The sequence below is a fragment of the Zonotrichia leucophrys genome, chromosome 3 (genome assembly GCF_028769735.1).
Source record: "Zonotrichia leucophrys gambelii isolate GWCS_2022_RI chromosome 3, RI_Zleu_2.0, whole genome shotgun sequence".
NCBI classification, from domain to species: Eukaryota; Metazoa; Chordata; class Aves; order Passeriformes; family Passerellidae; genus Zonotrichia; species Zonotrichia leucophrys.
The window spans coordinates 54,219,670-54,508,027 of NC_088172.1; the positions used below are offsets into that span (position 1 = coordinate 54,219,670).

General features: G+C 41.0%; 2 protein-coding genes across 8 annotated transcripts; one reads left to right on the forward strand and one right to left on the reverse strand.

The window, feature by feature from the left end:
* Window positions 1-4,143: 4,143 nt before the first annotated feature.
* AIG1 (androgen induced 1) lies at window positions 4,144-124,186 on the reverse strand. Its single transcript, XM_064708276.1, has 6 exons — window positions 123,842-124,186; window positions 90,707-90,862; window positions 79,494-79,595; window positions 17,480-17,595; window positions 7,817-7,980; window positions 4,144-4,782 (listed from the first exon to the last, which is right to left on the reverse strand). The coding sequence occupies exons 1-6, from the start codon at window positions 123,980-123,982 to the stop codon at window positions 4,745-4,747; spliced, it is 717 nt and encodes a 238-aa protein (XP_064564346.1). The 5' UTR covers window positions 123,983-124,186; the 3' UTR covers window positions 4,144-4,744.
* A 25,816-nt stretch (window positions 124,187-150,002) lies between these two features.
* On the forward strand, window positions 150,003-286,842 carry HIVEP2 (HIVEP zinc finger 2). 7 transcript variants are annotated; one of them, XM_064708281.1, is made up of 13 exons: window positions 150,003-150,531; window positions 159,778-159,827; window positions 160,311-160,399; window positions 182,151-182,255; window positions 211,182-211,243; window positions 234,730-234,827; window positions 260,517-260,561; window positions 261,803-267,422; window positions 268,167-268,321; window positions 273,379-273,554; window positions 276,149-276,250; window positions 276,750-277,660; window positions 284,309-286,842. In XM_064708281.1, exons 8-13 carry the CDS (start codon window positions 262,011-262,013, stop codon window positions 285,125-285,127), a joined length of 7,575 nt encoding a protein of 2,524 aa, XP_064564351.1. In that variant the 5' UTR covers window positions 150,003-150,531; window positions 159,778-159,827; window positions 160,311-160,399; window positions 182,151-182,255; window positions 211,182-211,243; window positions 234,730-234,827; window positions 260,517-260,561; window positions 261,803-262,010; the 3' UTR covers window positions 285,128-286,842. The 7 variants fall into 7 exon arrangements, with proteins under 7 accessions (XP_064564351.1, XP_064564350.1, XP_064564348.1 ...); XM_064708280.1 differs by lacking the exons at window positions 159,778-159,827; window positions 160,311-160,399 and adding an exon at window positions 212,335-212,396; XM_064708278.1 differs by lacking the exons at window positions 159,778-159,827; window positions 160,311-160,399.
* The last annotated feature ends 1,516 nt before the right edge of the window (window positions 286,843-288,358 follow it).

Below are 288,358 nucleotides of genomic sequence, written 5' to 3' on the forward strand. Positions count from 1 at the left end.
GTTTCTGTCCTTCCCAGCAACACCTGTGACCCCAGTTTAACCATCTGGCCACCGCAGCAGGTGAAGCTCTGAACCACAGGAGCAGAGCACTGGGGTACCCTAGTGGAGATTACCTCCTCTACTAGGATGCACCAGGCTTTGATCAGGAACTTTCTTAGGCTGCTGCAGACAGAAGACACCTGTCACCAACGTTTGACCCTACTCACATGACAATAGAGGGCATTAAAAGATAGCATTAGTAGCACTTCTCTAAGTCTGCATTCAGAGGTGACCTCACCTACACCTCTTCTATTGCTTGCTCCTTTACTCCAGGGCAGGAACACCCAACCTGCCTTGGTGGTGCTCGTCTCACGCTCATGGTCTCTTCAGAACTATACATCAGCTCACGTTTTAGATGATGAATCTTTTCAGTGTTCATTCTAATGGTATCTGAGTCTTCAAAGGCTACTGAAGTGCAAATCAGAGCAGACCAACCAATCCTTGTAGAAAATAAAAGGCAAAGAATAAATTATTGTTAGGATTTGAAGTAGTCTTTGAAAAGCAAATTCAATAGGAACAATGAACTGAGAAGTGCCTGAGTTGTACACTGCCGCTAGACACTGCCCCCTGGAGCCTGCAGAATGGTGAGCCATTTGTCAGTCTACTCAGTGGCCAAGTGCCTTTGACATGCACTGGTGGTGATTTTGCTAATATTACTCCCATGGGCAGAGAAGCAAAGACTAGGGAAAATTAAGGAAAATATTTGTCATTTTACTTTAAAATAAGGCAATGGTTGCTATACAAAGACATCAAATTACAGTTTTATCCCACACAAGCCAAATCACAGATTGAAATAATTTAATGTTGAGATCATGGCACAAATTTGCAAATTATGGCAAAGCCTTTGTAACAGAATGGTATGGGAACTATGAATACATGTTTTGGGGCAGCTACATGCAGGCAGAAAGTCAGGATGAGCTTTCTAAGGCCAAATAGGGGACATAGTCACAATGAAATTCATGACAACATGGTGGCAAGACTTTCTAACCGGCCTTTTTTTCTAACCCCTTATTTTGTGTTCTATTACTAAAAAAAGAGATTACTAAGTTTGAAAAGTTGGGTATTGAGGAGTGAGGTAATGTCAGCATTTAGGCTGTCTGTTCAACCTTAATTTGGCCCCTTATGAGTATGAATAATGATATTGCCTTTAATTAGATGATCACACAACATTTTTTCCTGTGCCTCATTCGTAACACTTGATGAATGGTGTTCACTGAATGATGAAACTGTATTTTGTTTTTTCCTCATGGTTCAAGGTGTGGCAGCCTTTCTTATTTACTGCACACTGCGCTCTTCTCCGACAACAAAACTAATGATTCCTTCACACAGTTTTCTATGTGGTTTATCATTACAGATATAACATAACAAACACTACTAATTTCATTTTATTGCAGTCCTCAAGGGAAAAGCTAGAGTTTTTTTTCACTCAGCTCATTCATCTAGAACCTATTCTCATTGCTCAGGTTGTCATCAAAGCTTGGCTTCCCTCACACTTCAATGCAGCTTTATTTGCATCAGCTCTGGGGAAGTATTGACAATACATGGGAGGCAAAGTGGCTTCCCCATTCTGTCTGTGTCTTGGGTAGTCAAGGCATGGAGAGGATCAACAGACCAGGAATGGCAGAAAAAATCCTATTCAGCCACAAATTTAATTATTCCCAAAGATAATAAACACTCTGGAGAATTACCTGTGCACTACAGGGAAATGCAGGCTTATTATTTTTCCAAAAATTTGGACAAATAGATATTCCTCATAAATTCAGAAAAGCTGCAAACATAAATGCTGTCCTCAGACTGAGTTCCACAACAAAACTACAGAAAAGTTTTCTAGATTTTTTTTTCATAGACTTTCACTTGGAAATAAATTACTTGTTCTGACAAAAAGCTTTCCACCAAAAAAAATAGTTCCCCCAAGAGAAATACCTTTCAGGGACAATTTCAGCCAAGATGGTTGAAATTTGGCAACTTTACAAGTGACTTTTATTTTAGTCATCATTCATCCATCATCTTTCTTAAGAATGATGGATTGTGTAATCCTGAAGGGAATGAACCCAGTCTAGAAGAGTGCTCTCTGGGTACACAGGCCCCCAAGTTATTTATAACATGGTTCATACATCAGAGGCTGGATTTAACGCTCTAAAATGTTTTTGACTTTAAGTACGATGATTCAAAGCTCACAGGAGGTGGAGAACTTTTTGAGATGTGAGAAGACAAATGGAGTTCAAACCTTCTTGGAGTACTATAAATTTTCTTAAACCAAATGGAACCCACCACGTTTTGTGTCACATATATTGCCTTTGGCTAACACTGCCAACCCCAGGGGCTTAACTGAGATCTAAGCTTGGTGTCTATTTTCTTCAGGTGCTGAATATTCACAAATTCACAGATAAGAGAGTTGACAACTTTAAGCATGCCTATGCAATACCTCTGAAAGGGAGCCTTCTTTCACTTGGACACCTACCTATGGATTTATCTACGCAATCCTGATCTCTGACAATTCTGTCCTCTTTATATTCTTACTCTATTTTCCATATTGCATATAATGACATGGTAGTAGACGAAAAACCTATCCTGAGCAGATACAAAACTTGCTGAGAAGGAGGAATCTTTCCATCAATGTCAGTTTTTGAGATCTCAGACATTTAGTATTCAGTGGTGCCATATATACAGCAGACATGAGAAGAGTGTGCTCTAGTAGAATGGGTACAGCTGTGTGGCATTTTATTATTTTTATTTAACACATTCTTCCCATTAGAACGAGTTCTGGAATTCTGTGAAGGAAACAATACCCATGAAATAAAATAAAAAAAAAAATGGTCTAGACTTAACAGCAGAGTAAAGGTTATACAAATTCTTCATATGACAAAAAGTCAACAGGATTTGTGCTTCAGGCTTCCTGCCCTAAGCCACACTTGCTGCTGTTGGAAAGTACAGCCAGATCCCCCAGAACATTCATTGTCCACCACTACTTTCATGTGCTACCACAGCTTTCAGAAGCAGTGACTTTAAGCAGTTCCTAGCTCACTGAACATGAATGAATCCATGCCTTCTTTCCTTTCTGAGTTTTAAAAGCAAGTAACATTGTGCACATCTAATGAGGAATTCAGGAACAGCCAAACATAATATCCTTAATGCAAGGCCTCATGGCCATGGCCATTTGCTTCCAAATTCTACTGGTTTTGTGTGTCCTGTCCTCTCCCTCTGTAGGATCATTAGAAGAGCTCCTTCTCTATCTGGCCACTTATTTCCACTTAATTTCTAGCAATTTCCTTAGCTTTGAAATCTTTGCAACTCTTGATCAGCAAGTTAAAAATAATCTAGCAGATGGACAGACAAAGCCAATACCATTACTGAGTCTTATTTTTGAAGGAAACAAACCAAAAAGCACATTGTTGAACTTGTGCTGTTTCTTATGATAGTGTGTACATAAATATGTTTAAAAAGTACTGTGGAGGCATGTAATGAGTTGCAGGAGGTCAGTTTTCCCCAGAATTATTCCAGAGCAGAAACATTGTTAAGCAGTATTAAAACTGTGCAGAAATCCCGTTACTAAAAACAACACATTAGCACTATACATACTCAAAGAGCTCTGCTTGTGTTAAAATAAATGACTAAATACACTAATGAAAAAATATGTGATATGAATACCAATACTTGGATTGTAAAGCTACTTTTTAATAAATATTCTCTTGCCAAAAATTATTCACTTTATTTTAGTTCTTGACAATTTTTTTCTGCCTACTAGAGTTACTTCTTGATTGTCTAATAATTAAACAGAATCATGTTAAACTTAAACAATCACTAGTATTTTGCAATTGAATTCCTTATACAAACAGGCATATGCTTAACTTCAAACATTTGCTTATGTGCCTTCTTGAAGTAAGACTTAAATGCTTTCCCTTTTAGACACAAACAGCCCAGCCCCCCTAATGAGAACCTACAACTTGAAAATGCAGGATTTGTTATTTTACTATGAAAATAAGAAGGAAAATCCTCATGTAGAAATTACATCATCTACAGTTGACACCAGAAAACCTGAAAATGTATCATTCAAATGCCATCAATCCATCTAAAATTTCAAGAATCAGCATGAAATAACAGAAATGCAAGGATAATTTAATCTTTATTTAGGTCTTAAGATCTTAACACTGCAAGTAAGATTTCACTGGACTGGTAAAATTATTAACATTACAAATTTAAGGCAGCTGTTACATAGTGTTACATAAATATTTCAGTCAGACTGAACTCTTCTTTAGATACATTCATGCAATTAACTTCTACGCTGTAATTTGAAATATATTGGACTGCTTTGTTTCCTTGTATTAGACCTATCTGGTAAAACTTTTTTCAAACAGTACAGAGAATGGACTCATTGTTTTTCTTGGCAGAAGTAAAAAGATCTAATGACTTAATGGTTAAATGACTTATTTGATTCAAGAAATGCATGTTGAGAATGCCTTGGAGATAAATATACATCTTTTACGGGTATGTCACATGCAAGCATGGAGAAATTGAAGTTTGAAACATTAACATTATTTAGCTAAAATCATTTTCCCCCCATAGAAAATCCAAAAATATCCTTGCACTGAGAAGTGGGCCCATGAAACGTCATCCTTCCCAAAAGATTCCTCTCCAAGCCAAACTCTGTTGGGATGAGAAATCTTCCATGCAGCCGCAAACAATTCTCTGTGTTGTCTCTTATGGTTCACTCCGACTTCGGCTTTTCTCTTCCTTCTTCAATACCTGAAAATATATGGAGAGCAGCTTCTAAAAATCTCTCAATAAAAACAACCCAGTGAAGGGTTTGCTTAGAGAGGTTCTTCTACTGCATTCATCTTTCTTTTCCCTTTTTCCATGTTGTTTCTCCTGAACTTGCTTGCATGTGTTGCCTCACCTGCTGTGAAGGAAAAGAGCAGCTGCACACCTGATGGCAGTGGTTGTCCAGTAATGAACTGCACAATCCGCCCTCCCTCACTCCCATTTTCAGATCAGCCTGACCCCCTGCTGCACACCCAGCCTTTGATGGCTGCAGGGGTCTGGGAACACTTAGTTCCTTCACCTGCTCTGCTTACCTACTAGCAAACTAAAATAGATGTTACTATAGCTGAATCTAAGCAAACAACTTGGTTTGAAAGAAAATTTTAATAACTGTATTTCAGAATTCAATAATTGGAAGCCCCTCTCCATTTCAGCATTGGATTTTTAAGTATTTGCAGGTACATCTCCCTTTTTCAAAAGTACAAGAATGAATAAACAATTACTACTGAGAGGGTGCCTTTCTCTTCTTGTAGTGGCCATTTATTTCAGTAATATCAGGAGGGCTGAGTTGAGTGCACAGCTCCTTAAAGAAATTATTCTAACTGCAGGACTCGTCTCTTTTCTATGCTGGGCTGGGCAGCAGACTGTGTTTTTTCTGGCAATGGAAACATTCAGCTATTTCATATGCCTGTTCCTGGACAATGAATTACTACTGGTATCTGACAAAAGTATTGTTCTTCTGACTAAGCCCTCTCTGCCAGACATCTCAAATACAAATATTTCTTTTGGAGGTTTTCAGACCTGCTGCATGCTGGAAAAGAAAGACTTATGATAACCAAAGGCAAAAAAGAAGCAATCCTTGAGAATACTGAGAGGAAAATGCAGTCACAAGTAAGATCACCTGCTAGTGCAATATATGCACAGGCGGTAAGTACACCATAAATCACTTTAAAAACATAGTTAATGAATTCCAATATGGGAAACAATAGGATTCATCTGCAGTTAGAAAGCACAACTGCAGAGCTGCCTTGCTGAAAGGAACAACACCGAGACAAATGGGTCTGCATGTTGCCAGCAGCCCAAGTACAATGGCCCTGGGTGTTGCTGGCACACCGGTGTAATGGGAGAGCCACAGTCAAAAGTTGAACAACCAAAACAAGAGACTGGGACCAAAAGATTACAGACAGTTTACAATGTTGCTCCAGAGCCAATCTTATGTCTTCTGCTTTCTCCTAGAAGGAACTTTTCCAATAATTTTAAAAGCTATTTTATTTGCCTTTTTGAAAGCACCTCTTTCCTTTCTTCTGAAGCACTCTACTGCAGATGCATCAAATAGTTTGGCAGGAATGCAGATATCCTCAAAATTGTGGACAGACGCTGGCTTGTACAAAGGGCAAATTTTTCCTTCCCTACCATGTTTGTGGTTTAACTTGGAAAAACTAACTGCAAATCATTTTGTCAGTAGTGAGGTTCTATTTAATGCATCTCCAGAGACAAATAAAAAACTCCAAACCCAAAACAACCCCTTCTCACCCCAGAAATCTTCTCATGGCAGACTGTTTTGATTTGCAGTCTTACTGCTCAAAAGTCCCTTTTAAGTGTACAGTTTTCACATAATATTTTCCCAGGTCTTGCATGGTGACAGACTGGCACAATTTTACATCTCTGCTGCTTGTGGTGTTCCTGCCACACACTTTGGGTTAAGTTTGTGCAAAGTGTTTCAAGCTCAGCAAACCAGCACGTGACTCACAGCATTCTCTGTTTTGCAAGTGCTTAAGCCACAAAGGACTTGGGATCAATATTCCTTATCTATGTGAAGGAAATGATGGAGAGGACAATAATGCCAGGGTAAACTTTGAAAGATGTTGGGAGAATGAGGAAACTAAGTTAGCTCCTCTAGGGTGGCAGGCTGCAAGGAGCAGGGATTTTGTTATGTATACTTTGGAATAGTGCAGGAGATTTTCCACCATCTACTTATTCATGGACTTGTTAAGAATATGTGATTCTTTACCACACTATTATTCTTCATACAGGACTTAGGTCAAGTGAAATTATTCCTTGCAGCTGCCTTTTTTGGAAACATCTTTCCCGAATTAACTTAAAGACGTTAAATAAATGTGAATTTGACATCAAACTGAGGACTGAATACCCATGTTGAACACTATGACCAGTGATTGATGGTTCTAGAGCAAAAACAAAAAGGTATTTTACACCTGGATGCTAATATGGGCAAACAGAAAGTAAAACTGCTTTGAGCTTCCAGCATTGGATTCTACCTAGTATTGAAGGACTTGTTAAAGGGAGCTGTGTGTGCCATTAACTACCATGTGAATTTCTTTCCCTCCAGCTGCGATTTGCCACAGCAGCTATTATGAATGTTGTTCGCTTATTTCATTCAATTTGATAAATGAAGAACATCTTTCATAGATAAAAGGAACCTACTTTTAATCTTGTGTGTCTTATTTTCCCTTTTCCTCTCCTCAGCAATGGGTGGCCTAGGCAGGATAGATGATGTAGAGTCTGCACAGTTAAGTTTACCCTGCACTAAAGTGATCTTTCATTCCTGTTATTTCACTGACAAGAACCTGTTCATTTTCTCTGAGTAAATTTATATGGTGAGAAAATACCTTACACCTGAAAATACTAAAAGACTATATTTTCATTTCTCAGTCTATGCCTACCATTAATGGCATTTGTACAGAATGATACTTTATTCTAGCTGCATTTAATGGGTTCATCAGCTAATAAGTGGGCTGTAAACATCTCAGGTAATTGCCAAGAGCTCTTAAATTAGTACTGTAAGTTATAAAAGAGAATACATATTCATAGCTCATCAGGCTCTCCAGCAGACATTCTGTTCATCCGTCTGTTTTTAAGGGCAGGCAAGCAAGATGTTTCAGTGAAACTTCTGTCATTTTCCTTTGTTTTAGTCAGCTTAAAACATTCTACACTTTTAGAGAAACATACTCAAGTCCTGATGGTGTATTTCATGAGATAATATCCCTAAAACAATACTCACATTTTTGCGTATCCCAGATGTAGTTGTTCAGGACTTCTCCCACCAAGTAGAATACGTTAATTACTACGGTAACGGCGGCAAAAAAGATTATTTTGACACCTGGGCTGAGGTGCTCAAGAAGCGGGTACACCCACACTCCTGTAACATGGTGAATCCAGCACACCCTGAAACAAAACAAAAATAACAAGCACTGACTCTTACAGCCCCGTTTTAAGAAAGTGTCTTGGTCTGTAGGCTTAGCTACTGTAACCCAAAAAGCAATTATTTGAAAGGCCTGCAAGTTGCAGGTGAACTGGAGCATGTGGATGACACCCATCCTGAATAGACATCACAAATGATGAAACTATGACTGATTTCCCACATTCTTACTGATTTGCTTTCAATTTATTATGCGCAGTTGGCCTGTTTTCATTTCTGATGTAGGCAGGTATTTCCTTGCTCACTTCTATTTCTGAGGAAATCCCTGTTTTGTGCCAAAGATGGAAACTGCAGCAGCCTCTCTTCCAAGCAGGTTCTTTATCCTAAAAGCATTCAGGGTTCTACAGCTCTCCTACCATCTCTCACTGCTTTCTGCAGTTCTCCTGTTTTCACTTCATACACATTTGCGTTTTTCTTTTGCTTTTCCTCGCTACACATGGTAATCAGTTTTTGGGTTTGCCAGAAGCATATGTTTTAGATTCTCTTGTAGAGAATAATTTCTTCATCAAGCGTGTTTTAGATTGGCCCTCCTTTCCTTTCAGCTACCTGCTATAATTTGGAATCTAGTAATTTTTCTCTAGGTAAGATAAATATACTTTTTAAAGACCAAACAAAACCACACCTCAAAAGTAGTGCCCAGCCCCACAGCTAATATACGCTAAAGGAAAAGGATTGATGGTGGTTTGCTGGTGACACAGAGATTTTCAGCATTCATACACAGGACATTATCAGTACACTAACTCAAGAGACAGACTATCAGCTTTACTACAGTGCAACCTGAAGAAGCACTCCAGGTGTGTGGTTTTGCTGTGTGTGGCTGCACTGGACACCTGCATCCTCTGATGAGATTGCTTTTGTGTTGAGATCTGATGCAGTGAGTGGTAAAGTCAGAGGGAGCAGAGAGAGCCCATACATTCCAGTAGGTGGAAGTTAAGAAAAGCAAATACTGGCAAACAACTGAGCAAACATCTCAGAGGCGAACTGGGTAAAGCGCTCAGTGAAGGCAAGCTGGGGCTTTGCTGGGCTCTCTTCAAGAATGTAAATCTTTTCATTTCTGACCTGAAAATTTGAGTGAAAAGCTCACAGTGAAGCACAGCTAGAGTGACCACAGACTGTTATACATGGGGATTTCCATGGTTTGATTCACTGATGTTTTCATTTGCTTAAGGAAGATTTTTGATCACTAGATCAACAGTCAAAGGCTCCTAAAGGGCAGAGATAGAGAAGTCACAGAAAACTGTTACCATAAAATTCTGTCACACAGGGAGTACAGAATCCCTGTTTAACAATCACCCTGGAAATGTGCATGGTTGTCATAGCTTCTCTCCTCCTTGGAAAAGCTTTTATTACAACCCAACCCTTAACAGTTGGACACTTCACTTGGGAAACTACATGTGTCAGTAAATTAATCTGCATGATCTAAATGCAATTAAACCCCCTCTCTCCAAATCAGTTCACATATGGGAAATTATCTCTGTACTTTACAGTTATTTTCCCCAGTATTCTTCTGTGATAGAATTAACCTGACAAGATAAAATTATCTATGAAAAAATGAAGGGTTCCTGCGTAACCCATGGTAACAGGGGACACCTTGTTCCTTTTGATGAAAGCAAAAGATGAGACAGTTGGGTAGAAGGTAGTGGGATGTCCCCTGCTACCAGGTCCACTTACCAGGGAATGTCTATTATCGCCTAACAATTTTCAGTTTCATTTACTTTTTTCAGTTTTCATTTGCTTTTTTTTCTAATGATCATTCTGTGAAAAACAAACTCCAAGGAAAAAGACTGGAAAAGAGCCAGTCTCTTTCTGCACTTATTCTCTCTGGTGTGATGAAACTTCCCAGGATTATACAGTATCTTTACAGAGGGACTTTTCAAGGGACCTTCAAAACAGCATCTACGTAGCCAGCTTCATGAACCAAGTAGAAGTGGCTTTTACTAGATCACATTTATGCTAGAAAGAGGAAGCATTTTCTAAATCCAACCAATGAGTCAGTGATGAGCTCCTGCATGTCAGCAATACCTGGTTAGTTCAGGCTTTGCAGACAGCTCCCATACTCTGCTCCCTGCTGCCCAGCTCAGGAGCCCACTCCCTGCATGGTGATGCTGCTCGTGCCCTCAGTGTAGCTGTTGTTTGCCTGTCCTCGGAGTGGTCACACTGTCAGAACTGCTTTGAGCACAAGAGGGACTACTCTGGAGACAACAGTCACAAACCCACCTGATCCTTCTAAAAATGAGCCACAGCACGCTGCTGGCTATGCTGGGGTGGAGTAATATTAGCCCTCTCTCACTGAGCAGTGACACACTGACTGCTCCAGCATTGTCTGTACTACAAACGGGAGCAGCAAAGGGACAACTGCTGCCATGGAAACCTCACCTGGTGGCCTTTCTTAGTGGGTTTCTCCTGCTGCAATACAGGCATTCTGGAGGCTGCACTATAAAGGGCTGATCAACCATTCGCGTAAAGCTTCCACACCAGAGTGCTGATTGCCAACGCTAATGAATGCCTTCAGTGCTGCCACTCCAGCAGCCTTTACTCCTATCCAACCTCATTATTAGTTAAGCACAGGGAAGCATGCATTAAGATTTACTTAGGAGTGCAAAAACTAGATCAAATTGAAGACTTTGTTATTGAACAGGTGTAAAAAATGTGTTGTCGTTTAGATAGAAATAAACTGAGGAGAAAAAGGAAAAGGAGAAAAAGAGAAGTAAAACTGGACTGGCTACTCTGAGAAGATAAAATTAACCTGAACCTCCCTCTGATTTGGAACAGTAGCAGCTGTATGTAGACATAACTGTGTATTTTCAAAGATGAATGTGTTACAGGTCATGGAGTTCATCTAGCCATTTGTTAGCAACAGTAAAAAAAAGAAGGAATGAAAATATTCGCATATTGTATTTAAATTAAAATGTCTGTTAAAAAAAAAAGTAGTTGTTTTTAAAAATTTTCAACCAGTTGGTGTAGAAATCAGAAAAAGCTATTTGAAAATGCACAGTATTGCTTGTTTTTAACAAATCTGTCAAAAAATGTGGCTTTGTATCTAGTTTTCACTTCTCCTATACTACAGTAGATGTTTTATATCTCTCCTATCAAAGTAATCAGGAGAAAATGAAAACTATTCAGGGAACATCCATTTACATTTATTCTTTGCATACAGATCTTTTGTTAATGAGGAAAACTAAGCACAAAAATTTGTTGGAACCTTGTGGTTTATGTGTACTCTGTCAGTTTAAATGATACAGCTGTTACAACAGCACATGTAAGACCTTAGGCCTGGCAGAATCAAGCTCAACAAGTGAGTATAATGGCAGATAATAACCATGACACCTCACTGATTTTGTAATGGGAAATGTTGCAGAAGATGGTTGCTCCTTCATGGTGGCTGCTCTCAGTTATCATAGCTCAGCAGTAGCTTGTGGTATGGACTCTCAGAGTCTTCACCCATTTCATGCCCAGCTGGACTCCCTCACATAATCTGTCATCATCAACAACCAGCACTATAAGTTCTGGAAAAAGGGGCTGCTAGATGAGGGGCTATGTAACGTCTCAAGAGCAGCAAATGAAAGGACACAGAATGCATGACATAAAATGGGTGAAGAGCTTCCAGTTTTCTTCCTCATGACAGAAGAATTGCCTTAATGCAACTCAGAGACAAGAAATTAAAATCTGATAATGGAAATATCTTTCTGAATGATACCTAATCAATCTCTGGAATGCTCTACCCTGCCTTTCAGTGACAGATCACTGAAATAGAGATATTCAAAGAAGTTTTGAAGTATGAAAGTCTGGAAGCCTATTTAGTCCACTCATCTTCTCTAAGCTCTATCACACATTTCTAGCCAGTTTCTGAAATCAGGAGATTGTACAAGCAATAAGAATGTGCACAATTATGCCTAAATTTAAAAGAGTACAAGGTATATAAACCACCAAGACCAAAGGATCTAAGCACCTACATTTTGACATAAGTTTTGGAAGAAAACTCCCCCTTGAAGGCTGGTTGTTTCATAATGGTCTGCTAAGCTCTCCTGAAGCATCTGACATTAGCTCTACCTGGAGCGTGGGTACATGACAACTCTCATCTACGAACAGCAGCTCCTTTCTGGTTACTTGCAGCAGCAAATCCTCTCCCAGATCTTCAGTACTCTTCATATTTCCAGTGGCTGGCACAAAGGAAGGCTGAATCCTTGGTTCCAGACAAATCGTAGATGAGTTCCCAGTGGCTACTCTTTAGCAAACAGAACATGGGCATTTTCTACAACTTTATTTCATGATCTTTTCCAGCATCACTCTCTTCCTTTTCCACCAAGAGTGATAACTTTACCCAGAGCTATTAAAATATGGAATGGCTTCCAAACAAGGTGATGGGCTTACAGCAGCTGAGACATTCAAAACAAATAAACAAATAATTTGTGATTGTAGTGCAGGTCCAATCTTGTGCTTTCAGGGACAGGAGCACAATGACCCACACTAAACTTGTTCTGCTTTTGATTTCTAATACTGGCTGATGTGAGACACATCTTCAAAATTCCCCCTAAAACCACAGGAGAGTTTGTTCTGCATCGAATCAGATTTCTTAAGATCTCAGCTATATTAAAATGTTGGGCTTCTTATATTAACAGCCAGCCAGACCTAATACACCTACACCAGGAATGTACATAGTTTAGGAATTTTAAAGACTAAAAAGAAAATTCAAAAACAGTCATCATTTAGAAAATAACAGCAATCATCCCCTCTTGTTCCATTTTCTTATTGCTGGATTCTTATCCATTCATCTGAGTGGAGAACAATACGTGGGTCACAGGACTGTGCTACTGGTATGGAGTGGCTTATGCAACAAGACCTGAGAATCTGCAGCTGCAAATAATGTCACATGCAGAATGTACTCAGCATGACATGGTGCTGGCATCCTCTGGGAGGAAAAAAGCTTAGCAGAAATTTGTGTTTATGTACAGGTAGCTACAATGACAGAAATTTAGCAGATTCACTGCAAAGCACTGTCATCTCTGGAAGTCATCTATTTTGATAAATAATTTTTCATTTTAAATATAGTAATGGTTGCTATGCCTTCTTGAGCTATATTTGAAGGAGCTGCACAAGGAAGTGAGAACATATTACCCATGCATGTCATCTGTGATTGTGCTGTTGCTTTGACTGAAACATTTGAGGATGTGGAGGTGGAGGCAAGCCAGAAAGTAACAGTTCAAAATGGCTATGTGAGACCTAACAGGCTGGGGATCCATACAGCCTTCTCTTGCTGAAAGTAATTCTGCCCTCCCATCCATCTTCTGGGTCAGGTACAAGGGATGCTAATCTTCCCCTGGCCTATTTCTTCTGCTTCTGTTTCTTCCTACTCTTTCCTCTTTGGGGCCGCTCCAGCTCCAACTCTCTTCTCCTCCTCTGTGTTGTCTCATCTACCATCCACTTCTACATCAGCCTTCCACTCTGCTTTCAAAGCCTGTTTCTCTCTCCCTCTCCCAGCATTCCCCACTTAGTTTCACAATTTCAGCTTTGAAGCCGCCGACCTGTAAGCTGTATGTTTCCTCATCCACTTCTCTTTTAACCCATGATTTTAGTTCATTTCTTTTACTTGCCCCCAGGACATTTAACTTTTTTTTTTCTCTAACCAGGGACTCGTCTGGTCTTTATAGAACTTTTATCCCCAGTGCTCACTTCCAAAGGCATGCATGATGCCCTTCCTACATACAAACCCTCAGCACAGCTTAGCAAAGACATATCGTGTCTCTCCCGCTCCATTGCCACCACCAACCTCAAAAATCCTTCTGGTTTCTCAATCCTGTCCCTCTTTATCAACATGACTGTCAATTCTCACCAAGCTTCACACTCTAACCCACCACCCCTCTCTTCTGAATGTCAAGGTTTGTCCTAGCAGTCTGTGCCAACATCTGCTCTTTCTGATCTTCCTCTCCTTCTATGGAGAATCCCTAGTGGAAATCCTACAGCAAGCCTGATAGAATCAATCTCAAATTCATTCCAAATCTTCAGTGTACATTCCTTTCTTAAATTTGTTCAAAAAGAATTCATCAAATTACCCTATCTAAATGCTTTCCCTCAACGAATCTAAGGAACTCTCCTAAAGTCACTTCAAGAGAAACTTTATTTTCAAATCAAAGTTTAAAAGCTCTTTAAATAGATTTATAAAAGAATGAAAGAGTGAATCAAGTCCAAGCTTGGCACATGTGGAGGCAGCTCCGAGTGGATTTGAGATAGTTATAAGAGAGCAGATCAAGTCTTTTGCTCCCAAACATGCAGCCCAGCACGACTACAGCAGTGGAGTCAGATTCTTAGGGTCTGTTTTTTTGGCATCCTGAAGTGCTCAAAAGTAGAGGGAAAAGGAAAACCATTTAAAATAAACGTATTTGTCTCAGTTTATTTTAGGGACATATTAGGCTCTGATATTAGTTACCATGATGTCATTCTTGTTACAAGGAGCAACACATTTTTGGCTCTTTTCTGTTCCTTGACAACTAACTCCATACACTCATTGGCAGAATTTTCTGGTAGTACTGGCAAATGCTCTGGTTTTCTTAGCACTGTCTAGATTTAACAATTCAATACAAACTGTGACCTTTTCAAGCCATGCTAAATAAAGCCAATAGGCTTTTCCCATCTTATTCCATGGCCTCGGTCCTGAAAGTCCATGTATGGTCTGCAGCATGCAATGCAAGTCTGCGGATGTTCTGCCTGGGCACTGTTCCTTGTGAAGCTAAGTGTGCCCACTCAAAAACTCTTTGACTGAAGGGAGAGAATGCAAAAAAAAAAAAAAAAAAAAAAAAAAAGAAAGGATGTTTCTCAGAAAACAAGTCTGAATCATGCTCAGGAGATATCAAGTTATGTAGCTATGTTCTTCCAATTTCAGTGATGCTATTCAGAATTGTTTGCCAGTTTTCTTATTTACCAGTTATACATTAAAAAGCACTTGCTATTCTACCACCTCTTTCATACATGACAGATTCAGTAACATACAAAATAAAACAAGCTTTCCTCTAACTTGGAGTTGAGAAAAGCATTCACAGAATCAAACCTAAACAACATCCTCCTGTATATTCCTTTCCTGTAAAAAGTGCAACACAATACATAAAACATGTAGGATGGTAAGAAAGTTTCAGCTGAGATGGGAAGAGAATTCAAAATTCAAGAACAAAACATAGAGAACATCTGATTAGCAACTGTCTTCACTTTATGCTGAGAGATGCAGTGAAAATACTTCTGCTTAGGGAAAAACGGAATAGGCAAAAGAACAAATTCTCAAGCGGCAGATCTCTAAATTCTAGTTAAAAATACATAAACCACAAACTAAGGCTCAGAACAGGACCCATGGTCAACCCTAGGTACAAAGGAAGTAAGTTCCACCAGATTGTATGGAACTAGGTCATGTGCAGGTATAGTCTCATTTTAATACACTGCGCTAACCTTGAGGGTGCTGCCAACAAGGACAACAAATTTGAATTCAGCAATTCCAAGCCCTCTGAGTGGTTAAGGTCTCTACTGTAATGTGGTCACTTGGCAACAGGAAGACAGTGGACTTGAGCTGTGAAAAGTAGCCATACCCTGAAGAGAGGGATGACTAACTCCTCACTTTTCATACTTTCTGGTAGATTTCTCCAACCTGTGAATACGATATATCATATTGATGTAATGGGACCAAGATTTGGCTTGCAGCCTCAAGCACATCTTGTATAGATTCTTCAATAGCACCTGCAGGCTGAAGATATGCAGAACATTCAAGTGATGGCACAGTGTAGCTTTTGTCTGCCTCCACTAACCTGCAAAGGCCTCCTTCCATAACAGTAGAAGGAGAAATGGGTTGTATGTGCATAATTTAGCAGGATGAACTTTTAAGATTGTCTCATCTCATTTAAAGAGAAATGACAACTTGGAAGAAGGCGAATCAATTGAGAGTAGCCCTATTTGTTTTGGAAATAATACATGTGTAGGCAAAACCAATAAACAGCAAAAGCAAAGGGAGATAACCATAGTCTGTGCCTGGGTAATTATTAATGCAGTAATTATTTAATGCAGAATCTGCTTCTCCTGCTTTACTTGTCTACAATTTTCTTTAACCTTGTAGCTGCAGGATACAGATGCACTGTAGTAGGTAGGATCAAACTACATGAGTATCACACTGATACTGTAACAGATTCTTAAAAGATTTTAAGACGCATCTGGTTTTGTTTCACTTGTAAGACTGGATGGTTTAAATTTTAAATTCTTATTAAATACTATTGCATGTGTCTACTTAGATGATTTTAGGAGTTGCCAGAGATGGTCAAGCCATAGGTACCTGCCAATCTGTCTCCAGGCACCATTAGAGGAAGGTCAAGAACTATCACATTTAAGCATTACTGTATATGGGTAAAGAACATAATTACTTTTTCCTGAGGGAATAATCATAGGCCTTTTTGCATGAGGCGGCCCTTATCTTACAATTACAAATATTATTCTTTTTTAAGAAGGGTATGCATGTTTACAAAAGCAAATGGCAGAATGTATGTGGCTGTTGCCCTGGGACACAACATCCTACTTCAGCTGGATTAATAGCATTGTGTGATTACTGAGTGTGTGTGGATATGTACGAATAATGACCTCTCTTAGCTGGATCAAAGGGACAACTTGCATAGTTGAAGCAGTGTTATAGTACTGCCTTGAGACCATGTTACTCTCACATTAGTTTCATCTCTCTTGGTTGGTGGAAATTTTGGAAAATACCTTCTTAGCTGAGAGAAGGATGTTGTGAAGTAAAAACAAAGAGTATGAACTGGGGGTCATGAAATGCAGAAAGGATAAGGAACAGATGGCATCAAAGGAGAAACAAAGGTTTAGTGAAAAATAAATACTAGGGTGACCAAAGTATATTAACTCTGCCATGCAAGTCAGGTGCTTGATTAGAAACTGCCCAAAGACTTAATTTAATGTTGTATAAGAAAGATTATTTCTGTTTTAGTTTAATTTCTCACCAACATTTGCATTTCTTAAAACAAACTTTAGAGTGTTTGGATTACTGACTTTTTCTGTAATCAATTTTACAGAAAGAATTTATGAATCAGTAAAGAAAAAAGATAGTGTTCTATCTTTTCTCTTGATGCTTAAATACTGATGCAGGAAATCATTTGCCTAGTCTCAATTTTATTTGATAGAACAAAAACCCCAAGCAATAAAACTAAGGTCCAAGAAAAACATTTAGCTTGAAAAAAAATTGAAAAATGTACCCTTGGAAAGACCACTGCTTACATGGGATTGTTCAACAAATTCCTGTTGTGTGAGGTTTGGCATATACTTTCTAAAAATATAAGCATCTGGGGAAACCAGACAAAGCCCAGGTCTTGGACCAAACGAGGCATGCAGCGTGAATCTGTTAGCGATTATATCCATAATGAAATATGTGCCCAAATTTAGCAGTACAAAACCCCCAATACAATGTGAAAACACAGCATGTACAGCCCTTACCATAAAATATAGCCAACAGCGAAGGTGCACACTGCAGCCAGTCCACAGCTCCTGCTGGGATACTGATGATGTGTTGTTCTCATCTCGATTAATACAAAGGGCAAAACTGTTGTGTGCTGGAAAAAAACCAAAACAATTGGGAAAAACAGGTGATACAAATGGTTCTCTATATTTTCATTTCAATTCTATAACAAGAAACTTAATTGCGGAAACCTGAAAACAATTCTTGATGGCTTGAAAGACAAGGTAAAGTAGCTATAAAACTGATCAATAACCCAACCAGTATCATCTCTGTAATGTCCAATTGTTTGAGAGAGCAGAGGAAAACTGAATGACCAGAACGTGCTTTTGCTCAGGAATCCAAGGCAGATACTCAGTGAGTAAAAAGGAAATGTGTCATGAAGGAACCCAGGTCCCAACCCCAGTCTGGCCCTGCAGTTGCTCTGTGATCTCTGCCATGTCACTTCAGTTATTGTGACCATTCTAGTTGGAAGGCAACACATCTGGTTTTCAGAGACTAAGTACAAACAATGCCAAGTGAATGAATATAAATGGAGGTATTTAATGCTTCTGAGAATTAGGTTTAAATGTATCTTAATCTGGGGACTTGAAAACAGGGGACATATTTTCAAATGATAGCATCAATACCTCTGTTTCTCCATCTGTAAGACAGAAGCAATTACATTCAGAAAGGTATTGTGAATCTTAATTTTTCAGTTGCACAAAATAGTTTTAGATTCCTAAATGAATCATATGAAAGGCAAAGCTGTAAAAACCATTTTCAGCCACTTGTCTTTATTTAGCTGTGAAACTCCTTATTTTGTTATTTTCCCATACACATTTCCTATACTGCCCCTTCTGAGAAGGCCTGTTCATCCAATTAATGTCAGCAGCATGAAAAACTGCATCCAGCCTGCCCCCAACACTCAATGTCTACATTTCAGAGTGCTGGCAAGCATGAAAATATACATAAGTAAAGAATAAACGTGCCAGGAAATAAACCCCATAATTTCTGAATATACAGCTCACTTTAGACCAGCATTAGTGGTGACTCCAGACACATACCCTGCCTTGCCTCCATGGGGCCAAGTTTTTGCTGGCATCTAAAGGGAATTACTTCAATTGAGAGGTTAGCTCTAGGGTTTGGTAAGACTGACTGTGAACTCTTCTCCACAAGAAGGCCTGGAAGTGTAAGGATTGCAAGGGCAGCCTAAGTCCTAATGCAAGTTCAGTCCTTCCCCAGGTACTTCATCACCAACTGGAAAGGAAAGTTATGGCATACACTGGCCACATTCTGCCATCATGTAGTTCTGGGGGATGCTGGAGGTCAGATTTCTAAGTTTGCAATAATCACAATGTAAACCCAGACTGATATTCACCTGTGTGCAGATAGGAGAGGCATGGAGTAGAAATATCTTTGTGTGGATTACAGGTTCATCTGAGAAGCAACACAGTGGGGTCTAAGCCCTTAAAAACTGCAAAGAAGAATGGTTTGAATGGAAAATGGTAAGATAATGGAAATGCTCCTGCTGAGAGATGTAACCTAATTGAATTGGATACTTGCTCTGATTTTCAAGGCATTGGTAATTAATGACTAGCATTTAGAGAATGTCAGGTAGATAATACAGCAGTTAGGGGAGCTTTCAATTTCTTCATCTTCTAACAACTTGTTCTACCCCGATCCCTTTAAACAGTATAAATCAGCATCAAGGGAATGCAGAGGTGTTTTATAGCAGTGTGGTCTGCTATAAAGGTGCCCACCACTAGATTAGAGGTCTATGAGCTGCAGAGGACCTTCAGAATCCATGATCAGGGACTGACAGCAAAGCAAGCCCTGGAGATTCACCTGCACATCTTGTGTCTGTATGGAAAAGGTCTCCAGGAAAAGAGAGATCAGTGCCTCACTCTGCAGAGCCCCCAAAGCAGAGCAGCTGGAGGCTGTGCAGATGTCTCCTGCCCTGCCCCCATAACTTATTCAGAGAAAAAAACAGAAGAAAAAAACAACTATTAATACCAAACTCCACCCTTGATACTCCTTGTACAATGTATTCTTGTAATCCAGTCACTTAGTTTTAACTCTGTACTTTTCGGATGATTGTTACAGAGCTTGTGAGCTCAGTTGCTCCATGTAAATGTTTACTGCTTTTGATACTGCTTGTTGATGAGTTCTTCATTGATGATAACAACTCAACAGCTTGCCAATTAAAAAGTAGTTAAAATAATTTCAGCAATCAAGCCTTAATCTCAAATAATTTTCTCCTTTCCCTCTTCCCAATTCTTGTGGTTATATAATAAAATAGATTATTATTTTCCTAAATTCTCACTTCTGCTCTTTTCTAAAGGTAAGAAAAGAGCAGAAGGAAAAGCAGATAATGAGCTGTGCCGCTAAAAAGTTTGTGTACAAAATCCCGTTAAAAGTACAGTGGAATTAGAAGTCTAAGGAGAAAATCAGATATGTAACTTTAATCTCAGTCTGTTAGAGCGAATGTCAATGCTACATGCAAACACTGCAGTTTTACAAATTTGGAGTATGAACTTTGGTTTGAAATGCTTTTGTGAAAGTGCCACTCTAAAATGCTGCTTCAGATCCTTTACCAAACCACAACCAAGATAAAATTTCCTTTCTCTACATTTCAGCTCCTCCAAAAACCTTGATTTAAAAAACATGAAATTCTGTAGTCTGGGGTGCCTTCTATCCAACAGTGTCAATAAAAATCTATACTGAAGCATAGTGGAGATGGTCAGGGGTCAAATGTGCTTGCAGTGGGATCTGTCAGGGCTGGGTATTCTGCAGGGGGCCTAAGATTTCATATCCTCTAATGTTTTTGCCACCTGAATTCTGAATAAATAGGCCAGTGGGAATCTGAGGCTTAGAGAGAAAATAGCATTGATATTTCCCTGACCTGCCTAAAGATCACGCTGTGCCGATCAAACATACCTGACTGGTACCTCTGGGACTGATCCCTTTTACCGACTGGCATGCGGGGGGACAAAACCACATTTCTCACCTTGTTTGCCAAAGTATCTCCTGGGGCTTGCTTACTTCAGAGAAGACTGAGGAATGAGGAAGTTCAAACAACAAGGAGATTTAAACAGTAAGGATGATTAGCTGCTCTAACAACTTTCCAGTAGCTGCCATTTTGCACCATTAAAAGTTTTTAAGAAAAGAACAAATATATAATTAGAGTATAATGACTAGTATAATATTACAATAGTAGTAAACTATGCTAGCAATACTAATTAATGTTATGTTGATAAGGTTTTTTAATATGGACTAAGTAGTTACAAGCAAAACTGTATTTTTACCTGGACATCCTATTCTTCTCCCACTGAGACCAGGTGCCCCTGTGAGATGGTTTTGCCTGTATGACTGTGCTGACACAAGAGACTTGTGCTGAGCACTGTTGTGGCAACATCAGGGAGCATCATTCCCACTGTCCCAGGAAGGCAACCCTTTCTGCACCTGTTGTCTGTGGTGACTGCAGGCTCAGGGTAGTCGCCAGCCCCCAGCACGGCCCAGGCAGCAGTGGGGGAGATATCAAACCATGTAGCATTAGCAGAACTTGCTAGACTGAGCTTTTTCAGGGCTAGTAACTGCATCTACTTGCAAGAAAATGCACCCTGTCAACTTCTCCAGTTGTGACTGCGGTGCTCTCTGCAAGGTGTCCTCACAGCCACAAATCCTTTTTTCCTCTGGAGTGCCAAGACAGCAACCTCAGACCCATTATTTACTCCTCTCTGAAGGGTAAATAATCTCTCATATGCCAAGACCACTTTGTGGGCTGAAGGGTTGACCATAAGCCCCCTTTACCCAGCCACAGCATTGCTCTGCTCAGACCCCTCACTGCCGGCCCCTGCTGCTGAAAAGCCAGCTCTGATAAATCTTTTTGCTAGGAAGTGCTGCTCTGAGCAGAGTAGAAAGCTTCAACTTCTTCTTATTCTGTGTCTACCACATGGCATTGCTTCCGAAGGACCCACCACCAACAAGCGGTGAAGAAATACAGTTGCCAAATCTCCAACTGCTAGAAAACAGAGAAACCAGCACAATGCACAGAGCCTGAATGAAATGTGCAGGAAGATTATCATATGGAGAATCTGACCCACAAGACACTCTGGAGACTAACTCCAAAGAAGCAACCTCTGAGTGAAGCTGAATTAGCACACACTATAAAGCAAGCCATCTTAGGATCTTGCAGGTGGATTAATTTCTAGAGCCACTGTCACAGTGTCCTGAGAGAAACTCTGCTCATTAATAACTCTTTAAAAGATATTATGAAAATATGTATCACCCCCCACATGGTATATAGGTGCCTAATGAAATTTGAGACCAGGAAATCACATTACAAATATGCTCCACAGCTGAAGTGCTGGCTTGGGAAACTGAGCTTTGATGGAGGACTGTGCTTCCCCGTTGTAGGTGTGTTCTGCAACAGTCACTTGGAAAAAAATTTATGCAAATTAGGTACATTAACAATGAGTTCTGTAATAGTCTTTAGGCAATTAAGTGCTCATTCTTGAAAGCCTGATTATATATTTTATCTTTCAACCAGTAAGTGCTGCTTTTTTAACACTGGTTTCAACAGTACCTTACTTGGCCTTCTCTCCCTTCTTTAACTGTGTTTTAAATAGAATCTTAAAACTTTTCAAAAGATGCTAAATTGACTGCTTTATGTATTGTATCCTCAGGGTAGTGATGTCTTCCCAAGTCAAACTCCTGATCTGCACTGACTGTCCAGAACTACCTTTATGACAAGAAGCTCAGTCTACAGAGGCATCTCAGATGCCCAGGGTAGCTCACAGAAGTTCTGTAGGAATGGTTAAACTGAGGGTCACAAAAGTTGTGATTATAATTCACTTCAACAAACAGACTGTGATTGATTACTCAGTTTAACCAGACTGAAAACTACAAGGCATAGGACATTTCAGCACAGCAAAATACCGTGCACCTCTGAGGTCTCCATCATGACATTCAGCCCATGTTCTTAAGAATCAGCAAAAGTCCAGTGAAAAGAAAGGAGGCCTTGCAGTTTTGATGTCCACCAACATTTTAACTGATGGACTGGGAGCCTCCTGGGAGTGCTGGTGTGTCCTGCAACAAGGAGGCTGCAGAACTTGTGCAGCCCAGGACCTGGAGGGCTACATCTGCCACCCAAAGCTGTGTCCATGTCAAAGCCTCTGCCCTGGCAAGGACAGCTGCTTCAACATCTGCTAGGGAAACTACCCTGCAGCACACTACCTCTGTGCCTGAGACTTAGGCTGGTGTAAATTTGGCAGTGCTCCCCTTCTTTGCACCCTTCTGTGCAAACTGTTGTTTTTTCTGTCTGCCTCTGCTTTCTTTTAAAATTTGCCCATAAAATACAGTTTTCATCAGCAGGATGTTATCCTTCCCCTTTTTCTTGTGAACTCACAACAAGATTATGATGTTAAACAGCTGCTCCATGTCAGAATGAGTGGAACAGTCTGTCTACCACTCTTTCTTCCCTCTCAGGGGTTTGTGCAGCACCTTGACATAAAGAAAACAGAAACCAGCAGCAAACTGACCTATGCCTATTCCTCTAAATTTAAAATCACTACTAGTGCGTTCATCCTGGGAACCAATACTAATAGGCCTAAAAATCCCTACAGTTGCAGTCAGTGCCATTTATAGAGTAACAGTAGCAATAAAGGTCATTTTTCTGCATGCTCCTAGCAGAGTACCATGGAAAAACCAGATCAGGAACTAGTAAAATAGAGGCATGATTATGATTTACTCCTTGAGAAACTTCTGAGAAAGGAACAGCTGGCAAGAGAGTATTTATGTGTTGTCTGAAGGATGATACCTTCTACCAAGGCAGCCTAATCCATAAAGAGAGCAGCAGGGTATCAGAGCTGGGTGCATAATAAATTGGAATCATTGAGTGAGTCTGAGCCCTTATGAGACTGAAAGTGCTGGTAGCACTTTTCCTCTTACAAATGAGAAATTATGACTATTAAATGAGACATGCTGATGCACAGGATGCACTCCAAGGCAGCCACAGACGGCTCACTAATTGTTATGGTAGGTTGGAGGGAGGAAGAAGTATTATATGATCTAAACGAAGACCAATACCTAATAATGCCACAAAACACACAAGAGCCAAAGATAACCATTTTCAATCAATATGAGAGTGTGGAGTTCTTTGAAAAGAAAATCAACACTTCCTCTTTAATGTTACCCCTTCTTTTCCTTTTTTTCTGTAAAAACCACAGTGAACATGGCATTCCTGACCTAAGAGGATTTCTATCACTTTATCCACACATACCTGACGTTGACAGCTTTGTTCTTGTTTCTTCAGACACATGCAGTATATACTATATATTGAAATAGCAGTGTCAATCTGATCTCACCCTATGACTGTACTGGTGTCAGGGAGATTATATATAGGTGTTTATCTATAGAATTTCCAGAGTGCCAATCACTGAAGCACTTCAGCACCTCAAAAGTGTTACTAAACATACCCTCACAGCAGCCCTGATATGTAGGAGCAGGATATCCTATCCTCATTTTGAAGAAGGGCAAGATGGAGACAGCATGCCTCACTCAAGGTCACATAGGGTAGCTATGGAGGAATGAAGAACCACATCACATTCCTCAGTTCCATTCCTGGGTGCTTGCCTAAGATGAGCAAACATGTATAGAGAAATAACAAAAAATTTGGTACGAAAGCCAATCTAATCCTTCAAGTTTACAGCTCTGAGACACCTTGGCCCTTTCAGCATCTATCAGTTGTTACCCTGATTGACCCCCTGTCCTGGTTCCTCTCTGCTTTTGGAGGCTTCTTCAATTGCCTCCCTCTGAGCTGTCTGTCTCTCTTTCATCTCAGCTCCTGCTGCTCCAAGCTGCTTTCTTGCAGCTCCCATCCTTAATACTTTAACATGACACACAAAATCTTGGTCACTTGGACTTGAAACAAGAACAGGGTAGGGACCAGACACAGTACATACAGTATAGCAAAACTGTGTAAAACCAATGCCATGTTGCCAAATGGAACAGCATCGCCATGTGTTTCATTTTCTTTAACTTTTTTAATTCAACGTAACTACTTTTAACGCTTTTCATGCATGCAGATATCATTAAACACATGCCAAGTGCAATGTCACATAAATCAACTCTCTCCTTTTGCTGGGATTCCTTAGCCAGGCTTTCTTGTTCATTCTGTGCCATGTCCAAACTTCCCAGTCTGCTCCTGCCAGCAGGCACTGCTTGACCCTTAGCAGGCTTTTAAAATACAAGACAATCAGCAAAGACCAGACCATCTCCTGGTTCTGTGCACTCAGCCACAGCTGAGCAAACCCTCCAGTCCTTATTTTTGTCATGAAATCCTTAGAGAAAACATGCTACTAACAACTTGGAATATACATACAGATATATCCTAGACAAGGAGCACTCATTAATCACAGTGTTATGCAAAGTAATTTTTCTACATATTTTTCTCAGTTTATTGGCCAGTTGAATCACCTGCTCTAGAATTTCTTAAGTTACTATTTGAAAAAAGGTTTATCTAGGCAAAGAAATATATTGTTGTCTCTTAAAATTATCTTTAAAATTAAACACACACACACACAGATTTTTACAGGGGTTACCAAGATTTAATTTGCATGAATGAATATTTGACTGTTTTTGCAGATCATGCTGAAAAAGTGATTGTAAAGTCATTGAGCCTCCTGTATTCCTAGCAAAAAATCACTACAGAGAGCTTTTTTTAAAAGATGCATTTTACCAATGGTTTAAATGAGATTACTCATATGGAAAATAGTATTCCTCTCCCTGAAAAGTGAACTCTTTCCATACTCGAAGGAGAGAAGGGAGAAAATAATTTGTATCAGTATGTTTCCTAAATCTCTTTAACTAACTTGAAAAGTTTATCAGTACATAAAATACTTTATGTTAAATTCTAACATCTGGCAATCTCCCAGGACTAGTACTAAGGCTATCACAGAGGGATATTTTTGGCTTCATGACAGCCAAAGTATCCTTTTTCCAACCTGAAAACATTGGACTCTGAATCTGTCACTGGTCCAGGACCAAATATTGCTTGTCCTGGGCTTTGGGCCAGTATATTTGGGGAAAGAAATTTCACATTTGGGAAAATAAAAAAACCCCACTATTTCTCGGTTTCTTTTTCAAGAGGTGACTCTTTGATGCTATTCGGAAATCTGGAATCTTGGAAGTGGTTACTGAGGGACTAGATTTATTGGGTGTTGTGCAGGTGAGGTGGCCAAAGGTCAAACTTTGGTCTATCACATGGTGATTGCAACTATCTGCAATATGGTTCAAACAATTTATCTCACAGATATTGTTATTATCTTTATTTCGTTATTTCTTTACATTGTACATGCAAACTCCTTTAACAAATAGCTCTAGAGGACGGAACCTCCTAATCTTTTTTGTTGTATTACAGAAAGCAGTAGCAGACTAAGGAGAGAATAGTCTTACTGCTGCACCCAACACTGTCTGTCTGTCCAGTTTTACTGGAAGTGCATTGCCCTGAGTCTTCTAAACAGCACATACTCCACTGCAAGGCAGAGGTGCATGCCTGTGCAGCAGTGCAGGTGAAGCTGTGTGACAGCAGCTGCCCACGAGCAGCTACTGCCGAGCCACCCAGCAGGCAGTGACGAGCCATGGCCAGGCACCAAGGCAGCTGCTGGTCTCACACTCTGTGCTCAGGATGCAGAAGGCCAAGGCTGGGCTTAGTGGCATCACAGATTCCTAAGAGCAGGAGCGTCTAAGGCACTAGCGTGTGTTGAGGTGGGAAGAAGGAGGGAAGAAGGGGTATATGGCAGGGGCGTAGGGAAGCCAAGAGGCATGGGCTGGGTTCCTGCATTGGTTGAAAGGCAGATGGAGTAACAGGTATGGCTGGAAAACTTATTGAGGGTGAGAACGAGTTTGTGCAGGAAGGCAGGGGAAGGACAGAGATGCAAGCAGCCCTGCTTGTGTGTCTCCTAGAGCTGCTTCTCCTCTGCAAAGAAGGCACATGAGCAAACAAGCCTGGGGAACATCCTGAATGAACACCTGCCATGAAAACACACTGACATTCCCTACTTGTTTTACCCACTGTATGACACACTTTATTTAGGAGAGTCATTTTGCTTCAAATGCAATTAGTTGTAAATGCTATTGTTCATCTTAAAACACCTGTTATTTTGATCAATAGTAAAAGCCTATCCACCATAGTAAAGACAGGAATGTCGGGCAAAAAGACATTACAAAATCTATAGCCTGACCCCTTAAAACCCAACTTGAACCATCAGATTTGACTTATGAGACTAGTAACAACAGTGCTTCATGCAAAAAGCATTAGGTTAAGGCTGGATCAGACTAAGTTGCCAAACACACCCTGGCATAATTAATCAAGAATATTTCAAAACCAGATCGCCTCCAAGAGGTTATTGATCTCCTGTCATGACACGTTTTCTTCATGAGGTGTTACAATGCTATGTAGCTGAGATGTGCTGGTGTGTATTTTTCAGTGACTAAGCCTTGATCTATCTTCCTGGATTCCTGCCACTGGTGCACTGACATCTGCAACTACTCATGTTTGACAGTCTCATGCATGAGCTATGTGGCTTCCAACTTGGATGGGATTAGTATAGGAGACTTTGAGAATACTTCAAATGTAATTGAAAGCAGATAAATACAAGGGTCTCAAGAGGGTGGCATGCTTTTTACAAACAGAATCACATTAAATCATGTGTATAAATGCTTGGACTAAGAAAGATCTTAGTGCTAACCAGTATACTATGCAGGAAAGTGTTTGTCCTTGCTCTTAAATATGTATGAATCCTGATAATGTCACTTCTTTCTAAAATCCAAACACAGTGCATGGCTGAAGTGCAGTTTAGACAAGCATGATAAGGTACATGTTTGGGGAGCAGGGCAGGAGAAGAGGAATCTACTCAGAGACTGACAGGTGCTCTGCCTTTCACCCATGCCTGCACTAAGGAATTAGTATCTTCCGTGAACCATCCCTGCCAACAGATGGGAGCTGAAAACAACATACGTCATGTAACTACAGGTTATACTGTTATAGTGTCAAATATCAATAAATTACAAGTGATGTTTTCTTTTAGAGCAAAATCCAACCTCATTCCTTACACAGAACACATTTCTATGTATCTGTTTTTTCTCAGAAAATGTGGACATTGATATTGTAATCTGCAAATGTATTCTGCACACATTTATTGAATACTATAAAATAGAAGATGCAAATAAAACTGATGTTAACACTACTGTAAAGAGTTTATCTTTCACATTTGCTATTTTTTAGACTCTGAACTCTGTAAACATAAGTAATCTTGCTTTAACACAGAGCTTGATAAGAAAAAACAACAAAACCTTTCAGCGGGAAATGGCCTTTCTTGCAGTCAAATACCTTTTTGAGGATTACAGTGATGGGCAATATACAAACATATGAGAGAACAGTGACACTGAAATATACAGTATCAAAGGGCTCCAAGATGATCAGGTTGCAGTAGTACTAAACCTATGGGCTTCTCTGGGTTCTCTTGCAGACTCTGGCCTGACTTTTTCTCTTCAGTTTAATGTTGGTATGCCTGTCTCTACCTCCCTCACTTACAGCTCTGTCCCAAGCCAGGCTGATCTCACTGAGCTCTGAGTGACCTGCACAGCTTTTCTATTTTAAATGTGAAAAAGGAAGGAGAACTGGAAAAAAATCTGATTCTTCTTACCACATAGTAGCATTTTTCCTAGCAAGCAGAGGAGCAGAACAACAGCAGTCACCATGGGAGAGAATGTGTGTGCAGTAGGGTTGCAATGGGATGAATGATTTCTGACTCTGCTTGGTATCACAGCTCCTATCATGGAGCAAAGTCCTCAACAACTTCTGCTCCATCCTCCCAAGGTAGTTAAAGTGAAGTAACCCTTGGTTTCCTTCCCATGATGCTGATAAATGTGGCCTCAAATTTCATTAATTTGGTGATAATTGTAGTATCATAATGTATTTTTGGTACTATAAATTTTATCTGTATTCTCCTATTGCCACAGGGATTCCAGACAGAACTTTCTCTGCAGCACCTGCTCTTAAAGCTGTGCTATCAGTCTTCTGTGAAGTTCTGTCATATATGCTCCCGCTGGTCTGAATTCTTCTGTGCTGTGGGATGGATGCCAGCACTGGGACAGAGGTCACCCACACATGCAAATGGTTCATGAAAATTCTTGTTTAGACATAAGAAACACATTTTTTTACTCTGAAGGTGATCAGACACAGAAAGTGGTTGCCCAGAGAGGTTGTGGAATCTCCATCCATGGCGGTATTCAAAACCTGACTGGACACTATCCAAAGCCACTGACTCCAGCTGACTGTGCTTGAGCAGGGGGTTTGGAAAAAACAATCTCCATGGGTGCCTTCCCACCTCAGCAAGTCTTTGATTCTATGACCCTAAGGGCTTGGCTGTTATGGTCACCGGCCTTTATAGGCAGTCTTGTGAGCCCCTCAGTGTCTCTTGTCCATCTCCACTCCCTGGACAACACTGGGTCTGAAAGAAGTTGCTGCATCAGAAAAAGAAGGAGAGATGAACCAACCTGATCTGCAAGTATTTCTGCTCTCTGCCCTTCAGAAGTGTCTCTTGAGTATTTTCTCTCTTGAAGACTCTCGATATTTTCTTAATAGAAACTAAACTCACCATTTTTTAACTGGGGAGCAGAAAGATGTCAAAAATCCTCAGTTCTACATGTTTGCCTCATTGTTAATGGTCACACTAGTGGTGTGTGAATGTGTGTGTGAAGCAGAAGATTTTAGAAATGCCTTTGAGGTGGGAATGGACTAACTGGTCACTACATGTATTTCGTAATGTTAGCTCCAACATTGTTCTGTTGCAGTCCCCAAGTGCAAGAACTGCAGCATAAACCCTTTTAAACAGGGAAAATCACTACAATGTGATCCCAAGTTGCCTGAAACTAACTGATTGACCTTATACTGGGGAATGGTGTCTGTTGGGAATAGGAAAAGACACACTTAATTAGGAGCACTTGAACTCCATAGCAGTGATATTTTCCACTAGGAAGAAGCACTAAGGATAACCCCATTGCTAAGAGAAAGACCTGAAAACCATCTCAAGTGCATCAGGCAGCAGCGCAGAAGTGGGAGCCAGCATGGCGGGCTAGGCTGTACAAAGGAAGCTGGGTGAGAGAAGGGAGACCTCTTCCAAACAGCAGGCTAGCTGAGAAAGGCAGGTTAGCACCTCTCTGTCCAGAACTGGAGCTGCAGCCACCTCAGCTGTGCTGGCTGAAGACTGACTAGCTCAGATTTGGGTCAGTGCCAAGCCAAGCCAAGAAGGTATGAGGAGCCCATGGTGGAGACCAGAAGGATGGCAGCTACTCTCCCAGAACTGAGTAGGAGGACTGACTTAAGAGGCAGGGCAAAAGAAGAGGAGACTTACCTAATACTGCTGGTTTGTTGTACCTCCCCCCCACAAACGAGACTGTATTTGAGTTAAGACCTTGGAGCCACTGCTAGCAAGTAGTTAAGCACTGCTGCTCAGGGGCACCCACGTGTGTAATTCACTTCTGCAAGTTTCTAGGCAGGGTCTTGTGCCAGTGTTATTTTCAGCAAGAACACCGAAGGGATCGAAGCCGGCCTGTGTGACTGGCAGCAGCGCTGGGCACAGAGAGGGTACATCATGTACACACACTCTCGTTTCTCCTTTGCTGCTGCTGCTGCAGCGCGTTCTTAACAGGTTACTAAACTCTGTACTGGCACTTCTGCAGAAGGGACCTGGCAGTAGAGTAATGTTTGTATTTTAATTACTTGACCTATTGGACTGCCTTGCTGGGCAGGATTCTTCAGCCCTATAACCAACTTCTTAATGGCCTTCACTATTAAACAAAATCAAAATAATAGGAAAAGCTTGCTGTTCTGCTGCAATGTCCATGGGCAGAGGAATCACTAAAAAAAAGACTTAATATTACCTTATGGTCCTTAGATAAATCTTAAACTTTAAACAGCCATCTCTTACACGCTCTCCAGAGCATAAGACTGCTTTGTCATCTCAGGAATATCAATTACCACTTTGCCATTTTATTGCAAAACAAAGGAGTGAAATAAACCAAAACTCCAAACTTTTTAGCAAATAGCGACGAGAAGTGGAATAAGAGACACTTGATAACCTTATGGAATCAGCTGTTAGGATAACCAGAGCATAATTCTCTGTAACAGTCTTATTAAAATAACTTCTGACTGTCAGCATGCTTTATAAAAATTCCAATTAACCCTTACAATGTTTCTGTGAGACAGTGGAGAAGAGAAATAAAAGCATTTTATCAGTTAAGACATGCATACAGAGAAAGAAAAAACATCTTGACCAAACCAAAGCAAAAGGCCAATCCTCCTCCAGTGAAGTATTTTGAACTGAAATGCAGATGCTGGCGATGCCTTCCACTGGACTCAGCCCACAATAACACTCCCTTGTCAGAAGGTCAGAGTCAGAGCAATATTGGTGGGAAGAGCACAGCTACTTAGGGGCATCAATGTACTGACCTCTTACATTCATGGCAACAGAAGAAAATCATGTGGATCAAATCCAGTAGTTTAGGCACCCTATCAAAGCCGATTATTTCAAAACTTTTAATTGAATGTGAGCTCATCTGCCTCTCTAAATGTCAATGTAAACAAGCTAGAGGGAACACAAAAAGGCCAGAGGAATACTTGGGCTGTTGCCTGTTAAATTTATTCCTGTTCTGACCCCTCTCTTCTAGTGCAAGCAGAGAGCAACCAGGGGCTTAAAACCAGTGCACTTCAGCTTCAGGGCAACTTAGGTTCCATGAACCTGAGCCCAGGCTTAACAGGATGCATCTTAGTGATTCATATGATTGAGATTCAAGGATTCATGGCAAGAATTCAGTTAGGCACATCTCAGAATGCAGAAAGGATGCAGCTCCCTGACTAGGGAGCCACAAACATCATCATAGTATTTGTGAAGGATTTTCTGTACTGTTTCCCATCTCCTCTTCCCAGGAAAAGTCAACAACACTTTAGGAATAACCACAAGTCTAAAGAAGCTAATAGAAACAATGTGTTTTAGAAAGAGAACCGAGATTTTGTAACTACAAATTATTAACATACAGTGTGTAAGTGGCAGCACTAACACCTGTGCCTTGATCCTTCAGGAAACCCCTAGTGATCCTTTGTCTCTGGCTAGAAGCTGACACAAGCTCCTATCCCAGCAAGGACTGAAGGAGATCTCTACTGTACCTGCCCCAGGGTACTTAACAGATGGACTGTTAGCCAAAAAGTGGAAAGGCCTTCTTACTCTGCATCTGGGAAAGGTCAACAGCCCTTTTGGCCAGTAAACCCTTCTCTAAGTGTTGAGAATTGCAGAAAACCAACTGCTTACAGCTCTTTTTGTGGTGTAAGGGTTAATACAAAAATATTTTATTTCTGTGAAATGCAAACAATGTGGATTTAGTCTTTTTTTAAATTTTTAAAGTAAAAACAACTCTACTTTTCGCTCCAAAATAATAAAAAATATTGAAGTATTTACTTGAGTCAATCAGAAACACTTTTTTACATTAAGAAGTATAGAAACAGAATATCCTGAATTGGAAAGGACCCACGAAGATCAATGAGGTCCAACTGCTAACCCTGCACAAGACACTCCAAGAGTCACACAATGCTCCTAAGAGCCTTGTTCAAACACTCCTTAACTCTGTCAGGCTTGGTGCTGTGAGCACTTCCCTGGGGAGCCTGTTCCAGCACCCAACTACTCTCTCCATGAAGAACCTTTTCCTAATATCCAGCCTAAACCTGCCCTAACACAACTCCAGGTCATTCTCTTGGGTTCTGTCAGTGGTCACCACAGAGATCAGGTCCTCCTCTTCCCCTCACCAGGGAGCTGTAGAGAAATATGAGGCCTCCCCTCAGTGTCCTCATCCCCAGGCTGAACAAACCAAGCGACCACAGCTACTCTTCATATGGCTTCCCCTCACTCCACCACTGTGGGTGTTCCTGATTAGAAAGGTGTGAAGGCTGAAGGCAGCAATGCTGGTGCCCTGCAATAATTCCTTTGGCATGACTTTTCCAGCCCCTGAGTCCCCTGAGCCGAACTGGCTTTCTGAACTCTAAGCCTAATCCCAACAATAATGGAACCTTGGTGCTAAGGCTGAGGTTGGTATCACCATGGGTAACCCAGATTAGAAGTGTGTGAAGGCAGAAATGTTGGTGCTCTGCAGTGATCCCTTTGGCGTGACTTCTGTGGTCACAGTGTCCCTGGACCTTTACGATTTTTGACTCTCTGAACTTTAACACTAACTGTAATGGAATTTTGGGGCTGCTTCTGAGGTCTCCAGCACAATGGTGGCCCAGATTAGAAAAGTGGGGAGGCGAAAAATGTTGGTGCCATGCTGTGCTTCCCTTGGCATGATTTTTCAGCCCCAGTGTTCACAAAGCAGTAAGCTTTCTGTCTCTGAGAACCATAACTTTCTTTGAATTGAATATGAGACCAGCCCTGGTGGTAATGTAATTGACCAATGATGTTGAAAAATGTCCTAACGCCTGCTAGAATTCCTTTAAGAAGAACAGATGCATGTAGTGGGACTGAAATATAGTTGAAATTGGAGGAAATATTTGGAAGATCTTGCTAAAAGTCATTTTTCATCAAGGCCATTAGCAGTCTATTTGTCAAAGCATTCAGAAAGCTCCTTAATTTTGTTGGACTCATTGCTAATGCTGCTGCCTATGTTGGGACACTAATAATCTCCCATTTAACAGGAAGCCACATTCTTTCATTTTGGGTGAGGATTTGTAAATGGCAGTCTATTCATTCACTTATCAATTCCAGATGTATTTAATAGTCCTTCAAACTGAAAGTGAGAAAACAAAAATTAGATTAATTGTAATATGGCAAAAGTCTTCATTATTTGGTATCATGCTTTCTGCCCTCTAAGGACTCCTAAATCACTTCAACTACTGTTTTAGTGCCTTGGTTGTACTGAGAGCAGGGAAACCTCCAGCCAGCTTCATTCAGATGAGCCACCACAAGCTGAAATGTTCTTTCTCCTCCCACCTTTCACCTCTATCTCTATAAAATTCCTTTTCTCCTTTCTGCTTCCAGCTTCACATTGCCTGGATGCTGCTCAGCTTCTCCACTCTCTCTCCACCTGTACTGAACAGTGTGAATATGGGTGTTAACAAAGTCTTTATCAGTGGAAGACCTGTCTGGCTTTTGATAGGAAAGAAATTCCCTGCCCTATCTTTCTTCTTTATGCTTTATTCTGGTACCACTCACAAGATAAGGTGCTGCTTCATTCACAGACACAGCAACAGGCAGGCTTTATGGTGATGGTGCAGCTATGAAGTCCTCCAAGAAAGATAGCCTATGGAGGTGGGAGAAGAAGTATTATTGTTCAAGGATGTCCTGGTTTAAATTGTGGACTGGGAGAAAAGAAATTACCCACATCATGGATATTTTTAACATTGCAAAAATCTTTCAGGGACACGAAAAAAGAAAAAAAGAAAGCAGTGGCAAAAACCAAGCCAACTGGACATCCAGAGCTCAGGGAACAAAAGGGTAGGCAAGGTGCTGAAGTCACTAGAGACAATGCAATGCACTTCATAAGTGCAAGTTCTTGCTATTAATGCGGTAAAAAATATTTATACTCTCTGCTTACTTCTCAGTAGAGCTGGGCAACTTACCTTGCATCTCAAGCAGATGTATGCATGGCAAAAGCACAGACAGGCGGAACAGAGCAGATGGAGAACATGTGAGTCAAAGCACACCCTATAAACAGATACTACAGAAGTAGATAGGTAGAAGACTTTTTTATTAAGTGCTCTTAGCATTTCCTTAGAAACCTATTCCTTTAGCATAAGTTTCTTTCTTGTAAGGAACCAAAAAATATTTGCTTTAATGATTGCTTTCGTGCAAATGTAAGTTTTGGGAATCAGACCTATAGGATGGAAGCTCAGCACTACTAATGATGTTTTTGGAGGATGCACATATCTGTAGTTGACCTTGGTGGGACATCAGGTGCCCACCAAGCTGCTCTATCATTCCCCTTCCCAGTGGGACAGAAAACAAGATGGAAAACAACAAGTAGGTTGAGATAAAGCATTTTACTAAAGCAAAAGTTTGTATGTGCATTAGTAAAGGAAAAAAAAAGTTTAATCTCTACTTCCTATTGGCAAGTGATGTTCAGCCACTTCCCGGGATGCAGGGCTTTAGCACACACAGGGGTTGCACTTCACAGGGGAAAGTGAACACTGTAAAATAACAAATGCTCCACATTCCTCCTCCCTCACTTGGCTTTTCTATCTGAGCTGACATCATATGGTATGGAATACCCCTTTGGTTAATTTGGCTCAGTTGGCCTGGTTGTGTCCCCTTCCAGGAACTTGCCCACTCCAGCCCCCTAATGGGGGGGGTTAATGTTAAACAGACAGTGATGATGCTGTGCCAGAGCTGCCCAGGGAGATGTTTTGTATTTATATAATTCCTTCAATTTTCAGTCTAAGATAACAGCAATTTTAAAGTGCCATGCACTTTCAAAAAAAACACACATTGTTTTCACCCATTAGTATGTGTCTATGAGAACTACATGGATCTTCTTTAAATCCTGATGAAGTATTCTGGTTTCTTGAGGCACACCACCTTTTTGTAATATTTTCAGAAAGAAATCTATTGTAAGCTTTTCCTAAAGCCTACATGCAACTACCCAGTAAGTATGTGTCTCCTTGCAGGTCAATTATTTTCAAGGTTTCCACTCAAAGATGAAGTCCTCTAAGATTCACTAATTTCCCTCCTCTCTCTTTGCCACATTTGAATTCTGACATTTGCTTGCTGAAAGGATGAATGAAGTCAAAAGCAATGCTGCTATATTTTATCTGCCTAAACAATTACCAGCAAGGAGGTTTGCTTTATTTTCCTCAAAGCCACATTGCCATAATATTATATGCATCTGCCCATGTCAGATAACTCTGAAGAGTCCACACACAAATGGAAATGATCTTTCCACTACTATGTCTCAAATAATGTTTTTCACAATTACTGGATTACCTAAATCCACTTAGATAACCTTGGTGCTGTTTAGATATACAGGAGAATTTAGCATAACCAGGGTTTCTTTCTAAATGTTATTTTTTAACACTTCCTCCTATGAATCCAAAACAACTTTTTGTTATTCATCTCACTAACCATTCATGGATGAATGACAATTACTGAATGCCTTAGAAACAACACCTTGAAAATGTCATTCAAATCAATTTTCAACAGCATGAGAGGCTAGGAGGTAATTCACACTTCTTTTATAATAATATTCTATAAGAGGTACTGTAGTCATCTGCCTTCCTGCCACCTCCTCCAGAAGTAAAAGATTATAAATTCACTCTGATTTAGTGCAGCCAAATGTACCAGGCAGAGAAAAACACTGCAGAATATTCAATTAAGACCGGTATATTATGAAAAAAGCCATCTCCATTATTGCCCCAAAACTAACTTGCTCCTCCCACTTGAGCAAAAGCATGGAAGAATTCTGCAAGGCAGAGCTGGAAAATGTCTTTCCTTTTTTAAGAGCATTTATCCATGGACAGCAACTCCAGAAGCATCTAAGCCTGGTATCTTGAACTCTGCTTCTTTCTAATGAGACAAGCCCAGAACCCTGCTTTGTCCTCCTAAATATCAGCTGCTTATTAAAATCCAGAGTTCCTCTTCCTAAAGTGGTGCAATATATCTTAGGGGTCCACTGAAACCTGAATTCTCAAGTATCAAGACATCATTATTCCAGCATTTGCTCATATCTAACTCTATCATGATTCTAAAACCACCAGCAATTCAAGCCCCCAAGATCGGACAAAGGAGCTAGAGACCTTCTGGCTAAAAGATTGTTTAATCCTTTCGAAGGGCCACTGAGGAACGAGGAGATGCCACCTAAGAAGTTCATGCCACAGTATCTGTCACACATCCAACACATGAGATCAGTTTCTGCTGTTGGCACAATGTCCCCAGACCCCTAAGCCAAAGCAACAACAGACTTGAACCACAGCTGAGGAATGTGTGAAGCAATGAAACCCAAACCATCTACTTTCAAAGTCTGCATGTATTACTGAATGCAGATGTAAAAAAACACCAGCACTGCCACTGCTAAGTTAATTTCCAAAGTATATTCTACATACACACAAGGATTAAGCCAGAGGAATAAAAAATAGAGGGAAATATTGCCTATTTCCCCATATCAGATATGCAGATCAGGCGTCTTCCTGTAAATCAGTTCCTTTCAGGCAAAACCTCGGATAAATCTTACAGTTAAGAGTGAATCCACTCTTTAACCTAACATTTGAACCCAAGCTCTTTGCTTCTGATGACTTCATATGAAGGATGCTGGCACCACACAGTCAAGGACACTGTAGTTCAAACTCCTCTGGAGGCGGATGCTGCATAATCTCTCCTTCATTTGATGGACAGAACAGCATGCACTTGCCATGAGTCCCGGCCTTACAGGGCTGCTGGAAAGGCAGCAATTATTCTGCTGTCTTCAGGGTCTTCTCCAGTTCTCCTGGTCAAAACTGTTTATCAGTCTGTTAGTCTGACCAGTGTTAGTGCCTCACACAGGGAATGATTCCTCTTCCCATCCATCACACCTGGAAGCAACAAAGCTGACTTGGATGCCAAAAAAAAACCAACCCCAATCTGTTTCAATCCTTCTATTTTTCAGCATGTTCCAGAACAATTTCTGATCTCTATCATGGGGTAAGAAACTCATCACATGCTCACCTGATGTAATATCCTCTTCCCCACAGTTCATCTGCAATCACTGCTGAGCACAACCACCTCTCTGTGCAGCACCTCCCAGAAGATGGAAGACAGAGAGAATGGACTTCTATGAGGCCTAGTTCCTGGGTTGCCGCAGTGCCAAACAGGTCCCACGGGCAGATCAGGGCACTTCAGAGACTGCCCACCCTGAGAATAAAGATGCGATATTTTGGTACAATTTTTGAAGTGACTTCTTCATGTTGTTTACAGGTTTGAACCTTTCCATTATCAAAGCAGCTGAAGATTTAACCTCCCTGTGGTGCTCTCTAGCAGCACGGCAGCTCTTGAGCTGATCACACGTTGTCTGTCTGTCCCATTGGAGAACATTTCCTGTAAAAAGAATTTTTGGCACGGCTGCTTCATTCTCTGCCAGGAGCAGAAAGTCGATGCAGAGATTAGCAATCGATTTTCTAAGAAGTACCCCACAAATCAGGCCTCCTCTCTCTGTTTGCCTTCACATTTCTGCTGGAGCCTCTATAATTAATTTAAACAGATACAAGCACTTCTCCTCCTCTCCTTTTTGATGCGAGCTGTTCCAACAGACTGTGCAGCGAAGCTGCAGCAATTTCAAAGGCTTCCGCTCCCTGCGCAGAAGGGAGCAGCTGCAGGAATAGCTCTTTGAAGAGGAAATGGCACCCAATGGGACTGGCAGGCGGCTCCAAGCTGAGCTCAAAAAGCCCCCAAAGTCCTTGGGAGCATCTGAGGACATCAAAAGAGGAAAGAACTAGGCTGGGAGAAGCCTGAAGAATGATTTCCCCTCAACCCTGAAGCTTTTTTTTTTTTTTTTGTAAGCAGCAGGGTCTGAGAAGAAGAGTCTTCCTCATATTTGGCTCAGATGAACCCACATATTGAAAGACTGGAAATAAGTGCTGAACACTATTTCAGTTCTGGATTATTCATTAAACTGTAAATGTATAAACATCTATACAAACACAAACATATTTATACAAATTCTGGATCCCTGTATATTGTTAAAAAAGCCATTATATTTCTATTAATGTAAGTAAGTATGCACCATATTTCATTACTATAAAGCACTCATGGGGCTTCATGCATGTTTAACTGGTTAACTGATGAACTCTCTGATGTGATTTATCTCAGTGAAATGGTACTTTTTCATTATGATTGCCAGTATACTCTGTTATTTACAGCACAGAGCACTTTTCTGCTGTTCCATTTAAGTGATTTATAGCAAATTCAATAGACAAAACAAAGAAATCTTTGTTTCATGTATATGAATTTGTGTACAGATACATACATATCCTCTCTGCCCTGAAGTGGGTAACATTACTGACTCACTGCTGAACTTTATAACTGATGGAAATTTCTAGTGCTGATTTAACAGGCTCCAGGCCTAACAGGACAGCATTCATTGAAGCCCTTTGGTCTGTGCAACTCCTGAAGAACTACTCCAGCTGAGGGGTAGTTCAAACAGCAGCCAGTTTTTAGTGGCATGCCTACAAAAGCAGTATTACACCAAATGCATGTTCTTTTATGAAAGCTGCATTCTTCCCTAAGTATTTATGTATAAATAAATGCCATTTTACTACACTGCTACTGTGCATAACCAACATGTTGTCTAGAAAAAGAACTGACACAACACATCCTGTAAATGCCTCTTCCTTGTCAGATTGTACTAATTATACACTGCATCAAACTTCTCCATCTTTATCCTCCTGAGAGCAAATTCTGACTTTCTCAATCAATTTCACACTGCTCTTCTCTCTTCACTTTTCAATTTTACTTTTGGAACAACTTAAGTTCATGGACATACAAACCTGAGATAAGTGCTGCACAGAGCTATGGCACATATATTTATGCCCACAATTCTGCACATCCTTTGGCACAGATGTGGATGGCCTTTATCTAAGACCATATTGAGTTTGGCAGGACAACCCTGCATCCTGGCAGGAACTGCCCTCAAACAATTTTTCTCTAAATAATTTTTCTCTAGAAACAGTTTTGCTCTGCTATTAACATTAAGCCTTATTGTTCTGATATTGCCCAACAAATTATGATAAAACATTATATTGTGACTATTTTATTATACATTGCAATCAATTGGCTAGTGAACTCTATTAAAAACACTTCTCTTTTCCTAAGTGTATAGGCTGCTTAACTGAGTTAGATGATGTGGATGAATGTAGGGAACTAAGTTGAGATCAGTGGAATAATTATAATTTCCGCTTCTCTCTGAAGTGAAAGTTTTGCTGATACTCCTTGACATCTCATATCTTTGCTGTATTTTCAATGTCTAACGGGGTTAGTTGTTGAGAGACAAAAACTCTACAGCCAGTTGTTTATACTTCTGAAAGCAAAATTAGAATGCAGAACAGGAAATAAACTGAAATGGTCTCATACTTGAATGGAATATAAACATTCTGCTTAATTAGGTCACTAAGCATATGTTTGTTTACTTGGATATTTTCTCTCTGGCAGTTCATCTCTGGGTAACACAACTGTCTCACTGGAGAGCGTGGAATTCCCATGGCAGATAACATGAGGTTGGCAATTGGGGGGGTCAGAAAAATATGCTTATTAGCATACTCTCACATAATGAAGGGAGTTAGAGTGTGAACAATACATGCCTTACTGCCTTCTGTGTCAGGCTGGTGTCCACACAAAGGACAGCAGGGCCATTAGGGAGTTGGTTATAGCTCTACGAATTTCTGCCTAACCCTGATTTACCTTCTTGGATGGTTATAAAGCAGAGAATGGTACATATGTTAGTGATGTCTATTTCATAGATATGGAAAACCTTCCTTCCTTGCAAACCAAAGGGCAATATTGCTGCCTACACTCATCTCTATAACTCTGTTATTTTTTTATATTTTATTTTTATAATTTTTTTCTACAACCTCCATGCATTACATTTCTTTTTTGTTTTAAGGCTACTTGGAACATGTAGCTTCTTTGTCTTCAGAAGTGCAAGCAGACTCCTAGTGGTACATGTAAAACCCAGTAATTTCTGTTTCTGTGTGCATTACAGGCCACAACTGAGACTAAAGGAAATCCTTCAGAGACAGTCCCAGACTCAAGTTCAGACTCAAGTCCACTTAAGCACTGTAGAGACAGCAGATCCCCTCACTACCACCAACACCTCCTTTTATGGGCCTGTGTTGAAAGCAGGACAGGGCTTACAGAAAACCATGTGTGCTGTTCCCTCCAGACCATAGTTCCAGGGCATGGTGCTTTATGGACAGGCATGTTTTACACAGTGAGCCAGTATTTTCTGGATGTAGCACCTCAGCAGTTGTTCCTCCACTATCAGTCTCACGTCAGTTCCTGGGATGAGTTCTTCTGATTTCTCGATAGATATTAGTTGCACCTGGATGGGAATGATGGGGTGTTGGCAGGGACACTGAGCAGATGAGAGGGGAGAAACCTTGCCAGCCTTTGTGTGTACAACTGCTGAGTCAGTTCAACAGAATCAGAAATCCCCACCCCCACAAACACAGGTGCAGATGGCCATGTAAATGTAATCTGCATTTGGCTGCTGCCCAAATTCCACATTCCTCTTGGCTCCACTGGAGCCTTTTTCCCACATGACCTCATCTCCCATACCCTTGCAGCGGACAGCCAGGCAAGCAACATGCAGTTTTTCCCAAAACATCCAGGAGTATTTGCGGAAGTGGGAAGGAGATGGGAGTCCGATACAGGCAAGAGGAAGAGCATATAGGCATGCCTGGGTCTGGGCCTTTGACCCTCAGACCTCCCACACAGCCACTGAAGTCTGGAATCCAGATCCTTGGAGCTACCAGGCTGCCTTTGCGTCCTTCCACTCCAGCAATAATGCACAGGCTGCAGGAAATCCTTCCATGTGAAGGACTCTGCCAGTGTAAAGCTGCTCTGCACAGAGCCTGGCAGCTCTGTCCCCCTCTAGGACAGGATTAGAGGTATCACGATGCCCTTGCGGGAGACTCAAGCTGCTGCAAGCCAGTTCAGCTGGTCTGGCCCCTGCCCCTCTCCACACACAGCCCCCAGCAGCTCAAGACCGACATGCAGCTACGTGAGCAACAACTTCAGTGCCAGCTGGAGGGCTGAGGGCGAATTCCCACACCCATCTCAATGCCTGAGTTAATACTGAGTACAGCTACAGCATATGGAGCTCACAGACTTATTGAAACTCAGCCACTGAAGCTTCAGAAAGTTAACTTTAACCTAAACAAGCCTTATTGATCCTCTTAACAACTTTGGAAGCTTTACCTGAAAGTGACAACACTCATCTGTCTGCAAAAAAGAGTAAACTCCTTATTTTACCTTAACTTAAACAATTAACAATTCTACACATTCACCATGTGCCAGGGAGACTAATGAAGCCAAAGCCAGTGTCAACGAAATACATGATGTCTGACCAAAGGCTGCTTCCACGCTGTGTTTCAGTTTTCAGAATGAAGCCACTTTGTGTGCACAGATAACAAACTTTGTAACTTGTCTGATTTGATTTTGAGGGAGTCTTCAATCATTTTTCAGAAAAAGTGAAAGAAAATTGGTTGACTTTGATTAAAGTAAAACAGAGGCAAAGGCTCGAGTACTTCAGATAGAAAAGTTTCAGGAATTCACAAGCAGTTTCAAAAAGAAAACTGGACTAGAAATCATGGTACAACTTCACTATAGGGACCAGTGCTTCAGCTGCTACAATTGGTAAAGGAATATCAAAATCACTCATATATGTATCATATCTCATGACGGATATAAGAACCACCCATTCCTTCATCTCATATTTAGCATATCCCATGTGTTAGGGCAAAAAATAAAAACCTGAGCAGTAGGCATGAGAATGACAACACCATCGGGAGCCTCCTGCTGTTGGAGGCTTTATCGAGGGGAACTTTGACTGTCAGCTTGGCTGAGCTTCAAATCTGCCCTAAATATGGTGCAACTGGCTGAGAAGAGCTGGGACAACAGGGTGAGAACGCTTGCCACCACAGAACTATCAACATAAGAGGGTGGCTACCTTCCTGTTTGCTGGGTTCTCACACAGCCCGCGCAAGAAGGGAACGCTAATACAAACGGCAGCGTATGCCGGGCTCCAGCAAGGCTGCTAAGGCAAGGCAGAGGCCGTGCCTGTGTGCACAGGGGACACAGAGCAGCACACAGGTGTTTGCACAGGCACGGGGCAGCTTGTGGTGGGATGGAAAAAATGAATTGCAAGAGGAATTCTGTTGTTAACAAGTTATTACAAGTTGTGCTATGTGCCTATTTAAACTTGAATTGTGTAAACAGTGGAAACAGAAAAGGAATCGTGAGCAAGGTTAGAACTGTCCATTAAGTTTCCTGGACTGGCTAGGAAAAAGTCCTGTCTGGCATCTGAATATGCTGCAGGAAGCACTCTTGATGTTGTGTCTATGTCTTTAGCCTCCTTTAGGGCTATTGCTGTACGTCACAGAGCTTCTTATGATAGCCATGAAGATGCTTCACAAAAGTGGAAAGCTTTATTCTCTCTGTCAGTCTCAATGACGGTCACTGCAACTCCCCGTGGCTGCAAACTGCTCCACCGAGCTGTGGGTCAGGCTCTGGGCTGTAATCATGCTGTGAACCTGGGAGAAGGGAGGTGTGTGGGAAGGAAGAAACAAGAACAGAAGGAAATGACACTGCAAGAGCCGACAGCAGGATGGAAAAATGGAGACACACAAGGAACCTGTCCTTATAAGAAATGTAGAATAGAAAACTGTTGACATGACACCCTACACGAAACAGCTACATTAAATACTATTAGCAGCTCTGGAGGTGTGCGTGATCAGAGTAGCAAGGAAGAAGAAACATCCTGAATCTGAATCAGAATATCTATGAATGTGAATCAGCTATCCCCAAACCAGACAGCTAATTAATTTCTGGTTTTAAAAGCTGTAAGAGATCACTGATCATTTGAGCCTTTTTCAGCATAATTGAAAACAAGTAAGGAAAAAAAACTAGCTTACAAATACCAGCAAGCCATGTTTGGGATGCTTTGTTTTTATTAGAATTTTTTATTTTTAGGAAGAGCATTTATGAAAATCCAAATACAGATTTGTGGCTCTATATGTATGGTAAGAAGAACATTTGGTTGCACTGTGGTCATCTCAGTGGTATTAATCAGCAATCTCGTCATTCATTATTTATAACATCACTGTTTTTATCAAGTACCAGGTCACAATCACCATAAATCCCAGATACTTCACTTAAGTACTAAAATTTTAATCAGTCTTTAAGAGTGAAAAAGAAACAGAAATTATGTCACCCAAACAGGCAGAATAATCAGATTCTGTGGGAACATACAAGAGGACAAGAAGATCACGCCAAGAATTTTGGCTCTAATAAGCTAAAGTGTGAATAAAAGCTCTTGTGTCATACTTGTCAAAAGACCACATGCAACAGCTTGGCCATGGAGGCAATTACCATAACCTTCTGTGGACATGTCAAGTATTCCAGAAGTGAACCAACATTACTGATCTCAGCTAGTAAAATTCAGCCCTGCTCCCGCTTCTACAAGTTGTAGCAGTCCACACTCTCATTAGACAGCAAGAATTCAGGGCAAGGATCATCCTCTAGTATGTGCTTTGTACAGTGCCAAGCACAAAGGGTGGAGGACTTCAGCTGTCACACAATATAAATAACAGTGATTAATCTTTCTGATGCCTCCCTATTAGCTTGATTACCTGGCTTGATTCAGTCGAGGTCTGGAACAACTTCCATGGGCTGTGAGAAATCTTATTTCCCCAAGCTGTTTTTGTTGAACAAGACATCAACACACCTGCCTCCTGAGAGGATGGATTTGACACAGAGCACCACACAGTCTCCTCCTCTTCACGCCTGAACTCAAGTTGGCCTGAGTTGCTCTTAAGGTGACTATGAAGAATGGGAATCCAGGCTCTGTGTCTGCAGCCACGAGTAGTTTATCTGTAGCTCAAGGTGAGACTTATGCTTTGGGGGAAACATCACCCCCCAAATTGTATAACACCTTCTCACTCACCCCTACAAGGGACTGGAAGTTCTTTTTGCTCCCTGAGGACACAGGGGCATGTGCAGAAAGCAGGTCCTGTTGCCCCTGCTCAGCACTGTACCATGTCCTTGGCACACTTGTTGGTACAGCAATTTTAGGGAAGCAGGTATTTTTCATTTCAAGAAAGCCTTTTCTCTATTAATCAATTTTGTTCACATTCTCATCAAGATCCAGACTCTCGCTCTGTCTGGGACTCCAAATGTCCCAGACATTTGGAACAAAAAGCAATGCTTTCTTGCTCCAGCCATATTTATCTATTGTTTTCACAATGACCCATGCCACCTCTTTTGTTTCTTTATAAGCCCTTGTCACAGCTTCATCAACCCACTACCTATTTCTACCTGCCCCTTTTTTTTTTCCATTTGCATTTAGGTATTGTGCTTTTACCTGTACTGGATTAGAATTTAGCAATTTTTAACTCAGGGCCAGGGGCTTTCCAGGTTTTATTTTTTTAGGCTACAGTCTAGCCATATGGTTATTTACCATGTCCCCCTGCAGCTCTTCCAAGAACTAATGATTGCACCAAAACAGCATCCTTAATCTAAGAGTACTGTTCTTTTCAGTAGAAAGAACAGGCTGGTGAGGAAAAAGTAAAAATACAAAAAATTTTTGATTATTTTAATACAGTCTTCAAGTCTGACTCTTTTACTGAAGTGCTAACGAAGTCTCTACCTACCTTTGCAGGTCGAAGGTTTGAAAGGGTTGGTGTTTTTTCAGTAATCAGGATTTCACTGAATAAATCCTTCACACAAAGACAGGATTCCCTTCTAATTCCTACATCACTTCAGCGCATGCTTTTCTCCTCATCCCTTTCTGGCAATGTCCTTTAAACACATATATGAAAAAATACTTGTGGAAAAATCACACTTGTCTTTGGCCTCCATTATTTTCCTTCCCTTTTGTCCAAAACCCATGACCAAATCCCTTCCAATAATTGAAAAGGTTTCTAAAAAGTACAATACTCAAAGAAAGACAGATTCCTTTTCAAGTGCATCACAAAATTAAATTGTAATCCACAGCAATTACACACACACTATCAACCTCAGCAAATTATTTAGCTGTGAGCTGTTTCAAATGCTTTCTTCTCACCCTCCGGCTAAAGCAGGGGAAAACCTATGAAATTAAATACTTTCAACTTCTAAAAGCAATGTCACATCTCCTCCTGCTGAAATGTGATCAGTCACTCAAAATGCAACTCCAAACACCTGCTGAACATTGGCAATGTGGGGTAGACAGTACATCATACACTCTTGAAGAGTAAAGGCTATAAATCTCTCCTATGTAGCCAGTGAGAAACAATTCCCTGTCAGCAGACACAGAAGAGCAGACATGAAGATAACCTTTCCCTATCTGTGCTGCTGAGGCTCCAAAGGCTTTAAATCTCCCCAGAGCAGCCACTACAGTGATGGTTCTGCATGTTGTGCTTGAAGAATAGTGACATTTCATCAGCTGCCTACAAGAGACGCAGAATCAATGGAAAAGTATTTTACAGTTTTCCAAAGGCACACAGGCCCAGCAAAACATGTTGCTATTGCATCTGCTAAATCTTTTGCACTTCCCACTCGCATGTTATCAGGAATTTTCCCATGTGCTTGTAATGGACTTATCCTGACACCTCTGTCAGAGGTACCTTTGCAACTATTTCACTATGCTGCAGAACCTCTGCTCAAATAAACAGGTCAGCAAAGGCACACTTCGTCTTCTTGTTTCCTGGGCTTGCAGAGATGGCTTGCAATGATCTACTTCTCATGCTGGAAAATAGTAAAAGCAAAATGGCAGCATCTTAGGCCATATGTAGTCAAGCAAAGCCCATCTGAATCAGGACTGATGATAGCTGCTGCTTTGTTCTATGTCTGAAAGATGCATTTCCTAAGTTGCTAAGCATAGGATAGACTTTTCCAAAGCTGAGGTGTGAAGGGACCTCTGGAGATTCCCTAGTCCAAGCTTCTTGTTCAGACAAGGTTTTACCAGAACAAATTGTAAAGGGCAGCATCCCGTTGAATTTTGATTATCAGTACAGATGGAGCCTCTCTGGGCAACCTGATCTAGTGTTCAGTAACCTTCACAGTAAAAAAGGTTTTTCTTATATGACCTTAGCTCAGTATACCATCTGAATATTTTTTCTCCCACCTCCAAGGAACTGCAAAGTTGAATATACATTTGAGGGAAACTTTCTGCAAAACAAAGTAGGAGCAGGAAGGGTCAGTTCCCTGTCTTCCATGTATCACTGTGAAGTTTTTAAGACAAGCATACACACCATAGGTTGCTAACTTTGAAAAGAGGCATTTAGTATCATATCTATATTCTAACTCACAGGCAGCAGAAGTTAAGCAAACATCACAGAGCCAATCCACCAAGAAAGCCTACTTCACAGCAGTCACCTTTGTCTCTCTTTGCCAGTTTCCTGCTGTGGAAGAAGATTTATATATGATCCTGATGATGCCACCTGTCTCTGAGTTTCTTGAACAGGATGAAAATGATGTGTTTACTTTACCCATCCCTTGGTACCTTAGCTGAGTACCTCAGTTCAGGACATCATACAATGTCTATGTTCTGCACATCTGAAGAGGAACCAGGGCTTTCAAATGGGTATTAGCCACCAGAGGCAGCCTTGCAGCCAGCCACCAGGGTCAGTGGGATTTTTCACCAGCTTGTCTAACACATTCCCACCCTTATCCTCTGAAGATATTTTTGTAGCATGCTTACTATTATCAGGACTGGATGAGGAATCTTCCACACCCTATCTAGCATTTTTTCACAACTGTGTTAACTTCAGGGGCTTGTTGCCCCATTTTATGATACTTAGCTACCTATGATGGATCTTAGTTATGCTTCAAGGTCAAACCAAACCAAAGCAAACCAAAACAAGGAGGTGGGAAAGAAGTCTTCTGAAGTTTGGAAGCAAACCTTCAGCTATATACAGGATTACTGCTAAAGATGTAAATGATGTGATGTGCTACCTGCGCCAACCGTATTAGAGAATATCCTAAAAGATATCTAATTATGAAGGAAGCATAGGGACTAAGGGGCTGACATGAACATAACCAACGGCCAAAGAGTACTTAAGGCAATGCTACAGGATAGTCAGGGAGGGATTTATGGGATTTTCTTTTGCAAAACCAAGAAGCAGACATGTTGGATAAGCCATACAGAACAGAAATAAGACAGCTTCCAAAGTAAGCAGAAAGCATAATACTGTTTGCAAAGGTTAAAGGCACCTGGGGAAGATGGGATTCTTTTCCCTTAAATTATATATTGAAATTTAAAAAACGTCAGCTGAGGACAGCCTCATCTACACCACAAAATTACTGCCCATTAATATGTGTAAAATAACTCATCATTAAAAGATTAGGGCAGACAAAGACTACTAAGAAGCTTGATGCTAACCAGAACAACAGATGATGATACAAAGTTAAGGATGACAGTGCTACATGTCATGTCAAATTTAGCTCCTGTAAACTAACATGATGGCTAAAGGATGTTCATGTATAGATTCCAGATGGAGGAGGGAAGAAAAGTCAGAAAAAGCCTATGATCATCAGATGATTTCTGATGATTTCTGATTTTTTACTGGAAAGACACAATCAGACAGTTAAGACTATGGTAAAAAGAGAATGCAGCGTCTTGCAGGAATATTATCCCACCAAACTTCACCTATATGCACAGACCTGGTGACAGATACTGTGACAGAATAAATATAAATAGAGAAAATTGCCCCAGATTTCTACCACTTTTTAAAATTCTGAAAAATGCAACTGAGGGATGGACATAACTGAAGTAAAGTACATCAAGTCAGTTTCTCAGGCCAAATAGCAGTTATTTCTGATTTCATGTGCTTCCACTGTTTACTGCTGCTTTTTGGATAACATTATGTTCCGTACTGCTTTTCAAGTAGAGATTCCAAAAACTTTTAATTGCAATACATACATTCATAGTGTGTCCTAGTAAAATCAAAATTAAAAAAAATGAAAACATCTAGCAGTAAGTTCTTAACATCTGAGGTACAAAACTCAGTTAAAGAGCTGTACTTGTTAATCAATAGATACATGATTTCATTACAGACAAGTATACCTATGTCTGAGTCTTTAAGCAGAATTTATTAGATTCCTACAGCAACCGACATACAATAATATCATTGTCGAACAGATTATCCATTAAGGTATGTATATGAGAAACAGTCTGACTTCCACAGCCGAAGTACAGCATTCACTCCTTAAGGAGGATAAAGTGGTCTTTAAGGACATCCAGCACTAGAAATGGGTATTCGGTAACAATTTCTCTCTTGGAGTATGGGTAGCAGCTTATTTCAGATAATAGCTTTTCACTGATAAATACAACTGTACCATTACCCTCATTACAAAGTAGGAATGTAAAAGGAGAGCAAGACCTATGCTGGAGCAGAAAAGAGAAGTACGGAAATGAAACACTGCCCTTCTCTCAACAGGAGGAAACGCATGTTCCAAGGCTGTCCATGTCAGGGTGAAGAACCCATACTGAAGGGGAGAGCAAAACTTCTGTACTGAATTTAAAGGTGACAGTAAGGGCCTAGTTCTTCATCACACCCGTGCCCTTGTCAGCATAAACCCAGAGCAAGTGCTGGCTTGCAAACATACAAACCCTTCACCTTTTGCACTACCTGGTCCTAACTAAAGTCACTGGTGTCAGTCTCCCAAAATATAATGCAGGTTATGACATGTATCTACACAGACACTCCAAGTAACCCCAACTCTGCACAGGCGGTTTATGTTGGCAGAAAATTCCTTGACCAAAATAGGCTACAGTGACAAAAATACTTTTAGACGTATAACCACATCCACTTTGGTATAGAAAGGAGCAACACTGGGCAACCTAAACCAACACTGCCACAGCATCCAGAGTTTCATAAAGAGCCAGCTTTCACATATGTTAGCTATCACATTTCTTCTAAATCAGTCTCAGACGCAGATGATGGAAGGGGCTGGAAAATGGTGGCTGTAGAAGAAGAAAAGGACTTCAATATATTCCGTTGCAAGTGATTTCCTTGCTGCAGAAGAAATGCTCCAGCAGCCTTGTCCATGTTCAGATTCTCCCACTATTTGGCCACTACAGGTAAAAACGTGAGATCAAACTGGAGAATGCCATTTACACTCTCTTTTTTCTCAACAAGCTTTAGCTTGGGGCACTAGGGAAAGAACAAATGAAATAAAGGAGCTATAAAAACCACAATACTAACAGTAGCATTTTGCTAAAACTTATGAGAAAAGGCAAAGGAGAGCATTCATTTTACACTCTTCTTCACATTCCCGTCCCACACAACTCGTCTCCAAATACATGACACAGCAGAGCAGCATCAGTGAGCTCCAGTCCCCTTCTGGCTGCCCCACGGCCCTGCACTGACTAACTTGAAACTCCTGCAGCTTGGTGAATTGCTCGAGGCTCAGGGAGGCAATCAAGTCCTTAACAAGCACTAGGTATAGGACATTATAAAGGCAATGCTTTAAATGTACAGTATAGGTATGTTAGGTTCTATTTTCTTTTTCAGAAGATACAGAACGGCAATATTATGATCTCTCTTTGTAGAACTCTATGTACTTTTTTTTTCAGATTCTTACACATTTTCAAAATCTTCTAAAGCAGTTGATTTGAGGAACAACTTGAAATGTGGCAATTTTATCAGTTAATTTAATCAATTATCAGGAGAAACTGAGAGTTAGACAAAGGTTTTTGTTATTGTTGTGTTTTGATTGGTTTCTTGGTGTGGTTTTGTTTTCATGCACGATGGGAATAAAATAACTTATTTCTATAATTGGCTGGCATTTCTCTATCACATCAGAAAATATTTTTGAAACCTGGATAAAAACTGAGGGAGCAAATGACTAAATGTGCTCCACCCCCCTCCCCCCCATAAAAATTCCCTGTGTTTTCCCTTAAAAACCTGTATTTTTAAAAAGCTGGCAGAGGCTTGGCCTGACATCTTCTATTCATATTGAGAAAAAAAGGTGTGGGCAAACCTTTTAATGCAATTTTCTGAAAATCTCAACCCTTCATAAAACACTATGCTAAAACAAAAGTATTAATAATGTGGTCAATGTAACATGAATGGTTCAGTTGTTTGAGAATTAACTGATTCCATGCTTCCTGAGTATGGATAGTTTGGTTTCTGGGATAATAGCAATTTAGATAGTTATTTCATTATTTCATCTCAACTGGGTTTTTGAGGAAATGTTGGTTGATTTGTGGGTATTTTGTTCTTATTTACCAATGAAATACTATATTCAAATACAGCACAGAGTTTTTCTCATTTGTTTTATATAAAAGTAATAACAATTCAGCTGTATCCCTGGAGGAGTAACTGACAAAATCTTTCTAAGGGTTACTTTATCTTCCTTTTTTGTTCATGCTTCCAGTTTGTCAGCAACTGAAATAGTAATTAACTTGGACTGTCATGTTTTCTGTACCATAAATAGAACTTTTAAACAACCCTGAAAAGCCCTATTTTCTTTAGGTTACACAACATCTCAAAAAAAGCAAGTGACTGAAAACCACTAAACAATGGATTTAACGTTTTGAGTTCCAAGAGAAAGTCAGCTGCAGGACATCCATGTCTGTTTTTCAAGCCTCAGGGTGAATGAAAAGTCAGCACTTTTCACTGTTTTTTTTAAAAAGTGTATGGAATTGTTCTTTGCTTTTCCACTGCCTATGGAAGTGGTGGGTTATTCCTAGTCTTACAAACACCTTTGATGGATGGTTGAGCACCCCACAAAGAATTTGCTTTCTTAGGGCTCAAAAAAGATGATAACAGATAATTTTGCAGACAAGTCAGCCAATATACCAATCCACATGATTGCTACTTTTAAAGACAAATGTATAAACTATTACATAAATAAAATAAAGAAAAATCTCCACTCTTATCCCCTCCCTCCAAATCTCTACAGCAATAGTAGCTGTGCCATGTTGTTTCTTAGAGAGTTGGGACAGCATATTTATTATTTTAACAAGATGGGAAAACCAGTAACATGACATCAATGGATATAAATGTGGTTGTAAGAGAAGTTTATTGTAGTTTAAGACTGTCAAAAATATCTTGCTTTATGAAAACATTTCTCCGTAGTTTCAGAAGGGGTGAATTATTATGCCTCATCATGTCTGATATATTTTATTGGGGGGGAAATACACTGAGAATAAGGAATCTGCCAGAAATATTGACCAGAGTGCACTGCATTTAAGCACACAGTGGGATCTGATCTTATTTTGGGACAGATCCTGTATTATTTGGACGAAAACAACCACGTACCACTGTCAAAAAGACAATGGAATATAACTGAGGAGGCTCTTTTGCAAAGGATCACATGAAGACAGCATAAAATCATAAACCTATTATTAGAGTTTTGTCACTATGGGCTTTCTTGTACTGAAGTTAATTTACTACTGTTTTTCTCCCTCCATGGTTTCTCAAAAAAGTGGGGTGAAACCCGTGAAAGAAATCCCACATTTTCTAGACTAGGAGATGAACAGCACACCACACTACAAAACTCCAGTCTGGTTCTAATAGTTTAATAATCCCTTCCCCAGGGGAAAACTAAAACTCTAAATATACCAAAACAGAAACAACACTGATCCAGCTTGGGTTAAAGATTTTTTGTTCAGTTTAAATGCACAAGATCAGTTTAGGGAAACCACCTTTTTATGAAGTAAATGTTTAATAAACAGTAAAGAACATTCCTTGCTGGAACTGCCTATGCAAATATACACTTAAGACTTCAGTATCTACAATACGCTGTCCTCACTACTGGGGACCTGGCTGCCCTCTGCACTCCCATATCACAAGAAGCAGCTATGCAGCAAGTAATTTCATGAAGCTCTTTCTCATGACATTCTGGAAAATTATTCAACTAATGGCTTGGTGGGCAGGTCCAATCTTTTGCCTCATTGTCTGTGTTCTGACTCCAACTCTGTATAATATTTTGGAGAAAGTTCGCCTTCTCTGCACTGAGCCGAGTAAATATTTTGTCAGTTGTTAAGGATGAGCTACAAAGTAAGTCCCAGCAACATATCCAAATTCAGCAGCAAGACTTGGAACCATATTAGAACTTTTTCCAGATTGTGATTTGTAATGTATTTCAGAAGCCAGAAGAAAACCAACCACTTGAACTATTACGGAAAGGCTGAATGAACCCTTTTCAGAGCTGTGAAAATGTTTTTCCCAACAGTTAAAAAAAAATAAATTAAAAATCATCAGTGCCAAGAGAAAGGGCTGGGCAATGAAGGGGGACGTTTCCTTTCAGTGCAGCATGTTCTCCAAGGAAGAACCAAACTGTGACACCAAACTGTCCATGTCAAAGACACATCCATTCCACTGGCAGGTGAGGAGGAAAACACTTAAAAGAGGCTGCCCTCCATCCTCCTCTGTAGTGGAGCTATAGAGAAGGAGGCATAAATGAAGACTAAACAAAGACTTGCTACAGGAACATAATTATTTGATCTCTGCTGAAGCCAGGCAATTAGTAGAAGTGATGATCACCAAAACTGAATTCCCCTATTTAAGCAAGCAAACATCCACCTTATAAATTACTAAATAAAGAGAAGCTACATGAACACAACCACAGGGCTCAGCACACATCTATAACAATGTCATGGTAACCACTTGTTTGTAATTCTAGTGTTATGTCTAACATAAAATGCCCACAGTAATAATCTGTGGGGGAAGGAGGGGGGAAACCCATTAGACAGGTGCTGTTGTTTGGACCAACTAAGAAGTAAAATAAAAAAGTATCTTCCTTCTTGAAGAGTCCTTCTTCATACAATTTTGGATTAAAATAATATGTATCTTGAGGTTAGTATGCCAGAGATTCTGTGTCTCTTATACTATTATGATTGGTGCCAGAAAAATATTTTTTCTGTCTGCAAGGCAAAGTACAAAACCCCTAAATTGGTGAAAAGAATGCAAAGGATGAAGAGGGTCACAAGGAATGCAGAGATAGAGCAAGAAGACAAAATCTGAAAAGATGATGTTGTATATCTGAATGTTTATTTGAGGAAATTTCTGTCACTACTCCAACTACACAACACTAATATAAATAGCAAGCCCTTCCCCTTCCCCTTCCCTGCTTTTCCATTTTTGGTGCTTTTCTTGAGGTAAAGACTATATACAGGAGATATTAGTAAGCTTTTTATAGCGAAGAGAATACCACTTATTTAAGCAGGAACTTTTTTTGGACAGCATCTACAATCAAGCCCAGCTAATGGTTCTAGTCCCTGATTGACCTCTGCTACTTCTGGCATGCTCACAGCAAAGAACACCAGTCCTTCAGGAAAAGCCATACCAAAAAGCTAGTAGAAGGCCAGAAGGATTTAATTTTTGTTTCAGCTACGCTTTGCTATTGGCAGTAGCATCCAAAACGTCTCACAGAATCATGAGGCAATAAATCGAGGCATAAATTGATAACATCTACCAAGTTCAATTTTTAAAAGAGTTATTCTTGACTGTATTTACTATTTGCACTGAGAACTTATCCAGTTTTGTTTTGTTGGCACATTCATAAGCTACTATTCAGCTACAGGGATATCACATCAAACAAACATAAACACTGGTTTCCCCTCCTCCAAACCAACACCTTGTCTACATCAGTTTAGCCCAGAAGTCCTTTATGTGGCATCCTCCCATTTGATTTTAGAGCCTTCCTGCCATGCTCTTAGGCCAATGGCTCCTCTGCATCACCACTGTCCTTATCTCCATCCACTGGGCTGGACATGTCCTCTGCACAGCTCTTCCCTGCCATACCCAGCCTTAGCTGTCCTTTCCCTGCCATGTCACAGCTCTCTCTTCCTCGCTCCCCTTGCCTGTGTCATCCCTATGCTCTTCTCCCTCAGTCTTTTTCTCTTCCTTCAGACAACTGCTCACGTATCAGTTTTTTTCTAATTTATCGTAGTGAAGCAGAAGTGACACAACCAGCAGAGGAAGCCACAACCCGGTGTTTGGTTGTGGGAGGATCGATTGTAGGAGACTAGAGATAGTGGTGAAGGCAATCTCAGCCCTGAGGAGTTGCAGCTGTACTAATTACCAAAGAGTAGGAACAGCCTTGCCTTTAATAGGCCACAGCTGTGTCCAATAAGGATGGGTGCTATAAAGGACTGGGTTAGCTGGTTGGGAGGAGAATTGGCTGTGCTGTGAGGAGGAGGGTGGGTGGTCTTGCAAGGGATAGGAAAGGATCAGTGCTGCAAGAAGCTGCCCATGGGGGCTCACAGGGAGAAGCTATGAAAGTTTTATAGTAAGATGATAAACTGGTGGTGACAGTCAGATTGGTGCCAAGCACTGACACCAACAATTGGTGGCTTGTATAGGGACAAGTCCTGACATTTGGTTGTGTCCTGCTTTTCTGATGCATCTTGTGCATTGGTGCCCACCTGTGACTGGAGCTCTGTAGTATGGCCAGAGTGCAACCAGCCAAGCTTCAGAGAAACCCAGGCACTGGTCAGGCATGGAGGTGCACCATGCACAGCTCTGCCAGTGCTGGTCAGGAAGAAGAAATGCAAGTCTTCTAGGGTAAGACTAGAGAAAAACAGTTGTGTGCCTCACAGCACATGCTGGTTTCTGGTATAAGAATAGCTTTTTGATCACCTTTCAAAAGTAGTCAAAACTATAGATAAAAAGGGATATAATAACATTCTAAGCAGACATTGCCTTTTTTTTACCCTTGTGTCCTTTTCTGGCTCAGTTTTACAACTCCACTACAGACCAACCAGAGACCAGAAAGTTAACAGAGGCTGGAAGATCCACCTAGGCCTCATGGTACTTCAGCTCAGGACAAAGCCCACTGGGTTCAGGGACAGAAAAATGAAAAAAGAGGAAAGGACACATTTCTGAAAATGCTAACCCAATTAAGTCACAGAATCACAGAATAGTTGGGGTTGGGAGGGACCTGTGGAGATCATGCAGTGAGACACCTCTGCTAAAGCAGGTTCATGTACAGCAGGCTGCAGAGGATCCCATCCAGGCTGGTTTTGAACACCTCCAGGGAAAGACTTCACAACTTCTCTGGGCAATGTGTCCAAGGTAACAGAGTTACCTTCAAAGTAACTCTGTAACCCCCGAAGTGAAGGAGCTTCACCTCACAATCAGATGGAATTTCCTGTATTTCAGTTTGTGCCTGCTCCCCCTTGTTTTGTTCCTGGACAGCACTGGCTGGTCCCATCATCTTGACATCCACCCTTAAGATACTTGTGTGTATTGATAAGATCCCCTCTCAATTATCTCTTCTCCAAGATAAACAGGCCCAGTTCCCTCAGCCTACTTCATAGGAGAGATGCTCCAGAGTCCTAATAAGCTTCATGGTCTTCTGATGGATCAGGGAACGAAGTTCTAAGAATGTACTTGTACTTGAATACTTAAAAAATTATAGCTCACTTACATATATTTATTTTCAGATAAAGCCAGCAATTATTCTTAAGGAGTAAGTGCAGTCCAAATAAAAGTCATTGTTTCAACAGCAACAAAAAAGTTATTGCTCTCCTCAGCAGCCACTCTCCATAAGGTATTCCATGTGTTTAACAACTATAAAACTTCACTGAGGCCAAGTGAATGAGGGGATAGAGTTAGTGATTAAGCAAGGAGACAGCAGGTAATGGGATCAGGAAATAAGGAATATGCCAGCAGAGGAGTATAAGTACACAAACCCAGAGCTCTGACCTGTTCTGTTTGGCACCTGACCCAGAGGCATGCACAGCGTGTGCGCTCACTACCTGCATCCAATTTCAGCCATGAACATGCACTGCCTGTCCCTTCAGTTCTGCCACATTTCTGAAAACGTGTCATTTTCTTGGAACATGCCATATTTCAAGACACTTCATTAGAAGCAATTCACCACTTTTAGTATATGTGGTAATTCAGACTGCAGTACTTAATTTTTTAAGCCCAGAAAATGTGACCAAGTTTCTTCAATTTTGTTTACTGCTGTGAAGAAATTCACACTGCATCTTGACAGCACATAAGATGACATATGATGAGGAAAGGCAGGTAAATATCAAACAACAATTCAGTTCAACTCCAGAAAAACATTTTAAAATTTTGCTTAGAAAATTTAGTTATATGTAAAATCTGTGAATGTGTTTCTTAAGAAGCAAACCACTGGACAATACCTCACTGCATTGAAAGGAATGGCCTAACTTGTATTGATGTCAAAGGCAAAAGGGAAAGATGCAAGACAACCTTTAGAAAACCTAACACCTCCACTGTTTCTCTGTTCTCTGAGACAAGTTGAACCCTTCAGAAGCTCAATGTAAAAATATACCCACAGCTCCCACACCTGTGAATTATGTGTTTCTTAATTTTTAATTTATAGGTGTCTTTTATATTGCCATCTTCCATCCAAATACCTAGTCAAGTCTACTTCTCCCAGTAATCTGGTAGGACTGGAGTGCTGTGATTCAAGCTTTGGCTACATCTTTCATCTAGATATGCTCTTGATTTTGTTAGAAGATTGCGTTTGGGAAAGCTGAGAAAAATTAAGTTAACAATGCCATGGACTTGAAGAAAAATTACTTCTATAGCTATTTTCTGCCCTTAATTTTAAGAATCATATTGGATTTTAAAAATCTATGGAGAGAAACTTATGAATTTTTAATTATTTTATTCCTTTCAAAGTATAATTTAATATTGTTTCCAAAATTATCTTCCACAGACTAGTAGAACAACACCAGTCCATGCCGATCAGAATATCATCTCACTGGCTGATCTGATCTCACAGAGAGAAAGGAGGCTTATAAAAAATGTTTAAGACTAAACAGTATAACTAGTGCCAAGTTTCATTTGACTCACACTGTATGGAAGCTGAGGCTCAAATAGCCAATGTTCTCCTCCAGATGCCCACGTTCTCAAATTTAAACAGATTTTACATTTACCAGTAATACTTAGAGTAATCACCAAGTTCTGCTAAAGAAGACATTTAATAATTTGTATGACACCATATGCTATATTTAATTTTCTCTTTAAAATGCATTAAGAAATATTTTGCAAAAAAATCAAATTCTTCATAAACAAAATGTAATCAGTACGGGTGTGTGTACCCAGATGTTTGTATGTGAAAGAGATTTTGGAAACTAAAGACTCTAATTTCTCTTTCCTGAAAGGCCCTAGATTTTACAAGGTCAGAACAGGAACTTTCAAATAAAGAAAAAAACCATGAATGCACAAAAAGAACACGCATCTGTTATGCTGCTGTTCATACTGCAATCCAAAAACAACACAAGGAGAGGTATGCAAACAACATAATAATTTTGGTGTTCTGGTGGGATTTTAAATAATGAGTAAAGTTTTGGTTAAGAGCAAACTGGAAAAGGTATGAAAACAGCATATCCCAGCTCTAGCCTCTATGTCTACATTGCTCTAAAGAGGCTGAGAGGCTGCTGAAAAAAAAAGACAGAAACCTCTGATAATTCTATTCCTCCTTCAAGAGGGAAACAGAGAGTCTGTGAGTATTCCTTGTCTCAGTTTGGAGGCTGTACAAGTGCACAGTTATGTTTTAAGACAGAATAGGGAGGTACCAGAGGTCAGAAAATCCCTTTCCATGGGCTGTTTTCAACAATGCAGAGCCATGGGATAACGGCGAGGAGAAGTGGTCTCAGGTGGAAGCCCATGGCTTGGGAAGAGTCCAGCTTGCACCTGAGGTGCCCTAGAGCAAGGACCAGGACTTGCACAGGCTACATCTTCACTTGATCTCATATAGAAGGAATCCTGGAAAATGTAATCCCAGTATCTGCTGGGATTTGCAGACATCCACAGAAAGGCATATTTGGAAAGAGTTCAAGATAGATGCAGCTTCCTTTCTAGTAACTTAGGAAAATGTGAAATAAACTAAAGATCATGCTCACCTCCCCTGAAAGCAGGGAAAAAACCTCCTCGTTTTATCTGGAATGTCAAAGTCAAGGAGGCAGCCATTAATTTAACTACAGCAACACCTGGCACAGTTTTAGTCCAGTGAGCAGGCCTTTTTATTTTGTTAAACCTACTAGAAGTGGTTTTATTTGCTTGTTTAGACTTTACCACTAGAACTCTGGGGAGAAATGTCTCTTCAGAGAGAAGCTGTTTGTTTGCAAAATAAGTGGATAGGCAAAGCCTGTGGGGAAAATTGGCCTCTAACATGTATGAAAAACAAACAAGAGTGGTAATGGATTCAAAGGTTAATATAGAGACAATGAAGAAATTAATTAGGTTAATGAACACATCCTGCTACCCACCCCTCCATCAAAATATGATGGCATAGCTGCGCCCCAGCTCTGGGCACATCCTCAAGAGGGATGAGAATCAGATACTGCAAACTGTGTGAGATGCAAAACATACACAAGTTCCCAGAGTGTCACCCAGGACAGGTGACGCTTTCACCTGCTAGGCTGCATCAGCAATACCTTGCAGACTGCCTGCCTCCAGGCTGGCAGGGCCCTGCTGACAGCTCTTTTACTTCCATCTGTGCACAGACCCCAGAATTTTTCCCTGCAAGTGATGGAAACCATTATTTTCAAACATGTGCATTGCTGTGCAAACTGTGATATGGCTGAACAACAGACCCATATGCAAGACTTACCCATTTCCCAACCCCATCTTTATAGCTGGATTTTCTCACACTAGCTCCTGAAAAGCTTAAAAGCAGCTAAATCAACTTCCCAGTGCAGCTTAAATTCAGGCAATATTTCTGAAGTGACTCTCCAACCTTCTTTTCCCCCATTTGGGATTTAACAAACTCCACCCAAAATTCCACAACACATCTGGCAAACAAGTTATTGTGACTGGCTTATTTAACATCATCCCTTCTGTTACCTCCATAAATTACCTTGAAACTGTAAGATGCCATAAAAAGCTGTTTATGTAAATTTAAAAAAGACTAACATTCTGCCAATTAATTCTATAATATGATAGCAAAATCAAACCTCAAGGTAATTCAGGTATCCCCAAAGCTGAGGCTGAAAAAAACATGACGCTTAAAATAGTCACAAAATTGCATGTTGGGGTTAGAAAATGTCTTTCAAAACAGATTTTTGACGGGAAATGTTGTTTGGATATAGCTGAAATTTTGTTATTTTAAAAAATTTTCCATGCTTATAAACAATCTAAAAGATCCATCAGGCTACTTCAGTATGGCTGCACTGGTGGCATTCTGCCTTCTCCCAGCAGTTCTCCAGAACAACGTAGCCTTGGAAGAATTTAGTTTTCAAGCACCTCACACAACAGTTCTGGGCTGTGGGTTTAGCTTCTGGCTCTCACAATAGTTTTTCCTTCTCTCAACCCAACCAGTTTGGAGTGCAACCATGAAGTACCCGTATGAAGATGCACTTCAGGTTTACACTAACTCAGAGGAAATTATTTTGTGACTTGCAGATTTAAAATGTACAAAATAATGGGGAAAACCCCATCATACGACAACAACGAAAACCAATCAACTAAACAAAAAAAAAAACAGAAAAAGACTACCATTACAATTTTTTGCCTCCATTAATAATATAAAAAGTAAATACAATCCATAAATGTGTGGAAAATGGCTGTGCAGACTGCTGGGTGTCTATAGAAATGATGTGTTTGGGTTTGTCAGACGTGAGACCTTGGAAAGCCCTACCTGTGCTGCATTCATGAGTAGGTAAAATATATTTTTGGTAAGCTCTATCATTCTATCCAAGTAAGAGAAAGAGAAGTTGGCTTATTTCAGGCTGCATAAGAAAAAAAAAAAAGGAATAATTAATGCAAACTGACAGTCAGGTAAACTAAAATGCAGAGTTTGCTGCATGCAATGCCCCTCATGTGGGAGATGTTTTTAGCATGCAACAAGAATAATGGACTGGGAGAGCTTTAAAATTAGTTTAAGGCAAAGGAACTGCATGCAGACATAAAGTGGCATCAACAAGTGACAAACTCACATCTGTCTGTAACAGTGCCAGAAGCAGCTGAAGCATTACAGCTGTGCTTAGGTCAACCACACATAAACAGTTTACCATATATAACTCATTTTCTCTGTCGGGCATTACTCCCAAAATAAACAACAGTGCTTCATTGAAAGTAGGTGGTGACCATCTTACTTTGCATGCGTGCTAATTTGCTAGGGATGATCAAAATGACCTGCGAGGGGACGCCAGACCCATGGATTCATGTAGATCACAACATAAGAATAGCTCAGGTGCCATCCATTAAAAGAGGGTATGGTAACAGGGGTAATAAGAGATATTGGTGCCTGGGAGATTGTAGATCATCTCCTGAGATGACACTTTCAAGGGTCTTAACCTGATCACCTTCTCCAAAAGGAGATATAAGATCTCACCTTGTATGGAAAACCATGATACAAGATGAGGAATTAAAGACTCTTTTAACAGAGCAGTGGAAAGCATAACAAGCTGAAGCTGCGCAAGTTAGAAATTTGGAAAAGAATTAGCAGTGACAGTGAATAATGACAGGAGCAAGCTGCTAAGGAAAATAGAAGATTGCTATCTTTTCAAATCATGACCAAATGCCTTTCTGGAAGACAAACTTCAGCCAAATGAAAATTACTGGGCTCACTACAGGTGCAAGTGAAATGTTATGGCTTGTGTTAGCAGGAGGTCAGACAAAAACACCTAATATTCTTTCCAGACCTTACACGCCATAGATGTCTGAGTTTGTCTGTACGTATTTTGTTGGTAGGTGAGGACTCACTTTCTTGAGTCTGGATGAATCCTTGCCAGCAATGAACTAGGAGTGTGTAGCTGTGGTTAGCATAATGCACAACCAACCTTATAACTTGCTCCTGACTGGGTATCAGCAAGCTCACAAGACAGAATCATGCTGCATCTGTCTGCAAAATATCATCCAGACACACCTACCCCTAAGTTTGCAAGTTGACAAGCCAGCGAACCTGGTGCATTTTTACAGATCAGGAGACAGGAGGCATGCCTGTGCCATGCCCTGGATCGTGGTGCAAGGATTTCTGAGATAGCACCGTGGTGTTCATGCTGGAGCCAGCAGCAGTACAGCCATCTCAGCACCAAAAAAGCCTGGCCAAGGAGAAGGCTAATCTGGATGCAGTGCCTTCAAGCCCAAGAGCTGTACCACATGGGGACAGGCCAGGCCACAGCAAACCCCAGTGACTACCCTGCTGTAGAGGGCAGGTGGGCATTAGGTCCTCTTGATGCATGTGGTACTCAGAGGCAAATTGTATCATGGATTCTCTTCTTCTGGAGCAAGAGTGGCTCATTGGTCATAACTGGACTTAAGTGCTCTCAAAGGACAACCTGCATTCCCTTCCATCAAACTCTCAGCACCTGCTTGGTGACCTGTCGCATTTTCTCAGTGTAAGGTGAATGAAAGCAACTCCAAATGCAAAACAAAATATATAGTCACACTGTTTTCTATGCTCACCATCTAAAGAGTAGAAAAATGAACAAGGTGCTAAGAATATGCACTGGACGTGCAAAGATGGCAAATGAAGTGATAATGATGATAATATCATTGCCACGTAGTTTGTCTTTATAGAAAATACAGTGAGCAACACATTGAAAAATCCTGGTTTCTCAGCACAGAGCTCTACACTGACGAGTAAAACACAGCTTGAGGGAAGAAGACAGAACATGGTCCTGAGGGAAAAATGTTGTCCTAAAGGACTTATGCCACAGGATTGAATGCCATGAAGAAGTATTGAAGTAAAAGGGCAAACCAAAAGTGAAATTCAGATGTTTACTCTGCTCTCCTCTTTAGGGTATCAGACACTCAATTTACATGATTAGTTTATAATCTCAGGTTTCATTTATAAAAAAGGATTTCCGTCCTTCATGGTGTGAAGAAGAGCTTCAAACTGAGACTGTAAGGATTAACCTATCAAGATAAAATTCACAAACTTGCATATTTCTGGGTTTCTGCTATTTTTAATCCTGACCATTTACACCTTAATATTTGCAAGCTTACACCTCAAAACCACTGACACCTGCTGAAGAGGCCCAAAAATAATGATACCAGTGTAGGATGCTCAGGATTAATCTTTATATTTCATGGAGGTATGTAAAGAAATGCTCAAGGAGGACATGAGCAGTACAAGCTCATACAATGCACATTTGATGCATTCCACAGGATAGCTCCTGAAAGCATCCTGAGTCACTGGTTTTGTGGGAGGATAGTTCCTTGAAAGAATAATGTCCATCTGGAGGGGCAGAGTAATTGGAAAGAGGCACTGGGGATAGGATTTAAACAGTATCACAGCTACTGGATATCAACTATAAAACCTGGTAAACATTTCAAAAACACTTATTAATTGCAAACCAGAAATTTTTGGCATTATAATAGTGTCCTTAAAGTTGAGTTTTTCTGTAACCCTAGAACCTTAAAAGTTGAAAACTCTCCTCTCTCTATTGTGTAGCAGTAAGATTTCCACAAACACATCACTTCAGTTGCTGTACTAGGAACAAAAACAGGATGGGTATTAGACATTGGAAACACTCCATCTGCGTTTACCACAAGGGTAGTTTTTCCCATGGATCATAATAAGGGCAGACGGGCATTCCCTTGAGGCAAACAGAGATGTTTTCAGAACATTGTGCAACAGGAATACTCCCTGACAACGTGTCTATAATATTATGTTCTAAATGCAACTTTCTGTACTGCACCTTAGGCTGTTTGGTGGTGGACATATTTTTCTGCCCATTCATTTTCCCTGAACTTGTGTAGAGACCAGCTGAGATAAACAGCCTTTTAAAAGCAGGACATCTCATTTAACCACAAAGAGTTCCTTACAAGTCAATAGGTCCATAAAATTTTCTGAAAAACTATCTGTGTATCATCATTACCCAGTTTCTCAATCAGCAAGGTGGAAAAGGTTATGATGAAAGAAATGTACTTAGTCACAGAGTATCTTGTGAGCAGACAGATTCCAACCCACTCCTTGTCCCAGCATCCAGTTTCCTTACAGAGCCTCTATGTGGCCACAGTTTGATAAAGACGTGAAAAGTGAGACAGTGTCACATGTCATCCAAGGCTGCCCTGTGGACAGACTTGCAAAAGAAAGGAAAGAGGATTCTGCGCTCATTTCAGTCCCACGAGACTTCACTCAACACACAGCTCATCTAAATGCCACCCCAGGAGGCATTCCCCAAGCACTAACAAGCAGCAAACATTGATCCCTGCCTCAGGAGTATGCTAGAGAGCTCAGCCTGGCTCTCCCTAGGTAGCTCACCAGCTCCTTGGCACCTTTATTAGCACAGCAGGTTTGGTAAATGCCCTGTCATGAAGACAGCAAGTGGAAGAAGATTGTTGATTCTCACAGTCTGAGCAGCTAGCTTCCCTTTGCATCTCCATGAATTCCAGCTGCAGTAGCCCTCCTCACTGAGGATAAGTTTTTCTGTGCTGCTGATGGTCCTTTCCATTTCACATCTGGAGATTGTTAACTGTATCCCACGGGGTCTGAGTTTTAGCAGTAAAAACACTCCAACAAATTCTAGTAAAACTGATTTATTTACATTAACTGGACATTGGATACCCAGATAATACTATATAGAATCATAGAATATCCTGAGTTGGAAGGAACCCATAGGGAACTATATTTACCTTCCTTTTCACATTGATATTTCACCTTGACCTGTCCTTTGAAATCAATACTAGGGAAACCTCACGTTTTAGTGGTTGGAAGTTCAGAACCGAAGAAGCTGAAAATAATTTAAGCATGACATCTCCTCTGTTCAGGAGAGCTTAAGTACATATGAGGGGCAGAAGTCCCAGCTAAAACTCAAACTTGATGCTGTGAGGCTGTGACTTCCCCTGAGCTTATAGCAAACTCTCTTTCTGCAAAGTCATAATTTTCTGCCATGGAGAAAATTATATTACCAGACACTGAGCACATTGCTTCAAATCTTTGAAGGACAAAACACTGCAAGAGGTTAAAAGATACATATACATATACATTATGCAGCTACATAAAAGAAGAGATAAATAAAGTGGGGGACGTGCTGACTAGAGCTGTAAAAATGGTTTTAAGTTGCTAAGATGGAAGAAAAATTACCTATGTGTTGGATATAAAATTTACTACCTTTCCAAAAGGTTATGAATTTGATATCAAAGACTTATTTGGTGTCTTTGCAAGCACATTTCTGCACAAATATCTTTGTTTAACATTTGAGCCACTCTTTAGTAAAAGCCAGAAGGCTAAGTTAAATGTTCTTCAAAAGCAAACTACCACAAGTAACTAAAGAAATCAAAATATTATATTTCTTTTAAAATCACCACTAACAGGGAGAACCAATTGAATAGCTGCAGAATGGTTTCCACTCAATTTAAATAGGAAAAACCCTCTTGCATTAGGTCACCAATGTGCCTAAGCTGCGTGGCAGAGAAACAATCGTTAGAACTGAGAATGTGAGAATGAAGATGATGGTTTGCATCAAATACTTGTTCTGTTATGTTAATTTCTCAGTTTAACTAAGGTTTGAGCCCATAACCGCAAATGTACCAGCTATCAGAGCTTCTTGATGTCCTCAGTGCTATATAAATGTATTGCATGAGGTGGCAGAAGACATAACACACCCCAAGGCCACTGCCTGAGGCTTGCTGCTGCTGCTGCTATGGTAGTGGAGCATACTCTCACTCAGACTCTGCCAGGGAGCATGTATCACTTTGGGATTCATGTCATGGATAAAGATGGTGTAGCGCAGGATGCAGAAAGGCTGTGCTTGGCTGCCTTGTATCTAATTTATGAATAGGTGAATGATGGCATGAAGTGTTAAGAGAATGCTGCAGACCACACAAGGCTGCAGCTGTTCTGTGCTGCAACAAACTTAAACAGTATCTTTGCTCCAAGGAAGGACTGACTCCTGGGGAAAGCATTTATTGCCCAGAATTCATCATCAGGAAAATGAAAGAGAACAGGTTTTATTTGTACTGTAAGTCATGTACAGGACCAGAATACATCACTGCAGTCAGAAGAAGATTGAATTCTGGTGTAATATCTGACAAAGAGGCAATTTTGTTTTTGTAACTGAGACAAGTTGTATCTTTGAGGAAAAGGGAACCAGTTAGCATTTTTGAAGAGCCTTGTCATTCTCACTTCAGGAGGAAAAGGTATTGAAATCACAAGATGATGCAGAGGGTCCAGTACTGTAAGAAACTAGCTTTGAGGAATTTGAAGGCGCCACAATTGAGCCTTCTGACTTATAGGCCAGTGCAGGAAAGCTGATGCAAGAGCTCTGACAGGGAGTGAATGCCTGCCAAATTCCCACTAATTGGTAATAAGGATAGTTGAAGAAACTGGTCTCTGAAAGGAAAAATAAAGCTTGAAACCTCAGACCAACTTTTTCAGGAGCAAAACTACTGCTAAAGAGAGTAGTAGATCCATGTGTGTGGATAGATATAGGCTAATGCCTATAAATAGCTCCAAGCTGGCAGTGCTACGGCAGGAACAGAAGCCAGACTGTGGTAACAGCCGGCTTCACTATAGAAATTTTCATCTTAATGCCATCTTCCTTCTTCCTGTAGGAGATGCATTAAAAACAGGCCTGGGTAGTATTTTAAAACTTTATCAGGCTTTTATCAAGGTTTCATATGATTACAGGAGCAATTTTAAAATTTCATTTTAGAAATTCTGTTCAATCTCTATGCAACACTTACTAAAATCCTAGGTTTCACTGTTTACATGAAAATGCCAAGTAATATGACCCTGAAATACAACTTTTACATTTAGTCTAGTAAGTGTTCTCTACAAAAGTCGTAATAGTGGTAAGAAACCTTATACAGAAATTCTTTAGATGAATTTGCCAGATTAAAGAAGCAAATATCCTTTATTCCTTTTGCTGCTGTTAATTTAAACCGATAGGCAATTTTAATCCTCCAGAATTAATGTTACACCTCTCAATTAGGAAAAGAATATATAAGCCTAAATAAACTGTCTTTAATACTCTTGTAAAGTTTAATTCATTTGTTTGCAAAGTGATCTGAGATATCTGGAAAATTAAGTACTATTTTCTTTTCCTAGCAAAGGTTAGAATACGGTTGGGAATTCTGCGGCAGTAATACACACAAGACTAGTTTCCATGAACGTAACAGAAACACTAGATTCTCAAGTATATTTCATCTGCATGGAGTGCACTGAGTTATAGTTACAAAAGTAAGAGAGAAGAGGAAAATCACAGTGCTTTTCTACCCTTCTGAGGTTGCTGGGGTTCACATTTCTTGCAAGAGTGAATGAGGATAGTCATGCTATTCTAACTTGTACTGACAGGAACTGGCAGGTCTGTGTCACCAGTGAAGGGACCAAGCAGGGGCTAGTTCTTTTAAAATGCTGTGCAGTTAAAACATTATCAAAGAATTTTCAATGCCAAGGAATTTTACATATTACTATTTATATTTTGAAATTGCAGTCACAGAATGTTCAGACTTGCCCTGCTCTGCCTGGCAGTGTATAGGTGGGATCTTCCATGAAAAAGTCAACTCGATAAAATACACTTTCAGGTTCACCACAGAATTTTCTTCCTGATACTGTAAAACTTACCAAGAGGCTGTACAGTATTATATTACATGGTAATGGTATTTCCAGAAAAAAAGAATTGCACATGAATAAGGCAATGAAAGTATGCAGGTAACCATGGCTACTGTTGTGAACTAAATAACATTTTTTATACAGCTGTGAATATTTGTATTACTGCCAGCTAAGCTGTAGAGTTCAGATTTGAGACAGAACTGGTAAACACTGAATTCTTGCCTGAAGAAAGGTACTTCCCAAAGTCGATCCAGGCCTCTACATCGTGCTGCTACTCATTGTCGTGCAGCTTTGTCTATTAAGCACACACCTTATTACACCAGTCAAAATGATCTAAATACAAGGAGTTCCTCATGGCCACTTACACTTCACTGTCAGTGACCCACTTTTGCAAAAGCTATTTTCTGTCTTTTGGGTATTTTTATTTCCTCTTACCCACAATCACAACTATTGAAATAACTTCTGAAATAGCTTTGACTCCATAAATGAATTTCATCGTTTTGAAAGATCTTTAAAAAATTTGCAACTTCTCAGCTTTTCTTCATCTTGGTTAGTGGTAACACCCACCCATCCCCTTTTGCCCCTTGCCGCCCACTTTGGTCCCAACAGCATTCCTGGACAACAAAAGAAAAAAACATTTTCAAAATGACAGGGCAAGGGCATAAGAGAGGGAGCTCCTCTCCCTTGACATATTTTCAGTTTCCAAGTTCATCCTTCTTAAATCATCCTTCTGTTGACATATCAGTGTCTCTCTTCTCAAATCAATCATCAGAATGAATGGAAACCTAGGGGATTTTCCTCCTCACAGAGAAAAGTTACGCCCAAAATCAAATTATTTGGAATAAGTTGTCAATAGTTACTATACTAAAATAAAACAAACACAAAAGCAGTTGGTGAGGTGAACCTGTACTTCCAGTGATATAAACAAAATGAAAATAATGAAACGCCTATTGTAACTAAGTGAAGCAGGCCTTAGAGCAACATCTCCCTATTCAAAAATTGAGTCACTTCTTCCTTCCAATAGAGCCTAAGTTTAAAACCCAAGTGAAAACTCATTCATAGACTATGAATTTGTTGTCTTTGCCTGGTTTGTAGATAGTGAATAATTTCTTAACAGAAGTACTGACTAATGAAGCAAATGCAGATTCACTTTGCAGTTCAATCTTTAATAAACTGCCTGTGCCTTCAGGCAAACCACAAATTCCATGTTTTTGTTTCTCCTCTGTAACACAGGGAAAATACTAACTCTCTTCTGCTGCTCTTTACCTGTCCATTCATTTAGGCTGAGATAAATTTAAGGACTAAACATCTTTTGTTTGTATCAAAAGAGATCAGCTTAGATAGAATTATAGTTATTCTTTACAATTGTATTATCTACCAACATAATTATTATTATAATAGCTGAATGGCAATATATATCAAGTATTTCTCTCTATGTATGGTGCACATATACACATACACACAAACACTATACATACACTATATATACACACTATATACAGACATGCATGATAAATATATTACTAAAGATTTACTGTACATAATAATCCTACCAAACTCATGTAATGGAGAATAAAACTATGGGAGGCTCAGTAGCACAGTGTTCAGACAACTGGGAGATCTAAAGGCCCACAAACTCTGGCAACAGTAGAGGCACCAAGTGTGCAAAGCGGGGCATTCTTTTGGTGTCTGCATGCACAAAGAATGCTGGAAAAAGAGAACTGTTCTGTAAAAACATTGGCCACAAGAAACCAAATGAAGCTACATTTCTGCATGTTGGTCTAAAATAAACTATGCATGCCATTTTCAATATACACTGGGTACTTCAAACTTCTATCTCAAGCTTTTTCTCAGTGAAGTACAGTACACACAATTATCACCTCCACATTCTATGGCTCTCTCCAGCTGACTACTATTAGCACCTCTTTATTTCAGCATTTGGTTTCCTCTGCTTTGTTTTCTGTCTTCTTCTCCTTAACAACCTATAAGGCTATCACTTTTTCTCTTAGATTCTGACACTTGATTTTCTTTCTCCTTCAAACTCCCTCTTCTTTTCTATCTTTCATTCCTCTGCTTCAGGAGCAGAGACCAAAATACCATCCACCTTAGTCTCTGATCTAAGAATATGTATATTCATCTCCTAACATGATTTGCAGCTGTATGAATTTTTAAACAATTTGCAGCCAACAAAAATTTGTTTGTTAATGGAGACATCAGTAAATCTGTGTGTTACTAAAAAGACACTTTTAACAGATGTTTCCTTAATAGAAAATTATATAATTTCCCATTCCTTTATTTTTAAAACTGCCTTAAAATACGAAGTTCAGTAGACTGATGTGCATATTTCCTCTTTCTCATAAATAGTTCACAAAAAAAATCTACATTGCATATTGCATTTGTAAAAGAAGCCACAAAAATGTGCATTGCAGTGACTCAGCAAGTTGGAACCCTGTATACTGGCTTTATAGAAAGCTGGTAAAGCTCAAAGTAACAGAATAAAAAGCTAAAAGCCCCAAGAAGCATATAAAATTTCTTCCTGTTGGAAATAAACTGAAAGATGTGATTTGACTGTTACAGCCATTTTTATAAAGAATTTCCTTTCTAAGTATATTTGACCTTCTATAGCATGCCTTACATCAGCCTAGAATTTTTATGATATTCCAGGAGCACTAAATTTGTACATAACCATGTTATTATTTGTAGTAGAGGCCACTTGTGTTGTGCAGCAGAATGGACAAACTCTCTTAGTTGCATTTGCATCCATGAACCTCAGAGGAACCTGCAGCAGGCAATTCCTCTCTTCACTGCAGCTGAATGAATGGGATGCTGAGGCACGTGAATGGGAAATCCCTCCGAGGTCTCAGCAAGCCCCAGCATGGTGAGGAGCAGAGGGCAGGCACAGGCAGCCTGGTCTGGCACAGCAGCCCAGCCCTGCCTGGGACACCTCACAGCCGGAATCAGAGGCACAGTACCATGAACCCTCTGACAGACAGCAGTGTTTTTCCAGCTACCATCACAAAGCTCCACAAAACACAGGCACTAGCTTATGAAGACATAAAAAATGTTTTTGATCAAACACTACATATTTTCCCTCAGATTGTTTAGTAAAACAGATCTAGGAATAAAAATAGAAATTTAAAAATGGGGTTTAAAAGCAGCACTTCAAACATGCAGAATTCCTTGTTGGGAAGAGAAAGCAAGCTGTGAAGAGTTGAAGGGTATCAGTTAATAATGCAATGGAGATGAAAGAGCGAATTATGTTTGGTCGCCTTTTGGTCTGCCACTCGTCCGCCTTTTGCCCCTTTGAGACACTTCACACCATCTGCTATTTCTCCATGAGAAGAGTTGTTTCCTGCTCAGATAACTCTGGTGTCAAAGGGAAGGCAAGGGTCACCTTAGTCAGACTTGTGGTCTCTGGCAGAAACAAGACACCACTGAAAGGTTATGGCTTTTCCTGAGTAGGGCACCAGGATGGAACTTCGGTGTGTTACGTAAAGATCCAAAGGTAGATGGGACAGTTGTAGAACTGCATGACTAATGGCAATGGCTTACACATCTGTCAAAAACATTCTCTGTGCTACCTCCAGTCACTAAAAATGTACACTGCTTTTACTTCTTTGTATCTATGTGGGAAATTTTAAAATATGAGGTTGAACATAACAGTTTTGTTAAAACTTAGTCTTCCAAGAGCAGAGGTCCCAAGGTTGTCCCCAAATTCTTGATTTCTGCCTATCAGCATGTATAAAACATTACTGCTGTGGCACTATTTCAACATATTAATCATTTGAACATGAAATTACTTCTGCAGAAATGCTGACTCTTTCCAAATACAAAGACACGTAGAAGATAGCATTTAACAAAGAAAAAAAGCTACTTCTAAAAAGTGGTAATTTTTTACAAAAATAATGTCAAAATATTTCCTTGTATTAGTTTTCCTGAAGCAATAATGATCTCTGGATACAGGGAGAAGCAGTATTTTTTATTCCATCAACTTCAAGGTTTGGAAAAAGCATATAAGCTTTTGGGCTCAGATTCCCTTCCCCAGGTCTGCTGATTCTTCTGGTATTGTGTCCATGTGAAATAACCCACTTTCCAACAATGATAAATAGGTAAAAATCTGGTCACTGAGCTAATACATATGCCTTCAATTGAAGGAAAAGCTGTCTGCCAAGCTTCAATCAAGTAGATCATAGGTCTGTGAAAAAAAGAATCTAAAAGGATGGAATTCAGTTGCTATAGTGGCACATTAAACAAATAAATGAGATACCATGGAATGCTGCAAAATATTTGTGGTCTGATTAAGTCATATTTGCCACATGTGTGAACACTAACAGCACAGTTTAGTAAAGTGGGTACAATATAGTACAGTCCCACTTTTACTCTATGCAAAGTCTAATTCTTATCTGGGTGCTAATGGTAACCAGCATGCCCAAGGGTACATAACATTGCATTTTACTGTAATAATAGGGCAAAACATAGTCCCTTAAATACACAAAGGTACACAATAAATGCCTATTAAACTATTATACCTTCAAAGAGATATTTGCACCCTTCCTCATGTTTGTGAGACCTGCTAAGGAGACAAAGCTCTTCATCGTGATAGCTTCCAGGATGCTCACATATGGAGTGTTTATTAGAGTACCTAACTTGTAGCTGGCAGCTGACTTATTAAACCTTCATCAATATAACCCATCCTCCTCCAATACATTAATTTTTTCCATTTAAATGTTCTTTTTTCTTGATAAAAGACTTTGGATATACTCATTATTAATCATAACAATCTATCCCATAATGTTTGACCCTACTATCTGCCTATGCTCTCTGGAAAAAAACTCAGGGAAGAAACCAGAAACCTATTCTGCTAAAAGATAAAACAAGTGTTTGATTCAGCAGAGAGAAGAAAGAACATATATTTTTTATTGAAAAAGCATACTACTTATTAATGCATTTTGCACTGATTTTAAAGTTGAACATTTATTCACATTTATAACCTGTAAATATGTATCTGATGGTGCAGTAGCACCCGAAAATGTACCATCTTAGGCATTACAGAAGAGCTGTGCACAGCTCCAGCAGCATCTATGGCAAGCAATGTAAGCTGCACAAAAAATGAATGCTAAAACAAAACCAGCATTCCTAATATTGTCAGAACTATGTGACTGTACCAAATGCATGTCCATCCCACATCACTGCTGGTGTAACAACAAACCTAACAGTCCAGGGCCAAACTCTGCTTCTAGGAAGCACAGCTCAGTACTTCACACTCGGAGAAAGGCTGAGACTCCCTTCATGTGTCCTTTAGGGGTTTTTCTTTGGTTATTTGCTTTGTTTGCTAGTAATCACTCTAACAAACATTTGCATGAGCAACTTCAGCTGAAAATCTGGCTTAAAGCTTTCATTATCAGTATTATTACTATCAGCATAATTACTACTTCCAGAGTTATATCTAGCTTTGGCTGTTAAAGGAGGGCAGTTTGAAATACAGACAGAACACCTCCTTACCCCTGGTATTTCAAATACGTGACCTTCCAGCTCACCTGCAACCCTCAGCAAAGTGCATCTGTTTTAATATGCAATGCATTTCACACTTCACAGCTGATATGGAAAAAAAAGGGTCTTTTCCAAACAAAGGACTCTAGGTTTGAGAGTCATACAGATTATCAAGATTATGTACAGCCTTGCCAGATAAAAATCTAGACAGATGCAAGGACATCAATGTCATTCTACAGATGTCACATAGGAAGTTTTATATGAACACAGGCTTCATACTCTTGTGTGGCTGCAGATGGTTTTAATCTTAAATTTTTCCAAGGTTTTGAAGCTCCTGCTATGTCACTGAGCAAATATTACTTTACCTGATCTGTGAACCTACATCCAACAGCAACAGAAACAATGCTCCTCCTCAGAGCAGCACCCTTAAGCCACTTCCTTGCTCTCAATTCCTCAAACTAATACATCTCAGGGAAGTCTACCCAGTGAAGAGATGGAAGAAAACATACTCTTCATTTAATCATACTGCTTATTTCCTTGCTTCTCTCTTCCTCCTCCCCCTTGAAGTCCTCTTTACCATTTTGAGTCTCTTCCAGATTGTCTACATTACTCTGTGGCTCCTTTTTTATTCACTTGCCTCATCTGTTATTTTTCCTTGGTTTTTTTCCCCCTAGGTAGGAGTTGGAACAGCATAAGCTGACTACTTAATTCATCTCTTTCCTCCTGCCTGTCTTTTCCTCTCATTCAACCATCTTTCCCTAGCCTCCCTTTTTGTGCTCTCTCACTGGCTCTATCCCGTTCTTGCTTCCTTTGGTTGTAACTCCGTGACTTGGTGTTGACACTGGATGCTCTCATGCTCTCTGCTAGCAGACCGAGTTACGTGATCTTGTCAACAGAAGGTGGTTAAACTTCTTGAAAGAGATTTCATCTGGGGATTTCAGCTCTCAGGCCTTTCATTTTCAATGTTCACAACCAGAATAGGGTTTGCAGGTTTTACTTTCATTAAGTGCGCGAAGATGTTTTAAAAAAGGTTGCTTGCTACTAAGGTTTCGGGACGTTTATATCAGGAGGAGCCTCTGTGTGGGTTTTCTCCAGATTAGTGGAAATAGCAAACCATCAGAAAAATTCAGCATCTGTGTCCAGTTAAAAAGCTGTCTTCACCTTACCCTGATGAGTGTTATCTGGCAGATACGTACCATAGTTAAGGCCAGCTTCCCACTTCACAAAAACTGCTGTGCTGTTACTGTGTTAGGTAAGGGGATTTCCTAATGCCCCCAGAGGATGCCATTTAGACAACAAGGACTTCTTCACCCTAGCAGCCTCTCTCAATTTTCAGGTGCTATACTATCACAGGTTTTGACATACCACCAATTTCCAAGTCCTTCACATAAGTAAGAGAAAATAAAAGAAAATCTTTTAAGCTGGTGCTGTTTTTCTCCCCAGAGCAGGGAGATAATTGATACCACTGTAGTTACGCTCCAGTGGTGGAACTGGCAGATAATGAGGAGAGATAACAGACGGAGCCACATAACTGCAGCACAAACATTCAAAAAGTGTACAAATTCAACAACATTATTTTCATGGGCTTTGCAAATATCCCGAGTCCCCAGGCAACCAGCTTCAATTGCTATTCTCTCCATCAGATGTTTAAATAATAGCCGTCTAGGAGTGGTTAGTCTGTTGGAAATTAAATTAAAAATTTTCCCTGATTTTTATCAGAAAACCTTGCAACTTATGTAGAAAGTGGGAACGCCTTCCTGGAGCACTGAAAATTTTATTCACACCTAACATATGAAAATATTGTAAATAAATTAAGAAGAGCACTTGAGTTGTATTAACCCTGAAACACATTTATTTGATTTAGAGAATAAATCCCAGAAAAATGTAAATATCTTCTAGGCAGAAGCATGAAGCATTACAAACGTGCACTACATTTCACAAGCAGAGTCTATCCATGGGATGTGCCGTGTTAGGAAAGCATCCCCAGGAACTAAAGTGCACGGTTTCAAATTAGCAATTGCTGAAAAGGATTTTTAGGTCTACATGGAGAGAAACACCCTGATGAAAAACAGAGTGACCACTGTGTATCAGAGTGACCACTGTGTATCACCTGACCAGTGACTAATGGAGAGACGGGTTTGTCAAATAACTCACCCCTTTTGGACATTCCAATCTTTATGTTCAGGTCACTATGGATTTTGACTTTTGCATGCCTTTTCTATTGTTCTTGGTAACTCATCAAGGAAAAAAGATTTACACCAGAAAAACAACTTTCATAAAATCAGAGAATGATTTGGATTGGAAGGGACCTTAAAGATCACCTAGTTCCGACCACCCTGCCAAAGGGAGGGACCCCTTCCATTAGATAGATTGGTCAGAGTCCCATCCAACCGGGCCTTGAACACTTCAAGGGACAAGACATTCACAGCTTCTCTGGACAACCTGTTCCAGTGCTCCACAACCCTCATAGGAAAGAATTTTTTCCTGATGTCTAATTAACTAACCTGCCCTCTTTCAGTTTGAAGCCATTGTCCTGTCACTACACAACCTTGTCCTGTCACTATAAATCCTTGTAAAAAGTCCCTCCAGCTGTCTTGAAGAACCACTTCAGGTACCGAAAGATTGGAATAAAGTCACCCTAGAGCCATCACTTCTGCAGGCTGAACAATGTCAATTGTCTCATCCTTTCCTCATAGAAGAGGTGTTACAATGCTCTAATCACCTTTGTGGCTCTCCTCCTGACCCATTCCAACAGGATTATGTCCTTCCCACCATTAAAACAAAAAGACACACAAGCCATGGCCACCAGGACAAGGCTACTAGGACAAGGCTACTAGGACAAACAATTGGAGAGGTTGTTGGTGTGACTTTGTACCATTCTGCAGTGGGCTCAACTTTTCAGCTGACTAGTCTGCAGTAAGAAAAGAGAGACAACTTGTGAAATTGAGATTCATCTCTAGGACAGGCTACTTCCTCTTCCTTCTTCTCTACTTCCTCCAACTACTATTTGTCCCAGTTTTTGTGCATTCTCTTGAATACCAGAACAGAGGGTAAGTCTTTCTAGAAATGCCTTTGTTTCCCATTTCCCGAAAGCAGCTTAAAAAATAACAGAGTACAAAACTGGAAGAGCTTATATAGACTGCAGTGGCACAGAACTCAGACAATAATAATTTTTCCAACTCCACAGATGCAGAGCATATTTCTCTTCCTCCCTTCCTGACCTCTCCTCTAGGGTCTTCATATGAAGACATTACTTTGTTTCTGACCTCCAGAGCATTTCAGCTCCTCAGTAAGTAAAAATTTATCTCTGTATTTTGCTTTCCTTCCCACAAAGAAAAGATGATTCACATTTTTAAAACAAATGTGAGACAATGTCTGCAAAAACCAAAGAAGAACTCTTGCTGAAATGGTATGCTAACTTGGACAGATACTGCAGGCAGTCCTGCCATGTAACCTGGCTCAAAATCAGCAATGCTTAAGCATAAATTAATTCAGTCTACATATCTGTTTATGTGGGCATTGGTTAGAATACGGGCAACCTCTAGTTTTACAGCCTGTGCTAATATTGAAGAGAATATAATTTCTGAAAAAATTATCCATGCATCAACCTGGCCAGTCCCAGCACAAAAAGTTGCAAGGAATGAGCTGATAAAAATCCTACTACTATGACACATCCATTTTACACACTAAAGATTAGTTTTCAATTAAAATTCCTCATACTGCTAAAGATCAGATAGCCAGCCATCAGAAAGAGTATTTCCCATGGAAAATATGCATTCGGAATTATGAGCTGATATGGTTCCAAACTGCAGGACAGTCTCCAGAAAACACATGACATCTCTGATGAAAGAGTTCAGCAATTTGGCAACTGAAATTGTAGCCCACGAAGATGAATTCATCTGCATAACTAATAAATCCAGGAAGTGCACTTGACAGTTCAGAAACAGATCAAGGCTGAGAGACAGCTCTATTCTCCAACAACTCTCTTTAGACAGGTAGTTATATCTGTGGACAGAAACTTAGCTTCAGCTACTCAAATGTGCTCCTTCAGATAATAAACAGAAATTAAATCTTCGTGTTGGTCAAATCAGCAGCAACTCTGCTATTGATTTCCATGGTCATTTTTCAAGTCATTGTGATACCATTGGTTATGGATTAATGAACTGACTGAGATGATGCAATACATCAGTTTTATGGCACAGTACAACTCTGTCAGTGATACCTTTCACAAGTGTATGAATCTGCACATATGAGGTACTATCTGGTACCATAAGGCATCACTTTATACACAGATTGTCCCAAATACAGGAATTATGTTTGTAACTAATACAGGGTGTGGGTGTGTGTATAAATCAAATATAGATATAAATATAAATAAATGTATGTAGTAATAGAAAGATGTTCTTGAAACTATATGCAATTTTATGCTGAATAGGTTCTGCATAGCAATAAGCCTCTCCTCTTTTTCTAAGAAAATTTATAAAAAATACTAAAATTGAATTGGAAATGGGACTACATATTTCCAAGGTTCATTTCCCTCATGTTTCCCATTTCTACAAAGGAAGTTTTTCTATAATTCTGATTTTTTTTAATGTTGAAAAAGTGTTGCTATGAAGGACTGGTATCTCTGAGTATTAACAAGACATTACAGCGTGTTCAAGAAAACAGGGGTTTAGATATGGACGGTGTTGTAACTGCAAAAAAGGGATGGGAAAGAGGAAAAGAAAAAGGAGAAGGAGAACTAATTACTATAAGCTTAAAAAGCAGCAGGCTCTTCAGCCCAATCACTTCTTCCTGGGTTAAGGCACTGAATTGGATGAGCTTTTCAAACAACTTCTTCACAGAGACTTCAAGATAGTGACCTAAGAACGCTTCTAAAGTATGAATACTCTCAAATATTTTAATACATGCCCATATTACTAATGGAAATATGATTGCTGTTTTAACACCCAGATTTCATGTATTTTCACTCCTTTTCTATGTATGGATTTTGCAGGTTGATGTTGACACTTTAGCAAGTTGTTACAGCTGATCATAATACAGTAGAAGGCTTTTTAATTGTGCAATTTTTTTGGGGGGGAGACTAAAGAAATATTTTGGGGAAATTGCTGTGAAAAAATTCTGGATAGAGTGTTCACAGGTTAAGTAATGTTTGACTTCATATCCTTAGGAGCTGTACCAGATACTTTGTGGGAAGATTACACAAAAGTGGGATTAATCAGCAACATGACAGAAGCTAAACAACCCACCTCTCACTGACAGATGAGAGTTTCTTGTGTGAGTTTTGTTGTGCAAGGTTGGGCTCCAGCATGGCCACCCTTGCTTTCAGAATAGTTATCATTCCATGAGCACAGCTGCTGTCAAAATGTGCAGGAATACATGAGAATAAATGTTTATTTCAGTATAAAGCAATAGCCAGGGATTCTGACTTTTTAAAATTATTCCCAGAGGTCCTACCCTTTCACCAAGTGGACCTCTATGATATTCTCTAAAATCTGACATGTCAAAATTTTAACTACTACTAAGTAGGGTGCAAGCATTCTCAAGGTAGTTTAATAACCCTTTCATACTATGATGAGCAATGGATCAGAATTAATTAGCATGAAAGCTGGTGAGGATAAAATGATGGATAAAACATCAGAAAGAATGCACTAAATGTGGTGAAAAGCCCCACAGCCATAGACTTCCCTTGTGATCTAACTGAAGAACACTTGGATAAATAGAGACTGACACAGAAACCAATTCCTTTACAAAAGTCTTTCAAAAATGCTTTCTACAATATTTCAAGTTGAAAAAAAAAAGTCTAAAATAGTTGGACACAATACATTTCAGCAAACTCTGTGATGTCCAGAAACCTCAAACAGAAGACCTCTTCACATATTTCACTAAGTATACGTTTCTACAAAGCAACATGAGCTTCAGCTGCCTTTTAGTTAGCACATAGAGAAGATTTCCTGAATACCTACGGCCTTTTGCTGCCAACTGCTTCACAATGTACATTCATGAAAAATGTTATGAGTTAGACACTTCCAGTATATGGAATGTCTCCTGAAAGAAATGTCATCAGAACTGGGACTGATCTGTTGTGGGGAAAAAAATCAAGATGAGCATGGTTTAGCAGTGTTTGCAAGCTTTCAGTTCATAACCTCAGAGCTCAAGGGAGTACAGCCTGAACAAATTCAGCAGGAGTCATCAGACTCTTTCCTCAGCTCCAGATACACATAGTATCAAGCTGTTCCTTTCAAAACATCATAAAACAGTACAGTATCTAGCAGAAGCTGATGCTCCTTTTGTTGGTAGCAACTCTAAAACCCCTCCTTTGATACAAAATCTGGGGAACAAATAAACAGCAGTGTCATCTGCCCCACTCCACAACGGACCCATTTATCAAGCACAGCAATGGTGGGCAAATCTTGATCTGCTGTGGTGATAAAGTTCACACACCTGGAAGGATGAACTCTGCTGTCGTCTAGTGATGAACACCAGTGCCAAATGGTTTGCCACATCTTGATGAGGAAATCAAATAATGAAAAATTTTGCACAGATGCAACTAGAGAAGCAAACATGACACTTTTCAGCTCCAAATGCTGCATCAACAGTGCAAAGTACCTGATGGCAAATTGTGGCCTTAACTTTCCCTTGGCATTTAAATATATAGTTGAGAGAAAAGATGTGTGACTTCACATAGCAGAGAGGGATTAAAAGGTCAGTTTTCTTCTCAAGGAACTACCTTTATGAATACCAATGCATCAATTTTAAAGCTTTGCATTGATACATATAATTCCATATTATTAAAAATATTCAGATACAGGTTCTGCTACACAAGTTTGGTGTACTTGAGTTATTTTTCTTACAACACCCAAGTCCAAAAAATAGAGATTTTTTGAAAAAGCATTTTAACTAAAAGTTTTCATAATGAATTATTCTTTGGTAGACTGGTAAAGAAACATTCAATTAAGTGTTTCTGTCATTTTAGAACAAGATTTGTCAAAATCAGAACCTCTATTTTATGAACAGTCTCTTCCTCATGACCACAGTGACATTTCTCTGGGAAAGTTACCTTACACAGGAAAGAGTTGACCCCCACAAGCCTGGGATACAGGACATGTAAGTTCAAATCTCCAGTTTCAACCTAATAAGGACTCAAATAGAACTCCAGAAGACAGGGAAGGAAAGATGTTACTCTTCCTTGCAAATCACATTCCTTAATCAGTTCTGAGGCAAATAGCACAAAGAGTATGCAGAATCATCACAGAGAAATCAGTGTCTTTCTTACACTTTTGTTTATGCAAGGAAGTGTTTACATTACTTTACTCACCATTCCGTGATTTAGCCATGCTGGTATAAAATTATCAAGGAGCTTTGGGTAAACCAGTTCCCTGTCATAGATATAGATGCTCCAAAACATCGTCACCACAAACTAAGGAGAAAAAAAAAAAAAAAGACATTTTTAAATATATGCTTCTGAAAAATTAGTTGCATTCTTTAGATAGCAAAATGGGTCACTTAGCAAAGAATTTAGAGATAGACATGGGCATTATTGTTCTTTGACCAAATACTGTTATAATCAACAGTTTGAATCTGGATTACTCTTCGCATTCACTGAGGTTTTAACTTTTCTTCTTTTTCTCTTTCCTTAACTTTTAGCCAGGAAAAAAAATCTCATTTTTTGACTTACATGCCTGTGGCCAAATTACAAGTGAATATTAGACTTCAGTAGCAGATGTGGCACATAAGTAATGTTTCTCCACTAACAGGATAGAAAACAAATGGAAAATCAGCTAAAATATCACTTGGAATTCATACAAGATATCAATATGAAACATTCACTCCTGAACAGAAGCCTGTAAATTCATATTTGCACTTTTCTGTGTCAGCCATCAAGTCAGCTTTAAAAAAACCAAACCAAAGAACTTTTGATGACTCTGCACACAATTCACACTCAATTCTTGGTGGACTGGGATCCACAGAGAAGAGGTCCAGTATCCTGCTCATTTGTCAATATAAAATTTGGTTTGGTTCTTCTCAGAGGCTATTTACTAGGGGCCCAGAAAACAACCATTATTTCCTGTAGACTGAGGCCAGGACAAATGGATCAGATAAAGTTTACAGTAGGCTAAATTTTTGCCGAAGTGTTCACATATTCTTTCAAGTTTTCCGGATGTCTGAAATCAAAGACAATACAAACCCACAAAAATGTACAGAAATAATAGTTTTAGCTTACCTTAGCTGTGGCAAGTAAGTATTTTTCTAATTAAAACACCACTGCTTTCTTACCTTGGATTTGAGTAATAGTTTTCTAGTAATAAAAAAGGCTTATTGTTCATAGCAGTAAAACCCAATACCTGGGCCAGGAGCTTTTCAATGACCATTTACAGGGGCTCTCTAAACAGAAATGCTAAATCCAAGTTCAAAGATTGAGAGCCAAAAGATAGAACTTTCACTGAGATAGAAGGGAAGTATTCAGTTATGTCCAAACTGATGTGGCTCATGATCTTACAGATCATTTATAGGATCAGTGAAATAAACATGGGGTGAGCATAGAACATCCTACAAATCAATAGCATGTATAATAGTGTAGGCATTAAGTTATTTCATTAGCTTCTGACTTTAGAAAGTTAAAACTGAGGTTTGCAGTTAATCAATGGCACCTTGTTCCAACCACAGACATGCAGACTTCGGCCAGCCAGTTATGTGAATTACTTGAACCAGTACACTGCTCCCTCAGTGTGCATACAGTACATAGTTTCTTGGTTTCCAGCACAGTTGTCCATCTGTTACGACAGCTATCAGTGCCTGTTCAGAATAAGCTTGGACTATTTGACTAGTGCACAGAGGCCGGGAAAAAAAAATAGGTTATGATGGACAGCCTGAAAAGTATTGCAAGTGTAAAGCACCCCACAAGAAATCTCTCTTCTGGGTCAGTCCAGGCGCTGGCACAGCACTGCTCTTTACGCACCTGCTGACGCGTAAGTGCCAAGATATGAATAGCTGAACAGCAGGAAAAATGGAAGCAAAGTATCCTCTTCTCTATAGGCTTCCTAGAAGTCATGTATTATCACAGTGGGTCTCTGAGAACCTGCTAAGATCAACTGGGGCATAAAAACATGTTCTCAGGCATATGAAGACCAAGACTGATAATGTTTTTTTTCCCAAGGAAGTCTCAAAACAAGAAAAATCCACCAGGATTAGACTGAACTTTATTACACTGACTAGAACAGAGGTAGTATGTTTTGACCTGTGATTTTTGTGTAGAGCAGAATAAAACAATAGACTTTGTCAAGGAGGTAAAAAGGAAAGAGGGGACGTGCCATCTGTCCCTTAACCAAAGTCAGCCAATGGATGGAACAGGATCAGCCTAGCTGGTTGCAACCATCTGGAGCTACAGACGGCAAATGCTGCTTAGCAAAGCACTATCACAAGGCAGACATAAGGTAAAGGAAGTGTGCAAAACCAAACGTGTCACGGAACTAACCTGTCCCAGAGGATGACCTGGTATGAGACTTAACACAACATCCTGGGGAAGATCCCTTCCAGTGTCTGAACAGTTCACCTTACTCTTTACAATTAGTTCATTTGGATAAAATGAACTATAAAAATTAACTATTCTGATAAAAGGAATTATAATGAGGGCTTGTGACATAGTTACTTTGGCTGCTTCTGAATTTGTTTACTTTGATTAATAAGCAACTGTTGGTCTGGTACTTTTAAGTGCCCTCTACTATGCTTACATTTTGCCACTGGCAGACTTTTTATTTGGGCTGGGCTCTGCTAAGATCCCAGGCCATCATGTAGTGTTAGACCATGACACAAGTGAGCTGCTTCTTTACACTGCCTCTTGTAAAGTCCCAGACCTGCAGGATGAGTTTCTTATGCTTTTTTAATACACAAGGCAGCACACAGGAGAAATGAGACAACATAGGAGGTTAAACAACAAACTTTCATTCGCAAACATTAGAAAGTAAGGGTACTTGGCAAATTTTAAAGTAACATTCATTCAAAATTAAGCATTTCACAAGGCATTGGCTTAGCGAACTCTGAACCACACAACTCAAGTTACCCAGATTTTGAGAAGAAGAAAGGAGGGGAGGAAGAGAGAAATATTAAAAATCATTGCTTGAATTCCAGTGTGATTTCAGCTACTGTGAAGTCCTAGCAGTGGGCTGTGACCTCATGTGCCTATGCAACTGCTTTTATCTGCCCTCTCAGGGCATTCCCCATTTGGTGGGACTTTTGCTGTCCCAATGGTTAATAACCATTCTGGGGCTGCACTAGAGGCTTCAGGGCAGTGGGGGTGGAGCAGTGCAACAATCCACCTTTGCAGGACATGCCCTGCCCCTGTCCCTTTGGTTAAGTACACTACCCCGAGGCTCAAAACAGTGACTGAGACCAGAACAATGGGAAACAAGATCTTCTTCTTCCATGATGGCAGTAGTGGGATTCTAACCTAGCAGAGAGAGGAAGAAAAAAAAGGAGAGGAAAAAGAGGAAAGTGTACAAGAAATCATACAGAGGACAATTGCTACTTCAATAATCAAAAATAGAAGTCCAGTCAGCATAGGGATTCCAGACTATGCAAGCCTTCATCCCTCACTGTGTCAGTTCCAGAGATGGCAAGAAAGATGCAAATCAGGATCTGGAGGGGAAGAGTTCATGAAACCAGTCTTTTGGCTGCAGTGATTGGAAGAGTTCAGCAGACTGGTTGGCAATTTACTTTACTTTTGCTTGTGCTGCTTAAAACAGCATTTTCCTATAGGTGAGGCTCAGCATTTCACGTATTTCTTGCCCATTTAGTAACAATTTATTGAGGATTAGACAATTTTATAAAATAACTTTTGATACTTGCTGGACTTCTAAGTTGAGCTCCTAAATGGCCTAATGAGTCCAATTTAAGATTCTCTATTGCAGTGTAATTGCACACCTCACCAAAAAATAGAAAACTTAAGGATAAGTCAAATTTTCAACAGGCAGCCTTGCATTTTGGAGCTGATAATTTCACAAGTCCAGGTGTCATTGTAACCCAAACACATCTCCTGTATTACCACCCTTATCCCTTCCACCAATGTGGTGTTGGGGGGGTCCCCAGAGTCCATATTACAGTCAATTACCTTATTACAATGCTAGAGATCCAAATGCCAGGATAAGGGGGAATATCAGGGTGCACCATGGGAAAGTTACATCAAGTGAAAGTTCTGAGTCTGGTTGCCTCAGGGAGGTTAAAGGTACAACAAACATTCGAGCCATTTCTATCTATTTGGCATATTTTTCTAGACAGGGTCCTGGGTTCAAACCAAATACCTTCCTAACTTACTAAACCCTTCACTGGTTTCCAAATCCAAAATCCTTTCTTCTGACATCTTGACCACTTAGGACTTCTTTGCTTACAGCTGGAGAAAACTTTCCAGCTGCCGTCTCATCCGCCTCTGTCATCCCCCTTCTCTGTACGACCACGCTTCATGCATCGCTTTCCACCACCACATGTGGTTCCTCTGGCATCAAAGTACACTTCTTTCTCGGTTCAAAGTAATTCTATACCTTGTTCTGAGGAGGTAGGAAGGAGTATACAAATCTGATTTCATAATCATATGAAATCCTGTCTGAGCTTCCAAGATAAACTAGGAAGGAATCTTTTCCACCTGCTGTGGCAACCAGAGAGAAGACACAAACAGCCCAAAACAATGCTTGTGACATTTATACACATACTGCAAAACTACCAAGGCAAAACAGATAAGAATATAAATATCACAAAACATATTAAGATAAAAACATGTACAAACAGTCACTGCAGCAAAGAACTGTGTAAATCTTCAGTCCTGTTGCCGCTTCATCTTCTCACAGCCACATCTTTGTATGGAATGCTTGTAGAAGGAGAGACAAAAGAAAATGCAGTCCTACTTGGACCAGTTTTAAAAAGCAGGAATTATCCATCTGCTGTTAATTTTGTGGTTCTCTGCCATGGGCATCTTTGGTTACCTATGCATGCATGTTCAGGGGGGTCTTTAGGACCAGCAGGACTTCCCCGATAGCTGGGAGGCCTTCCAGTACTGGCTGACCAGGAAAACATATGGGGTTCTGGGGATCATCAGTCTTTTTGTTTCTGGAAGGCATGGTAGGCGTTGTGGGACAAAATGCTGTAAGTCATGGATATCCACTTACTCTCCATGGGTCACAGTGTCCCACAGCTGATCAGGCACCTTTGGATCCTGAGGTCTCAAAATCCATTTTATGAGACCATTTGTCCTTTCTACTATCCCACTGGCTTGTGGATGTGGTGTAGGGGATATGGAACACTCACAGTATCCCTTCAGTTTTTGCCCGATCCTGGACTATTCCTGCTGTGAAGTGACTGCCATTATCTGATTGCATTGATTTTGGATTAGGAAGGAAACAATCATAAATGTAATCCTTTCACAGTACTTTCCCCTATAGATCATGTCACTGCTTTAGCCTGCACCTCACTTGACACTATTTGTACGCCTATCAGCACATATTATTTTGCTCCTGATTAATTAAAAGGACCAATGCAGTTTACCTGCCAAATTTCCTTCAACTCCTTTCCCACCCTTAGGTGCAGGGGGGAAATGTGCAGGGGGTATTCCTCCAGTCTGGGTGCAGCACTGGCAGCAGACAGAAATGACTGTTTCACAAGCCCTTCAGGTGACAGGACATCCCCTACTTACCATCTCTCTTAACAGGTCTTTCATCCCAGAGTGGCCATGCTTCACATGCAGCCATTCCAACAAATGCCTCAATTTCTCTTCTTATTCTGTTTCCTTTTCCTCAGCTAAGATAGCCAATTGAGTGACAGAGTCTACTTGGTCATTTAAGATGTGGGCTGGATGATCCTCCTTCTGATGGGCTGCTACCCATCCAACTGATACCATTTTGGATCTTGCACTTTTCAGAATTTCTCCCCATTTCTCTTTCTTTCATACCAGCAGTCTTTATACCTGTGTGTGCTAATAGCCAGTCTGGGTCTGGATTAGAGGCTCCAGGGGGTGTGGTAACATCCCACCTGTGCAGGACTTGCCCTGCCCCTCTTCCTCCCTTCCTTTAGTTGTTCTGAGCCAGTACTCATTTTCTCTGGTCTCTCACACCTACGTAAGCCTCAAACAGAACTCCAGCTCTTGTGCTCATGTTGCCTTCCTTGTGGCATAATTCATCACCCCCATGGAGACAGACATTGTAGTATATTCACATGCCAGGCTGAACAGGCTGCTCATATGAAACAAAAATTTCAGAGAGCCCAATACTTTATTTTCCTTTGTTCCTAAGGCAAAATGGCACAAATGCTACCCTTCCATTTCCTCTGTAGACACACTCAAAGCTTTGAATTCAAGAAGAAAACAGGCACTAGAAATTGTTTTCTACATTTCTTTGCACAGGAGCCTCCTAAGACTGAAAGATTTGCAAAAAGAGTACTGGGTTAAACATAAAATGAAGTGACATATAGAACAGAAAAGTCCCTCATTTGCAGCTTATCCTACCTAGAATCTGTAATGATTCTATCTGTCTGTAATGATTATCTATCTATGGTCCAGTCATTATAGACCAAAGGAAACCTCAGTTTTGTCAGAAGACCTTGGAACCTGGAAATATGGAATAGCTCACTTATTACAGGCATCTGAAAGACTGCTGAACAAATACACGGTGGCAGAAAAAAAATAAGGCTGAAAACAAACTGCTGTCTTCCCACTTATGGAAGTATTCCTTGAGTGTTTGTCCTCTGTCTCTGAAGCTTCAGAGGACACGAGCACAGCATGTGGCCCTGTCAAGGGAAAAGTTTTAAAGGACAAGTTGGGAAATGGATAGTTATTCAAAAGAGAAATCAAGTGGCTTTGTGAAAACACTACAAATGGAAGCAAAGAGAAACTAAGAGAGTAAAGCCAACAAAAAGAATTTTACAATTCACACTTTTACATGAGTCCAACCAAGAAATATTATGCAAATGAAAAACGAACCCAGTGGAACTTTATTTTCCTACACTATGTGTTTTTGGTTTTGGCTCGGCTGCACAGTTCAGTCATTTCCTGGATGGCTAATGACAAAGAAAAAAAACCCCAACCCTTGTGACCCTGAGACAATTTGTTATAAGTACAATTAAAGGTAAGCTTTCCTATCTCCCAAGATACTTGTGGTTAACTGTGGGTATAAATATGTTGTTTGTGAACTTCTTTAACAGTTAGAGATATTACATCTAGAAGAAAAGTGGTGTTGAAGGCAGACCACAGTAGGTACAACTTGGCATGGTACTGTCTTTAGGTGGGATTGAGAGCTAGCACAATACACCAAAGGGATTTGAAAAGCACCAGTGACAGGAATCACAAGGAGTGGGGGAAAAGCCCAGGGAAAACCACTCTCAGAGAGTAGACTTCAGGGGGCAACTGGACCACTGCTCACTAATTATCCCATCACAAGTCATCTTGTCACAACAGATGAGGGTAAAATCTAGAAGAGAGATTTTTGCATGGTTGAGTCAGTTATGGAAATAAAATTATGCTATAGTCTGGTCAAGTAACGAGGTAACTAGAAAACTGCAGCAAATGCCTACACATCTTCTCTTGGCATAAGATCACAGATCAACATAACTGATGATCCTCAGAAGGCTGATCAACTTTCCTTTGACTCCACTACACAGAGAAACATGAAATAATAAAGCATGCCTGATTTTCTCTCCTTTGTATCACAGGTTTTTAAGCCCATAAAAGTATAACAGAAAAAATGAGGTAATTCTGGTCAGTTTAGACTCTGATTCAAACATAGCTGTTGATGCTACATGATATAAAATGTCTGTGGTAGAGTTTGTGATTTTCTAGGCAGCAATCTCTCTTTTGATATGTAACAAGATCAATTTTTATTCTTCCTATCTTTAATAAACACAGTCTTAAACAACCAGAAATGCCTGATTTATCTCTTCTTCCTTTTGTTCAGTACAAATTACAAGAAACATATTGATAAAACCAAAACACTAATTAAGCATAGAAACATGGCAACTTAATTATTTATGTCAAACAAATAGAAAAAAAAGTAGGGATAAGCTAAACCACTGGTGTAATGTCTGACTTTTAAGCATGTCTCACATCACTCTAGCAGTGTAAATTACTCTCAATATATATCTCCTTTACACAGATAAAAGATAGCAAGTCCAAGTAATTACAGATAAAAATTGGTAATGAACTTCTAAAATGCCTATGCAAGCAATTTTCTTCAGTGGATACCTCCTAGTCTCTTAGGCATTTGAATAGTATTGCAGGTTTATAATGAACTATAAAAGGGCTATGAAGTGTTGCCCATAGACTTTTTGTGGTGTAAGGCTTTACTGCACAGAAAATTAATCTGCTGACTTCTGATTTGATTCTCTGAAGAGTCATGTTACAAAAAGCAACAACAGGTAAATAGTAGCCATTACGTCCTTAGAAGAGGTTTATGTTTATTTCTTAACTCTCCTGTGAAATATAGGTTGGCAATTCAATTTTATCAGTCCCTGGAGATACACAATGCATATCACAACACTGGAGAGATGTGATTTGCTGCACAGATTTTTCAGGCTTTGATTTGTTTGCAAGATTTACTTTGTTGTGAAGCTACAAAAGGAGATTATTTACCCTTGGGCTGTTCTTTCCCTCCTTTGGAAGGTGGGAAGAAGCTGGTGGTCAGATTTCCCAGATGGTTTGTATGCTTAGTTTCTCAGGAAGTCTTAAAAATGAAGAACTTGGTTACATTTTTTTTTCTCACATCACTGTTTAACTTGTGAGTGGATACCCCTTTTCTCATCTGTTTTTCAGAACAAGTCATCTCAAGGGCTCCAGTCAGCAGGAAATATAGAAAAAAAAAGTGGTGAATTGCTCTTGAAAAGCTGCGGTTATTAGGCTTTAAATGCTCCCCTAGTATTTGCATTATTGCCTAAACATGTCTTGTGCAAAACACTGAGCAATAAAAATAATTTAGATGTTAAGGTAACTGACAAATACTTAAGCATGATCACTAATGTTACATTAGAAACCCAACAAAGATTTTATTCACATCTGCCCAGTTTTTATGTGTGAAGGTTCCCTTGTGTCCCTACTGGAAACCACTGAGAAGCTCCATGGAGAGCTAGGTGGGTGAGTCTCAAGGAAAGAAAGTTTGCATTTACAATCATTTTCTTTTTCTTTTTTCCTTTTTTTTTTTTCTGTAGTGAGGAAGCTGTTAAAAGAATATGAGAAACAAGGGAACTTTTAACTTTTTTTTCTGCAGACACTCTGGTGTTTAATACCTTCCTTCTAATGAGAACTTCCATCATAGCAAAACTTCACTATTTTCTTCTACATAAATAGCTCTTTGGATGACAACATCAGCCTTAGATGTTTGCTACTTTTGCGCCCTGCACTCTTTCTATCTGTAATTCCACCAAAGCAGAGCCTGCAGTGCCTAGCAATCTCTCAGGCACTGGCCAGGCTCTGGCAAGGGGCAGCTGCAGTGTGGTGAGATCTGCTGCTGGTGAGGATCAGGTTTCAGGAAGGAGCTGAGACCAACGTAAAGTCAGGAGGTGCTGCTGTTTGTCTCTCAGTAGCCAGTAGAAGAAATGGCAATGAAAACAACCTTTTTAGGATTTCTTAGTAAGAGGTAAAGTGGTAAACAATTGTTCCCCCTCGGCACACAAAGGTAACACTTGGAAATGGAGCATATCTGTGCAATGAGCATAGAAATTCCTTACTATGTTTGTTTAAGACACAAGTTGTTCTAATATGAAACCCTTGGGAAAGCAGCTATCTCCAGATATGTGACACATCTCTTGGGAATTGCTAGTTTGTCAACGTTGCAACAACACCTGTAGTGCAAGCAGTGGCTAACTGGGAGTCTTTGTGTACTGAGAAACATGGCCTGCCTCAGAATTGCCAAGACAAAGTGAAGCTGAAATTCTCCAAGATCTTGAGAAGTTTCAAGGTCAAGAGCATTGCAGGAGTGGAGGAGCACAGACAACAGTATGAGCTAAAACAGTGGCAGGAAAGAATTCCTGAATCCTGACAGGTGTGAGAGACCCAAGGAGGGTGTGCTTTGATGCATGTGAAGGAGTGCACTTTTAGAGTGAAAAAGGCACTTAAAATAGTTAAACACGGACAAATAGTGGGAAGTTGGTCTCCTTTTTCACTTCTACTATCAACACAGGAAAAGCATCTGTTGCTACTCACAATCACAATCACAACTACTTCTAACTCCCCATCTCCCTTAAAAACACAAACGCAACATAAATCTCTGCACCCATAAAATGCATATTTGCAAACTTGTCTGTGGACAAATTTTCTACTAGCTGTATTACCTGATCCAGTCTCCTCTACCATTGCTGGAAAACTGCAGTCTGCTACCCCAACATGAATTGTGGCAGCTCCCAAAAGGCAGCCCAGCAAGTATGATAAAGGAAGGCTACCAGCTGGGTTTTTATTAAAGAAGTACCTGCAGTGTTTCACATATGTTTTGCCTTTTGTAACTCTGCAAAAGCATTCTCCATGTATTGTGAAATTCCACATAAATGGTGAAATGAAATTCTAATGAAGCATCACTGAATATATGAAATTATAAGTGATAGATTGATATGTTAGCTGCTGTTAACTGACAGAAAGTGATCAGCTGTTGTGAAAGTACAGCTTTAAAGACCTCATACAGCTTTCTAATAGTCCATGAAAAAAAATCTGCTTCTAGTGAATTTATTTTGAGCTACTGTACAATGAAATAAGAAAAAGAGAATTAAAGATTGATCCTGAATTACAATAAAAGCAATAACTTAAACAGAATGTTCACAAATTTTTGCATTGCAGCCTAAGCTTGGGACTAGATGGACATAAATGACACTTCCATGTAAAAACTCATAAAATTTTGGATTTTAGCAGCTTTATTAGCTATGTAAAGACAATGAACACCTCTTGCCATTGAAAGTGATGTGCAATGCCCCCGCAGAGCAAGATCTGATCCAAAGAATATTTTTCTTATTTTAAAAGACATGTCAATCCCACATTTTCACATACCTTCTGTGTCCTTTTTAACATTACTAACAAAACCCCTTTTTTCTACCTCCATTATTCTGCCAGCTCCGAATCCCTTGTGGAATTAACAAAGAGCAACCTGGAATTTGGTTCTCTTCTTGCCCATGTGAAAATGTCTTACAGCCCAGATTCCCTCAGGTCATTATGGTGTAAAACATGCCACAGTCAGCACTTTCACTTCTCCTGATGATGACATGTGGAGCAGAAAAAGTCCAAATTGAATCTCAAGATGCTGCTGGTACAATACACATATAAAATTACTTGTACAATCAAGCTCCTATTGTAGCATGGCTTTTTTATAACAAAACAAAAATTATTTCAGCAACACACTGTATATTTTGTTCCCTTACACCTGTGAAAAATAGGAGAGTAGTAAAATCATCTCTCCCATTTTCACCTTTCTGCGTAGTCTTTCATATAGTGATGGGAAAACTTTTCAAGAAGACAACATTCAGTAAGTAACACTGTTCACCCAGCTAGCAAAGACATGCACAGATTAACACTGTACTTACCACTCCCACAGGGAAAGCTAGAACAGCCATCACCCAGTCACGGAGGGAAATGAGTTTTTTCAGTTGCCTCTCTTGCTCTTGACTGTCATTCCCTCTAGTGAGAAGACTGGACAGGTCAGTCAAGACGCAAATCCCAAAAAAGACAGCCTGGATAACCTGCACAGAAGGGAAACACACTCTTGAACACATCTTAATCTTTCTGTGCTCCTTCTCCCATTTCTTCCTCTCTTGAACAGAGATGACCAGCCCTTCGGCAGAGGGCAGGTCAGACACAGGCATGCATGAGGAGTATTGCCACAGAACTGACATGGGGAGTGGGAATACATCAGTCTCTTAAATATGGATAGAGTTTATTCACATAAAAGCCATGTGTGCTTCAAAGTGGTGCATCTATAGGGGGAATCCATGTGAGTGGAAGGACCATTCCAGAGGTGGCTTTCCACCCTCAGCTCAGATATGTGTCACCTGCTGGGAACTGAACTGCAGCCACCCCTTCCTGTATCACTCCATACAGCTCATCCCCAAAGCAATTGCCTCTGAGGCAGAAAAGTGAGGAATGCTCCCTGTGAGAAGAGAAAGAAACAGAAAGGAGTGTTTCCTTCCCTTGTGACAGGAGGTCTCTCTTGGAGATTCTGCCTGTCTCAGACACTCCATCTAAAGGCAAAGGAAGTGCCTGAGACTTCCTGACAGACACAGCACATGGCCCAGGTGTCAGCAAATCTATCTCTACTTCATCTCAGGTAGTGATGATAGAACGAGAAAGCTGCACGAGTTATTCACTTACTTTTCCTGATGGCAGTCTGTAATTTTTTTTTTTTCAAATTTTCCTTTTTTGCATTTACGTATTTGTGTGCAATATAAGATTACCTGTGATATTAAATCATTAGTTTAATCATCTGAACCCACTGATTTGGTAAAACTTGACTCAATCTTAATGTGATCACTGAGTTTTTCTCCCTTAATTGGCTTAGTAAAACTGTAATAAGTTAGCTCAGGAATGCTCTTGCCTGAGGACTTGCACATCCTTTCTAGTACAGTTCAGAGGAAGTGCATGCAGCTTGTTTACTCCCCAAACTGGAAGCCCAGGTCACAAACCCACACACATCAGGTAATCTCAGGTAAGAAATTAACCAAACATGGGCTTGGTTCCCAAATTAGACAGTGATTAGTCAAAAACATAAACACATGTATGCTTAGAATTCATACTTCATGTATTTTAAAGCAAGCATGGAGTTTAGAAGTCTTACTGTAAACTAAGTGTTCCACTGACCAAGCAGAAGATTACTCATAAGAAATAAGAATAGCATATACCCAAATGCTGCAAAATACAATTTATTATTTGCATAGATCTTTGCAGCATTTACACTACAGTAAGGCAAGACATGCAGGCAGGAAGGATGGACAGAGAGAAATACCAAACAGATGTTGGCTACCAGGAAGAAATCCAGAGATTTGTAATGATTGGATGGATTAAAGTACACTTCCTTCCTCAACAATCTTTATAGGACCCAAACACGTGTAAATTCTGGCTGTAAAACTGAGAATGACAAACACTCAAATGGCCCCTGGATCTGCTTGCAATTCTGTGGCCGTTGCTTTCTCCTCTCCAGGCTGTAGCTACACAGAATTCGCTTGATAAATAGATGAAGCAACATTACAAAACATTCCCTGAAGCTGTGTGATGTGACAGACTACTAGTGCTAGAGCTGTATATTGCACTAGAAAGAGATATTACTTTTTCAAATGACTGCTTGGAAAAGTTACAATCTTCCACATAATTTTTGAAAAGCCTTTTAAATGTAAGTTGGGGCTTCTTGGAGCTACTAAGAACTCCTAATGCACTTTTTCATATTATTTGTTTGAAACAAGTACTTAGTAGAAAAAAAATCTTCCCATACTCAGCCCTGTTTTCCACCAAACAGATGGCCTATTTGGAGAGCTGAAATAGAAGAACTAATTATGCATTTGCTTGACTTATGAGGAGATATTATACCATCTACTATTCACTCAAGAGTGTGAATGCCAAACAAGACGGAGATGGGAAAAAAGTATAGCTAACAGTAATGAGATCAATCTGGGTGTTAAAAAGTTTAGGCTGAGTACCAGGAAATATTTCCTAACAGCTCCGTCAGACCATGAAATAGTTTCTCAGAGGAAGTGGTGGAAGCCTCATGGCTTGAGTCACTCAAACCAATATTGGACAAAACACTCAATAATGTACTGCAGGGAACAGCATTATGCTGGCAGAGTTTGGAAGAGTGACTAATGGATTGTTTGCAGCTCTAACTACAATTCCCTGAAATGGTCCCTCTCCAAAGAAACACAGACTCAAACAATCACACACCCACTTTCCAAGGGAATTGAGATTGTACATCCACTAATCAATCACAAACAGAGCAACTTCCCTCCCTATTATCCTCTTATGAACACAGAGCTTCCAGAGAAAATGTAATGATATCATTGGGAATGAAATCCCAATTAGGAGTGACAACCCCTGAAGGGAAATACCCAAAGATTTCAGAGGGTAGGTATGAAGCAGACTACTCTACAAAAACATTAACAAATAAAAATCCATATAGGAAAGAGAAAATTACATCCTCATTGAGAACATTCAGAGCAAATGAAAAACTTGTACAATGTTCAAGGAGGAACAGTTACAGCTTAGTCATACAAATAATGTACATACATGCACTCCATTCATTCTACTTCCTTTGCTTTCTAGACTGCACAAGAAAACTCTTCTGACACCTATCAACACCTGGGATTAGAGTTAGGACCTCCAGAGCTGCACAAGTCTCAGCAACATTAATTAAACAGAATCAGTGATGATTTACATCCTTTGTGGGTCTGGCATAGGAAAAGCACAGCGTGCAGCTACTGGTGTTTTTTGGTATGAAATAAAGTTTTAAAGCCCATGCTCCTCAGTATGAATGCTGTCTAACAAATATGAAAAAAGCACAGCAAGGAAACAGAAACTCCCTCTAAACAACGTTCTCCAAGGTGCCCTGGTGTTACCTCAGATTTCAAAAGAAAAAATTATTATGAAAATTTATTTTTATTATTTTGAAAATTTGCAAGTGGTAAATCTACACATGAAACATCCTCAAGCTGTTTAACACAGCTGACTTTTTTCCCCTTGGAAATGTAAGCAAGAACAGTATTTCAGAGGAAATACTTTCCACTTTTGCCTCTAACAAGAGCTTGAAGGAAAACAGTGATTTAGAAAATGACAAATTTGACAGAAAACAGACAGAGCTTCCCTGTACCATGTAACAGTATAGATAAATAGTATAGATAGAATCAGAAACTTATGAGCAGAGTATGCAATCCCAAGAAAATAACTGAACAGGTATAAAATACTGCTGATCCTTTTTCTCCTAGAAGCCTAAAGGGGCCACTGCTACTGGAGTTGATACTACAGTACCTTTAAACTGTGATAATGTAATGACAAGTAATAACAATGGCCATGTAAAGGATGTCAGTAAACAAAACTCAGAGCAGAGAAAACACTTGATAAGTCGCTGCAGGTGAAAAACAGCTATAAACATAAGATGAAACCAAGCAGCACAGAAACCTTCTCAAACAGTGAGATGTGTTGAACTACATGGAATAAACTAATTGTATGTGTCTAACTACTAAAAGAAAATAAAAACTTGCTTCAGTAAGACAGTTTTTTCACAAGGACTGCAGCTAATGACCTCCTCATACTACCCCTAATTTGACTTCTTAAGAGTCAAACAGAAAACCTATTTCCTCATAAATCTATATCCAGGGCATGGAGACCCCCTTCTCCCCCATGCCATGAAGTTCCATAGTGTGGACAAGATCTCTTGAGATTATGAAAATTCTGTTACTAGTCTTAACAAGGCAGAAAATCCCTCATTAAATTCACTGAATCTGGAATTTCATTCTCTTTCAAGTTCACTCTCATAATCAGAAGCACTCCTTTGAGCTCTGGGCAGAACTGGAAAAGTCTCTGCAAGCACTAATACCATTCAAGGGTAATTATTCCTCTGCCTACCTGTGATTATGAAAAACCACTGTCCTTAAAAACACTTATCATTTTAGAGATTAACACCACTTACCTCATGACCTTCCATGAAATAAGGCTTCACTCTAGGCTGACAGAAAGACAGCACTGCCAGAATAAAACATGGGAGCGACAGTCACAAAATCCGCAAGAAGTAACAAAAAAGCACTAAGTAACCAAACATAACCCATACGATAAGATGACTAATTCACAGAAGGGTGTCAGGGAAGCCCTACTGATCCATGGGGGCAGGGACTGACACGGGGCAGTCAGGGCACATCCCATCCCCAGCCAGGAGCCAGGCAGCCAATGGCACAGGGGCAGTCCCAGCCTCAGGGCATCCGGCACCCCCCTTGGGACAGGCCATCCAGCTCACAGTGGGGGAACAGGCATAACCTGACCCATCAAACCACTCAGGCTTGAGACACATGTTGTATTTCCACAAGAAGATGGAAGTTCAGCTCTACCAGCATGCAAAATCAAATTGCTCAAAGTTGTAGTTTTTCTTGTATTTCAGGTTTTACAATCTGTCAAATAAAGAACATGGTCTGATTTTTCTCTTCAAACAAAAGAAAATTATTTATAACCTTGGAGTATCTAATACTGCTCACCGTCACCTTAGCTTTAATTTCTCCAGCCTCTAGACACCATCACTTGCTGTAACAAATGTACTATGCTTCAGCAATTAAGATGACTGTTTCAGGTGGTGTTGAGTATTTGGGCAGGCACCTATGGACAGCCTGCATCCTTAACAACAGCTCGGTTATCTGTACTTGCAACATACAGAGGAAGTCCAGGATGAGAGATGGAGAATAACAAGATATTTTTAATAGAAAATGCTTCAAATGAAGTCATGGGTTGTAGCTGCTTAATAAATGTTACTGTTCTTGATTGTATGGAACTACTGATTGTTGTTGCCCATTGTCATTCCACCACTACCCACAGGCACACTGCTTTATTCTTCTCACTTCTCTTGTCGCTGTATCTTTATCAGTTATGACAGAAAGCAGAAGCTGGACAACATTACAACATGAAGTCTTTGTATAAGAGATGCCATAGACTTCAGATAAGAAAAAGGCAGATCTTTGTGTCTACAGAGAAATTAAAGAGAGACAAAGGAGAAAAACGCAAGAACCAAGAGCATTTAAATACTAAAGTTAGTATTTAACTATACACTGTAAATAGATCTAATACATCTAACCACAAAATTTACAATTAATTAGGGTGCAAGAACCATGAAAAAGTACAGTGTGCTACTCAGAATCATTATTTCTGTGCAAGGAATAGGGAAAAGTACTCGCATTTCAAAGGTCAGAAGTAAAAAAGAAGCATCACCCCAGAAGATTCATTGACAGTAAGCTGAGGCCAACAGGCAAGCTTATATCGCAACTTTTTTCCATACCAGCTGCAAGTGCCATGGTTGTTTTAGGTTGCTTTGTTTCTTAAACAGGTTTCAACATCATAGGTCACTTCAATACAGAAAAGGATGAGCCCCTGGCCCATCAAAAGCTAGTAGTCTCAGAAAACAAATACGTCATATACAGAAGAAAAGTAACAGACAAGGCAACGAAAACAGAATAAGCCAAAGGAATAGTTAACACAAATGCCATCTATTTTACTTTGAGTTGTTTACTGGTTAGGAACCTTAAAGTATTTCTCCTATCCCTCCTTTCTCTTTTATTTACACATATTAGAACTAAAAACTAAACTAGTAAAACATGACATTTCTATCAGAAGAGACATTAGAACCTCAGTAACTGGATAAAGGGACAGCCTTATAAATGTCCAGCACTGTCCTCATCCAAGCTAATGACTCATGTCTCCCTTTGCAGCCTTCTGGGAGGGGACGGCTCTTGTACCCAGCATGTTGCAAATGAAGACTAGTCCTTAGTAGGAAATTTACCTTCATTTTCATGTTTGGTCATAAAATATGAATCAGCTTATAAAACATGCCTAATCCCTTACTGCATTCTGTAAGTCCAGGGACTCCTTTAAATGTAATCCTTTACATTCTACATAACCTCCTGTGATCTCTTTCTTTGAAGCCCACCAGCATTGTCCAAATATAACCAAAGATGGGTTTTTAAACCACTGAGATTATATAGATATACAAAAGAATAAAATCAACTAAGACATGAATATGCATAGAAGAAAAAATTGTTTGACTCTTGGGTCTAGTTTTTATAGGTACTACACTGTTCAACTCCTAGTGATTAAGCACCTATTATGAAGGTGTGGAACGGGGACCAAGCTGTGTAAGATAACAAGATCTTGTGTTTCCTTGACAAGAGATGCCTTTTAAATTATGTCTGTTGGAATACAAGATGTGTTTTAATCTGGACAGACAAAAAAGCAGCTCAACAGGCTCTTCCTTTGTCTTTTCATCTTCCCTCCTCTTAACCCAGGAAAATCCCTTACTCTGTTACTCTTACTGGAAAGGTTAACTTAGACCATTCAGTTTTAACATGATTCTTGACTGTCTTGTAAAATTTGAAATAATGTATTTGTGCTAACATAGTTTTAAAGCAGTTTTTATAATACTTTAAGTACTTCTGTAAGGACAAATATTCCTTACAGCAAATTAAACCGAAATTCGGTACACTAGCAAAAAAATTTGGAAATGTTATAGTCTTCGACAGCAACAGAAGCATCTTTACTCTTTTTACATGGGTGCAATACCACCAGGAAAAAAAATCCATAGTGGACAACTGAGGAATTCATTTTTAAGTGCTACTCTATCTCAGCTGAGTTGCATAGATGACATTTCTAACATGATCTCTGCATGACAGAGTGTATGCCATCTGGCTCAGAAGTGCTAGCAGCCTGCAATCCACTGCACATATCCAATGAAGAGATGGAATGGACAATGTACTAAAGAAATAGGAATAAGAATTTGAACAGATGCTGAGAAAGTACTACATTTTCTCAAATCCTTTGCAACTATATCAGCTGTGTCATTCCTCTCCAACATCATGTCAGTTTTTTTCTTAGATGTTCATATATCTTACTTTGATCTTGGCTAATACACTCAAAGAAGCATGAAGCTTATTGTTGCAGTACTTAAGAAATTATTATTCTATTTTTATCTTTATCTTTTTAATTGTTTTGACTAAACTCATTTTCTAATAATCCCCATCTTCTTCCTTGCTCTCTTACACTGTCTATAGAAAAGCTGCCATTACTACTTATTGTATCCTGCTTATAAGACAGTGTAATTTCATTAAATTTATATAATCCATTCAGCAAACATGTATAATACAGTTTATTCAGAATAGATTATCATTTTATTAAGTTATATATTTTATGTTTTTCTTTAGTAAAGCTTAATCCTATTAGGATTATACACTGCTCAGAAGGTTATGTCATTATTTTGGCATAAAGGATCATTTTACACATTTTAGTATGATTGGTACACTCTCTGCAGTAGAGCCCTTGCAGTTAAGACAGGAAAAGCAGCCCTCTAGACAATGTTTGGGACAGCTAGCTAAGAAGGTAAGACTTGTTCTACAGCTGTCTGTGCTAAAATGAGCTTTAGGATAGGGTTTCCCATGGCTGGAAAGCCCCAAGCAGTTTGTAAATTAGATACCCCCAAAAAGAAACTGCATTTTATTAAGTACAAAACTTTATTTAAAAAATGGTTTGCTCAAAACCCCAGAAACTTCTGCCTTGCACCAAATTTTTCATGTTTAGAAATACAGTTTGAATACCACTACAGGGAAGCAATTTTGACTAATTAAAGAGTAACTGATTTTGCTTTTAATTTCTTCCCTTTTTAATGAATAAGGGCCTTCTAAACTCCTGAATTTAGATAAGGCCATTACAAATGTATCTCAGCAACATGGGGACAGATCTGGAAATGCAAATGGAAAAGTCACTACAATCTTCTGAGACACAGCCACCTCACTGCTGTCCTACTGTAGCTTAGGAAATAAAAGGTTTTAAAGGTTTGTTTCCTGAGCACTGTGAAAATAGTAATGAATGATTCCACACATCAGTCCAGAAAGACAGGCTTTACATGATATGCATCTAAGTTGGGCAATTCTCCTTCTCTCCAGGGAAGGTAAGGGAAGGAGACACTGAGGGCTTTATCCCACTTTGTCATTCATCCAACAATACACAAATAAGTCAGTTGCAAACTCATATTGCGGAAAACAGCTCAAATCTCTGATCAGGCTCATCTTCAGCTTTTGCTTAAACTCTTCTTCCTTTGCACACTGCTGCAGCAGCTGAAGCATAACTTATGACAGGTAAAGTATATTCATAAATAAAGTTATTACTAAGATAAGGATTTTCTGCAATTTAGACCACAGCAAAGGATGCTGCTATTCAAGCTCCACTTGAAGAAAAGACAGGACATAATTTTGAACATAATTATAAAGCATGTGGTTCAATGAAAGGTGATCTAACATGTTATACTGTCCTTACAAACAAGACTGTTCTTTACACAGCACTCCAAGGAAGCCACTGTTCTAAAGAGTTGCATTTTGGGAGAAAAAAAAATCTCATTATCTCACATCTCTAAAGAAACCATGGGAAAACCCCTGATATAAACTAACTGCATTTAAATTAAAAGTACAAGCGGGGGTTAAGCGTTCACTAGGTGTGTGGCATTCCAACCACAGATGATAACACTTCCCTGCTTTCATTGTCTTTCTTATGAATCAATCTCAGAGGAAATGAAGGATTTGTTTCCTGACTGTTGGTGGTGAAAGCAAGGCAGGGAGAAGTGAGCTGGCCAAGGCAGCAAGGCACTCCAGGGGTGAACTCAGGTGTCCTGACCCCTAGGCAGTTCTCCAGGCTTGTATCAAGGTTATTTTCCACACACCTACACTCACTCTTATAGAAACAGCCATTTCCAATGCACACATTTCATTCCTTTCAAATGCAGCCATACTTCGGTATGTATGTACTAATAGTGTAAATCTAAATATTTCTCCTCTTATGTAGCTCACAGTGATCAGAGTTTTTAAAGACCTTCTTTAGTGCACTGTGTCTTTAATAGTTAGATACCATAATTCTGACCAGCTGATCTACTTCTGCCAAAAAACTAGTTACCAAGGTGTCTAATACCTTTGGAGATCTTGTCCATTATACCATGCCCAACTTCACTGCTCTTACATCATATTTCATACAGCAAATATTGATTTTGAACAACACTAGGGGTAAATACGTATTTTTAATTTTTCCTCTTGTTTTGCTCCATATGAGTAAGTTTGATGCACTGCAATGTCAACGTGGTGTACACTTGGCTTCTCAGCATGCCTGTAGGACAGATCAAAGAGCAGAAGCAGCACAACAACCTCATCTGCTACCTGGAGACTGTCTTTGGAGAGAGTGGTCTGAAAAAAAAATCAGCACAGAACCATATCTTTCCTTATTTGCCCATGAACAGACACAGCTCAAACCTGTCCCACTCTTTCTTACTGTAACAAACTTTAACTGTTTCTTGAATTTCCAAACTAACCTTTCAGACATATCTGTTTATTGTACTTCTGGCTTACTCACTACTTTACGTTTCATTTGCAAAAAAAAAAAGAGATTAACTATATGGAAGTTTAAATTTACATCTCCTTACATATTAGGGGAAGCCACTTTATGACAACTACCAGATAATAAACCAGGTTCCAAACCCATGAGATTTAGATATTCTCCATCAGCAATTAATATCTTTTTCAGTCAGTAAGCACGACAAGTTCAACAATAGGCTGCTCTTTCTTCTCGAAGAAACAGAAGGCTCAAACAACACCTGTAGCAGCAGGTAAATCACTCCAGTAAAGAAAGCTTTGCTGAAGCTTAGTTCTGGTAGCAGTGAGCAAGGTGGTTTTAATTTTCCATGGCAGGAAAAGCACTTTGTAGTAGCTTGTAAATATGGCAGCCTGGCATGGAAAAAAAAAAAGGCATTTGTGCCTACCAAAGAACACAGCCTATTAGTCAGCAGAGCAGGACACACCAGGAAATCATCAAGCATCAACTGGCCACTGCAAAACTCCTGGTCTTCCCAACACTCCTGCCTCCATGCTCCGGGTGGGTACATGCACGTGCGCTCCCAATTAGCACAGCAGCTGTAATTGTCATGCGGCTGGGGACAAGGGCTGTGCCCCTGCACATGCTGGGCGTGCTGAGTCACCAGAGGAACTCCCTGGGCAGTCCCGGGAACTCCCCAGCTAGTTTCTGTACAGATGAGATCATTGATTGATAGCTACTGGAACCCGCCCCGGGCAGTCCCAGCTCCACCAGAGGTCTGAGGCATCGATAAAAGAACTCCACAGGCAGTCCCAGCACATGTTAACAAGATAATCAACTGCGTGTCAGAGACGGGGGAGGCAGGGAGTTCCCAGCAGCCCTGGGAACAACCCAGGCAGATCCTGCTTTGCTCATATGATGTAAACGGTGAACAAATGGACACTCTTTATCTATTGAGATATGTATATCATTGAACCAGACAACTTTTTGCACACAGATGAGATGATTTTAACTAGAAACTCATCATGTATACACTGCAGTGTTGACAAGGGGCTGCACGCGCCAGCTGAAGCAAACCAGGGTTTCATTCTCATCCAAATGAGCTGAAAATGCTGCCACGAGGATACTTGTGATGGAGTCTCCTATCATCACCTGGTGAGAAACTGGCCTTACTGTCACAACAGTGACAACAGCAACACAGCATTGTTAGCTAACATGTAAACCAATGTGAGTATAACATGAATCAGACCAGTTTCTTAAGAAAATGAGTCTACCACCACATAAACTGGCCACAGTGAAATGCCACACAGATTTAAAACTTTATCTTAGAGTACAAGAACATTAGTCCAAGTAAATGCACCTGGTGTTACTGTCTGATTTTATGTAAGGTACCTCTAATTCCAACTTGCAGAATACATACTCTTTCCCAAAACACTTTGTAAATAAATACTTTACAGTATTCTGCCCAGTTCTTCACAATACAAAAAACCAGCTGGTTACCCAGATAATGTTTATAAACGTTGGAGGCTTTTAGGCCACGCCCAATTGTTGATAATCTGGCAGTAGCCCATTGCAGCACCAGGCCCAGACACGCCTGCAATAGAACAAGAACCTCTGCAGTCCAGGCCACCTGTAACCACTCAACAAGGAACTTCCCACCGGAGTCCCGGAGCAGAGCTGCTGAGCAGCCCCTATCAGCATGCCCATCTTGAGACATTCATTTCTGACTAACAGCGAGACTGGGTCACATTCAACCTCTAGCTGTGAATCAGCCAGGAATCCTGGCTCAGAGATGTGTTACAAATTTTATATGAAACAGCCTGACCAGGGCATTGGATCCTTCCTTCCACGTCATGAACTCAAGGCCAACTACTCAATGCAGAGTTGAGCTGTATCCACCTGGACTTTGAGCACCATAAGGGGCTGTTCTGTTTACACTCAGCAAAGCTAGGTTTGGATTATGCCTGTACCCACCAGAGGTTCAGGTGCAACACTGCACAGTGTTTTTAGATACCTGGCTAAAGTGGAAAGCACAGCTCTCACACAAAACTAATTTCCAAGGAGCAGACCATAAAGTGAGATGAAAATAAAGCAACAATGAACTGGATATAGTAAGGTAAAGAAGTATGTCTGGAATCCCAACCTCTCCTGCAAGGCACATACCTGCAGAATTTAAGTGACCTCAGTCAATTTCTTGTGTGAGATGAGCACTCACAGCTTGACAACCAAGAAGGGCTTTACCAGTCCAGCTTTTAACTTTTGGGACTACTTGCTGTAACATACAGTGGAAAGAAAAGACAAATTCTTCGTATCAACTTTTATGCAGTATCAGAGTATATTACTTGCTAACAGATGCACCTTCTACATCCATTTCAACCCAAACTGAGCTTAAAGAGTAATTCCTGTCTTCAAGAAGATACATATTACTGACAATGTCAAAGAGTATTACGCCCACCTATCCTGATAAATTGTGCTAGTTTAGGAGAGAGCCCACAGATACCTTTGGAACTTATACTGAGGTTCCAGCCCTGTGCCTATATTTCACTATAAAAACTATCTACTAAAACACTTTATCTGGAGCAAGAAATAGGAATCAGAAACAAGAACTACTTCCTCCTGTCCCATCCTTCCCCACACAACATGCAAACTGGACAGCCACTACTCTAAGTACAGCTCTTTGTGAATGCTGTCCACCATCTTGCCACTAAAATAATTGTTTTCTTGGGGCGAAAACCAATATATTCTAGAAGTCTCACTGCAGAGATCATGAATATCACATTTCTTCATGGATTACTGAAACATCAAGGAAAACACATGCTGAAGATGTTTTTCAAGTTCTTGACTTAACGCAATCAGTTTACTTTGTTCTTCCTACTCCACTGAAGGGAAGAAGCAAGTGTGAACGCTGGCCATACCTGAAGTTTGCTGTCAAGATCAGCCATTTTACTTCTTTATTTCTATTTATAAACACAGTTAGGTATTAAAAGAGCCAGACTATTTAGCCATGAAGACTGTCAAAACAGATAATGTACTGTGTCTCACTGCATTACAAACTGGCTGGGTGCCTAGCCTATTGACTGCAAAAGTCCACTCCATTACAGCTCCAGCAGAGTCTTCTATCTACTTCAAAAAGGTTTTTAAAAGCAGACAACTGTGAAACGACTATATGGATCATACATTTTTTTTAACCAACTCCTTCTGTTGGTTACCTGCAATTATTAACTACTAGGTTCTGATGCCAACTCAGGAAGAGTAATACTTTACCAGAAAATCTAACTGATGACCTTCAGTACGAGATACCACTCAGCAGTAATCTCCCACAGTATCCACACAGATGTGTGTTCACTTACTCTGCTGGAATTAGTGCTCTGATAAATTGTTTTCCTTACGTGTTTAGGGAACATGTGCAGCCACAGTGCGATCAAAATTAGTATTACATTTCAAGGAACCGAGTCCTTGGTGTAGCAGCAGTTACAACACAGTGACAGCTCTTTTGAGAACCATGAAATTTTGTTTGACTCACTGCAGGCATTGCTTGTATCTGCTTCCAAAATATGCAAAATAAATAACTAAAAAAATAGCACCTACAAGTATGGCAAATTGAATACAGGTAGGCAAACATCTTCTTTTGAGTGGAAAACACTGAAACAAAACAATAACCCAGAAAATGCACATGGATTCCATGTCAGAATACCAGAACTTGCCTTTACATGAAATTGTATTATCTTTCAGAGGAAAATACAATTTAAATACTGGTTTGATTTATAAAATGCTTGACATTCAATCATCAAACTTGCATACATGCAGTGGAGTAAAAGCACACTGTGCTTCCCTGAAAAGGGCTTTCTTCTCAAGAAGCAGGGTTTGTCCAGCTATGAACATAGTCAAAACATGTACTTCATCTAAAAGCAAAACATTATATAGTATTAAAATAAAGTAGTATTATAATTAATATAAAACTACTACTTCAGGAATTTCCTGTCTATAATACGCCTATATTAATGCCAAGGTCAGCACGTTAATCCATAGTCAATTTGAAAAATAAGCACAAAATATCTACAGTAAAAATGGCCATATTTTATACAAGTGTTTATTGACCTTGTATGGTAAAAGGATAACTATCATATCATGATGTCCATATTTTAAATGTATTTAGCTGAAAAAAAAGTTAATCAATCTGCATATCACAGTATTACTATGGTATTATGATTGCTTCTCTCCAGAAATTTTCCTACCCTTATTTTGGTTTTTGTCATTACCACTTCCCAGGTTTTCAGACTGAAGATGGAGAAAGTATTAGAGGGGCTCTTACCTCTCTAAAAAACTCAAGAAAGTAGAGAAGGAACGTGAAAGGATCTCATGTACTTCAGTTCTAGGTTTGCTTTCCCTTAATAGCCCTCAGTAAATTAGAAATTATTTTGGTGCTAAATACAGAGAGAGCCAGCTTCAGATAAGAGTTTGTCTTTGGTGTTATCAGACCGTTATCATCTTTTGAAGAAACTTGAAACTAATCAAAGAGATTATCTGTTTATTTCTTATGCAGCTCTCATTTAAATTATTCTAAATGTCATATGGAAAGAATGCTTTACATGGAACTGTCATAAACGAGCCTAAACTATATCAAAGCACATTACTCAGCAGTGTAAACTGAGTGTAAACATCAATATATTGTAATATTTCTCTCCAGCTATGATTTTTTAAAACCAACAGAAAATCATGAAGCAGAGACCAATAAATTGCTAACTATATTTAATAAAACCTCAAAAACAATTAGGTCTGCTTCCCTAATTTTAATTTCTTTACTCTTATTAATGGTAATCGTGTTAAAGAACTAATAAAAGAGATTTTTCATACATAATTTTTTTATAGGCCATGATATTTATTTAGATCAAAAAGAGGAGTAATATTTACAAGAGAGATGTTCCCTATCAGTGGCTATTTCATAAGAAGGCAAAATAGTACATCTGTTAATTGCACTGTTGCATAATAGCACAGGAAGAGCAACCAAGAGCAAAGCAGACAAATCCACAGCAATTTGCTGTTTTGTAACCCAAACCAGCACTTTAAATTCAGCTTGAAAAAAATACAGGAAACACTACTGTAGCTGGACAAACCAACAGAAAAAAAAAAGCAATTTCCTTGTGGTAAGATATACTTAGTAAGCAGACTGCTACATTTTGCACTACTTGCCATTTTTGGATAAAGCTTCTGATGAAGGAAACTGCAGAGAAATAAGGCCTAAGGCATTGATGCCATGTGAGCATTACAAAAATGTGACACTGAACACAACCACCTAGTCAACCCCAGGCAGAAAAAAGGACTCCAGAGCTCAGGAAGGTAACCAGACTTGTAAGGGCCAAAACCAAGTAACACAATGGCAATCACTTCCCCTAAAAATGAAATCTTGGTTTTTGCTATACTGCTTATATTTTCTTGTACTAGAAAACCATGACTAAAATGGTGCATTTATTTTATTTCTGTTAGATAAGTATCCAGGTGATAGGCTGGAATATGTCAAATATCTCCAAGCAGAATTCTGGACAGTTCTGAACTAAATAAATGATCTTAACTTCAGATGTCTTGCAAATGCAAAGAAAAACGTAAAATAACACATCATGTATTTAAATGACATACTAAAAAACTGTATGTTTTCTGTAGTAAGTAAAAACAGATTTAGTATTTCTTTTCACAATGCTCTACAAGATTTTAGAGGTAGTAGATATTATCCTCCCACACCTCATTGTTATTCGCAGGTGAGTAGGAGGAAAACCAGTTTTCCTACTTTCTAACTCCCAGCTGGTTTCTCACTGAATTGATTTTTCTTCATTCTGTGTGAATGAAATAGTTACTGAACTAACCTAATGAATAACAAGAAATACTTTCTCTGTATCTGCAGAGGAGAGCAGTGTTGTCAAAAAAGCAATTAATACTGAAGGAAACACTAACTTTGGTCCTTAACCACTACCTTTAAATAGTTCTGTGGTGTGGTTCCTGTTAAAAACTTCAATAGCACAGTCTCCACCTAGATTTAACAGGAACTACTGAAAAATCTGCATGTGTAGTACATGCTTATAAAAGTACCTGAAAATATGCTGTACTAGGATACATGATGGATTATGAGCATGTTACACTATCATACACGCAGCAAACAGGATCATCACCACTGAGATCCTTAGCAGACAATGGGATCGAGCAGTTCTGTACAACACAACAGAAAGAGATGGATGTGTAACTGTAGAAGAGTGTAGGTTTCCAACTTACAAGTCAGAACTGAGGTGGATGAAGTCCTAGGCAACCTCGGCACAGTGTTGAACATAATCTAAGGGATTGGACTTGATGACCTCATAGCTTCCCTTCCAACCTGAGTGATCCTATGATTACATTATGTCTGGGGCTTCATGTAAGGAAAGTGTTTAGCTGCACCAAGGACTGTGAAATCTCTTCATTGTTTGTGAAATTCTCATATCTCTTGAATGACTCCAGCTGATCACAACATTTTAAACACTTCTGAACTATTCTCACAATCTACTGAAGGAATTTTCCTATGGTCATTACAGGTTTAAGCTTCACATGAGGATTCTGATGAACTGACACTGGTAAGACTTCAAACATGTTACTCAGAGGGCAAAAAAAAGAGTCAGGGGACACAGACCAACTAAAGATTTGAGTGTAAAGTTGTATACTAGACTATCATTAACTAAGAGGTATTCAGTAGCACCTGGTTGTGATTTTATATGCTTATATAGAAATTTTTTTGAATCAAAAAAATTCAAACCCTATCCAAGTTGTCACCCATGTAAATCTGGAAATCATTCTGCAATTTGCAACATCTGCACTTGACACGTTCAACTCATCCATTAGAATAAAGAAGAGTTATCTGTGCATGTTTAGGCATGTACCTTACTGATTCTTTCACTGCTATTTTCTGTCTAAACAGGTCAGGAAGTTTTTACACACACACATACCAGAACTGCCTTTTAAGTCTATAGTGACTGTTCAAAATCTGTTTCTATCTCCATGAAACCGAAAGACATTGAAACAAATAGCTTAGTCTTTTCTATGTGATTTTACAGTCCACTGTTTTTCAATCCTACAAAGAATTCTTACTCATACCATGTCAAATTTCTGGTTTACATTAAAGGGATGCTATCCATTCATTGGTGAGGTCTTCATTATAGATCCTGGATCCACCTTGCTGGTGTCAGCAGCAAACTAACACCAATTCAGCTTTTAACCAAGATGCGCAATGTTGATTTGTCTGAAGAAACTGTGAAGAAGAATTACAGCTAGTATTTATAAGAAATTTAACATTTAACATTTACAGGTAGGACTTTAAACTGATAAAGAAACCTACTAGAATTCACAGCCCAAGGTATAAAGCAGTGGAAAATAATATTTTACCTGAACACATCATCCAGGGAAGTAACAATAGCTACTTTTATCATCAATTTTCTAGATTAAGTGAAGCCCAGAGAATTTACTCCCTGTGATGACATCTTATAGCTCAGGACATTCTGGAAGAAGACAGTCAAAACTCTTGATTGACCAAGACTCATTAAATAATCCTTTTGACCTTGATAGAAGTCAGTTGGCAGAAATTCTTCATGATTTGATTATCTCCCTCTCCTACAGACATCTTTTGAATACTCATATTTAAATATAGACATACACACTTCTAAATAAACACCACTTACATCTGTCTCTTGCTGATAAAGCAATGCACAGATGATAATTCTATCATGGAAAAAAAATATTTTCAGTTACAGACCTTGACAAGGAGCTCAAAAATTTAAATGAGTGCTTTAGTTTGCCTGCTTACCAGATTAAACAGGTATTTCTAAATGGTATCTGCTTCATGGAAGAAAGAAAATTAGACTGACTCTGGCTAAAGGCCATGTCTTGAACTTTCCATTTCCTCTATGTCTACGTACAAAGTGAAGACAAGATGCAAGCACTACCAGACGATAACGATGTGTACTTGTATTGCCAAGGTGTACATGGCAACACAAGGTGCAAACTAGAGGCCTTAAAACTGGATGAAGAATGCAAAGAACTTCTAGCAGTAAAAAAGTTACATCCTCATTTGGAAAAGAGCAGAAAAATAAAACAAGCCTAATTTTCAAAGTAAAATTGTTAGAAGCAGATCTGGACTATGATTAAGAGAATATAAACACCTAAAATCCTTTTGCTGCCATGGTTGTTTACCACTAATTAAGCAGATAATTTTTTCACACTCCATTTGCAGCAGCATCTTCTGTTTGAAGTGTTGTGAAGACGTGTGTTTGTCCAACACAAACACTTGTAAATTTCACTTTTTGATGGTTCTAACTTTGATCAATTCAGTGTCTTTCATGACTTCAAGAAAATTGGATTTTTGAGACTTCTTTCCCGAGAACTGGCCATATGAAACATTTGATGACCTCTAACTTGGGCTCTTTACATGGTTGTCCATGTCACAGATGAGGTGGGAAAACTAAAGCTGTGGAAAAGTCACAGCAAGGATAAATAGCAAAGCTGCTTCCTTTTGTGGCTATGGTTCTTTATAAAATACTTGGACATACCTCTTGAATGGCAAAGGTCTGAAGCAGAGTTTATTCAAAGACCAACAAGAAAATGAAGAGGGAAGGAAGGATGTTTATAATAGAAGTCTGACAGCTGTAAGCTTAAAGCTCAAACCAGATTAATGACTTGGGATGTAGACTTTCAACTGATAAAAATTTGGAAGTCACTGTCATATGATTACAGATTAAAATGGCCGCCACTCTCAAGATCAGGTGTATCTGGAAACCATTCACTACATTAACTGGCATTCTGCAGAGGTAGATACCCCTTATCTGAGTATAAGAGCAAAGGCTCTTAGGACAGCACAGGACAAACCAAGCACTAGCACAAAGTAAAACACCTGACACTAAAACTGACTCTGATTCTAGAAGTAATTAGGAGTCATGCCTTCTTGATATGCTTTTAACAGAAAACTCTAGATCTTCAGACTTTCTTTTTAGATCATTTGCTTTAAGTCAAAGAGCTTTTTGGGCCACAAAGCTCAAAGAGATACTCGGGAATTATTCAGAGAATACTGATTTCAAGCTCTGGGATGGGAACGCAAAAAACGTATACATAATAAAACATGCTTAGAAAATATTCTTGTGAGAAAAAGAAAAAACCATGAACCCTTATTCTCCCCACAGAAAAGTGTTAATTAATGAGATAACTGAAAGCTGTAAACAAAAATCTAAAGTAAACATAAAACCCAAAGGAGGTTGTGAATTAACTTGACCCTATCCACTTCACTACATAAATGCAATGCTTTTTGCTGTGTATGGCACAACCTCCTCTCTTTTATAATCCTAAGTACATATAGTCTCTCTCATGAATCACTAAACCTTTTGGCTAGGGTTGGCATTGCCTTTTGTCCTGAAAAGAGGGGGTGCACTCCACAGCCATGAAAGCTGAATCTCCTCCCAGGCTGCCCCAGCTCAGCACCACAGGTTGCCTTTCCAAGCAGGGAGAGAAGGGCGGGCACCCAGGAACAAGCAGCAGGCCACCTGTAGGCAAGGCTTGGCTGGAAGGCCTCAGCAATCTGTCCCCAGCTGCCCCCACTTCCCCATGAGGAAGAGGGTAAGCTGCACACCACTGCCTTCAGCCAGGTCTCACCTGCAGCCACCCCTGAGCATTACTGCCAACCAGCGACTGCAGCAGCAACAAAACACAGCCCTGACACCCAAATGCCAGCCATACAGAGGCTTAACCATTTACATAACCACGGACTACGAAATACACTAATAAATAAGGGCACACGCAAAATTCAAGATCAGAAAGGCTGACAGGGCAATGCATTCCTCCCCAAAGCATGCACACAGCTGCCTCAGCCCAGATCCATTTGAAGATGCATCCTTCAGGAGAAGGGCCTGAAATCAGGGATTGATCCATGGGGATCCAGGAAATATAGATGATATGTCTTTGCAATCTCTTTCACTGCAAATCACTGATCCTTTATGAATTTTCTAACAAGTAATGAATATCGGGAGAGAAAAATTGTCCAGCACAGTGAAGCAATAATCCACAGACATGAAACACATTCCGCATTTCTCTCCTCATTCAACTCCACAGCTACAAGAAGACAGTAGCACAGTAAACAAGCCTCCTCCTCCTCAACACACTTCAACTCATTCTTCCCACACACAGCTGCCACTATCATGCATATTTCAAAGCCTCCATCTGGGCTTGACAACTGTACCTTCCTTTCTTCCAGCCAACAGAAATACACGTCCTACTCAAATCGGCATGGATGATACTGTGCTGTTTATTTCAAAAAAGAAGCTGTTCCACAAGTAGGTCATGTGGGTGGAAGCCTCCATGCTAACCTACATGTTCGCTGTGTAGGTTAGAGCTGAGCTACCCTACATTCATTTTTCCCTTTTTCCAGCTAGAAATTGTCTTCAGGCAGCATGTGAGGACTCATGGTACTTGTCCAGGCTGCTGAATGCCTGGTTCTTCTGCATAAACACCTACTGTTCACACAGGGATTAACTTCACAGTATACACCCAGCAGGTTAAACATTTCCCAGAGATTCTTCATTTATGCCACATATGGTGCACAGTGCAGGTACACCTCCTTCTGTCCAGAAATATGTCCATGATTCCAACAGCTGTTGCAGACTGAAGATGTCCTGAACGCAGCATGCACACAGGCAAATCTTCAGTCTACAGCCGTCATCTTTTTTCTCTTAAGGTCAACTTGCCCTGCTGGAGCTATGCCTCTTGAAGTGCTGCTGCAGCAATCACCCACTCTGCACCCACAGCAGCAGCCTACGTTCTACCATTTAAATAGCTGTGTCTCTTCCGTCCTCCCCCATCAGCAGCCTGTACTCAGATCACCCTTCCTGTACCATCCAGCATGTAAACATGCACCCTGCCTCTCCTGTCTCTTGCTCTGCAGTGCCTGGGTAGGCATAGGCTGAAGACAGTGCCTCTTGCAACACCAAGAAAAGCTACCAAAGCTACCCCAGGCTGTGGTTCTTATCTTGGACAGCAGAAGAAGGCGGGGCCAAGGTGGAGTTGGGTTGCTCCTGATCCACCAAGGGGGAAGCACCGGGGTTTATTCACACCCAATGGCTGTGTCCACACATTTCCCATATCTTAGTGAATAGCAGCAGCAGAGAGTCACCAGGTGAGACAGGGCAGACTGGAGGTGATGCCATTTAGAATGGTCAATTAGCTGTTTATACTGTTTACCTGGGCTTTCTTTTGGGAAGACCACCAAGGAGAAAAACTGCAAAGCAAACTCCAGTGGAAAGATACTTTCAACCCAGCATACTCATTCATTTTAGGCCATATGGAAAAAGATGTGACCTAGATCTTCTGCCACTCTGCAGGCACTACCTGTCTTCCTACTTTACCAGTATTTCCAACAAACTGAGATATGGCCTTAATTTTCCTTAAGCTGATCATACAGGTTTAAAATTTTTTCTTTGATATTTATCATAGTGCTTCGGAGGTCACCCAGGCATTTTATGCAGACTGCTGGTACACTTAATCATTTCAGTGTCTTCCTGCAGTAAATCAGAAGACATTATATTAATAAAAGATGGGTCTGTTCCAGGTCTGATTCAGAATGCTGAACCTCCATCTACCTGGCTTAGAAAGAGTTCTTTAAAAAGGTCAGTTTACTCTATGGAATTCTGAGTATCAAGGATACGTCTCCTCTCACACAAGATATATACACTCGAGACCAGCATGAAGACACTGGAGTGATTCAGAATGAGGCTCAAGGCTGTCTATAGCACAGCCTAGCCAAAGAGACCTCGTCTGAAAATACACCACTGAGATACAGGCACACCATGCAAATAAGTATCTCATAAAACATGTTTACCTCCATCACTACAGTTCTTTGTCTGGCAAAGACTGTTTGGTCACATTCACTTAACACATAAAACAAGACAGGCAAAATACAAGGTCTGCAAGGGCAAGACTGGCCAGAAGAGAACTTGTACCCATATTGTTATTTTTTGGTTTTGCCTTCAAAATACTTACTAATTCTTGTTATCAGGCTGTACATAGTTAAAAAATAATAAATAAAAAATAAAAAGAAAAAAGAAAAAGGTTAAGCAGTTGTTATTTTCTGGGCTTGGATTTATCACACTCTTCTGACTCTCACTTTCAAATTTAAGCTTGCATTGACTATTCCACACAGCACAGGTACAATTTCTATGAAATAAGGTAATATTTATGATTAAGTCACAACTTTCAGTGTTATAGTCCTCTTGTGACATCGATCTGTCCCTTGCTAGAGGGAAATTTAACACATTTTCAATTAATACCACCAGAACTGCAGCCCAGCCCTGCGTTCAGCACAGGAAGCAGGCAGGATACAGATTCTAGGGGGTCATATGTTGAGCATTCCTTGTTCCAAACATCACTTGACATCCTGGCTGACATATCTTAAAAGATATTGACTCTAAGCCACCTAGTTCAAGCAGAAGTTTATTTGTATTGACCTGGATTACAGGCAAACTGATTTTATACATCTGTCTCTGTATGTGTCCACTGGGCACGTGTTCAGCCTTGCTTATGGTTGGAAATGGGGGAGTGGAGCCATGGCAGGCTTATCTCTACCTGGTAACCCCTGACAAAAATGAGTATGTTTTCATGTGTTTGAGGAGAAAGTTATCACTGTGAAGTGTGTATTTCTCTCTTTCCTTACTCCTAAATTGCACCAGGTGTGTCTGCATACAGCCAAAATTCGCACCTACAAACAAGGTACAAGTACTTGTATATGTTCACATGAAAAAAAGAGAAAGAAGCTGTTTCTATTAACAGCTGAAAAGCTAAGCATCTAAGCAATGTTCAAAAACATTTTTGTTCATTTCACTGAAAGTAGCAGATTTCAAACCTCATGATGATTGTTAAAAGACAAGTTTTCTTATTAGGAAATATAAAATACAATTTAAATAATTTTGGCATCTCTTTTAAAACAAGTACATTACAAAAAACAAAGATGGAAAATGTTGGAATAAATATCGATTGCCGATTCTGTACATAATTTTGATTTTTCATGTTAAATGTGAGTTTTTATCAAGGACCTTCTTCTGAATTGGAAATTTTATCATAAAAAAATTGAATGGCAGACTACCAAGAAATGACAAGATTTTAACACCATAACAAACATTAGGATCATGATCCGTTATGCTTAACACTTACAGGCTTTTTTTTCCTGTAACCAGGATGCTCAAAAACTTGTTCAAAAACAGAAAGCAAAGCTAAGAGTCTTATGTAACAGCATAATTTCCAAACTGGTTTATTTAAGGCCACGCCACAGCAAGATCAAGTTTTTCTAATGGAAGATGGCTTATTTTCTATTGGTTTGGGTCTATACAAGGTGCTTTAAAAACACGAGAGAATGAATGACACTGAATAGGTCTGGTATTTGGGAAGGACAGGGTGAGAACACAGAATACATGAGAATGAATGCACTAGGAGGAAAGACAGTATGTGTGAATGGTGCAGAAGGAGTGTAAGGAGTACGTGGGGTAAGAAAAGCAGCACTTGACAGGAAAACACAGGCTTCTGGAAGAGCACTGGGAGTGTAATTAGAACTGCAATGCAGAGCTGAAAGACCAAGGAGATTGCTGGGTTAGAAGATACTAGAACCAGGGAAGAGAAATCGGATAGGGGGATTCCTGTAAGAAAAAAAGAGGCACAAAATATACTGATAGCTGACAGCAACTTGTAACTGAGGAGTGTGACAGGGTGATAAGGGGCACAAATGGATCAGGGCAAAGAGACAGTACTTTCACTGACAAAGCCAGCAGGGGATGAAAAGAATCATCCCTTGCACACCTTCAAGAACATTCATATTTTGCTTTTATGTTGCAGGTTGAATTTTAAAATCAAGAAGTTCAGATCCCACTGGTCCAAATCCTCAAAGTAACAAGAGGTCCCTCCAAGCTTTTCTAAAATGCATTGTCATAAAATACATCTCATCATTTGAACTCAGCCTTGTAATTAATAGGGAGCAAAACAGCTTTGAAGTATTTTGGTAATATTTGGTAATAATTTTAAGTAGCTTCTGCCTTAAACCATGACAAAAAGAAAATAAAACTTAGCCTGAAATTATACATAACTTAAAAGCAGAGAATACAATCTATGAAAAACCAGAGGTGTCTAGCTTCTGAATTATACTGGCAATGAGTCAAGGAGATTTGAATGCTAATCTTCTATAATAATATATTAGAATTAGAAAGATCATTAGCTCCTTAATAAACGCAGGAATATCCCTTTCTAGCCACGGTAGGTCAGGAGACAGCTAACCCAAAAGCTGTCTGCTCTCTCCTGTCCTCTACAGTTGACACTGAAAAACTCGAACAGCATCTTGAACCACTGTAATCTCTGACCCATTGTTCATTAATTGGTCACCTAGACTGACTTCAGTAGTAGTAGGACCTATTTACCCTGAGATGTGCACAGCATATGGAGAGGCTATGGAACAGAGCAGCTTTTATGACAGTTTGATATTTTCAAATTATGCGCAGCATAGGTAAATAACTATTATATCAAATGTATACGAAGATGTGTATCCACACCTGAACACACCAAATCCCTTCCAGCCTCCTGAATGGCCACTTTAAAAGTACAGTGCCATGCAGTTCCACACAGCAGAGGTTTCCACTGTGACTCACACATTCTTGGGACTCACTTCCTGGGACCTACTGGAATGCAGACAATTGTGTCTACTGCACAGTCCTTGGAACACAGAACAAGAAAACCCAGGTTAAGAAAGTTTTCACAGCATGGAGTCTCCATTTGTTTGTAAGCCTAAGTGAACAGCAATGGGGACCTCTGCATCTGTCAGCGCATATGGCTTCTAGCTGGGGACGAGCTTTGCAAGCCCCCTGCGCTGAGCACAGCTTGCTAAGCCAGACACGATGCGCAGAGAAGTGGTGCTGTGGCACCAGTGCCCCCAGCCAGGGGGGCTGTGTGGGGAGACTGCGTGGGCGTGCGGGAGGAAGAAATGACAGTGAGGAAAAGGAAAGAAGGGAAGTCTGAGGGAGCTAACACATGCTGGTTTAGTCAAGAAATACCAGCCACCCTGCATCTCCACCCTTTGCTTTCCCTCACTTTGTCCTCATAGCTGGCAGTCAAATACCTAAATACCAGTTTGTCACAACACAGAACTGGTCGGCACAGTGCACTCTGTCACCTACGTGCCCCAGGTACAAAGTGCTGTCATGTCTGATTCCTTTTCTCCCTCACTTCCCTACTTCCTTTCCTTACACAGCTGAGCCTGCACAAGCCCTGGCCATAAACAACTTGTGTCCTCCCTATGGGCAAGGGCCCCACTGCCGTGCCTCAGGATCAGCCACTTGCCCCAACATCAGCTGTCTGAAATGCTTCCACCCCTTTCACGGGCATGCGCTTGTTAAGCGCCTCGCAGGGAAAACATCCCTTCTGTATTCTTGCATTTCACCAATTCATATAGCAACAGTTCAAGTCAGCAGTTTCTTTTTCTTCCTTTTGCATCTGATCAAGTACATTTAGGAACATATGCCACCTGTACTTTGCATGTGGAACTCCCACTCGTGCTGAATTCTAATAATATTAGCAATAATAATAAATAACGATTTATTACTTATGTGCTGTCAGGACCAGAAGGCTTCAAGACACATTATAAAATATACACAAATATAGGGAAGAAAAAAGTAAATTTACCCTCAGGTACAGAAACCCCTTAGGTTTAAAAAAATATACAAATACAGACAGCACGGCCTGAAACCAAAAATGAGCCAATCAATCCATAACAGATTTAAATTTTATTTCTCAGCTAGGTCTCTCCCTGCACAAGCAGTCTGAAGAGTCTAGCAGCATTTGTAGAGTTAAGATTCAGCCTCTTAAATTGTTTCAGTTGGACCAATTAATTGCAAAAACCCACTACCCCTTGTGCATTGCTTTACATGTAAGGAAGAAATTAGTGAGGGATTTTACATCCTGCTCTCCTGCACATTCTATTCTACTTTACCAGGACACCAAATATTCAGCTAGGAAAAATGCAGCAGCACTAGTTTTGTTTTAAGCTACACTGCAGAGCCCTCATGCACTTTAAAACAACTAACTTGACAGACAACTGCAGCAAAAATACCTGAACCATGTCAGCTACAAACAGATTAAAGTGGAAATTATTATACAACTTCATCTTCTGGCATATTTGTTTGGAAAACCTACTGTAAACTGGATGCTTGTATGGGCAGTGGCAAGACAGGATGTTCATGGAATACAACTAGAGGCATTCAAATGGTACTTTGAAACTCTCAAGGGAAAAATGGGATTTAGCTACATTGCCAGAAGAAGCTTTCATACAAATGAAAATCAGGTTCTTATTTTCCCCTAGCATTTCACATAAGCTTAGCCTGTTTTCAACCAACAGAATCCCTAAAACTTGCAGCATAAAAGCAATTGTGCAGTATTTAAAAAAAAACCCCAAAACTTAATCACAGTTCTAATTGGGAGAGGGGCTTGTTTTTAAGTCTTACCAACACATACTTATAAATTTTAACTTAGAGTTTCTTCCTGTCCGAAAAGTCTGGAAGTTTTACTTCCAACAGATTTTTTTTTTCTTCAGAGTTGGGTTAACTTTTCCATCCACTGAAGTTAAACACAGCTTTTTCAGTGGTAGCATATTTAACTTTGCTGAGTTGAAAAAATCTTGCATTATACATAGTAAGAGTAATGGAACAAAGCCTGCAATGCTTTGAAGACTAATAATAAATTCAGAGCCTTGGAAAATACAGTACAGGGAAAATGTAATTATACAAAAAAATGCTGGCAAATAAGGCAAAATTTGAAAAAGCTTTCATTGGAAGGATGAAAGCTTTTCATATTCACTCATTCAAAGAGTTGGTCTACAAAATAATTCAGCTGTCAATTTTGTTTCTACCTTATATGCCATATTTACCCATATATACATACATACAGAGGAACACCAAGATGACAAGACTAGGCCTCATATTCAATTACTTTAAAATTCCAAAAACCTACACTGAAAGGAGTCTGATATTTTGCATGAATGTTTTGCAAGCAATAACATCACTTTAATTTCAAATACAGAAATATCCAATGTGAACTTTCTTATACAACAATATTTATTTCACTCTTGAATTCTACAGAATTCATACTAACCTGACACTGGTGGTGATCATTTTTACATCTACTGTCTGGAATTGCATTAGCAATTAGAACTCCAAATGACAAGAAATTCTCCACTCATAATGAGCTTCTCCCAACAGCAGAGACTATATTAAAGTAGCACAATTGGAAAAATGTTTTCTACATATTGCATTAGGATATGCAGGCCCTCACAGAACCTATTATTACATATGGAAGGTTGCAACTTAGAAAATCTTCATCTAATAGAAGGAATCTAAGATTTTTTTTTATTGGTTTGTTCAGGTAAAAACACACTCAGCATAATCCTTCATAATGAATCTCATATATTGTGCTCAACAGACTGCAGAATTGCATATTTTTTCTTTATTATGTTCTATCGTTTTACTTTATTCAAATCTTCAAACTTATATCTGTGGAATGTGAAGGTTTTTTAATTTCATAAAGGCTTTTTCTTTACTTATAGGTCAACTTCAGATTTGTTGTACAGTGGAATATTACCATATTCTTTTCCAGCCTAAGGACTGGAAGCCTAAGGCAATCTACCCTACAAATCCTTGTACATCCTCAGGTTCATGTAACTGCAAAGAATCAAGTGTTATTTTATTATTATTACAAATATATTTAAATTAGAACACTAAGTTTGCAATTTTCTATATTAGTTAAGAATATTATTTGATAGGTTATATAAATCTTTACTACAGCTTAAGAAGGTCAATCTTCCAGAATCCATTTCTTGTATGAACTTACATGGCTGCATTAACATAACAACGCCAAAAATACATTGATCAAATAATTTTTAAATACTTATATTCACAATGGATTAGGACAGCTCAGAACCCAAATGACTTCAGCAAAGCACACAAACATAGAATACTAGACATGTTGTCCTTGTTTAAGCTAATTGTTTAAAACAATTTTTCCATATGAAGGCATGTAAGATTATCTGAATTATCCTTATCACTGTAATAAAATTTTAAAGAAGTTGTCATCATTTGAAACTCTTCTGGCAAAACTCTACAGTCGTGTACTACAGACAGTACACTGGTGTAAAACACAGCTGCATATCACTTACCTACTCCAAGTTCTAAAATAAAATTACTGACATTAGTTAAATCTATCATCCCAATTTTTCCTCTCTTCCATTCACCTGCTTTATGCTGCCAATCCTACTGCCAACACAAATAGTCAAGATAGCCATAACTTCCCTGAGAATTCTCAAATTAAATGTACATCATACTTAACTACAACTGTAAAATAAAGGGCAGACTAATGCAATGTGAAAACAGAACACTTCAATGTAGTGCTCAAATTCCACTCAATTTGTAATAGCGCTTCCAACAGCAAATGGAAAATACGGATCTATGAATAAAGAAGGGTGACACTATTACATTTTTATTACTGCATCAACAGCACTATACATTACTCTTCCCCAGACATGTTTACAGCCCAAGAGTGAAAAAAATAGCTCTGAAATACTTAAAAAGCTCTTCTACATATATTGTTACCTTTTCTCTGAAATACCTTAACTATTATTAAGAATCATCTTGTTATTCCTTAAAAAACTGTCCTTTTTTATGTAAACTGATACATTTTCCATTGACTGTATTATCTGTAACACCACAGAGGTATTTAGATATGATAGTTAATTACTACTGGGAATAATGCATAGTAATATTTTACACTTCTGGAATCTTTTCACTCAAAAGCCATAAAACACTTGCAAATCAGGCTAACTTTACAGATGATGAAAAAGGAAACCATAAGGTGAAATTTATTTTACTAAGGGAAATCCTGTAAAAGAGTCATAGTTATATTCCACAGAGTGTGGAATGTGTTTTCACTTTTGTCCTCTGCTTGTGGCAACTGTAACCCATACAGTTAACAATGAAACTCACTCAATTTCAAATAATACACCAATGGTACTGTTTATTATTCCTTCATTCTGAAACTATTGGCCTCTAGTATTTTCTGGTCCTTTTATTTCCTACCAGCTCCACTAAATCCAAATTGGGCACAAATCACCAAAGTTTTTAGCTGCATTTTGCTAAACTGATATCTTTTTTGTTGTCCAATAACTGTATCACATGCAGCTTAATAACTAATACACTAATTAAATAAATTATAAGTCTAATAACTCGAATTTCTAGTCCTGTTGATAACAAGGTCCTCTGAAAGTTTTCAGAGACAAGGATATAAGTTCTGACCACTTATTTGAACTTAATCAAACTAAATCTAAAGGTGTTTTCGGAAAAAAACCTTCAGCATTTACTGGCAAAAAAATGTGTGCTGGGAACAGAGCACATACCTATTTTTTGTAGAACTCAATCTGCCAGGCAACCTATAAAAAGTTCACACAGACATCCTGCTATTTCTTTCAAGAGAATAATAAATGTATAACTCAGGCAGATTTATATATGAGCAAAATCTGTTCCTCTCTAGCTTTGGCTGCGCTGAATCAAGTCATAGGAATACTCAGGTTAACATTCTGATATTCAAAATGGGACTATTAATTTTATTATGTTAATCATAAAACATAACACTTGAGACTGCTTCCAAAAATCTGGCCTTGCTTTCTGTCTCTTTAACTACCCTGTGCTGCCTATCAGGGAGACCTTAAGATTATAAAATGCAAAACCAAAAAACCATAAATTTATTAATATATGTGCACTTGTGTCTTGGTTTACTCTACTTTCTTTGAGGAATAAGGTTTTCAGAAAAACTGCACAATGAAAACTAGAAGCTATTTAGACCAGCACATCCCTTACTAAGGAGGTACATACTTACAACTCTAAGTTACTTTTCTACTAATTATTACACACACTCAAACACATAAAGTAGATTTGGTCTTCTTTTGGCACCCACAGGCTCTCCACTTTATTCCAGAAGGCAAATTCTATTTAATTTTGCCTCCTCTCCCAACAAAAGTAAGAGATCCAAGAGAAATTGAAGAATAAAATGCAATAGCAACTTTTAAACAAGTGGGTGCAATGGATTCCTCAACAAATGTGTATTTATAAAGGCAAGTATGTGATTGCAGTGTATGCAGGATGACCAAGCACTATTATCTTTAATCCAGGTACTTCAAGTACCTGCAGAAGTGCACAAGGAGAATTTCTGAGGGATTTATATAAGATGACAAACTTGTTGCAAAGAATCATATTTCCTGGCATCATTTCCTGCCTAACTTAAATTTCAGCTATGAGGCTCAACAATGTGTTTATGGGGTGCAGCACAGGACAGTGCTGTCCTGCAGCATTCTGCTATTAAAGGACAAAATCGTGAATCTGAGTTAAACAAAGGCAGCTATAAAAGAAATTTTAGGCCCATTTCTTTAAATATCCCATCTGAATTTGCTATTTTCACAGGAAGTAACCTCAGGGCTTTGTTTGTGTTTTGAGTTTAAATGAAAGCAACACGTAGTTTTGAACTAGCCTGAATATTCAGTTTCATAATTCCATTTGCTGGGTCCACCAACTGATTTTGGCAGCAACTTTACCTCTTCACACCTTGGTTTTGCACTCTATACATGACAAAGAAGACACTGCTGTCTTTTCTGGGTGGGCTTTGGAATACACAGGTACTAGGCAAGTATCTTTACCACCTTTACAAAAAGTAGGGTAAATATCTACCACCTCTATATACAGAGAAGAAAGGCTGAAGTGGAGATATTACTGTTAGTAGCAGCAGTCGGGAGCATCTTGAATGTAATGTCAAAACATATTGCCTGTGCCTTGCTTCATAAACCAGAAAAATACTCCACTGTCACTGGTGTTTTAGGGAATGCTGCCACCAGATTTGCAATTGCAAAAAAAATATTAAGTCATAAGAATGACAGCAGTTAAAATTCATTGGTTGCACTTATTTTCTTTCCTAATTTAAAGACAGAAGAGATTAGGGATGAACACTGGTATCCAAAACACTAAACACTACTTAGACATGAACATCCAAAATACTTTGGATCGACATGGACATTACATTTGTATTTAAAAACTTCCTCTTAATGCTCAACTTCTGTGAACAGTGTAAGGGTTCAAAGTCTGCTGTTCAAACCATTGCATACACTTACAATGTTTTACTGCCCCACGTTTTAGAGTCCAAACTACTAGATTATCATAATTCAGTTCAAAAGCATAATACCTGCTGATAACTGTAAATAATTTATCACAGCCCCTCTACAAAACTGGCTACTTAAGACTTCAAGAGATTTATGGATGCTGAAACTGGAACGAACATCCCTTTGCAAATGGACAGATGGAAAAAATTCCAAATTACTTTACAGATTAAAGTAATAAACTGACTTTTCTCAAAAACTGGTAGCAGTTTTTGGAAGCAGAGAGAACTTCTACGTGCTTCTGTGATGTCAAAGATGAAATCTCTGTTTGTGGAGGTACAATCTGTAGCAAGAACACACGTCTGCCAAGACTCTGGCATTGATGATATTTTGTCTAGACAGCCTTTGAATGTGACTGACACAGGAACAGTGCACATGGCTGAGCAAACTGAAACTTATGGAAGAGCTTTTCAAGACTTAGTCAAGATACAGGATTTTGGAAATATGCCTAACATCCTCTAACCATGCCTCCTGGTACCCTCCTCAGGAATCTAACTGGTTTTGTTTTGTCAAATCTCCTAGCTGTCACAGGGAACAGTAAGATACTGGCAGGGCTATTTGGACATAAAGACATATCATTGGCAAATGGAGAGCTCTGCATGCTGGCTAGTCCCTGAGAAAGGCATTCAAGTCACTGAATTGTGTGTTATTTTGAAGGACAGAACACTGTAAGAAATAGCTAAATCTTTCCTCAACTACTGGGCTTGACTATGGGAAACACATGACAACTATTAGCTAAAGGACAGAAATAACTAGCTGCAGTTGATAACTATTCTAGCTATTTTAGAAAGCACTACATATTTACCATGACCTTTTGAGCCCTGACAGAAGTAGACTGGACCATGTATATACTTTGATGGAAAAGCCCATGTGAACTTGCCATTGACAAGGCTATAAAATTTTTGGGAAATGATGACTATCATTTACAGTTAAATTTTCACTGTATGACAGCCCCAGTTGACTTAGTCCTCAAGCAACTGTCAGGGCTAGGAGAAAAGAGAAAAAGGTGAAGGAGACTCAAAGAGATTATCAGCTTTTAGCTTTGGCTCATTCACTTCCAGTTCAACTGTCACTGAAGTCAACAGCTACCCCCCTAACTTACTGGGATTTTATTTTAACTTCTATTAAAAATATTACAGACAGTACTGTTCAGCAACGCAAAAGGTAAAAAAACATAGATTCTAGTTTGTCCTCCAGATAAACATCAAGCCTTAAGACAGTAATTTAGAGTTACTGCTGTGGAACCTCAGAGCTCCAGCAAATTTTTGCACCTGCAAAAAAAAATTATCCTAAATGAAAAATATAGTGGATTCTTCTTCTCTGCAAATAAAATACGGACCTCAGTGAACTTTAACCTAATCCTGATACAGAAATTTGCCTGCTTGACCTGCTTGGCCATGAGTGTTTGAGTCTTTGGTCTCCAAGCCCACAAATTCAACCTATAGAGTCAGTAACATGTGTGTAGGCAATAGCAGCAGTACTTGTGAATGTACAATGAAGTTCTGAGAGAGGTGTTATCACTGGGAGGCACTGAAATACTTGCATTTTGGTACTTTTCAGTGAGTTGGAACCGCAAAATTTCTCACCTAGTTACACCGTGGATACAAAGAAAAAGAAGTATTTTGATCTAGGTACTAGGTGTAAGTTGGCTATCATATTTCTGAACCAGAAATGAAGTTTCTCCTCCCATCTCCTCTCTTCCTCCCGCCCCCTCTCCTCCCACCTGCACTAAGGGAACACTTGCTATGGGGGCGGCACGCCTAGGAAGCTCAGATTAAAAATACCCTGACTAGCACCTGGTGTTCTCCTGCAGGCCAGCATGCTGGTGACTCCAGCAGATCTGGACCCTTATGAAGACATATGATGAAATGACATGTCTTTTATTTCATATCTAGCAAGTTGGAGTTGCCTGGCTCTTTTTGCATCACTGACACACTTGCACCTGTCACGGATGGATTCCTCAGAAGGGCCAAAAGGAGCAAGACACATATTTTATTTTGACAGCACACGGGAGCCAGATGCTGGGCCAGCAGGTTCTAGTGTTCACTCTCGGCCATTAGAAAAGGCGAAACACATCAGCAGCACTGGTTCGGGTGGCAGGCCGTCAGGCGCACCTTCCCCGCGGCCGCTTACAGGCAGCAGCCGCTCGGCTTTGTCCGTGCCCGTCTCCGTTCAAACCACCCGGCTCCGCGGAGTCCGGCTGGCCCCTCTCACGGCCGGCCCAGCAGCCCCAACATGTCGCCGCCCCGCTTTAAGGTCACCGCATGGCGAAGCCGTCGAGCGCCGGGGCCGCGATGCACCCGGGCCGCGGCCGCTCCACGGGCAGCCCGAGGGAGGGGGCAGGGCCACGGCCGCCGCCGGGGGCACTTACCAGGTCTATGAAGGTCAGAAATTTCCAGCTGCCTCCATAGGTCTGATGCGCGGGCATGTCAATGGCCTTGTAATTGCACAGGATGGAGCAATAGGACAGGAGGATGGCGGCGTGCAGCACCTGGCACGGCACCAGCGCCATGTTTGCGGCGCGGGGTGCGCCTCCGTGTGCCTGTGTCTGTGTCCCAGTGCCCCGCGTGTGAGTGTCCGTGTGTCCCGGTGTGTGTGTGTGTATCCCTGGGTGTGTGTGCGCGCCGTGCGGGCGGGACTCCGAGCGCCCCCGCGGCCCCGGCCGGGGCGGAGCGCAGGGCCCGCGCGGTGCGGCGGCGGCTGCGGCGGCAGCGCGGGGCAGGGGGGCCGCAGGGCCGGGCGGCGGCGGCGGCGGCCGGGCGGGCTCGGCGCGCTCCCGAGCCTCAGCTCCGCGTCCGGGCCGGGCCGGAGGAGGCCGGGCCGTTCCCGAGGGAGGGGAGGGACGCCGGTGTGAGCACGAGTTAAGCGCAGAACCCGGCTGCCCGCCGGTTTTCAAGCGGGAGCTATAATGACTCAGCAGTTATGGGTCATGCCTGCCTGGCTGGGAGCAGCGCTCCGGCTCCTGTGTGACCCCCCCGCGGCCCGCGCTGCCAATGGGCGGGAGCGCGGCCGGGGACGCCCGGGAGAGGCCGCGGAGGGGGGGCGGCTCTGGCTGAGCGCCCTGCCTGCCGCGCCAGGGCTGCCCTTCGTGCGTCCGCACCCTGCTTGTGTCCGTACCCTTCGTGTGTCCGCACAGCGGCCCCGCCGCGCAATGCATTTGTTTTGCCCTCTGTGTTCCTGAGGAACCTTCAGGTTTCTGCTCATCCACAGACTTTTGCTAGGAGTGGGCTCTCCAGTGCCTACAAGCCTGGGAGATGGGAGCCTCCTGGTCCCTGGGTTGAAATGAAGTACCAGCATTGTAAGGCATGATGCCCTGGGACATCGTACCAATGTTGAGCATGTCTTACAAGGAAAGGCTCGGGGAGCTGGGCCTGTTCAGCCTCGAGAAGTGATGACTGAGAGGGACCCTCATCAATTTCTGGGAGTATCTTAAGGGAGTTTGTCAAGGGGATGTATTCAGGCTCTGCTCAGTGGTGCCCAGCAGTAAGAAAAGAGGCAACAGACAGAAACTGACGCACAGGAAGTTCCACATGAATATGAGGAAGGATTTCTTTACTGTGTGAGTGACTGTGCACTGGAACACATTGCCCAGAGAGGCTGTGGAGTCTCCCTGACTGGAGATGTTTGAGAACCATCTGAACACAATGCTTTGTGCCATGTGCTCTAGGATGATCCTGCTTGAGCAGGGAGGTTGGACCAAATGATCCACTGTGGTCCCTTCTAGCCTGACGCATTCTGTGATTCTGTCCTGTCAGCAGAGGTTTGATCACCACAGGGATCCTTGATACTAGGAGAAATCAAGGGGGGGCTCATGTTTTGGACTCCTACACCTTAAGAAAGAAAGCTCTTAAGATGCTTGATTGCAGAGTAAGTATTAAATTGCTTCACTATCTGGAAAAGTTATTTTAAAGGGGAAAAAACCCATGAGCAGTGATGTCTGGGCTTGGATAGAGAAATCACTTCTATAAAGTACCATCTCCATACATCTGTCTTATGAAATAAATATTTGAACAATAAGGTGCTTTATCATGGTTGAGCTGCTTGGAAGGTAAAAAGAATCAGTGATTGCGCAATGCATTCCCTGCTTCTATTCCACTAAGTCAAAGTCCTTTCATCTGATACCAACTGTGCTCAAGTTCTGCAAAAATGAAGGGTTTTTAGGAGAACACATGCTAGCAGCTATCCTCAATGAATTTAGCACTGTTCAAGGTCTCTGCTTATGCAGAGGAGTTGTATGTCATATGTATGAATGTATAAAGAATCCTCTAGGAGCACAAAGCATGAACGTAGCACCAGATGCTTTAGATAATCTTATCCATCAGTTCACAGACCCAGCAAGCACATTGGGCAATCATACCCTTGTTTGTGGCATGTGTTTTAGTCTTGCCGGCTGAAAGTCTTGCAGTCTCCCAGAAGCCTCAAGATGCAGTGTAAGAGTCACCTGAGTGTAATGTAGTGGCCTGGAGTACAACAGGAGACCAGACTAGTGACAATTTCAGTGTGACCCAACAGAAGGGCGTCTGTGAAGCAGCATAGCTGCTGGTGGGGACCTGATGTCTGTTGTGTTTGCATGCAGGAGGTTTCACTTCTCTGGACCTGTGAATATTCATTAGTGGCTCAGGTGCAGTAAGTGAAATCCTGGAGCACATCTTCTGTTTTGGTTTTATTCAAAAGGAGTCCAGCTTGCTTTCTGAAACTGTGTCAAGTTGCAAAAGCTCTCAAAGGAAAGTTACTCTGTGCAGAACTCTACAGTGTTATGATCAGCCTCTTGACAGCAAGAGTTTGGGGCTGTATGAGCCTTAGGCAGCCTGTCCCCTAGTTTTCTTCTCCACCACCCCCTACAATATACAGGAACTCACTCCTTTGGTCATTTCTGTCAGTAATAAGGCACTAACACTCACTGAACATTACATGATTTAGTTGTGTTTGCGTTAAACAGTCTCCAAGATTACAGAACCCTCAAAACTTTTTTAAAACTGCAAACCACCCAGGCATTTTGGAGCCCCGTTTGAACATTCTTCAGTTTTACTCTCCACTCTTCAATAGACATCTCAGCAAGGCTCACAGAAAATCTTAACCTCATTAGAAAAACTTTCACTAAACTGTGTAAGTCAAGGTGAAAGTCTAAATGAAGCAGAATGTTGAACATTATAACACTCTTGTTCCCCATTTTTTTTTTCTTTAAGTGAAGAAAATCTCAAGGCAGGCTAACTATCATGCCAGGCTCGGCCAAAAACTCTTCTTTATTAGTCTTTAGTCAAAAACTCTCCTTTATTATGCATTTCTAGTTTCTACCTTTGAAAGGAAGCATAAGTACATTGTGGGTGGGTTCTTTGAGCCTGGGTCCTTTCTAGAGGAGTATCTGTTGGCCCTCTGTACAGTATTCTTATAAAGACTAGATTAGACTGGAGGCTGCCATTAGTCTGTATGTGCTGCTGTGGATTTCATACTCTTTTTATTGAGAGACAAGCAGAAAAGTCTTTTGTGACTGTTGTTGAAGTTGGTCTGCAAAGGATTTTATTTTCCTTTGGATTTGGTCTTAAATATTTCCCAGCAAAGTAAAATTTAGAAGTTTACTGCTTTGACCTTTACATTGCTGTATGAACGAAACTTTTTTGTACTTTGATAAAATGTTTACATTTCAGGTTTTGTATTAAATGCTTAATCATTGTTAGGTAGATTTTAACCATATGAAATCAGATATCCAGGGCTACCCTGTCATTTTTCAGATTCCAATGATTAAATACTTGCTTGTATGTAAATTGTGAAAAGACTCAATTTTCATAAACCACATACTGTAAATTTACTTGAAAGTGGGATTTTGACACAGGTCATAGTTGTCATTCAGTTGAGATGAGAGATGGCATTAGAAAGGAGAAAGTGTTCAAAGCTCTGGTGTTTCTGGGATGGGAGATGTTAGTAAGGGCTGTCTACTACCGGGGAGGAAGCAAGGTGCCTAAAAATCTGTCAGAGAACTGAGTGGAAAAAAAAAGGGTGGGGGCAGGGGATTCCCATCCAATTATATAAAATGAGTAGCATGGTGTTCTTTCTACTTGGCACCTTGACAGAATAAAGCATAACATCTTGGAGTCCAAGTTTTGATCTTTTCTGGGCAGGCTAGCAAATAAGAATGTTGAAGGAATATTTGGTGGATTTTTTATTTTCTTTTTTTTTGGAGGTGGGGGGGGTTGTTTTGTTCTGGTTTTTGTTTTGCTTGGATTTTTTTTATGTCTTTGGGTTTTGTTTGTTTTCCATTTTTTTTAAACAAATGACATTTGAATTTCTGAACAGCATTTTATTTTGTGAATATCAAAAGATATTGATGAATTATCTGTGTGAGAGATTTTGAGACCCACAATGGGCCTTTCTTTAATTGCTTTAAATCCAGATTAGTCATCTACACGGAATTATGCCACGAGCACTTCCCTCCAAAGCAATAATACTACTACTACTACTACTACTAATAATAATAATAATAATAACAATAACAATAATAAGAATAATAGTAATACTTGTAGGAAGTTGGTTATACTGCCTGAACACAATGTGCTCATGATGATGCACCTGATACTGCAATTTCTAATATCTGAGGCATAGAGTACAAAGTGTGCCAAGGTAAGTAGGTAAGTACTTGGATGTGTGGCAGTGTGACTCTCACATAAGGAGACATGCAAAAAATTAAATTTCTTGTGAGGAACTTAAGTGAAATTACTGGAACAATGCAAGTTAAAAATCAACAGGAAATTGTTGAAAAACCTTCTCAATGTCTAAGAGAAGAGTGTTTAGAAATGTTCTCAGTTAATATGTATGTGTTTAATATGTAGCTCTTCAGTTGAATAAAGTATCACTTGGAAATGGCCTCTAGTATCAGGGGAGGATTAAACTCAAAATGTTTGGTAAAGACAGATGCTGTAACTAGGCCTGTTATTAAAAGTACTAATAAAATTTAGGCAATTTTTTATTTCTTCATTTACTTTGAATAAGTATGTATTTCCTATATAATAAGATTGAAGGCTGGAGGAAAAAAGGTAATAAAAATTATAAAACTGCATTCATACCTGGTATAAAGAGCGAAATGTCTAGATTAATGGAACTACTTCATTTTTCAGTGACTGCTTATTGCCAATTTACCTTCACATTTAGGTTTAAGAATTACAGTGAAGTTACTAATTTGGCATATTTTGTACTGCATATTGTACTGTATATCAATCTGTATGTATTTAAAAATGAAGAAAAAAGCTGGAGCGGAGATGACCAGGAGATTAGTGGAACAAAGTTTGGGGAAGATGGAAATTGAGTTATCCTCTCTGAAAGTTAAACTTGGCTTTATCCTAAAAAAACATGAATTTTCTTGCTATAAAGATGAAATGAGTGAAAAAACTCACTATGTTCATCTTCCCTCTTACATTATAATGCCCCAAAGAGATGATTTTTATAAAGAAAAAGCCTTATTGTACAGATCGGGAGTTTTGAATGTGTAAGTGATGCAGAGACTCTGTAAGCAGATTAGCTTCTCTTCACATTTGGATCAGAGAGTTTGTGTGTAACAAAGCTGTTTCTTGGTCAGGATTTAATATCTCAGTTTCATATGCTTTCGGTTGAGTACACCAGACAGTGTTAGGGCAGAAAGGGAAGGCAGGTACCAGGCCCTGAGGCACAGAAGTGTGCTGCTGACTGGGAGTATTCCACCTGCCCACAGATCATATGGCCCTCTGTAAACCAGACCAAATATTCCTCTGCTTTAGCTGCAGTCTCGCAGAAGGATGTGGCTTTTGGGAAACGGCTTAGGAACATGCAGTGCACAGTTACAAATTATCTGCTGTCATGGTTTAAGAGCTTATCCCTTACGCTGCATCTAGCTATTGTCAAGTTCTTGGAATGAGCTGGATATTAACACCATGCTCTAACCAGCTGACCTGATCTTGGAGTCAAAAGATTCACAGAATATTCTGAGTTGGAGGGGACCCACAAGGATCATCAAGTCCAGCTCTTAAGTAAATGGCCCATACAGGGGCTGAACCCACAGCCTTGGTGTTAATTAACTTTGGTGGATATGCATTGTTGTTTAGGAATATCAGTAAAACAGAACAGTAAAAAAGCAGAACTGTTTGCCATGGGGAAATATGAGTCAGCTTCTTATTCATTAAAAATGTACAAATGAAGACACACCAATTTTCCACAAATAATTGTAAAGCCAGAAAAATTAACCCTGTGTGGAACAGCACACTAAGGATTTGCCTTCTCTTCTTTTGATAGAAGACAATCCTGGCAAAAGAATTTTTACTATTGAAGCACATGAAATCCCGTCTAGATGTAAGAAAATGCTCTTTACTCTCAGATTGGTTGCACATGGGAACAGGTTGTGTGTAAAGACTGTGGGCTGTCTACATCTGTGGCGGTATTCAAAACCCATCCAGATATAGTCCTGGGTAAACTGGTGTACTTGACCGTACCTGAGCAGGGGGATTCAACAATATTTCCCTTCCAACCTCAACAGGTTGATGTGATGTGTTGGTGTAAATGGAGATTTGCATTTATACTTAGTGACTAATGCATGGCTCACCGAGTCTGCCTGAACTTTCTAGATTAAAAGTTGTTAATTTGTAATTTTAACAACTAATTTAAATTGCTAACTCTAATTATTAATTTAAATTCTTAGATTTAACAATTAACAATAGATTAAATTGTTGATTGTTAAAATAATTTCTCTGATGGCTTAAATCCCCTAAGTTCATCACCATACTACCTCCTCTGAGCACCTCCTCAAAGGAGTTAGTAGGATAAGAAGGAATGGGAGTGGTGCTCCACACCACTTTTGTAGCAGTGATTGCAACAAATGTCTACCCTGAAATTGCCCATCAGAAGTTGTAGACTTATTTGTTTGTGCTGTGTCTGTACCCCAAATTCTTGTTCATAATTCTGGACTAGTAAAACTTTATGTCTTTGTTTTGACTGAAAGTTCATCTCAGCAAGAGCTATTTCTTAATTTATTTTGAAATTATAAATATATAACTGTACTTCACTCAGTTACATCCTGGACCTATGAGGAAACATTAAATACTAAAAAATACAGTATTTTCTTAAACAAACAATGGGTTTTTTTCTGTGATAACCAACTCGTAGGCAGTACTGGGAAATAGAGTAAATATAAAATATCTTCTATTATGAATGACAAAATTGTCTGGTTCAGCTGCAGTAAGATTTAGCTGATCAAGGGAGAGCAGTAATACACATCTAACACAACAGCCAGGACAGAGAGCATGTTTCATTCAGTAGCAGAGAGACAGCAGTGGCTAGCAAGAACAGGAGTGACTGAATACCCATCTCAAAGATTTGGCATGGCCAGGTTTTTCAACTAGTTTTGCTTTGATGCTTTTGCAGAAGCTTGTATTGTGTTTGGGCTGCCAAGCAAACCTGTAGGTGCCTCCCATCATCTGCTAGCCCCCCTGCAGGGAATGCTGATCCTTGCCAATTCCTCCTCTCTTGGTAGGAATGACTCTCAGCAGAATGCCACACTTCTGGCTTTTTGCTATCTGCCAGACAATGCAGCAGCAACCAAGCTCTTTCTGTCACCAGCTGGAAGCTCTTTTTCTATCTAATTTTTTATTCTAGTGCTCATCCTCAAAATGTCTTTCACACAACTTGTGGAAACTCTGTCATTTTTCAGTGTATGTCCTTCCCATTGATACAATCTGCTGCTGAAGGCTCACATTTCTCTGGGCTAACAATGGCAGGGGGTCTCCATCTCACTGTGATGATATTGCACCACAGATGGTTCTGTAGGACGGTTTTCCTGGATACTGATGCTTTTTTTGTTTTGTTTTGTTTTGTTTTATTTTATTTTTCTTGTCCGTGTATCAAAAATGATTCAGATTCTGGAAAATAAGAACATGATCAAGAAATCTTTGGGTAAGGTATCTTCATGCCTCTGGAGCATCCTTTTTTTTTCCCTGCCTTTTTAGTTCAGTCCATGGCTATGCTGATGGATTAAACTCCTTCCCCATTCACCGATTTACACTCTTCCAGCCTTCTTTCAAATCTTGCTCTTAGATGCAAAAGGCCGCATTGGAAATGGTAGACAGAAAACTATTCCTGTAATTTCCTCACTTATTAATCTGCCATGTGTCTACATCTCCATAACTAAAAGGCTCTCTTAAAATGAGCTTGAAAAAAAATCCACAATAGAAACCTCAAAATGGAAGGAAAAAGGGAAGGAAGCACACATATTGATGTGACACAAAAAGTAAATTGCAAACTGGGTTAAGGGAACAACCATGAATAACTTTCTCCGCTGTTTGTTCAGCTTTGTATGTTTTTATAGTCTGATGGTCATTTGAGATTAATTGCAGAGGATGGAAAGATAATGTGTGTTAAAAGAGAAAATGAAGGGAGAAGCAGGAGGTTGAGACCAACCTGCATAAAGAAACCAGTAATTGCATATTTGAGCTCTTAGGCAAATCACCACAAATGCAAATGGGAATAAATGAACACACTGAAATTACTTCAGACTTTCTTACAAATACCTTTTTTCATGTTATGATTATTGCTACTCACTTGCTAAAACAAAAATAAAAATTAGAACAGTTTAAAACTATTCCAGCTAAATCATGGGAATTTCTCTATAAGTGAATGAGATAATCATAATCCTTGTTTTCCTGGATGACAACAGTGTTGCGCAATGTTCATAACCGCTGCAGAGGACACACTGGAAAAATGGGTGTTTGCAAAGAAAACCTAGTACTTAATATCCATGGGGAATGTTTGGCTGCCAGAGCTCCCACCCATGAATCTCAGATTTACTAACTGAACGGACTAGCCACAAGTCACTTGGCCTTTTTTTTCTGTTTACAAAAGGAACACAATTGTGGCCATTTCACATACGCATCATGGAGAGACAGCAGTTTAAGCAGATGTGGAGCAGCATTACTATAAGTCTTAGCAGAATAGTTACTAGCTAATAAAATGCAATTGAATGAACCAGGAGAGGTTGAATTAGGATGTCTTTGCTGGAAGTAACCCTGGAGACTGTAAATATGATAATTAAGATACCTTTGAAAGCCTTTAGGTGCCTTTTTGGAGTGTATTAACTGGTAAATCTGACTAGTTATGCTAGTAATATACAACTGCCAGAGATAATTGAAAATGCACAGGACTGCAAATTTTTTACCAAAATATTCGTGAGCATGAGGGTGGAAGAAATCCTGTTTATGTACATTTTACAAAAAATATTATCTATTCTCAAGCATCTTCAAGCCTTGCATGAACTTATGCAGCCACTGACCCAGCAGCTTTATAATTTATGAGCAGCCCAGATGGCACACTATGATTCAGAACATAATCTAAATCTTTGTAAGACTCCATTTAATTTTGGCTGATTTAGATTAATCACAAAGCTGTCCTCTATGTTTTCTTAACCTAGGCAATTCAAGGTTTGAGAGAGTTTTTTATTTTGGTTTTGTTTGTTTGTTTGTTGGCATCTTAATATAACACATATCCTTCTTATCAGAGCAAATTATATCATGGATAGTTCCAGAAATTATTGGAGATAGGGATTTTAAAATTTTCAGACATTCCCGATGGCAGCTGAGGAAATTTTATGTTTTTCACTTTGTCATGGAAAACATATCCATTTTCCTCGTAAAGGATTCACTGCAGGACAACAGTTTGGTGCTTATGAAAAAACTGACCAGCTATGATGGATTCACATGGAAGAAGTACACAGGTTTCTTTCAGGGCCAGCATACCTAGATAAAAACCTGATCAACTGCAAGATATAATGATTTGTCTCTTGGAAATGCCTGGTCTGTGGTGAGGATGGAGTGTAATGTGGATGAATGCAAATAGCTAACATTTAGCATTAGTATAAATTTTAAATGGTTACCTATGTCTCTAGGAACAAAATTTTCTTAATGTAGAAGTCATCTTTTTAAGATATTTAATATAGTGGGAACACTTAAGGGCTTCTTTTTCACTTATTTGATATCATTCTTCCATCCCTCATTAACAAATTAGCATGCCTAAAAAACCTTGTGCTACTTTTATTAGAATTAATCTCTGAAGGTTCCTGATTCAACCAACCATCTAAAATTTTTGTCCAATTTTAACACCCTCAGTGGGTCTCAGGTGAAAATTTGACGCTTCTTCTGAATGTAATAATGCAGCTTGCACTGATAATGATACATGATCAAGCCTGAGCTCATGTAACTGACTTACTCAAGGCCGGTGTTCTGGTATCATTAAAACATTAAAAATAATGCAGAGAGTGTGGTTTCTATGCCACAACTGGAACACAGTACATGGTGAGTAACAGAATTCTTTTCTCAGTGTGAGATATTCTTAGTTTTCACTTATGTACCAGTAAGTTTAAAGGGAAAATAAATGAGCATAATATTAAAGCAAAACAAAAAGCATCTCAGAATGAAAAGTATGCATGCAAGTGAAAGTATGTGATAGTGGCAGGAAGTGATTGCATCCTAAGTCCTCTACCTTTTTTCCAGATTTTGCATTATTCTTGAAACTCTAAAATTATAGCCAGGGATCAAATAATTTTCATAAAACCAAAACAAAACCCACTGTTATTAGTTTGAGCAGATATACCATGTGGAGTTTGCTACCATTTGCTAATTTTCAATTCACTTATTAAGATCATCTCTCATTTTTTAATTTTCAGTAATCAGTGTCATTCTAGTTATGAAAGCACCTCTGCAGTCTAGACGGTACATACTCATTTATGTGATAAATAATGGATAAATACTGAGTGTGCCATTAGCCCGTAATGCAGTAGATTGATTCCCTGCAGCACACACTCTCCATCCTTGTTTTAGCACTTATGCCACCTGTCTCTTGCACTTACTGTATGATGCTTCAATAATGTGAATGGGGTTCCCTGATCGTTCTTAATTTAGCTCATTTTATCATCTCATGAGTAGGCTGGCATTGCTCTGACAGATGTGCAAATCACAAGGTGCCTCACTGCTGCCTTTATGATCGTTGTCATTACCCTGCCCAGTGTTTTTAGCACAATGCAGATTGCATGAGGGTGACTGGATAGAATCACTAGATCTGTTTTCTTTCCACAGATTTCCATTTTGACATATCACTACTGCTTTGGCAGTGTGGCTGAGACAAAGACAGTTTGCTTCAAGTCCCTGCTCCCATCTCCTTCAGCTATAGAAGCATGGATCCAAATGGAGTTAAATTAAATAGACAGATATCCGTAAGTCACCAGGGCAGGTTGGCATTCAACCAAGATTTTGAAGGAACTCAAATGTGAAATTGCAGAACTGCTGGCCAAGTTGTCTCACAAATCTATAGAAACAGCCACTATGCCAGACTGCCAGTGAAACTTCCACTTACAGGTAGAAATTTGTGATTGTAATTCATCAGTACATAAAGAAGATTATGTACTGATCAAGAGTTTACATATAGATTTGTTTTCAAATATGTGTCTATAGTTTACATTTAGATTTGTTACAAATGTAACTCTATAGTTCAGTGAAATAAAATTCTTCCGTTGTAGGTTCTATCAATCTAATTAATAATTTATTTGTCCTTACATAATGCCTTTGTTTTTACTTTGATGCTCCTAAGAGCCTTCTTACTTTTGATAGCCCATTGCATTTAATCTTTATATGGGTAATACAATATTCAAGTGCTGCTATCCTGTTTTGCATGGTTCCCTCAGTTCCTGGTGTTCAAAGTGAGAGGTCTGTGGCTGCAAGTGGGTAGCAAATTGCCATCAAGCTGTTAGTCTGTAAGGGCATATGCAAATAACTTAAACGTGGAAAACCTTTTTTATGTGACCTGAAATGAAAGATGGGTGAGAGAGAGCAGAGAAGGAACAGATACAAGAAACTGAAAGGGTAACATTTTTCCTCAAATAATCCAGGAGTTAAAGAAATCATGAAGTATGTGAGAAAGTTTGTTTTAGTTCTGCCACGTAGCAGAACAAACTATAATCTGCAAGTTCCACTTCTTGTTCTGTCTTACTTTTTAGAGGATATGCTTGGGTGGGGAAGGATTCTAATTATTTTTGATGACTATATATTTTGCATAAACAATAAAGTACTTTATTTTGAAGTTTAATGTTCAGGTTTAATCTCTGAAGCAGGACTGAGGATTTATTGTGACCTTAGCTGCTGACAGCTTGTTTTATGCAAGGGAAAAAGTGTCATCTGTAGAAAATTTGACTGTTCTATAGCTTAGCCTTTAGGGTGCTCGTGTGATGATAGTGAGGGAGCAAGTCTGACTCTACTCTCTGCCACATGTCATGTTAGTCATGTTCATCACTTGTATTAAGCCAGGGAGCAAAGATTTGGGTTCTCATTAATAATAATTTTCTTCCTTGGTTAAGAGGAATCCCCAGGCATGGCCAGGGAAATTGATAGGTGACACCATCTCCTCCCTCAGTAACAAAAACCTCCTTGTCCAGAGAAAGTTTCTCTTCTCATGAAATATAGACTGGATAAAGTGGAAAATATAAGCAAAATTTCTGTCTATTCAGATGAGCCAGAAGGTCCCTGGTCTGGTTGCAGCAAAGTTCTGCAAAAGATGTTTCCTTACCATCAGGCCATGTGTGTGTCCAGCTGTCCAGAATGAGATTTGCTCCCTCACTGTGTCTGCCCCAGCCTGGAGTGCTTCTCCCTCCGCTGTGGTCCTGCATGCCTGGCTGAAAGCCTGGCTTCCCCCAGAGCAGCTCCTCTTCCATGGGAGTCTGGGCTTGAAGTGAGCCTCAGAGTAAGTCACAGGGGCCAAGATCCTGCCTGCAGTAAATCAGGGGAAAGCCAGAGGTCCCACTGTCCCCTCAGCTTTCTCCCTTTCAGGAGGGAAGAGGTGCAGGACCACACTGTGAGCCACAGTTTACAGGATTCCTGCTTAGCCTCACAGAAACCTCACTGAAGGAAACCAGGGAGCATAGTTAGCTTTGCTGCATGGATCATAAAGCATATTTAAATAATGTAATTCAGTTGCTCACTGAATATGCTTTTGCTTTAAAAGAAGACTAAAAGAGGAACAGTAAATGAAGTAGGCATGTCTCTGTATTTATAGATGCATAAATTGCTTTGACTCTAGTGAAAACAGCCAAAAAAGATCAGAGTGCAAGCCCATTCAGTTTTACCAACAAAAACTTTCTTCGAAGAACTGTCAGAAAAGGTTTCATTTCTGTGTAATCTATTAATTTTGTGGGAGAAAGCTACATCTCTTATCCTCAAATTAAATTTATTTACCCATGCATAAGGGAGAAACAGTGAGCCTGAGAGATGCCCTGTGATTTAAAATTCAGTAGATTTTGTTTCTGATTCCATTAGGTAATTTCCTTCTTGAATTTCAAAGACTTTTAAGCAACTGAATTATGCTACACTGGAAAATCCCACAAAACAATCTGACTTTCAGAAGAATGATTATTATGGCTGAACCTTGGAAAAAGGAGTAAGAGGCCAGTTTAAAATACTAGGCGTATCTTATTGTCAGCTTTATGACACTGAACTACGTTCACTGTACTTTTCTTGGCAGGTTTTTGCATTCAGGAGAGCAAAGTTGTTTCAGGCTGAAAAATAACAACAACTATTCATGTCCTTCAAATAACACATCCCATGTATCTTTACTGTCAACTAATCTGATTTGTGTACATAAGTTATTGCCCTGTCAGTTTGTCAGAAAAGACCCAGTCATATATTTTCTTACTTCAGGGGAAAATCACAACAGCCTCAAGAAGAGTCTTGTGCTGAGTACCAAGATGTGTCAGATCACAGAAAAATGGAAGCAACAGGAAAACAAAGGCAACACAGTCCCCTTCTTTCCATGCCAGCCCATCAGTGCTGCAACTTAGTTTACCCCAGTTGACTCCTGATATCCTGTGAACTTGGGTATTTGTTCTGGTTCCTCGCCCACAATCCCACCAATGGAGTAAGTTACTGGACTGAGACTGGGGACCAGTTAAACTTGATGCTGATCCTACCACATTCATTTCCAATGGCATTAAAGAAGTTCAAAGCAGTGATAAAAATCTCCCGTCAGTGGGATTCAAACAGCTTATCCCACATTAGTCCCTGTGAAAGCATAGCTCTACTGCATGAGGGAGAGCACTGGGAAATATTTTTTTTTAATCTGTATATCTCAAAATATATATGGGATGCAGTCGCTGACAATGACAGCAATTGCTTAACATCTGACTTCTGATAAATAGAATCAAGTTCATGATTCTACTTGCTGTCCTATATACCAACCCTATCAAACTGTTTGGTGGAAACGCACCAAAAGGAAAGACATTGTATCCACTCTATAAAAAAGGTCACAGAAAGCACCAGGGAGGTCTGCTCTTGCTGATTTTCTTGCCTACTAGTGCAGAGTGAAGTAATCTTTTACTTTCAGCTTCCCATCTATAAAAGAGATCTATTTTCTTCCTTATACAGGAGACTGGGAAGAATAAAAGTTTTGGAAGCAGTCACATGCTACAGCCGGCGTAACTGCAATAAAGAGTCAGCCTCCATTGGCAAAGCCTTTGGGGAAGCCTAGAGTTCCTTTTAAATGACCCCTACATTTTACTATGCATTACATATATGTATACACAATATTTAGCATTTACAAGAAATAGCAGGTTTTTAAAATATTTGGACAAATAATTTAAAATTAATAGAAAAAAACCCCATACCCATGTCCTTAGCAAAAAAAGTTACATGTTTCTATTAAATAGTTAAAAAAATAGTTAAAACTCCCTACCTCTCTTCTTAAAATTCTTCTTAGTAAATCTGTGACTTTATTCTGTCACTTCTAAATAGCTAAAGTATTTTTTGAGGGGCAGTCTCAATCCCAGTCTGTCCCAACAAACTAGCACACCCAGTGTGCTGTGCTCAGCCAGTGCTAGCAGGGCTCCAGCTCCGTGGGAACAATGAGAACACGTTAGTCTTGTCATCTGGAATATCCATTTAGCATCCTGTTTTTTTTCAAGTATTTTAAGTTTTGTCTTCATTGCTGTTTCCTTTAACATAAATCCTTTAAAATCTGAAGGAAAAAATACATACTCATGTTTCATATTGATCAGAGATTATCTAACTGATGGAACAGTGATATGGTAGAAAATGCCTTTTACCCTCTAAAGAGAGAAAAAAATATTGATCACAGAGCCTATGAAACCATTCTAACTATTTTAAAATGTTCAGCTGTTCTACATGTTATGAAAGTCAGTTTATCAGAGTTATAAATAACAGAACAGCCCACTAAAAGTCAGATTAATGCATAGCAATCCCAAAAGCATTCCATCAAGGAGTACAGTCATTTGGGGAGATAGCTTTAGTCAGTTTATTACTAACCTGATTGGACACTCAAGATACTTATAATGGATTTAATTTGGTAATAATAAATTATTGCTTATGCTAATGGTGCTATCCAGATTAATAGGTTTTAAATGGTTAGAGCTGTTTTATTGTCTCATCCTGACTAATGAGCTAGTCTATATCTGCACTGTACATTGAATGATGGAGACCAATAACTTGAACAGTATCATACAGTGGTATCAGTATGGGACATCAGAACATTTTTTTCCTTATACATTGAAAGGTAAAGTTGAATTTTTTGAAAGATTATGAACGATGAATGTGTGCAACAGAAACTGTAAATAACTGACAGAACATTGGGAAATTGGTTTAAGTGCCTCGCCACTCCTCACTCAAACCATCTGTCAGGCACTTCTCCAGTAAAAAAAAAGAAAAACAAACACAATTTTTAGAAATGTTTGTTCTGCAAATGCAAATTAATACTTTTAAATTTCTTTCAAATCATATAGAAGGATATGTATCTTAAAACATGTCTGCATGGAGATATGATGGCTTTTTAACCACTTCAGAAAAAGGTTGTGAAGGCCCAGGCAGGCCATTCAAGATGAGTTTGAATTCTCTGTTAGCTTTGCTAAAAGAGGAATAGAGTGGCTGAGGACACACAGGGTATGGTTTGACCAGTGTCTTCAGCTTGTGTGCAGTTCACTTGCATGTGCAGAAGAAGCCAGCCTTGCCCTCTCCCTACCTGCTCTTTTCCTCCACCCCCATTGCAAGTGCGTTGCTGATGCTGCTGGCAGTGCAGCTCCAACAAGTTCTAGTGCCAGGAGAGGAGAGGTGGTGGAACAACAGGGCTAGGGACATCAGGAAGCGGAGGGTCACATCTTTCAGTGACACCACAGACTTATGTCACTTTAAGCAGCTCAAGAAACTTCACTGCAGAGCCCCAGCTCAGCAAGATGCTCAAATATGTGCCTAACTTGAGGCACACAGGCTATTGATAAGAAGATACTGAAGCATATGCTTTATTTTTAAACATATTATTAAGAGCTTCCTGAATTGAGATAATTTCCTTCTCAGTATTTTTCTTCCCATCCAGCATAACTTTATTTTTTCACTTCCTGCCAATATGTACTTCATTTCCCTCTGCACATTGCCAGCCAGCCTTCAACTTGCTGGTTGGCATCTTTTCATTCTCTTAGGTGGAGTGTGTGTGTGGTGCCACACTATTTTGGGAAAGCATTAAAGATACAGGGCAATAAAGATACAAATCCTCAGGGATGGGCCCTGAAGCTCATTGACTACTATAACAATAGCTTTGTTGTCTTCTGTGTTGTACGAGTCCTGTAGAAAATTAAAGAGAACCTAATTAAAAAGCCTAAATATCTTTAAATAAGTTTGGATTCAGATTTCCATACCTCTTCTGTTAGCAGAACTAGGGTATGGAGGAAAAATCTAGTTCTGCACCATTTCTCATTGCTGTCCTGTCTCCTGTGGCCTTGGAGAGGTAGAGAAGGGATATATAAAAGCTTGTGGAGTACTGCACTGTAAGTCAGCTAGTAGGTCTGAGACAGTGTAAGCGAAGATCCTAAACTGTAGACAAATTGAGTTCACTAGATACCTGATTTGTTGGCTCCAAATATTTCTTTAACCAGAAAATTTTATTCATAATTTCACTAACAGCATTTCACTGAAGCAAAACTTGAAACTCTTTGTTTTCTCAGTACTTACAAGTTTGTCAGGCATTCCACAAACCTTCTTCTTCAGTTGTGGGCTCTTGAACAGTACAGAATATGTAGGCAATATCTTGTTATATTAATGTAAACGGCTAATACCTACCAATCTCTGAAGTTCTGCTGGGATGATAATAGATGACTGGTACTGAAGAGGACTGGCCAATCTGTTCTGTTGGTTTCAGAGATTTTTTCCCCCCGCCATGAGATATCCTACTTGTTGTATCTGGCTGCTAGAATATTTTTTACATTGTATCTTTTGACCAAAATCAAAGTTGAATTGCGCTTTAAATCTGTTGCCTACAGTCATCAACTATCTTTAGTCATATTTTGGTTTGTGCACAGAAGCTGAAGATGCAATTTTGATCTTTTGAAAGAAAAGAATTTCACCTAAAATATTTAACAGACCTTTACACCTACCTGCAGCAGAGAGGTTTGTTTTTAATTTATTATATGGCTGTGAGTGCCTATTGCTCATAGCACACAGGGTTATCTGCTGCCAACTTTTCTGCAGTTTCAAAAGTTTCTGGATTGTTGAAATATAATTACAGTTTAAGTGAAGGTTAGAACAGAACTTTGAATTTGATGTTTTATTAATTTCTACAGTCCACAGACCTTGAGCCAGGAGCACTGCTGTAAGCCCAGAAGTCAATCTCTTTTTATACATGTTGGTATCCATGAACATACTTTTCCCAGGCTTCATGCTAGTTCCTTGCCAAAACATTGTAATTGTGCTGGCAATTTCCATTCTTAGTTTTTGGGTAAATATGCTTCTGAAACAGTCTGACAATGTCTTTATTGACCAAGAACACAATTCGACTCTTTGCCCCCCCTCCCTCCCCTGGCCCCAGCAGTGACGCAGTGGTGACACGTACTGAGATTACAACTGAAATTGTTAACAGAAAACCTCCAATGAATGTAGCCTCTGTGAATTAATAGTGTCCACCTGCTTGAAAAATCCAAAACTTTTCAAAAAGTAGGAAAAGCATGTACTTGCATACTCACAGTCAATTAGAGATGGGGCCAAACTGTCTAGGGTCTTCTCCTAGAGGTGTGCAAGAAATGTCAGTGTCTGTGAGTAAGGATGGAGGGCATAGAACTGTGAAATCTAGGACACTTAAGCATTTGTTTGATTTTAAGCCCAGGAGAACATCACTGAAATCACTAAGGTTATTCCTGCACTTCACAGTAATTATGCCTTTATACACCAGCTTGACTTCAGACTCGTCTGTACTGTACTGACTGTGCAATTTTACCCAGCTCCCATTGATCAGAATTATTGTGCAGCCCTTGGTGGGTCTTAAGCGATCTTAGACATTCCATTAGAGAAACATTGTTTCCATTACCATTTACAATTTGAACATTTAAAAACTATCATAAAATATGTAGCTTCAGAACATACTTTTTTTTCATATATGTAGCAGATGGTTACTTACTGGCAACTGGTCATGTATTAATTTTCAGAAACCTGTTTCCTGAATATGATTAATGACTCACATCCCCTTCATATTTCTTTACTCCAGATGAATGGTGTATGGATTCTGAAATGCAAGACATATGCTGAACACCTAATTGGGCTGCCAATGGCTCAAAAATCTTATAAGTTTAAAAACTCAGGTAATAGAAAGTTTGCTGCCTGGGTATTTCCCATTTACAAATCTGTGGTATTCAGGAAATAGAGTTGATATTTTAGCTATTAGAATTGGTTACATTATGACAAATCAGTAATTTGTTGGAGATCTTTAATGCATTTTGGATTTTAAACCAGAAAATACAACATGCTCTGCAATGTCTCTTCCATTATGAAGAAGAAAAATAATTCAAGGATGAACTGAAATTTTCATTGAATGCTTCTCCATACAGTCTTTGAAACTGAAAATAATTTCAAATGCCCAAAAGTTGTCAGACATTTGCAGAAAGAAAGGCCAGTTGTGACTGGAAAAAGCCCCCTGAAACAACCCACCATAAGTTAGTAGGAAGATAAGAGCTGCCATTATTTCAGCTAGATGAGAGCTCCATGTAATTTGTTGTCCTCAAAGTGTGGCCAGTTACACTACTTAAGGAAAGAATTTCCTCTTTTAATCTCCTATAGTTTTTCCATGATAGACCCACTTCTGCCAGTCAGTGAGTGGTTTAGGGACTGACCCCTAAGCATCTGCACATATATGAGCTTTTTTTAATAGCCAGTAAGGGATTGTCTCACAGCTAATGAGGCCAATCTTGTTTTCAGACATTTAGGCACCCCACAGCATTCTTCTGCCTCAGGTCTACAATTCTGCCATGTGCTGTGTTAAGTGGGGGTTTTTTGCCTGTAAAATCTGCTGAACCTCATCATTTTCTTGATGGGAAAGAAGAAAGATGGGAAAGATGGCACCATGTTATCTTTCAGATTGTGCCTGAGCGGAAGAGTATTTGGTGTGTGCCACCTCCATCTATACAGGTGTAACACTTTTTTATCCCTTTTGCTTCTGAATTTTTCTGATAATGGTGCTTGCATTGGTCACTGGGCTGATAGTTTTGCTGGACTGTCTGCAGTGACTTGCAGAACTTTTTAAACTGATAGTAGGTATAGACATGATGGTGAGTCTAGAGTTAGATTTCTCCCTGTTTTTATGAATTTTATTTTTCTTCTATGTCTTACACATGTGAAACCTTGAATGGTCCAGTTTCAAGTATTACAGAGATTTTGGTGTACCATATGACAAGTTGGTTAAGACTAACAAAACTGGTAGAAACACTTCAAATTTTATTTTGCACATCCTCAAACTGTTAACCCATTAAGATATTTACTCTAAACTGCATTATTTTATTTCTTACATTCCAGCAGAAGTTTTGATGACATTCTTACTGAGAATTATTGAGAACAATATTTCTTAGGAATAAATCAGTTCAATACAGAAGTGTGAGAAACTTTAAAGGCATATAGTATCTGTTAATTTCAGTGAATCACAATTTTAGAAGTTTTGATCATCTATTGTAGTGCATATAACAGAATTTATATTGCTGACTCAAAAATGAAAGGCTCTGATGAACCTCAACACTGAAAATTTTTCAGTTGAGCGGTTTCATAGATATTAATAAAATCAATTGGTCTTAAATTATTTTTTTATGATGATCCACTATTACAACACTTGAAACAACACTGACATCTGTTCCAACATTTTTGGTAGCCAAAATAATGCATGCTGTGCATGAATAACTCAGTGGTGTTAGGCTCAGGTAACCAAAGGACACTCTCTAGGTGTGTCAAACAGCAAGTAATGACAGCAGCTGTGTAAAGTTTGCTTTGAGCTTGTTCAACCAAATGATTACTTGAAGAGAGTGCACCCACCATCAGAGGCAGCTACTGCCTGGCGGTGAAGCTGCTCACTCATTTGTTAAAAATGCCTAACTAACACCTAAACTGCAAATACCATGTATGTCAGTACTGCCACCTCATCTGTGTGTTTTACTAATTATCTACAAATCGAGTATTTTCTTACATTTGTAGAGATAATTCTTGATATTTATCTTATTTCTGGCAAAAAGTGGCAGTGTAGGAGTAACTGCTTTCAGATGATTTATCAAATTATGCTGCTTACACATGAATTAGATGGAATCAGCCTGGATTACATTTGCTCATGTCCATATTCATGACCTTCCAGTTGCTGAATTTACAAACTTTCATAAACCAAAGACTAATTTCTAATTCAAATCAGTAGTGTGAAGGCCTGGAAAGTTCAGAAATGGGAAAGAACTTAAGAAAGTCCAAGACATATAGAAAGTGGCTGAGGTCCTTCAGTAGGTGGCACACTTCCCTCTCAATCAGTTGAGAAGGAAAGTATTTGCAGGATGCTTGGGGTGCTTGCCTGTGGGAAGATACCAGGAATGCAAAACCAGGAAGGTAACCAATGTGGTTAGGAAGGTTCCCATGACATGTGCCAGAAGAGTTATGGAGATAGGATAATGTGGTGAAATTCTAGATAGCTGCAACTTAGTTAATGCAATTTTTCTTATCCAAAGTGCCCCCTGCCATTTTGAGATCTCTTCTTTACTCTGTTTTCAAGTTGTCACTACTCACTGTTAAGAGTGGCCTGCCCCTCTGCTCTCTCAGCCCATACATTAAATTCTCTATGCATGAAGCACTGGAGGTTTCTCTGAATTGGAAGATGATGCAAAAGTGTTGCCTGTTTGAGAAGAATGCTAAATGAAAGGCTATCAGGGCTAATGGGAATAAAAATAGGTAAGCTTTTAGAAAATTAAGTCACTTAATAGTTCAGGTTATATATAACTCAGAAGTTGCTAAATCATGTCATGCTTTTGGCAGGCTCTTACTTCAGTTGTTCCTATAAAAAATGGGGCAGGGTGAGGGGGAGAACTGAGTCCAGTATAGAAAATTGCAGGAACTAGTACTTTATATTTAAAGATAAATAACCAGTGCTTGGTAATATGTTCCACTTGTCAGCAAGGCAAAATATTTTTTTCAAATGCCTAAAAGTCTTTCAAAAACTTAATTGGATTGTGATGTTAAAAAGGACAAGCAAATAGAACCTGGCTATAGAACTTACAAGCTTTATTTATCTCACATGAGAAGTGCACATAATCCCTTGCCTGAGTTTCAAGTCAGCAGTGTAGATTTTCCTATTCAGCTAGTCAATTAGCTATGAAAAAAAATTAAAATGAGTAAAAGTAATCAAATTTTATTTAAAAAACTGTTTCCCAGGATTCACAGGCTTAAAAAATGTTCCCATGAAAGGGCATAATTTCAGAAAATTCTGCCTTTTTTATTTTTTCACCCTCTTCCAAGGTCAAGTGATGACATGTTATTATCAAGTTGTTGATGCACACAGCATGTTAGTTCTGCATCTGGAAATACTTTATGTGAAGAAAATCACTTTTTTTTTTTTTAAGGAAATCTCAAGATAGCAGAAAAATATTTTTCCTTCAGGAAATACAGCCATTTGTTCATTAGCAGGCAAACAGGACTCCCCTTCCTTTGGGCCCTCTGCCAGAGTTATTTACACACAGGCTTGTTCAAGCTCACCACCTTGGCTTCATGCTCCTTCACACCATTTGATACTGTATGAGATTGGAGCTGTTGCGCATAAAGGAGTGCTTCACTGTGACTCCTTTGTGCTCTGTGGAGGAGTCATGGGCACACTCCCCTGTGAGGAAAGATTACCCTTGTTTACGTAGGAGAGTAGACAAACAAGATACAGCAGCCTGGATTCAAGGAACACATAGGAAGAGGTGTTGAGAGGGTGAAATGGCAGTGTCTTTCCTCTTTTCTCATATGATAAGATGGCACTTGAGCAAAAGGAAAGCAATATGTACAAATGAGAAAGTGGAATGCTGTGGCAGGAAATGCATTTTTATCGTATTAAATGATAAGTGAAACTTATAGCTTGTAGTTATCTCTGAGAAGAGCTTGAGATGGTCAGTAGAAGGTAGGTATCTCTTAAAGTAAAAAATCAGTTACCTGAATTAGTACTGCTCTTAAAATGGATTTTGTGATGTATTTGACACCCTAAGTAAAGTCAGAGGCAAACGCAGCCCTTTTAGTACTCTTGCCAACTCTTATGATCCATCTGGGTCTCCCTTGGCGCCCTCCTTGCTGGTCCCAGAGCTGCTGGGTGTGCCCTCTCAGGCTCTCCATGTGTCCCTGGGAGGGAGTGGTGGCTGGGACCCTCACTCTTGCAGGCTGTTCATCGCCCAGCACCCAGCTCAGGGCCCTTCTCTCTCTGATGAGCAGAGAAATAGCAGGTCAAAAAAATGGGAGAAGGAATACGGGAGGAAACTCCTGTATAAACAAGGACAATGTGTTTTAAACATTACTGGTAGAAAACTCCTCATATTTATTGATGAGGAAAGCCATTCACATAGATTCCCATAGATTTCCTATAGATTTTCTAACTTTTAATCAAACGTTAAGAAAGGGGATCTAAACAGCAAAATAACACCACTAATTTTGTTTTGCACTCCTACCCTCAGAGACTTTCAGAAAATTGGATACATTTGGTCAATTTTGCTTTACACTGCTCACAGTGAAATCAGTTAAGAGGTATCAATGCCTTATATAAAGGAATTGTCCCTTTTGCTGCAGTTCTATCTGTAGCAACTTTGTGAAGAATAGTAATGAGCTTGTGGGTACAGGTTTGGGGAAGAAGTAATTTTTTCTTAAGAAAGGATGAATTCTTTTAAAATCATTAGCTATTTTAGGAATGAATGGTTGTTTAACATTTCAATTCAACTGCACTATTATAGAAAAATTATGTAATGCTTTCTATTATCTACTTTGAGAGCAGCACAGTTTACAAAACTGATGGATTCTGTGTGCTCTGAGATCAAACCAAATTTTCAGAATAATTTATAGCATTTAATAATCTGTGAACATCATTGCTGAATATTATCATTGTATGTTGTGTTTGCTGTGAGTTGAAGCTTTGATGGCCAAGGTGCTTTCCAGGCATCAAGACTGACTTATTTTTTGATGAATCTGCAAAATCTATATTTAAATATCAGCTGTAAATCTTACATCTGAGACCTCCCTTAGTTATCTTCTTTGTTAGAGTGATAGTTTTATTAAATGCTGGGTGTAAACATAGAAAAAAAATCCAGAGGGAAATGACAGGATGGTATGAAGCAAGGACATCATCATTAAGTTATGCTGTTGCCATGAGTAGGCGAGAGAAAGTGATTCAGATGTCTGATGCCTCTCTGCGGAGTCAGTGGCAGGAGTCTGGGAGGAAAACTATCCCAGCATACCAGCCGCAGGCCCCCGAGGGACAGTGCTCCTGCCTTCTGCTCCCTGGGGGATGGGAAAGGGCAGCGGTCGGGATGAAGGTCAGTCTGTGCTCACTTACACCCACTCCCCTGCAAGTGTACACAAAGAGGGACAGGGCTGAAGGAACCCTGGGAGGACTCCGTACCCCTTTGCCTGGGGAGGTCTCCTCCAAGCTAAGGACTCTTGCAGCTGCAAGTTGTGCAGCTTGTCCAAACCTGCTCTGGGGCTTGAGCCAAGCATATTTTGTGGAACAGTGAGGGTCTCTCTCTGAGCACAGGTATAGCTTCACTCTCTCTGCTGGAAGCACCAAAGTGCCAAAGAGTTGTAGCTCCAGCACATACCTTGTAGAGCCACAGTGAAGGAAATGGCTTTGGCTCAGGTGGTACATGCGGGAAATGTGGGAATGCACACACAGTATAGCTTCTTGAGGTACCAATATAATTGGAAAAAGACCCTTATTTTGAAAGGCATTACGGAGAAGCATTTTTTTACTTTGCTTTGAGACTGATTGTAAATAAACTCCTATTCTGAACACTGAACATTCTGTGGCCTGGTCTCTGTGACAGTAAAAATGAACTTTTGAAGTCTTGCAAGAGGAGGAGAGGGGACGACAACGCTGGGCATACGCAAAGAAGTCAAAGGTGCTGGTCAGGAGTCTGCAGCCTCCCAGAGGGGAACATACTGGCAACCATCATTTGGGGTCAGAGATAAATTATAAATGCTGCTGTTGTAGAAAACAGCAGGATGGGAAAACCTCAATTTGAAACAAATCCTAAGCACTCCCATTTCCCATTGACTTATTCTAATATGACATCAAATAAAGATCACAAGCCCAAAGTCAATATGTTTGCTCAGACAGAATAATTCCAGTCAAACAATACTCAGTGTCAGGAATGACAGTATCACTTACACCAAAATCAGGAAAACAAAGACAGACATGCTCACAGACATAACAAGGAGCTTTCAAACCCTCTTTGTTCATCCCTCTCAGTACTGAACATGCTTGTAGGAGCAAGCCTTATTTGTAAAAGAAGTCATAATTTATCATGAAATTATGGTCACATGATCCTGTGCCTATATAACTTGAGGGAAACCCCAAGAAATCCCAAGAGTCTCCTGCACCTCCTGGATTGAGCAAAATGAAGCACTATGAACACGACTCAGAGGTCACCAAATTAACAGGGGCCAAAGACCACGGTAGCATGAGATTTTTATTAATGGATTCTATGCCCTTTTATGTCCCTGTATTGCCAGCTCTGAGCACTGAGTTGTTATTAGTCCCTAAAAGACGCATGAACAACTTAAAATTCTTAGCTACTAAAATTATGAAATAATGGTTTTATTTACTCTGGCATCTACCATAAGAACCATTGTTTTCAGGATTTATGTATAAACTTTTTCCTTTTCATCCACGAGACAGATTTTTTTCTTGATTTCAATCAAAAGAATAATCTCAGATGCCAAGTATGACTTTCGATGTCACTGTGATGGTGCTGCGAGTTGGCATCACTTCAAATCGACTTCCAGTAACCTGTAAGCGCGGCTGAATGGATTCCCCAAAAGAAAATTTACTCTGAACAGTAAGTGAAGACCTGCTGTCAAAAACCCAGCGGGCGCCGGTGCCGCGGCAAAGCCAAAGCAGGCGAGGCCAGGCAAGGGACCCCCGCACTGCCGGAGCGGCCGGGAGAGGGAACCAGCCGGTTGAGCTTCGCGCTCCGAGCAGCCGTGGCAAATCTCAGGAATACAAACACTGTTCCCCGGATCCCGCTCAGGGTTAACTAACTCTGAGACAGTGTGAGCGACAGGACCCGGGGCGTGTGTCGGTGCGGGAGCAGGGCCGGCTCCTGCTTCGGCGAAGGTTCCGAAAACCCGTGCTGGGTTCCCGACCACCGCGGAAGGGCGGTGGGATGTCTCAAGGAAGCACGGGCACCGCCTCGCCCGGCCGGGAGGGAATTTCCCCTGCAGCGCCTCTCTGCCCCGGGGCCGGGGGCTGCTGCGGGAGAGCGACCCCGGCCCCGGCCCGGCCGAACCCCTCCCGCAGCCCCGGGCGCTGCGGGCCCCCATTGGCCGCGGGCAGCCCCGTGAGCGGCGACGGGGGCTGCGAGCCCCGTTACCCGGCGCGGCAAGGCGGCCGCCCGCGTCCCCCCCTCCCTCCCGGCGGCGCGGGTCGCTCCCGGGGCTGGCGCTCCGCTCCGCTCGGCCGCGGCGCTGGCGGCGAGCGGGTGTTGCAATAAATGCGTATGGCTGCGGCACAGCCCGGGGCGGCGCGGCGGGCTGCCTGCCCTCCGGGGCGGCGGCGAGCCCCGCAGGACCGGCCCGATGCGCGCCCCTCCTCCGGGCCCACGTGCTGAGGGTGAGCGAGGGCCGGGGTGGTCCCTGCCCGGGGGAGACCCGGGCTCGGCTGCGCAGCCGGGCCGGCGGCCGGCACGGGGAGCCCCGGCGGTGCATTGTTCTTCTTGACAGATAACGCGATCTCGGCCGGGCGAGAGCGAGGGGGTGGAGGGGCCGAGGGAGGGAGAGAAAGGAAGCGGAGGGAGGGGAGGGGGCAGGAGGATCCCGCGTCCTCGGAGGAAATTCTCAGGCCGGGAGGACGCGCGGCTTGCGCACGGCAAGTCGGGACTGGCTCTCCTGGGAGTTCCCTCGGCGGGGAGGGGGAGGGGAGCGGCGATCTCCGCCGGCGGGGAGAGGCCGCGGCTTCGCCCTGCGAGGCCCTGCCCCCTCGGTGCGCGCCCTCCCCGGCGCGGAGCTCCCGCGGCTCCCGCCCCGCGCAGCTCCCAGGGCGGGCAGCGCCCAGCACCGCGCCCGGGAGCGCTCCCGCCGCCGCGCGGGGGGACCCGGTGACGTCACGGGCGGCGCGCTCCCCGCGCTCGCTCCGCGCTCGCCGCCCCGTAACTTCTGTTCTGGGAAGTGGTGCCAGGAATAGCCCGGCGGAGCCGCCTGCAGCGCGGAGCGCTCCCTCCCGCCGCGGCCAGGGCGGGCTGCGGCTCCCGGGCCTCCGCCTCTCCCCCGTGCAACACCAGCCCCTCCGCCACTGTCAGGGAGATGGTGATGAGCCTTTCCAAAAAGAGGGAGAGGAATGACCTGCCTTAAGATAAACGCGTGAAGCGGGCGCCCCTTGGCCGCTGGAATATCTCTGTCTGTCTTTATATATAAAGAAGCACCGCGAGCCGCCTCACTCCGGGCGAGCCCTTAGCAAAGGAGCAACACGAGCGCCCGGCGGGATCAGCAGCAGCAGCAACAACAACAACAAGGGCACGGGGAGGGCTTCCCTCCTTCCTCCTCGGTGATTTCCCAGGTGAGCAGCACCGGCTGCTGCGGGCAGCCCCCTCCTCCCTGCCCGCCGCTCATTCCCTGTCACCGGCACCAGCTGACAGCCGCGCCGGGGCGGCGGGGCTCGGCTGCGGGGCGCCGCGGGGCCGGGGTCGGGCCGCGGCAGGCAGGAGCGGGGGGTCCGTGGCCGGCGCTCCGAGTGCCGCCCGGGGCTGTGGGGGTAAATGGAGGGCAAGGCGGCGGGAGGGCGCCTGCGGGGGAAGCCGGCGGGGCTGTAAAACCGCCGGACCGGTAAGTCACCTCTGTGGCGGCGGCTCCGGGCGCTGGCAGGCACCGGCACCGTCCCCGGGGCACCACGGCCGGCGGCCCTTCCCGCTGAGCCGGCGCAGGAGGGGGACACGGCGGGGACAGGCCTTTGTCGGTGACACGCCGTTAGGAAATGTGGGGAATACCCGGCTTGTAAGTGTATGCAGATGAGGAGAAGGCTGCCTTGCGTAATCCCCTCCTGCGGCGGGGAATGGGCATGGTCACCGCCGGGGAGAGGCGCCCGCGGGGGGGCCGACCCGACGGGGCACTCAGCGCGGCCTCCGGCGCCCCGGGAGCGGATGGGGGGGCACCGAGGCAGGGGGGGCGCCCGGGGGCGCAGGGCGCCGGAGGGAGCTGAGCGAGGGTACGTGCCCCGGCTGCCAGCGCGTCCCCGCGGGGGTGCCGGACACGGGGGAAGTGCGTGTGTGTGCGGGGACACCCGGCACCGCGCCGGGGTGCGTGTGCGAGAGTGCGTGTGCGCGCTGCGCCGCGGTGACTGTTCCCTGAAGTGGGTGGGACGTTGGCCCGTTCCGGGAATGTTCCATGACGTGTAAACGCCACAGGAAGGGGGTTAACGAGGGGCTCGGCCGGGGCCGCCGCCGGGTCCCTCCCTTTCTCCCTCCCTCTGTCCCCCCGCCCGCCGGCGGGGCTGCCGCGGGGGCCGGCGGGGGCACGATCCCTTATGTAATGCGGGGTACGTGTGCGGCCGGCGGGGATTATGTAAGCGGCACATCCGCGCCTGTCGCATAGGATATCGCATAGGAGACACCGCCGCACGCCGGCTCCGCGCCGGGAGGCGGGCAGGGGCGGCGAGCTGCCCCGCCGCGTCCCCGCCGTGTCCCCGCCGTCGGGGTCAAGCGGCGCGGGGGGGAGGCGGGGGAAAGCCCCGGGTTATCCCGGGTCATGCCCCGCAGCCCGCCCCGACCTTCCTGCCGGGGGCTGGCGCGGCGCACGGCCTTCCCCTCGTGAGAGGGAGCCCGAGGTCGAGGGCACGGACGCACGGACGGACGGAGGGTGGTGGTGTCCGGGCTCCCCGTGCTGGGTGTCCCCAAGAGCTCCGGCCCGCGGGTGGGGAAGCCGGGGGGAGGCCCCGCCGCCCCAGCGCGCCTGGCCCGGGGTCCCGGCCGGCCGCCGGCCAGCACATCTTGTCTCCGTGGGCAGGCGGCCGGGGCTCGTCCCGGGACAACGATAAACCTCCTCGGAGCTTAATTTCCCGGAAAAGGGTTCTGTTTTTCTTATTAGTTGGCACTAATGGTCAAACTTTTTTTTTTTTTTTTAAATATGATAGTTGCAGAAATGAAACTTCTGCTGAGATACTAGAGTTGGAGTTTTTTAGGCAATAGTTCTTAAATACGTTTTTAAACTAAAGTAATCGAAATGCTAATGAGTTTCAGCAGAAACATTTAGCTAAATAGTTTCTCCTGTCTCATTTTAAAGTGAAGCCTACTTTAGTATTAAATTTGTCTGGGTTTGTACATTATTAAGTAATAGAGGGGGCACTAAAGGTTTTATGCTGACTTAGTCAAGGGTGTCACTTTTTCTTTATTTTTTGTCTTCTAATGAATTTATACTGAGGGCTCTTACGAAAGAAGTAAACAAAGTGGTCAGGGTGGCAGAGGAGAAGCATTGCTGGCTAGGTCTGTGTTCCTCCGCTTCCCGGAGCTGCGTGTGCGGGCGAGTGTTCGTGCAGCTCCCAGCGCAAGGGGGCTCCGGTCATCATCGTCAGCAGTTCTGGGGACACCGGCTAATTGGAGTCATTAATAGATTAAAGCAACTACTGGTCTAACGAGGTACAAATTCAGTGGGCCCAGTTTTAAGTTCTGTTGTTGTTGTGGATTACCACTGACTACCAGAGGAATTTGATCCCCAGGTTGTCAGGACACGGTGTGGAATCTTCAATATTTTTGATAGTGAAGATGATATACAGACATGCTGAAAAAGTGCATCTGTTTTTCAAAGATAGGAGAGTCTCTGCCTGTTGGATTTGCAGCACGTGAATATATTTAGATAGATGCAGTATATCCTGGGGTTTATATTTATTTACGCTTAGATGTTAAATCTTTCCTGATCCTTCCACTCAGGAGATATTTCTGAAACTTCAGGTATGGATTATCTGAAACTTTCTTCAATATTTGTTTTGCTTTGTCTCATTTCTCAAAAAGTCAAGTGTTGTAGAGTAGACTGAGAAGGTTTTTTCATGTGAGTTTTAAGAAGTATTACTGTCTTCTGCAAATGTATTGAAGATTGCTGTGGTTTTCAGCTATGCAAAGGCAGCAGTAATACAGCACAAAAGCAGTGTGTCATTACTTTTGTTGATCGAACAATCCACATTTTCAATGTTTTGTATCTGTTGTGTTGATGTTATTTTCCAATGGCTGTTGGGCATGGCAATTCTGTACGTCCTGACTGTGGTGACTTCTTAAAACCTCACTGCTGTGGATTAGGATAGAATCGAGCAGCACTTGTCCCAAGGCACAAATATAGAGGACTTTTAATTGTGTATCTAAGTCCAATTGTGTGGCAACAGTGCAGAATGCTTCTTTATAAAGGCAGATTATTAGATTCTCAAGTGACTAGATTGCCTCATATGCGAGATCTGTTTACAAACCTTCTTGTTACTATGAGGACAAAACAGAGAGCCATATGCATTCATGTGGTCCTTGCTGAATAATGGTACATGTGTCTACTTGAGTGTTTGGCAGTATATCATGTTTAGTTTATGTGGTGGCACCCTACAAGGCTATTCTTTTTTGACTTTTAACTATTTCTAATACCATTGGCTGTACTTAGTTGTGTGAGCAAATTTATGACCCTGGTCTGCATGTTTGTAACTAAGCTGGACATTTTTAAAGCAGGACATTTATTGTTGAGCATTTTGCCAAACTTCTTTGATTATTCATTTATTTAGGTGCTTTTAAAAAAAGAATAAAGGTGAATTGGATTTAAACAGAAGTGCAAGAAATTAGTAACATTTTGTATCTCCCTCTGCTCATCATTTTTGGTCAACAGCAGGGGTAGTTACTGTTACTGCTTTTGTAGTTTAACCATATTGGGTAAGGTAGTGGGAATATAGGAGCTGTGTGCCTGGCAGAAGTGGTTTTCTTAGTGAAACACTGCAATACTTGCCCATCGAAGAGAAAAATGCTTGCTATTTAGCAGTATTCCTATATACAAGTCATAGTAATGTATAAGTCACAGTAATATGACTTGGGTTATGAAATATGGCTTGCCATCCTTCAAATTTGAGTGTGGTGGGGTTTATAATAAGCTGTGGTTGGTTATATTGATAGTTATCTGTACAACTGCCTGCTTATAGTTGATTCTGCCCAAGGATTGCAGGTAAATTGCCAGAGCTGAATATTGGCTTCCTCTGCCCCATCAGGACCATGAAAAGTTGGTTCTTCATGTCAGTGGTCTTCACACAGGGTAAAGAGAAAATGTTTTATCCATTTTACCTCAGACTGTCAGTATGTGGCTTTAAATTATTGGTCCTCCAAGCAGGAGGAATGCATAAATATTATTATTCTTGCGGGTTAAAGGCTTCAGGAAGAGTTAATTGTTAATACTTTTGGGAGTTGAACAGCAGTGTTGAGTGCAGAGGCTGCATACCTTTGTTATTTGAAAAAGGTCCGATAAGTTACAAGGAAACTGCTTTAAAATTCTGTTTTTTTTTAAAGAGGCAGGTTAATTTTCTCAAGATTTCTTAAACAGCATCTCTGAAGTAGCAAGCTACAGATTAAATATTTTTTAGGTTATTTGGCTTTCTTCTGTAGTTTAACCATTTGTTTGTTGGAGATTTTTTTGTTTGCTTGGGTGTTTTGGTTTTTTGTTTTTTCTTTTCTTTTTTTTCCCCTTCAATAGAATATCTAGGAGTTTCTGCAAAAGTGAAGAAACAGCAAGGGGAAGTGTAAGCTAGATGGAAAATACAGAATGGTATTTTTCACACATTCAGTCAGTAATTTGGGATGCTACATTTAAATAAAGCAGCACAGAATTATGATAGAACAATGAAAGTTTCAAGCTGGTTGTGCCATTCTGATGTGAAATAGCAGCTTTGCACAGCCTTGTTTCTCTTCTGGGTGCTTAAAATTTTTTGTAAGACTTTGCAACAATTCCCCTATTTCAGCAGGAAATATTAAAAAGCAGTTCATTGCAGCCATAATTTTAATTCTCAAGTGAAATTAGGACTTGGGAAAATGCTTCTCTGACAGCCTGAGAGAAAAAATCCACTGTAAATAGAAATATTAGAAGTTTTTCCATGACAACCAAGTAGCAAGCCCCTGTTTAGCCTTCAAGAAATCATTAGTGAAATTAAAGACTATATTAATGTCTGGAAACATCTGGGGTTTTAAACTTTTTTTTCTTTTTACTAAAATAGCAAGTGGGAGGTACCATGGACATCTTATTTCACCATTCTGCTTTGTTCATAGATTAAACAATTGGCTTTGCCCTCCTTACTCACTCGTAGTGAGTAAGGAGGGTAAAGCCAATTTAATGTCTTATTCTACACTGGGTTGTCCCCAGTAAGCTTTGTCCCTGAGAACTCTCTTTCCCAAAGCTATGAGCCTGGAAAAGGTGCAGGAGGATATAGGCAGGGGGAACAATCTTACACAGTGTTTCAAAAGCCCCAGCGTAGAGTAAGACATTAAAGTGCCATATGCAATTTTGTCTGTCAGGGATTGCTTGCCTTTTTCTATTGTCTTGTGATTAAATTCTTGCCATCATTGATATGGTCTAAACATAAAAGCTTCTTCTTGCTCTGAGGATGTGTTGTGGATTTTGGGTGCTTGTTTTCATTTGTCTTTCAGGCACATTCTGTACATCTGCGAAATGGTCACTCTGTTCTCTGTACGCCAGGGTAACAGCAGTGGGGTGTGGACCACTCTGCTTTTGGTTACAGTATTGCTTATGTTTCCGTGTTTCCTTGTTCTGCCCTGGATGTGTGTCTTTTACTGTTTTTTGAACCTGGATCTTGCCTTTTACTTGAATAAGAAAAAACCTGTGCCTGCTTTTCCCCCTTCACTTTCTCTGGATGGGAGTCTCAGGGCAAGCCTACCCAATAGTGTACCACTTGAGTGCTTTTGTGAAAGTGATACAGTGCATAAATATGGATTTAATTATCTGATGTAAATTCCCCTGGTACATGGTGATACTGATATGACCAGTTTGTATAGTGATAATATCCCCTTTTTCTGAGTTTGTTTATGCACATTCTATCGCTGTCAGTGTAAACTTGGTCTCAGCCAAAAAGTTCCTTCTAAGTATGACATGGTAACCACAAGTCATGTAATAATGTAGTAGGTAATGACTTTATGGCCACTTGATGTACGCATGAGTTTGTTTTGTTGCACCTCAATTTGTGTTTTACATAAAATTATTTTCTTGTTTTTCTGGTTTTTTGTTTTGGTTTTTTTTTTTTTTTCCTGTTGATAGTTCTGCCCTAATACACTTACCGAGCCTGAAAGATGCAACTAATGTACAAGAAATTTGATCCTGCACACCCCAAAAAAGAATAGTAAAGAATACATCTGTTCTTAAATGTGGAAGTTCACTTAATTGCAACTAAAGTAACTCATAATAAACTGCTGCAACTCTGACTAAAATCTTAGATTTATGTAAGTTGCAAAAAAGGTGGGGAAAAGAATGTACAGTATTTTTTGAAAGGCTTAGCTTAATTGCTGTTGTGTCATACAGGAGAAGCTCAAGGTTTGACTGCTACAGAAAGTTTCTCTTTCAGGTAGTAGTTTATTGGAAATTTCATACAAAGAAAAGCAGTTAGGTAATTTGCATGTATAGTTCAGTTTAATAGAACAGTAAAAACTAGAGGAGGGAACGGGAATTGAAATTACGGTGTCAGGTGACATTTTAAAAGTAATGCAATAAAGTAGAGTTTGACCCTCTTCATAAGAAAATGCTCAAAAAAAAAAAAAAAGAAGCAGAAAAGTTCCAAGTAGTTTTCTGTAATTTATGGTGAAGTTTAGACTTTTGTGGGTACAGAGAGTAGTATTGCTAAAGAAATGTAAAAAGCTGAAAGAAAGTTCTAACTGCACAGTGTAAGATATAAAACATCAGAGAATGTTGTTGAAATAATATTATTTATTGAGCAGGTTTTCCATAGACCAACATCTGTGCTTAGGCAGAAAGGAGCTCTAAGTTTAAAAAATCTAATGACACAGGATCAAAATTAGTCTTATTAGACAGTGGGGTTTTGTTACATGTTGGTGTGTTTTTTTTTGTTGTTTTTGTTTATTTTAGTAAGATAAAAGTCCCAGTTCTCTGTATTTATGTATTTGTGTTTGTGGCCTGCATTAAAACAAAACATGTGTAGTGCGTCAAGAAAGAATAGTATGAAATTATAACTGAGGTTACCCTTCCTTGACAACAAGACATGACACTATTTAGTTAGAGCAAAAACTATTCAGTTTAGACCAAAGTCAGTATTCAACAGAGACCTAAGTTGCTGGCATCTATTACCAGTCTCACAGGTCAGTGTAGTTCATTTTGTGTGTAGTGTGCTTACAAAAGTTCTAGAAGTATGTGGAGTTTTATGTTGTTTGTCTCTCAAAGACAGCTAAAATAAATAGTTCAGTTAGCTGAAAAATAATATCCTTATTTGCTCTTAACTGTTGTCAATTTTTTGAGGACTGGATGTGATTTTTCCTTCTTTCTGCACAAGCCTTAGCAGTGAAAGAGACGCCCTAGAGCATCGTGCAGGCCCGTGGTTCACTGACACCTCTGCACGCTGACAGTGTTCAGCTGAGTCCTGTGTGACACCTGTGAAACTCTGATTCATCTTGAGAGTTGAATTTCTAAAACTGTTTTGTTAATGTTTTAGAAAAGAAAAGTACACTTCATGGTCTTCTGAAACAATAGAAATAGGCAATTTTTGACTTATTTCCATTTAAAATCAGTTATGTTTATGAATGAAATTTCTGAAACTGTTTATGAAAAGCCTTTTAAGTGCATTTGTCTGAAGTAAAATAGTTCTTTAGTGAAAAAGGCATTTATCTTTGGCAGGACAATTATAGACTCCTACAGCCAAATTCCCCATCCTGTATAAGTCAAAAAAGTTTCTACAGTTTGGTAGAAACTGTAGGATTAAATATCAACTATGAGACTATAAAGTTGGACATCTCCCTACTGTCTTGATATGATAATCTGTTTTGATCACCAGGTGAGGCTGTAATCCTAGGCTCTTTGAGTAAAGAGATTTTGCTTTAAAATCTCTTCAAAGCTATGTGAATTTAATTTCTTCCAACATTCTTAGTAAATTCGTGTCAAACAAAACTTGCAGTCTGTTCCATTATTTTATGCTTGGTCCTGCAATAGAAGCAAAATCCCTTTAAAAGTTAGTGAATATTTTCACAGAGCTGCTTGGCTAGAATATTTGATTTCTTAAGGCTTAAATAATGGATAAGCTACATGTATTTAATTTGTGAGGTACAGTTGAATTTTGATACAGGCTTAGCAAGATGTTACTGATACATCTGAAGAAATTTGTGGTAAGTGTAAGGGTAGGAGTAGTTTATATAATACGCTTAGGAGGAAATGATGTTAGTGAAATACAAACTGACAGGAAGGTATTTGTTTTAGAGTGATACCAAACGCGGTGTTGCTACCTCTGCAGTTGGTTTTTATGGTGGAAAATGTTGGGATCAAGAGGACAGTGAAGTTGGTCCTGTCATGTTTGATATGTAATATATTTTTAGTCTCTGATTTACCTGATTACGAATTAAATGCACAAATTGTACTCATCTTTGACCTAATTTATTGTAGTGAGTAATGTTAATTATTGGTGAAGAACTTTATAGTCAGCCACGCATTAGTAAAATGACTGCATGATTTGGAGTAATTAGTAGGGCAATTTTGAGTCAGCTATTTTTTTTCCAAGCAAGTAAGGTTGTAAATTGGAGCTGATATGCAGTAGCATGACAGCACCTTCATTTGGTCTGACAGGACTTTGGTCTGTGAAATGTGGGGAGGCAGAAGGATGACATACATTACGTTCATTTGCTCTGCTTTGTTTTTTGGCTCAGCTCATATAGTTGTTCAGTGATTCTATTAAATTAGTGATCTCTTCATGGAGAAAATTCAACCACTCTGTTTATTACCTATGACAGGCTTGAAGGAGAGGTGAGAAAGTAATACAGAAGAGAGTAGAAACATACCAGGTCTTCCAAATTTTTCTTTTGGAGCAAGGCCAGGATGTGTTTACATGTCACCTTGGAAATGCTTGTTTTGCTTCTGGGTTGTACAGATTTCCTCATGCAAGGCTGATAGACCCAAACGCTCCATGATGGGAGGCTGGACTGGACACATTCACTTGTGAAAGATGAGTGTACAGGAAGAACCTTTGCTTTAGTTTTGCTGTTATGTCCTCTGTGTGATGCTTTATAGCGGTGTGTCTGGGGTCTTGGCTCATTCTCCTGTAGGAGCAGTGAAGTAGATGAAGTAGATGTACCCTGACTTCCCTTCCCCTGCTCCCCACATCGCCCTGTGCATGGCAGGGAAGAGAAAGACACATGGGGTCGTGGAGTTCCTTTATGCACACATCTTCAAAACGTCAGTGTGGTTTTTTTTTCCCACAAATTGAGTGAATATGAGAGAAACCTTTTAGTTTTCTTTCTCACTCACAACCTTATTAATATAGAAGAAAACAGGGATGTTAAATACACAGTTTTGGATGTGTGCTGGCTGAGGATGAGGCTTTGAGGGGAAGATCAATACGATGGCGATGGGAGGTTTGAATGTGATTGACAGTGGATTGTAATTGCCTACTGGAAGTTATTTTTATCAGATCAAGTGTCCCTCTAACCTACAGAATTTTAGTAATACAGTCTTTAGAATCCCTGTCCCTTCTCAAGTCATACAAGCATGCATCACTGAGTAACTAAGATCCTATGGAAGGCCCATTCAGGGTTACAGTGGTAACATCCTCTAACTTCCAACTTTGACATCTCCACAGGTAGCTTGCACACAGAATATGATGCTTCTTACCTTGCTCAGTGCTTGAAGGTATTTATTTTTACATTTGCTTATGCATGGTTTTGATTTAATTTCTTCACAGTATCATTTAATCTCCATAGTTCAACCCACTTAACTAGCAAGCAGGGGAGTAAATGAAACTAATTTTGATTTTCTTTTTCTCAGTCAAGTGGGTTGTCTGGTGAGCCAAAAGTGTAATAAATACATTTGATGGCTGTTTAGAGATTCACATGCTAGAAAACAGCCGTGTTTCTGTTTCCTTGCCTAATTTGGTGTCACATGCAGGTGATGGGATTATACTTGTCTTTTTATCTCAACCGAAAATGCATTTTTTTGATTCCTGCTTTGATGCTTTCCCATAAAAATGAACATATTACAGCAGAAAATTGGGAGAGTTTGCCACATTGTGTGAAGAAATATTTAAGTATGCATGTCTAATTGTATACATCTAGACTCATGTAAGTATATGTGATCATAGCTTTTATCTCTAGTCATGTCCTGTCTCCTTCATAGAACAATATACCTGGAATAATTTCCTGAGAGCTCATGGCTGGAGGTCTGGCTTGTTTGTCACTGGGAGGAAGATTTGTCCTGGATTCCATGTAGGTTCAACTTCTGCTGTTGGTTAACTATCAAAGGAAATATTTTAAATAAATAAATTTATTTGAATTATTTATGTATGACTGTTAGCGTTTATTTCGCAAGTGTCTATGCAGATGCATTTCTAGAATGTTATTCACTGCTCCTGGTGCTGTGCTGCCAGGAGGGTGCAGCAGGATCAGTAAGTGAGCATGGCCCTATTTAGCTGCCTTTGACTGACTATGTCTTGTTGGACCCCATAAGGATGTTTGCCTTTAAGCTGAAGCACTTTGAATTCCTTTTACATCCTCATATTTCTGAAGGACGCAGTCACATCACTCTGTCTGCTCAGAGGGTGGAAGGGCCATTCCCCAGGCCCTGTCGTGGGTGGTGCCTGGCACTTTCAGTGTCCCCTTGAGCAGGGTGCTCTCTGAGCCTTGCTGCTCTGGTGGGACACCCACCTCCCCACTGCGGCTGAGCTGGTGCTGCCAGCTCTCTTGGTTGTAGGAAAGTGACCAGAAAGTCAATCCATGAGCAGACTAACCACGCAAATAGGCGGTGGAAATCCTTAAAAGCATCGTGCCAACACGGATCTTGTTGCTGGAGCTTCACTTTCTCTGCAGCCAACACAAAACTGTCTTGCCCTCATCTCACAGTTTTCTAATCAGTGTCCCATATCTGAGAAGATGACACCAAACTGTACCTGGCACAGCTTGTGACACCATGTGAACTGCCTTGTCTCTTGTGAATGTAATGAAAATTCTGTCATTTGGGATTGTGTCCTGACTAATAAAAGTGCAGAATGGGAGAAGTTATTGATTTTGACTTCTTTTTTTCATGAGGCCAGGATTTTGCCATCAGCTGTAGGTAGGACTTGTACTGCTGAAATAGTGTTCCTCGTGACTGTCCCAGCCTATAAATGGAAACCTTCAGCATGCAAGGTTTGCTTTTCATTGAATATAGTAACAGTAGGTGAGACTGTTGGAAAAACTGTCTACATGGAATCAGCCTCTGGATACTTCAGGCAGAGAAGACCTACAAGGAAAGGCACTCTCAACAGAAATGATCTTTACATTGCCATATGGTATAAGGTATTTTTAGAAAAAAAATTATACATTATGTACCCCAAGGTGCTTTCATTGTGATTTGAATATAAAGTACATGAAGTTGGAGGTGATAGTGTTGCAACTGACTGGCTTAGAGCTCTGGTTTTAGCTTTTTTGGTTATTATTTGTAGTTATAACCCAGCTGAAAAAGAAACTTGCTTGGAGCCAGGGCTGTATCTTGTCCTGTGTGCTTCTCTCCCCAGTGAAATGCCATTATTTGGTTTTGGAATGATTAAGGTGTGAGAAACTTGTATTTAACTTCAATTTGTGTATAATGATCTGTTTTATTTTTATTTTTTAATGAGATCTGATGCCTGCTTATTTGAAGTGGTATAATTTGAAAGGTTTTTTGTTTTTTTTTTTTTTTATTTTTTTTGTCTGTTTCTGTTATGGTTCAGCATAAAAAGAAAGATAAAGCAATCTATACAAAAGGTTTGCCTTAGTGTCATGTTTCCTTTTGGTGTGTTTCACCTGCCCTATGTGTCTGCTTCTCCATCTGTAGCCCAGTAGCACCAAACTGAATTAGGTTATCCTTGATAATGGAGTTTTTCTTTGCAGTTCCCCATTTTTGGATATGGTTTAAAATAAAATTTTGCATCTCATCTGATGGGTGGATTAGAGGGGAGATGAGCTTTTTTTTTTAACAGTACAAACAAAATAAAAAAGGAAGAGGAAAAAGCCTATTTCAATGAAAGCTTATGACATGGTTCTAGAATGCATAACCTTGGGCAAAAAGGGCCAGTTATTGGAGTAGTTCTTGAGTAACCTAATTGTTTGATAAGGATCCTTGCCTGTTTAAGTTGTTGTTGATTGTTGGAAATATTCCATTTCTAAATTTGTGCCTTATTGCATACCCTAAGGTATGTGTACAACCCACTGTAATTGCACAGTTTATTATTTTATTAATGAGAGCTGTGATAATGTGTTGGCTCACAAATCCCCTCCAGTCTGGGTACGGTCTCCTAATTGCCCAAGGTTCTGTGATTCTGTCGTTTGTTCTGGGGTTGGTGACAGGGAACACAAGCAGATTCTCTATAAGCATGGTTTACAAAACTCAGACCTTGCCCTAAAGCCTGTGATAATGCAACCAAAGTCTGGAAAGGCCGGATGCGTTTTTTAACACACACATTATGAATAACAATAGAAGCGGCAGAAGGAAATTCTTACTACATAATCCTGAGTACCTGAGACTTTGCCAGCTGGAAGGAGAGGCCTGCACACCTTACTTGGCCTTCTAAACCATAACAGAGCACCCCTTAGCACTTCTTTGATCTGGGTCTCTCCTGCCTGCCTCTTTGCCCAAGTGGCTGGAAGGCGCTCGCTTTATTTGCTGTAAGGCACACAACACTGAGCAAGCACCTGGCATGCAGCAGCAGCTCCTGCTTTTCATGTGCCTCAAGGGCAGCAGGCGTACCAGGGAGCTTGTTCCCATGTTCTGGAAGCTATTTCTGTTTGCTGATCCTAGATCCATGGTACAAGAGAAGGGAGCAGCAGCAGTGGAGGTGTGGTCTGTGGAGTAGACGGGGAAATCCAGTTTGCTGTGTCTGTAACTCTGGAGACAAAACTTTCCCGTAAAAACCCATAGCAAAACACCACATCCTCAAACGGCTAGCACTTGCTCCGCAGCACGGCCCAGCCCAGCTTTCCTGGTACGCCGTGAACCTCTGACCCGGCTTTGCAGCATTTGGGGAGCTCTCTGAGGGCCTTGTGGCAGCTTGGGTAACCCCAGCCCTGAGCCCGGGGGGATGGCGATTCCCACGGAGCGTATCGCAGGCTGCCTCCTCTCTGTGGTGGCTGCTGCAGTTTTCCACAGCTTCTGAAACTGCTCATTACAGAACTTGGCTCTTCTACAAGGGCTTTTCTTAGCTGTAGCCCCTGTGGCTTGATGCAGCATGCTTTTCTGGAGGAACAGATGGTATATTGCGTAGAAAGTTACTGTATTTTTGTATCGCTGGATTGTATTTATTTATATTGCTCTTCATCTTCCTCTCTTTTTTTTGAGGTGTGCATATAGGCCAAGTGCAGAACTTGGAATCAGTACTAGGATTGCCTTGGGCACATTCAGCTTTATATTTGTGTAGGAGTGCAGTGTTTTACACTGAGTAGGGTGTGCTCTCTGAAGTTTTAGGGGACAGATTTTAATCATTTGGATGGAAATTAATTCAAAATACTGCAAGGGGAAAAAGGCATTTTCCCCTTAGAAGTAAGAAGACTTTTAAAAGAAAAAGTCATTATCTTCTTAAACAAGCTTTGTACTGACTGAAGTACAGTTTAGTTTTTAAGTAAATCAGTAGATGTATTTTCTGTATCTAATCTTTGTTTTTTTAATTGATATCATCTGGTCAATTTGAGTGAAAATGCTATTCCCATAAGAAAAATATTTATTCTAAATATTATTGTTGCCTAGGATCTTGTTGAATTAATGGGATACAGAAGCAGTCAAGTTGATTTGATATTTTTAAGATTTTTAAAGTGTTTTCTCTTTGTTTCCATGAACGCAGTTTAAATAAGTATTTTAGCAATTGCTTTTTTCTGGAAATTAGGTTACTTATTGTTGAAAACTTCAGGTTCTTAAATATGCGTTTCAGATCTGCTTTGTCTTGATTAGACATATGAAATAAAATATAAACACTTGGTGCAACAAAATAAGGGCTTGGCTTTTCCCCCACTTAGCTTCCAGGACTTAATGTGTTTTGCCCAAAGAATCTCCATAAGCCATTGCTTATAAAAGATAGTTACAGGGTTTTGGTACCAGTTAGCCAAATCACTTTATATGTAAACTTCTAATGTGAATATAGATGTAATTATATATTTAGATGTCTACATGTTGCTTTGTATCTCTACACTCCCATGTGCACAAGCGTGTGTGTAAGTGTGTATAGACACACCACAGACACAAATACACTCCCACACTTTGTCTCTATAGATGCTCACACACATCTGCACTATATGGGATCATCCCATTTCAAGTTTAATGTTTTCATCCTAAACCAAATCCTTACCCTAGAATTAAAATGTTCCTCTTGGCAATGCAGCATTTTCCCAGTAGCTTCTGAATGGGAGGGAGGCTGCTCGTCCCTGTGCCTGAAGATCCCCTCAGGTACCTGGCCTCAGAGACCAGTGCTGGTGGCAGTGTCCTGCTGGGGCAGGAGAGCGTGGCATGGGGCAGCTCAGTGCAGTAAACGAGGAGACAAAATGCTGGGGAATACTTTGGGAATTTCGTTGGTGGTTGGATCGTGCCCTTCAGCAATGGGCAGACTCTCCTGCATTCTGTACTGCTTGCTTAGGATGAACACCGGGTTCACAGTGACAAAAAAGCCCTCCCTGCCCCCACTTCTGGTTTTTGCCACACATATTTTGAAGATAAATAATGACCTGCTATCAGGTGTTTTGGCAGCTTGGACTTTGTCATCTCTGTTTGCCTCATTTTTGTTATAAAATTGGTGCAGGATATTTGAATTATCTGCTTGTAGGATTGTTTGAGAGAATTCACTTTGTGATGTGACAATTCAACTACAAAAAATTTCAAGATAATGGCTTTTCCACTTGCACTTCTCTTCAAATGGAAGTGAAAGAATTATAAAAACCTTGTACATAATTTGAATTCCCAAGTGATACACTATAGTGGCTTTGTTAAAAGTCATTGTGCATATGGGTTGTAAGGGTAAAAGTGTAACTTAGTTTGTGGGGATCACTAAAGGTGTTAGATACTTTGTAAGTAGCCAACTTTAAGAGTTGTTTTCCGCCTGTATTTGTACCTACCACAACCCTTACCTGTTCTGGAGTGAAAAGGCAAGTGTTTTCATCAGTGTAGCCAGGGCACTGCTGGTGAGTTCAGGTCACAGTTTGCATCTGTCTCTTTGCTGTAAGTTTCAACCATTTCATGGATAAAACCCAATGCAATACATACAGCTCTTTAAAAAATATTAGGGTCATATTTGAATATTGCAGAGAGCATATTCCACTTTCTGACCTCAAACCATGGCAGAGATGGCTTAATACTCTTTGTCAACTAATGGGACAGTAAGATGTAATTACATGAAAATTAACTCTCAGGACATGGATGGGTGTGTGAATCCACTGCTATTCCTTGTTATATTCTGTGTTCTTTTGCAGACACTCTATTGCAACTGGCAGCCATAGGTGTGTGGCAAAAGCCTGTTGTGATATGGCATGGTGGTGCCTGGTGGTTACACAGCCTGGCCCTGTGCTGCTGCTCTGCCATGTGCCAGCTGTCTCAGTATGGTCAGAACTACAAATTGTTGGTGCATTTCCTTCATTCTTGGACATGGGTCTAAAAATAGTTGGCCAACTTTGTTCTGAGTGAGCGCAGTACCAAGTGGGTGGATTTCAGAAAGTCGAATGGCTTTTGTATGTGTTGTTTAGGATGCTGCGCCCAGTGGAAACTTTCTTACAGTACTTTTGAAGATTCACCCCCTTTTTTCTTTCTCTCAGGAGATTATTCACTACTTACAGCCACTGCTGTGTATAATATGGGCAGGATTCTGTTCCAGCAACCACAGTTTTAAGGGTGAGATTCTGATCACTTTGACTGGGCTAATCCAAACTGTCTTCGCTGCAGTGGATGCCTGTGTACTACAAACCATTGTCAACACCAAAGACTAATTTCTCTGCTTTTTTTTTACATTGGAAAGAGTCCTGATTTTTAGTGCCAGATTGACAGCCTTCAGGATTAGGTTTTCAAGCTAATGTCAGAAAAAGAAACAATAGAGGTTTTTTCATGCCGCCTGGCAATGAATTCTAGAGATAAGTTACCTTTGAAAAATTTACCTTTAAAGGATAGGGTAGAAAGCAACCGAACAAGCTTGTATCCTTGTAGAATAATGTGTTTGAAAATATATCCAAAATGTTTCATTTATAAAAAATTAAAATGCTATGTCTGACCTTTTTTAGATGATCAGTTTTGGTTAGCTAGTGACACTGCTCATGTCCCATGAAAGATACAGTATATCCAAGATATACTGGTGATTCTCTAGTTTCAGCTGAATTACTAGGGTTGAAAACTGGCTTCAGCTTCCAGTGTGACCACAGGGTGGTTAGTGCAGAAATAAGGCAAAAATACTCTCTTCAGCTAGTGATGATGGTATGAGAATTTAGAAGAGCATTTTCCAAGCTCCTTGTAAGCTTTTTCACTGAGGTTTGTTAAGTACCTCATTTGAAAAACAACTTCTATCAAGTGGAGCACTGCTGCCCAATCTGTCACATTCCATGTATGCTGGGACATGCTTATTGTGGAATGACTGCATTTATCACTGTGTTTTAAGTCATTGTTCAGAGACTATCAAAAATGGATCTAGAATGTGTCTCATGAGTGAGAGTGTACTGTAAGCCTGTGCATCCCTCAGCCCCAAGAGAGGATCAGCATAACCAAAGCATTTCCTGCAGGTAGTTGTTCAGACTACACTTTAAAGCTTCCAGTGATTGGTGGAGACTCTGAAACCTCCTGAAATTCTCACAGGAATCTCGTTTGGATTCTTGTCAATGCTTTCCATTTAAAAAGTCTTCTTAATATTTAGCTGAAGAAGGTAGTAATGCTGGGTAGAACTGCGATACAGATTTCCCCTGTGCTTGCCAGCTATACTGATTCTCTTACATTTAGATGGACAGCCTGGCTGACAATCAGTTACCAAATGTTGGACATCCACGTGCCACTATCCAACTCCTGCATCTTCACTGTTTGCCTTAAGGTGGGACCTTACCTGCTTCAGAAAGACAGAGGCATATTTGAAAAGAAGCCTCTGTATTCACTCTGCCAGGATGTTGGCCATATCTGACAAGGGAATCCTGGAATTTTACCCACTAGTTGTGCCTCTGATGCATTTACAAAACATGTTTTACTTCATGGGATCCAAAGCAACGTAAGGCCTGATTTCCAGATGCTTGTAAAAGTATGGGCTGCAGAAAAAAGCTTAGTACATTTTGATACTGTAGTAATATTTCATTCTATTTCTATATTGCAGTAATATTCAATCTAACAAGCTGTACAAGAAAAACAAGAGCAGCACGGCTCCTGAGCAAATATTGTTTCTAGTCACATACGATACTTTGCAGCTGACTGCTTAGCTGTTTTGCTATGCAAGTGCAGAGAACACTGTTAGCAATAAAGCCACTGCTGGTTTCTCCTCCCAAACCTCCCTCCTTGCGGTGCATTGGAAATGACTGAACTTTGGCCCTCAATCTGCTGACACCCTGAGGGAGCATAAGTGTAATGACGTCTTTGCTTGTTTCAGCTGCACAACAGGAAACGCTCGTGGCCTCCCCTTCTTCCTGCTCTGAGAAAGTGCTGCTGCCTTTTTTTTTTTGATTCTTCTTTTTTTTTTTTTTCCCCCCTCCCTTCCCCTGCAGTCAAATGTTTCAGGTCTGGGCTTGGCCACCAGCTGGTGCTCGCACAGGCCCCCAGTGCTGCTGCCTCCTCCCCAGGGCAGCCACTCACCTCCCTATTGCTCTGCTGGGGTGGTGATGCCAGAAATATGAGCTTTGTAATTTTCTTTTTGTTTTTCTTTTTTTTTACCTCCTGGAGAAGTGACTGAGAAGAGAATACAGTTATGTGGCAATGGCTTGCTCCACGGAGCATGTCACTGGACACAGCTGAGCTGCAAAACCAGGATGGTCAGGTGATGATTTGCCTTGGGGAGACCATAGCACTGCCTTAATGCAGAGGACACACTGTCAGGTGGGCATCGAGGGATCCTGGAATATGGTCCAGTAGTGCTGAATAATGCTGAATATACTGGGCCTGAGCAGATTTCTTTGCCTTGCTGCAGTACAGAGGCTGGCTTCTTGCAGAGCATTGACAGGAAGCCTGTTTAACCCTCTCTGGCTGCTGCTTTTACACATCATAACCAAAAGCGGGATATGAGTGAAAATGGTTATTTGCAAAACACAAGCATTTTGCTGCTAACTCAGGAAGGAAGATTTTATCTCAGAATAGTCATCCAGAACATTAAAGCAATACAGTGTTTTTGTGAGTGAAATTGACTGAGTCAATATTCAGCTGTTATACTCTAATGACTGGGGAGGGGAGTGGGTCGCTTTTGAAAACTAAAACACACATGCACTAGGGAGTTTGCATATCATGGTGTGAGAAGTGGCACTGGGTAGTCTAGTGTACAGGATCCTGAATTGGAAAGATTTAATTAACTTTGAATGTAAACAGTGCTGGTGCAGTGGCTTATTCATTTGTTTAAAGTTGCATAGGCATATTATTTAAGGAGCAGCTTTTGTCTGGGTTCTGTAATAAGCGACTTCTGGATTTACCTCATTAACCTTCCGTACTACCTAACTGCATAACTGTTGTTTTTAACAAGCTGGAGTTATGTAACATGAATCATGCCTGGTGCTAGCAGGAAAAACCAAGATAGGCAAAGAAATAATGGCACTCCACCTTTTGCAGAATAGGATATGACTGGTTTTTGAGGTGACATGCTGTGTGTTGGTACTCCCAGCTGTACAGACAAGGTCCAGCTATTCATTAGGAGGATGTGTCTTGAAACAAAGTCTTGGGATGGGAATGTTTAACAGACAGAAGAGTGAATTTGCTCAAGCACGCGCAGTTCTTGAAAGGTTTTGTATATGTGCACACCAAATTCTCCCCATCTGCCACCTTCTTTTTCCTCTGGGATAAAAAATGGGAAAATTCCCTTAAGTGGGCCTGATTTCACACGTAAAAGAAAATATCTTGATGAGCTGTGATTGCCCCTGTAAAGTGTTATATGAATCTTTCTCCTTCCTTTTTTTAATATGCCCTTATAGTATCATTAGGCATGTGTGCAACACAACAGTCCTCTGTCTCAAGAGATTTTACAACCAGTTTATTGAAGGGAGAGGCAAGTGATTATATGAATGCATTAGAATAAAAGCAATTGATTTTAAGCTAATTTTTCCTTTAATAATATTTCCTTGACAATTTTCTCTGCTGTAACTTAGGCTTGATCTTCAAAGTCATGCTGAGTTGTTAAGCCTGGGATGACTTCTTGCTTTAGTGGCATGTATGCAGATGTTAAATAATAATGTCAGGAGATAAAGGTGCAAGAATATCAGGTATTTAGGTAAGGATTAGGAATAGTGATATTTTGGAAAGGAATGGTTTAGTGCTCCTGAATCCCCTTTCAACCTGTCCTTCTCCCTCTCATTTTGACCAAATAATGATGTATTTTTCCTTTGTCTTATCTATAAATGAAAGAGCTCTAAAGTGTGGCATAGGGGTATAAACTCCTGTACTTTTAAACTTTATTGTTATTAACAACAGATGGCCAGAAATCAGTGCTGATATGGATGTTCTCCTGCACTGCCATGTGTGCATGAGCACAGTGGCTGGTGGCGCCTTGGCACAGGTGGCAGCTGAGATGTTACAGTGACAAGCAGCCTCTGTAAGCCGCTGCTGTAGTCACCACCAGTGCTGATAACCTCAGCCCAGAGACAGGGGATGAACAAGCACAGACGGAAATGAGTATTTTCTCACACTGGAGGCCATCCAGGTCATGGCCAAGGGATGTCAAAAAGGCGCTATAAGGAAGTGAACCATGTTGCACTTGGTATGTTCTCTTTTCCCAAACAAATGAAGGATTTCTCTTGGACTGCCAGTACATCCTTCAGAAGAAACTTGCTTAAAAAAAAATTCAGTCTTCTGGAGAATTTTTGTTTATTGTACCGAATTGGCTTAGTTTTGAATAGTCATGTTACTGTTAGAGCAGCAGAAGCTTAGAGCTGGGAATCTAAAAGTGGCACATGAGGGAACCACGGCTTTGTAGGTGGAGAAAGACATTTTCCTGAACCTGCATGGTGAAAACCAAAATTAGAGTTTATTAAATGCTTTCTGTTTCTATCAACTCCAATATTTATTACTTTTGACTCCGTAGTGAGTTTTGTCTGACTAATGGTCATGTTCTTTCTGCAACTCCATCATTTACTTGATACAGTTGAACATTGTGTGGGGATGTCACATAAAATTGTTGAAATTTTTGTTGGCACACTTTGCTGTTATGGCCCCTTAGGAGGGTTTGAGTGTCCTTTACTTGGGTGTACTTTGCTTGAGTTTCCCTTACTCTTTTGGATGGGAAGTCCTTGTGGCTTTGTTAAGAGCCATGACTTGTAAAGACAGGAGAGTCAGAGGGAGCACCATGGGACCATGGGAGTTTCCACCCTGTGTTTTGGTAGGATCCATGAGATGAGCATGGCTGCAGAGGGGATTGCTGTGGCTCTCTGCTGCCTTATCTTGTCAGGTGCTACCTCGCCTGTGCCTGCTGGATTTTGCTGGGGGGCAGCCAGGGTGGGCTGAGGGCTGATGGGGAGGTGAGCTGGGGGATGAGCTGGGCTGTGCAAGCACAGGACGGTGCCGTGGCACTGTCCTGCATAGCTGGGATCAGTGCCTGTGAGGGTTGTTCACCATGTGCTGTGGGAGGTGTGCGCTGGCCTTGATTCTGGTGCAATTTCTGTTGAAATCTGTGAGTGAGCAGAGTAAGGTAAGCATGGGGCTGCTGATGGAAGAAAGTAAATTGCCACGAGTGGCACTGATGCACGGACAAGGAGGGGGTGTATCTCTGTGCATGGACAGGCAGTGAACTCTCACATCCTGGAGTCTTTGAATAGATCCTCAGATCTATTCAGAGACCCTCCAGGTCTTAAGGCTCTGCACAGAGGGATTTCTTGCCCTTCAAGTTGCTGTACACAGTTTCACTTCCCTTGCTTTTGTGTATCTTGTTCTTTCAAACGCTTAAGTGTTGTCAGGTTATCAAGTTGTTTCCGTGTTGTGGCAAAACTTGAAACAATTACCAACCCAGTTTCTGCCTGTTAAAAAAGGTGAAATTTAATTTACACTAATTATTTAACCAAATGAGATGCTCAGCATGAAAATGACCAGGTGCAAATTAAGATGAAATAAGTAAAGGAAAAAAATATGCTGTGCATTACATTTTTCATATTAAGCATTCTATTTGTATTTCATTACCAGTCCATCTGCAGGAAGACTTTTCTTAGCAGATTGAAGCATTTAAAAAAAAACTCGAACAAATTTACAGTAAGTCTGATACAAATAAAGAATAGATTAAGATGGGAGAGTTTTAAACAAATCTTCTAATTATTGCAGACTTATTTTCTTTTAACTCTGGCTGTACTGTGTACCTTGTACTGTGTCTGGAGCCATGCAAAGGCCACCCTTTTTCCACATTGTGTTGCTGCAAAACAACCTCTGCAGAGCTGCTGTGTGTGTAAAATTGGAGCCTAGTAATACTGTATAAAATTTGTATAATATGTAGCCTAAGTGGGTGTGTGGTCTTAGCTCCTTGTCACAGGAATGGATTTGAGGGCATTAGCCTGGTTCTTGTGCTTGTTGCAGTCCTGCTGCCCCTCAGCCAGTCCCCTCATGAGCCTGCCACTGCTTTGGGAGAGGCAGATCACAAGTCAGGATGGTTTCCATGTTTGTGGGGATGAGAAGCAAAAGCTCTTGTTCAGTTGTAGCCAAGGCTGGCTGTGGGATTGTGTTGATTACACCATCAGTCTCACCAAGGCGAGTTCAACACCCTAGTGGTGTTGCCATGGTGCATGTTTCTTTGGAAGCACCAATACAACACCTTTCTCTATTGCAGAGAACAGGTTTCACCCTGCAAAAGTATGTGCTGTCCTTCTTTACCTTGGCAGGCCCTGGTTTTGACCCTTCCCAGACTTTGGAAATGTCTGTCGCAAGGTTTACTTGGAAGAGAGTGGAATTGTTTTTTTGAGTGCATCAAGCAAGATTTGGTTTATCTGCATGGAGCATGCTTCCTTGTGCAGTTGCTTTCCACAGTGCAGTGCTTGTAGATTAAAATCCTTTCTGTTGTGCTTGTGCCAGTTCAATTCCTCCTGCAGCAAGTCTGTTTTCCTGGCATACTGCATGCAGTAAGGTGCTTGACTGCAATAGTGAGAAAGAAATCTTTTTGTTTCTGCTGACATGTCATTCTTGCAGATTCAAAATGGTAATGACAGTTTTTTTATAACCATTTTGCAAAGAAACTCAGAAAACTAGAATAACACTCGCTGCTTCAATGTATACTTTATCCCATCTGAAAAACTGCTTTAAATGCATGTGTTTGCACTTGGAATTTGAATGCTTTGCATCAAAACTTAGAAATGACAACATCATATGCATGGAGTAGACCTTTGATTTTATGGTGGTGGCATGTGTTACTGTCTGTGACGTGTGACCGCAGGAGCTCAGCAGTACACAGCTGACTTGTCAAGGAAGTGCACCTCTACCCAAGGAAGTATGGTCTAGTGACTAGCACTGGGTGGGGACTCAGCACCCACAGCTGGTTCTGCTACACAGCTCATGAGTTTGGGGCAAGATTCACACCACCTTGCACTGATTTTCATGTGAGTTATATTCATCAGTATGAGTGAGGCACAGCAGTGTCACTGTTGTGCAGTGTTCTCTTCATGTCAGTTCCATTCCTTATCTTACAGAGATGTCCTGTAGACAGATGCCATTGATCCATAGGGAGCCAGTAAGGGGTTTTGTGCTAAAACTGACTGTGGGGTTTGATCCTTAATTTTTGTTTTTGTTTGTGTCTGTGTTTAAGTGACCATTCTCAGAGTGACCAATACTTTTGCCATTTACTATGGGCATGTCTGCTCATACTATTTATGGTATTAAACATAGAAGTCATTGCAAAAGTCAGGCTACATGTGGCTTTGGAGTCCAGTTCCATCTCCTTTACTTAAGAGGAAAAATAGCCTAACCAAGGTGCAGTCAGCAGCCAAAGCATGAGAGAAATGCAGCACAAATATCTGCCAGATGAATCTGGTGTTTCATTAGCAAAGCCCCTAAGAGAAACTTCAATTTCAGACAGATTCCTAAGCTGTAGTGAAATCACTGGGTCCTACACATTCTCCTGAAGTTAAGTATATGGTTATATACTTTGTGAATAGGAATGGCTTATTGAGCTGGAGCCAGCATGGGGAATTTTGGGACTCCTGCTGTTCTGCTTACAGTATTTTGCAGGAGAATTTAAGGGTGCAGAATGACACCAACTGGATTCACAGAACAATCTGCTCCTGTTCCCGTGAACTCCAAATTATTTTCCTTCTCACATGCAAAGTTGTATCGAGAGCTGCATTTAAAAACCCATCTGTTGTCCATATTATATCAATATGAAGAAAAATTTCAGACTTCTAAAATATTCTGTTATGTGTTCCATCCTGCTGTCATTTGTCTTTCAACTACAAGCCATTTCTTGTAGTTGCATTTAAATCTTTTCCCTTACACCAGCAGATGAAACTCTGAGTTACTAAACTGCAGAGATGGAAGCAGGATGCTACAAACTGGTAGTGGAAGGAAATGACCATTTTCAGAATATGATGCTTTTGATAGCCTAAAATAAATAAATAAATAAAGTATTTGTTTTCTTATCAAGTGTGGGAATGAGTAATAAATTACTTCAAAAGTTGTTTCATTATATTTTTCATTACACAGTATATTTGAAGTATCATCAACATCTAGATGTGTTTTGATATAATTAATGACACAAATATGTATAACAGAATATAGCCTTTTAAATTATTTTTTTAAAGTTTTTACAGCAAAATAAGATTATCATTTCAGTGCTGCTGGTTATAATTTTATAATTTACCTGCTGCTGATCCTTCTTTCCTGTGTTACAGTGGCAGTATCATGAATGTGACTATTGGCAGGCACTGCCTTTTGAGAGGACAGCATGAAGTTCATCAGTGGTGTTTATTTTGATTTTGTTGTTACATTTTGCTGAAACAGCCAATTGTGATAGAACAAGAGAGACAATATTGTATTATTGCCGGTTTGGAATTTTGTCTCTGCAACTGTAATGAGTACTCAGGGGTGTGTGTATGCATATTTTCTTCTGTAACAACTACCAGGCTTTTCTCTCACCATTTTAAAGCAGTATCTTCTCACTGAGGGCTTCAGGATTTTTCAAATGCTGGCACTGTGTCCTCCCTAGAAAACTCCATGGGAGACACTTGGGCAGTGGGAGCTTTGTAGGCTTTTCCTAGTGGGGTACAGAGCACAGATGCAAACTGTGCATCTCACCATGGTTGGGTAGCTGGGCCAGTGTACTCCAGTGGGTGAATTTGCTTCCTTTCCCACTTTGATTTTAGCCATATGGGTGCACCTGTAGTTGTGAGCTTCAGCTTTTGACACCGTTTTGTGTCTCAGTACATCTGTTTTATCTGCAAGTTCTGCGCTCTGACTCAACATGGAAGATTTTTCCCTTTATATGAATGCTGTCCATCTCTCTCCTGTCCAAGCTTAAGTTGTAATTGGAAGGACCTCCTGGCAACTGAGTAATTTTGAGACTGCTACCTCTTTGTTGAATGCCTTTAGAGAAATTATTAAGAGGAAGCAGATAGACACAGGCGTGACATCACACACAGTTTGTGATTGCAGGGTTTTTTTACATAGGAAACAAGGTTACAAAAGAGATGTTGGGAGGAAGGTTGAATTAATTCCTTTGAGAATATTTTCTGGATAGGAAGCTGTGTGAAAATGCTAAAATGTTGGAATTGTGTCATGTAAGTGATTTTTTTATTACCATGACTTTTATTGTCTGTGTGGTAATATCTAAAGTCTTCTATGAAGATGTAGCCTTCCAAACTCACTGAATTTACATATACTTACAGTATAAGTACCTGACACATGAGGAGAGGAAAGAAATGTTATCACAGGGATCAAAGATGGAGACAGATTGTGAGATGCCCTCCATGGTCAGATAAGAAATCACTGGTGGCCAAGAACTTAGTCTGTTTCTCAAGTCCTATGATTTGGTGGCACTCCTGGCACCATACATCACTTAGCATCACAGAGGTAAATCTGTGTGCCTTTGTGCACTGTGTTAAACCACGTTAAACCTTCAGCAACCCTTTTCCCCCTGAAGCTTTTGACATATCTAGTTTATTACATGTATCTTTGCATTGCAATTCAGTCCTAAACTTGTTTTATTCTTAAGTTTAAAGGTCCTGTCTGACATAAAGTACATTGATTTTGTGGATGAGTTATGGAATAATGTCAGATGCCACTATTTAAAAAAATATTACTGCCTTGCAAAAGTGAATGTCATGTTTTCTTTGTTTAGTAACATATTCAAAACACTTGAAAGGAAGTTTTGGAATAGGGAGATTTCTACCCTGGGGGAGTAGTATCCTGTGCTTTCGTTAGGTCATGTCAGGCCATTGTTTTGCTTTTCTTATCATAAAGATCTTGTGTCTTTATTTGTGCTCAGCTGTGGACTTGAGTTTCCTGGAAGAGAGTGAAATAATTAAGAAATAATACTACAAAATCATATGTTCTCTGTAGCTATGTTTGTTTAGTTGACAGGAGTTCTGATGTGTAGCTATGTAGAGCAATAGGTGGTGTAGATACTTCCCAGTAATAAGTGGTATCTTGTATCTGTGGTTGTCATTGTAGCTGAAAAGAAATAGGATTCTTCCATGTGAAAAAACAAGAGAAATTCAGGGCCACCTGTCAAATAGATAGTAAGACTGGGTTTTCACCTGTGTCTGCCAGCTGAGAATCTCAGAAAAAGTCTCAGTGACTTTTTCTCTACTGCGGGATGACACGGTGGCAGGGTATGGAAAGGGCGTGTTTAGTTTATTGCTGTGGATGCAGGCACTGGGGAGGATGGCTGGGCACACAGGGTGGTTTATCAGCTGCAGTCATTAAAGCAGGGTGATTAATGTGGTGCCAGAGAAGGGCATGCAGTGTGTTGTGCTTGCACTCAAAATCTGTGAGCTGCCACACAAGGTCACACAGCCTAAATACACTCCTGGTGAGAGGAGTCACGGGAGGAAGAAGGGCACTGCCAGCCTAAATTAAGATCTCATATTGCTGTGCACTTTTGTCAGGGGATGGCAGAACACCTCCTTAATGACTTGCTAATGGGATGGATGAAGCTTGCTTGGTAAGTCTGGCTTGGTTCTGGTGTGACAGAGCTGAGATATTAGTATAAGTGATGTGAGCAATAGCTTTCCTGGTCACACCCTGGGATGCATGTGCCTGCTTTGACAATAAGCAGAATTTCTAGCACTGACAGTGAGATGCCTATCTCCAGAACTAAATTTATCAATACAACGAGGCATGAGAAGGCAAGGCTTGTTACGTCCTGTATTCATGGGATTTTTCCTTTGAAATGTGTTGTTCTATTTCCTCAAAGTGTTCCTTGGGGAAACAATTTGGATTTAGTATGCATTTTACCATTGATTCTTCATTTGTCACTACGTGCAGCTACATTTTTGCCTTAGTTTGTGTTTGCTTTTATTTGCTGTCAAACACCACCACCCTGTTTGCAGGCTGCACTGTGATGTGCAGGTTCCAGTACATGTGGAGGAGTCCTGGAAGAGCAGAGCAGGGGTGCTGTGGGTGAAAAACACATAAAACACACAGCAGCAGCTGACACAGCCTGCCTGGTGAGCACAGACACTGCCGCCTGCACAGACCTCGTTCTTCCAAGCAGGGACCAACCTGCTCTCTTATAAACAAAAATAGATAAATTGCACCTAGGGTATCGTAGTCTTTCCAGGGAGCAGCTCTGACTGAGAGAAACTGGAGAAAAAGCTCCTGGCAGAGGTTATACACCAAGGGTCTCTTCTTTATGTAAGTGGCAACAGCAGAAGGAGGATGAAGCTGCACAGCCATATGAATAAATGTGCAGAATCTGAAACTTGCACTTCTGGCTCGTCTATCACATACCATCCTTTTATAGTGTGAGATGAAATGTCCAGCACCAAGTTTCAGCTGCCCTCAGCAGACATGCCATTACCTTCTGTCTCAGTGCACAGCCGTAATCTCATCCTGAAAAATAAGATTTTACCTTCTACTTACCCTTCTGGAGACAGCTTGTCAGAGCAACATGGTACTGCAAACTTATCCTGCTTAATGTCAGCTAATTAAATTCGTTTTTGAATATAGTACTAAGCCAATTTAATTCTGTCTTTCAGAGCCTGCAGAGACAGTTGTGACTTTCAGATGGGTTTCTGTCTCTGATTAGTGATCAAATCTCTTTGTGCTTTTCTAGACTGACTCTGTCTGTCTTCTTCTGCGTGTCTCTCACCAGTGCTAGGGATGTTATATCTCAGTGGGATATGGGGTGTAATGGGGTGTTTTCATATCCCCAGCATCTTCTGTCTCATTTGTCAACATTCTCTGTTTAATGACTTTTGATCTCTGAAATGAGTTTCATTACTGTGGCTGGAATAGAAATAGGAATTACTGTGAAATTCTCCTGGTGTTAGATCTTTATTTTAGAGGTTGTTTTTCAAAAGTGTTGATCTTTGGAGGGATGGGCATTGGAGTGACCTTCTAACTCTGAGCTCATATACCCGCCTCTGGATGATCATTCACATCACAGTCCAAGTCACAGTCCAAGTGCAACAGCCTCCAGTAATGTTTACTGTCTGTCACTCTCAATATATTTTGTGATCACAAACATTCATGAAAATAAGGGGCAGAATTTAAAAAAATAAAAAAAAGATTAGTCTAAAAGAGAGAAAGGTCAAAGCAAGTCATAGAGTGACAAAGTGACAAAGAATGATGCACTTGATTAATTAAGTAGTGCTGTGGAATACATCATGTCAGTCTAACAAGTATTTTTTAATTTTAGAGGCTTTCTCTGCAGGTTATCAAAAAAGGCAAAGAAAAAGTAACTTATCTGGAGATTTTCATGCTTTATTTTCTGTACAGCTCTGGCATGCCCCTCACTCCTTTTGTGCAGCTTTGTGCCAGGGACTGCTTCCAATTTCCGCTTTCTGAATTCCCCAGTGCTGTTGGGCAGCAGATTGCTGTGCATCACTGTGGAACCCCCTTGTGCAGTTTACCCCCTGTCTGCAGCTGCATCTCCTCTCTCTCACTCTCTTCCTGCTTGCCCTGCCACTTGTTGACGTGACCTGTTTGTGTTCAGACAGACGTTACACAGGCAGAGCTGACTATCAGCAGTACAATTCCTGGCTGTGGAGAAACCACTGCTCCCGTTTTCCTCCCAGAGTGCAGCTGCAGTGTGTGTGGAGACGTGGACTGGGGAAAAGCCCGTGTCATTGTCAAGCACTCTTCTGTATGGAGAGGAAGGCTTCAGTCAGCATGGATGTCAGTTTGATATATTTCACTTTCACTCCATCCATCCATCCATCCATCCATCCATCCATCCATCCATCCATCCATCCATCCATCCATTTTTTTGCGTTTCATACTAAAGCATACAAGTGCTGTTGTGTCTGTAATGTGGCTTCTGATGGCAGAGAGAACAAAATACTAACTTTCTCACCTTTACTGAAATCATGCTGAAGTTGTAAAACAGAAAACAGGTGCCAGGAAAGTAATACTTGAGTCTTAGATTTACTGAGAGGAAAGGACAGAAATTTTGTTTTCAGATCATTCATTGCATATTTTCATTTAACTTTAAACCCTATTTTTCTGGAAGGCTGTTAAGAGGTATATTTTTTTGAAATTAGAAGCTTTAGTTTTTAATTAAATTAATAATAAAATATATTTTATTGTATGTGTCTGGAAAGTTTTTGAGGCTTGATACCTCCTGACCTGGGTTTAGTAAAGAGTTTGATGCTTTTATATAATCAATATAAGCATTTGGTTTAGCTGCTTTATCTATTTCTTAAGTCCTCATTCATTCTTCAAATTAGCATGGGTAGAAAGAATTGTTAAAAACCTGGTAAGTCCTAGAGCACAACAGTGGTTTTATAGGGCCTTTCAAATACCTGTGGTGGTTAGGCCTCTGTAGCTCTGTTGGTGTGACTTTGCTGTGTGCATTGATGTAAATATTTGTAATACAAAAGATTGCATATTTGCATCTTCCGTGATGTACTTTGTTGTAAGAAAGCAGTAACTTTGGGGCAATGGAGTAACTTATCTGTAGTTTAGTATGTATAAATGCAGTTTTAGGATAGTCCTAAGACATGTAGACTCAACTTTAAGAAGTGATGGCACACGTCTGGAATTAAGTTGGAAGCAAAAATTTAATTACAGCTTCCATTAGTTTTTCTAACTGGACCTTATATTGCATTTCCTTAAAACATTGCTTGTGAAAATGAAGGTTTTAATTGACAGCACTAGAGATTATCACTGTCTAGATATAGAAAATAAACAGTTTGGGCAAGAACTGTATTCATTTTCTTACCAGTGTCTCTTTCTGTAGAGACTATATTGATTTGTATGTTTAGTTCCCAGTCTTTCTCCCACTGAGATTTTAAGCACTGGGTCCCCAGTGGATTTCTGTCAACACTATTTCCATAATTGCTAGAACCACATACTTAAATACCTCCCATATAATTTCCATTTCATTTCACAATGGGTTCCATGCTTCTGCTTCACCTAGAAAGACTTTCCTTTTGCCTTAAAGAAGCTCTTCTAGGACTTGCAATTTTTAGGTAAATTTTGGGACTTAGGTGTTTGTTTCTCACCACAGGTAGGAATTAGGAGGCCTCTGACAGAAAGATCTTTGTAAAAGATCTTGAAAGTTGTCAGGATCATGAGTAATTACATCAGTTCTTAGCTGTTGCTCATTGGTGCCTCTGGCTCCACTAAAAGTGGTTTGTTTTGAGCAGTTTTGGCTTTCTTCTACAGGATCTCTGAGATCCCTCCCCTCTCAACTATGAGCAGAGAGACAGCAGGCTCTGAAATGAGGCATAACTGGTGGCCTTGAAAATCTAGACCTGGCCAAGGAAGAGGATAAAGACTCAGTGAAGAAATCTGAGCAGAAGGGAATCAAATGGAGAATTACAAACTGATTTCCTACAGGACACTGAAGAGCAGGAAGCCAAGGGTAGCTGGTGACAGCTACCAACTTGAGTTAGGTTTGAATTGATTCCCTAAAGATGATAGACTGTGTTTCATTTGGTTCCATGTGTGCTGTATATTTCTGTTCATGATGTAGCTATCTGGTGATCATTCTTTTCAATTCTTGTAGTGATTTAGAACTTTAAAATTAAAGTATTCGTAACAGTTTTCATTTTCTAACACTGCTCTTAACAGACATAAAGAAAAAGCAAGAAAAATGTTTAAATTATTCACCTGAAAAGTCCTGGTAGTTTGCAAGGTAAATTATTAGGTGCAGTCATTAGGCACAGATTATTAAATTACTCCAAATAAATCTGCAAGCAGAAGAAGAATGTGTTGCATGTCTTTCTGTGTTTTTCTGTTGAAGGCAGTTGGCTGTGTTTATCCTTCTGTGGGGGGTATGTCACGAATGATTCCTCTGGGAAGGAACATTGTTTTTAAGGCTTCAACAGGTTGAGAAATTTTGCTTTTGTCCGTGAAGGAGAGTTATTGGGAGAGAAAATTTCAGCAGTTCCATAGAACAGATCTATCTGAGACTCAGATAGATCTCTGCACCGTCTGCCAGCCAGCGCTGCCTCAGGGCAGTCACTGCTGCCCCGTGTTCCTCACTGCTGCTGGGTCCAGGCTGTGGCTCTGCAGCTCACCCCAGTGTCTGGCATTTCAGTGTGCCTGTGCCCACAAATAGGTGCACGACTCTGTTTTGTTAATGCTGTTTCAGAGCAGGCAAACTTTAGATATTGCATTGTAGCATCATACCCATGGGCAGTATACTGCCCATCACCTGTAATTTTTTGTTGATGTTTTGGACCCATGGATTATGTTCTTTGCAACTTCGTCTTTGCATGGTTTTACACTTGTTATTGAAAACCAAATACAGAATATAGGAGACACTGACTTGCTTAAGTGGCAGCAAATGAAGGTGTACATGATTCTAGTGAACTGTGAGGTGTTGAGGCTGCTCACTGACGTGTAATAAAGGCAGGAGCCAAGCCACTTTGGGGACATGAAAACTCAAAGAAGCATTAGAGTAATTTGTAAAATATAAACTATGCCTAAAATCTAAATTCTTGAAAGTTCTTTGTTATTTGCCAGGCTTTCTTCCTGAAAACCACTTACTCTAGGATTAGATGCAGCTTGTAGAGTAGGAGAAAGATCAACTTCTGTTTGGGGAGGCTTGATTAAGAAATTGGGTAGTTTGTTTGTTTGTTTCAGTGTGTCTCGTCATTGCCGATAGCACTGTTAATGCAAGCTCATTTTCCATCTCTGCATTAGTTACCTTCCAAAATGTTTAAAAACAGACTCACCCATCGGGTGGTTTTCAATTATCAAATGATTATAAATAAGGTGATTGTAGTGACCTGTGGAAAGTAAATGCTTTCTTAAGATCCCTTGATCTCAAGAAAACAGTTTACAAGAGAGCTCCAGGGTTGTGCCTACTTCCAAACCATCAGTTTACAATGTTAGGGAGAAAAAAAAAGGGAAGATAAAGCCAAACTGGCAATGCACTGGTGTACTGGTGAAAGGAGTTACATGCTTTTCAAGGACCTAACAAATGGGAAACTTGAAGTTCTGTATCTGTCCACCAGACAGTAACAGCTTCTGCTTTAATGTTGAAAACTAGTTTTCTATGCTTTGATAATATGCCTAAAATATGGTCTGGAGCAGCGGGCCAAAACAGTTTGGCTACAGCAGGGCACTTTTGCTTGCCACTGTGAATGGCAAAATGCTTTCTGTGAGCCTGGAAAAAGCACAGACCCTGTTAATGCACAGGATGAATGTGTGAAATGCACAAATGCATTGGCAGAGCTTGCTGTAAACCCGTGAATATGATGAACTTAGTGTCTGGATTTGTTATACTTTCAGGTGGGACCTCTTCTGACATGTGATCTACCCTGAGCTACTTTGACTCCTACGATGACAATGTTATCACTGCCACATCTCTGGGAACCAGTTATTCACAAGTACACGGTATGTGAGCGTCTGCATCTTACATTAACCATTGCTTGTTGGAACAGCACAGGAACAATAACAAGAAGGTGCTAAAAGTCATTGAAGTGAATGTTAAGCCACATGTACAACCAGTTACATGGAGCTGTTCCAGCAGATGTTTATCTGCTAGGCCTGGCCTGTATGCAGAATAATGAAGAGTTTCAGTTTGAACATGTATTTATTCACAGATATTGGTAGAAGCATTCTACCAATGTTTCCTTTGGATGAGATTATACTGGCACAGTGATGATATGTAGATATACAGATGATTATTCTCTCTCTCAAGAAGGAGGCAGTGGTTGCAGTAGCATGAAGGGTTCTGTACCTTAACTGTATTGTTCTGTACTTTAACTGTATTGCTGCACTTACAGCAGTACTTTTTGTTTGCATTTAGGAAAGGTCTTTAGTTGCTTTCTTTCTTCATTCCACTTTCAATTTCTGGTCAGTCTAAATTAGATTAATTTCACACACCAGTGAGTCCCTAAAGAAGTGTAAATTAACTCCATTTTGCCAAACTCAACCAGATGATGGCAGTTATTCCCTTGATGTTCTTTACATCACCCACTATCTTTGACCAAGATTTCAATAGTAAGTAAATTCATATTTAAGCCTGTTTTCCTCAGCATGTAGAAGGAAATGGAGGCTGAGATCCACATGTGGTGAAGGGAGGCTACTCAATTTATGGCCTACAAGGCAAAAATTCTAAGGTCACTGAAAGCTGGCATGCTCTTCTATTCTGACTTGACATTTTTAACACACACTCAGGTCCTGTAAGACTATGGCAAAATGGTTTTACGAGAGTGATTACATTGTTGTTTTAGGTTCTAAAGCAGTTCAGAGCACACCACATAGCTAGCATGGAGCATCTGACTTATGGCCCCAATGCAACTTCCATCGAAGCTGGATGAAAAAATTTCTTCATGCTGATGGGAGTGGAATAGCACTGCATTTAACACCTTCTGTTGAAGTAATGTTCCCTGCTTGGATTTTTCTTTTACTTCTTAGCCATTTCTTAGAGATTAAGTATTAAAGATACAAACATAAAACAGAATTACAAGGAAATGGATAGATAAAATAATGAGAACTCAGTTAGTGAAATGCTTGTTACATGTGATAAGGAGAGATGACTGTTTGCTCTGAAAGTATATATCTGGGTTTAATGCACTGTATTCTTATGTGCAATTTTGAGGACACTGTCAGAAATATGGATGATCCACTGCTACAGCAGGGATCCGACAGCGGGAAAGCAAGACAGAAGTCTTACAGGGAGCAGGAAGAGAAAGATCATTCTTCATTGATCAATGCAGTGTGGTTTGGGAAAGCAGTTCACACCTTTGGCAGCCTGTGTGTTGGTTGGTGAAGGTTTCCACATCTGGCTGGACAGTTCAAAGAGAAGCTCTCAGAGGTGACATCTAGCCCAGAAGTGGGAAAGCATTGCACCTGTTCTGCTGGCAGGGCTTCTAGCATGACTCTTGAGCCATGCTCAGTAGTCTCTGCTGGCCAAACACCATTAACATGACCCTTTGCAGACACTGTATTTGTTCAGATGTCTCTTCTGTTGTCCATACCTAAGCACCTTTTCAGGAGGGACACAGGAATTAGAATTTCTATTGCTTATGTTTCTTGTGAGTTGATTCATTTTCAAACATTCAGAAGAATTTATTGGTATGTGTTTTTGTAAAGAAGGTGTTTTGGTGTGTGTGTAAGAATTAGTAAAGGAGAGTTGGTTTGAAGAAAATGATTCTCATGTCCTGCAGGGGCAGAGGTCTGGAAAGGACCCAGCAGGCCAGCTGGTTGCTTTCCTGCCGTCACAGGTATCTCATCATGAAAAGCATGAATGCGTCTCGGTTGACATTTTCACTTTTCTGGTGGAATGTGGCTTTTTTGGGCCCCTCTCGGAGCGCCCAGGGCAGGCGGTGGGGAGAGGCGGCTGTCGGAGCGGTGGCTGCTCGTGGATCTCCGTGTTCCCCAGCACAAAGGGCGAGCAGCCATCGTCTCACAGTTGTACTTTTAATGAGCTGTAGGGCAAGGGAGACTGTGTCTCACACCTCGTGAAGCCGCTGGTACACAGCAATAACCTTCACGGATTTGCCATCTACACACATCAAAATGAAATTTCCTTTGACCGGTGAACACAGGAGTCAGAAGGAAGTGAAGGTTTTCATGTTTATTTTTCCTTTTGGCTGTTATTTTGGTTCTCCTCTTTTGCCAGTTCTCATATAGCATTGCAAACATTTCAGGAAGCTAATCTGCAGGAGCACAGCTCATAAAAGATTGACCTGCCAGAGGACGAGGCTCTGCTTATTACAGAAAAGCTTCTGAGACAGTGACAGCTGAAAAGATTGCACACTTCCACAGGAAATTAAATTTGATGTAATATAGTGAAAGAATGACAAAATGGAAAGGGTATATATAACATATTTGTGATTATTAAGCAGTAGAAAAATGAAAACTTGAGATCCAATAAAGTGTATGTAATTTAGATATGGATAGAAAATTCCCAGTAGTTTTTTTAAACTTTGGCCCTCCACTTTGATTTGCCTTCTCTCAGCTTTGTTATTCAATGTGGAAAATCATTAACTTTTTAGAATCATAGAACAACTTCAGTTGGAAAGGACTTTTAAAGACCATCTAGTTCCAGCACCCCTGCCATGGGCAGGGACACTTTCCACTAGACCAGGTTGCTCAGAGCACCATCCAGTCTGGCCTGGAACACTTCCAGGGTTGGGACACTCACAGCTGCTTTGGGCAACTAGCTCCAGTGTCTTGTAAAATTATGCTAACTTTTAGGCACATTAGATTATAAAACATTTAGATCAAGTTTCAGAGCAATCCCATGGCATCCAGGTAGATCGCATTCTTCAGCAGAAGGTGCATATGTGACACCAGACTGGGAGAAGCAAGAGCTTCCTTCTTTGCTTTGTCCTTTTCCCTTGTGGATGTGAAGTGCCAGCAGAGGGGGAAGCTTTTCTTCCCTGTCTGCCCATGCTTGTTGCTGAATTGTGCCATGGTGCTCCATGGTCTGTAGAAGTCATAGCTCTGTCCCAGCTACCACCTGTGGAGTGGCAGGTGCCACTGGGGCTGTTCAGGTGACATTCATGATGGGTACTGAGGTCCTTGCTGCTAACCCAAGGCAAGGGCAGATGATGTATCTCCTTTTCCTCTCTTCCTTGGGGTCAGTGTAGGTGCCACAGTGAGCCTGACTCCCTCCTGGCCAGGTGCTTCATAGCAACACATAGGTTTTCTTTCAGAGGGGATGGTAATACCCTTAAAAATTTTACACCTTAATATTTTTTCCTTTAAGATCTGATTACCTTCAGTTGGAAAGAATCAGCAGAACTCTGGCAGGTTTAACTTTATTAACCATCATAAATCCTTTCCTTTTTGACTCTAATCAGTCTCTGGAGCCCTTTTAATTCTCTTGACATTGCGCTGGCCTTTCATCACAGCTCAATATACATTTTCCTGTAGCTAGGAAAGTGATGGTGAGAGCCTCACGTAGGCTCACAGTAATGGGCGCAGCGATGGGGACGTGTGGCTGTCAGACTGTGCTGAGGATGGAAGGAGGAGAGGGAGCTCATGCTGCCAGCACAGCTCTGCCTCTCAGGGGGGCAGAAGGGAGTACCCAAAAACACAGGCACTCACAGGGTCTCGTGTGCACCGCTAGCACCTGGGCATGGGGAATCAGCTGCCTTGACAGACAGACACACAGACACAGCAGTGCTTTTGTGCCTTATTTTGGCAAGTGGGCGCCAGGAGCCAAGCCTGCTCAGAAAGCCCCTCTGTGAGCAGCCCCCAGCCCGTGTCCCTGGGGCAGTGAGTGGCCAGCAGCCCGGCACGCTGGCCCAGCCACCAGGAATGGGAGAGCAGGGAGCGGCACAGGGACCGGTCAAACCTGCACGGGTGGAGGTGCTGCGTGAATGGGGCTTTTCTGAGCTGGGGACAATGCTAAAAGGAAGGAGTGTTACCAGGTGGTCGAGGGGCAGGCACCAAAGCAACAAATGGTGCCTTCATAAAGTCCCTACCTGGGTTATTGCCTCTCTGTCCAGCCTGGGCACAAAATCCTGCGGAAACCAAGAGGGGAATTCCCCGGTCGGTAGTCTGTCTGTCTCTCTGCTGTCCAGGAATTCATGGGAAGGAGAAGGCATCCCAAGAATCTGCCCCAGTGTGCAGGGACAGTAAATTCCCTCTTGTTTTTCCATATACACAAGTCAGCAAGTTTCTTCAGCAAATGCTTTAATTTTAAGCTTAATACTATGCAAATATTTAACTTGGGACAAAAAAAGCCTCAAGCTGGCTTCAGACCATGGACTGGCTTCCAGTTGTTTCTGCAGGTACAGATCCAATGTTTACATACATGAATGGCTATTTGTTTGTTTGTTTATTTATTTACTATGGTAATCTTTTTTATAATGAACTTGGATATTTTTGTACTCTGCTTTTGCTTTCAGCATAAAAATCTATGTATTTTCAATTCGTGTACAGGCATTTTCAGAAGCGTTGGCAAAAGGCTCAGATCTGCTGAAGATGATCAATGTAGGCTAAATCTTTAGGATGACACAGAATTTTACTGACTGTTTTTTTTCTAACTGAAGTGCCCAAAGCTTTGCTCACCACTGATATCCCACCAGCCTAGGTTGTTAAAGAAAGGTATTGAAAGAATTCATCCCTACTGCAGGATCTTTATAATCTAATTTGTTTATTCAGACAAAAGAATATTCGAGAGCATCAAGAGCATTAGCAACACATAGATTTATTAGGTTTAAAAAGTCTACTTAAATGCCACCTTGAAAGATAATACTTTTCTGTATCCACATATATTTCATACGTTTATGCTTTCTGCAGCCCCTGACTCGGCTGCTGCAGGCCTGACAGCAGCCTCCTATTAAAGAGGGAAAGACCACAGTCTTGTGGCCCTCCTCTAATGTGCTCAGCGTGTGAGCTGTTGAGTTCATGAAGACGAGAATAGCTGTGTCAAATGTGTTTCATTTGCATGTGGCAAGATAGAGAAAGCAAACTCTGTGTGAAGACGAGCAGGCAAGAGAGACATTGAATGCCTTAAATACGAAGGGAGTTAATGCTATGCAGTGATTTTGCTTCTGTTATAGGAAGTGTAAGAACAGTATGCTTCCAAAGCATAAGTACAGCATAAGTACGTCTCCATCCAAACTGCAAAGGTTTCAGTTCCATGGCAACACGGAGGGCCCGACTGTGCTGAAGGTGGATGCATTAATGCATTCAGAGTGAGGGGCTGGGACTGAGCTGGGCAAAAATAAAATGCACCTAAATTTTCCCCCTTAACTTATTTATATATAAAGTAAAGCCTTTGTTCTTAGAAAATCAAAGTTACATGAATACACCTGCTCCCCCCACTCCCCCCAATTCTCTCTGATTCTTCTTTGCATACATTTTACTCAGGCAAAAAGCAAATGAAGAAGCTGGGTTTTCTGAGGGTTTTTTATAAGACTGTAAGTGCAGCAGCACTTGAATGTTGAAAGAAAGTGATATTAATCCCAGAGATGGTTGTAAATCCCTAGAGAAAAAGACTTGGAATGGGGGTGGAGGGACATATTGTTTCCAAGACGTACTGCTTTACAGAGCAGAGTGAAGCAGTGGGTGGTTGGTTGGTTTTTGTTTGTTTGGTGGATTTTTTTTAAATTATTATTATTTTCCTTGATCCTTTTGATCTGCCCTCTTTCTGCCTTTCTCTGCATCTACTTCCAGTTTCCCCTACCTCCCCTGGCTGAGGAGCAGGAAACAAGACTTAGCTCTGTTTCCTGACATCCAAAGAAATATAAAAGTACAAAGAAATGGTGCATTTTGTTTTCCCAGCTGACTTGGATTCACAGACCTGCACTAGAAAGGCACCTGATCCCAGAGAGGGTCAGGAGTCACCCTCCAGAAAAACTGGGCAATTGTCCAGGGAATAACTGAGAGCTGATCATTACGTGAATTTTGTTTGATCTGCTTGGTTGACTGCAGGAATGTGGGATGGGAGATTGTGATAAATTGATTTTTCTCAGAGTGAAGAACTACCTCAGGCTGATCCTGCCAGCTGTGCTGAAGGGTGGATGAATTGCAGATTTGCAAGGTTTAAAGTCAGACTGGGCAGTAGGAGAACCTCCAGATGTTGATATTTGTGAGGCTAACAGCAGTGCTAATCTGGCATGGTAAAGCTGACAGAAGTGGCAAGTTAAACTGGATTTACAGCTGCTCTGTATTGCTAAAACAGGCAAAGCAGCCTGAACATACCAGTGCTTCTAGCCTAGAGATTTCAGCAAGGTTTCTGTGTCTGACTGGGGGACGAATATAGCTCTGCAGCTGGAAGTTGCTGTGCAAGAAAGAAGCAGTTGACCAACTTCCAACTGTGGTTATACTGTACAAGAGGAGAGCAGGGATAAAATTAATCTCTCTTTTAATCTCTTTTTTAAAAATTTGGTTTGGGGTTTTTGTTTGTTGTTAAATAGCAGCAGGAATATATTTTTTCTTAAAAACAAGCCTTGCTTCCATTGCAGTGGGAGCCTTGAGTTTGAGATTCTGCTTGGAGGAAATTTCACCCTCTTCAGGAGACCAGTGCAATGTGGGTAAATCTTTTCTAAGGGAATAAATAGCACTGAAGTGATCCTGTCTCAGCATTCCACAAAGGGGTGGATTTCACCCTCCAGGCAGTAGAGCTGCAAAGTAAGAAGGTGTCATTTTAAAATGTTCTCTTTCTTAGGGAGAGCAGCGCTGGTAAGACCAGGTCCCTTGCTAATGCTGCACTTGACATCCTCACAATTTTGCTGTTGTTGTTGTGGCTTCTGATTTCTGCACAGCCCCCCAAAACAAGAAAGCAGATGTAGCTCATTAAATACTGGCATATGCCTCCCAAATTGTGTTGCACCTTCATTTTCCTGAGTTTTGACAAAGGAACTGTGCAAGCAATGAAGAGGAGGAATCACTCCAGCCAACAATGTAGCAAGAGAGCCCAAGGATTCCTTTGTGTCTGTCCCTACCTGATCCAACCCTGCAAACAGCCCAGCTGCTGTTTGTCAGCACCTTCCCAGGGGCGTGCCTCAGTCAGCTTGGCAGGAAGGATGAGGAGAAAGCACCAAGGTTAGCATCAAAGGAAGAAAAAAAGGAGGAGAGAAATCAAGGATGGGAAAAGAAAGGAAACAGAGCAAAGGCAGAAGGGTGATCAGAGAAGAAATGGGGCTGGGAAGAGAGCAGCAAAGAGATGCTTCTCTGGTGCCTATGAGGGAAAAGTTGTTTTTCAGGTGATTTGTAGACAAAACCAAACCAAACAAAAAACAGAGCAAGAAAATTAAAATACACAAAATGGAAGAAGGTACCAGAGGGAGGAAAAATACATAAAATACATAAATTAATTTCATAGCATGGTCCAGCCTATTTTAAATAGTAGTTGCTAAATTTGTAGCACCAAGAGCTTGTGACCTTCTTGTGGAGGTTTTGGGGGCTGGTGAGGAGCAGTAGGGCCATATTGGGAGGCTGCTGCAGGCAACAGAATGGGTGGTTGGAGACAGATTTTTTATGTGCACCATGTCTGGAAGCCTAAAGCCAGTATGAATATCCCCAAGGACAATTTCTCATTCTGCATCTGAAGACTCACAGTCATAAAAATGTGCCTGCTTCTCTCTGAAGGTATCTGAGGATGGGCTGTTGCTATGCAGGCAAGGGTAAGGGCTCCCTCTAGATCCCTCTTCCAGTTGTTCAAGCTATCTAGGCTACCAGAAATAAAGAGCTGAATGGAAATTTTAGTTCTGGCTGTTCCAAAGAAGCTTCTGAATGAATTCTGCATCAAATAATGAATGTCTTCTTTCCTCCTCCTCCTCTCCACCTACCTTGTTCCTAAACATTAACATTTCATGTCAGTTGAGCTAAGTTCGGTGTCAGACTCAGAGGATCCTGCTGAAAAATACACCCCTGGTTTGTGGCAAGCCAGGGAAGATGAGAGGCTTGTGGTGTTTTTCCTTCTCAAGCTCTGCTCTGCTGGGAAAAACAGCTAAGGCTGTGTGAAGCTGTCTTCTTCCCACTCTCCTAAACTTTGCTCCTAAAAATGCTGCTCTCTCAACAGCTTTGCTGCTTCTCTGAGTGGCTTGGCCCACTTAGTGCCATCGCTTGCCAGGGGATGTTTTCTGGGATTGTGGTGACTTCCATCTTGATAGGAGACTGAAGAAGATTGCTGTGGAAAAACTCATTGGCATCACTAGCTGTGTCATTTGAAAATGGTTACTTAAGCACAAAAGGGAAGAAAGAGATCAGAAATTAGGAGGTTTAAACCCTATCCAAAGCTCCAAACCATTTCTGCCATTTAGGCTTCTTCTTTCCTAAGGACTTAGGTGATACTTGCTTTATATTTTTAAACTTTTCTTGATAACCACCAAGGTGAGAAACATCCTCTCTCTGAAATAGGTTGTTTTGTGGGCAGTGGTAGCAGTGTGTGCCAGGCTGAGGCTCAAGCCCTGGCTGAGCACCACAGTGGCCATGCAGCACCCGAGGACTGAGCTTGGGGCATCAGTCTGGAATTCCTCCTCAGAGCCAGCTACCAGTTTTCTCCAGACTTTTTGGAATGTCACTACTGAAATGCAAGAAGATAACAAATGTCTGCAGAGGTGGGGAAATGTTCATTCAAAACAGTGGGTTTGTTGTACAGGAAGTGGAATGGTTCTCTGGGCACTCATTTCTGAGATACTCTGCAGTATGTGGTAGTATTTCATGTTAAAAGCATGGGGAGACCTGGAGACCCTAATAATTTTTCCTATTATAGAGAAATCAAGTGGTGAAAGGCACAAGAAGGAGATGTTGGTGAAAACAGACCTTTTGACAGTGAGTGCTGTCTTGCTGCTTCTGGTGGCGTGAGTGGGGATGTTCCTGTACCTCACTGTAGTGATACAGAGATGTGCTGATACTTGCTGATTTGGATCAGGGCTGAAAAGCAGAGACAAAAGAATTGCATGTGGCTTTGGAGTGCTGTAATACACCTGAAATCAAAGCCGGTGTGATGTGGAAATTATAATGGCTGATGTTTGTGTAACCCCAAATCTCTCAACCTGTACCTGAATTAACTTCTCAGTTGTTAGAGGAACACCATCCATCCCACAGATGCCATGTGAACAGGACAACCATTTCCACACAACAGGAGGAGTTTTTTCCCCTTCTCTCACCTTGTTGTCCAGTCTAGCAAATTAGGAATCAAATTTAACCCCCAGTGTTTGTTTCAGGCCCTCTGAGTCTGTAATTCTTTGCCAGCAGCAAAACAATTATTTTTGATAGGCACGCTAGTTGTTTTTTAATTTGTTTATAATCAGTTTTCTAGGATGTTGTTTTGATGTGGGAGGAACTGAATTCTTTGGGTGCAAATATTTGCTCTTGGCTCTCTTAGTCATTAAAAAATGTTTTCCACATTAAGGTGCCTTTACTTTTAAGGGCAAATGTCAAGGATCTTCTGATACCAGAAACATGAAATGTGTGGCTGCCTAAAGAGGAACAATTTGTTGAGCTGCATCATATGAGGGAAGGAGGGACCAAGACCAGCCCAAGACTTCTCCATCTTCCTGGGGAGAGGCCAAACAACCCCTGGGCCCCTCTGGCTGCCCACATCAGCCCCAGGACCTGAGACCCCAGAGGTGCTGGTTTCAGCTACTGACCTACATCCCTGCTGAAATGGCTTCACGCTAAAAGATGTCACTGTTCTTTTCCAAAAAGAGCGTGTCTCTTTTTTCTTGGGCTTTTTTCTTTTAAATAAATTCCCTTGCCACCTTTTTGTGTTTTCCAACTGCAGCTCTTTTAAGGCTCCCTGCCTCTGCAGTTTTTGCTTTGTATGGGTTATTTTTGGAAACTGGGGAACCAGGAGGAGGGAGGAAATTTAGGGGAGTTAACTGCGGTAGAAGAAGAAAGCTCTTTCCCTTGGTGTGCTCTTTCTTCCCTGTCCTTTCTTCTCATGACCCCTGTGTCCGACTCCCGTTGGATTGCTCATTCCAGGGCAAGCCGTAGCTGACCCTCTTTGTGCCCAGCCAGCAGCTCCTTCCCACGCGGTGCTGCTCTGCAAGCTGTGCTTGCTGCTTCCTCCCTGCACTGGCTGCTGCTTCTCTGCTGCTTTTCTGGGTCAGCCAGCTGGCCAAAAAGTGGGTAGGTGGTCGAGCAGAGTTTTGGGAGCTGTGAAACACTGGAGGCACTTGGGAAGGTGTGTGCCTTGGGGTATAGTGTATGCAGAGAGGAATGTGTTCCCTTCATTGTTTCCTCAGCGGAGCAGCCCCATCAAGGTGGTTGGCTTTTTCTTGAAATGCCAGTGGGTTTTTTTATATTAGAAGTGTCACGTGCTGACTGCCCAAAGTTGCAAGAAAAAACCCAAATTCTCTGAAAGACTGGCGAATAGCAACTGAAACCTGACCCAATAGAGAGACCAGGAGCTCACCTTTTGGATCTGGTGCGTGGGGCAGGCAGTGGTGAACACAGACGCCCCCCCACCCCAGAATGCCTGAACTCTTCTGAACAGGAACAATAAATTCACCACAAAAATGTATGGAGAAATTTTCTCTGAAGGAGCAACCAAGGACTCTTTTTCCTGTCTAGGTTTTCTAAAATTACTAATGCATAGAAAGTCATTGACCGTGCAGTAAGTCAGGCTGCCCTTTTGCTGAGACAGTATTTGGATAATTGAGATGCCTGTGATTACCCAGGAAAACTTGCTGATGTTTACACTGCTGTCAGGTATTGAAGTCACACCATAATATTTGTTGTGGTATCTTGAAATAGGTTTTAAAATAGATTGACATCACAGCACAAAGTGAGAATTTTCCTAATTTTTTTCTATGGTTATGAAAATGCCTAAATAGCAGTGTAGCACAGTAAATGTTAAACATTAAAAGCAGGGTTTATGAGTTTATGATTAGAGGACATTGGTAGAGAAGGCAGTAACTTGAGTTTGATAGGAGTATGGTAGAAATCAAAGTAGGGGATGGTGATAGACTCAGAGCATTAGCATGTTGACTTAAAGGGATGGATTTGGGTCAGCATAATACCAAGAGTTGGTATTGAGGAAGACTTTCACCCTAAATAAAAAAAATTAAAAAATATGATTCTGTAACAGAAGCTGCACAACTGATGCAAAAAGCCAGCAAATGTGAAGAGAATGAAATAAAAAGAAAATGAAATACTGTCTTAAAATACATGGAAATGGAGGAAGTTTTACTATCATGCTATTGCAGAGATCAATTAAGCTGTGCAGAATGGTTATGTAAAATGTTTGCTGTAGGGAAGTAGCCGTTTTCCATAGATTCTAGGAACGAGTACTGGCATGCTGCCGACAGTGATTTATTTTCACCCAGCCCTGGTGCTTGTGTCTGGCACTCAATGAAATCTTCCAGGGTAAATTATTTATTTAATTGGGAATGGCCATAGTTGCACTGAGAAACTGGCAGCACAGCAGCAGGAAGTCTGTTAGAGATTGCATCTAACTTCTTACAGATAGGCTGCTTATATATGCTTTCATTAATTAATATAATAAATAATTGCATGTTGGCATTTTTGTTAATTAGCAACAGTTCCTAGTCTGACTGTGGTGAGTGACTTCTATGTGTTGTAGAAATCTAATTTCTTTATTAAATAACCCAGAGGCTTGTGTAGCAAGCTAAGACATCAGATTGTTGCTTAGCTGAACTTTTGAACTTTTCACAGGAAAAGGAGATGTCAGTGAGAGAAGAGTCATATTAATCAGTGCGTGAGCTGGAGTAACCCAAAAACTCTCATTTCAGTAGGCATTCCCATAAGAGCAAGGAGAGATACCTCCCCTCTTCTTATGCCAAGTTGGCAAGATAATGTTTTTTCATAGTTTAACATATTCCAGAGATGAGAGATAAGAGCTGGTGGCTTGAGGGAGTCCAGGAAGAGAGGAATTTGGGTATAACTAACAAGTGAAACTGTCTTTTGAGGAGAAATCCCTGAAGAGTCTATGAGATGTCATACTTTTTTTCTGTGTTGTTTAAGAAATATAAAAGATGAAGCAATGTAATTTGGTAATTGTACTTTTTTTAATAAATCAAATTTTTAAGAATGCTTTATGAGTTTGATCCTTGCGTTCTTTCCTTGATGAGCAATATGAAAAAACCTCACAAGAAGAAAAGAAACCATCTTTTTTAGAGGAAACTACTCATGGATTTAATCTGTACAGTTTGCCACAAGGGGAAAAAAATGGACAAAGGTTTTGAAAAATATCACAAATGGGCATTTCTGAAACAGCAGGCATACTTGGGTTTCAACGGGCCCAGTAAGCAAATCAATGCAGAGCTCAGTGCACCTCTGGGGTGAGCTGCCCTTTTGGCAGGCACTGGTGGCAGGGAGCAGCCAGGGGGCTGCAGCCAGGCTGGGTCTCTGTCCTTTGCATGGAGTGGTTTGGACATTCCCCTTTCTTCCCCCTGCAGTTCCTTCAGGGCCCTGCTGGCTCTGCCTGCTGGATTGTCTGCATCAGTGTCTGAAGTGCCTCTTAACTTTGAGAGGTCAGCTTTTCCTTTCCTTGGCCTGGATTCTCCAGTGCTGCCAAAGCTGGAAGTGAGTGGGCAGGTGGCTGGAGATTGAGGAAAGGTTTCCCACTGTCCTGGCTGTGGTTTCATGTCCCAGGGGGCTGCTCCTGCTACCTGCCCTCTGCAGCCCACACTGGGCTGGTTTGGGCAGCCGGGCAGGCAGCGAGCTGTTGGATAGCCAGGGATTTCTGATGGGTGAGCCTTGGATTGGCTCCCCATGGGCACAGGCAAGCTCTAGAGCTGGCAGGAACACACAGCTGGCATTGAGAGGAAGAAGCCAAGTGGCATCCTCCCCTCTTGGATGGCAGCTTACCACTGCACTGACCTCACTGAAGCATGAAACTTCATCCTCAAGGGCAGGTCAGATCCTGTGCGTGCGAGGTCGTTAACACTTAAATACGATCTTAGGTTATCACAGTGCTCAGGGGTGGAGAAAGTGAAGACAGTGGAGTGTCTGTATGCTGCCCTTTCCCACTCCCCAGTTTTGGTGATATCCCTAGTCACCCTCTCTGTGTTTCCCTTTCCAGATGGGGTTAGAAATGGATATACATTCTGAATTAATTTTTTATTGACAGTACCTGTGGATGAAGATTGTTTTACTGATTAGCAATCAAACATCAAACTGAAATAAATGTAATTTCAGAATAGTCTCTTTGCAGTCACTGTCTTTATTTTTGCTTTACAGTATCTCTGAGGTACTCCTAATTCTGTGCACTGGAATTACAGAGTCACAGAATGGTTTGGGTTAAAAGGGACCTTTAAAGATTGTCTAGTCCCAACCCCCCTGCCATGGGCTTGAACCCTTCCAGGGATGGGGCATCCACATCTCCTCTGGGAAACCTATTCCTGTGCTTCACCATCCTCACAATAAAGATTTCTTCTTTATATCTAATCTAAACCTACCCTCTTTCTGTTCAAAAGTGTTGCCCCTTGTCTTATCATCTCAGGCCCTGGTAAGAAGTCCTCTCTTTTAGGTCCTCTGTAGGTACTGGAAGGCTGCTGTAAGGTTTCCCCAGAGCTTGTTCATCAGGCTGAATAACCCCAAGTCTCACAGCCTGGCTTCACAGGAGAGGTGCTCCAGCTCTCTAATCATCTTTGGGGCCCTTTCTGGATCCACTCCTACAGGTCTGTGTTTGACTTGTCATTGTCACCAGAGCTGCATATGCTATCCAGGTGGGGTCTCACAGGAGCCCAGTAAAGGGACAGAATTATGTCCTTTGACCTGCTGGCCACACTGCTTTTGATGCAGCTCAGGGTGCAGTTGCCTTTTTGTGCTGCAAGTGCACATTGCTGGGTCCTATCTAATTTTTCATCTAACCATGTATTGGGTTTGTGTAGCAAGGTTTTGGTAGCAGGGAACTACAGCTGTGGCTTCTGTGAGAAGCTGCCAGAAGCTTCCCCTGTGTTTAATGGAGCCAATGTCAGCTGGCCCCTAGATGGATATGCCTCTGGCCAAGGCTGGGCCCATCAGCAACAGAGATGACACCTCTGGAATAAAATTTAAGAAGGAAAAAAAAAAGTTGCTGCACAACAGCAATTGCATCCAGAGAAGAGCAGGGTGAGAACATGTGAGAGCAACAGCCCTGCAGACACCAAGGCCTGTGAGGAAGGAGGGGCAGGAGGTGCTCCAGGTGCCTGAGCACAGATTCTTAGGGTGCAGACCATGGTGAGGCAGCTGTGTCCCTCCATCCCATGAGGTTCCACTGTGGATCAGATACCCACCTACAGCCCATGGAGGACCCCACACTGGAGCGTGGGGATGCCTGAAAGAGGCTGCAACCCCATGGGAAGCTTGTGCTCCTTCTCATGGGAGCGACCCCACATTGGAGCAGGGAAATGAGTGTGAGGAGTCCTCCCCCTGAGGAGGAAGGAGAAGTGAACACAGCCTCATTCCCATTTCCCTGTACTCCTGGCAGAGAGGAGGTAGAGGAAGTCTGGAGTGAATTTAAGCTTGGCAAGAAGGGAAGGGTGAGGGGAAATTTTTTTAAGGTTTGTTATATTTCTCAATATTCTACTCTGGTATTTTTTTTTTGGCAAGAAATAAGACTTCTTTGCCCACATCGAGTCTGTTTTGTCTGTAATGGTAAGTGGTGAGTGATCTCCTCCATCCTTATGTCTTTTGTTGTGGTTTGTCTCCTCTGTCCATTTGAGGGAGTGACAGAGCAGCTGTGGTGGGCTCCTGGTGTCCTGTCAAGTCAACCCACCCCACAGTGCCTCCAAGTCCTCCACAGGCTGCTCTCAAACCATTCATTCCCTGTCTGTCTCGATACTGGGGGTTGCCCCAACCCACGTGCAGGTCCTTGGCCGTGTTGAGTTTGATGAGGTTCACACTGGCCCACTTCTCAAGCCTATCAAGGTCCCTGGAGATGGCATCCCTTCCACCAAGTGTACCAATTGCACCGCTGAGCTTGGTGTCCCCTGCCAGCTTGCTAAGGCTGTACTCAATTCCACTATGTCATTAATTAAGACATTGCACACAATTGGTCCCAGTAAGGTTCCACAAGGATCACTGCTTGATGCAGATCCATTTGGACATTGAAAGGTTGACTACAACTCTCTGGGTATGGCCATCCAGCCAGTTCCCTTCCTATTGAATGGTCCAGCCATCAAATCCTTATCTCCCCAATGCAGAGAGACAGAGATGTTGAGTGAGACTGTATCAGAGACCTTAAAGAAGGCAAGGCAATGACATCAGTTTCTCTTTCCTTATCCACCAGTGCAGCCAGTGTAGAATAATATATAGAATAAATCTGTCACGTTTTGATGATTGACGTTATTTGGTCCCTTCAACTCAACTGGCTTACATACCATGTGAACAAACCAGAGACTAGTGTTGTTTTTCATCACCAATACTTTAAAGGAATTTTGGTAAAGAATACATCTTAAAATATTTTTAGTTATTATCTTGGAATAGGGTTGTACACAGACAAGGCTATTGCTATCAAATGCTAGTTTCTTATTTCAAGAAAACCCGGTTTCAGGTGCTCAGGCAATAGCTTTCTTTAGTTTTGTGGTTTGATTTACTTTAGAGCTTTGGTATAAACTCTGTAATTTGCTGTTAAATATGCTACCAATGTATCTAGCTTAGATAATATCTCAGGTAGTGTTAATTTGAAATTTAACTTCAAGTGTACTTATTTCCACAGATAAAAATATTGGGGTTTTTAAATTCATCTTAGATTTCTTCAGGGGTGCTTGAATGCAAGGAGAGCTTCCAAATAAATAAAAATCAATATGTAGTCTCAGAAACCTGTGCTTCTATAGTATTTTAAATTTTTTTCCAATTATAACCAATATTACCTGTTTTACCAATGCTAGCAGTGAGAGAAAGGCCCTAAGACATTGATGGGCAGACAGACTGAGAATAGCATGAACTATATTTATGTTTCTGACATCAGTGTCCTGGTTTATCTAATGTTGTATGATACAGTGATGAAATGCACCATACTATCCCATCCTCAGTGAGCCAATATTTTCTAATACTGCCCCTTGTTTCAAAAATCATAGAAATTTCAAATAAAAAATTTCTAATGTGAGATGTTCTCTTACTGTCTTTGGAAAAATCATAATCTCTTTACTTTTCATAAACAATATTCCTACACTACATTAATGTATACTCAGAACTGGATGCTCCTGGGCCAGTAAGGGATAATTCATCAGCTTCCCACTTCAAACACAGCATTTTTAAAGCTATCATGAAGTTTTGTGGTAATAGGACATCTCTAAACTCTTTAAGACTTAATTAAATGGGAATACTTAGTTACCACTGTAACCATGATTCCTGTTCTGTCCTTCACCTGTTTTCATTATATTTTCTCTGTATTGAAAAGTGACACATTTTTACTACTGGAAAAAGCAAAAGCTGCTCCTGCCAGATCTTAATTTTTCCACCATAACTCCTTCTATCCCAGAGATACCACCTTCGCTGCCCATCTGTCACATTACCACATCTGTACCTATTCTCTTCAAGGGTTTGCTGTGTTCTTTTATGTTTCAAGACATCAAACTTTTAAAAAGTCTGTTGCCTTCCAGAAAAGAAATAGCACAAACCAGCCTCGTTCTAGGTCTGTCATGTCACAGCTGGTTGAAAAAAAAGAGCAACCCAAAAAACCCCAAAAAACCCCCAAACAACACACCAACTAAAAAGCCCCAAGCAAGCCGAAAAATTAACTGTGCCAAAATTTTCACTTTCCAAATGGCATAAAATGCCTCTTTTATGTGAACAAAGGGTTTGTTAAATGTTCAAATAAGCCCTTCATCTTTTAATTGATGTAGAGATTTGGATTAAAACCACCTAATGAGTATTGACTGAGTCCATAGCATCCTTTTCCTAGAGCTGGATGTGAAAGGAACATTAGCTGGAATGTTGTCATAAGGTGCTAGAGAAATGGAGCCCTAGGACCCTTCCAAAATGCCTGGCCCCTGTGATTAACCCATTCTGTCTTCCAAAGGCAGATGGCACATGGGAAGTTAAGTTTCCAAAGATAGCTGGAAGTTGCAGGATTAGCCTGATGCTTCCCACACATTTGAGCAGTTCCTGCTTTAAAACTGCTGTTCAAACACAGAAGTGAACAGTATATGCTGCAGCTTCCTTTTTCCCAATCAAGGTTTAAAGAGACCTTCTGAGGATTATGAATGCAACCCTAAAAGTTAGTCTGTCTCACAGTATTTATTTTGAGCTTCAGATCCTGATCTCCCTTCTATGTTTAATTTGATTAATGGTTAATAGGGCCATCCAGAGTTCTCCACAGAGGTTTATGGCTTTAATTAAACACACAGAGACAGCCAGCTCCGGCCAACCTCTGCCTCTTTCAGCTGGACAAGGAGCAAGAGAAAAGAGCTTTAACCCTGCTTTCCACACAGACTCCTGTTCTCTTGCATCCCTTGGGCAGCCGCTGGTGTGGCTTAGAGCGGATGCACTCCCTCAGAGGTGCCAAAGAGCTGTTCCAGCAGCTGCCAGGCAGCTGCCTGCCACCACAGGCTCAGCGTTTCCTGAGACAGCTCTTCCTCAGCAGGGGTTTTCCTCCAGCCAGGAGAGACCTCCTCTTTGGGATTTGGACGCTGTTTTGTTGACGTCACCTGTCACACTGGAGATGGTGTTCAAAGCATGTGTTAGCATCCCTGCCTCGTGGCTTTCCCAGCTCTGGACCTGTGCTCCAGCTGGGTCCCTGCTGGACAGGGACATGCAGCTATGAGGTGATGAGGCCCTGCACCTCAGTGGGACCCGATGCAGCCCCCGGGAGAGGGGCTGGAGGCAGAGGGGATGGGAACAGGGAGGGTGGAACAGGGAGTGCATCCGCTCTGACGTCAGTGAGAGGAGAGGAAAGCTCTCCCTGCTTGCCACGGCTTGTGTGATGGCAAAAGGGAGGCCCTGGGCTCTGAGCTGTGAAATTGTCTGATCCATCAGCAACTAACCTCAGAATGTGTGGCAGAACACAGTGAAAGGCTTACAAGCTTTTTGAAGGCTCCTGACAGAGGAGAATTGCAGAATAACTTCTGAATGGGTGAGGGGCTTCCTGTGTTCCATGCAAAATTGCAGGTTGCATTTCCCCATGGAATGTGCAGACTTGCCACAAAGTGTATTTAGGTGCTTCACCTGTTATGGTAAGGTGGTATTGAACACCGTTATACATCCTCTGTTTTTCACAGCATTTATGCTATTTAAAGAGCTCCTGCAGTTGAGAGCACTGAGGGATTTGAGTGTTTTGATTCCTGTTCCTTCTGTAGGAAGTGCCTTATTTTATTCCGGGGCACTGCATTTTGGAGGCACCAGTGAAAGACCCAGGAATGTCAGGAGAAAAGAGAGACTGCTGCTCAGTGTCTGCAGGAAATTGGTGAGGAAAATCAGCTAGAGGGCACCAATATTTCTTCTTAGGGCCGTTAAATTAGGCCATGTGGACTGGCAGCATATGGATGCATGAGAGAAACATGAGGGCTTTACGAAACAGTTGTGCTAAAAATAATTTTTGGTGTTATTTTTAATAATGTTATCACAGATGAAGAAAGTGAGGTAGAAGTTCATAGCCTGAGACAATTCCTTCTCCTGCTTTGCAGCATAAACACTATAAATCCTTGAGTGTTTGTTTGGCTAGGTAATGCTTTCCAAAAGTATGTCAATAAAATAGGCATCAGAGCCATAAAATATTTTCCTATATTTAGAGTCTAAATATGTAATAAAAAGTCAGTAAACTTTAGACTCCTAAGCACCAAAATTGCTTTCAAAAAGGGGAGGTTGGATGTTAAAATCAAATATTTAAAGTAAATAAATATTTTAATATTGCCAAAAATGCACAGTCAGTGTTTCATGCTCAGCAGTGTTAGTGGGCTCAGCTGCAGCCTTGTAAGTTTTGTTGCTGTCTGGGCATGAGAAGGATCGTGAAACTGTTGAAGGGGGCAGAAGTATTGTAGGATTATCAGTTGATTGGTTAATTTAGAGGATTATGTTTTTAATGCCAAAAAATCCAGCTGCACAGAATTGCAGAATAATTTAGGCTCAAAGGGATTTCTGGGGATCCTCTTTCTAGCCCCTGCTCAAAGCGGGTACACGGTACGTGGTTTTGCATGTTGCAATCACTTACCTTTGCATGGTTTTGATTTGTGCAAGAAAATTAACTATTTGGGTATTTTTCTTTGTGTGTAGTACAGAGCCAAATACCAAAGAAGGATAAAAATTAAGGCAAAAGTTGATCAAGATAGCATTTAAGCAGCACCGAAATATCCCGTACCATTTTGCATATATTGTTTTGGTTTTTTATGATAAAGAAACATTGCTCTAGGCTAGCACGAGGGGCTTAGTTTAAACATTTGTGAATGAATTTTAAATTGTTCTTTTCATTGCTGGCTAATATGCAGAAGGGATTGGTAAATATTGAGAGCAAAGGCTATACAGCATTTTTAGCCAGTTCTGTTTAGACTTAATCGCTATAATGCAGTGTTAAAATTTACAAAACAGCTTGTAATTGCAGTAGCTTATTTAAACCAGCTATTTGTGGTTATGTCTGCTGAGGAAACTTAAACTTCAATGTTCCCCAGCCATCTAATAGCAGCAAATTGACTGCGGGTCTCTTGAAGGAATATCTAAATGTAGGCTGTTGAATAATCCCTTTGGGGGCCCTGTAACTATTTTTGTGCCTGGATATGCGTCATCAGTGGGTATTTTCTCTGGTGACTAGCTTACATCAGTAGGTCTCCTACCATACGCTCTATCAGTGAGTGACTTATGATTGATGGGAGTCACGGCTGCTGTTTAGCTTTTATCTGTGACCTCAAATAATGGACAACGGGAATTTCCAGGCTGTTAAATTCCTTGAATGACTGAAGACACGGCATGGCTCTGCTGATAACCGCAGGTAGTGCCCAGATCCTGGGTGTTCACCGGGGGCTGGGGCGGGAGGAAGGAGAGGGGGGTTCCTCGGCGCTGCACCCGGCGCTGCCGCCAGCGGCGCGTCCCCGCACGCCGGGAAGCAGGATCGCCGCGTCCCGCCCGTGATGCTCCGCTCTCCCGGCTCCCCGGCCACCCCTGCCCGCCGGTGGCACCGGCCTTGCCATGTGTTCCCCTGGCCGATCTTAGGGGCAGCTTTCCCGTGCCTTTGAAACCAGGGAGACGCGCAGTTCGCAGCGCTGTGGAGGGAAACGCTGTGGAATTTTCAGCTGCAGTCTGGTTGGTTTTTAACCCTTTTTATTAACCATCGGCGGCGAGTGGATTTATTGGCATGCTTCACCCAGGTGCTGCCTGCTGGGCTAAATCTGGAGGTGCAGTAGGCTACGTGGTCTTAAGGTTAAGTTGCACCTGCCACAGTGACCCACTGAGCACACAGTCGTAGTTCATTTCCTGGTGTTCAGTACTTCATTTTAAGGAAATCGGGACTGCAGATACTGAGTTATCTCCTCTTTCTGTGTCCACTCTGCCTTTCTGTCTGACATGTGAAATGGGGCTGCAAGACAGCTACAAGATTTTCTGTGTTACCTGTGATGAATTTAGCAGCCTGAGTCAGCCCTACGGCGAGGCACTTTGTCATTTCTTCTTCTTTCCCTCCTGTTCCTCTTGTCTCAATCCCTTTGATAAAGCTATGATAGGAAACAAGAGATTGGCTGTCTGCAAACTTCTGCACAGAAATCTCTCAAGCCCTTCTCCTGGTAACCAGGGAGTAAAAATGACAGATATAGATGCTCCCAGTGTGATTGAGGATTAAAAAAAAATCCTTAATGCTGTTTATCGTGTGGCATTGTTTGGCTGAGGGAGGATAGCAGCTGGATCCAAATTCCTTCTCACCACTTCTTCCTGTTGGCAGGTGGCCTTCCGCACAGGCTGGGCTTGCAAACTCTCACGCGGGTCTCGCTTGTTTGAGCGCCTGCTATTGTTTCCCATTCAGGTGACAGCAGAGCGGGCTTTGTGCGAGATTCTGAGACTTGAAAAGTTTCGGAGGGAAAACAGCAGCTTTGTTTGAACTCGCCTGTGTGCTCCCTCCTCCGCATGTACTAGCCCAGAGGTCGTAGTTAATGAATGGAACCAGGCTTCCTGCAGGAGGCAGTTAACCCCTGTCTGTGCCTTTGCTGGCACAGTGCGCACAGGTGTGCCCTCGCCCTGGGCCATACGGGCTGTGTGCACCTCTCTGCCCCTTTCAGACAGGTGCCTGGTCCAACCCTGCACTGGGGCTGAAGTAAATTTCCTCATCTGCTCTGGCTAGTTGAGTGCTGGTCAAGAATTGCATTTGGCAGAAACAGTAGGAAGAGAAGCAGCAATTAAAAAGAAGCTTGGAAAATCAAGACAGGGAGAGGAGGGAATGGAAAGGTCTTCACTGAACTGTGATTTACAAGCATACTCTTATTTTTGGGTTTGTTTTTTTCAGTTGCTTCAGTAACATTTTGGGATTCATGACAAACTGGTTATATAATGCAAAATCTGTAGAAGGTTGAGCACAAAATGTTTTGATGAATCTTGAGTCATTTGCATTAAAAATCAGTGGATTTTCCTAGGATGTGCTTTGCAAATGTAAAGCTCGCTAACTGGTTGATGCTACTATATGTGTCATTTACCTCAGCTCTCTAGGAATCAAAATGCCTGGCTCCACAGTAATATCTTTTGGCTAATATTGACCTCATTTGCCCCCATTTTTAGGGGTATCATGTTTTAGGATAGTGATAGTATTTTGGGGTAGCTTTCATTTACAGTATTTGTGCAAAAGCTCAGCAGTACCACCTTTCCAGAAAGACTCTCCAAACCTTCAGAACATTTCCAGAAAGGGTTGCCGTTTTCTAAGAAAAAGTGTTGGCAAGTTGCCTGCCGTTTCCTGATGCTTGGCACTGAGGCCAAGGCAGAGGGATGAATTCCAAACTGGCATGTGGCAGGGTGTGGAGGTACCTCCCTGTGTGCTGTGACAGAGATGTCGTGCTGGGGACAAACTTAATTTAGGTGCTGAGCCTGCAGTGAAGTCACGCCCCATGGATGCCTGGTCTGCATGCCTACACCCTGTTGCCTTCAGCAACTAAGAGCAGGCACCAAGTTCTGCTGGCACAGCTTGAATTGAGGAATGATGATTGCAGTAGCTAAAGCCTTGTTTTTCCAGAAGAGCCTTCATTTATTCAGTGTCCGCCTTTAAAATCTTGAAACTTTCCCTGCACAGTGGCTAACCAGGTATTCATCTGCTTAATTAAAATAATTGGGTGTTGTGAGCAAGGGATACTGCACATTGACCAAAAGTCAGAGTATTCACTGCTGCATCTTGTAATATCTCCATCGGCAAAGCTCTCCCTCCCCCAGCAAAGCGTGTTGGTGTTTCAATGTGCAGCTAGTTCCCAGTGGGCACAGCACTGTAATTACCATACCTGGGAGGCAAAAACGGAGACTGAATCTGACACAGGAATACTGGGGCTTCATTCTGAAATCTGTTTTAAGATTAAATGCTATTCTTTTCTCTTCCACCTCTCCCACCTGTTAAATCTATGACTGTTTGCTCTGTACAGCTGATGTATATTGGGTATTTGTTGAGGGTCATGAGTTGGTACTTAATAGTCTTGGATCATTTTTACACAAAGTACTCTCAGAGCTTAAATACTCTTGAGTGTAAAGAGGTGCTCTGGGATAGAAAGAAGAGAAAAAAAGTTAGAAAGCTCACCTTGCCATGGCCCACTGTTTTGACGGCACTATTTTGTTTGAAGAGTGACTGTCCAGAGCAGGCAGTGCTGCTCATTTATTAGTGAAATCTCAAACACAAGTAAATATACATTATTAGTGTGGGCTGGCTATAGGTTGTAAAAGTATTCTGAAATATGAGGCAAAGTGTGATTTGACATTTTCAGGGGACATGGTATATTTTGTTTGTTTTCATTCAAAATCATCTATTATAGTCATAAATACTTTATCTCTCAAGGTGATCTTTGTGTTTCCTTAAAGTCCAGTTGAAATGAGTGAAGCAATTCCCAGATGCTTGGAAACTGCAGTTTTGGTCAGTTTGTGTGAGCAATAGCTTATACAGTTTCATTGGTTTGTTTTGGGTTTTGCTCCTTTGGGTACCGGGGAAAAAATAAAGGTTAGCCATCACTTCATTTAGGCATTAGTTTTCTGTAGGGAAAAATAAGGAGTTACTCATAAACATTGCTCATATTTGTAGTGATAGACTAACAAAAGTGAAGAGGAAGAAAAAATACAAGAAAAATACAGTGGAAAGAAAAGTTGGGACAGTGGAAAAACTTGCTTCATTTTTGTGAATATAATTTTTTTAATCCACTTGGTCCAGTGAATGAAGTGTCTTCCATCTTTTTGATGTTAGTGTATACAGTAATGTGAGTGAATGGAGTGAGATACACTTCAGCTCTTCCTGTGTGTTCCGTGCCTGATAACCTCGGTCCTGAGACCTCTAGTCATCTGCTCAGTCCTCCCTGCAAGTGGCTAGTGTCTTTAATAGATTGTTGGAGATCCAGGACTAGGTTGTCAGTAATTTCATAGATTTATAAATGTTACCCTGTCATCAAACAGTTAAATTAAATCCATGAAATCCACCTGTTTATTGGCACGTGGGCAGAAGAGAGAAGGAATATACTGCAGGTGAAGGCTGTGTACTGTGGCAGACAGGAAGGTGCCTCCTTTATGTCAGCAGTTTGGCACCAACTCCTGTAAACTGTGGCAAAGTCTTTTCTTGGTCTCTTTTCCTATATCTACACGGAGCAGTAGCTCTTCTAGCAATTTTTGCTCTTGGAAGTATTTTTCTTCAGTGTCACAAAGTGAGCATTTTTCCTGCAGGACCTCAAACAGCTCAACAAGTGGTGAGCTTCCAGTGACTCAGCCCAGTGTCCCTGTCCCTCTGCTTGCAGCCACCAGCACTCCCTACCAGCCACTGTTCTCAGATGAAAAGCCAGGCGTGCATCCTGAGGCAGGAGTGGCTAATGGACAGGGTTATCCTGGATAACGAGGTCCTGGACTCCAAGGAGACAGTGAGGGAAGAAGCTTCTTTCTAAGCCAAGTTACATTTTTTCTGAGTCACATGCTGGCCTTTTGCACATCCTGGCTTGGAACCTTGCTGTAAAGGAGGCAAGAAAGAGATACCTCACACTGACATCCCCAGGAGCCTTGATAATGTCAGGACACCTGACGGTACAGCGGCACTTCAAAAATGGCACTGTCATGAAGGATTTACATGATACTGCAATAGCTAATAACACAAGGGCAGTACAAGGTACTTATTCAAAATTGCTGAGGAGTTTGCCAAGTGTCTGTAGTTTCATGACATGACTTTGTCCCTCTGCAGACAGGCCTTTAGCATTGAGGAGTTTTCCAAAAACTCAACCAGTCTTTCTCAAGTATAATTGCCAGTTGCTACCCTGCTAGTTAAAAACAGTAACAACAAAGTTAAAAAATTAAGTTCCTTACCAGTTATTCATTTTGTTTTCACAAACTTATTCCAGCATCCTCAAGGATGGACTCTCTTTTCTTCTTGCACACTTATTTATCCTTTTGGGTTGTGAAGTGAATGAATGTTTGGGGATTGCTCTGTGTGCTGCTTGGGACCATCTTTGTTCAGGGACAGAGGAGATACAAAGTCAGTCCATGAGGTCTGAGGACTGTCCCTTGCTTGGGAGATAGGATAACAATCTGCATTGTGAAACTCCTTTCTCTCCTTCAAGGAATTCTATTTCTTTAGACATAGGCCAGCCAGACATCCTAATCTGGAAGTCTGCAATTTGGGAATAAAAAGGGGTTATTACAACTAAGAAACAGAAAACTTATTAAACCCCCTTTCACTAACATGCAGGGAAAAGTGATAGTAATCAAATTTTCTTAGTCTAACCAAATCATGGAGGCTACTTTGCTGTTAGCTCTCCATTCCCCATAAAGCTCAGAGCCATGCACTGATGAAATACAGCCTGTCTTTAGAAGCAAGGTAGTGATTTTCCACCCTCTTGACTCTTGACCAGGAGCACAGTCTCATGCAAGCAGGAGCTTGTTGCTGGTTACAGAGGGAGCAAGGCTGAATATCAGAAGGTCAGTTGCTCTTTTTAGTTTAGCATTTTATACCTTGATTTCTATTAAATTAGATATCATAGTGGTATCAGAGACAAGATCACCTGGAAGGGAATGTCTCAAAGAGGTATGATGTAGCAAAATGATGCAAATGAGCAAAAGGAACATTAGTTTAACTACTAGGAAAAAAACCATTATGGTGGAAGTCTGTTCTCTTGAGGGAAACTAGAGGACCTTATTAGTTGGAGCAACTAAAAAGTGAACTGGACAAAATGCTGAAAAATATACTACATAGATTTTTCTTACTTAGATATAATATGATCTAATAGACTTTGATAATTTCCTTTTTGAACTAATTTCTGGGATTCTAAGATCACCTTTTAAAAATGATCATTTTTTTGCCTATCTCATTGCAAACCTTCTTTGTGAAATTTTTCATCAGTTTTACCACAGAGGGAGGCATTTGCAGTAATCCAGCATGGTGGTATTTTGAAGACTCCAAACATTTCTCATGGCCATATCTTGCCATTGCTCCATTGTAAAATTCTCAGAATACTTGATGGGAGCTTTGCATTAAATTGTAAGGTATTTTTATCCAGCTGCTCTTTAGAGGCCCAAGTCATATCCATGTTCTATTCCCAGGGTAGCCTTCTTCCAGTTCCGTAAAGATACAATTTGGCTTTACAGGAAATAATAGCCATGCCTACCACACTGTAACTAAAATATTCAGACACATGAATCTTTTTCTTGACTTCCTATAAAAATGTCATTTGTAGCTGTATTTTGTTTGTTCTGGTTTGACTATAGTATAAACAAGAGTTTATTAAAACATTAGCTCTAAGTTACAGTTCTTTTTTGAGACTGCCAGGTCTTACAAAAAATATTACTGAAACTGCAGGGCAAAACCACATATTAACAGAAAAATGAATAATGAGTCTGTTTTCATATGGATTTTTTAAAAAGTACAGCTTGTAGTTGAACTAAATGTACTATTTCCTCCACTTCAGTCAGGAAGCTCTCATAGGCTTTTAACAGTGCCGCCAAAAAATTAATGCTTCAGCTGTTTAACAGATATCAAAAGCCAGTTTGACAATTGTAATCTCTTCCAGGAATTCCCTTTCCCATTTTCCCTCCCTATGAAAACAGATAACAAGATGCTTATATAGTAGAAATGGAAAGTCAGAGCTATTTTATGAAGCGCTGTGCATTTCTTCCAGCCTTAGGAGATGAGGCATGACATCTCCACGCCAGGGTAGGAAATGCAGGCACTCTGTTGTGTAAGTAGCATTTGCTTCAAGGATTAGCTGCTTGCCAAGATAGCACAGATTTAAATGTTTCCTAAGCCATTTCTGAGTTTTTACATAACATGGCAGTGACAGGAGAGCTGTGGAGATGGCTGGGTGGGGGCTCAAAGCAGCGACCAAGGAAAGACAAAACCAAGGGAAGCAGAGAAATATGCTGCATGTGCCAGCATCAGCTGACACGGCAGAACTGAAGGCAAGGGAAAGCAGCACCAGCCAGGCTTCTCTTGGATTTCTGTCCTCACTTTTAACTTGCAACAAGATGAGACAAACTGAAAGGAGATGCCACTTGAACTTTTGTTCTGAAGCATCTCAAAAAGGCACTGAAACATAGACTCAAAGGTCAGAAGTGTTCCGTTTTCTGGAACAAATTCCCAGGACAGCTGTTAATACTACTCTGTCTTTTAAGGCTAATCTTTAATAGTATTCAGTGATACATATTAAGAAATATATAGTATTACTGTGGCTGTGGTGAGGAACGTTTTGTTCTTCTCTAATGACAGAAAGGAGATTCTGTGTTAGAAGAGTGAAATAATTAAAGAGGTTGCCAATAAAAAAAGCCACTGTGTTTGCAGAGGGTGCCCTTGTGTTCAGCAAATGCCAATTAGAGAACTGTCACTTTATGTGTACCATGGGTTATTACTGCACAAACAGTTGTACAATTACGCACTGGGTCAGAAGGGCAAGTTACCTTCACCTCACAGCCATTATTTTAAAGCAAACACAAATACCAGGCACACAAACATCAGGCGCTGTGGCAGTAAAGTAATGACTCTTTGAAAATGCAGGTTAAAGAAAAAAGAGTCCATGTAACAAGCCTTGGCATTGTGGAAGGTAATTTTTACCGTGTCTGCATTACGTAGATTAGAAACACCATCTTTGTATAATGAAGCACACACTTCTTCCACCACTTGAAATACAGTTTATATGCTGTTATGTTGTTCTGATGTTTGGAAATATAAAGAGACTATACAGAATATACATTTTTTCAGTTACCTTCTTTGATACTGAAATGTTTGTAGTCCACATGCCCTTGTAAATGAGTTTGAGCACTTCCTTCTGGTGTGCTACCAATGGTCTGATGTCACCATCATCTGATGCACTCTGCTCTCAGCTCTTGTGTGGCTGTGACTGACTTTAGTAAATGGAATAAAGGACAGTTCTGCAATGACCTTGTGCAAGACATGTCCTTGGGTGTTTATTACTTGCACTTCTTTGTAGGTGTTCTACTTGGGATTTTATTTTGCATATTTTGCCTGAAGCTTCATTGGATTCAAATCTAAATAGGCAGAATGCGCTGGGGATGCTGTGGCCATCCTGGGCACACACAGCATAGCCGTGCTGTACGTGGATTCATAAGTGTGGATCTAAGGCTATCAAGTTTGCCTTCTTTTCTAATGTGGTTGCCATCTGTGCTTGTTCTGGCTTCTCTCTGGGTCGTAAGAAAGAACACAGTTCAGCAGGGATTGTGTTACCATCGGTGGCCTGAACCTTTGTGCTCGCTTGACCTCATAGCTCTAGGAAGCTCAGCTGGCAAACATAGCACAGACCTTTGTGGCAACACCCTCTGGGAGCGTGGGCAGCCACTAAGGTTACCCTGCTTCCATATATGCCGAGGTATTTTCATTGACATGCTCTTTTCACGGGTTTGAAATCGCTGTGGCTTTAAAGCACCAGCTTTCCCTGAAGCGAGAGCACCGTGCTCACCCGAGGACCTGCTCGAACCCAGCATCTGCCGGGGCAGGACGGGGTGGCAGAAGTTAAATGGAGAGCGTTAGTTTGAAAAATGTTATGAGGTCACCATCCTTTTAAATTGGTTTACACAGATGGCTGTCTGGTTTGTTGCTTTGTCCTTGCTTAATAGTAACTGTTTATGGAAAAACGAATTGCTTTGCAGAAGGAGGTCCAAAAGCTCATGCTGTTGTTTCCCTCACTGGAGATCTTCGTGTTTTTATGGGCATACAAAGATTTGGTCTGAAATGAAGATTAATTAGGAAGCATAGTGAATAATTAACTGTTTGACTTATTGCTAAGCTCTGCAGTCACTGGGTTAGAAATGATTTCCCCAACTGCAGGAGATAAGAGAAGGTTATTCCCGGTTTCACAATGTCCATATTGTTAGGGCTTTGTGCTGTGTGTATTCTGACATCAGCTGATACCTACGCAAGCTGGGTCCAGCTTCTCATCCAAACCACTTCCTGGGGTTTTCTCAGGTAATGGCAGTGATTCAGAAGACACCACAGTGCCTCAGAAAGCCAGTTTTTACACATTGCACCCAGACTGTGTGACCATGAAGAAATGAAGTTCTTAGGAAAGAGTTTTGTTCTTAAAAATACCCCCTTTTTTTGTTTGTTCTGCATTCAGATTTAGATGTACATTGCTTGGCTTATCCTACTGACCTGTTCACAGACTCACTTTCTGTTTTGTGGAAGATGTAGGAATATGATGTACACATATGCATGAGGCAGAAGCCTGAGGCTAGTTTCCAGGCAGAGATGCTGATTTTGCATCCAAAATTGTTCCTACCTGAAAAATACTTATTAAAAAACCCAACAAAGTAATAGACAGGATTATTTGAAAAAAACAACAACAAATCAAATCTAAATAATGATGCTCTGCACTTTTGCAGGACTGTCTACTTAAGAAGCTGAGAGTGAGTTAGGAACATTGATGAAGCCTCTATTCTGTGAGGTGGGTATGTGGTTTTTATTATGATTTTGAAAAAGCATAAAAAATTCAAACCATTTGCTGGAGTCCAGCCACAGAACTATTTAAGAGCTGGTAATAGAGTCCAGAAATTTTCTGCCATGGCACATGTTCCAATCAACAATTACAAATAAGGTCTTTTGCCCTTCTCTGAAGGCAGTGATGAATTTTTTCATTCTGTTAGTGTTTCAAGTGGCTCTTTTGATTTTTGATTTCTGACTAATGGAATAAGTGACTCTCACAGATACTTTCTCTCCTCTGCTCTTGTGGTGGCCTTAGATCAAAGTTTGGGGAGATAACAGTCTGTAATAGGGGAGCCAGTGGATATCAAACGTGTCCATTGGATCCAGGCCAAACATAATCTGGGGCTCAGAAATGTTCTGTGTGTTTCATTACTTTTTCATATTTTAGCATTCTGTCATGGTCAGATGAACCAGCAGTCTTTTAATAAATCCCCTTCCGTATTCAGACTTGCAGCTCAGGTTTGCAGGCCCGTGGGGGCTGGATTATTTGAATAAGTCTGAGAAGTGAAACTGAACATTTGTAGGTGCAGCAAGCAATTACAGGCAGCCAATCTAATGAATCTTGTAATTTTGATAACCTTTGTTATCACAAGATGCTGCATGCAAAACCATCAGCTCTCCTTGCCCTGTGTGTGAGCAGCTCGGATGTGGGCCCTCAATGCTTCCTTGTGCCAAAGCTGGCTGCTGGAGCATCCCCATTCCCAGGGAGCAGTGACCTAGAGAATCTCTCTCTTGGGTTCTTGGTTATTTGCACCACTTTCCCTTTTGGCATCATGAGGTAAACCCTGTTGTGTGGGATTCTGCCTCCTGCTTCATGCCATTGGGATCCTGGATTTGTGGCAAGAAATAAGTCAGGATTGGAATTTTCTTTAAACTGCTGTATGTTTTTAAAAACTGATTTTGGAATAAATTGCTCTGACAATAAGTACCAAAATGTATTGATAAAATATGAATTTATGCATGCCAGCATTTTTCTCTTTTGTATCTATTCACAAATACATACCAAAAATTGACTGTAGCTCCATATGGCTCCCAATCTCTTCCCTCCCCCAGCTGTCAGCTTCTCCTCACCTGGATGACTAAATGGGAGCAGAGTGCTGGGCCATGAACTGAAGGTGGGTGTAGCAAAAAAGCTATATTGAATGTGTTTTCTCTGGGACATCACTGTGGTTCCTCAAGTGCCTCTCAGTTTGGATGGAAAATGCATTAAAAAGGTGATGCAGTTTGGTGCCAATCTTAGTTTCACACTCTGAAAAAGGAATGAAAATACTCAGAGGGTGAGTTACTTCTGTGTTGATTTCCTTTTTGGGCAGCAGTGGTTGTGTAAAAGCTATTATTGTTTTAGAAACTTTTCAGTATGGTTATCAATTAAAATCATTCATTTTTTAATCTGAAATTTTCACTTGACTGAAGTAGAGATGTCAGGCCTGCTTGTAATTAGTTCAGCAGGGCTACAGGGAAGTTGAGATACCTCCACTCCAAGACCTTCCATTTTGTGAGCATAAGTGCCATTTACTTTGTTCAGTTCTGAAGTGTTCAAATTCAAGACCTTTGGTAAGATTTTTAATACATTGTTTGATTGAAATTATGCAAATCCATTGCAGTAGTGTAAAATGATGTAAGATCTTTGGGAGGGAAAGCACCCATTTCGTCTGCCCTGATGTGTCTGGAGGTGAAAGGCTCAGCTTTCCCGTGCCGCTGCATGGTAGGTGGTGGGATGGCACAACTCGCTGCCCACGTGCCACTGCTCACATCGGTGTTTTGGTGTCCACCAACTCCTCAGAGTCTCCAAAATGGGAACGTGATGATCCAGGACTAAGTGTTGTTGCCATTAAACAATGATCCCAAAGTTACCTCGGCTTCTGGTGCTGGGTGGGCAGGAACAGAAGTGGGCTTCTTCTGTTGTTGATGTTTTTTGTAAAGCAGCTGAAATGATCACAGCTGATTTGGAGGTTTTTTTTCCAAGATTGCTTTTTGCCGCTTCCTTTAGAAACCAAACAAGAGCCCACAGCTTTCTGTCCTGTTGGAACATTGAGTTTTGTTGTCAAATTCAGAGCAGTTAGATGAAATTTTAAAGATATCTAGAGGAATAAAAATAGAAAGAAACAGCTAAGGAGGAGCAGAAGACAAAAGTGGTTGAAAGAAAATTTAGATGGCAGAAGGTTCTGAAATACTTTACCTCTCCTCTAATGGGGACAAAACCTTGACAACTCTTAAGCAGTAAGACATCTTACTTCAGAACATTTAAAATATTGCTACAGTTTTATTTTGCATATTTTTTATGTCATGAAGGTATTACAACTCATCAACTAGCAAAATACTGTCAAACTTTAGTATTGAAGTATCTTGTTATATCACAAGGCCTATTATTTTCATTTCTCTTCATTTAAACCAGGGACAAAATTTTTATATTTTATTGAACTTTTCATTTCTATCAAATCAGTATGTTTTTCTTTTAGGAAACCCCAGTAGGAAAAGTTTGAATGAGTTACAGTTTTAAATTTTTTTCAATTCTTACTGTTCAGTTTCTGTTTTAAAAATAAGTAAAACGTGCCCTCTTCTATTGTCTATAAGCCCCACAATCCCTAGAATTACGTATTTTTGAAAGCATAGGATTTCAGCACAGATAGGACTGACTTTCCATTTCTGTGAGAATGTTTACAGTTGAATGGTCTCAGGAATAAAACTGAAGCTTTTTTACGTGTATGTTTTGTGAATGTAAAACTCGCACACACTCTGAGCTGTGAACCAAAAAGCTTCAGATTGAGCCAGCAGAGAGGAAGGAATTTGTCTGCTACACAGCAAAAGGAAGTATTTGCTGTGTTATTGAAGCACATGGCCTTTTGCCATCTTTGATAAAGTATTTAGGGTTGTGCACCCAAAGTCTGCTGCCCTCTTGACCCATCATTCATCACTGGCTGCTGATGAGGTAGATGAGATGCAGCTCCGTAGGAGAGCCATTGTTTCAGCCCTGCACAGTTCCTCAGAGAGCGGAAGCTGCAGACAAAGCGGCTCCCTGTGATTCACCATGCTGCTCAGCCTCCTGGTGGTTTTTCTTTTACCTGTACCTTTTCTGGTACTTCTCCTGCTCTGTGCTGGCCAAGGTGGACAGGCAGCCACGATGAAGCTGTGGGATTGATCCACTTTCCACTCAGCTTCTACTGGCTCCAAATGAGATAAGCGTCTGGGATTTTTTTTTCTGTATTGAAAAGGAGAAGCAGATACAATTATCACAGCATTTGCCTTGGCAATGCATTCAAATTTATTCCCCTTTTAACTATTCAACACTGTTGATAGATGATGCTTAAAACGTGGAATTGCCCATAATTTTTCTAGCACACTGTGAATTGCCCAGTCTTTTTTTTTTCCTCTCTGTAAGCATTTCTGGTTACAGAGATGCCAGCATTCCCAGTAAGTATGCTAAGAATGTAGAGTTATACTCTGTACCGCTAAATTAACAGACAGGAATAGTCACACCAAACCAGATTCAGCTCCCAGATGGGAAAGCGTCTCCTCTATACCAAATTTTAATGGCTTTTTTACATGAGAAATTTTCACCAGTGTAGCACACTGCATGATTTAAAACAAATGCTATCATCTCTCTCTGTTGGTGACAGGTAACTTGTAGAAAATATAGCTTTCTTTGTAACAACCAACCAGGGCTTGGGAATGTCTGGACATTTAGGTAGGCTAACTAAGTAGGTTAACTGATCTTTTATAATCTTAAACTATTTAAAATTTAAAAGATCATTTTTAGTTTAGCAATTGTTTTTTTAAGCGCTAGTTTGAAGGATCTGATTCTTACTTGGTTTGTTATATATGCAATCCTCTTAGCTGTTAATTCCTGTAAGTGACAGGAGAATGAGCCCTAGATGGCACAACAACAATATGAGAAGAGTTAACTTGGATTGTTGTAGGATGTGGTGTGAAATATTCTCTGAAATATTCTCAGACATTTCTGCCTCCTGACTAGGAAGGGTCTGTTCATGAGAGGATGGAGTCCATGCTCTTTGGCAGTTTGCCTGTGTCAGCTGGAATATTGTAAGAGATTTTGGCCCCCTGCAAATTTTAACAATGACTGTGTTATGATGAAGTGATGCAGAAGTTTTATGATTTGTTTAAAAGAAGAGAAAGGGTCTTCCACTTCTTGTGAATGCTTGACCTAAGAGTCACTGCAGTATTCAGCCTGACTTGTCCTTGGAACTCCTTTATGTTTCTGCCATGAAGTCAAGTGGGATGCGCAAATGCTGGAAGGAAAAGTTAGAAGCTGTGTATGTGGGCATTTGGACAGAAATATACAGTTTTCTGTGCTTGTACCAGACACTTTAAATATCCTACCTCCCAGTCACTGCAGCTGCTTAGCCACTGAGGAGATACTTTAGATGTCATTACTTTGTGCTGTTCTCCAGTTCATAGTATTTCTAATTTTGAGTGCACTGTATTACCCTATTTCTGTTTATAAATCTTTTAAGTGTGCACATTAAAAAAGTAATTAAATTGTCATTATAATTTATAGTATGCCTGAAGTCAATCACCTAATTAAATGGAAAAAGCAGAGAGGTAGTAGGTTCATAAGCATTTATTAAGTACTACAGTATTAATTATGCAGGACTTTTGAACCAAGCAAAAGAGGAAGGAATGGAAACACCAATCTAAAAAGGCTTTCCATTGCTGGCCTTCTCAATTTAATAATGTGAGATACCCCCCAACCCCCAGCTGGCAGGACAACACTAATGCTTTCTTTCTGTTAATTTTTAATGAAATTATGATGGGGATTTTTTTTATGACAACCACTTGCAGCATTTTCCTGTAATATTTTTGAAAGCATAATTTGTCCCCATGCAAGGGCCTATAAATACATGAGTAGAATTGAAGATACATTTAGAGTTATGGTTTGGGGTGGATTGTGCTGGAGCAGACTCTTGGTCGTCACTCCTCAGCATCTCAGGCAGGGAGTGGAGCCTGTGCTGGTCCCAGTGGCTTGGGGGGCACTGGAAGAAGGGGCTGAGCCCAAAAGGGCAGGCAGGCTGTGAGTGCCACTAGGAGAGGGCAGGGATTTGTAGGGACAGCGTGGACGTGACAAGGTTTGCACTTTCTTTGCAGCTGTTCTCTCACCTCCAGCTGCAAATCTGTGTCACTTGTCTGACAGTGGAGGGGATGGAATGCTGGCTCACCCTGCAGGGCTGGGGTCAGGAGGAGTCTCTGTAAGGTGGCAGACTGTGGGCTGAGCCATAGAAATGAAAGTGCATTTTATCAGTGAGCTTGTGAAACAGGGCTGTCTCACTATGGCTGGCTTGTACTTTGCTGCATTAGGTGAACTGCCTGGAGCAGGCAGATGAGCTAGATGGAGCAGAAGCCCTAAAGTCAGGATTTCTTCTCTTTTGCTAGTTTGTTAAAAAATTTAAAACTCTGGTAACACACCAAAATAAACTTATCTGCATTCCATGTTGTTCCCAAGATTTTAATTTCACCCTCATGACCTTTACACCTGAACATCAGTCATTGAAACCTCTCTTTTAGATAGCAGGGGGGTCTAATCCATCAGCCCTGAGCCCTGGCTGCACTGAGGCAGACTGCAGGCTTTAGGGCAGAGAGAGACTGAGCAGGCAGAGGCAGCTGCTGCGAGCACTGCAGCGGTCCGTGATCTCCTGCTGATCCATCGGCCTGCGCTGAACAAAGCCCAGCTGGTTCTTGGGAATACCAGTGCAGGCAAACATCAGGAACAAACCAGGGCAAGCCCCAGTAAGGGGTCTGACAGAATCCAGAGTATGCTTTGCAACTCAATTGGATATTGATGGTGAGGGATACAGTGGAATCCTTGGAAAGGAACACCTGTGCTTTTTTACTGCAAGAACTTGTAGTAACAAAAGGTAGTTCACTAGAGATGGGGCCTTTAAAAGACCTTTAAATCACAGGTCTTTAAAAGAAAAGATGACCAAAACACCCACTACTGTATAAATGGACAGGTAGAGACTTACCTACTTGGTCTGTCATTATCACATTGATTTAACACATTTGGAACCTAAGTGCACAGTATCAGTTTATCTTGCAGTATATTAAATAGGAAGTCATTGGCCAAACCTAATCTCAACATAAGGGCAGCATCTGAAAGTTGGACCTCACTTATCTGAAAACTGAAGAACCAGGTCAATAGCTCTTTTTCTGAAAGAAATTTGAGATTATGTGATTGGAATATAAATCCCCACTGAAGACCATTTCTTTTCACAGTCTTTAATAGGCTGAACTGAATTGACAGCAAAAATGACCAAAAAAAAAAGGGCTAGACTGAATTATCAGAAGATTTACTTTGTATAGGTATTATATATTTTATACAAAAAACATTGAGTCTGTTTGGCCATAAGCACTGCAGGATTGTGAACCATCTTCTTCAGTACAAGGATGAAGAGGATTGTGCTCTGAGGCCAGGTCCAGCAGCTGATGTTGCAGCATCCCTTTTCCTTGTCCTGCACATCCCCTGAATTACAGGCGTGTATGTCTTGCCAGAGGGGGACCTGTGGTTACTGCCCTTAACCTGTTTATTACTGGAATTAATGTTTCAAACAGATATAATTGGGATTCCCTTTTCAACAGGCAGTGTTTTACCTTATATGGAGAAAATTAAATTATTGACACCTCTTCATCTCAGAACTCATAATAACCCTATAATGAGCACAGTCATTATGCTTCAGGTTAGCACTGCAGCAGTGTTACATAAGGAATGTAACTTGACAGTTTTCTGGGGGAAATAATTATGTATATGATATATATCACACATATATATATATGAAAGATAGTGGCCTAACCAAGGTCTCAGATGACATAATACAAGTTGGGTTATATAATTCATTTTATGGTCAATAAGCCTGTCTTCTGAGCTGCATGTTGGAAAACATACTTGTCTGTTTGTATCAGAGTTTATATTTCTCTTTTTAATATAGAAATTGCTGTGCCATGCTATTGTAGCCTGTTTTCAGCTTCTTATGCTGGCACTGGGCAAAGGCAGCCCCAGCACTGGTGTCCTCTCTTTGTTGAAACAGTGAAAAACTAGGAAACCCAACCTTCCACATGTTGATTCTGAAAACAAGCTGGATGAGTCTTATATTGCAGCCCTTTGAAGTAACAGCGGAGCAGAGTCATTCAGATGCACTCTGCCAATTTTTGTGTCTTAACAGAGGAAATTAAGTCCCCTCTTCGTGTGTCTTCAGCACTTTAGGCATGTATTTTCATTGGGAAAATTGACTTGTTTTATGCTACAGGCAGATAATTGATTTAAAGTCCCATATATATGATACAATGATATGCAAAATGAATGCTGTTTTTTAAATCCACAGTTGTGGCAATTGCATTTTCTCAGGTATCAAAAGCAGCACAGGTGTTCTGTCACAGATGGAGAGCTTGACCACCCCAGTCTGTGTTTTTGGGATGCTCAGACATCACTCAGAGGGACCTGTGCTGGGCACTGGCAGAGGTGGGACAGTGGATGTCTGGTGGCACGTGCCTTGCACACACAGCGTGTGACTCCAGGCAGCTCAGCCAAAGACTCTCTGGGAGCACGAGGAGGTCACCAGCTTCTCCTGTGCTCCTGGACCTCTTCTGTGTTGGGAGCACAGGTGTGTCACATATGAGAGGTGAGGGATTTTACTTAAAAGTCAAAGTATATGGGCCATTATTGCAGACCAGGCATAGCAAGAGTAGCTTTTAAGTTCCTGCTGCTGGAATTTGGTATGGCCTCAACAGCGTCCAGATGTTCTGTGCAAATGTTCAGGCAATCTTGATGCTGATGTGGCTTCATTCTGAGCAATCCCTAATGGGGGTGGCATAAGTTTATGGAGAGAGGTAACACTCTTGGGGTTGGTGTTTGGGTGAAGTTCTCTGGAATTACAGGGCACATGCTGAAGAAGAGCAGTATTAAATTCCAGCTATTTAATTAATATGAGTATTGATCTTGTATGTGGGATTTTCTTGAGGTATCTCTTGGGAGAACAATATTAAATTTGAAAGAACAAATGCCACTAGAAAGCAGGGAGTTGTGCAATGACATATTTTTAACTTCAAGCCTCATAAATTAAATTCCTAGGTAGACTTGGTGCAAATATTTAAAATCCTCTTCAGTCCACAAAATCAAAGAGCCAAAGGGCAACTTGAGTTCACAGGACTCTTCAGGAAGATGGAAGAGCCAAAGTCAAGCTGAAAGTGTTTTTGAGAGAACAAATCTAGGTACATTGGGCCTGGAGAGAGCCTAAGTGAGAGCTTTGGGTGCACATATGTATCTGCAAGGGCTGGAATGAAAAGGCAAGATCTTTTCATATGTTGCTGAAGAGAAATTGGGGTGAAATACTGTGGTTAAACTACAGCAGGGAGTACTTTGCTCTAGACTGTTCGATACTGGAAAGGAGTTACTACTGTACAACATTTAGGTCAGTGGAGCAAACTGCCACGGAGGGTGTGGGGTCAGTGACAGCTAGACTAGGTAAGTGACTATTATAGGTGGCCTAGGATGACCCTAGGTGGCTTTAGAGTGGCTTCCATCCTAAATGTTTCTGTGATTTTTGTTCTCTTCTGATTCAACTATTGTTAGACTGACTTGTTCTTCCAGTTAGCATGTGAATTATTACAGCCCTATTGGCAAAAAAACCCTCTGTGTGTAAGATAAAAATATGACCAATATTACTTTGCATTTATTGCAGATGTAAAATGCCAAATAATTATTGCATAAATTATGTATTACAATACATAATACAGTGTGTTTGTGTTTGTGGATAATCTCTGGAAATTGGTATTAAAAATAAAATCTTATAAATATTTAGGCTATACTTAAAACATTTGGGTTTTTTCCTTAGAATTATACTTTTATTTTCACAGGAATTTCTCCATGTTTTAAAGATAGGAAATGTCTAGCATTTTAGAGAATAATCTCACACAGGAGGTGAGATGCAATCTGTCTCCCCATGACCACATGAGCTACATCTGTCCACATGAGCTGTCTGTCGTGGTGCAAGTTTCCAGGGAAGGGTTTAGAGGACTTACAGATCAGTAAGCTCTGTGTGTTCTTATGTATGTGCACACCCTTAAGTAATGGTGTGATAGTCTTACCCAGCAGTTACTGTAGTCAGTGGAATTTTTAATTGAAGACACAGTTCCTCTATGCCAGGTTGTGTTTTCTTTCATGACACTTCATTGTTCAAAAGCAGGCTCTGGTGTTAATTAAAATTGGTGCATGGGTAAAGATTGACTTTCACCCACAGGAGCAACATGATGTATAGTTAATCACACCTGGCACGGAAGAGCATTTCTCTTTGGTCTCAATCCAGGTTCCACTGACTTTTACGATATTTGGATCAAGTTTTCCAATCATGTTGCTGTGATGATCTGCAAACCCACTGAGGACTTCATTGCTCATTGCCAGGACTAGCTGTTATGAAATGGTATGAAAAGCATTGGAACATAGGTGCCAAAACCTACATCTGCCGTTCAAGTGAAGAATTTCTTTGACTTGTCAGAATGAAAGAAATGAAGTAGCCCCAGCACAGTTAATTCCGACTCCATTTACTTATCCTCTTTTAATCACATTTGAAACTGCTGTAGGATTGGTGTATTACTAAGCAATCCTTAGAGAAGAGGTGAGCAGTGTCCTAAGGTCAGGCAAGGTTCATCAGGCTCTGCCTGGAGCCTCTTCCTGGGATCTTGTTATTCTGCTTGTCTCCCATGAAGTAGTCCTGACAGAAAAAAATAGCTTCTTTTCTTTGAGTGCTTGCTCTTCTGTCAAGAAGCAGTAAGGAGTGTAAGAAATTTATGGTGGTCACAAATGTTCTAGAACAGTGCAATAATGGTTTGAAACATAATTGACTAAATTTTAATATATCTATTATAACTGTCTGAATCAAAAATGATGATATTAATTTTTAGAAATGCTCGAGTGGAAATTTGAATAATTCTTTGGAAATGTAAAATTCAGTAGGGATCTGTTTTGTCCTTTTTTCCCTACCTTATCACTTCTCTTAATCTTTCATTGTATCTGAATTTCTGAGTGATCACTATGGTTTGTTGTGTCTTTTATTCTTTGTGAGAAGCCTTTAGCTTGATTTCTTATGTTTCTTAGTAGTAGCATTGTATTTTCCTGGTAGAAACAATTTTTTGGGCCTTATGTGTTGATTCTGTCATCCAAAAGCATTTTTTGAGTCCTGTATATTTTTCTTGTCTCCTTTCCTGGGGCAGTTTTTCCTTGGTTGGAGCTTCTACAGTCAGAGTGGCCTCTCACCAATTTTCTGGTTTTACTAATTTTTGAGCTGTAGCCCTTACATAAAATCAAACCTTGAGGGTTTAAGGGTATGAGTCTTGGAGAAATTGCCACCTTATACTCCTTAGTCTTTGCTTGCAGCTGCCCCAAAGCTCAGCTGAATGCAGCAGAGAAAGCAAAGGCAGCCTAAAAACCTGTTTTTTCATTTCTCTGTTTCCTGGGGCAACCAGGCCTTGAAGATACCATATGTTAATATGAAACATCCTCAGAAACCAGGTTTAGCTAATCCCTGCCAGTCTCTTTAAGTCAGCCAGTCTTTTTCTACCATTTAGTGTTATGGTATCTGTTTGAGCTGGCACCCAGCTTTGGGAACACAGGCATCAAATTTAGTGGAGGCTCTGCTCACCTGCATTATCATTTGTGTTCCAAAGGTCGGTAATTTTTTCTTAAAATATATTGCTTTTTAATGAGTTTTCTGGGCATAGTAAAATAGGCAATTTAGAGAGGGATGAGTTTAGTACACTATTTGGAGTCTGCATTTTATTCTTTCTGGTCTTGACTATCACAAAATGATATTCAAGAGGGGTACTTTGTCTACAACAACATTTATGAGCTTTGAAAATTCAGGCTAAAAACTGTGTGTCTGCCCTGAAGAAATGGGTCTTCTGTCAAATACCACAGCATAGATAATTTTTATTTGGGGCTTTAAGTTCAGTAGCGTGTCTGGTAAGCTTATTTCTTCAGCTGTTACTTTAGTGATGCAGCAAGTTAAACTTTCCATCTTGCCTTTTCCATAACTCTTCATCTATGCTTCAGATCTCAGACAGTGGACAGGAATTGCGAGGGACTGCACAGCTTAAAGATGACTCTCTGCCCATGGATCATCATTGCTTACAGGCTGGAGATTACTTGTCAGAAGAGCTGTGGAAGTGCTCTGCTTCTTACTCCAGGCAAAGCCATCTGGGTTGGCTTTGGTTGAAGGTCAATGAGGGCTCACAGTGAATGAGGTAGAAATGTGAGCCTTCAGCCAGCATGGAACAAGTAGGGACAGAAGGACCTTCGGCTTCCATAGCTAGAGCAAGACGTGCTGTCATAGCTCTTAGCCAGCAACATTTTCCTTTAAATGAGACGTGCCGGGATAGCTTGGACAGCTACGAGCTTTTGTATCACGTTTTCCTACATGACGCTGAGGAAAAAGTCTTGAAACCCTTATGGAAAAGTATACCAGAACCTGCCTTGTAACTGTCCTTGCAGGAGCTTTCCACTGGCCTCCAAAACCAAGCCTTTTATCTGAGATTATTCTCCAGGCTGTTGATTACATTTTTCAGAGCTGCAGTGTTCTCAGTGATGATTGCGTCAGGACTATCAGTTGTTATTTCCAGGTCCTCAATTTTCTTTTCAACCTCCTGCTGTTTTAATCCCAGACCTTCAAGCTTCCTGTCTATGGAAACCATAGTAGCCTGGAGTAAGTCCAGCCTTCCAGAAATAGGAAGTTTTGTATGTTTTAGAAAAAAATTAGATCATACTGGGTGGCCAATGGCTGCAGCTGTAGACATCGTCAAACCAAAGGCAGGTAAACTCTTTCAACAGGGTGAAAACCGTGTATGAGTATGCTGCCAGATTCTTTGCTGGTCCTCATTTCTGCTTTCTGTTAAAGTCACTTATGAAAATCACAGACAACAGTCTTAAAATCTTAAATCACTTAAATGATTGTGACCAATAGGTCATACCATATAGCATACCTGGAAAACAGCTTTTCACACGGCTCCTGAAAGCTTTCTAATAAGATTATTTTTAAAATACATCTTAAATCAGTTGTTTTCTTAAACTGCCCATATAGTCCCAGGCACTTAGTTTGGCATAATTTTCTCCCATGTCTCTGCACATCATGTTCCTCTCTTCTCCATCCTGGGAGAAGGCTGTGCCTGCAGCAGGCAGCAGCACCAGGCCCCCTTCCTGTGGCTCTGGGGAAGAGTACTTAGCCCAGGTTCAGCCTCACCGATGGGGACAGGGCCAGGTGGGTGAGCCTTCTGCAGAATGGGGGTGGAGCAGGAGCTGGAGTCAGTCATGGGAGTGCTGGAAACTTCTTTTGCTTGTGGAAATACCATAACCTTTCTGATAAGGGCACATGTGGTGAGACATTTTATCTCTGCATTTCTGCAGAAGTGCATGAGAAGGTAAGATTTCCAATGGGGGCAGAAGCCAGTATTGAAGCCTTTACAGAGGACTTCTTACTCCAGTCAAATGAAGAACATGCCTGTTTTACAGATTTTTGCTGTCTCTGCTGTCTTGGCCAAAGGTATAAAGAGGCATGATCCTTGACTTGATCGCTAACACACACAAAAGCTCTTCTCACTGTGGATACACTTAGAACAAACCTTTACTTTTACTGAAACACTTTTAGTGTGTTGGATGAGGGAAGATGGACCTCAGGAAAAAGCTGTGCCAGCAAATAACATAACTTTGCTGGTACGAAGGAAGGCTGTGCTGGGAACACTGTCAGTACAGTGTGCTCGGACAGCTGCACCAGCAGAGCTATCCTATTCTGGATACAGCCTTGTCTTCTGTTCCAGTTTGTCATGCATGATTTATCTTTCTGTCACCTCTTCAGAACCCTAGGCACCTCTCAGCATAAAAAGAAATTAAAACACAATACAGATGAGTCTCCTCTGTATTGGAGTCTTGACCTTTAATATATCAGGTTTTCATATTGCAGCTTTTCCAGCAAATAGGCTGTTCTACAAGAACAGAGGTGCTTTAGTGATCTGCAGAGGTCCTACCTTAGCCATGCTTCAGTTTTATTTGCTCCCACCTACCAGCTCTCAAGCTGCCTGAAATGCCTTTGAGAGGAGATAAGGTTTTCAGATTGCCTACTAGATCATGACCATGAACTCCAGCGAAGCAAAAAAAAATCATTAAAAATCAGAGAAAACAGCCTGGCAACCCAAGTGTTAGAAGGATTGCTTAATGTTTCATGCTGTTTTGCCAGTTTAATTTTTATCAGCCTTTGGGATTTATGTTTTTCCCCTTGGTGTTCTCATTACATTTTCCTTCCCTTATTAAAGAAAGTGTTTGCACCTTACTCTGTGTCTGCACTCCTCATGAACAGACTGGTACATTGCTCCAACAGCAGCTCTGCAGTCAGACCCCTTAGATCAATAAACCATCTTTGTTGTTAAGTATACCAGACCTGAATTTTAAAGATTCGCAGTCACACTTGAAATACCTGATGTAAATTTTAAGAGGCATCTGAAGAATTGCTGTACATTGTGGTCATAAAGTTTTGCCAGTGTTACCTTTTGACCAGATCACTGTTTGACTGGGTTTTGGTCTCACATTTTTCTCTGCAACTATTCATGGTCTTGGTGTTCCTTTTTTTCTCCAAGAGACAGACAACTATGTCTTCAGAAGAACAAAACAACTGTGTCAACAGATGGGAGAGAAAATACTGTGTCTGAAATAGTGCTAGAAATAAACCATGTTAAAAATAGGTAGTCTTGCCACAAGTGTTTCTTTGGCCAATGTGGAAATCCTTCTTTCCCATACTTGCATGTTATCAAAACTGTACTAAAATCCTGCTAGAAAAGCTGCCAAATAAACCTACAAAAACATTGCTACAACAATAACTACCCTTTTCCTTCCTAATTGTTAAGAGTCATGCTAGTAAAGGAGAAAGACTAAGGAAGTAGTGCTACCATGGGAGAGCTCTGAACAGTGCCAGGGACTGACCCCTGGCCAGCAGCAACTAAAACACAGCTCTTTCCTTGCGGCTATAGATTTTATTGATGTGACCTTCCTCTCCCCTCCCAACAGTCCTAGCACAACACCAGAGGGTTGTCAGAATTTTGCCCTTTCTTAGAAGTGTTTCTGCATTCCTAGGCTTGGAGAAAAATAATTTTCCTGTCCCACAAAATACCTGGGGAAAACCCACAGCAGTTCAGCTGACAAGCTGGGGTTTTTTATAAGAAAACTCTTTTCCTCTCCAAAACTGGAAAGCAAACTGAACTACTCTTAAATGTGACTGTTACCATCAGAATTACAGCTGCAGTTTAGACTTTGCATTTCTGCTTTCCGTCTCTTGTCTCACTTATTTTTGCTGTTTGTCCCCTTGCTTTCAATTGTCTCTTCTGTGTCTCAATTTATCCAGTTTTTGTGGCCAACCAGCCAGTTCAGCATTACTGTCCCAATGGCTGTAAAGAGGGCAGAGAAGCCCTTCACTAAATGAGCTTTTTTCCACAATGCCTCTGTGCTTTCTTTGGTCCATTTTTGTTCGTGCTTGGTGCTCCATGTTGTGTCATCTGGGAAGAGAGATGATGTTTGCATAATGTGTATTTTTCTGGAGTTAATTTCTGAAAACATTTGTACAGTTGGCAGCACCTTTGGGGCAGGGACAGATTGCAATCTAAAACACAGAACAAGTCAGTGTGTTGACAACAGCTGGAGGAGTGGAAGAACAGGTACAGCCTGGCCCTCAGTGCTCCCTTCCCCACATTCCCCACAGCCTTTTTCTATGGGGACTTGCTTGGGAGCTTGGCAGAAAGCAGCCTCAGGCAGCAGAGCATAGTTTAGGGCAGCCCCGTGGTATTTGTAATTGATTTTGGTATCTGCAAAGGCAGATAAGGCTCCTTCATCTAGGGAGAAGGGCAGAGGCAGGCAAATGGTGCAGCCTGCTGCTGGGCATAAATTCCCCATGACTGGTTCCAGCCCTGCTCTTTGCAACAGGCTTTTCCTTTCCCACTTGTCTGCAGTCAAGGAATGCTCCTGGGGATCTGTGCTTGACTGGAAGTCGTCTCTGTTAGATTAATGATGCTTGCAAAGACTGAAAGAAATTTGAAGGAAAATAATAGATTTCAGATGGTGTTAGAGGCTGCCGTGTTACTTCAATCCATCAAGGGAAGACCCACATTCCTTATCAAATGACCCACATTCCTCACACTACTATCAAAGTAGTGTGCTTATTATCCCCTCTCTTTCCTTGTTGCCACGTGAGGAAAATGTAAATGAAGAGTCGAAATGCCTATTATTTTTCACTCTTTTTCCAGCAGATAATTTCCCAATTCACTCTGTGTAAAGGCTTAGTGAGGCTCATCAGCAATATATGTACAGAATTTCCTATGGTAGCTTCCTACCTCACTTTTTTTGTGTTGACTCCTGCCTCTGTGGTCCCTGTAATCCATATGTATATGTATATATATCTATGTCCACTCCAAGGATATGTCCCATGGCCTTTTTAAAATTTGTTTTTGCTTAACTGATTTATGGATGAGTTAAAAAGACTAGTATTTACATGCATGAGTGACAGTTTGATTAACAGCTGAATTCTACCTTCTTCCAGCCTAATGAGCTCCAAAGGTAAATCAAGGGAAGTTTTGTGGAAAATCCTCCCTCTGTGAAAAACCAACATTCAAAAAGATGCACCACTACCTATTCGCTTTTGACTTGAGCACATGCTTTGCTTTGCTGAATTGACTTTACTGATTAGAGATGGAATTAAGTGACTTGCTTAAATGACTTGCTTAGCTGTGAATGAGGTTGCATAATTTCTCTGCTGGAGCTCTTCTCCCAAATTAGTGGGAGTAGGCTTAGGCCACAGGGACAGAGAGGGATGCAGTTGTAACGGGCAGGATAAGTCAATTAAGAATTATGCCCTTTGTATTGTAAAATGCTATTTTATTTTTTCATTACTGCCAGTTTCAAATTGTGGTTGTGAATTGTAATCAAGTGAATATGGTTTCATGGGGCAAGTATAACAAAATATTTTTGAGCAGCTATAGGAATTCAGCTAAAAGCTCTTGTGTAGCTGTGTCCAAGCTAACTGCTGTTGCACTGCCTTGTTTTTCAGACTCTTTCATTCTTTTGTTGACACAAAAATCATTAGAAAACATTCACTGGCAGCATTTAATAGCATATATTTAGAACATGAAATAAAGAAGCCAGACATTAGTGATGCACCATAATCTATTAGTAATCTGTTTAACTCCACTCCTCCACACATGCAAGAGAATAAAATAGAAGTTACTCAAATAAAATGGATATTTAAAAAAAATCTTCACCTTTATGGTTATGCTTTTTTTTTTTTTCTTTAAAGCACCAGCTATTTTTCTTTTTCTGAGAGTCAATGGTGATCGCAAAATGTGAAAAATTGCAAACAAAACTGAGGAGAAGTTCAAGTTAGCTGTGGAGCCAAAAGTGTGATTCAGTAGCTGAAAATATCTCTGCGCTTCATGCATCAAACTCAAACACAGTGCTTTGGCAACGCCCCCTGGATTAGAAGCGGAGTTTGAGGTCATTCCTCCTCCAGCCTGCCATGTATGGAGAGAGCCCACGCTCATGACAAATTACTGAGCAGAGTAACATCAGTGCAGAGGGATCTTGCCTCACTGAGGAGAACCAAAGTCTTCACTGCTGCCTTTCTCTTGGTAGTCTTAAGACCTGGAGGACCAGAGTGGAGGCACTGGGAGAGAGGACACTTGAAACAGTCCCTCTCTAGATGTGGCAATAACAAGGGACAGTGAGGTCGCTTCCTTGTGAAGAGGTCACAGGATGTCCAGCAGAAATGCTATGAAAGTGTGTGCTCAGAGATGGTTTGGTGGCCCAAACCATCAGATTTTCAAGACAAATAGTCAGCTGCCAGTGATGGTGTTACACTGGGGCTGCCAACCTGAAACAACAATTGTGTAATCCTGTGCTTTACAAGCTGTCTCTGCAACTGTCCGAGACTGATCTCAGCCTATCTGGGCTAAATTCAGAGTGCCTTGAGTGAAGTCTATACTTTTAACTAACACCAGACTCATTGAGCTTTTAGTTTTATTTTATAGGGAGCCTTAGCTTAGATTTTGCAGGTAACAACCAAAAGTCTGTAAACAGACTCTAAGTCCTTAGATTATTTTCCTTCCTGGTAAAACTCTCTTGCTTACAGACATCCCACTTCCCTCCTGTTATCCTGCACGGCTGAGCCTGTTGCCAGCTTCTCAGGGACAAGTTAGCGTTCACTGGCTGCTGAGATTGTTCAGCCCTATGGCTGTTACTCTGCCATGGGCTCGATGCTGCCATGGTCTTTCCATGGAGATGGAGATAGTTTTGACAGCTAGGTGATTGGCATGGTCTAATGGGATACTTGCCATATTGTAGCCTACCTGCTTAGTGGCCTTAATGTCTACTTAGTGCCTCTGCCTCAGTTTCTTCACTGTGCACCTTGCTGCATTGGTTTTCCCCAATGCATGGGTGTCGTCGCAGGGTAGTCATTCAAAGAGAGAATGGAAGCCAAGGCCACTCAGTGTGGGAGGTTCCTCGTGATGATTTTGCCAAAGTCTGTTGTGCCAAAGAGCATGTTTGGATCCCATAGAGCATGAGCTTTACCTAGAATCCTATCTTGGGCTTGGCTGAGATCTGATGTTTTCATTTTCCCTGCCTACTCTCGGAGGATCGCCAGATGTACTCCCATCTTCCTGCCAGCTGCCTGCACAAATAGCCCTCTTGGCAGCAGCAGGCTAGGCAAATGGGTTGAGCAATGTGTGTTTGAGGACACTGTGTCAATTGTCAGCTTGACCATTGTCTAAGAGCATCAGGCCTGGTTACTGAGGGCGCAGGTCTCAGCTGGCAGCGTCCAAACCGTTATTTGCAGTGAGGTTATGGACCTGTACTTAGGGGGATGTGCTCTTGCTAATTTTGCTCCTGGCTGAAGTGAAAAAAAGTAACCCAAAATCATAGTTTCAGCAGCGGCAGCTAAATAAGCTCCTGTGCAGATTGGGGTCTGAAGATAAAGGAGATAACATAGGGAGGCTCCCAAGTAGTAAATAGGTTCTTGGTTTTAATAAAGTGAATTACCTATGTGTAAAGTAAACAAAGTTCATAGATGTTCCTTTTAGTTAAATTTTGTTTGGATTGCAGAACCTGAGCAACAATAGAACCAGCTCCCCTGACACACATGCATTAGTAAATATGTCTATTTTAATTTATATAATATGTACAAATATGCACACATGGATATATACATTAATTTATGCAGATAAACACATATATATGCACATAAATTTATGCATGTACAAATTTGAACAAACTGAAATATTTCAAAGATTTCTTTGTGCTCTTTGCATTAAGATCTGCAACATGGTATTAGCAGGATACCAAAATGAAGCAAAGCTGTCTATAAAAAAGATTTAAATGGGCTATCACACTCCTATTGACAAAATTGTGGAAAACAAAAGAAGCATATATACTGAAAGATAAAGCAGGCTTCAAATCTCTTGCCGTTTTAATAATGAAGACAAAAATGCTTACAGCATAACAACATTTGATTCAAAAAATGAATTCTATACATTTTAGTTTGGAAGTAGTTCAAGATTTGATCCATTAATTTTATCTAACTGGTTGTAGGCAAACATATATGTGCAGTATCGGGAGCTGCCAGAATGACCTGGAATTAAGAGTGCAAAGGTAGGGTTGCTTTAAGTATTTTAATTCATCTATTCAAAGATGATTTGTGTGAACATATTAAGAACACCAGTAAACTAATGGAAATAATTTTCTTCCACTTTTTACAAATTCAATTGCATATGGTATGATTGCATTTGATCAAGGCATGAACATAATTTCACAGATGATTGTCTTCTGGCATTGATCATATGAAGTCAATTTAAAGTATGACATTGCTTTTACCTTCCTTCTCTTCCTCAGAAGACTTTTTTGCTTCTAGCTGCCATAGCTATCAAATTGTGTGTATAATAAATTGTGTTTTGTTTAGAGAGTGATAACTGTAAAATATTGCCCATTTGGAGAAAAAGTGCTGCGATTGAGATTGATGCCTGGAATTTAATGTATCATAGCTGCAATCAAACAAATTTTAGGCTTCTAATTTCTCCTATAACAGATGATAATTCACAGAGTTCTATGGACCTTCTGTGTTTGAAAAGAAAAAAAGGAGCAAAAAGAGAAAAATGAGAAAATTAAAAAATTAAAATATTAGAAAATCCACTCTGACTGGCTTCACACTCTCTACATATTACAGAAGTTTTTGTGGTCAATTCATTGCATTAAGTAAGAAAACATCTGTAAAGAGAGAACTCATGGAAGATGGCTCCGAGTGAGAGATTTGCATATAGCCCCACTGTTTTGTGTTACCCGCCATGAATTCAAGTTGATGGTCAATGCACTGCAGAAGTGTGCACATTTTTCTACCCATATTGCTTAACTCTTCTTTAGTACAAATTATTATGTATAATCCTAGAACCTGGCTGCAACTTAATGGTACCTTACAGACCTAGTCAAAATGAGGCTTTAGGTAAATTCCCAAACCATGGTTAGTTACAGACTATGTTGGAATGCTATCTGCTGCAAGCCAGTTAAGGAGTAACGTGGACATGACTTTATTAGCCCTTTGTACTCTTGAAGCAATTTCACCTGTTTACTGTAGTATTTCAGAATATTTGAATAATTATCAGTAAAATATTATCCAGTTGCTTTCCAAAAATTTTAGTTTCTGATTAAAATACACATGAGTTTTCTGCCTTTTTTTTGCTTTGGAAGATGCTCAGGAATGTCCCAGGCAAGCCCCTACCCTCAACTGACCCTACAGTGGCAGTTTAACAAATATATAAAAAGTGATACAAAGCAAAGATCTTGCTGTTGATCCATGACATTACTTAATTATTATGATCAGATGATACTGATGTCTCTGTTATATTTTTGTGTCACCACTGAAGGTGTAGTTTTATGACTAGAAAATAGTTACAGGGGTTGTCAAGGCTGCTAGGAGTCTTTCAAAAGCAGATGGTGTAAGTCATTATCAGAGCACCTCTGCCTGTGTTTCCAGGTCCTGTGTAAAAGGCTATTCCCAGAGCGTTTGAGAGGCAAAGTTCAAACTGAAAAAGCTCTTCCAAACAGTGAGACATGCTGTGATTTTCATACTCTCATTTCCCTTTTGATGAGCTTTTCTATTCATAGTCCCAATAGCTGTCAAACAACTGCAGAAGAGATGACAAGAGTCATGACCAGGTGTGACCAAATAGAATCACAGAACCATTTAGGTTGGAAGTCCAGCTGTTAACCCAGCACTGCCAAGTCCATGAGTAAGCTTCATCCCCAAATGCCACATCTGCATGTCTTTTAAATACCTCCAGGGATGGTGACTCAGCCACTGCCCTGGGCAGCCTGTTCCAAGGCTTGACAACTCTTTCTGCAAAGAAGTTTTTTCCTAATATCCAATCTAAACCTCCTCTGATGCAACTTGAAGTATTTTCCTTTTGCCCAACAATTTGTTAGTTGTAAGAAGAGACCTAGCAACTTATAAACACTAGAAAATGCTCAGCAGTGGTGGCTGCACTGCTGTCTGTCTTTGGTGGGCAGGCATTGGAGGCATGCTTGTTTTCTTCTGCAGCAAAGGAACAAAGGATCACTCAAATTTTTACTAATGCGGTGATAAAAAGAAAAGTTCCTTGTTTTACTATCCAAACAATAACTCTTGAGCTTTAATTAGGCAGCAAAATCCTGTTTGAGGACACATGAGTTATCTGGGCTTGTTAGAGACTCTGCAGATTGGCTGTTCCTTCAGACCACCTCCCCTTTGCTAGAACCAGTGCTGCTATGAGGTGCTAAGGTAGTAAGGAGATGGACTAGTACTGCCAGGACAAAACCCTGCTGTCCTTAACTAGGTCTTGGTTTGAAGAATATTTTGCCTCCTTGTAAGCAATGATTAAGTTTCTTAAATACTCAGAAACTGATCCAGCCTGAATTTAACGGATCAGATGCTAAAGTATTCTTTGAGGAACCATGTTGAAGACAGTGAGGTTACCACAGCAAGAGGGAAGACATTGGACATATTCCATTATGCCCTAACTTATTTTAGCTCAGTTTTGAGCTAAAATAAGTTAGGGCAAAATGGAATATAGTGTTCCTCATGGATTTCAATTTAAACCCTCTCCATGAAGCTGGAACAGCTGAAGTGTGAATTTGTTCTATAAATGACATCTTTCACTTATGGCTTTATTCTCTTTTCTTGAAAGTCTCCTCTGCTTCTGCCAGGATGCCATAGAGAGGATTGAGTATAAATGAGTATAAAAACCCCTTGTCATTAGGTTGCAGATAGGATAAACAAGTTCATTATGCATATTAATTAGAAATAACTGTGCAAGTGTAGCCAGCAGCACTAAAACCACTTCAGACTGTGAAAGTACAAGGAGATCTGCTTTAGGGCTGGAAGGTATCCATGCCACACCAGGGGGAAGAGGCTACAATCCAGACCACTCCTTGATCCTACTGAAGAATGGGAGAATAAGGACTCATGACTTCTTTATTGCTTTACTTTGCTTTTTTGCCTGGGACATTTTTCAGGTCAATTGTAAAAGTAGTGATTGAAATGCTGGCCATGCTAAGTACAGAGTTTTGCCCTTGAGTAGAGACGTGCCAAGGTTTCACCAACCGATTAAAACCATATTAGGACCTGTCTGTTCAAAGGTTCAAAAGTGGTTCCTGGCTTCACATCCAGATAATTTCCTAGAAAGCTGTAGATTGGTGTGATAAAGTGCCAGGGGCTGCAGCCAGAGCATGTGTTATTTTATACACTCAGATGCCTGTATAGACTGCTGTTGATATTGCTGATCAATAACACATTATCATTTACTATTTGTTTTTGTTGCTGGTAGCAAACATTGCAGGGAAAACCAGCATAAGCATATCCATTTATTGCCAGCCAGTTCCAGCCCTGTTTTACCTTTCAGCACTGGCTTACATCTGTGCTCTGCTAGCAGTGGAAGCACCATGTGTTGCCCACCCCCCAGAGCACAGGTTCCCTGCTGGAAGCAGAGGGAAGTTTGCTTTGGCTTCAGGGTATAGTGTGGTCTGGCCACAGGCACAAATCTGCAAGTTAGGTGGGCTAAGTTTGAGATTTTCCTGTCCACGTCCTCTGACATGCTCCTCTACCATGACGTGTAAGGCCTTGAGGAGCATGTACCTTTTGCTGTGGTGGCCTGATCACCTGAGATGGTAGCCAGCCAGAGCCCAGTGCCACAGCCAGGGCAAAAGAGCAGGAGAAGGGGTGACATGAGCTGCACTTCTTGCTGGGGCCCTGGAGTGCTGCCCTGTGCAGGAGCACATTCCCCTGGGATGCTCACACTTGTTTCCTACCCATCACATTGCTTGCGATCTCACATGTGGGTATTCAGGGATGCGGGGAAGCCTGAAAGAAAGTGCCCTGAGCAAAATGCATGCTGTAGTTGTCTGTTCACACCAGTCTTTGCAAAATCAGAACAGCCAGGCCTGTTGGAGTATATAGTTCACTGAATACACGATCACTGAAGGTTTGTTGCCTGAGTATTAACAAGGTGGACATTTCAGTCAGCTCTGCTGTGTACAAATGAGATCTGAGCTTCCAGTTCCTGGTGCCTTGTCTGTATGCCCCAATTAGGGGTATTCAATAACCCACTCCCTACAAGGTGTAAGCAAAGCAGTCTGTGGCTAACGTGTCTGACACATTAATGAACATATCTCCTGGTGCTCTGTGCCTTGGATGCACATACACTCCTGCACACATGCCTACAGCAGGTCTTTGGTGTGCAGAAAGTGCTTTCTTTGTGGTCTTTCCCACAGTGCCATCACATGTAAGGAGAAATGTAAGGACTATGACTGTTTTTCACACTGTATGCTAATAACTTATTTTCTAAAACATACTAGCATCATATGGAAAAGGGAATTCCTATAGGTGGTCTCACTTTTAAAGTGCTAAATAGGAAAGAAGCAGGATGAAAGATAATCACATTGCTCTGGTTCAATAACAGGAAAGTATTTGCATTTAATTAAAAATTATGTGCTCTTAAGTTAGGATTTGGGCATGATGTTTTCAAAATTGGACAGAAATTAGGCAGAACACTTGGAATGACAAGGCCTAAAAGACAATTCATGGTTTGTGCTTACCCTGCTTTTTGTATATATCATGTTTGAAAATACATCATTGTATGCACCTACTGGCCTTGTATGTCTATTGTTTTCACTTTGACATGCATTAGTTGATGTGTATTCTAGCCCACAGCAAGTTGGAAACCACAGGAGAGCTACTGATTGCTGGTGCCACATTGCTCTGAAGGCAGCAAGGACTGTGACAATCTCAAGTTCTTACATGTATTGATGTAGCCAACACCATAAACTCAGGTTTTAAAATCAAACAGCAGGCTGAATTGATCACAGTCTTTAAAAATCTTTAATATTTGCTTTCCAAACAGGTGGAAGAGAGAGTCAACAGCCATATTTGCTGGAGTAGTGAACCAAATTGCTTTGACTGGAACCATTACTCATGTGCACCTTTGATGGCAGCAGCCAGGTAGGAGAGAAAAGGAAGGGTGGTTTTGCATGAGCTGAGGGAGTGGGTCTGAGAGCACAGTTTTTAATTCTGAAAAGGCTTCATGTGGAAGTGACACACATTTAACTCCTCATTATGTATCCTTTTGTTACAACTGAAGCCAGCTTTTGCCAAAATTAGACACATTTCTGTTTTGGGGCAGGTTTTTGCTAATTTGGAAGTGATGTCTTTGTTTTATCCACATATTTGGTTTTCCACTTTCCCTTCTCCTATGCAATTCTTATATCAAATATCCAGGGACTCCACTTCTTGAACTAAACCGAAAAGTGTGCTTGTAAAAATACAAGAAGATATGGTGGGTGAGGTTTTTATATCTGAAATGTCTGGGGGTGTTTATTTACTTTGTCCTAAAATATAAGTTGGTGATTTATGCTTGACAATCTTGCCATTTCAAGTGCACCATGGACAGTACTGTTCAAGGTTTCATTTTTCCTCTGGGTCTTGAACACTTGGGCATTTAGAAACTGCAGTTATAAAAGTGCTAATGTTGTTGTATGCAATAACACCCAAGCTTAAAGTTAGTGGATTCCCAACAGAGGTCTTACTGTGGCATCAGTTCAGAAGACAATTTATCTTGTCAAGAAAAAGTCAGTTTTCAGCTACTGATTGCAGCACCATGTTTATTAGGGTTGGTAGTCCCAAGATGGTCAGTTTTCGTATTCACAGTCTCAAAAACTGTGCCTGTGTGCAGTAATACAAAGTTACTTTTCTTGCTATAGGAGACCTGAAGCACTGAGAAGCTGCTCTCATCTTCTTGCACATCCTTGATGGTCAAAGAATTGTTAGCCCTTAGAATTTATTAAGACAAGCTTGAAAGAGTGAAAGGTTAAGGAAAGTTTGATCTCTCTCATTGAGTTTCTTTTTTTTTTAATTATCCAATATTTATCTTCAGCCATAGAAGCTAGGTGTATAAGGAAGACCCTGAAGATTCTCATGTCATATCACGAGCACATGAGGTGTTCAAAGAAAATACAGAACATAGAGATAACCACAGATTTTTCTCAAATACAGATTTGAGATAACCGCACCAGATTTTTCAGGATTATGTAAATAGTGTTATAGTGTTGGATCTATGTTTCATTCTATATATGAATTCAGTGAAAGAAGGGGTTAAATTGAGAAGGGCAATCCTTTGAACCTTTGCTCAACCCTGGAACTGATCCCAAATATTCTGCAGTCCAGAATGGTGCTATATGGGATATCTCTTCTTATGGATCCCTCTCAGGGTCCCTGCAATGGGAGTCGTGGGTATCTGCGTTGCTCTCTCTCCCCCCTGCAGCCTCTGAGAGATGTTTGTGTGCAGCCTGGGATCAGAGTTGGGTGGGCGAGAGGGTGTGAACTGATGGCTGTCAGCAGGGCTGTTACCCCCGCCAGAGGTCCTGTGGAATTTCTGTTTAAAGTTCAGCAGGAAAATAAACTGTCCTCATGCACCCCTGAGCTGTGTTGCCAGTTTGGAAAGCATTAACAGCGTGTGAAATTTATAAGGAGGAGTAATGGAACACTGCTGGAGTATGGAAACCTGGCCATGTCCTGACTCACCAGGCAGGATTTAAGTGGAAAACAGAGAACTTTGGCACACAAGAGTATGGCGGCCATGCTCTGAAACGGGGTTTTAGCATACAGCTTTCAGGTTTTGTCAGCTTGTAACTTAAAGGCACTTGTGTGCATTGGGCCCTTTTTGCTGTGGCTCTTGTACATGAGAACTCTCCCCAGTAATGTGTCAGCCGAATAACAGCACACTTCACTTTTTGTTTGGAACATTTAAATTTTAGAATAGATGCTCTCAATTAATGTAGTTTAAACCAGCGTTATTGTAACTATGATGATATATACCACTACCTCGTGTGCTAAGGATATTAAGGCAAGCACTTAACACTGTTAGGGTAGTAAATACGCTGTGTGAGCTAATAAAAGGCTCCCATGAAGAAATGGAACCCTATTACTGCCTAGTGTACAGGTGAAAGCTTGCAGTCTGATTCCACCTCTAGGCACGGGGTGGTAGGAAAGGCACATTTTCTCCAGGGACCAGAGCATGCAAGGCTGCCAAACCAGCAGTCTCAGGCATCCTTCAGGGAATGTTTCCTGCAGCTGAGCAAGATTGCAAGCTGTGGTGTGGAGGACTAGCTGCTTTATTTTGGCTAGGAATCCTTTGAAGATACTGGTCCTGATTCTCTACTGCCTGAAACCTTTTGCTATTTATACCTGGGTAAAGTGAATGCCGAGCGAGCATAAAATACCACTACGCTGGTGCTAAAGGAGCTGTTATCCACTTTGCCCAAATATAAATGACTATGCAAAGGGTGAAGCAAGTTCAAGGTCTCTCTTTTTGTTGTGACATTGCCCCTAGATCCTGCTGCTCATTGCTGACAGCATGAATAGAGCGAGGCTGAATCGTCCTGTAGGTTTGAGCTCGAGATGTGCAAACTCGGGTAAGTGGGAGCACCTGCTTCTGGTCCCGCTAGTATCCGCAGAGGGGCAAAACACGTTTCTTCTTTCCCGTACCGAAGGCGGCCGAGCAGCGCGGCTGGACAGCAAATCCATGCGGCAGTTCCCTGACAGCCCGTGCCCGGCTGGGGGGGATGAGACCCGGGCAGGCCCAGAGGAGGCAGGAACGGGCACTGCGCTCTGCAGGCTCGCAGCTGCGGGGCACGGAAGGCCGCGCTGCCGAGGCAGCGGCCCGGCGGGCGGGGGCGGCCGGGCTGAGGGAGGAGAGGCCGCGCCCGGCGCAGCTGCCGCTGCCAGCCCCGGGCCTCGGGCAGCTGCGGAGCCCCGCTCATCACCCTGCTGCCGCCGGCGGGGCCGCGTTCGGCTTCCCTTCATTGCACAGCGTCCCCACCCCCAAAAAACCGGAACCAACCCCCAGAGCCATAAAAATCAGCGCTTGCTTAATGAAATCGAACAGCTTCATTCCCCCGCGCCCAACAACATGTGGCCCGTGCGGCCGCAGCCGGCAGTGCGCTGACATCCCGCCCATTGGAAGGAAGGACACGGTCGCTGAAATGCTCTGGCACCGAGAGCTGCTGCTTTCCAGCTAGAGCAGAGACAGATGAGGATATTGTGAAGGAGAAATTTGGCGTTGCATATTATGAAACTGAATCCTTAAAGAACCTGCGTACTTTTGGCAGTATTTCGTATCTCGTAAATAGAACCCATATATATTCATACGTATTTTAAGCAGAATATAGTGTACTGCAATTTCTGCCATCTAAGCAGATATCTTGGTAGAGTAATTTAAAAACATAGCTGGGGTTTTTTTGGTGGTTTTTTTTTTTTCGTAGCCAGCACTGCACCAATTAAATAGCAAGGCCAGCATTCTGTGTTAGGCAGGCATCCTGGCCCAGGGGCGCCCAGGTGTCCATATACCTGCTGAAGGCAATGCAGGAGCTCAGGAGTTGACCCAGCTGGCTCTGCCTGAGCAGAGCTGTGTGGGGATGGTGTGCTGCAATGCACACTGCTGTGGGAGAGATATTTTTAAAAAGCAAGACATGCAAATGGATTCTTTATACGACCTAAATAAACCTCTATATGTTTCATTTCTTTATAATCCTGCAAGTATCCTGCTTTTTGCTAGGGGATCATAACAGCATGAACACTTGAATCACAGAACCCCCCACTTGATGGCATTAATTTTATTTAGCTTCCAAGATGTGTATATACCTTTTGCATCTATATTTCCCTCTGTCTAAAAATATCTTAAGGTTATATATTCAAGGCTTGCAGCTTTAATTAAGACATGGAGTGAACAACTGCAATTTTAAATCTGCCAGTGACATATATGCAGAATTATTGTTACACACCATGCTATAGTAACCCTAAATAATTTGAAAATACAAGCAGGATTCTATACTACAATGTCAGTCTTTAAAAGTAACCCTATGAACCTGGCTGTGTTCTAAACAAAATTTGAAGATTAGATTTTTGACAAGTCCAATGCCCCGTGCAAATCCACGTGAGTGGAGTCTCTTGCTCACTGACACTTTGCTAAAAAGTTCTGAGACTGCAAAGTTTCAGACAGTTGGGAAGCTCAGATCCACACTAGCAGTTACCTCCAGATGGCTGCACTTTCATTTGGTACTAAGCCTTCTAGCATCTCAGAGTTTGCATGTTTGGGATGGTGATGTGTACTGTTCCACTTGTTTTTGCCAGAAAATGTACAGGGCATTGTATGATAAGTTTTGACACATGGTATAGCTCAAAGAAGAGGTGAGAAAGAGAGTGTGGGGAGAGAGAAGGGGCAAGGAAAAGAGGAGGACAGGAAAAGAAAGGAATAAGAAAATGCAGGAAGAGAAGTTTATGTCAGTGTAATGAATTCAGCCTGACTGGCAAATACAATCTGACTGCAGGTTGTGAATTTCATTGAATTTGATCCAAGAAAGACACAGCTGAGCAATCTGCAGGAAGCAATCTTTTCCTAGAAGTATGCCGCTCCAAACTGTACAAATTCTTCCACTGGTCGTAAAATGTCTGTCTGCCACTGAACCTGTGCAATCAGATACTTTTGAAGAGAAAGTGTTGTACTGAAACAGTCAACTGAAGAATAGCAAAAAATACCTCTAAAAGTAGAATTTGAAAGAAGAAAACCTATATAATTTGAAGTTGGCCAATGAAGCCTTAGTGATAAGGACAGTTAATCATTCTGGTGCAGCTGTTTCCTGACATTTCTGCAAAATGTTGTGGAAAAATTAATGAAGGTTTGTTCAGTAATGGTTTCGAGCTTGGCTAGTGGAAAATATGACAGTATTTCCATCGTCAATTAAGAACAAGCAAGGCCCTTTTTTCCGTAGGGGAAGTGGTATGCAGTTTGTACTGCACAGGAAACTGTAGACTTGAGAGCAGCTGTGTGATAGTAACAGGTATGCAGAGAATATGGAGAAGGGCCTGGGCCCTCTTCTCTTATCACATGTGCTTCAGTGTAGTAGAAGTAGCTCTGTTACATACTGGAAATACAGGATACTTACACTATCTACCATGTGGGGTATTCCTTCGAGTGTCTGGCTCTGAAAATAAATGCCCTTCTTGTCGCTTCAGTAACAAAGTTTGCATTAATAATGCTTTCATTACAATTTTATTGCTGTAACATCAGAAAAGACTAATTCCTTCAGGTAGAGAGACAGGATTTTTTTGCCCATCTTTGAAATTCACTTGCCATTCCACCTCAGGGTGTCTGGTTGTCATAGCCATGCAGCAGGCCTTGCATGCTCACCATGCATGCAGCTCACCAGCAGGCCTTGGTGGGCACATCTGGGTGCTGTGCAGCGTGGGTGAGGAGCAGCAGTGCAGCTGGAGGGGAGCTCGCTGGCCTGCCTGCAGTACGGACATGGGCTGTGCATGCCAGCTCGGTGTCAGGCGTGTGTATGTGGCGCTGCAGATAGCCAAGAAAGCATGTGGAAACACGAGTATGGCCAGAGGGTGCATTCCTGTTGCAGATCAGCATAGCTGAAGGTCACTATAGCAGCTGAGCAGTGGCCTTTGTCCACTCCTTCACCTTGTAGCCCGCAGCCCCTGGCAGGCAGCCAGCTGCCAAAATCCTCCTCCAATGGCACCTTGGGGTTCCTGCTCCTGCCAAAGCTCAACTGTGCTTGAGCTCCTCCACCCCAACTCAGTCTGGGGTATGCTGGATCCTCTCTGTGCTTGAATAGGCTGTATGGGGCAGAGGGTGATTGGGAAAGAGACAGTTTCACTCTTGAGAATAAATTATGAAGACCGGTCCCATACAGCCAGTAGAGTTAACTTTTTTACTCAAGGGATTCTAAATTTTATTTTGTGTGAAAAATGCACTAGTGTGAAATGTCCAGGTCTGGTACAGAAACATGTAAATCACTGCAAATGTTCAGGTGAATGATTGAGGTGCTCAGTACCTTTCTAGTACCTTTCTGGACTGTGAGGTTTTGTACATGCTTGCCTCCTGTAATTGCTTTTTTCTTCCTCTGACTTTCTGAGATACTTTGAGTCCTACCATAAATATGATTTCTAGCTTGTTTACACAGTATGATGATTCATGCTAAAGTGGTGGATAGAAGATGTGTTATAATGAATGGTTTATGCTTTCCTAATATCATTCTGTAAAGGTGACACTTACTCAATGCTCCACTGCAAATTTAGAAGACCCTTAGCAAGCTTGCTAAAAATGTCTGTCTTGCTCTCTGTAATGTTAGCTGTAGGGTGTACAGTTCTTATTGACAGGTTTAAGCCAGTGTAAGACAGTTAATAATGACAGACTTGTATCCATGATTTGTGACCATTCACATAAGCACATAAAAGTCAGCACCAAGTTCTCTCTCCTTGATGCAGTCCACTGTGAGAAGCTTCATTTTACATTCTCCCAAGCCTGCAATCCCTAGTGCAGGTAAACCTGTTGCTGAAGTCAGTGACAGCTTTACCAGAGTAAATCAGAGTTATCAGAACATTAAAGACAGCTCCTATAAGAGCCTCTAGTTAGTCTTGATTTGGGACATTAAAAGGGTAGTCCTGCATACACTCCATCAGCAACCATGTGCCTGCGGCCACTGCAGTCAGTATATTCTCATGCCCGCAGTGAGATGCTGCAGGGTGTGCTCAGGAGTAAGGGAAAAATGAGGGCCTTGCTTTTGCAGTTTATCTGATGTGGGAAATCTGAGGGTGCTGGGTCAAAAATGAGCTGCTTTTAAACTTCTCAGCATGAGGGCTGTGCCTACAGCTGCTTAGGAATTTCCCATAAAAACAATTTGTCAATTGAAAGCGGAATTTCCACAAGAACAAGTTTTCCACTGGAAAATTTCCATATTGCTATTTTTATTTTTTTGTTTTCCCATGGAAATCTCTGAATTAAATACTTCCCTTTAAGTCACTTTACTCCATGAAGAAGACCTTTGTTTAGCTGATCTGAGCTAAAATAGTTTCAGTTGCTGTTAAGTTGCCTGTTACGTTTCTCATCTCATTATGAATGGCAGTACAAAAATTTTATGCTTAAGAAGTTTCTGTGGGCAGATCACCTTGACAGTCTTTGTGTCCCACACTGGGTTGTCGTCACTTGGGTGAAAAAGTCTACTTACTACTGAAAAAACAATGTCAAAGTGAAACAAATTCTAAAATAGAGGCCCCAAACCCTGGGAAACCAGAGGAGCCTTGTTCATTTGTGAGCCTATATCTTTGCTGTTTAAACTCAGTTTCCCAAAATTTTGTGTATATTATACTGGTTATTTAACATGTCTGTGGGGGTTGTTAAACTCTTGGACTTCATTTGAGATTAATGGGGAATAAAAAGTATGTTTAAGTGATTGTAAAATTGACTAAGATCACACAATCAACATTGAGTCTTCCATTTGTCTTGTTTTAATTCCTTCCCTGGTAGCCCCTACTGTGGTCAGCTGGGTAATGGCTGAGACATTACTGGAGGTGACTGGACACTTGGTGCTGAGCATATGGGAAGGGAGAAGAATGCTGCTGACACCAAGGTGTTCATTGTATCACACAGTGACCTCTTATGGATGAATGTTAAAAAAGAATGAATACCACTTTTACTTTTTAAACTAACGGTTTGAATAGTACCAATATTTGTAGTAGGTGCTGGGTTCTCTTATGGTACAGTGTCCCCAGATTTCTGTGAATCTTTGTCTTGCTCTCTCTCATCCATTCTTCATTCTGTTCTCATTGGCACATGGAGCAAGTTCTAGTCACAGCACTAGAACTTTGGTTATATTGCATGGTGGCCACCAGCAGTTTTGTGATTGTGACTGGTGGCACGCACAGAGCACTAGCCCCTGTTGTCCCCGAGGGAAATGTCCCCCAGGAGGAAATGGGCTGTACCAGAAAGCGCTCTGTGTGACAGCCACTGCACCAGAGGAAGCTCGCTATCTACATGAGCCTGAAGGCAGGTGCAGATTTCTTCACCTGGTGCACACAGGAAGCAGCATGGCCGATGTCTGACTTTCCTTTAGGCAGCCTCCCCTGGGCTTCTCAGAAAGGCAAGGGAGTTGTGGTTCAATATTACAGTCTAACCTTTTACTTGCTCACAGACTGAACAGGAACTTTAAGCCATTAGCTCCATTTTAGGTATCTTTTCCACTGGATGAAGGACAGTTGACTCTCAATCCTATCTTCCAAATGAGTGACTTGGAGTGAAACCCTGGGCTACTTTTACCTGCAGGAAAGCATGGTGCCAGCACACATCCAAAGCATCCTCCTCTGTCCCTTTTCCTGCCCCTCTCATAGGATTCTCTTGAGTTCCTATTCCCCCTTACTCTGTCACTAGTTTGTTTTGACCCTCATAATTTTTGCTGGGTAGCCTGAATTAGATTTCTGAATGCTGACTGTTGGATCTGAACCTTCTTCCTTCTGAGAGGATAGGACCAACAGCTTATGGAGAACTTGTTTGACTGTGAAATCAGGAAGGGTTTTTGAGAGCTGCCTTAGTCATCCTGCCAGCATCCCCATTCTTACCAGGTGATGGTGGGAACCCTCCCAGCCCCAAACCCTTCTGCTTCCCCACTGCTTAGCTTCCCCAGTGGTGCTGAAGACAAAGGTGACCGATCTAAATAGAAAGAAGAAGGGACACATAAGGACTGGTTGTCAACAGTTGCCTTTAGGTGATACCAACATAAGTTGGTGGCATTCAAGGAAACACCAAATAGGCCTTCTGTGCTAACAGCAAAGACTTAATTGTACTGGAAGCTGAACACAGTTTCAAAGAACACAAAATATCGCCGTAATTTCCACCTGTGTGTTGTTCTTTGGGAAAAACAATAAACCTCACCTCACTTGTAGTCCCCTATACCAAAAAGGAAGGTTTTCTTCAAGTATAATTGAAACTGGAGTTTTCATTCACCTGTTAGAATTGGAAGACTAACTGAAGGAATGATCACAGCAATTACTTCACAGTTTGGCAGGAAAAAAACAATTGGCAAAACCTACATTTGTGACAATCAGTTGTATTTCATGGTTGCATTGCAAAGGCTTTGGTTCTAAATATAAGAAAGGCAGAAATTGTTCTGTTTAGTGTGTCCTAAAATTATCCAGCACAGAAATACTTTAAGGAAGTGTAAAAATGAATTCTCAATTTCTCAAAAGGCAGCTTAAAGGGGAAGGCATGCTGATGTGGAAGTATTGAATAAATGCCATCTCAGTAACAATTTTACCAAATTCAGGGAAGAGTCTTACACGTCATGTCCTTGTTATAAGATTCATGGAGAAAATACTCCCACTCAGATAGAAATTCGCTGTAAACAGCTCTCTTGCTGTTAGAGTAGATGTACTTTTGAAGATGCAGTGGCTCTTAGAAGGAAAAGAGCATGTTGTGCAATAATCTGACCTTACGTTGCATAGACACTTCCAGTTTTGGAATGTGAAATGTCTGAAACTGGGAGTGGGCGGACAAGAGGTGGAGCCAGTCAGGAGCCTGGGTGGCTGCGTTTCTGAGAAACTCTCTTCTGCTGGTGAGTACTGCTAATTCACCAAGCGCACGCCTAAAGCCCTGAATAGTGCTCCGTTGAACCACTAAACAATATCAAGTTTCAAATGGACATGGAGCTATAGGGTGATATTTTGGAAGTTAATTGTATGAAACCTCATTGAAAACAAGGCTGAATTCTTTCAGACCTGAAACCACAGCCTCCCAAAATGCGTCAGAGACTCTTGATGCTGCAGCGAGGTCAGCTTCCCTCCCCCCCTACCTGTGAGTCAGGACAATTCTATTATAGGAAGTTTTTATTGGAGGCTCTCGATGGAGAGGTAGACGACATGCAGATGGTGAGGACACACAGGGGACAGAGTGTGGATTCTGTGCCTGCACAAGTGGTGACCAACAGGCGACCAACAGGTCAGAAGAGCATTTTTTCTGGAGAGCACTGGGATACTAAGGAAAGAATAATATTTGAGCAAGAGGTAGGTTTTGCTGATTTCACCTTCTGTCTAATTAAAACTTGGATTCAGAGTCCACTCAAGCTGGCATTATATCCATTTCTCAAGGGAGACAAAGGCTGAGTCTTGTAGGCTTAATGCCCTCAGTGCTTGTCCGCAGTTCCTTCCATATCTACTTTAGCTGAAAATCACAGAAAGAAAATTTTAGAGTAGTTCAGTTCACTGTAGAAAGAAAAAGAAAACCAAGGAGGAAACAGAATGCATTTGACAGGTGGGAATTTCAGAGGTGTTATCTTGATTTTCAGTCAAGGCAGACACTTTTTTAAATAGAAACTTCCTGTGGGGTAGTCATCCGCTTACTCTTTCCTTTTCTATAAATCCAGACCTGCTTATGCTTTTTAAGTCCCAGTGGATCAACACCACTGGGACTTAAAAATATCTGTGAGCAATGCTGCCCCATTTATATTAGCAGGCCTATAACTTTTTCTTTGTTTGTTATTGCTGTTATTACCTGGACTGCTCTAGCAGAGTGTTAGCATAGATGAAATTCCTGCAACAAGCAGTATTTTGACAACTTGGAGCTATGGTTTTAGATGTGCTCTTCTTTAAATGCTGGCAGATGCTCTGTGCTTCCTGGACTCACTGCTGCTGGAGAAGAAGTATCTTACAGTAGTCTGTGATTAAAAAGATGCCTCTAGAAATAATGTACTCTATGAGGACTCTTTTTTATTATTTCTATGTGAAATTGCTAGCAGCAGGTAAGAGATCCTGGAAACCAGATGTATCTATTTAATTCATAACCTGTCAGAAAAGAAGATTTTAGTTTCCACTCCTGATGAGCAACTTGAGTGAAAAGCAGAGCATGCAAAGAGCTGACCTACCTAAGCCCTCAGCACAATGGGTAGTTCTGCATTTGAGCGGTTTTCCTGAGAGCACCCCCTGTGGAGTCTTCTGCTTTATTGAAGGTTTGTGTTGTCCTGGTTTGATCCACTTCTCAATTCATTGGTGGAATATTTCTAATAACTTTCCCACAAACTGACTCAGACTGCATAAAAGGGGGGGAAAAATGCACACCCAAAGATTTGAATCCAGGGGTGGTGCATTTTATAAGCAAGTTCATCGATGCTTTGTTCCTAGAGATGTAAACCACCTTTTCTTTAAAAAATGAAAACAATTGGATGCACTTCTGGTGTCCTTCTGACTGCCAAGCATTCATTAGTAAACACTCAGGCAAATGGACCTCTTTATGCAGATGTGTCTGAGCCTGTATGTGGACCTATTCACATGAGGAATTTGAGTTGGAGAAAATAAGGTGCTCTTAAAAGACTTGCTGAGGCAGTTATCTGCCTGAGATTACGTTTGTGTTTTTCATCGAGCAGGTTTTAAGTCTAAAGATGGTTGTGATGGAAAAAGCATAAAGCAAGGCCGTGGTTTATCTGAGCTTTATGATGAGCGAGTAGACAGGCAAATTTAAGCAGAGCAGTGTGGTCTCCCAAAAGGGGTGTAGAACTGCCCCAGGCAGAGAATGCTCCTGAACATTTTGATGGCACTAGCTGCCACTAACTGCTTCCCCTTTAGTGTGATTTAGCAAATTATTTCCCTGTTGGATAAGATGGAAGTAAGCTTCCTTTGCCGTCTGCCCGATTGCCTGCTGTCCAAATCTGCTTTGACCAGTAAGCAGAAAATGTGAGTGCCTTTGACCTCCACTGGCCTTTTTCCTGGCCTTCCTCTGCCCTTTGCTCTTTCTGGCAAGGTCCTGTTGCAGTTAGACCTCAGGATAGCAGCCTAAGTGCCAGCATCTTCCAGCTGTCATGTGAAACTGCAATTTGGTTCACATCAGTTCTGTTCTTTCTCTAAGCAGCATATACAGAATATAAAAGTTCATATCCTATCTTATGATTAGATTTGACATCCTTGAACAGATCAAGGAGAAAAATAAATTTTCACCCTGAAGAAAGTTGTGAAGAAAAATATCAGAGTGATGGCTTTTTGCTGTTATGTTTTCCTGATCAGAACTCAGAGGCTGAGTTTTGGATCAAACAGCCGTAGCGATTTTGCAATCAAATACTCCCAGCTTGTGAAGATGCAAAGAGCAGCTCCTCCAGCTTGCTCTAATGAACCAGCAGCCCTTTGTTGATGCTAGCCAAGCAATTAGGCTCCCTGTTACGTAGTTGCATCTGAGCAATTTGGTTTATTTTACTCAAGGAGACCTCACCAATGCACAATTAAAGTCGTATTTTCATCTCTCACTTAGGGGTTGAGAAAACGCTTTTGAAGGTCTTTGTTCCTCTGATGAGCTTGGGCGAGGAACAAAATCAAACAAGGTTTTTTTGTGGCTGGAGTTGAGACAGTTGGCTACTTCATTATGGCAACCATGTAGGTGGCCTTTCTCATGCTTTGAGATGCAAGAGAGGAGCTCTGACTTGACTGACATCTTTGAGGGGAGTGGAGTCAATCCTTTGCAGAAGGAGGGTCAGGTCAGCTGTGCCATATGCAGCACACACTGACAGTGAGCCCTTTCCTCTCAGCTGCTTTGAAGTTACAGTCTCTATCTTTCTGGCAGAATCAGATCCAAGTGGTGAGATGGCCCTGAGTTCGGGCAACTTAAAATGTCTGTAATTCTTTGCACCTGTTTGATTGTGGTATTTATAGCTCATTTTTACCCGGGCTTTCTTTTCAGTGTAACAGTTACCTGCAGACTTCCTTGCTGGTACTAGATCCACTCAGAAGGAAAGACTGGATGTAATTTGGAGGATCATTAGGGTGAGATCAGCTCTTGAAACCTGAGTCCAGTTAATGATGAAACCTGAGTTTTGTTAATAATACATTGTAATTATTACTCCCATCAAGGCAGATACCTCATATTTCTCATCCTTTTAGCTTGAGGAATCTAGTTAGTGTGATATTGCTTGCGTCTACAAGAGGAAGATAGCTGGTCTCCACCACCAGATTTCCACTTGAGCTTTCCCAGGTAGAGCAGTGTGTCTGCAGATGTTGGTGCGTTACACAAGCTGGGGTGCAGAGGGGCCAAGAGGAGGATACATGATCAAGAGATGAAACAGCAGAACGTTAATAATAAAAGACACCTAATTGGATGTGCCCTTTTGCCCAGCAACAAGGACATATGTCAGTGCGCAGAAGGCACCAGGCTCGTGGCAACCTGCTCCCACCTCCTGCAGGTCTCCTGAGGATAAAATTGCATTGTGAGCCGAGCCACTTGCCTGTTGCAATTGGCAATAAAGCAAATTAATCCTTTTGTAGACTTCATCTATGCTTGCACCTCCGAGATGCTGGGCCAGATTTGAGAGGTGACATAAATCATGGTGTGCCTTATGTGTTGGTGAGTGGGAGGGGAGTGCACAGTGGGGAAAATGACACCGTGCAGGGGCGGGAGGGAGAAGGCTGTGGCAGGAAAAGCAACCTGCAGCAGGATGTAGGATGATGTGAGATAGTGCAGACTCTTCTTAATGCTGTATTTCTTTACTGCCTCCCGTAGCTCCCGTTGCAGCCTACCCTGCTGTCCTGTGCTGGTGCCCACTGCCTCCATTTGCCCATGGTGTGCTTTAACCTCCTGTAGGCTTTCATTTTGTGGGAAATGTCATTGTGGAACTACTGTCCCATCTGAAGTGCAGGACACCACTATATCCAGTCTCCCACCCCACCTATGCCATCTGTTTGTGAAGGTGTGAGTTAGGGACTTACTTTAGGGCAGGGTAAAATGGCCTTAAGTTGCACCAGGGGAGGTTTAGTTTGAGTATGAGGAAAACTTTCTTCATAGTACTGGATCAGGCTGCTTTAATAGGGCAGTGGTGGAGTCACCATTCCTGGAAGTATTTAAAGTCTTGTGGATGTGGCACTTAGGGACATGGTTTAATGGTGGACTTAATAGTGTTAAGTTAATGGTTGGGCTTAATGATATTAACAGTCTTTTCTAATCTAAATGATTCCATGATTCTGCATTTGGGACAAGAAGGTTCCAGCACCCATAGTTTAAACACTGGCCAAAGGAGAAAGCCTATGGCAGGAACTTATCAAAAAAGATTTCTTTCCCTGATTTTGGAATTTCAGTCTATTCTACAGAATTTTAGAAAATGCAATATAATAGTAAATGTTATGTTTTCTTAATACACTTTTCTGCAGTTTTTCTAGTTTAATCTTCTCCTTTGTATGTTTCTTTAAATAGGTAAAATCTTAAAAAGACTGGTACTATATTACTGTTGCTTAGACAGAATTTCTGTTCTGAGTGGAGAGCTACACAGAAGGTTGTGTACTTTATAACTTAAGATCCTCAAAGTGATTGAGAATATGTGGTCCTGCTTCCTATTAACTTTATGGAAATATACATCCAGAATATGGTCTTCAGTATTTAAGCCTACTAATAATTAATTTTATCTGTATTTCCTCTAATATAATAACATCTATTCTTCATTTCAGATGAAAATTAAATTGTCTGAAGAATAGTATCATCAAATGATTTGTCTTACATCATCATGTTTATCTATTCTAGTTAAAAAATCAGTGATTATTAAATTTACTGCTAAGGCAAAGAGTGAAAAGACTAAACTATGATGCTGCACAAAGAATGCTCTTGCATCAGTGGGAATTAATCACAGCATATCAAGAAAAGAACACAGTCTCAATTTCCCACTGTAGTTAATGTTAAAAATTTAATCTTATTAACTTCAATTACATTTTGTTTAATGTTTAAATCAGAGGAAAATAAAAATTCTAACTTCAGAATAATCATTTGGATTGGATCTTGCATGTGAAGTTGGCAATATACTACAGTGGGCTTTTTTTTTCCTGTTGTAAATGAGAAAAAGTCTGGTGAAAACGTGTGTGTTTTTGTTTAGCCTAGTAGAAGTGATGGGCGGTATTTGGAGGCACACAGAAAGGCTGCATAATAATGAAACAAACCCCTCTTGTGTGCGTCAGCCAAACGAGTCATGATATCAAGTAGAAAAAGCAAAATTGTGGGAGAGACCATTTCTTTGCACAGCTCATGCAGAGCACTAGTCAGCACTAGGAATTTGGCATGAGTGTTGCTCCAGTAGTGGTATTCCAGTCACAGGCTTTAAATAGTTGCAGATGTTCTGAGGGGGATTGGGGGGGACCGTCCCTGCCTTCCTTTAGGGAAGCAGGGAGCAAAGCGCATGGCCTGCAGGAGCACGGAGTTTCCCTGGCGGGAGACTTGGCTGAACACCTCTGAACATCTCAGCTGAGTGTAGCTGTGCTTGTCCTGTTGCAGTCAAACCCACGGGAGGCTCGGGGCTGCTGTCAGGAGGAGCAGTGGATGGTTCCTGTGGCAGCCCAAGCAAGGCCGGCCGGCACTGGCAGTAGGCCAAGCCCTCCTGTTCTCGGCCAAGGGGCGACCCTTTGGCTGCACCTGAAATGGCAGCACCTGATGTCTCCCTTCCTGGCAGGTCCTTGGTGCCAGGGAGGGGCTGTGCACCAGCCCAGGGCAGGTGTGGCATGCAGGACCAGGCTGTGAGAGAGCCACCGTGTCCCACTACTGCTGGCCGGGCACAGCCATGCTCCAGGGCGTGGGACCTGCCCCTGCCTTCACCTCCTGCTGCTCCCCAGTTTGCTGGTGCAGCTGTGGTTTTTCCTCTGAATCTGTTCCCATAGTTCGATGGGTTGTCTATTGGGATGTTGTAATGGAAAGCTTCCGATTATTTGTTATGGCATGTCAGGATGCAAAAGCCACATGGAAGATTTGCCTGGTCTTCTCATCTTTACTCTTGTTATGATGTCAATGAAAAGGGGATGATTTTAAAATCTGACTTTTACCCCCCTTGTGTTCTCAAGTTTCTCAAGTTAGAAACAGGAAGCTGTTTTGCATAAAGGTAAAATTGTGTTTTTAACAAGGAGAGTTGGTGTTAGACAGACTAAATATACCCACACAGTCATACTCAGTGGGTAGTCCTGGCTATTTTTAGGCTTTATTTGTGCCTCTCTTTATTTGTTGGGGTTTTTTTTAGTGACATCTCCACTGTACCTTTGGCTCGTAGAGAGGCACCACTTCCTGCACTGGTATGAAACTGGCAATTACAGCCAGCCTTGTCAGATGTCATTTATCAGGCGTTGCAGAGGGCTGGTTTCAGCAAAGGAAGAACAAAGCTTAATAAAAAGAGAGAGAGGCAGAAGCATTCTCTTAATAATTTGCCCTTTGCAACAGCAGACCCTTATCAGATCACCCACGCTCATCTGGCTGCTGACGCTGTACTTGCTTCATTAGTACGAGCTATTTTTACACCTTTTGTGACTTTTGAGGAACCGAGTGGGCCTGCTGGCTTGTAGTGATTCACCATCTCCAGGCGAACAGGCTGTCCTCAAACCCTGATGGTGGGGGAGGAAGGGAAAAGGAGGGGGAAGAGTTCAATTGAATGAGCAAGTCGATTAAGTGGATTATTTATCTTAGGTGGTCTGAGTGATAAAACATTGCAATGTGGTCTAAAGGAAAATAGCCCTATATGGTTTTGGCTGGCAGTGCAACATTTCAGATTGTCCTATCCTAAGGAGCGTTCAGTAATAATTACTTCAAGTCTAGCTTTGCAAACGTGCATGCCTGTACATATACTCTATGTGATAATTTCCCTGTCTATAAAGGGAATGTTGAGGGCTAGACATGGGGATGTTTGGGAGTTGAACTTGATCTTTAAAGGTCTCTTCCAACTCAAAGTATTGGGTTGCGTGTTGGTGATGCTTTCTTTTGTTTGTTGTGTGCAAGTATCATTGGTGTATTGCAAGCACCTAAGGTACTTTTGGGCCAGACTGTTAGGTGAATTCTCTTTCCACTTCTGACAATGGAAATAAAAGCTAAACTTGATGGAATGAGCCAGGCAGGATGCAGGAGAAGGAGAACCCTGTATGAAGTTGTCTGGAGTTTTTTAAAGCTGAGCTACAGTTGCTTTCCCTTTTGATGGATCTTCAAGAGAGAATGTCCTCTTAGAGCCTGTTGAGCTCTTACCTGGTGGCTGAAATTAGGATTCTTTGCTGCCCTTACTTCAGCTTCTCATGGACAGGAGTAATTTGGTGTTCAATAGTTTCATATTGCAGGTTTCCTTGGAGTAGTTACAAAAGTTAGTGGCATGTGGGACGCGTAGATAAAACTTTAAGGTGCTGTGGTGATGCCCTCCGATCTATCCTTGTCTGGTAAAAAGTCATAATGAAATCTGACCACTGTCTTTCCTGAAAAATGTTTTGGGTTTTATTATGTTGTTCTTGTTGAAATCTTGACTTAGTTGTCAGCTTGGTCTGTGCCTTAAATAGCAACAGCTCTATAATAACAGAGGTTTGAAATGCAGTTTCAGGCATTTTGGTAGACATTCATCTCTTTAGAAGTGTTTGCTTGTGAGAATGTTGGTAATGTCAATAAACACAGTTGATTTGGGTTTTGCAAAAAGAAACTTAAGTGCAAAGAGTGAAATTTCATGTGTACCTACAAAATGTAGCAAAAAGCATATGCATATTTTGCTGAATTTTTAAGAGGTGTTCTGATGCAATTGAATGTTATACATACTGGCTTTCAATGCTTCATACAGTAAAAACGAACAAAGTACTGTAAAATATGATTCAAATAATTTTAAAGAGATTTTTTATTATTCTTTTCCTGTGCTGCCTGTCCTGAGAGTTATAAAGAAAGCAGCATTTTTAAATATGCAGTCTAATTAATGTATCCTACATTACCTCTCTAGTGATCAGAATCTTTAGGCAATGCTCAGTGGCTGGATTTGCTGCACCAAAATGCCTGTATTGAGTCATTTTTCAAAATAAAACATTTTGACTGCTGAGTAGTGGCTGTTGTGACATCTATGCAATATTTAGGATTTGAGGCTTAATAGCTGATCTCAGGTGAACTCTTAAAAAGTATTCAGGATGAATTGAAATAAAACTGCTGTGAAGACCCATTCTACTTTGGGGGCAAAAAGTGGAAAAAAAATAGTAAGAACATACTGTTGGTGTTTGGCATGTGCCTCTTTTTGTTTTGACATGTGATGACCACAGAGCTTAGTAAACAAAGACAGGTTTTAAAATAAGCTTGTATAATAATTGGTGTGAGTGAAAAACAAATGCAAGCTCACGTACTATAAATGTCTTCATATGTAATTCTTGCCAGGGCGAGAGTTTCAGTCTGAGGCAGTGCATTTGCTCATTCAAAAAGGTGTTTGAAAGACACTGATATTTTCATGTGAAATGAAAGTGGTTTCTTTTGACATGGTGTGAAAGGAGGCATGACTGTTCACAAAATCTGCCACGGTTGCATAATTAGGATTGTGTAACTTTTTAACTTAAAAAACCTCACTTCCCAGAAAATTCAGTTATATTTTCCTTCTGAGGTGAAAATGCTAGGCTAAGGCCTGATATTTGCCTAGTATTTTCTTTTGGCATGAGAAGAATAATTACTTTGTACCAAAAAATGCTGCAATATTTACTCAAATTTTGGGGTTTTTTTCCCTCTGGGAAAACCTGGGGGAAAGCTGTATGATATCTTAACAGAGGTTTACCAGTGCAGCTGTGTTCTCCCCAGTGGCTGCCCTTTTGCAATCCTTGTATGAAAATGATGAGGCATTTCAGCCTTTGCCTGTCTTTCAGTTGGGAAAATTCTTATATCTGACAACTTTAACAGTTTGAACTCTTACCCTTCCCACTGTAGATGATGTTTTATAAGTCTATAAATGACTACAAACCACATCTGCATGGGAATCTTGCTTTTTGCATACACTTTATCCTTATGAGGTGCTGCTAAATTCATAGTCAGGACTTAATCTGTCCTTCATTGGGTGTGAAATTTCCCTTTCCGATTAACACTTTCCTTTGTGTTGAATTGAGAAGAAAATTCTTTAATCTCAGTAATTTTCACCAGTTCTTCCAAATGCAAGGCTTCCATTGCAATCCCAGTGGCATCACATAGCATCATTGGTTAGTGTCCGAGCTTTTGCTTTGCAGAAGATTTTAGCCCTTTTTGGGCAGGGCCAAAACTCCATTTCTTTTCTACATGGTGAAAAGTAATTCTTAGATTAGAAACTATTTGACACTTCTATGGTTTGGCACAGTGTCCTTATGTTTGACTGCTGTGGCTCAGAAGAAAGCGAGATAAAGTTGAGTTTCTGCTGACAGAGAGTAGTCCGAGAATTAAGAGCTCATTCGTATCTCAGCACTGTTTTGGATACTCCTGTACATTGTTAATGTGTATTTAGTAAATACTGTTGCTTACTACTTAATTCACCCTTGAGAGACACTCGTTGTTCTGCAGATAGCACCAATGGGATTAGGCATCACATAAACCTTGTTTCAGCCATCAAAATGGTGTTTAAAGAGGACCTTGGTGGGCATTGGTTTCTAACTGTTCTCTGCATGGGAGCTGTTCTCACTCTTATAAATCACTGTGTACTACAGCTCAAAAGAAAATGGGGAGTGGGGTGGGGTGATGGGCAGGGCAAAACAATGGTCGTGTTTTCGTTGCCTTCTGAAATTTTAATAATCCTGGAAGTACTGCCTGTCAGATCTGCTGTTGCTCTGCCATTACATTTTAAGGTCCACATGGGAAATGATTGGTATTTTATTAAACTGTTTTCATTTTTTAACTTGCTCGCCAAGGAAATAAGTACCAGTGTGAAATGATTAGCAATTTATATAGTTCTCTTGTTTAGTTTCATATCTGAATAATCCCAATCCTTTCCTTTGTATAGAGACAGATTCAGGATGCCCATGTCAGAAGGCAGTCAGACAGAACAGGTAGATTTTGTGTTATCAGACACGCTCTGTCAGACTCTTGAGGTTCACAGCAAGATGAGGCAACCAGAAACAAAATATTTACCTGATCCATTAAAAGCAGTGGGATCAGAGGGATCAATTAACTGCTAATTGGTTGACAAGATTCTTTGACTTGTTGGCTGTTTTGGCATCTCTTTGATAGCAGGATTTTGTTCAGTTCAAGGAGAAGAATTGAGATTTGTTTTCAAATTCCTACCTATAAAGGAAGCATTTAAATTAATTTGGCTCCTGCAAAGTTTTTTATTTTTTTTTTTCCTCCTTTAATATTCATCCTGTGGAAATAACTGTTCAACTGGTCTTTGGCAACATTAAGCCTTTTTTTATACATTTTTTTTCCATCTGATAGTAATGTATATGTATCACATTGTATATAATGCTGAAAAAGGAAATAGTGATATATTTTTAAGTGAGAAATCCTGGTCATTATAGTTAAAAGGTCAGTGTTAAAGTATTTCTACTCTAGACTTCCTATATGGCTTCTTAAAATACACTCAATATGAACTTAAGGTTTTTGGTTGGTGCTGTTCTTCTACAGAGAACAGCAGTTTAAAATTATATTTGAGATACTTAACATAGCAAAAACTGAGTATTTTGCTGCAGCTGTACTCAAAGCATTTATAATACAAACCAACATCTCTTAGTGAAAATCACTCATGTTTTCTCACTACTGTGTAATTGAGCATTTCTTGCAATATAGGTTACAATTCTCTCTGTAGACATCTTAGAGGTGTTGGATTAGTTTATTTTCACCTTCTGGCAAATAACTACAGGTATTTTGTATGTCGAATGTAAAAGCCCAAACCTAAGTGGTCTGATTCTGTTTGTTTTTATGAGGAATAAATCTGGAATGATGTCCTTGGATTTGCAGCTCATTGCTTCAGATTCGTACCAGGTTAATGTAGAGCAGAATTTGGCTCTCCTTCTTGTTGGAATAATTTGTGTCCTTTAAGTCTCTCTGAGTCAAATCTTGTAATAAGCGGCTCTTGTTTCAAAACTGATTTTTATCTTAGTCTGTGCCTGACCTCTGACTCAGTAGGGTCTGAGTAAGGTCACATTTAGAGTTTAAGTCTTCATCACAGCAAGTACACACAGACATTTATATGAAATGTCTGAACAGGTCTAAGATCCTACAGTTCAGGTTGTCAGGTGTTAGGGTACAACAGATTTGATTACTTGATTGTTTTCTTAGTAGGTGTTGATTGTCATCTTGTGGTGCTTTTAAAGTATGTTCTTCAGCATACTCTCATAATGGTCTCAGGTAATATTTTGAATTATATGAAATAATTATGATTGAGGTGAATTTGGTAAAAACATAAAAATAATTAAATATTCAATTCTACTACAGTTGTCTAAAATGTGTTAGATGCCAGTTCTCAAGGGCTGAGATTCTAGTACAGTTCTCAAAGTATAAGCCAAATACAGCTCAAGCACTAAAATAATAATTGCACAAATCAAAATGCCAGGTTTTACACCACTTTTAGTTTTACATGCACAGAATCTGTCCCCTGAAACCAGCAACTACCAGGGACACAAATGTGCCCAAAAGCCTGAAGTTGTTGTTTGGTCACAGTGAGGCTGCAGTCTGCCCTTGATGTATCTGTAACTGGATCCTCTCAGTGAGTGCCCTCAGTTCCTGGCTTCTTGGGGAATCCGTGTGAGCACAGTATAGCAATGGAGAACAGATCCTGCCCTGGAACTTGACCTCAGGTAAACTCAGTACAGTTTGTTAGATCATTGTGTACTGGGTGCATTTGCTGAGCAGTGTTTGGGTTTGTAGTGGATGGTACTTTTAAATGACATTTTAAAAAGTATATTGTAATAATTAGTTCAGCTGCCCAAATTAAAATAAAAACTACTCAAAAAAAAAAACCACCCAAAAAAACCTGAAAATCCAACCAAACCCATAAGTATTAATTTAAATATTTCAGTTTTTCCAAAACTGTGGTTCTCTGGCTGATTTTGGAGAGTGACAATACATTCAGAAAAGCACTGAAATCCAGAGGGCAGTTAGAACATCTGGGGTGGAATTAAATTAACAAATTAGAGTAGTATCTTCAAATCTGAAGAGCTAACAACAGCAGTTATAACATAGAAAGTGGCAGACTAAAATAAATACATCTAACCTCTTTTAAAAGAGCTGACTTTTTTGATTCGCATATGCAAAATGATGCCTTGCAATTCCTGCCAAACTGGAGCAAAAGCACAAGCATGCTCCCATTCCCAGTAATTCAGACTTTGCCAAGTGTCAGTTGGTCATCTTGTTTTTCATTTGTGTAAAATGCCAAAACTGTACCCCCCAAGGACTGCATTCTTTTTGTTATGTTGCTACATAACATCCTCAGCCCATGAATGAATATATAACCTTGGAAAGAAGGAGGGACAAATGCTTATCTACCTTCATACCAGTTAAATCCTTCAGTTCAGAGGTGCACACTGGGTGCTGGTTGAGAGATCTTCTTCAGACTTAGCCCATCTATGACTTTGCCTATGCAGGAGAAACTTTAAATCCATGTTTTACTAATGATCTCAGTCTTTTTACATTTTTCACTGGGATATCAACACCAAGGAGTTCTTTGGGGAATCTCGTTAGTAAGACAGAAGGAAACATGTAGGACAGCAAGCTGAAAGTATGCTGCCTTTCTTCCTGAAAGCCAAGGCAATTTTCTTCTCAGCTGCAGGTGGGGAAGAGTTCAGAGGTGGCCTCTCCAGTAAGGCTGCTGTGCTTATCCCAGACATAAACTAGACTTGCCTAATAAGGGTCTTGGCAGAAGTCTGTGCATGAGTGTGAGGATTTCATAGGAGCCACTGCAGCTTGTCTGAGCTAACACTTGCCCTATAGAATACAAATTCTTTGGGGGCCAGTTACTGTGGTTTTAGGCCAGCTTTGTGCTGGCAGAGCTGGACAGAAAAGATTTAAAACAAGGCTAGATCTGACCCTTAGTCCTTATGCTAGAGTCAATATTTATTCTGTATGGTGTACTCAGGATTTAGCCTGGAAGACATAAGCTTCCAATTTGTTCACTTGCAAGAACTGTAATATGATCTACAAATTGAGAAGCAGTAAAAGTAATATTTTGCCAAATTTTATTTTAAAGCTGTTGAGTGTAACCATTTTAATGGTCTGAAAAAAAAAGAGGAAAAAAAAAGAAAAGAAGGAATAATCTTGGAGCTCTGCAGTCAATCAGATATACATCCCCTGCATACAGCTCACAAAGGCACTCTCGTTAAAAAAGGAGCAAAAGGATAATGTTCCTTTCTAGAAAGTTTTCAAAGTCTTGATTTAGTAGGTGCATCTGACATAAATACAGCTCCTGGTTTCCAAGTAATCTTCTCATGTTCAAAGTTTTCATAGGAGTGAAATGTCCTGTTTTGAAGCAGGCAGATAGCACAGCTAATGTGACTAGGGGAGCTGGCTCTCGGGCCCCATTCCTGCCAGGAAACCTGGCTTGGCCACAGGCCAGGAAGGACTTTGCAGCTCCTGTCAAACAATGTGCTCCGTGCAACTCCCATACAGCTTCTGATCCGGGTAGGTGGGCTGCTCTTACTCACTCCAGCAGAGCTGAGCCGTGCCAAAGGTATTAAAAAAATTGTGCCCTTTTATCATCCTTAGTTCCTTGAATAGGCAGTACTTGAAATATAATGGGTTTTTGCCTATCGAGTAGTATGTATTTGATGAAAAGCAATATTTAAAAGTGTATTTGCAATTTTTTTCTGAAGGAGAAACATTGATCACTTGGAAAAATTGAAGTATTTTGTTGGTTTAAGCTAGGCTTTGGATGCAGCCAGATGAGATAGAGTTTTGACTGGATAAAACAGACACAATGCCAACTAGCTTTGCAGTGTCCTACATTTCTCCTGTTAGGGAGGAGAAAAAGAACAAGAGAAGTAATATTAAAGCCATCTTTGACACAGGATGGATGGCAGCTCAAACCAAACCAGAAATTACTATGTTCATTCTGGAAAGGGATTTATTTTTCCCAGGAGAGTGACTCTTGCCATACTTAAGCCATCAATAATCCCTGTAATTAGTCTCTACCTGTTTCATAGTGGAGGCTGAAAAATTGTATAGAATGTTCTGAAGTTGCAGGACTGAAGAAGCGCTTTCACTCTGTAACAGTTCTCAGTGCAGAACAGAAAAGTTTTGGATGTATATTAGCATCACCTTTTGCTGAAATAAAGCTGAAATAAATTGCTGTGACTGGCAGATTTCTTCTTTAAAGGTGCTCTCAGTAAAAGGAATATGGAAAGAAAGGATACTGCCATCTTCTAGAAATTTCTCTTTCATCATTTGCAAAATTGCCTAATAAGGAATATTTTTCTTTGAAGATGGAAAATACCCTTTTGCTCTCTCAGCGAGGACCATTCACTCCTGTCCCTGTTTCTGCTTTCTCAAGCCACATATTTTCCTTTACTCTGTGCTCATATATTGGCATCATTAGCCGCCTGGGATTCAGCGTAGCTCAGCTGCTGGAAGTGCTGGGCCACTTCCCTGCCATTTCCTCATGCGCCCCTGCCGAGCTGCTGTGCAGTAACCACTTCTGGTACAATGTAACTCGTGCACAGGGATTTCTTTTTCCATTTGGACTGACACTTTTTCTTTGAGGAAGTGGATAAGGAAATAAAAAAAAAATATACACTTTCATTGTATTTTTCTTTTTTAATTTAGAGAATAAGACAACAGACTTATTTAAAGAAGCCATTAGCACATCAAAGCTAAATGACATTATGATCTAAAACATTCTGGTTTGCATTTGATAACTTGCTGTTATTTTGTACTACAGGGGATTTCTCTGTAGTTAAAAAATTAGTTGACTACACCAACATTCCATCAGTTATTGCTGGCCTAACTACTGATATATTATTTGTACTACTAATGATTAATTCATAACAGGTGGCATGGTACTGATTCTATTTCTGTCAAGTTATTAGGCTTTGCTAATGTCCATTTGTTCTTGGAAAGTGATATTAATTACAAAGAACTAAAAAATATTTTTCAATTTTTTATTGATTTTTTTTTTTCTTTATAAGCTGTTAGTTTTTGATAATTTTTTGGTGTCATTCAGTGAAAAATAAACATGAGTACTCCAGCTTCTTTGTGATAGTTGCTAATTGAGGATCATTACAATAGTCTGTATCCCCTAGTCTGAAGCTAATGTTCCAGCTGTTTCTAAAGGTCTGTTTTTTAGCGATGCTCTGACTTTTGGCATGAATAAAACTAATAAACACTGTCATTGCTGCTTTTGTTGTCACAATTGAACATATATTCTTTTTATTGAAACAAAAGCAGAAATCTTTTTGAAGAAAGATTGGTCAAAAACTGAGAGTCATCGTTTTGTGGGAGAAATGGTCTTAAGGCAATGAGATGATGCTCATGCTCCCTCTTCTCTGAGCTGGTCTTTTCAACAATACAGAGTAGCCTGCAGTGTGGTGGCAGTCAGAAAGGTGGCAAATCATGGCAGTCACAGAGGTCTTTTAACCATGTATTCTGTAATTTTCTTCTGTAAATTTCTTCTCTGAGAAAGCAGCAATACATTCTGTAGTACTATCACACAGGTGTTAATTTGGACACCGACTCCTGTTTCACTACATTTTCTTGTCCCTCAGTTGTGACACCCTGACCAGGAGTTTGTGCTGGTCCCTGAAACGTTTAATGAGAGGCCTGGGGTGTAAAAGTATTAGCTGGAGAGAGGCATTGAAAGGGGATTTGCCGAGGGGATTCAGGGATAATCCAGGCTTAACAAAGGCATAGGAATGAAGAGGTACATTGGCAGCTCTCTTTTCACTGATTCAGGAAGGTGAGACTTTATTAGTTTAGACTTGCTGTTATTCATCTACACATTAGAAACCTAAGTCCTTTAAAACTATTCATGCTTAGAGTCTTCAAATGTAATTACTCAGACCTCTAAGACACAACATAAAATTTTCTAGTGGATGGGTAAATGAAATTTTCAGTCCTCTACTGTAAATAATAGAAGATTTTCATCATCATCTATACCTAATATCAAAAATTTCTTATAATTGTATTTTTTTCCCCCACAGGGAATTTGAAGATAGTCATGCCTATTAGATGTTTAGAAGATGCAGGTAATTACTTTATACTGAAATAAAAATCTGAAGTGCCTATTACGTGTGTGTTTTCCTGCACTTTGCTATTGTTTCTTTAAGCCAAATTCATTTTGTCCACTGTAGGAATGAAAAGTATTCCAGTATCTGTAATACTGATTTTTTTTCTCTTTTCCTTGCTGTAGTTAAATCATGGTTGTCTATATAATTCTCACTATTTTATCTAGAAAATGTTTTGTGTTTGGATATCGTGAAAACAGAGAGGAAAATTTTACTTCAAATTCAAATGCCATACTTTTCTATGAAAATCATACCTCTGAGCTTTTGGTCTTTTTAATGAAACTGTGAAAACCTTTTTGTGTTTAAGCATTAAAAATGCATGTATACCTGCATGGAATTGTTTCAACAGTGAAATCTAAAATGCTAAAGTCACATTAACAAAAATCTCTAATATATCCTTTACATCTGGCAAGACATTCTCACTAGAATTTAACATAGTGATTTGAAGATGGAGTTGGGGAAAGGTACCAGTAATGCTGGGTTTGAAATGCTTCTTTGATGTCTCGTTTTTGACTGTTTAAAAGTAGTTTAAAATGGCAAACAACACCTTCTTATAAAACCAGTTAGATGATCTAAGGTAAGAAGTGCCTCGCTTCAGCAGTTTTTTAGCAATATTCAGTATACACCCCAAGCTGACTAGTTAGAAACAAGCATCTCCATAGTGGACGGCCTTGTGCATGGACAGCCTTTATGTCAGAAGCATCTGTCATGATATGGGAATATTTCTTCTCTGATCAACCTACTTTGACTTGAGAGGAAGGCCAGGTGACTAAAGTGCATGTCTGAACCCTAAGTGAGTAATACTGGATAAGGTAATTCCCACTCACAGTGTTAGGCTTCTATTTTCAGCAGTGATTTGCTGAAAGGGCTTTGAAAGTAAGTGGTGGACTTTTTGAGATCAAGCCTTTAAACTGTCCCCTGAAAGCCTTCCAAAACTACTGTTTAATTTGGAAAGTGTAGGTCTTTATTTTCCAATCCTAGAGCTGCTATTGAGTAGTGATTATGCTTGTGTGCAGTCTCTGGAGCCAGTCTGTACTGTGTCTGCTCACAAAAGGGAGTTTAATGAAATGTAGTTACTTTTGCTGAAGTCCCTCAGTAATTTCCATGTAAGGCTAAATAGACTGCACTGATGTTGTTTAGTATGGCTGTACTAACTGGTGTGTGCGGGTTTGTTTTCTTTTTTATTTTACATTTCTGTACAGATGGCTGTGTCACCATGGAGGAGATGAAGACGACTTTGTTCTAGGAGATCACAATCTCTGGGTCATTCTTCATCTCAGTACTTCATAGTAATGAAACATGTCCAAATGCTATAACAAGTCTTTGCAAATGTACAATAAACTGTTTAGGAAAGTTCATGCCATGAACAGAACTGTGTAATACTCTCATTAGTGTACAGACACAAATCTAATGCCTATAGACTACTGCGTGGAAAGTTCCAAAGAGAAAGAAAAGTCTGTGAACTTGCAACAGCCCTGGAAAAATGGGAGCAACAAGACTTTGAAAAGCACAGCTTTGGGCACACTCCATGTGTCTGCACAGCTTTCAAGTGAACTAGCACTTAAGACCTTGTGTAACAAAATGGACTCTGGGGACACAGCTATAGGGCAAAAAGCTACCTCAAGGTCTGGAGAACCTGCTAAAGTACCAAGTAGATGGAGGCAAGAACATTCAGCTGTTATTAAGATGAGCACTTTCGGCAGTCAAGAAGTACAGCGGCAACCACAAATAGATCATGAGCAAGTAGGAAACACGGCCTCAGCACAACTTTTTAGTTCTGGGAAACTGGTATCATCAAATGAAGCTGCACAGCAAGTCACAGAGAAGCAATATCCACAGCATCGTCCAAGCCCTTATTCATGTCAACATTCACTTTCCTTTCCACAGCATTCGTTGCCACAAGGCTTCTTGCACAACATAAAGCCACATCAGAGCTTGGAAGGCCCTCCATGGCAGTTTCCTAGCCACTTGCAGTCAGTTGCCTCAGAGGACTTGTTTCCTTTTCATATGCATAGCCATAGTGGAGGTTTCTCCAGGAAGAAGATTTCAAGTTTGAACCCTGCATACAGCCAATATTCACAGAAATCTTTAGAACAATCAGAAGATGCTCACAAAAAAGAGCACAAACCCAAAAAGCCTGGCAAGTACATTTGTCCTTACTGTAATCGGGCCTGTGCCAAACCTAGTGTACTTAAAAAGCATATTAGGTCTCATACTGGTGAGCGACCGTACCCTTGTGTCCCTTGTGGTTTCTCCTTCAAGACGAAAAGCAACCTTTACAAACACAGGAAGTCACATGCCCATGCAATTAAGGCAGGGTTGGTACCTTTCACAGAGTCAGCAGTCTCTAAATTGGACCTTGATGCCAGTTACATCGATGTGGAAGCTGAAATTCATTCAGATGGAGAGCAAAGCACAGACACGGATGAGGAGACCTCACTCCTGGTGGAAGGGTCTGACAAACTGAGCCCTGTCTCACAGCTCCCACTGGACATTGCCAGCAGGAGTGGCTTTCACTCCTCCATGGAGGAGTCCTTGGTGGGGCCGATGAAAGTCCCCATTTTGATTATCCCTAAAAGTGGGATTCAGTTACCCAGTGAGAGTTCACCATATATTAGCTCTGATATGTTGCAAACCTCATCCTTAAGTACCAAGTCTGATGACTCTCATACAGTTAAACAGCGACTTGCACTAAGACTGTCAGAGAAAAAAGGACAAGATTCTGAACAGTCATTAAACCTCCTGAGCCCACACAGTAAGGGAAGCACTGACTCTGGCTATTTTTCCCGCTCAGAAAGCGCTGAGCAGCAAATCAGCCCACCAAATACTAATGCAAAGTCTTACGAAGAAATAATTTTTGGGAAGTTCTATAGGATCAATCAAAGAACAGCACTAACTGTAGCCACAACAAATCAGGAACACAGTTTAATGGGTAGAAAGGGCAAAACAGACCCATCACCTCTTTTAAATAACAGATTAGATATCAAGATGCTTGAGGAACATATTTCTCACCTGACTCCAAATAAAGAGGAACTCATTGACTCCAATAATTTGAGCACTATTAAATCTACACAAGTTTATCCAGGCAGCAATACAGAATGTAGACAATCCCAGACCACATCATCCATCAAAAGTGAATCTAACTTGTACCAAGTGAGTCAGCAGGGTGATGTGCCTGTCCTTCTAGAGCCCCCAGTAGATTCATCTCCTCTTATTAGAAGTAACTCCATGCCAACCTCTTCTGCAAACAGCCTAAGTGTTCCCCCATCTCTGAGAGGAAGCCATTCATTTGATGAGAAGATGACTGGCTCTGATGATGTATTTTATCCTGGGACAGTGGGAATATCCCACCAAAGAATGTTGAGAAGGCAGGCTGCCTTTGAACTGCCATCTGTACAGGAGGGACACTCGGATTCAGATTATCATGGAAGACAAGGGAAAAATATTATTATTGCTTCGAGCAGACAGACAGCAGGTGACAAAGGACCATCCTTAAAGGAGAAGAAAGGAGACAAGACCTTTTATGACTATGATGCCAGTGGGAAGCACTACAGAAAGTGGGAAGAATTTGAAGTTCAGAAGCAGAGCTACAGGGACTCACCATCCTTAAGTGGGATGAACAAAGGGGGAGAGTTTTTTGTTGATGCACTTGGACAATCCCAGTCGGTGCCATCCATGCTTGGAACAACTTTTGAAAACAGAAAGCGCAGGAAAGAGGAGAGTGTTGGAGATGAGGAAGATAGTCCTATGATTTGCAGCAGTACAACTGGCACCCCTGGGGGAATTCAACCTTTGGACTTCGATCCGAAATCCCAAATTCAGGAAGTGCCAAGAAGTGGATTTGCCTTTCAAGGCCTGGAAAACGCTCCCCATTGCCATGCAGAACGTTTTGAAATGTGCAGGCCTTACTTGCAGTCTGGAAGTCCAGCAGCTTCTTTGGAAGACCCATCCCTTACTGCAGAGCAAGAAAAGGCTGCGGAATCACTGGTTAGAAAGCCCCCTGGAAATGTCATCTCTGTCATTCAGCACACAAATTCATTGAGTCGGCCAAACTCATTCGAAAGGTCTGAATCTACAGAACATATTGCATGCCAGCAGGAAAAGATGTATTCACCATCTGAAACATGTGAGAGTGAGATTTGTGAGTCCCCAATGAGCCCAGACCGAGCTCCACAAATGGAAAATGCTGACAGCAGTAAGCCATCCCCGTCCCAGCAGCCTCAACCCTGTCATATCCAGCCCAGGCTGGTTCGCCAGCCCAACATACAGGTACCTGAAATTCGTGTCACAGAGGAGCCAGATAAGCCTGAGAAAGATAAAGAAGTGCAGAGTAAAGAGCCAGAGAGACCCACTGAAGAATTCCAGTGGCCCCAGAGAAGTGAAACCCTTTCTCAGCTTCCAGCTGAAAAGCTACCACCCAAAAAGAAGCGTTTAAGACTGGCTGACATGGAGCACTCCTCTGGGGAATCCAGCTTTGAGTCGACAGGTACAAGTCTCTCTCGCAGTCCTAGCCAAGAAAGTAATTTGTCCCACAGTTCAAGTTTTTCAATGTCTTTTGAAAGAGAAGAGAATATGAAGTTCATCACACCTTCCAAACAAGATGAATTTGGAAAACAGTCCGAGTTTTTAACAGTTCCAGCAGGTGCTTACTCACTTTCCGTCCCTGGGCATCACCATCAGAGGGAAATGAGACGCTGTTCGTCTGAACAGATGCCCTGTCCTCATGCTGCTGAAATCCCAGAGATCCGAAGTAAATCCTTTGATTATGGGAACCTGTCTCATGCCTCTTCAGCTGGAACACCTACTGTGGCATTGTCTCCATCCCGAGAAAGGAAGAAATGCTTCTTGGTTCGCCAAGCTTCCTTCAGTGGTTTTCCAGAGATTTCTCAGACTGATCAGAGCACAGAACAAAGTATAAAGCAGGAGCAGATGGAACATTCACAGGTTGGTCTTCGCTCTTCCCAGCTTGTCTGGCATCACTCCCCTTCCTCTGTTCTCCAGCCCATTCAGGTGGATGACTCTGGAAAACAGGCTATTGGCTCTTGTGCTCAGCTTAGTAATAGCTCATCCCACCTTGCCCAGCAACAGGCTCTTGTTGCAGACAGCCCAGAAATGTTAAGGACTCCCTTAATCCAACAAGCACCTTATATTCCTAACAAACATCCATCAGGGCAGCAGCAGCTATTTGCACATCAGGAAAAAGTCCCGTTTCCCCCTATTCACAGCACCTTGTTTCAGTTCCCCTATCCAGCTGTCTGCATGGTTCACTTACCACCATCTCAGCAGCCTATCTTGTGGCAGTCCTGCACAGAACCTCTGCACTTCCAGCATCCATTTGTACAACAGCTGCAGAAATCTTATGCCAAACAGGCTTTCCAAATAGATGTACCTCCAAGTTATCACCTGGAACATGCACCTGAGCTTATTGGAAAGAAAGCAGCTGATTATGTGCACGCTAAAGAACAAGCATACCAGCATTACTCAGGAACATCTGGGTCATATTCAAAAAATACTCTTGCTAAGTACCAGTCAGACCATAGCATTAAACCAACAGATACCTCCTCTGAGCAGCATCTTCAGACAGATTTTGATTCCCCAAGTGATGGATCTGTGCAGTCTTTGCCAGGAACAGTTGTTCCCGTCAGGATACAAACCCACGTGCCATCTTATGGTAGTGTCATGTACACAAGCATTTCCCAGATCCTTGGGCAGAGCAACAGTCCTGCAATTGTAATATGTAAAGTTGATGAGACAGTTTCTCAAAGAACATTGGCAACTAATGCAACCATGCAAGGAATTGGATTTAACATAGCTCAGATGTTGGGTCATCATGGAGGACTAGAAAAATATCCCTTGTGGAAGGTGCCGCAGACACTTCCACTTGGACTGGAGGCACCAATTCCCTTGTGTCTGCCTTCCACTTCTGACATGGCTTCTACCTTGGGAGGAAGCAAACGAATGCTTTCCCCTGCCAGCAGCTTGGACCTCTTCATGGAGACCAAGCAGCAGAAACGAGTCAAAGAAGAAAAAATGTATGGACAGATAGTTGAGGAGCTAAGTGCAGTTGAGTTGACTAACTCAGATATAAAGAAAGATTATCCAAGAATGCAGAAGCCTCAACTAGTAAGGCAGAGCTGTGCTACTGAGCCAAAAGAAAGTCTGCCATCCATGTCATCCTCTTCATCGCTGTCATCCTCAACATCTCAAGATTTTCCGCCTGTCAGCATGGCGGGAGCTGATGCATTCCCACTGAGCAGAGAGAAACTTTCCAGTTTTGATTCCGCATCCCCGGGACAGAAGTCCAGTGGCCCATCTGAAGGAAGAGACTCACCAGAAGAGTTGGATGTGGATGAAACAGCCTCAGATATGAGCATGAGTCCACAGAGGTCTTCATTGCCACCAGGAGAAATTCAGGCAGAAGACCAACTGAAACATCAAAAATTACCTCTTGGGATGTTGGTCCAGATGTCATCTAATGCTGTTGGGAAAGTCACAGCCTCAACCATTCTCCTGACAGACGTAGCAGATTTTCAACAGATCCTTCAGTTCCCAAGTCTGCGTACTACGACTACTGTGAGCTGGTGTTTCTTAAACTATACAAAACCCAATTACACTCAGCAACCAACCCTCAAAGCTTCTGTTTATGCCTCATGGTGTATAAGTTCATGTAACCCAAATCCATCTGGGTTAAGTACAAAGACCACTTTAGCACTTTTAAGGTCCAAGCAAAAAAACACCACGGAAATCTACACCCTGGCTGCTATGCACAGACCTGGAGCTGGTAAACTGACATCATCAAGTGCATGGAAGCAGTTTGCTCAGGTAAATAAGAAATTTTAATAAAATTAAATGCATATATGTTTATGTGAGAAATTTCTAGTAAAGTATAAAATGTGAGTCAATTTTTTTTTAATTTCCCTATTGGGAAATCAGCCAGTGACATCTTCCCAAGACAACTTTGGAGCCTCAGTTTATCCTTCTGCAAGCTCTGCTACTGCTACTGTCTCTGTCTCTGTTTCTATTTTCAAAATCAGATGTAAAAAGTGAGGCTTTTAAAGCCTTCCATTTATGTGTGCCAGAGTCTGACACATTATCGCCTTTTATTTTGCCCTTTGTTTTTCCTGATAAACCGTGTGTCAGACACAAACATCCACATGCTTTTGTAAGAAAAGATTAAGATAAAATTGAGTAAGGATCTTCAGATCCATTTAATGTCTTTTACACATTGGCTCTTCCTCACAGATTAAGGGTTTGCTAATAGTGCCAGGGAAAATTCTGTAATGGCAATAAATTACCTTCTGAGGCTTTTTCATATCTATTTTCCATTATTTTTTTTTCCTGAGGAAAGATACAATATTGTATTTTCTGTCAAGACTTGTAAAAATTTGTCTGTGTTGCCTCCTCTTTTATTCTCTGTAAAATTAAATGGGACAGATTAATTCATTGTATAGAGTTGGACCAGAATGAGAGTTTGGCTTTGACCTGGAATGTTAAAAGTATTTGAAATGAAGTGTGCGTTTATTTTATGCTCCAGAAGTAACACCCTTGCTTGACTTTGTTCTACAGATGAAACATGAGCCATTCTTCTTGTTTGGCAGCAAGCTTGAAAAGAAAGTAGTGGGGAATATTATAAAAGAAAGAGTAAAAGGAGACATTCATGGAGATAAAGACATTACATCCAAACAAACTGAGCCGATACGAATTAAAATCTTTGAAGGAGGGTAAGAAAATATAACTGGAAATTTAAAACTCAGCCTGTCATTTTACAGACATTTGAAAATGAATATGAATGAATTAGAATGTGAACAGTCTTCTGTATTCTTGCCATGTCCTGTAGCTCCCAAGTCTCTTCTTTTTTGTGTATTTGTCAGTCTTAAAATGCACCACAGGGTACTTGTATGCTCACTTTGCTACTTTGCTATTAAGACAATTGTTTTCCGTCTGTGTGAGAGCACTCACTGGAAATTGTTACTTTAATTTCTTAAGTCATAAGGAAGTGGATGAACTGTTAACATTTTGATATTTTCTGTGCCATTTCTTTGTATTTAATGACTTCCATGAGGATGTGTTTCCATTTTTAGGCACTGTGTACTTCCACTCAGTTGAACGGGTTGACAAGGTGTTCTTATTCTTGCAATATTGTATTATTTACTGAGGTTGGCTTTTGGAGATAAAATGTAAAATGCCAATGAAATCTATGGTATCTAAGGCTAATCCATAGATCTGTCATGTATGGTTGATAAAATACTGTTTCATTTTACTATGACAATCTATTACTCAAGTGATAACAGAAGCAAATAACAAAGAGGGGAAAGCCAATTAACATTGTTTTGAGGCTTAAGAAACTTGTTAAGAAAGGAAAATTGAATAGACACTTGTTTGTCTCTGCGGTATTCTCTAAAATGGAAGATATTGTTGAGTTTCTTTTACAGTATTCTGACCCAATAGAGTTAGTTTACTAGTTTTTAGTTGTGCATAGTCAGGTGGCTAAACAAGATGTGATTTGTAGTCTTACCAAACTTAGATGGTCCCAGAGCACTGTTTTATTGGGGTAACTAAATAGGTCAGGAGGGAGATGTGAGAAATTGATGCATCCATTTCCTTCTCCTGTCAGTTTGTACCCTTTAAAATCTCAATTGTCCTTCATTGATGTGTTTTTTTCTGTGATTGAGTAATCCCCATGAAATTACCATTGCCATTTCTCTAGTCTGCAACACTGAAGGAGTATAGCCTACACCTTGCCTGAAAGACTAAAAAAGTTCTTTTGGAGGTTTTTATAGGTGTGCTGGCCCAGACACCCTTGTCCTGTTCTCTGTAGTTGTACCTTGTCCTGGTACTTAAGTCAGTAGACTGGCTTTACAAGAGTGAGCCAAATTCAGTTGTAAGCCTAAGTTTACAAGAAATGTAAAGAGCTGGTGCTTCAACTCACTCCCACTTTGAAGTATAAAATTGCTTCCCACTTTGTACCATTTCTGAATTTGGATGACCCAGCTGAAGATAGTCTGCCTTGATGTAAGCTACATGATGAGAGGTCAGAAGAGTAAAAGTGTGTTAAGAAAAGCAACTTAAAGGAGGATTCACCTGAGTGTGAGCTGTAGCAGATCACTCTATAAAAAACTTCTACAATCTACTTACGTCAATAAATTTTGTATGTTAATTGCACTACCTTAAGTTTTCCTGTACATCAATAAGGTTTATGAAAATATTTGAGTAAAATTATGTAATTCACACTTCACTTAGAAATGTCTCCTAGTAATACTTGGCTATGTTTAGATACCCTTTGAGTAAAACAAAACATATGAAACCTTGATGTGCACATCAGTTTCTGGAGTGGGGAGAACAAATAGTCTGTGCAATAGACTGGGACTTCCTCAATAGAAACATAAAACCTGCAAAACTGCAGCAAATTAGGTGATGCAGTGATGCACTCTTTCCTCATGCATCATAACTTCATGGTACATTTTACAATAATTATTTGTGGAAGAACAGATTAATTCCTTCCATTCTTGACATTCATTTGGCTATTTTTTAAATTGGTGTAATATACCTTAGATATTATTATCATGTCTAGCACTGCTTTCTGTCAGGGTTATTTAACTTTTCCTTCGCTTCAAATTGTTGTCTATTGCGCTTAAAGCTATCTATTTTCTATCACTTCTTAAAGCTAGTTTTTGATGTGGATGGGTTTCTATGCTTGCTTCTTCTTGACTGTTTGTTGATCTATTTTGTTCTTCTCTCTTCAAGCACACCTCCATCTCCTCTCAGCACATAGTGCAATGAACTATATAGCATATGTCTGTTGTCTTCATGTCACATTTTCTCCCCTGGATAGACAAGCATGGATGGTTGTACCTTGTTTCAGCAGGATATTTTCATTTTGGTTTTCGGTTTTCATGGGGAATGGGTTTCCTTAGGCTTTGTGATTGCTTTTGTTTCATAGGTGTGAAGAAGGTAATTAGCTGAGGAAGATCTGTGGCTGTCTGCTTTTGGTTTGTGTGAAAGCCTGTCCACCTGGCAGGCAAGTGGAGCTCTGCAGCTGCCTTGTGCCAGTGGGGTGGAGCATTCATACGGCAGCTGGGCAAAAAGCAGATAGCTGGGGCTGGGGATGAGTAAGAAGCTGAAGGAGCAGAATCAGAATTGAGGCAAAAAGTAGATCATTGAATCATAGAGTTGTTGCAGTTGGAAGAGACCTCTGAGATCGAGTCCAAATGTCAGCCAGTGCCACCAGATGTCACAGCACATCACCACCTCACCGCAGAAAGCCCATCAAGAGCTTTTTGTAAGCATCATAGCAGAGGGAGTTTGGAAGGAAGAAACTAAACCCTGCATTGTTACCACTGGCAGGTGGCTTGATTCAAGTGAAATTATCTGAATTACAAATTCTGCCTTCCATCATCTGACTGCAGATGTGACTGATGTGATATGAAGCAGTATTTCTCAAAGAAAAGCGGCAATTTCAGGTTCAATCCTTGCTGCAGGACAGTTAGTTCCTAGTGGTGTGCAAAGAAAGAAGGGACAGGACAAGCATGCCTGCTTATCTGACACCTAGTTTAATGACATTAGCTGACAGCAAGAATTTACCATTTGCTTATGTTTGTACTTTCATATCTACCAGTAATAGACTCTAATTGAAGAACCCAAATAAAATAACATTTTGAATAGAAATTGCAGGACTCTGAGACTTGTTAATGCTTTTTAACTCAAGAGTCCCATCCTAGTCAAATTCTGAGCAGCAGTGGCCAAAGTCCTTACATGGACATTACATAGTAGGAAGGGGGAAATTACTCAAAGCTTTGAGAGAGGCACAAACTAACAGTAAGATCGAATATTCCTGAGGTCTAAAAGGTAATCACCATGACTCTGACTTCTGGTCTTTTAGTTTTTGCACCAGCCCTTCTTTAAATGTCAAGTTTGTGTGTGTCATTTCTCTTACAGTCATTGTTATGATGAAGCATACTTAAAGAGTCAAGGTCAGTTGTGGCCAAAAACCATCTATATGAATGATGAAGAGACACATGTTTTATCATTCTCTTTGTGTCCAATGGGATCTGACAGGTGACAGAAGCCAGTGGAATGAGGTCAAGCAGAAGAAGAGCAGAGATGGAGCAACAGAAAAGCACATGTAGTAGCACAGCATTTATCTTACCAGTGTCAATCAGGGGTGGTACGGTAGACTCCATCCCAGAAAAATCAGACTGTAAGGAGAGATGAAGAGAAGATAAAAGAGCAGTATTTCAAATAATAATGGACTTTTAATTTTTTTGTCTGTGGGAGAAAGCTTGGAGGAAGTTGATGAAGCATTGGATAGAGAGATGACTAGCAGTCCTTGGCATGTGCATATGAAGGAGAACCTGGGAAATGGGGCAGCCAAGATCCCGAAAATATTGTACAGAAAACCTGCTAGAGAGATGACTAAATACTACATTATTTTAGACTATTCCAGTTTTGTCCATGCTGCCAGGGACAATGAAGGATATGGGAGAAGTACAACTTTGTTGGAAATGAGATGAAATAAACCTGAATTTAGGCATCTGCATTTGAAAGAGGAGCTAATGAGTTTAAAACATAAGAAGATTGACTTCAGAACAGGACACTGTTTTTCTAGAATATTAACTTCAGAATTTATATTGCCTATGATATAGCTAAACATATGGGAAAGTGTTCATCTAAGAACAGCACACTTGAAAAATGTTCCAGCTCTGTAACCCAAAAAATTGCCACTTTTTTCTTGTAGAGTTATCATCACATTAACAGAATCTTTCACATAGTTCCTTTTTTATTTGAAGTACTGAATGTCAGTATCAACGATATTTTGTGGGTTGTGCATCCACAGAATGACTGAAAGCACTATGTGCTGCTTAGGATGAGGGCAATGGAGGATAGAGAGCAGAAGAAATATTATTTCTCAGTTCTTGCACTTCCTGGATTTTACCTTGAGTGAATGAGGATGGAATTCTTCCCCAAAGGAATGCAGTCTTCAAACATCAGAACAGCCTGAATAGATTCCCTAGACTCCTTTAGATTTCAGTATTAACAATTTACGTGATAATAAAGGCAATGTACAGCTTTACATAGATTTTCATATCTTATTTATTTTCTAACTACACACTATGTGATCAGCAAAAAAAAAAATAGAAACCTTATGTCTGTGTGTCGTTTCTATGCCATAAGAAAAATTTCAGTAATAGCTTTCTTCAAAGTATCTGTGTTTGACCATTTTATTTCTAAAGCATCACATACCTGAGTGAAATCAACTCCATGTCTCTTTGGGGAGCAGTTTATCTTTGGGGATGTCAGGCATGTGTAATGTGAATGAATATATCCTTGCTCGTCATCCATGTTCCCTTTATGCTTAATGGCAAGAAACAGGAATTTCCAGGATGTGATTTATCTGATCCCAAGGGAAAAATACACTAAAATAGTTAAATGAAAGGTGCTACAAAAGAATGCTGTTTTCAGTGGTGGTAAATGTCTGTGCTGTACAAGAATACAGTGAGCTGAAATCCAACCTATAGGCTTATATTTAGAGTTGTGTCTGTAGGAATGGTTCTTCATTGGTTTCCTGACAAGGTGTTTATACTGTTCTCATACTGCAACTTGTTGGTTTCATATTGTTTAAATATATTTGGGCCAGTACATTCTCTGAAAGCCAAATACTTTATGAGTTCCATACTGAAAATTCAGTAGTTCCTTTGGACTTCTGTGAGTTTGCATTGATGTTTCAACATGTATCAGACCTAAAATCTGAATGACTTAAATACTTGCTCTCTTCCAACAGGTATAAATCAAATGAGGATTATGTCTATGTCAGAGGTCGTGGCCGAGGAAAGTACATTTGTGAAGAATGTGGCATTCGCTGTAAAAAGCCAAGCATGCTCAAAAAACATATCCGCACTCACACTGATGTCCGGCCTTATGTATGCAAGCTGTGCAATTTTGCCTTCAAAACTAAAGGTACTTGACCTTTTTAGTTGAGCTCTTGCCACTTCTGGAGCTATTTTGCCCTCTGGGACTCAATCACCCATTGCAATCAAGAAGAATATTTTCTTCAGAATAAAATTGTTATGTTTATACATACAGGACTGTATAAGAAAGCTTGTTCTCTTCTGTACAATTAATCCAGGGAGTTTGTAAGACTCTGGAACTCCTTGGATAGCTTCATTAAGAACCTAGAGACTCTTGGATGGTCCTTCTGGCTGCAGGGAAAATGTAGTAGCATAGGAACCACCCTGAAAAATAATACTTTGCCAATATTGTTGCATGGTGCAAATTTTAATTGCAGCAGCACTTAAGTGCTACCAGGAGACCATATTTCTTATGACATAATGTAGAAGCAGAGCATCAGCTGCTGAGGAAGGCATGCCTTCACAGGCTTTACAGTGGGTCAGTTTCAAGTTTATAAATAATATATGTCTTCTAGATGGGCCAGTCCATCCACTGTAGCATTAATTATGAATAGAGATCTGATAGCTTCTGTTCACATGTATTTATCAGCACAGAAAAAAAAAGCTTCCATTTGTTACCCTGTGGCCACAGATAATGGTATTCTTTGGAATTCAGATTCGTGATGCAACCATCTCCTTGAAAAAAAAAATCCTTTCCTTGGTATCATTTCTTTGCAGCACAGCCTAAATGAGCCTTACATTCTCAGTTTCTTAGCTTCCCTTTGGCAGACAAAAGAATGGATTCTAGTCCCAGTGCAGTGAAACTTAACTCAAAGGAGGAGAAAGGATGCTGAAGGAAATTTCTCCCAAGATCCCCGTGCAGTTTCATGGCTGTTTTGAGGATTGAGAATTGTAATAGTTTCCATGACTCCAGCAGTTCTTTCTGTGCCAAAGATGGGAACAGCTGATGGATGGTAGTAGACCCATCAGCCTAATTTAAGATGGGAACATTCATGGGCATGTAGAGACAAAGACAAGGAGCTGCTTGTTTGTAGTCCCAGTAGACCATCTGGTGAGCTGCTCTCATACCATTGCTTACATTTGCTGGAGGAATTGGTCTTGAGTAGGGACTTGAAGTACATGACAGGATTGTGGTTTTATACCTGTGTTCAGAGAGGACATTCCAGGAAGAAGAGGTGGCATGGGAAAAAAAAAAAAAGAGAAATTGCTTGCTGTGGCTGGCATTTCTGACAAAGAAGGAGAAACATGGATGAGGTGGTTTGCTCTTGCACAGAAGGGGCATGAGTAGCAAGAGACTAGGTTAGCCTTTGAAGTACAAGAAGTGTTTAGCTGGTGCATTACTGATTATAAGCAGTTGTCAGCCTCATAACTACTGTTGCTACTTTGCTGAGAGCAGTAGAGGACAAACTTTCAGAAGTACTTATGTTTTTAGTTTTTCCGAGCATTTAGCCATCCAGAAGCATCAATCAATCAAATTTTTCATGCAGTGCACAGACTCAAGAAACTCCTAGTGAGAAGGGAATTATTCAAACTAGCTGGAGCTGAAAGGCAGAGAAGAAGAGCATAGTGAGTTTCTAGGCACACCTGCGCTATTCAGCAGAGGAGTGCAGTGTTCCTGACCCCAGATGGCATGTACCACAACACCATCTGGAGATGCTGGTTGGGGTCCTAGAAGCAGCATAAATGCATTTCCAGAGGGCTTTCCTTGAGCTAAGAAACACCATGGCTTGCTAGTGTGTTGGGTTTTCTTGTGCCATGCTTTTCCATTTGGGTGTTGCAAATGAGGCTGAAGTGGCAAATGGATTAGAGCGACATTCTCCAGCTTGTGCTTTGTGCTCAAGATTCTTTGTCATGAAATGTCTCTTGGGGCCAATCTCAACCCAGTTTTTTAATCTATGAAAAAACAGACCAAGACAGGCGCTCCAGAGAGTCAGTAGTCTAGTGTTAGATTGCTCCCTCAGGGGAATGGGAGATTTGCTTTCAAATCTCTGCTGTGTCTGGTTTAGATCCAGAATCTGGGAGCTGAACTTGAATTTCCCCCGTCCCAGGTGGGTGCTGTAAGCACAGCTCCTCTCAGTTCAGAGACTGTAGCTAGATGGTAAATTTGCATAGAAAAGTCTCCTATAAGTGTCTTGTTTTGTTTTTTTTTTTGGTGGGGTACTTTTGCCTCCAAATGCTTCAAATACATGGAGCATTTGGAAACCATGTGCGAAGTTAAATGGGAGAGCCCTTACCTGGAAAGTGCCACTGTGTAAATGGGAGCATAAGCCCTGAATGGCTGCTGTGCTGTGGACTTACTTCAGTGTCTAGGCAAGCTGTACATATTATGAACAGTGAGTCCAGGAACAGATAACATTCAAAGTGGGTTTTGTAGGGGTGCCTAAATATCATGTGGAAAATTAGAGAGATGCCTATGCACGTCTCAGGCACTGAGTGCATTTAATTTTTTTATTTTCTATATAAAAACCGACTCATTAAAACAGGCTCTGAGGCCAGTGGTCTTGATGAGTCAGCCCTGTCTGTTGTGTTTTCTAAAGCTAAACCCCATTACCTGCAGCATAATGGAGCTAAGATATACCAAAACCTTACTTGAAGAGTGATCTTTGTTGTTGTCCATTAATTACATTAATCTCTGATCCACAGGAAATCTGACAAAACATATGAAGTCTAAAGCACACATGAAAAAATGCTTGGAGCTTGGAGTATCAATGACATCTGTAGATGATGCTGAAACTGAAGAAGCAGGTATGTCAAAATGGTTTAATTTAGTTGGAACGGCCTCATTCCAACAAAAGTATGGAAAGAAATGACTCACTGCACTTTAGCACAGTGATGGGCATGGGAAAATATATTATGAGTGTTTGGGGTATTTTTTAATTGAGAGTTAATGTTTTAATAAACAGGAAGTAAAAAAAAAATCCTATCTAGTTGTCTGGGTTATACTTTTTTTACATGAAGAGATGCTAGAAATAAAAATATGGCCTGTTGTCATCTGTCTCATATGAGGTTCCCAAGAGTTAAGTTGCAAGGTACTATAGGATGGAGTTGCTTCCATACTTCAAGTTTAGAATTTTAGGCATTATTTTGAAAAAAAATGTGGTTTTAAGCGATGAGGAATGGCTTTATGCAGCCATCCCAGGTGAAGAGCATCCAGCGATGGCATTGAGTGTGCTGGTCGGGGAATGGTTGTGGTGTGAGAGCTGGGATATGTGCTAATCATTTGGACTTGCTGTGGCTGTTTCAGAAAATATGGAGGACATGCAGCAGGAAGCAGAGAAGAGCAGCAGCCTGGCAGGGCTGTCAGCAGAGCACCAGTTTTCTGACGCAGAGGAATCGGATGGTGAGGACGGCGACGACAATGATGATGAAGATGAAGATGAGGATGATTTTGATGATACTCAGGGAGACTCGACACCAAAAACCAGATCAAGAAGCACCAGCCCGCAGCCCCCTCGGTTCTCCTCCCTGTCAGTGAACTCGGCTGGGGCATCGCAGGGGGCTTCCCCAGAGGGCTCCCTTTCCGTGGGACACTCTTCCCTCATCAGTTATTTGGTCACCTTACCTAGCATTCAGGTTACTCAGCTTATAACACCAAGCGACTCCTGTGACGACACACAAATGACAGAATATCAGAGGTTTTTCCAGAGCAAGAGTACGGATTCAGAGCCCGATAAAGACAGATTGGACATACCCAGCAGCATGGACGAGGATTGCACGCTTTCGTTGGATCCCAGTTCTTCTCCGAGGGACCTCTCACCTTCCAGTCGACAGTCGTCACCTGGCTACGATTCTTCACCCTACAGAGATAACTCACCAAAGAGGTATTTGATGCCAAAAGGGGATTTGTCACCCAGAAGACATCTGTCACCCCGACGAGATATTTCACCCATGAGGCACCTTTCCCCGCGGAAGGAGGCTGTGCTGAGGAGAGAGTTATCACCAAGACGGGACGTGTCCCCGAGACGTCACCTGTCGCCAAGGAGACCAATGTCACCAGGGAAAGATGTGTCTGTTCGAAGAGATTTGTCTCCCAGGCGAGAGAGGCGATACATGGCCTCCGTTAGAGCGGCGTCTCCCCGGAGGGGCTTGTACCACAACCCAGCATTGTCCATGGGTCAATATTTACAGTCTGAATCTATTCCAGTGGGACATTCAGTAAGTATGAAAGAATATTTTCATTCCTCCTCTCGAAAACTGTGCTCTTACTGAATTTGAGCATTTCAAAAATCTTTGCAGCTTTGTAGAAGAAGAAGAAGACATAAACTTTGAGTCTTGGTGGGAGGTCTTGGAACAAATGCAAGAAATTTGGAATAGGCAAAGACCAAGTCAGGATGCTAATACATTTAGATACACTAGAGTCAGGCTAAGGGGCACGTGTTCACTTGGTAGAACTCTGAGTAGCTCCATGAACCTCAATGAAATGAGGCTGGTTTGTATTTTCTGCCTCCATATTCACTACATATATATATGTATGTATAATTTTTAAATGGTCCAGAAAGCTTACATGGTTTGTGAGGCTTTCTTCTGCACTGTAAGAAATCTTGTACTTCCTGGACTCTCAGGTGAGATCCAGCCAAAATCAAGGCTTGAAGCCCTGTTTTTGTGGTATGATGCCCATCACTGAGTATTGCTCAATGGAATAAAAATACTAAGATAATGGAACCTCTTAGAAAAGCAGAGTGCACACTGAAATCATGATCTGTGGCTGGAATTTAAAGGATATTATTATGTGAGAGGAGCAGGCAGCTGTATGCCCCGCAGGAAGTGCCACAACCATTTGGGTGGAAACATGCAAAATTTGCGCAGCTGCTGTCTGTGCTCTTCCCTTTTGGTAAATCAGCTCCCAGAAACTGCCTGATTGGCGCTTTTGGCCAGCTCTAGCATTCACAAAGCACTCCCTCCACAAATAGATTACATCTTCAGAGGTAAGGAATGGCCTTCCTAGGTGTGAATTTACTTAATTATTAACTATGCTTTCCTCGCCATGTCGCTGTTGTGGCTGCCCTCTCACTGCCTGCCTATATTTGGGTTCAACCTGGGCAAGCTACCTCAGAACTCCTTGCTCTTCTCCTGGCTGGCCTCTTCTTCCTGCTTCCCCATTCCCAATCTTCTTGGCTCTCCATGTAGTCTTTGCAGTGTTCCTCTGTGGAGGAGAAGAATTGAACCCTGAGTTCATACAGTCAGCATTTCTCAACTCTGGGGTATTTTTCTCTGTAGAGTCAGGCTGATGTGTTTTCTGCTCCCAGGAAAGGAGTGAATGATGCACCTGGGCAAGGATGTTTGGAGCTAGGGTGGACCAAAAAGAGCTGAGATGCTGCCAGCCTGGCAGATCCAAAAGTGATTTCCCAGTATTTCAGGGGTATAAGGGAAAGCTGCAACTTGAGTGGCCGTATTTATAGGAGAGAGCAACACAGATGCTTCTCTCACATCTTAGACGTTGCCCCATGACCTAGTAAATTGTTCAGGAGAGCATTGGAGGGGGTGACTGATTGACTAAATGGTCCTTGAGAAAGGGCATGCTGAAACCCAGCTGCACTCTGACAGGAGGGATCGCTGCACAGCTGAGAGAGGGTACAAATCCCACCAGCAGTTCTGCATTCCTGACTGTGTGAGGAAGCACAAGTGGGTGAAGAGTCACCAGTTTAACTAGTCATGATGTCTTAGTGTCAGATGAATGGGATCATATGGGATTCTACAGCTGACACTGTGCAGGGTGCCCCAGTCCCTCATGTCCCACATGATACACACTGGCATCCTGTAGTAAAGATTTTAGATGTTAATGATGCTAGCAAAAACGGTAATCCTTGACCATCTGACAGTTCTTGCTGTAATATTTTTCTTATGCATTATGCACACCTTCCAGCAAGGCATTTAGCACATTGTAAAGACTCTCTTAGTGCTTCTCATTCCTTCTTTTAAAAAGTCCACCGTGCCAGATGGACTTCTAATGCTTACCTTGTTTTTGAGGTAGAGTCAGACACGCAGTAGTGAAAAACACAATGAAAAATCAGTTCAGTTGTCTTACAGAAAGGATCTTGATGGCATATTGGGTGTTTGGGAGAGAAGGCCAGGCCTCAGTAGAGTCACTACAACCTGAATACAGGAGGCATCACTGGAAGCAGAGCCCAGACAAACGTAAATGAAAAAAGGACAAGTGAGGATGATTGCCTATTGCAACAAATGACTGCAAGGAAGGAAAGATGCATTCCTTGTCTCTTGATGCCTTTCTAGAAAATGTACTTTAGCCAAACATTAGACAGGCTTAAGTGAAACACAAGTTATTATACTCAGTATGTGGGAAGACAAATAGCACCTGAGCTAGCAATAAGTGAAAGCTGTCAGAGAAGAAAAAGGAATAAAGGTTGTTTTTCACTTTTTAGAGTAGTGAAATCCAGAAAACCAGAACATCATTAGCAGCTGCATTGGTGATGCTCATGCTGACTTACAATCCTTAAAGTACTTTCAGAGCTGCATTGGGGTCCCAGTCCTTGCAGGTGTAAGGGCAGTTTTGTGCTTCTAGTGCCTGCAGTTCTCAGAAGAGGCCAGTTTTCTTTCTTCTCAGCTGAAATGGATGTATTTGCTCAGTCTCTTTGGCCGGTGCTGGTCTAGCTGCTCTTCATCTTGCTTCCTGTTGAATGTCCATGCACTTTGGTGGTCTCTTGCAAAAGGCTTGTGAAGTGCTCAGGCATGAAAAGCACTACATAGAAAGCAATTAAAATTATTTGTTTAGGAAGTGGAAAAGAGCATGGTGAAAGTAAATATTTTTTTAGATTGTATAAAAATACAGAAAAATACACACTTATTTTCTCCTTTGGCAAGCAATAGCAGGATAGAATCTTGCAACAGAATACTCTCTCTAAAGTAGCTTAAGTCTCTAGTGTATGCAAGGTCACACTTGGCTTTGACTAGTTAACTTGGTGTCTTTAAAATTAATGCCAGATTTCTTCTGTTCTCTAAATACATTCAGGATCTTCTGTCAGTGGCAGAGGTTTCTTTCCTTACTGAGGAGGCGGATGCCATTATCAAAGGGCTCAGATTCTTCTTCCAAGTCATCTTCTGCCAGTCCTGAGAGAACAAGAAGGAATAGGAGGGCTTCATTTGTTCACCCTGAGTGAATCTCTTTTATCATTTTCGTTTGGATGAGGCATATGTCTCTGTTGTCACATTTTTTGTGTTTTGACTCACTTTTTCAGTCTTGGAGTAAGTGACCTGGATTGTTGTCAGATGGAATTAAACTGAAAATGTGCACCAGGAGGGCAGCAGGTGCCCTTGAACTGTGAGTGGCCATCCAAGTGACTGCAAAGAGGCCACATAGGGCTAATCTGAAGCAACCTTTCCCTCCAAACCCACAGCACTTGTATTGTGAATATGGGATCCAGCACAAACAGTTTTCCCTCCATTCCAGCTTGTCCCAAACCTTAGTACACCCTGCTGCTTCCTAGTGCAGACCAGAACCTTTGCCTCTTCTTCCAGTCCCAGGATAGACACAAAGAGATCGAGGAGGTGCCTTGCTGGGAGTGGCACAGACTGGTCTCTCACAACTATTTTAGCTTCTAGGCAGTAGTGGATTTTGCTTCTGCTGCCATCTTGTTGCTCATCTCATTCATTTTGAAATCTGAAGCCTGTCTTAATATATTCAGAAGGGCGGAAGGGAATTAGGCACCTCTATGACCACTTGAAAGTTTATAGGACTTATGGTCCTTTGATCATCTCGAACATGGATATTAAATCACTTCCCAACCACTCACAACTTTATCATCTTGAGTGAAGTGCGTTCTTGTACAGAGAGCCAGAGATTCTGAATTCCAGGTAAACTGTAAATAGGTTCACTGGTCCATCTGGGCTACTGTGGTGCATTCTGTGTTGAGCTGCAAATTGAGCTGATCCTGAAAGTGAGGGCCACACAGAGTTACAGTCACTTTTTTGGGCATCCTGTCTTTCAGGAGGCACATTGGTAATGTGCTCTGTTACTGATTTTCACTGTAGAGTTCAATGTTTTCTGGTTTTTAACTTAAAAAAACCTCAAGTACATTATGACATGCTAATCAAAGAGACTGTTTTCCACCCAACATGTTTTTGCAAGCTGTGGTCTGAGGCTGCCCAGAGGATGCTTGGCTTTGAAATGTGATCTTCCTCCTAATCTCGCACAGACTGATTTGGGTGATGTACCAGATACAGGGTAAACCCTATCTCATCCCTGAGGCATTCTGAGGGACTTGTGAAGCTGGATTTGGCTTTGCTAGGGGTGTGATGTGGCAGTCTAGCTTTGTGACCAGGTTAGAGCATTTAGTGAGGAGCTGCTACAGAAATTATATGTAGGAGTTGCTTGGGAAATTATATGTTACCTGGAGTTGAAGGGAAATATGCTAAACTGTAACAAATGAGAATTAATAGCAAACAAACTGGATTCCCATCACCTGACAAAGAGCTCACAGCACTGGCAGCAGCCCATTCTGACTGCAAAAAGGTGCCATGACTTCCTGCTCTGTGCTCTGTGATCTAATACTTGCCCTGTCAACTGCAGAAAGTCTTTACATTTTCAGGATGCTTGTTGAAAAGAGGCAGTCTTTCTCTGTGAATATGTGTATCTGCTTGTAGGAATGAAAATGCTAGATATTGGTAAAGGAAATAAAAGCAGAGAAAGAGGTAGGAACAGTTACTAGTGATTGTAACCATTTATGTTAATTGTTTCCAAACTTACCTGGCTGGGATAGAGAAAAATAATCCAGTATGTGCCCAGCCAGGCTTGGAAGGTATCCAGTGACTTGCACACACTGTCACTGTCTGTGTTAAAGTTGGGCATACAAGACATATATTGGATGATGCGGCGGATCTTGAAGCACACAGCAGTTTCTGTCATGTTAGCCACCTCTATCCAGCAAGGACAGACTCTTGCTCTATTCCCTTATGAAACTCTGGCAGGGTAAAACATGAAGCCAGTGTCTTTCTCAATTAGAGATTTGTGTGTGACTAGGTTTATTCTTTGATGAGTTTTACTCTTTTTTTTTTGCTCAATTTCCCTTAGCCCGAGTTCACATCAGATGTAATAGTAATAAATGTCATGGTGTTGGAAATGTCCAAAAGGACAATATGACTGAGAAACTGGTTGACAGACCAAAGATGGAAAAAAAAAAAGAGGGCAAGCAGCTGTGCAGAAGTGAAGTTAGTGATAGGAAGGGCTGACAGGGTAGGTGAACTGTCTTGTGGCTTGGCAGTTGCAGTTTATTTTGTATAGTTTTCCCCATTCAGCAATATAATGTGCTGTCACTGTGCTTTCTTGTGACAGTTTCTCTTTTATGAGACTCAAGTGTCTCACTTTCTGAATAGGAAAATTCCCAACATAGATTAGTCTCTGAATAATATCTCTGAAGTTTGACTCTGATGATTATGGGTCACCCTTTCCTGTCTCAACATTGATTTATATTAAACAGGACAAAGCATCTGAGCAGAGTGAGATTGAGCCCCTTGGGTAGCACAGAAACTGAATCTTTAATTGCCCCCTAAACCAGCTCCCTAGGATGGGATCAAGAGGTTGCTTAATGCCTTGAGAGCTAGGATTTCCCAGCAGTGAAGTGCTGCCACTTCAGTGCATTGGCATTTAGCAGCACAGTCCTCGGGCTGCCACACCAAGGCTGTGGTAGCATTACAGCTCTGGGGCAATTGATCCATGTTTGGTCAATTTACAGAGCAGAGATGAGCGTTTTCATTCATTTAATTTCACATGAGAGTCCCTGAGAGATGTGTGGCCAAATCCCACATATAATTATGAAAATGTCATCCTGCACTTCTGTCATCATTACTCCTCTGGTCAGCAAGAAACAATACTTAATCATCAGATAGCAAACAAATTTTAAAACTTAGAAATGAAAATAAAAAGGAACCCAAAAGCCCAGGGCATATTTAATACTGAGTGGAGATGGAGCTATTTATTCTTTCAAGGCAGGAGCTAATGGGAAGGCAGTGAAAATGTCAATATTGCGAGATTGGCTTTTATTAGCTGTCACAAAATACCCCATTCTTCTCAATCCCATTATGACTGGGTGAGTCTCCCTGGGACACAATCATCACTTCTGCTCACAGCTGATGCCTCTGCTTTTGTTATTATTTATTGTTTACACTGCAGATAAGCCAGAGGGGTACTCCATTGTCTCAATGACTAAAAAAATTTGTGTCTTCATCACACAAAGACACTTGAACTTGCATGGAAATACCCATCTGCTTTCACCAAGGATTGGATAAAGCTCCCAGGGAGCAAGTGCCTTCTGTGGGGCTCAAGAGCAGGTTTTTCAGAAGGCAGTAAATACATACATGCTGTCGCATATTCCCTGTTACGCCCAGCAGTGGTGCTGAGCAGGGGATGTTTAGACATGTACTTCTCTGCAATAAAGTTTAAATACCAGCACATTTTTCCAAAGGAGAGGGTAAGATGGATCTCCTGGCCAAATTTCTCCTGGGGAATGAAAATCTATCTACCCCAAATTCTGTTCAAAGTTTCAATTGAATATAATACTCTCCACTTCCTGACCCTAAATTGCTGCATTGTGTTGCTGAACTCTCTTAACTAGCCACTGCCTTTCACCTCAGAGTCATGAGCCCTGTAGGGCTGAGCTAAGCAAAACCTCCACTGTTGTTTGGATATGCAATTAGCAGAGTTTTCCAAATGCTTTGGGATCCGTCTGGATGAAAGGTGCTTCGTGAATGGGAGGTTGTGTTAGACGGGAAAGCAGATAGGTGGTTTGGCAGCCAGACAAGAATTCTGATAGTTACAGTGCTGACATCTCTTTTTTTTTCTTCTGGTTACAGAGGAGGGGGTTGTCTCAGGCACCTTATTTCAACATTTATGGAGAAAAAGGAGGCATGGAGCACCGCAGGTCTAGTCTGTTCCCTGAAGGTCCAAGCGACTACGTCTTCAGTCATCTTCCACTACACTCCCAGCAGCAGATCCGAGCACCTATCCCCATGATGCCCATCGGGGGGATCCAGATGGTCCATTCAGTCCCCGTGGCCCTTTCAGGTTTACATTCTCCGTCCACTCTGGCCCTGCAGAGGCAGGTCTCTGAGGAGAAGCAGAGAGGAGCTGCGGAAGCCCTGGCGCAAGAGCCGTTCAGCATTTCGAAGCCCCACGAGAAGCGTACCTCTCCGCACAGCTTGCACGCCGCTGCTCCCCCCAGCGCCCCCTCCTCGCCGCTGCTGTTGCTGGCCCAGAGCACATCCGAGGACAGTGTGGTGGCTACCGAGAGGGAGCAGGAGGAGAACATACAGACTTGTACAAAAGCCATAGCCTCTCTGCGAATCGCCACAGAAGAAGCCGTTCTGCACGGGGCGGAGCAGCTGCAGAGGCCTTCTGAGCCTCACCAGAAACCCTTAGAAAGTGCACATTTTAGCATTAAACACTTTAGTGGATCTGAGCCGGGCCAGCCCTGTGCCTCAGCCACCCATCCTGACTCGCATGGTGGTGAACAGGACAGTTTTGGTACATCACAGACTGCGCCAGCCCATCCCACCTTTTACAGCAAGAGCTTTGTGGATGTCCAGCAGCTGGGCTTTCACAGCAGGAGCGAGCCCCCGTCAAGCACACAGGAAAGGAAAGATCCGTCATCTGAGAAGAGCAAGCCGCATTGATCTGAGATGCATGGAGACTTTCACCCCATACATTTACCCCACCTTTTTTTTTTCTAGAGATAGAAAAAGTATTCAAATTTACAGCATGCCTGTTCTAAGTTACAGTAGTTTGCTATTATATATACTTTTGTTATATCAAAAGAATTAGATAAAGTAACAAGTCATCATGAGCCTGACCAAAACTAAATTTGAAATTCTTATTGGGTCTGGTACTTTTAAATTGTACAGATGTTTGTGCCTTTTCTTTACTTTGCTTATATTCTTATAAGCATTTTTTTAGCAGTAATTTGTACATATTTTAGAATTTGTGTATCTGCTTTGTAATAAATGTAATTTCTTTCCTTTTTTGGACACTTGGATCTAAATGATGTAAAACAGAACAGCATCAATATATGTGAGGTTGCACTAAAACATATTTTTATATGATTAAAACTGAACAGCTTTTATGTACAGCTCTGATTCTGTAATACTAATATTTATTTACTTTGTTTCATAAATTGTAAATTTTTTTCTTAATGTTGTGGATTGCTTTTCTATGTGAAGCATGGGATTTACTGTTGCGTAATTAGAACAAAATGTATATTGTAAAACAAGATATTTAAACTAGAGTATCTTATATTATTCTGCACTTATGCATTAGTTAAAAAAAAAAGATAAAAGATGTATCAGTCAGTTCTTAACTCTTGTAATTTTTTTTGTCTCTTGTTTGCCGGATTGACTATAACTTAAGTGCTGATTGTGATTTTAAACTGATAGTACCGTAAAGCATTAAAGTAAAACAATGTGCTATTGTGAGTTTTTTCAAAGCTTTATAAAACAGTTATAAATATATTAAAAGTATTTGGTCTTATGTGAACATGTTGATCTATATACTCCTTAAAAAGCTATGGGAAAACATTCCACCCCATGTAAATATGTGCATCACTGGTGCCATCTGTGTAGCTCACCGGGACCGGCAGGGTTTGCTGTGCTGGTGCTTCCAGGGGCAGGCTGGGGCACTGCTGCCTGCCCGAGGGCAGAGCCCAGCAGCGCCCTGACCCACTGCCTGGCCTCCAGCAGCAGGGTGGCAAGGCCCCTACGGCCGCTTGGGGCTGGACACACGGCGCCCTGCCGAGCCTGGCAGTGCCCTGCTCCTGAGGGCTCACCAAGGGCTGTAGGTGTCATGGGTCATGGAGAAGTGCCCTGGAGTGTCAGAGAGGGGTTTGGAGAGGAGAAAAAGGTGTTTGCTTGCTCTTGAACCCCACAGCTGGCCACTCCCTACTGCAATACCTGTGCCAGCTTCGGGGGAGGCTCCTGTTCTGTCCCGTTCCCTCCTGTCCTGTGGATGGAGGTGTGTGGCCCTGCCGGCAAGGCAGAGAGCACCGCCACCCCGGCCTCTTCTGAAATGGGTTTCATGGGCAAGAAAGTCGCAGTCTTCCAGTGTAGGGTCTTCACCTGGGCAAGGTTTGCTCCAGAGGGAAGGGAGGAGGAGCCTGGGCTTGTGTTTGAACACGTGTGGTGGGTTACCACTACCACCAGCAGCATGCGTGCCTGCACGCACGCACACACACACGCACTCAAACACACGCATGCACACGCACAGATGAAAGAAACCAACGACCTGGATTATATTTTGTGCTATTTAGTGGATTATAAATCTGTGAAAACAAGTTTGTATATTGAAAATACATCTAAGGCGTGTTCTTTAAAAAGAAATAAATATACAGTTACATGCACGAGGTGTCTAGTTTTCATGTGTTCTTTGAATTTTCCAAGTTTATTGGTCTTCCAGCATTCTGCACAAGAAGCACCCTTAAAAATGTGAGTGGCAGTGAAAAATGTGGACCATATATTGGCTTTCTCACCTATTACCAAACTAAACCAGTTTATTTCTCAGCTAATACTGTGTGGGGGCAGAGCCACAGGTGGCATGTTGTCATAATTCAAGCATGATGGCATATGATTAGTGTAATACCATAATGGACAGTGACCATTTCTAAACATTAAAGCTTAGCTTCTCATACCCATTGCAATGTTCTGCCTTTATTCCAGATCATTGTGGTAACCTTGCCAAGAAAAGCATGTGCCAGAAAACTGGCTCATCTGAGACTGGAGAGAGGAGAAACAGTATATGTAGTTGGAGATGAGCAGCCTGTTGGATCATGCTTCCATAAAAAAAAGGAGAACTCAATTATACATTTTAAATAAACAAGCTCCATCTGATAAAAGCCTCTCTCCTCCTGGGCGTCATGGCTGTATTGAGAACAAAATGCTCTGCACAATGATCAGCTAATCAGGTAATCACAGATATTTTATTAAAAGGGAACCAAGCAACTCCTGATGGTAAATGCTCTATTAACATTGCCATTGGAAGCAACCCTCTTACTGTGGGAGTTACCTCTGACTTGTTTGATTATTTTAATTAATTTGCAGCTGCAATTTGCCATCTACCTTCTCAGCCTTGGGGCATTTTTTTTTATAATCGGTGAGCAAGTATCACTGAAATTACATGTGATATTTTTGGGTTACAATGGAGCAACGCTGAAGAGGTTTCAGGTACTTACAATCTTAATTGTATTTTCTTAATGAGATAATGTGTATACAGTGCTTTGAAAAAAAGCATATCCTCATGCAGGGCATAGGCATCAATGATGACTTTTCATGCTTTTTAAAGGGTGTGGAGGAGAAATGGCAAACATATCTGACAAAATTTTCCCAGGCATGAGCAATTTTCAGAATCAATTGTGCAAGCACAGGAGCGGGGACTGGGGGGGCAAATAATTCCCTGAGCTCTCTGCCTGCACCTCCCAGTGCAGCCCCCTCATGCTGCCTGCAGAGATGATGGTGTGGGGCTGTTTGTGCCCCTTGTGATGAGCCTACAGATGGTGGTGTGGGGCTGTTTGTGCCCCCTGTGATAATCCTACAGATGGTGGTGTGGGGCTGTTTGTGCCCCACTGTGATGATCCTACAGATGATGGTGTGGGGCTGTTTGTGCCCCACTGTGATGAGCCTGTGGATGATGGTGTGGGGCTGTTTGTGCCCCCTGTGATAATCCTACAGATGGTGGTGTGGGGCTGTTTGTGCCCCTTGTGATGAGCCTACAGATGATGGTGTGGGGCTGTTTGTGCCCCTTGTGATGATCCTACAGATGATGGTGTGGGGCTGTTCATGCCCCCCTGTGATGAGCCTACAGATGATAGTGTGGGGCTGTTTCCCCGCTGTGATGAGCCTACAGATGATGTGTGGGGCTGT

What these genes read in the sequence shown, in the direction of transcription:
- HIVEP2 (XM_064708281.1), top strand. Translation starts at nt 262,011, where the DNA reads ATGCCTATAGACTACTGCGTGGAAAGTTCCAAAGAGAAAGAAAAGTCT. An exon ending in CATGGAAGCAGTTTGCTCAG is followed by an intron (nt 267,423 to 268,166) that starts GTAAATAAGAAA and finishes TTTGTTCTACAG; the next exon opens with ATGAAACATGAGCCATTCTT. An exon ending in TTTTGCCTTCAAAACTAAAG is followed by an intron (nt 273,555 to 276,148) that starts GTACTTGACCTT and finishes TCTGATCCACAG; the next exon opens with GAAATCTGACAAAACATATG.
- AIG1 (XM_064708276.1), bottom strand. Translation starts at nt 123,982, where the DNA reads ATGGCGCTGGTGCCGTGCCAGGTGCTGCACGCCGCCATCCTCCTGTCC. An exon ending in TAGCTTTCCCTGTGGGAGTG is followed by an intron (nt 79,596 to 90,706) that starts GTAAGTACAGTG and finishes TTTTCTCCTTAG; the next exon opens with TTTGTGGTGACGATGTTTTG. An exon ending in GCTGTTGGCTATATTTTATG is followed by an intron (nt 7,981 to 17,479) that starts GTAAGGGCTGTA and finishes GTTTTGTTTCAG; the next exon opens with GGTGTGCTGGATTCACCATG.